This window comes from Lynx canadensis, chromosome D2 (assembly GCF_007474595.2).
Source record: "Lynx canadensis isolate LIC74 chromosome D2, mLynCan4.pri.v2, whole genome shotgun sequence".
Lineage (NCBI taxonomy): Eukaryota > Metazoa > Chordata > Mammalia > Carnivora > Felidae > Lynx > Lynx canadensis.
This window is the reverse complement of record NC_044313.2, coordinates 11,923,767-12,166,532: the sequence shown is the minus strand read 5'-3', so window position 1 is coordinate 12,166,532 and position 242,766 is coordinate 11,923,767. Positions and strand designations below refer to the sequence as shown.

Sequence of the window (242,766 nt, the reverse complement as noted above, 5' to 3'; positions counted from 1 at the left end):
TTTTTGTCCATTAATAAGCCAAGCTGGTCAGACACATCAAGTTTTTGGTATTTGAAGACCTTTACAATGGTGTATGGACTTCATTTTGGCCTCTCTTCCGCAAATTAGAATTGGAACAAATTTAAAATTTGTCTTCTGTCGATTAGTAAAGCCAAGTGCTCAGTGGTGAACCTGGTACTTTGAAGTAAGCTCATCAAATGCAGATAAAAATCACACGGAGGCCTTCTGGTAAATAAATGCACACTCTAAGTGGGTACTTTCCAAACAGGAGTCATTCCACTACCAACTTCGTTTCTGGAAGCTGCATATCATCTGCATATTGTTTACTATTTTAAGTTGACTCACTTTTGAAAAAATTAAGTGAATTTATTATTATTATTATTATTATTATTATTATTATTTTAAGTAGGCTTCACGCCAAGCACAGAGCCCAAAACGGGGCTTGACAGTGTGATCAGGACCTGAGCTGAGGTCAAGAGTCAGACGCTTAACCAGCTGAGCCACCCAGCCACCCCTTAAATGAATTTATTTGAAAGAAAATGCTAAATAACTAAAATGAGAAACCTTTTATCACTTGCGATAAGTAGAAAGTAATTAAAACAAATACATTAAAACAAAATATTATTAAGTATCAAGTAGATACAGTTGCCTGCTGAGAGTCCGAGACTTTTTATAAAAACAGACAGAGAGGTAGCTAGCAACATGGCATCACATGGGATTCTCTTTATGTAATCAGAAGGACTGAAAGAGCATAAAACGGGCAATAATTTTCTCACTTTGGAGCCTGATGTTATTTGTTTTGCTCCTCACATAGATCCTTTTATGCAACACTAGTACAGCGGTGGGTACTAGCCCCATGCTTTGGAAAGGATTATCTTAGAAGCAAGAGATGAGAATCAAAAATGGTCTGACCATTTTGGAAAATTCTGTGTCCGTATGAGTAAAGCTGAATATATGACTCAAATAATTTCAGTCCTAGGCATATGCCCAAAAGATGTGTGAGCATCAGTTTATGAAAACAGGCTAGAATGTTCACAGCAACACTATTATATGGCACAGAGCTAAAACTACTCACGTGCCCATCACCCACAGAACGGATAAGTAGATTGCGATATTATTAATACCGTACAACAACAAGAATGAATGTACCGCGATGACATGCAACAGAGTGCAAGAGTCTCACAAACGTGATACTGAGTGAAAGAAGCCAGATGTAAAAACATTGATAATCTGTGGTGCCCTTTACATGAAGTTCAAAAACAGGAAAACCTAATGTATAGCGTTTGAAGTCAGAATGGTGGTACCTTGAGAAAGAGAATTGGGGGCGGGTAATGAGAAGACAAGAATGGGGTGTGAATAATATATTGTGTGTTGACCCGGCTTAAAGTTAATAGTTGTATTTACTTTGTGAGCATTCATGAAGCTGTACACTTGGGCACTTTTAAATGTTATACTCCAATTAAATATATATATATTATATATATTAAAAAACATATATATAAATATAATATAAGCAAATATATATATCCTTATATATATTTGTAGCCCCTTGCTGTGATATAGAGATAAATTGACAGAGATAAAAGAGATAGAAGGTATAGAGAAACAGAGAGAAAGAGAGAGAAACAGATGAGAAAGAAAGAGAGAGAAAGAGAGAGGGAGAGAGAGGGAGAGGAGAGAAGAGAGACAGAAAGAGGAGAAGAGAGAGGAGAGAGATGAGAGAGAAGACAGAGAGAGAGAGAGGGAGAGAAGAAGGAGAGAGAGAAGGAGGAGAGAGGAGAGAAGAAGGAGGAGGAGAGGAAGTAAGAGAGAAGAAAGAGAGAAGGAAAAATAAAGAGAAAGAAGAGAGAAAGAGAAAGAGAAAGAAGAGGAGAGGAAAAGAGAGAAGAAGGAGAGAGAAGTGAAAGAGATAAGAAATAGGGAATAAATATAATAAAAATAGAATAAAAGGGTAGATAAATAGAGTAAGTAGATATATATACATTATATAATATAAATATACAATATATATAAATATACATAAATAAATATATATAAACATATATATATAAATAAATATATAATTTATATATAAACATATATAAATTATATATATATAAATATAAAGCAAGGGGCTACACATTTCTCAACAATTTCCCCTTATTTTTAAAAAACATTTATTTATTTATTTTGAGAGAGAGATAGAGTGCGCAGGGGAGGGGCAGAGAGAGAGGGAGAGAGAATCCCAAGCAAGCTCTGCATTGTCAGCACAGAGCCCAATGTGGGGCTTGAACGCACGAACCATGAGATCATGACCTGAGCCGAAACCAAGTCGGACACTTAACTGACTGAGCCACCCGGGCACCCCAAGTATTTCCCCTTAGTACCTGCCTTCTTTTTAATTGCTGCTCTTAATGTGTTTATGAACAGATGTTTGAAAAGGAAAGGGGGTCAAACTATTGGAACTCAAAATCGTACTGTAGTCTTTAGGAGTATTATTAATCCATACAAAGGAATGAAGGATTGATACCTACTGTAAGAGGGATGAGCTCAAAAAAAGCATTATGCTGAGTAAAAGAAATCGGACCCAAAAGGCCAGATGTATGATTCCTTTCATATGAAATATGTAAAACAAGTAAATCCATAGAAACTGAAAGCAAATTGGCAATTGCCAAGTACTGGGAGGAGGAGGAGGCAAGGGGACTGACTGCTTAATGGGTACGGGGTTTTCTTTTGGGGTGACGGAAATGTTTTGGAACTACATAGAAGTGGTGATTGCACAATGTAGTGAATGTTCTCAATATCACTGGACTGTACACTTTAAAGTGGTTAATTCTATGTCATGTGAATTTTACGTCAATTTATCTGAGTTTTTTTTAGATATGTATTTATTTATTTAGAGTGTGACCTTGCGAGTTGGGGAGGGGGGCAGAGAGAGAGAGAGAGAATCCCAAGCAGGCTCTGCAAAGTCAGCACAGAGCCTGACATGGGGCTCGAACCCGCAAACTGTGAGACCATGACCTGAGCCGAAGTCGGACAGAAGCTTAACAGACTGAGCCACCCAGGCACCCCTACCCCAATTTTAAAAAAAGAAGAAGAAATAGAAACTAACAACAAATACAAAAATGATGCTGTGGTCTAGCCCTGTGATTTTGTAGACACTGTAAAAACAGGCTCCATAGCTCAAGGGTTAGAGCACTGGTCTTGTAGACACAAAAACAGACTTTTAGAGATGGAGAGACCTTCCCAAAGTCACGCAGCTGCTTGGAAGCAGAGGACTAGAACCCAGAACATCTTCACACCTGGCCAGCCAGTATGTGAGCTGGCAAAGGTGAGGGGGAGGAGGCAAAGAAAAGGCAAGGGGTCGCATTCTCTTTCCATGTTCCTTAGACCCATAGTCCTTTACTGTCCACCTCTCCTTTTCTCCAGCATTTGCAAGGGCACCTCTCTCTCCTATTTTATGCACATCTAAGTTTCCACACATAGGCAGTTTGGTTCATAACTAAACGTCACTGTGATGAACCACAAAGCAGAGTGGAGTTCCCTCATGATTAGGCTTATTCATCTTGGTTTCAGTTTAAAAATTTTGAAGTTTCGGGGCGCCTGGGTGGCGCAGTCGGTTAAGCGTCCGACTTCAACCAGGTTGCGATCTCGTGGTCCGGGAGTTCGAGCCCCGCGTCAGGCTCTGGACTGATGGCTCAGAGCCTGGAGCCTGTTTCCCTCTGTGTCTCCCTCTCTCTCTGCCCCTCCCCCGTTCATGCTCTGTCTCTCTCTGTCCCAAAAATAAATAAACGTTGAAAAAAAAAATTTTTAAAAAATAAAAAATTTGAAGTTTTAGTTAGTACTGTCTCTTTGGGTGGGGCCTGTTTACGCTTAAAGATATCATTACCTTCTGTCCATTTCACCCATCCTCCTCCCGCTGCCATTCATCTGAGTGTGGTTCCTGCATTCTCCCTGCCCCAAGGCCGTTTTAGTGTTTGGAATAATGCATTTCCTTTCCTACTTAGGTCCCAGGTAGAGCCTTCTGTGTTGGATGACTTTGCATCAATTAGCCATGTGATTTTAGGGCGCCTGCATGGCTCAGTTGGTTAAGTGTCCGACGGGTCAGGTCATGATCTCACGGTTCGTCGGTTCGAGCCCCTCGTTGGGCTCTGTGCTGACAGCTGGGAGCCTGCAGCCTACTTCGGATTGTGTTTTCCTTTCTCTCTGCCCCTTCCCAGTTCACACACACACTCTCTCTCAAAATTAAACATTAAAAAAAAAAAAAAAAAAACAACCCACCAAATCCAAGATCCATCATACTAAGGGGCATGACAGGGGCATGTTCAGAATGTACAGCTGGGGTTCAGACACCAGTTCTGGCATTTAGTGCTTAACTCTCTTGTAGAAGTTACTTAACTCCCTGAATGTTCTTCCATCTGTAAAATGGGAGTGAGATTAATATCTCCCCAAGGATTGTTGTGAGGAATAAGTGAGTTAAATTTTAAAGCACTTAGCACAGTCATCAGGTACAGAGTGAGCACTAGAAGTGTTTGTTACATTAAATAAAAGGAATCCAGGCAAAGTGCTATGGGAGTTTAGAGAAAGAGAGCTCAAGAAGGGTCTCACAGAGGAAACAAGTGTTATTAGAATAGATAGATTCTGTCCTTGAGGGAGGAATGGGAGAAGATGAAGGGAAAGATGGCACATAGGGGCACCTGGGTGGCTCAGTCACTAAACATCTGACTTTGGCTCATGTCATGATCTCATGGTTGGTGAGTTCAAGTCCTACGTCGGGTGAGCTCAAGCCCGCCTTCAGGTGAGCCCTGCTGCTCGCTCTCTCTCTCTCTCTCTCTCTCTCTCTATCTCTCTGCCCCTCCTGGTATTCTCTCTCTCTGACCCCTCACTTATTTGTGCTCTCTCTCTCTCAAAAAAAAAAAGAAGAAGAAGAAGAAGAAGAAGAAGAAGAAGAAGAAAAAGATGGCCTAGAGAATTGGTGACCTTTGTCTCCTTGTTTTTCTATCAGTGTCAGCCAACATTTATTGAGAACTTATAGGGCCAAGATCTGGCTGAAAACAGTAGCTTCTATGGTCTCCACACAACCTGTGAGATTGGTACTGTTTTTAATTCACCATCCCCATTTCATTAGGTGAGGATACTGAAGCTTAGGGAGGTTTAGTAATTTGCCCAAATTCTCACAAGTGGAAAGGGAAGGAGCCAGGATTTTTGGAGCCAGTCCCCAAAAGCGGACTGCAGAAACCCTTCTTAACCTGATGTTGTTTTCCCTTCTGCCGTATTTGTTGAAGCATAAGGTGCTTAATAGGGCTTAATAGGAAATATTTGTAAAAAGGTGGTCTGAATCCGAACCTGGGGGAGTATTGGCCATCTGTCCTTTGGTGAAATGTCCAAATACTCTGTTCCTGAGCCTGACAGGGATGCTTTCCTTTATGTGTTCTGTACTCTCTGTTCTTTCGTCTGAGCAATTCTTGTTGATTCTACCCCTGCAATTGATGTTCAACAGTGTGGGGAACTGCCTGGTATTACCCACTCTATTCTCAGCCTTTTCTTTTCTGTTTTTTTTTCTTAGCCTTTTTTTTTTTCTTTTCTAGGTTCTTCTGCTCCTGTCTTCCTGCAGAGCTTGTGAGAGAAAGGCACCCACTTAGATGTGACAACCAAAAATATCTGCCAAATACCCCCTGGGGGACAAAATCATCCCCAGGGGAAAACCCACTGCGCTAATGGTTAATGGTTAATGCCACAGGCTCTAGAGCCACCAGGACTTGGGATCAAAGTCTTCTTTTGTCATTTGTGGTCTTAGAGGGCGGGGTGTATGTTTTGGGCATCAAGCATCCCTTGTGGCTTAACTTTTCTACGCCTCAGTTTCTGCATCTGTAGTATGAGAGCAATCACCAAAATCGACCTTAAATCATTAGCTGTGCAGAGAGAGAGAGACAGTGCAGGCAAAATGCTTAGGGGAGTACTTGGCACGGAGTGGGGTTAAACAGATATCAGTTACTGCTTTGCCCACCAGCAGACCTGCAGCATTTTCAAACAGCAGGCACACACTTTGAATACATTTTGTTTTTCTCAAAGTAATGAAGTTCCTCTCCCTTCTCTCATTCAGGAATGAATAACGAGGCTTTTGCACAAGCTCTGATCTCCAAATGCCTCAAATTAGGCTCTTCTGGATGTGAGAGGGACACGAAGTCAAGGAAAGGAAGAAGTGAAGTAACGTACCGGCTCACTGCAGCTCAGCGTTCTCTGCCTAACACAGTCCCTGCCCCTGGACTAGGCTCTTACTCAAGAAACCTAAAGTTTTTTTATTTTTCCTTTTAACACTAACTCTGAGGAATAAGGGTGACCATCATGGTAAGGCACTTGTCAGACCCCCGTCTACCTGAGATGAGTTTTAGCTCTGATTAGAAAGAAATAGTGACCATATCTAGGCTTGATGCAGATTTCTGTTTCTTACCTGTTGGGTATCCAATAGCTTGGTAGAAGTTTGAAAGAAATTCTCTTTGTCAGATGGAAGGCATTAATTTCTACTGTATTAACTTGTGTCTACATTGTGTGTGTGTGTGTGTGTGTGTGTGTGTGTGTATCTAAATTTGTTATGGTTTTAATACATGGTTTAACTTTCACCTTGTGAAAGTATTGCCTTATAGGTGTCTTTTTGCCTTTTTCCTCAATATAAATCAAGCCAGGACATTTTGTAATTTTTATCTCCATAAATCTCAATCATTCCAAAGTCATTCTTCACACTGGCATTTTAAGCATGCTCAACAAAGCATCACTGTTTCCCTCAACACGAAGCAGAGGCCCAACACAGCAGCCCGATTTTCAAGTCCTTTGGCCATAGGAGAGGAAGTCTCACTGCTTATCACTTCTTTCCCAAACAGGAAGCTGAGGCAGCTGTCTGTGGTTAACGAGCTTTCCTCAAGTTACACAGGGATTCATTGGCTCGGGGACCATTAGAACCAAGAACCCTTCAGTAGACATGCTGGGTCTCCTGGTCTGCTGATCTCTGACTAAAGCCTGATTTCTCTTATCCTAAAGGGAATGAAATATCCTAGAATCTCAGGCCCAGAGGCCCAGAAGGAATTTTATGCAAGAGCCTTCCAATGGTCTGTTCAGAACCACAAAGTGAATGGCCTTCAGCTCATCCCAGGCTGCAGCCAGAGACTTCCCCTAAAACAGGAAGCAGAGTCCTCCAATAGTTCATTCCATGCAAATGTAACCGTGACTGGTGTTTAATCACCATATGGGCACTGTTCTGCCAAGCCTTCCCTGCCCACCTCCCCCGTCCATCTTCCAGGTACCTAGAAAGCATTGTGCACATGCCTTTCTGGTTCTCCTTATTCCTGTCATATTATAGCGGAATTTTCTGTTGCCTTGTGTGGGTCTTAACCATACTGCGAACTTCTTGGGGATAGAGTTCCTGTCTTACTCGTCTTTAAGGTCCTAATGGCTGGGCTAGTGCCTGGCTCATAGCAACTGCTCAAAAAAAAGTTTGTCAAATGAATGAATAAGCAGTGGCCGACATGGTGGCCAAAACGTTCTTTCCACACTCGTCCTGGAAAAAACATCTTTTTTATTCAGCTTTCTCTCACTGTCACAACAAGGACACAAATTGTTCTGCTAAAGGAAAAAGACAAACTGACCTTGTGAACATTACCAAAAGAGTAGAAAATAACTAAATTCCTCCCTTCTGAGTTTGGGAGAATTTTTGGACCTTTTTGAGAGAAAGGCAAATGAAAAGATATATGCTATTTTTTATGATGATTAGGAAAATACCTCCCTGGAACCACAAGTCACGTTCTGCGAGTTGGGGCCACAATTAGACACAGTCAACATTACTCTGGGTTTTGCTTAGTTCTTCCTCTTTCTTTTTTTTTTTTTATTAAATTTTTTTTTAACGTTTATTTATTTTTGAGACAGAGACAGAGCATGAACGGGGGAGGGTCAGAGAGAGAGGGAGACACAGAATCTGAAACAGGCTCCAGGTTCTGAGCGGTCAGCACAGAGCCCAACGTGGGGCTCGAACTCACGGACCACGAGATCGTGACCTGAGCCGAAGTCGGCCGCTTAACCGACTGAGCCACCCAGGTGCCCCAGTTCTTCCTCTTTCTATGGCAAAAATCATTCTTTTTTTTTTTTTTTCCTCTCTCCTTTTTTCATTGACGAGGAGCCCCAAATTCAACTCTCTCCTGGGTTCAGGGGAGGTGAAGCCTCAAAGCAGAGACATACCTCCTAGCAAAGGCTTCTCCTTTGAGTCTTATCCCCTGGCAATCCCTTCATTGCCTTACTACTCCAGGTTGTCCTCTGTATGGCAGGCAGCAGAGTGATGGAAGGAGTCACTTGTCCTCAGTTTAAACCTGTGGGTTATTTCACCTTTCAGAATCTGAGGGTCCCCATCTAAGAACACCCATCTCCCAGGAAGCTGCAGTAAGGGGGTGCCTACACCCAGCAGGCCTGGGGTTAGTTCCTGTTTGCTCGTCCTGTGCAGGTTCCTCCTCTGCCCGGCCTCTGGCACATTGTTGCTCTCTTCTGAACCTCTCCCCTGCTTATCTTTGTTGCCTATCCTTAACCTATCCCCCACCCCCAACTTTTTAAAAACAGATTTTATTTTCTAGAGAAGTTTTAGGTTCACCGCAAAATTGAATGAACTTTCAGAGAGTACTCATCGATTCCCTGACCCCACACCCACACAGCCTACCGCCACCGACAGCCCACACCCACAGTGGTACATTTGTTACAGGACATGAACCTGCACGGATAGGTCATCACCAAAGGCATCACCTGCACGGATAGGTCATGAGATAGGTCTCATTACACTGAGACTCATTCTTGGTGTTGTACATCCTATGGGTCTGGATGAGTATGTAAGGATACATTTCCATTAATGTGGAATAATTTTACTTCCCTAAACATCCTCTGTGCTCCCTCAATTCTTCCCTTCTTCCACCCTAACCCCTGGCCACCCATCCCCTTTTTATTTTTTACTTATTAATTTGAATTTTTATTTATTTATTTTGAGAGAGAGAGAGAGAGAGAGAGAGCACACGAGCAAGGGAGGGGCAGAGAGAGCAAGAATCCCAAGCAGGCTCCACACTGTCAGTATGTGGAGCCCTACCTGGGGCTCGAGCTCGTGAACCATGAGATCATGACCTGGGCTGAAACCAAGAGTGAGACGCTTAACCAACTGAGCCACCCAGGCACCCTGATTTATTTATTTATTTATTTATTTATTTATTTATTCATTCATTTATTCATTTATTAAGTTTATTTATTTTGAGAGAGAGCACACACGCGAGTGAGCAGGGAAGGGGCAGAGAGAGAGGGAGAGAGAATCCCAAGCAGGCTCTGTGCTGTCAGCCAGAGCTCACTATGGGGCTCGAACTCACAAACCATGAGATCATGACCTGAGCTGAAACGAAGAGTCAGATGCTTAACCAACTGAGCCACCCAGTTGCCCCTGACCCATCCACTTCGTGGAGCTGTGCCTCCAGTCCCGCCTCGTCTCCCCTTGGATGTTCCTTACACCCCGAAAACTTAACAGACACAAAACCAAACTCTTGTTTTCTCTCCTCAAATCTATTTCTTGCTGCCTTCCTCGCCCCCAACCAGCACTCAAATTATACACTGATTTCTCTCTACCTCCATGGCCACCTCCTCAGTCCAAGCCATCATCCTTTCTCCCTGGAATCCTTTCCTAGCTTCTCAGGGTCTCCTGGTGGTTAAAGAGTTTCAGTCACCATCATCTGAGCTCTATTTCTTTTTTTTTTTTTTTTTTTTTTTTCAACGTTTATTTATTTTTGGGACAGAGAGAGACAGAGCATGAATGGGCGAGGGGCAGAGAGAGAGGGAGACACAGAATCGGAAACAGGCTCCAGGCTCCGAGCCATCAGCCCAGAGCCCGACGCGGGGCTCGAACTCACGGACCGCGAGATCGTGACCTGGCTGAAGTCGGACGCTTAACCGACTGCGCCAGCCAGGCGCCCCTGAGCTCTATTTCAAAAGTGAAAGAAAACACAACGCAGAGTCCAGGCCACTCTGTTGTATGTCTCCAGAATCCCTCAGACCCTGCCACTTCTTTGGGCTCCAGAGGTTCCCAACCACCGACACCTGCATCTCTGTGCTGAGGGCTTTCTTCATAACTGGGGAGGGGGGATGGGCCCTTCCCTCCAGGAAGGCAGAAATGAGAGAGAATTAACCCCCTTCCTGGCAGCCAGCCTGCAATGGCCGGGTGAACGGATTTGGTGTAGAAATACCACAGCTCCCCCGCCACTTGGGTAGATGAGCTGAGCTGTGTTTCCCGGAGTGTCCGCACCAGTTAAGTTCTAGTCACCCACAGAAGTGACTTAACCACACCCTCGCCGGCCATTTCCCCGTACGATTTGTCTCAGGGTCTAGGAGAACCCAAACTAGGACACAGCACTATAAAAATTGTAACACAAAATGCTATCCCCAGGCTGGTCATAGGATTTAGGTAGAAATATTCATTTGTAATGTGCTCTGGGCCAGGAGTGCAGGTCATGGGAACCAGGCTGAAAAGCAGAGGATGAATGTCACCCTTCTTAGCCCCATCAGCTTCTCTCTGTAATGCTACCACCAGAGCCTTTATTTACCTAGATTAGCAAGTGGCCCAGCCTTTTACCACTTTCCATTCCTGGGCCTCTCCAGAGCCCTAAAGAATCTTTCTTGTTGCCCATATTGATCCTAGGCGTGTTCCTCACCTCAGGCATCTGCCCCATGGCAGACAGCCGCTCTGGGCTTCTCAGCTCCCTTTTTGCCCTTGCTCCAGAAGCTTCTTTGGGCTGCTGCCAGTCTTCTTGCACACAGCTCTGGGTCTCAGTGTGGTCACATGCCTTTCTCTCAATTCCCTAGTGCCAGCTAAGACAAGTGATTGTTTTAAAATGAAGGCGTGGGGATAACACATGGGAATTACAATGCAGACAAAGGCAACAATAAAGCAGGACCATAAACCATCCTGTTCGCATATCCCATCATCTGCCTAGCTCCATGGGAACACATTAGGGACCATTTTTGTCCTTTGTAATATCCCTCCTTCCCTCAGGTCGCAGGGATCTGCTCCTACATGGAACACCATAGATCTTGTGTCTTTTCCCTCATGCCAGCCCTCCTGCACCCCTCCCCCCACTCTGGGCTTCTCCCAGAAAGAGAATGATCCCCAGCGATGAGCTGTCCCTCTATGAGGACATCCCTTTAGAGTATTATGCAGCACAATTAAATCCTCACTCTTCCCGACTTCTCCATTCCAGAGGAGGAAGTTGGCTTCATTTTCAAACAACTAAAGCCTCTCCAAGTGTTTTCCCCAAACACTTGAGCCTTCTTCCCCCTCAGATGAATTTTTTCCTCCATCCTTTCCATAACAACAACACAACAAAATATTTACTATTTGCTCAAATAGTTTGTGACTCCTTTTAGTCATCAACATCTCAGAAAAGCTGGAGCCAGGTCACAGAGCACATAGCCTATACAGCACACTCACTACGTTCAAAGCCTTACTATGGGCTCTATCTCTCTGCTCTGTTAAGGCTACTTGGGTAAGGGGCCCCCAGTCATGTGCAAGGAGAAGCTGCTTTTCATTTTCCCAAGGGTTTGAGATGTTGGAGCAGGAGGTTGACAGGGTGAGCAGAAGTGGGACAGGAGACCATGAGGAAAGTAAAGACACAGTTCAGTTTTGCCCTGTCTTTGGTTCCCCCTCAAGTGGGAAAACTGACATATCTCAGAGAGAAGGGGGAGGAGCGTGAGGGCCGCAGGAAGGGAGCTTGTGGAGCGCTGACCCCGACGTCAGTGGGGCAGCACAGCTCCTGGTTTGGAGTTTCCTAATGGGGAGACTTAATGTGGCTCAAACCTTCTTCCTTCGGAGGAGTCCCACCCCACGCCATGCAAAGCAATCTGTTTGCCTGTTGTCCTCCCGTTGCTCCCCGAGTGGGTCAGCTTGCTGACCTAGGTGTTCTGTTTGTTATTTCTTCCTCCTCTCCTCTGCCTCTCCCTCTGTTCATCTCTTCTCACCACCCCCCACCCCGCGACTCCTGCAAGATTGCTGCCGATCAGTAAAAATGCTAGTTTTGAATCATTTGAGAAAACCATGCAGTAGAATGGAGCAGTGCTGCATCTAGACTCAGGCACTGGTCTGGGAGTCCCAACCCTGCAGCTTTCTGGTTAGGGGTCTTGTATTTCTCTGGCCTGTAATTTTCTTATACTTCAAATGGGACTAATAGTATCTACCTACTTTTCAGGTAGTTTGTACCTTGTTGTTCAGCACATGAATATCATTCATCACTTGCTCTGATCCAAGTATTCACCTATCACTGGTTTTTTTTTTAATGTTTACGTATTAAACATTAAAAAGTTTTTTTTTAATGTTTACGTATATTTGAGAGAGAGACAGAGACAGAGAGAGAGTGGGGAATGGGCAGAGGGAGAGGGAGACACAGAATCTGAAGTAGGCTCTAGGCTCTGAGCTGTCAGGACAGAGACCAATGTGGGGCTCAAACTCATAAGCTGTGAGATCATGACCTGATATGAAGTCAATGCTTAACTGACTGAGCCACCCAGGTGTCCCTAAACATTTTTTTTTAAATTCAGGTGAAATTCACGTTAATGAAATAAAAGTAATCATTTTATTTATTTTTAAAGATTTTTTTTAAGTTTTTAAATGAATCTCTACACCCAATGTGGGGCTTGAATTTACAACCCCGAAGCCAAGAGTTACATGTTCCACTGACCAAGTGAGCCAGGTGCCCCCAAATTAATCTTTTTAAAAAATTTCTTATTTTTGAGCAATCTCTACACCCATTGCAGGGCTCAAACTCATAACCGTGAGATCAAGAGTCATATGTGCCACTGACTGAGCTAGCCAGGTGCCCCCCAAAATTAATCATTCTATTTTTTAATTTTTAAAAAATGTTTGAGAGAGAGCAAGAGAGTGCACATGTGCAAGTGGGGCAGAGAGAGAAGGAGAGAGAGAATCCCAAACAGGCTCTGCACTGTCAGCGCAGAGCCTGATGTGGGGCTGGAACCCACCAACGGTGAGATCATGACCTGAGCTGAAATCAAGAGCCTGTTGCTCAACTGGCTGAGCCATCCAGGTGCCCCCAAAAGTGAACAGTTTGGTGGCATTTAGTACATTCACAGTGTTGGGGGACCACCATCTTTATTTAGTTCCAAAACATTTTTATCACCCCAAGACGAAGCCTAGTCCCCCAGTAGGCAGTTTTCCTATTTCCTCTAGCCTAGCCCCTGACAACCACCAATCTATAATCCTGTCTCTATGAATTTTCTGGAAATGTCATATAAATGCAGTTAGACACTGCCTTTTCACGTCTGGCTCCTATCACTTAGCAAAATGTTTTTGAGGTTTATCCACCTGTACCCTTGTACTTCATTCCTTTTTATTATTAAATAACATTCCACTCTATGGACACACCACAATTTGCTTATTCAGGCTTCTGCTGGTGGACATTTGGGTAGTTTCCATCTTTTGTCTATTGTGATTATGCTGCTGTGAACATTTGTGTGCAAACGTGTCTTCTTCCTCTCCAGTATATATGTGGGAGTGGGAACTGCTGGACCATGTGTTAATTCTGTTTAATGTTTCAGAAACACAGATGTTTTTTTAGGGAAGAAAAAAATTAATGTTAACAAAATCAGGGGTGACGGAATGTTGCTACATCTTGGTTATACAAGTCTATACATTTGTCTAAACTCATAGAACTGGACACCAAAAAAAGGCAAATTTCATTTCAAGTTTAAAAGGTGGATGACAGGGGCGCCTGGGTGGCGCAGTCGGTTGAGCGTCCGACTTCAGCCAGGTCACGATCTCGCAGTCCGTGAGTTCGAGCCCCGCGTCAGGCTCTGGGCTGATGGCTCGGAGCCTGGAGCCTGTTTCCGATTCTGTGTCTCCCTCTCTCTCTGCCCCTCCCCCGTTCATGCTCTGTCTCTCTCTGTCCCCCAAAAAATAAATAAACGTTGAAAAAAAAAATTAAAAAAAAATAAATAAAAGGTGGATGACAAAAAAAATGTTCATTAATTCTTAAAAAAAATTATTGTTTCATTGTTATGGGAGAAGATTGGTAATAATAAATATGTTCATCCATGGACAGCTAGTTAAATGAGTCATGGTCCAGCCGTTCAAGGGAATGAACATCCTGCATCCTAAATAAGAACAGGCTAACCTTTCCCCCACCTCTTCACAAAGAGTGTCCAGATTCAGCCCAGAGAGGTGGGGATTCCTTGGAATCCTCGTTGGATCCTGAAGCACATGAGGGTTGTAGAGCTTTGAGATGTAAGTAATGGAAACATTCCATGACCCAGTAATCACTTTATGAGCAAAATTCCCTTCGTAGTATGTAGGAAGAGTTTGCATCATATACCAGCTGGCTTAGCCCACCCATGGACAGATTTTAGGCCACAAAAACGTGGACCCTGAGGCTTACTTTTGCCATTTGGGGGCTGGCTGCAGCTCTTCAGAGTTCGTGCTAGATGGCATCCTCTCCCTATGGATGGAGGAGACCAGCTACCAGGAATGAGTGCTCCACCTGCCAGCTCCTGCACGAGCTCATTTTTACGTCACAATACCCGTGCCTTTGCTTTTACAGGAGGGGCTCAGCCTGCCCCAAATCAATTGGTCCAAATTAGATATGATATTCCATTTCACGTAACTGTCAAAAAAGCCATCTGTGCAAAGCATTACATTTTTAAACTCCGAGTATTTGACAGATTCCATTTAGCATATAACTGGCTAGCTGGGACTTCAAGGAGGGAGCAAGTATGCCCTCCTTTTATTGGGTCAAATATTCACGTACCTGCCATGGCTTATTTTAGGACAGTAAAACCTTCATATTCATGTCTTGGAGATAATTGGGCCCAGAGTCTCGGGAGTAAGAGAAAGTTTGTGTTATTGCAGCATTAAGGTCAAAACTGCTGGAGAGCCCCTTTCACCTATGAGTCATCTGGTTTTAAGGGCGCCAAATTTTGCATTCAATTCATCTCACCTCCTCTTTAAGAAGAAATTCTACCTTTATTGTCATGATGGTATCCATAGTTCTACTGTAGGCCTCCAGGCTCCAACAAATGAACCTGGATTTGGTCACGTCTGGCCTCATAGATGCTACTCATAAGAAGATCAGAAGTGGGTTTTTTGTTGTTGTTGTTCTTTTTTGATGATGGTTTGGATTCTTTTCTTATCTGTATTAACAGAAAATCATTGGCTTCTAAGTAGATTACTAGAAAAGAGGCTATTTTTCCTCCTTCCGCTCTGGATTAATTTTTATACTTTGGCTGTGCAATTTCCTTACCGAGTTAAGCATTTTCCTCCACCTAAATCTGGGTGCTCAGTGCTGAACGAAACAAAAAATGTCCAGCTTTCTGTGCACCATTTTTGGAGTGACTATCTTGTGTTTCACTCTGTCTGAAAAATGAATTAAAATTCATCTGCTTAGTTTAAAAAAAAAAAAAATTGTGCTATCAGTTTAACTACTGGGCTGATTGCAGGAGACAGCTGGATTTGAGGGTGGAAGTGTAGCCAGAGAAGCGGGAGTTCTGGGGACTGAGATTGTCCACGACTTTCTGTGATACTGACCTCTGATACCAGGAGGTAAGTCTCCTACTTTTCCTTTTTAATATCTGATCTGGCAGGGACATGGGGATTTTGATAGTTAACTAGAATGGATTAACCGGATCCCAGAGGCCTAGGTGGGGCTACGTCATGCCATGTTTGCTCCAAGTCAGAAAATATTGCTATATACTCACAACGTGCAAGGCATTTACTAGATCCTATAGACAAGGGAATTGGAAGATGATATAGACACATTTCAGGCCGTCAAGTATAGAAGGCAGATACCTAAATGACTAGCCTCACTGCTCACTTACCCGTTGACCTTGGGCAACAGACCTAATTCTCTGAGGCTCAGTTTCCTCTCTATACAATGGAGGCAACAACTTTGTAACTATTCAGGACACAAGCTGATCTACTGTGGAGACATTCCTAACTGAATATGGCACCAAGAAGGAGGCCTTTCCTTCCCACTAAAGAAGGCCACGTTAAAGTGCTGTAGTTCCAAGAGCATAGAGACCACGTGTGGCTGGGACCATCAGTAGACGTGTGCATATTGGCAGGAACCTCTTTTCTGAACTTGCATGCAAGAACCCGATAGATGGGTGTTTAGATGTCTAAAGGTCATAATCATCTGACAACAACAGGATGAAGCCTCCCAACACATTTATGAAGATCAGCTGGTTCATCGTGAAACCAAAGGCTGCTAAAGCCCCACATGTTGCTTGGAGGTCACTTGTTTCCAAACTGTGATGTTTCTCCTACTATCCCCATTTCATAAATATTATTAATTAGGATGAATAAATGTTTTTAAAAGTGACTTGACTGTTGGGGCGCCTGGGTGGCCTCAGTCGGTTAAGCGTCCGACTTCGGCTCAGGTCACGATCTCGCGGTCCGTTGAGTTCGAGCCCCGCCTCGGGCTCTGCACTGACAGCTCAGAGCCTGGAGCCTGTTTCAGATTCTGTGTCTCCCTCTCTCTCTGACCCTCCCCCATTCATGCTCTGTCTCTCTCTGTCTCAAAAATAAATAAATGTTAAAAAAATTTTTAAAAGTGACTTGACTGTAAAGATAAATATTAAGTAAATAGAAGAATGATCAGCGGTCTACAGCATGGCAAAAATTTTAATGTCAAATTTGGTAACCCCTGGGACCATCCACGAAGGGACTTCTCAGAGGAGGGAATGTTACTGGAAACCTCACACTTCCAATCCCACTTTCAGCTCTCATTTCTCCTCTCTTGGAATCTTCCTCTCTGTTTCCAAAGTCCTTGTGTTTGTGTCCAAAACGATCCTTATTCTATTCTATCTTGGTAGTCTGCCTTCCAGTTTGCTTTCCTTCCCACTGGCCAGCTCCCATGGGAAATCACCGTTGCTTTCCCCACAGCGCTTGGCACATGGCGGTAAACTCCGAAGAAGGAAAGAATAAACGGGAGAATGAAAGCATTATCTCCAGCTGTTTCCTGATGATTAGGAAGCTGTGATGCCAGGAAAGGCTTGAAAACTCCAGATCCAGTACTATTCAGAAAGCCAGTTGGATTACTCTGGCAAAAGCAATCTATATTTTAGGACCAAGATAAGTTTGTGGCTTTCCTGAATAGTTGATTTCTATTTACAAGAACTCTGACCCAGCAAGCAACGTTAGCCGTGTCATACAGGTGCCAAATGAAGAGTGACACACTGTGGCTTTTTTGCATTTCTGGGTCAGCTGATCCCAAGAGGATTTGGAAGTCAGTATTTGACATATTCCCATCCCTCTCAAACTCACCCACTTTTCCATTTGGATTTCCATTCTTGCGCTCAGCTAGCAAGATTCTCTACTGATCTATTGATATTTAATAGACGACTCTTTCTCGAATCAAACCCAGTTCTCTAGAAGGCTGCAGCTGTTAATGCAGTTAATTGAAAGGAATAAGGCTATAATGGTGGAATTATAGGAAGCTATAATGGTGGAGTGGAAAACCCCCTTAAGTCTTAATCACTTAGCCAACTGCCTGCTTTGCTTTCTTACAATACAATTTAAGTTCACTCTGGCAGCCAAATAGGTCAATTGCAGCCAAGTTTTGCTGGCTAGCCTGAGGTAGCCAGAAATTAAGTGCATAGACTCTGAGTCAGACTGCTAGGTTCAAATCCCACATCTTCTGCTTCTTAGTTGTGTGACCTCAGGCAATTTATAAAACTTCTCCTAACTTGGTGACTTTATAAAAGTGGGCTATGTTCTCTACCTCATCCGGATGTTGTGTTCAATGCAATAATCCATGTAAAGCGCTTAGCACAGGACCTGGCCCACAGTTGGATCCAGTAAATTTAGCCATTATCATTCCATTCTCCCTTTGGAATGTCCTAATTTCCTCACAGAGGCACAGATACTTGAAGTGTAACCATTTATTTTGTAGGCAGGATGTCTTACCATGCAGCAGAGAGAGTAGCTAGGCTTTCACTTGCTGAATGACCGTGCAGAACCCACTTATTCTCTCTGGGTCTGTTTCACATCTGTCAAATCAGTCGGGACAGGCAGGATTTTCCAGAGTTACAAACTCAAATGTCTACAAAGGCCAACTAGGTAAAATTAGGCAATCACTGGGGACCTGGGCTGGGTATAAGATAATAAGAGTGTTGGCTAACAACATAATATGATAACCATAGATAGGATAACCAGATAATATGGCTAACCATAAAACTTTGCTACTCAAAGTGTGGTCCACTGACCAGCAGGATTGACAGAACCTTGGTGTTTGTTAGAAGTAGCAGAATCTCAGGACAGACCTAGTGAAACAGATCTGCATTTTAACAAGGTCCCTAGGTGATCTCTATGCACATAAAAGTTTGAGAAGGCTGCTTCGGAGCACAAACCATCTAAAGGCAATCAACTTTGCTTAGTTTTATTTTGTTTTGCTTTAATGTTCAGTCACACAAACTTTGGGTTCCAACAGGCCTCGGGCTGTAGTTGGTGAGCTCTAAGATGCGGCCAGTTCTAGGATTCAGAGAAATACCCTATCATTATAAATCACGCCTCTGGGCATGTGGATATATAGCCAAGACCAAGCCTGGCTGGGTTGCTTAGAACAGTAATTCCTGCAGTGGAAGATGCCTAAAAAGTCATCTGCTCAGCTCCCAGTCTTCTGACAGGCATACTGTTATCGCCCCCACTCTGCAGACAAGATCAAGTGAGGCCCAGGAAGACCCCCAGACCCAAACCCAGACACCAGGAAGCGGTGGTGGTGGGTATATGGCATCAGGAACAAGACAATGCTGTGCTGTTAAAATCTGCGACCATTCCGGTTTCCAAGGCTTCGAAAGTCTATTAATTCCTGTACATTCTCCAATGTGTAGTAATTGTTCTCTGTTTCTCCCGGCACCTCCCTGCCACTTCCTGGCAGCCCTAGGGACAGAAGGTTTCCTCCTTTTTGGCAGAGAAGGCCCAGAGCCGGGTTTCTGAACGGATATCCGGCCCACAGGATGCAGAGGAGGCAAAGCCCTCATTGTTCCTTGGGGCCAGCCGCCCCTCCCCCAGCCCGGAGGACACTCGTCGCCGACCACGGGTGACTGAGGGCCCATTTCCCAGGAGTGGGACGTTCAAAGGAAGCAAGGGAGAGAGGCTGAGAGTAGATCTGAAGGCTTGATGTTCTGAGCAGACAGCTGAAAGGCGCTCAGAGCCCCAAGATAAATACGCTTGGAATCTGAAAACGTTATCTCCAACACAGGCTCCCCGCCGTTACTCATTACTGTTGTCCACGGCCGACTCGGGCGATTCCGTGTGCGTTTTCATAAATCGGAATGTTTGACTTGTAACGAGGATCGTGGAATCGCGGGTCCCGCTTGCTGCAAGGCACTTTATTAGCAGAAAGGAGCCCCTTCCCACGCCCGGATCCCCCGAGTGCCCGCCAGCGCGCGGAAGCGGTGCCGAGCCCTGGGGGGCGCGGTCCGCGTGGACCTGCCGCCGCGCCGCCACCCCGTGGCCACCAGGGAGCGCTCAGGCCGCACGGCTACCCACGCCGCCACCAGCGCCGGCTCGCCGCCGGCTCGCAGACCCCTTCGCGCCCTCGGCGGAAACAAAGTACACCTTTGTCGGCGTCCCGGCTCGTGTGCGTGTGAGACCGCGCACACTGGCCGGCCGCAGCGTGCGGAGCCCGCCGGGCTGACCTTCCTCCCACCCGAGCACGCCCGGAGGGGCGGCCAGGACCGGCGCCGGCTCCTGCCGGAACGCGGCGCTACGCCCGCCGCCGCCGCCGCCGCCGCCGCCGCCGCCGTGGCCCGTGGACTTCGCTTTCCCGGCTCTCGGCAAGGCGGGAAGCGGGCCAGAGGGAGCCCGGCCCCGGGACTGGGGGGGCTCCGACTCGGCCGAACCGCCTTCGATTCGCCCGCTGCCCCCTCGCAACCCCGCGCCCCTAGCCTCCCCGGGCCGCGCCCGCCTTGACTCTGGGTGAGAGTCCCGGGGCGGGTCTCGGACTCCGGCAGCCGCGCGCCAGTCTGGCCCCAGCGCCGCGGGTCCTGAGGACTCCAAGTCCCAGCAGGCCCGGCCCTGTGAGCGCCGAGACAGGAGGCGCGGCCCGCCTGGCGCCTGCGCAGTGCGGCCGCCCAAGGCTGCTAGTACCACACCCCCGGGAGGGACGGAGGGGAGGCAGAAGCATCCGAGGCATTAAAGCATCCGAGGGAGCCGGAGGGGTGGAGAATGGAGTGACAGAGAAACGCGGAGGGTGGGGGGTGGGGGGGAAAGTGTTGAGGGAGGGGGGAGGGGGGACACAGAGGGAGGAAGAAGCGGCGGCGGCAGCTCCTCTTCGCAGAGGGGGAAAACTCCGAGGGATAAGAGCAGGAATAATGCGGTAGGCAAGGCGGGCTGCTCGCTCCCGGCTCCCGGCTCCGGCAGCAGCAGCGGCAGCCCGAGCAGCGGCAGCAGCAGCGGCAGCACCCCCAGCAGCTGACAGCCCCGCCGGCAGGCTCCCTCGCTGACCGCCGACTGTCAATGGAGCTGGAAAACATCGTGGCCAACACGGTCTTGCTGAAAGCCAGGGAAGGTAAGAGGCAGGGCTGGTGCGTGCCTGGCGTATTCGCCACGGGCCAGGGTGCGGGTGTCGGGCAGCGAGTAGGCTGGGGTTGTGCGTGTGCAGGATGCCTGCAGTGAGTTGGTCGCGAGCAGGACACCTCGGAGAGCTGCTCTGCAGGCGCTTCAGGGTTCCTGCCCTTGGGATCACGGAATCTGGACTTGAGTAGAGAACGAGAAACGTAGAGGTTGCAGGGATTAGGATGTTAAAATATCCCTTAGTTTCCGGCTCTAACCTTACAGACCGTGCCTTCTCGGCAGCTGTTGAAAGGTCAGTTGGAAAAGCGTTCATTCAGGAAGAGATGGGCAAACATGCAAACAAAATAGCTTTTCCAGTCGGCCCGGGATGGTTCTGTGAGTGTGAATTGGTGTGTGTGTGAATTGGGGTGTGTGTGTGTGTGTGTGTGTGTGTGTGTGTGTTGGGCGGGGAGGGGGGGGGGGGGGGAATTAGCAGAAGCCAAGTCTTTGCTTGCGCAGGCTGAGTTGATATAGGCTATTGCTGGAAACCATCCGCTGGGAATGTTTCTTAGGGAAATCCCGTCGTGTGGAAGGAAGCTTTTTAAAGGCAAAGTAAGATGTTAAGGAATTAGCCTGTTCATAGAATAACGGAAGAATGGCTGTACAAATCACCTAGAAAATAATTCGGTATTTCAGAGCTGGGTTTTTTCCCCTTTGGTGATGGGAGGGAGAGGTAACTGAACTGCCTGATCTGGGTTCAGTTAAAAAAAAAAAAAAAGGAAAGGTAAGTGTGCTGGGTGCTTAGATGCATTTTGGGTGCAAATTATTAGATTTCCTGCATTTAGCTGGCAGGAAATATCGTCAAAACGAAGTGGGTAAAAGCCTCGGTCAAAGCTATAAACACACATTTGGCCTCTTCCTTGAGATGAAAAGAAAAGAGAAGAAAAGAAAAAGTGGCCCAGAAACTTAGATGCTTCCTAAAATGATTGCATGTAAACATACATATTTAGGAACACCTGGAATTTATGTAACATCTCTTTTGCCAAGATTTGGGCTCTGGCGTGCAGTCGTTTTACAAAAAGGGGAAGTGGTTTTTCTCTTTCATGGGAGGAGGCTTTATTTGACGCCCCAGGTAGAAGGGAGCCTAAGTAAGGTCTTGACTTCAGAAGGAGACTCAGGGGGCAGCGCACAAAAATGCCTTACCTACTTCATATTTTCATTCACCCACTTTGATGAATGAAGGAAGAATTTCTGGCTCGCAATAAAACGATTCATGTTTACCCAGCCAGTTCCATCACCTTGTGGCTCTGTACACGCTGTGCGGGTGGGTGATGCACAGCCCAGTAACTCAACCCAGGCTTCACGTCGTAATTTCGTCGTCACATGTGCTCTAAACCAGCCTCCTGGAAGGTTTGCTTTGTAAACCCCAGCAGAGTTTAAAATATGCACGTCCGTCCCCGCTCCATTGGTCAGCTTTGGTGAGAACAGATTTGTAGGCGAGGCTGTTACTTGGTGATTTCAGGTTGTAAGCCCTGAGCTTTTTTCTTTTTACCTAACCTGGCATTTTAGCGAACAGGATCGAGGTGGGATCTAGTGGGCTCTCCCCCGGACTGGGCTGTGCGTCCTGGAGGGAAAGAAGTGGCGAAAACAGCCCCCCTCTCGCCGTCTTTGCGACCGCCACCTAGTGGCGAGACGTGGTGGCATATCTTAGGGCTTGGGGGCTGGGAAAGTTTTCCACCCTCCCTCCATTCTGAAATTATTTCTTGGGAAATCGCTGGATATGGTGGTGCTGGAGGCTTTGCAAATTTCCCTGGTTTCTCCCCTAAGGAGAAATTCTGTTCTTTAGATTTGCCGCTCTACACATCCGTTTGCCTGGGGCATGCTGTTTTCTTCTTTCAGCATTTGGTGGCTTCTTTTAAAATGTTTTGCTTGGAGTTGGCAAAGTGTTATCAATTTTCTCTCCTAAACTGGTCTCTCTCGTTTTTTTTTTTTTTTTTTTTCCCCCAGCCTGATATTTTTGTTTGGCAGGTTAACAAATTGGGTTTTTCAGAACAGTAGGGAAGAGAACTGAAGGCCGGAAGCCTATATGGAATGACCGAATTACAGTGATTAAAAGTGCTGGAGAATGTGCCTTTCACTTCCTTTGCGTTTGGAAGTCTTTTCAATTTCTCGGGGAGTTTGGTAGTCATCTCACAGTGAGAAAATAGCTTTGGAGGATGTCTTTGAAATGGAGAGGGCCTTGTCTGTAAGGAAACAGAGAGACTGACACATGAATGAGAAAAATTAATCACTGACATGGAAGTTGCATTTTTTAATGTCTTTCTTTCTTTCTTTCTTTCCTTCTTTCTTATGTTTAAAGAGAATCCACGATTTTAAGTGCTTCCACTTTCTTCTCACTGGGTCTTTATTAAATATCTGAGCACATGGCTTCTAGTTAGTGTGGAAGGTTTTAGAAATAAAAGCAATTTTGGGGGAAAACTCCTTAGTTTGAAAGAGTGACTTCAAGTATATAACTGAGAAGAGAAAAATACATTTTCTAAATATTCAGAAATGAAAATTTCAGTTTAATGAAACATCTAACGTAAAATTTCTAGTATCTTTAATAATCCAAGTTGTTTAGAATGTTCTAAAGCACTTCTTACTTGGAGATTCTTGTGAAAGGTTACAGATGAGAAATATAATGGGCGTATGTGAAATTTAATTTAGTTCACTTAACAAAATACATTGTAAACAATTTAAAATGTGGCTTTCAAGTAAAAGTCACATTTGTCCCAAACAATAGAGAAACAGGCCTTGAAGAAAGACAGACACACTTTGGAAATGTTATAAAGGAAATTGTAGTTGTCCATGTTGGTGGGTAATTTTGGGGCCTATCTTTTGTTATTATTATGCATTCTTAAAGGCAGATGGCTTCTTAATTCACTGTATATTCAAATTCTTACCATAATAAAATATGTATGAGGGGAAAACATGAATATAGCAATAAAATAGAAAATCTATAAGTGGATTAGAGTCAAATGATTCATTGTTAGTCATTACAAAACAAAGCAAACTCACGGCACCTTTGTGAAAATTGTTTTGGAATAAGAAAAGATAGATCTCAGAAGATCTAGGTTCAAAATTGTAAACCATCCAAATGTATGTTGTGGGCTGTTTATTTGTCCTGGTCTCATGAGAAAACATTGCCTTGATCACTCTTAGGAACTTCAGATTACTCTCCTAAAAAGTGGTTAAGGAAAAAGAGAAGTTGAGGCTGAATTCATGCCAGTTTATGGAAATGAGCTAAGTGATTAAGCATTTAATGAAAAGAGATCCAGACTAACTCTCTCTCTATCTATCTGTTTACATTTTAGAATCTCAGAAAATTGGCACGCAAGCTGGCGTTGAAATAATAGTGAGAAAGAGTGTTTGCAGAATTCCTTTTGTGTGTTTCTTTTCAGTTTTATTGTTGCAGTAAAGGTTTTTATGTTGTTCTCATATTCTAGATCTCTCGCCTCACTCATTGAGTGAACAGTGATGAGAAGCCATTCTGCCAGGGCTCACCTTCCTTCACAGGGCCAGCAATGGCCATATCTGATTGATAAGGACGACAGAGGGAGTACCGATCATATTTTCCCGCTCATGGTCTTAGCCGACACTGAGCACAGGAACCCAGAAGTCAGAAATGTAATGACTTGGCCATTGGTCACAATTGCCAAAAAGCAGAGTGCGTAGGAACTTTTCTCTCCGACAACTCTGTGACTTGTTGGCCTGGCTCTTCCTGATGAGATAGGGGCCTGGGGAAAAGGTGAAGCTGTGTGCTAGCAGAGGCTAGGGATAGTAGGAGGAGGGAGGGAATCTGTGAGGGGCAGGCGCGAGGGGCAGGCTCTTCCCCCACAGCCTCAGCATTCCACAACAGGACCGAAAGTCCGTGTCTCGCCACCCCCACCCCCGCTCCCCATCCTCTTTGCCTTGCACCCCTAGTTCACGATGATAAAACCGACATGTCCGTATATTTCGTTATTAGAACGCTGGAATGTCTCTGAAGCTTAAGCCTCCTTACTGCCGTCGGCAGGCATACTGATTCCACCCCGCGGCCTCTCGCTTCGATCTTAACCGTACGGGAGAGCAAGAGGAACCGCCTTCACCCTGGCGAAAAGCTGCCTGGCCCATTAAGTACAATGCCGATAAATGAAACTGCCGTTGATTTTCTCTAAGTTTCTTTTCAGTACTGACAACTGTAAGGTACAGACACCAACAGCGATGTTTTCAGAAGGCCTAGCTCTCTTACAGAAAGACTTCAAGTGACGGTTTTAATTAATCCAGCTGCCTGTTTTAAAAATCATCGGATAAATGCTCACAAGGCTCTTATCTTCCAGTAGCTTAGCTGCTTCTTGTCAGATTCCAAACTCCAAAAAGCTTGATTCATGCTGTGGCTCTTGCAGTGGCTTGCTAAATGATACACTTTGGGTCCGGGCTGAAGTCTTTAGTAATGTCTGTGCGGATTCAGGAAAGAGCTCAACATATGGCCAAATCCACCTTTACCAAGGGCTATTCACCTCACACCTGGGAGCTCCCAGTGTTCTTGGGAAACCATCCAGGACTGTGGGCAATAGTTAAAGTTCAGATTTGTTGCCAATATATCTGTGGCTCAAGGTAAAGCGTTATGATAGCTAGACATTTGTTTTGAAGTAAAAAAAAAAAAAGTCTTATGGTTACCAAAAGATATCACTGCGGTGGACCATGCAACCGAAAGGAAACTTGAGAACATGAGAGAAGGTGACTACAAACAGGTGACATGTAGAGAAGGAATTTCAGGAATTTCTCCAGTCCTAGTCCCTCCAGCCCCCACACCTCATATCAAAATAGAATAGTGAAGATAAAGGGTTTTAAGGTGTGATTTTAAATGATTAAAATGGCTCATGCGGGCTTAGATAATGGGAGTGATTTCTACTTTAAAACACTTTCTGTTCTATTTCAGGGAAGATTTTATTTTAAAATATCCTAAAGATTGAAAAAGATTTTAATCAATCAAACATCTTAAAATTTATCTTTTTGGGGTAAAGACCATGTTGTTCCATTTACTACCATTCAAACACTGGAGGACACACACCATTTTGTATAAATCATGCTACCTTTTTTTTTTTTTTAAGTTTATTTATTTATTTTGAGAGAGATGGAGAGAGTGGGAGCACGCACACTCAAGCAGGGGAGGGACAGAAAGAGAGGGAGAGAAAGAGAATGCCTACTTGGGGATTGAACTCACGAACTTGTAAGATCATGATCTGAGCCCAAATCAAGAGTCAGATGCTTGGGGCGCCTGGGTGGCGCAGTCGGTTAAGCGTCCGACTTCAGCCAGGTCGCGATCTCGCGGTCCGTGAGTTCGAGCCCCGCGTCGGGCTCTGGGCTGATGGCTCAGAGCCTGGAGCCTGTTTCCGATTCTGTGTCTACCTCTCTCTCTGCCCCTCCCCCGTTCATGCTCTGTCTCTCTCTGTCCCCAAAAAAATAAATAAACGTTGAAAAAAAAATTAAAAAAAAAAAAGTCAGATGCTTAACCAACTGAGGCACCCAGGCACCCCCCAAATCATGCTACCTTTAATTTTTAAATTATTTTTTAACTAAGAAGGTGCTATTTTATTATTTTTTATTTTTTAAATGTTTATTTTTGAGGAGGGGGGAGGGGCGGAGAGAGAAGGGGGAACAGAGAATCTGAAGCAGGCTCTGCACTGTCAGCAGAGAGCCTGATGCGGGGCTCCACTTCATGAACTGTGAGATCATGGCCCGAGCCGAAGTTGGGTGCTCAACCAACTGGACCACCCAGGCGCCCCAATCATGCTACCTTTTAAAAAGAAAGCAGTTATTTCCTCACTAGACCATCACCCATGCCCCCTCCAACCATTGGTTAACCAAAGGTTAAGAAAACCATTCTTAATTTGTCTTCGGAGATTCTTAAGAGTAGAATTACTCATTCATTCATTTATTCATTCATTCAGCATCTGTTGTTGAAGGACCCTGTGGGAGGATATCAGCCTTATAGACATGCTGCTAGAGGTCAGGGGCCTGTCATCGTTTTCATGTTAGACTTTTAAAAATTTTGTTTACTTATTTATTTCGAGAGTGAGAGAGAGAGAGTGCACTAACAGGAGAGGGGCAGAGAGAGAGAGGGAGAGGGAATCCCAAGCAGGCCCCATGCTGTCAGCACAGAGCCTGATGCAGGGGCTCAAACTCACAAACTGTGAGATCATGACCTGAGCAGAAATCAAAGAGCCCAACGCTCAACTAACTGAGCCACCCAGGTGTCCCAAGTCTTAGGCTTGTTTTTTAAGTTTATTTATTTATTTTGAGAAAGAGGGAGCATGCGTGAGTGGGGAAGGGGCAGAAAGAGAGGGGGAGAGAGAGAATCCCAAGCAGGCTTTGCACCGTCAGCACAGAGCCCAATGTGGGGCTTGAACTCATGAGCCATGAGATCATGACCTGAGCTGAAGTCGGATGCTCAACTGACTGAGCCACCCAGCCGCCCCTTGTCTTGGGCTTTTAAACTGGTAAATCAGATATGAGTAGAACTAGACTTTTTTTCCTCCCAAAAGCTGAAGTTGATGGTGCTGTGACCTGCATAGCTAGGTTACTGTATTGCCTTCGGCGTTCTTAGAACTTGGAACTTGGTCCTCAGTAGCCTGAGGGACCAAAGTATACTTTAAGGATAATCAAAGGTCATACTTGAGGGACAGGCTGACGTGTGCAGGACAACTGCTAATTTTCCAAGACATTGTGATTTCCTGAAGGTCAGTTCCTGCGTTCCTGCAAATGGAAAACACTCGAAGCAGTGGCAGGAGGACCATTTGGTTGAGACATGACAAGATCCAAGAGGAAGAGTGGTGTGCCGGGGTGCCTTCCAGGTGGAACCTTGGAGCTAGGGCAGTGGCCTGGGTGGGGCTGATGGGCCGCCCTTCTGGAGTGACGACGGAGGAGGCCGCCTTCCTTTCTGGCTTTTTGTTGGGACTGGTTTGAGCACGTCCTCTGTCACCTGGAATGACCTGGAAGGGTTGAAGGCATCTAGTTCTCTAGCTTGGTGTGCTGTCCAAACATGGTAACTACTAGCTGCTTGTGCTATTTACATTTTAATGATTAAAATTAAAAAATTCAGTTCCTTAAGTATGCTAACCACATTTCAAATGCAACTGTGCAGATATAGAACATTCCCAGCACTGCAAAAAGTTCATTTGGACATAGCAGCTCTAGGGTTCTGCATATTCAGTTGAAGAGGACAATAGCCCCCTAGCTTCTGACATGAAAACTGGGGAGAAGGTAAAGGAGTGAGAGTGAGGGAAATGGGAGGGTGTGGAGAAGAGAGAGGGAAAAAGGCAGAGGCAGGGAGGGGAGCTGGGGGATTAGGGATTAGGAATGAGTCACTTCGGAGAAAAATTTAGTTCAAGGACACTCATAGATATTAGTGGTGGTGATGAGCCAGTCATATTTTTATTTTTTTCATATCTTGTTGAGAAATTTGCCTAGATTGAGCAACTATCTGACTTTCCTGATTCAAATTAAGTGCATATTATAGATGCAGACAGAGCCCTATGTTCCTTCTTGAAACTCCTGATGTGAGGATATTTACTTTGAGAGAGAAAGAGAGAGAGTGGGGGGCATGCCCGTGTGTGAGTGCAGGAGGGGTGGAGAGAGGGAGAGAGAGAATCCCCAGTGGGCTCTGTGCTGTCATCAAGGACCCTGACACGGGACTTGATCTCACGAACCGTGAGATCATGACCTGAGCCAAAACCAAGAGTTGGATGGTCAACTGACTGAGCCACCCAGGCGCCCTGAGGATATTTTAAAACAATCATTTTATTAAGAAAAAAAAAGTTATATATACAGTAAATCCACAGAAGGAAGGGGGAAAAAAAAACCCAACGACCCAACTCTTTCTGTGGACTTCAAGAAGGTGTTTTAAAATAAGGGTGAAAATAGGTAAAACAATTTTAAGGCTTTCCATTTCTTCTGAACAGGACAGATTGGAATAAGACGGTGGAGAAAGATGTCAAAAACACACCATCTTTGGATCTGCTTTCAAATGATTTCTTCTTAAAAACTGTTGCCTGTGAGCGTTGAAAGATTTTAAAGATAACCCAGTTAGAGCTCGCTTAGAGCAGCATAAGCATTGGAAACAATAAAACAGTTAGTTGCTGTTCTTTGGTGTCTGAAGCAAGGAACTCTATTTGAAGTTGTGCCAGAGTCTACTGGTAACATCCTCCTGACAGAAGTCAGTAATAAATTAGGCTAATTTCCATAGGGCCTGCCTTGTCTCTAGGAATTTGCAATCTGTGGAGTATCAATCTTTCTTTAAAAGGCAACAATGAAATGAACCTGGAAGGACAACTTCCGGGCATTTGGGGAAAGCAAAAGAAACTGAGATAAACAGATAAGATGATTGCCCTGTTGTGCAGTGGCAGAGGCCCACTGTGGCCAGTGCCTTGGCTGCCCCAAGCCTTCTCAGTTGGTCTATTAGTCTGTTCCCTACTTTCCAGACTAGAGATTACCCTGGTTTAATAGATGGGGAAACTGAGTTGAGAGAAAGGAACTCACTTGAACTGTGGGCTTTCCTCGAGCGACGTTCCGCAGTCCTTTAATGTTCCAAAATAAATCTTTCCCCTCCATGTCATGTAAGCCAAAAAGCAAACTCATTTCTCAGGGCAGTATGGTTTCTAAATGTAAATGCCCAGGGCGCCTGGGTGGCTCAGTCGGTTAAACTTCCAACTTCGGCTCAGCTCATGATCTCATAGTTTGTTGAGTTCAAGCCCTGCATCGGCCTCTGTGCTGACAGCTCGGAGCCTGGAGCCTGCTTCAGATTCTGTGTCTCCCTCTCTCTCTGCCCCTCCCCTGCTTGTTCTCTCTCTCTCTCTCTCTCTCTCTCTCTCTCTCAAAAATAAATAAACGTTAAAAAAATAAATGCCCATGAGGTTGCAATTATGGAAGAGAAAGAGGGTCTCTGTCAGATTTCCTGACAAAGGCAAAATGGGAGTATAATTGCCCTCACACACCCTGATTTCAGGTCAATGCCAATTTGAGAGACATTGGATGAAGTAATTCCTACTAGGTTGTGAATGACTACTGATAGGTGAATCCTCACATTAGGTGTTTCCATTTTATTTATTTGTTTATTATTTATTTATTTATTTATTCAGACAGAGAGAGTGAGCAAGCACGAGTGGGGGAGAGGGGCCGAGGGAGAGAGAGACACCCAGGTGTCCCATAAACAGTTTTACTCTAAAATGGAAACACCTAAACAGTTTTACTTTATTTTTATTTATTTTTAATTTTTTAAATATTTATTTATTTTTGAGAGAGAGAGAGAAACGGAGTGTGAGCAGGGGAGGGAGAGAGAGAGAAGACACAGAATCCAAAACAGGCTCCAGGCTCTGAGCTGTCAGCACAGAGCCCAACATGGGGCTCAAACTTATGAACTGTGAGATCATGACCTGAGCCGAAGTCGGATGTTTAACCGACTGAGCCGCCCAGGTGCCACCAAACAGTTTTACTTTAAAATGGAAGCACCTAGGGTGTCTGGGTGGCTCAGTTGGTTAAGCACCCAACTCTTGATTTCAGCTCACGTCATGATCTCACAGTTGCGGGATCGAGCCCTGTGTCGGGCTCCATGCTGAGAGTGGAGCCTACTTCTCTCTGTCTCTCTGTCTAAATAAATAAATAAGTAAGTAAGTAGGTAAGTAAGTAGAACTGTTTATCAACTCAAATGAATCTGTGACTGAGGAGGGGGCTATATGTGCGCACCCATGGCTCTGGTCCTTTCTGGAGCCTCATTGCTGGTGTTCTCCTTCTAGCTGCATCTTCCTCCCTCCCCCATCCCTCACACATACGGACACATCGAAAGAGCAAGGTCAGCCTCTTGGCCTGTCGTCCTGGCAGAGCTTGGTGAGAATCTTGCCACAGAGGCCACAGAATCGCCCCTCAGGGACAGGGTGTTAAACCAGATGGGTGGTGGTGAGGGTATGTCATTGCCGGCGTGCTGCTCCCTTTCCTCGGCAGAGCTGACGCATGGCACTGGGCAGGCCCGTTCCTGCTGGCATTGGCTTACCCCTTGCCGGTCACGTCTGCCCCATGCCCCCCTTCCTGGGGTGCTTGCTACCCCTTGGGAGATCCCTGACCTCAGGCACCTCTGCCTGATGGCACCTTAGGTGTGTGCTTGGGTCTCTGCAGTTTTCTTTACTTGATTAAAAAGTAGGGGGCTGGGGTGGGGGAGGTGGGGGGAGCCCGCCAGAATGAGTCCTCTGCCAGATCTCAGGACATCCCCGTCTCCGTCCCGGGGCGAGGCAGCCTTTTCCTCCAGAAAAGCTTTTCAGGGTTAACCTCTTTCCATTTTTCAGTGGTAAACTTTAAATGTTTGCATTTAGAAGACAGTAACGTGTGTGTGTGTGTGTGTGTGTGTGTGTGTGTGTGTGTGTGTGTTGCATTAATTTAGCAGCTTTACTTTCCAAGGATCTTTGCAGCTGAGAGGGTCTCTTCCTAGGGGGTCCGCGTCAAACTTGAGATGCTGGAGAGGCAGCATGATGTCACTGCCTGGTAAGGAGGGGACAGGAAGTCAGGCCTTTGCTCTGCCCCTGCAAGGGAAGGTGAACCTTCTAGCTTAACCAGGTCAGGAAGGGAGGGAGGGGTGAAGGATAGAACTACTCAGCCGCAGGACAGAGGGTGCCCAGCCAATGTAATTGGTGGGCATAGCTGATAAAAGGTCCGGAGAAACGTCATTTGAAAACGGAGTTCTACCTTGGCAAGGGTTTTACACCACTTGTGAAATGAAAGCAAGCTGGAGGGTCAGCAAATGGCCCAAGAAAAACAGCTTGGTAATGGCTGATGCAGAAATGTGTTCTGCTTCATCTCGATGTTGTCTGTTAGTACACTCGGGAGGAGCTTGTTGGGATGTTCGGATAACATCTGTGAGGAGGAACTCCAAGCCCTAGGAAAAATAGGGGAGGGGTGGGGGACAAGGAATTGGGCCCCAAACTTGAACGGCAAAGAATGTCTTAGGACCCAGCTTTTCTCAAGTCTAGTGCTGTTGTGGGTCCATGTGTCTAAGCCTACAGTCACTGATTAGGGAGGGTGTCTGTCAAATGAGCACGTGCCCAGTCTGTTCAAGAAACACTTGATGGATGCTCCAAGTTGCGTGGGGGAGAGGGGGAGAGCAGAGAAAGTAAGATCTTCAAAAAATGGCCTTGATGTCACAGTAGATGGTAAATTAGGAAACGATTCGGCGTGGTTAAGAAAGATTAACGGAGGGTATAGGGCAAATTAGAAAATGTTTTCCAAATGTTTGTCTTAACTGTGAAAAATGTCTGGCAAACTCCCCCACCCCCACCCCCAATTTGGAAGGGGTTTGTTTTATTTGTTTTGGAAGAAATAAATATTTGCATTAGATCAAAACATTTGGGGCAAACAGTTCTCCCCAGTTCTGAGGCTCTGTGTGGGTTGGAGGAGATGTTTCCTGCTCGTGACGCTCATACCTTTTTTGGCTAAATCGAAGGCACCTTAGGACACAATCTTCACATGTTTTTCACATCACCACTTGAACGAGGCTGAGCAAATGGAAAGAAAATAGGAAGCCAATGATCCTTCCAGACCTAGGAAAGGCTGATGGCCTGCCCTGTGAAGGATGCAATCATTATAGAAACGTTGCCTTTCTGCTTATGGGCAAAGAGGCTGGATCCAATTAAGACTAGGAAAACGTATGTTAACTTGGAGAAAAAAAATTCTAAACAGGCAATTCTGTAATCCTCTCTGGAGAGGAAGAGGCCAGCATGGCGGGGCTTTATGGATGATGCCAAACCCTGTGATATATAATAATTAGCAACCACTGGTTATTTTGCCACACACTCATTCTACAAACCACTAACCATTGCTTGGGATGGAACGCACCGAGCCTAGATATTTGCCCCAGATGTCTTCCCATCAGTACTATCCAATTAGAGGGATTTTGAAAATTAAAGCTTAATTCTCTATAACGTAGAACAGAATATAAATTAAAGAAGGACAAACCTGATTTCCTCAGTGGTTCCGTGGGTTACCAAGGTGAAGGTTAGTTTCCGGGGATGCTTCAAGTACACTTCTCAGTTTACATTTTGGTAACTGTTGGGTGGCTGATGGTTTTATATCATGGTGCCTGGTATTCTCACCAGTCTTTCTGGCAGCTTAAACACATCTTAGGACTGAACGTGAGGGGGTCAAGGATTTGAGAGGTCTGTTCAGAGTCAGCTTGTTCCTGGGCAAGTGCTTAGAAGTGAACCTATGTCTGTGTATCATTTCATTCACCCAGGGTGGGCCTTTGTGCTCTGAATGTCTGCTTTAAATATGGGAGCTTGGGGGTTCCACGGAAGCGAAAATCTGATGGGAATGGCCCTGGATTGGCTCCTGTGTCTTGCCCGGTGTCATAAATCCAGTATCTGGTGGTGTCTGTTTCCTGTGTACTTGGCACCGTGGCAGGCTCCGGAAAGCGGACAGGTCGAACAATGGAGTCTCCCATCTTTCTAGAAGAATCATTGAGAAATTATAAAGCCCGTTGTGTCCATTGTTTTTTATTTGATCTTTATAATCCTGTGAGTACGCTTTATTCTTCCTGATTCTTGTAGACGAAGAATTGGAGGCTCAGAGGGGTGAACGATTTAGCACAGAGTACTCTCCTAGCTCCAGAGTCTGGACACAACACCAGGCCCCGTCTCCACGCCTGACCCTCTTTCTGCTCTGTCACAGCTGTCACAGCCCTCATCAACCTTACCAGTTATGGGAACGTCAATACTGGCATATATGAGACATTTGAAAAAGAATCCAGTGTGTGGCTGTGACTCACAATGAACTAGAAGTCATTCTGTCTAATTTTTAAGAGTAAAAAAAATTTATTTTCACAGACAATATGCCCGTTTGCTAAAGAACATTCAAACAGCAATGTGGAACGTCAAGAGGAAAGTAAAAATCTCTGTCTTCCCATGCGTCCCGGCTACGAGTTCCACCCCTCAGAGATAGTTACCGTCCGCATTTAGGTGGACATTTTTCCCGATCTCTGTGTCCACGCATACGTGAACATACACATACATTGTACACAAATGACGCACTGCGCACACACCATTCTGCAGCTGTGTTCAGTCAGCAATATGTTGTAGAGCCTCTGCGTATCTGTGTTTATAGTTTCCCATGAAACGGAGGGGTGTTGGGAAAAATTGTGAAACGCTTTGGAAACCGAGTGTGAGTGTCATTTCAGTGAAATGCTGAGTGTTTTCTACCAAAGCTTGAGGGGTAATCCGGTTCTAAAGGGGTCTGTGTCTTTCATCGTCTTGGGCGAGTTTAATAGTGTATTGAACCAAGCACCTATCATGGGCCATTTAGGTTTTATGATTTTTAAGTATATTATAAACAGCATAGGAATATCCTATATGTTGTATAACATCTTGATACACTTATTTAAAGAGTCTTAGTTAGTTCTAGGAGTCTCACCTTGAGAATCAAAAGCACAAATGAAAACAGTAGAATATAACAAAAACAAGTCACTGGCCCTCCCTTCCCTCTCTGTCTCCTTCCAAGAGAAGCTTGGCATGAGGGCAGAGTCTGAAGCCTAGGGTCTTCAATATTTATTTCAATACTTTCAATATTTCAATATTTATTTCAATATTATTTAATATTTCGGTTTTTAACTGTTGGAGGAGAGAGTGGCGTTTTCTTCCTGGAGGCATTTGTAGATGTGTTGGCTCATGTGTTGGCTCGTACTCCAGTGCTCGCTGCTGCCTGGAAGCAGCTGGGTGACCAAACTGAGAAGGGTTGCCCGTTGACTGGATAATTAGTCTGTATGTGGCCGCGGGCTCTCGGTCATCTCTGAGCTCCTTTCTGCCTCAGGAAAGGGGTCTGAGGACCAGAGGAAGCCCACACGGAATGTGGTACCAGAGCAGAAGCAGCCTCTAACATAGGACTGGTCCCCAGGCCAGGATTGTCCTCTGGGGCCATTCAGCAGCTCTGGGCCTGAATCCCAGGCTGCCATTTGTTTCCCAGGGCTACACAGTACCACCACATGGGCAGCTTAGAGCCACAGAAACTCGCTGTCTCACTGTTCTAGAGGCCAGAACTCCCTCTGGAGGTGCTAGGGAAGGGTCTGTTCCAGGCCTCTCTCCTTGCTTCCGGTGGCTTCAGGCATTCCTTGACTTGTAGATGTCCATTTTCTTCGCTGTCTTCACACGGTCTTCCTTTTGTGTCCGGAGTTCCCCTTTTTATAAGGACACCAAACTGGATTAGGGCCCAGCCTGATGACCTCGTTTTAACTTAATCACCTCTGCAGAGACCCTGTTTCCAAATAAGGTCACATTCCGAGATTAGGATTTCAACATATCTTTTTTTTTTTTTCTTTTTGTGGGGTGGGGGAGACACAATTCAACCCATAACAAAAAGCCCTACCCATGATCTGAGTCAGAAGCTCCTGGGTAGTACCTAGGAATTTGTATTTTAAAACTCTCCAGGGGCGCCTGGGTGGCTCAGTCGGTTAAGCGGCCGACTTCGGCTCAGGTCATGATCTCACGGTCCGTGAGTTCGAGCCCCGCGTCGGGCTCTGTGCTGACAGCTCAGAGCCTAGAGCCTGTTTCAGATTCTGTGTCTCCCTCTCTCTGACCCTCCCCCGTTCATGCTCTGTCTCTCTCTGTCTCAAAAATAAATAAACGTTAAAAAAAATTAAAAACAAACAAACAAACAAACAAACAAAAAAACTCTCCAGGATCGGCCAGGCATGGAAACCACTGCTCTAAAGATTTTCTGACTCTCTCCTGAGATGATGTTGAGCCTCTGCTCCAACCCAGCTCTCCAAATAGGGCTCCCTGCAGCTTCCCTGGCAGTGGGTATCTGTCCTCTGCTCAAATCTTTCTAGTGTTGGGGAACTCAACTCCCTCCCTCAAGCAGCCCATCCTATTTCGAACTGTTGAAGTAGGAAGAATATTTATTAGATAGGCTTCTTGCTTTACCCATTAAGTTGCAAACTCCCTGAGGGCTGGGACCAGGGTCTTTTTCTTTCCTAGTATCTCCCCGGGCCTCACCAGATGCTACTGGTAAACCAAACTCTGCAGTCAAGCCCAGGTATGCCTGGTACATTAAGTCCTCGTTCCGCTCTTTGGAGGCATCCAGAAGAAATGCACCACCCTCTGCTGAGAGGGGCCCCTCTAATATTAGAAGATAACTGTGCTCCCTACTGTAAAATTGAAACCAGAACCTCCCACCTCTAGGTTCCCAGGTCGGTGCTTTCCTTGCACATCACATTCAAGTAACAGACACATTCGGCCGAGGATCAGACTCTGTTAGCGGATGGGGGATATTGTGTTGCTAACATCTGGCAGAGCTCAAGGACACAGCCATTTAATAACTTCCCAGAGGTGGGGTCAGGACACCCACTTTCTTTCTTTTCAAGGTAATATTGGTATTTTCTGTTGCTGTTAAGTGTCCTAAGCGAAGATGTTTCGATTCCCGAAAGGTCTATTGAGCCTCTCGCGAAAAGGTTGAAGGGGAAGGCAGAGGTGCCATCGACATGCTGTGTGGGCTTTGGCACATCACTTGACCTCCCTGAGCTGTATAAGTGTACGCTTTGCCCGTGTGGTTTCCAGAGTTCTATTTACCCTTCAGATCTGAGAATTTGCTGGGTGTATTTTCCACTGATAGTAATTCAACTGCAGGTACTTCACAATAAGATTCAAGGTTTATTTGAAGAGCAGCCAGGACATGTTAAAATGGAAATTACTCCAAGGAAAGAATTAGTGCTGGGAAGGGTTACATTGTAATAGAAACAAACAGGAAAAAACCCACCGCTGCTAATTTAACTGATGCCTGCAATCTAAGAAAGGCAAATGCATGATTCTAGTGCATTTTCTTTAGTGGATTATAGAAAGGAAAATTAAATCAAAGTCAAAAATAAACATTTTGATTGCTCTCCACTGTATTATCTTAGTAAACAGTCTTCCTGGAAAGTTTAAAAATACAGAGTGTTCTGTCTGGCCAAAGAAAACAATAAGTAAATATTGTTGAGAAAATGTGAGAATTTTCCATCTAGACGTGAGTGATGGCAACATGGTCATGTAGACCTGGAGATATCCTACAAGGAGTTCGAGGTTGATAAGCATTGCCTGCTTTTCAAGGCTTGTGGTTGGGGACCTGTTGTCACCCACGGGGTTCGAATGGGAATGGGCACCACCAAGCGTTCTCATAGGCTCCTGGCAACTCCTGACCCACTTGTGCATTCGCCTGCAACGTTTGGTCTAGGCATCTGCCTTATCTTAACTGGCCACACAGATGTCACAGTCTAGGGGGATACTGACAGGATTGGCGGTTCTCTTTTGCTTCAGTTTTCTGTGGCTGTAGGTGGCAAAAGGTGGGTTGGCAATTTGGTAAATTGTCTGAGGTCACAGAGCTAGTAACGTAGCCCCTCAGTATCTTTCTCATCACGTAGGAATAATGCCCTCATGATTATAGAGACCACGTGCCGAATAGAAATAAGAGAGAAGGTCCAGATACAGATCCAAGTGTCGCTAAAACTTGGTATATAATAATGGAAGCATTTCAAATAAAAGGGGAAAGAATGGTTTACTCAGGAAACGGTGTTGAGGTAATTGGCTCATGAATCACTGGGGAAGACATAACATTGGATTCCTACCTTACGCTAACTAAACAAATTATAGATGGATTGAAGATTTAGATTTGTAAAGAATGAAACCATAAGCAGTCTAGAGGAAAGTGTAGGTGAATATTTCTTACAGTTCTGAGGCACAATCATAAGAAAAAAGGCTGGCATAGTTGACAAGGCAAAAAACAAAACAAAACAAAACAAACCTCGGACAAAAGAGGTCATAGCACAAGTTGAAAGTTGAGTGACAAACTGGGAACATAGCCTTAACATATAAGATACTTTCAGAGAAATCCGAAAGAGGAAGTGCCCAGTAGAGAAATGACCAAATAAAATGAAGAGGTATTTCACAAAAGAAAGAACATGTAGGAAAGAAGCTATATTAATTGTATAGGAGTCTTGGATGCAAGTGACAACAATCCAGTTTGAGCTAGTATAGGCAAGTGGGAACTCTTCTGGTGTGAAATTGGGGTATCTTGTATGTCAAGGAAGGGTGGGAAGTACAGGGACCCAAACGGCCTCAGAACCCCTGTGACCTGGAACTTGAACACTACTAGTTCTCTCCGTCTCTCTCATCTGCTTCTCGACCTACCAGCCTCCTATTTTCCTCACCACTTTCTCCATATGTTGGGAAACATGTTTCACATCTTATAGCTTCCACCAGTAGAGAGAGACTGGTGTTTTCCTCCCTGATCCTGATTTGAAAAACTAAGGAATGACTCTGATTGGCCTGTCTTGTGTTGGCTGAGCACTCTGGAACAATTAATGTAGATTGCAGGCATTAATTCTTGGAATCTTAGGTTAAAGCCCATAGGGGTGAAATTGTAGGAACAGGGTGCCTCTGGTTGCAGCTAGAGAGGATGGGGGTATTAAGTGGGGAGGTGGTTTCCAGGGGGAGAAGAAAGGGTGTTGGTCAGACAAGCACTATATAGGGATTCACTACACCTGAAAATATGCTCAACTCACCAGTAAACAGAATCTCGTGTATATGCAGAATTTTAGAATGGCAAAAATGTAACATGTTGATAAGGAAGTGTGGGTAGATGGTTTTTTTTTTCCAAACACTACACTCCCTTTGCTGATATGAGTGCAAATTGGTGTCTTTCTCAAGGAGTCTGATAATATATACATCAAAAGACTTAAAATTATGTAACCTTTGATCTTGAAATTCCAATTCTAGGATTTTATCTTAAGAAAACTGTGTACAAGGATATACAGAGGGTTATAAATGGTAGAGAGTATTTATAACAGAAATTGGAAACAATTTCAGTGACCATTGGTAGGGATTAATAAAATGGATTTTGGAATGTTCAAATAACAGACTCATATGTAGCAATTAAGAATTATGGGGATCTGGGGCACCTGGGTGGCTCAGTTGGTTAAGCGTCCAACTCTTGATTTTGGTCATGATCTCACAGTTTGTGAGATCGAGCCCCACATCAGGCTCTGCACTGGCAGTGTAGAACCTGCTTGGGATTCTCTCTCTGCCCCTCCACTGCTCACACACACACGTGCACACTCTCAAAATAAGTAAATAAACTTAAACTTAAAAAAAAAGTATTATGGTGATCTATTCTTATTGATGTGGAGAAATGATCATGACCTAGGGGAGATTAGGAGAACCTAGATTTTGTATAGTGAGCGTACAATATATTTATAATTGGAAAACAAGATATTTTCATTTGGAGAAGGGAGGATGGCAATTAGTGCCTTGTAAATGTAAGTCTGCTTGGTGGGATCATAAAGAAATAAAATACTTTTTTTTTTCTTTTTTTTTTTTTTCAACGTTTATTTATTTTTGGGACAGAGAGACAGAGCATGAACGGGGGAGGGGCAGAGAGAGAGGGAGACACAGAATCGGAAACAGGCTCCAGGCTCTGAGCCATCAGCCCAGAGCCCGACGCGGGGCTCAAACTCACGGACCGCAAGATCGTGACCTGGCTGAAGTCGGACGCTTAACCGACTGCGCCACCCAGGCGCCCCAAGAAATAAAATACTTTTAAAAAACAATGCACGTTAGGCCCTCCAGATCTCACCAAAGGTTTTCCTCTTTAGCATTTCATCATGGGAAGTCATAAGATTACTCTAGCCATCTTGCTTAAATGAGTCTTGAAATTTCTCCTGGACCCATTTGTTTACTGACTGGCTTGACTGAGCCTGTGTAATAAATGCCTTAGTGCATCTGGCACCTTTTTTTTTTTTTTTTTTTTTTTTTTGACTCGGCTAAAATGGTGAATTTGCTTTCAAGGATGAATTTGAGTTTTGGGAAAAGCCTATGTTCCTTTATTGTCAGGCTTGGTGCATAAAGAAGGTAGCCCCCCTGGGTGACAGTTTTGGAGGTGGGGAGACTGGGGCAAGAAGGAAGAATGGGAACCTTCCTAGTGCCCTGGCCAGTGTTGTGGTTTATCGAAACCCCCTAGGGCATTCGCTTTGTCAGGTTGGATTTTTCTAGTTGCACAGGCACAGTATGTTTGCTTTAATGGTAACCACTGTCATTTGCTTATTTTATCCTCATGTAATAGTTTGTGGGAGGTGAGCATTTTGATTCTTATGTGATAGGCTGGGCAGTTGGTGAAGAGAGAGACACCGTGACTGTCAGGAGTCCTGTAACCAGGGATGTGCCCAGTTGGTACTGGATTTCTGTCACCCCTATCTGGTGAACTAGTGACTAATAAGCAGGAATACTTTGGGATGCACATAGTCGGAGTTAATTTCACTAATGTGATTCAGGCACCTCCTGGGTATATAACACTAGTAGAGATCTTCAAGAATGCAAAGATGAAAGAGACTGCCCCTCCCTTTCCAGAAGTTCTGATCTCCTTGGGGAGGACAGGTACATGGCCAACTACATTACAAGGTGGAATCTAAGTACAAAGACAGTCATGATGGGGGGGGGGGGAGATTCGTAAAAGCATCACAGGGAGACGGCATTTGCGTCGCGCCATGAAGTCTCGCGGCTGATCGTGTGGAGCTGCCATTAAAGAGCCCCTCTTGGGTGCCAGGTCTGTGAAAGGGACTTTGTAGAGACGGATTTCGCATTACAATCTGATGAGTTAGGGATCACTGTCATTTGCACATGACAAACCCACAGAGGCTAAAATACTTGTCCAAGGTCAAAGGGCAGGTAAATGTTAGAGCCTGGATCTGACTGACCCTTAGGCCAGTGCTGTGGGAATCCTACTGCATGAGGTTACCGTGTGGAGTATGGTGAAGACAGGCTCCTGGCAGTGGGGACGGCAGAGCCAAATGGTGGTGATGGGGGAATAGCCTGAAGTAGTCGTTCACCTGGAGCATGACGAAGTTGTAGGGGGGCACAGAACAGGAAGGCTGGACCATCATATGGGGAGGTCTCTGAGCGCCAGGGTGAGAAGTTGGAGTTAAGTTTTTAGGCAAAACGGAGCCACTGAGAGTTTTTGAGCAGAGGAGGCTAATACTGGCTGAGCTGGAAGGCAGTGAATCTGGCAGCAGAGGCTGTGAGGACAAACAGGCAGTAGTTCTGAGAAGTACGTGGTCCTGCGAAAAAGAGGGGTGGGTGGGTGGGAGCAGCTTTGGGGAGGCTGATTCTACAGAACTTGGGACATGAAGATGTGTGGGAGGACAAGACTATTAAGTTTGAACCCAGGTGACCCTGCAGGGCAGCCGGGAGATAGTGCGGGCTCTGGGGAAAGTTACAGGCGTGGCCTGGGCCTCACTGAGTGGAGGGATGGCCAGCTCGGAGCCTTGGAGGTCCTCAGGAGGTGAAGGCAAGGCAGCAGCTTTGAAGAACTTGGGAGCAGATGGCATTGTTGTCTTTCCCTGCCCGGCACCAGCTCTTTCTTTTTCTAACAGCACTTCCCTTTTGCTTTGGGACACCACCCCTCTTCTATATTCAGTCCTCAAGGTTACGTGGGGGTGACTTCTCATTGGCTTGGCCAATCAGAGCCCCTCTGTCGTTGACCCTCCCCCTCCCTCCACGGATTTAGGGATGAGGATGTGATTCACAGTCTGAAAAGTGCTGCTCTTCTGCTTCTGGGGTTGCCAAGCTGATGGAAGTGAAGCCTGGAGCTGCTGGTGGCCGTTGCCTGAGAATAAAGACGGTATGAATGAGGGAGAGAGAGAGAGAGAGAGAGAGAGAGAGAGAGAGAGAGAGAGACCTCAACACGTTATCTGATGTTTGGTCTCTAGCTGTCTCAGGAGCGAGATGTACTAACCTGGGCTTCCTGTGTGGGCAAACCAATAATTTGATGCTTACCAGTTAAGGGGTCCTGGCTCACTCAGGGTCAGAAGCCATGTCTTTAGGGGATACCTGCCTTAAACGGCCCAAGAAGGCAGGCCTGGAGGGGTGGGACGTGAATCAAGAGAATGTGCCCTGAGTCAAGGAAGGCTGGAGAGCATTTATCCCAGGCTTCGCCTGAGCATAGGGGCAGGTGCATTTGATGTTTGCCACAGACAGTACAATCTGCAGCCTGGTTGCCCTTGTGGGACTCTAGTTGTAGAAAAAAAAAAATCAGGAAACAAGTAAACAAACATGCTGGTCACCATGGAAATGTAAACTCAAGGTATTAGGAACAATAGCCGTGTGTGGAGTCCGGAAGTGGAGGCAGACACTGGTTTCATCCCAGACCTGTTTCCTTGTGGGAGCCTGGACATATCCATAAACTCATTATATAGACAGCTTCCCCCAGAGAGGGTAACACCTCTTGTAAGCCTTGGTTTCATCGTCATTAAAATAGCTATAAACTTTATATGGTGCTTATGCAAACCAGGGCTCTCCTCCCAACTGCTTTCTGATACTACTTTTATCCCCAGTTCACAGACGAGAAAAATGGAGAGAGTTTCCTTAACTTGCCCAAAGCCACAGATATTAATGAAAAAGGTGAGATTTGCACCCAGGCCTCAGAGTCTGTGCCCTTTCAACAGCCATGTTACTACCTCACGTTGGTGTTAAAAAATTTTAGTCAGAGGGGGCACCCGGGTGGCTCAGTCGGTTAAGCGTCCGACTTCGGCTCAGGTCATGATCTCACAGTTTGTGAGTTCGAGCTCCTCATCGGGCTCTGTGCTGACAGCTCGGAGCCTGGAGCCTGCTTCGGATTCTCTGTCTCCTTCTATCTCTGCCCCTCCCCCACTTGTGCTCTGTCTCTCTCTGTCTCAAAAAAATAAATAGATGTAAATTAAAAAAATTAAAAAAAATTTTAGTAAGGGTAGCTAATACTTTTGCTAAATAATACATAGCATTTGTCTTATTTTCCTGAGTCCTTACCACAAACCAATGAAGTAGGCACAGCTGGCTAATCCCACTTTATAATGAGAAAGGGAGGCACAGAGGATTTAAGAATCCTGCCCAACTTCCACAGCCAGTAGGAGGCAGAAATATATTTTGAGGTTATTTTTTTCAGATGGAGTTGAGATGCTGATGTCCCTTATTCTGGAAGCCCAGGATGGGTGTTAACTCTAATTTCTAAATCTGGCTCTCATCAGTTGTGATGTTCTTCATGTGTAGGTTTATGTTAAAGAAACAAATCAGGGGAGTGGACAGAGAATAACAGTAGCTTGATCTGTCTATGAGCATGGGAGAACCCTATCCCGGAATTCACTGACATATAAATAATTGGACAGCGTTAAAGCAAGGGAATAAGCTTCGAAAACGAAATCATACCTTTCAAGTCTATGCAGATCAGTTCCTTGGTGAAGGAGAAACCAAATGTACTACTGTTCGTGGGCTGGCTGGACGTGTTACCACTGCTGTGGAGTGGGAGTGTATGACAATTTTTTCTTCCATTGAAAGCCCATTATAAGACATACTCGGGCTGCTTTAACTCCCCCAAACTCGTGAATTGGTTCAATAACAAAAAAGCATGAATCATTTTAATATGAAGATGCAAGAACATCTGCCTGAGTAATTTCTGATGCTTTTTCTTTCTTTTTGAAAATGTGTTATATTTGGGATTTATTGTTGGAAATAACAGTGGATTTGGGGACTGGTAGCCTATAAGCTTTGTGAGGACAGGGCCTGTCTTATTATTTATTGCCCTTTGCCATATGTCTGTATACAGTAGGTCTCAATGAATACTTAAAAAATTTTTTTAATGTTTAATTACTTTTGAGAGAGAGAGAGAGAGAGAGAGAGAAGAGAGAAATAGCATGAGCTGGAAAGGAGCAGAGAGAGAGGGAGACACAGAATCCGAAGCAGGCTCCAGGCTCCGAGCTGTCAGCGCAGATCCCGGTGCGGGGCACAAACCCACGAACTGCGAGATCATGACTGAGCTGAAGTGACACTCAACCGACTGAGCCACCCAGGTGCCCCTCAATGAATACTTTTTGAATGAATGATGAATTTAGGAACACCTGGCCAAGTCCAGGCCCCTCCAGGAGGTTCCTTAGACTGGCAGATGGCCAAGAGCTAATAGAAGCTTATGGTAAAGTTCCAGCTGGTTTGGGGCCCCAAGGTGGGGCTCTGGACAACTAGTTGAAGTGGCCCAGTTTGGGAGCCCAAGAGCCACTTTCCTCCTCGGGCTCAGCCCCAGTCTCAGTCAGCTCTCACCATCCTGCCAGGAAGGGTGAAAGTCCCTCCCCGTCAGCACAGGAGGGGATAAAGCCAGGGGAAAGCCGAGGCAAAAGACTCCAGAGGCCTCCAGGCCTGGCTTGGAGCAGACCTGAGCCTCAGCCAGATAGGGACTCTGGGTCTGGCTGTTCCCAGAGGTGTGGGGTTGGGCATTGTGGTGACCTGCCCCGGAGACCCTGTTTCTACCCTCTGGGACCTCCAGGTCACCTCCAGTCTCAGCCCTGGGGAGCTGCCTTCATTAAGAGCTAACTGTGTTACACATGTTACATGTGTGCCATGTGCTGTGCTGGGCACTGACCGCATTCTTACTGCTTTTCCTGTCGGTTTGCCAAAATACATTGTTTTTCTAGAATAGCACTTGTATTTCACTTTCCCTTTCTGTTATAAAACGTGTTACTATCTCCACGCACAGTCCGCAGCTTAGAACGCTTTATCTCCTCGTACTTACTGAGGTCCTATTGGGATTGTGCTGTCATTGTCCCATTTCACAGAGGGGAAGATTGAGGCCTCAAGAGGATAAGTAATTTGCCCGGCATCATGTGTCTTCTGAGTTGCTCAAACCAAGCAAGGGAATACGACACTTAAACCTGCTTTTCTTCTCTGCTGGGGCAGGGGCCTGTTCCCCGGCTTTGTGTTCGGGAAGGAAGGTACAGGTGTTTGTTTTATAGAGTTATTTATGCAAGTTACTGGTTTTTGCTCAATCACAGGGGCTGGTGAACTGGTTTAGAGCTTTAGGCTCAGTGTACAGTGTGTATTTTTATTGAGAATAGGCCACCGCCCATCATATCTCTGCTAGATCTGTTTCAGCAAAGCTGGCTGTAAAGTGTATTTCTGTAAAGTGAGCTCATGTAAAGTGAATTACAGTAAAGTGAATCCTATTTCCTGATTGGTTTCCTTCCTAAAAAATAAGATCACTCCCAGAAAATGTCCCAGGAGGAGTGGGGGTCTGGGATCCATCCGCCTTTGGCCACATGTTTGTCCTCATGCCTGCTCTCCTTCACCCACTAGGCCATGGGTACTGCCCCTGGCGCTGTGTTCCTTTGTGCAGATGGTACCAGTGCCCAATGGCACCCGGGCCCTGGTTGTGGTAGTGGTTATTTACCATCTGGTCAAGGAATTGCCGGTTATTCAGACCACACAATATTTTAAAAATTAGAAAAATTTCACATAATGTTCCTGATTTAAGATTTATTTTTAGAAAATTGGAAGTTCTAGGGGCACCCCTGGGTGGCTCAGCTGGCTGAGCATCTGACCAGCTCAGGTCATGATCTCGTAGTTGGTGGGTTCGACCCCCTTGTCGGGCTCTGTGGTGACAGCTCGGAGCCTGGAGCCTGCTTCGGATTCTATGTCTCCCTCCCTCTCTGCCCCTCCTCCTCTCACACTCTGTCTCTCCCTCAAAAATAAATAAACATTAAAAAAAATTTTTAATAAAAAAGGAAATTGGAAGTTCTAGCAATATTGGGTAAGAATTTTTGCGTAACAACATTTGTCTACAATTGAGTATCGGTTGTCTATTTTGGGGCAAAGTTCCAGGCTCTCCATTTCACCACAGACCACACTTTTCCCTCTTGCCTCACATTCAGTCCTTTCTACTCAGTTATGTCACCTGGCCAACCCCTGGGCTGGGGCCCTGGTCTTTTTCCATAGCATATTTGCCTTGTAAACTTTAAGTTGTATAATAAGAACAAGTTTCCCTTTAAAAAAAAAAAAACAAAACAGCAGTTTTGCAGGCACAGAGTTTACTTAAAACGCAATTTCTGGGGGCGCCTGGGTGGCGCAGTCGGTTAAGCGTCCGACTTCAGCCAGGTCACGGTCTCGCGGTCCGGGAGTTCGAGCCCCGCGTCAGGCTCTGGGCTGATGGCTTGGAGCCTGGAGCCTGTTTCCAATTCTGTGTCTCCCTCTCTCTGCCCCTCCCCCGTTCATGCTCTGTCTCTCTCTGTCCCAAAAATAAATAAACGTTGAAAAAAAAAATTAAAAAAAAAAAACGCAATTTCTGCAGGCACTGATTTTGCTCATTTAATGCTGAGACCTGGCAAGAACCTTGTATGAATACCTAGCAGTAGGAGTAAGTTGGAATGAAGGACAGGGCGGGCACTATCTGAGTCTCCAGCACACTTAATGGAACGGCTTCCTGTAAAGAAATGAAAAGTAACATACAATGCTCAGTGATAGAAACTGTATTCAAAGGGCAGACCCTTAAACTTCAGGGGGACAGGAGAGGGAGTTGGGGAGGGTGGGTGGGGTGAGGTTTGTGTCCCATGGGGACACTCCACAACAAAGGAAATGCAAGCAAGGGAGCTGGGAAATACCCCAAGTATAAGCCTGAATGATGCTGTTTACAAGTCCTTACAGGAAAGACTATTACGGGCAAGCTCTTAATGGGTTGTCTTTCTGTCAAGGGGAGAGAGGCTGGGGCGGGGGAGGGGCTGGACTTTTGATGGAGTGACTCTAAGCTTTGCTTCTTGTATTTCCTGTCTTTCCATTTACAATCTGCTTGGGGATTAAAAGGCTCCAGGAGGGAGGGTGCTGAGCGAGGGAGGAAGGAGGTGTGTGTGTGTGTGCGCGCATGCACACACACGCACACGCACACGCACACGCACACGTGTGTTTCTGTTTCACGTTCTGAATATTTTCTAAGCCCAGAGAGGGTTTTCTGGTCTGCCAAGAAGCAGATACCCCTTGTAGGCTATGGAGGCTGAGGAGATGATGGGTGGGAGAGTTAGATGTTATCGGTTTCCTGGGTGGAGTGTGGGCTGGAAGGAGGGGTGCCTGGCCCTGAAGATCTCAATTAAACTTTGGACTGGCTCACCCAGGGAGGTGGCATGATTTCCTCTGGAGGTTTAAAATAAAGAGCAGAGATTCAATTCCATCTGGAATGATGGGTGTGGCCCTGCCTGGAGGCTGGGATGGACCCAATGATCTCCCCAGCCTTCTTTGTTCTGAGACTAGACACCCCACCCCTCACCCGCCTGAGACATTTCTGGGACTAGAAAGGTTCAGTCTCAGCACATTAGAATTACTGCTAGAAAATAAAGATCCTTAAAGCTGGGTCCTCTGGCTTCTTGGGCAACAAGCAAGAAAACACCCACCTTCTGTTAGACCTGTGGAGTCTGCAGGGACTTGAGCTCCAGTGTTAGCAAGTAGAGCAAAGAGAATCTTACCCTTACTTGAAAGAGGCCTGCTCGGTTGTTGATTCTCTCAAGGCCTGACATTAATATACCCTAATTCAATTTGCTGCCTGGAAGTGGTTTGCCACATTCTTCTGGGCTTGGATGAGAAACGGTGACCCCCCGCCCCTGACACACACACACAAAGAAGGGTGATCCTGTGGTTGGTGTCAGGATTAATAGCGTCTCCTTTCATCCTTCAAAGGGTCCCTGTTTGGACAATAAATTACATAGCCAGCCTACCCGGAAAGACCAGAAGAATCTCAGTAGAAAACTGTTTTGGGAGGGGGCATTGAAACCAAGGCTTTTGAAAGGCGTGATTTCCCATTTAAATATATATATGTTATTCTTTTTTGTAACCTAAGTGATATTACAGCATTCAGGGCCTGACTTCTTGCAGGAGAGAGAGGAAGGAAGTTTTATAATTGAGAAAGCTCATTAAAAGAACCAGGAGCTTCCCAGTCGGGGGCCGTAATCAGGCTGCCGTTGTGGGGGCCCAAAGGAGGCTTGGAGCTGCCTTCTGTGAGCACGGGGCAGGCCCCCACGGAGCATGGGTTTGAAAGGAAAGAGGATGCCAAGACGTCCAGGACTTGATGTGGCACAGCTAGAACATCCGGGAATGCAGACGTCCGAGCCCAGGGGCCCTGAGGTCGGCGGGATGGTGCCAGGCCTCTCGGTCCTTTGCTGGGGCCCCTGAGCCCATCCTTGGCCATGGTTGAGTGCAAGAGTGGGGATTAGGACTTGCAAAAACAAACAAACAAAGAAACCCCACAACTCTAAGACCTACTCACTTCTGTTAAAAGAGAAACTGAGGCATATGACAAAATTTAAGTTTATTCGAAAATGGATTCAAGTCAGGCAGTGCCAGGTGGGAAGTGGGTAGGAGGACTCCTCTGAAAGAACCAGGGGCAGGACTCACACAGAGAACGTTCGCAAGCACAGGAAGACAGTTATTTGACCGGCTACGGCTTAAAGCCTCGTTGGCGGTTTATGATTGGTTGACCTTAGCATTTTGTTTTGATAACCTTGAGGCATTTACAGACTTAGACTGTAATGCCTCCTAGACTGCCACTCAATCTGATGGCCTCCTCGGCTAATTAACTTAGTACTTCCTAGGGGGAGTGACCTATGGCAAATAGCCTCGGTTTCCTCATCTGTAAAGTGGGCATGGTACCACCGCCTGTCTCCAGGGCTTCTGTGAAAACCAGATGGACGAGAGCAAAAGGCATCAGTAAGCCGGGCTAAGCCACGCCAACATGAGAGGAGAGCTCCGTGGCCCTTGGGTGGTCACAAGGACTGGTGTTTCCTATGGGCAAGAGGGAGCAGTAACACTGAGCGCCTTCGTGTCAGGGACATGTGACAGATGGCCTTTAGTGCACTCTCTTCCCAGCCCTGTCAGCGACTGACAGATTCAATGAGGCTTTGCCAGGATGTTCAAGTAGCTTTTCCTAACATATATCTTTCTTCAAAGTCTGTCCCACACTGCCGACCACAAACTTCACCGGGAACATCTTTTACCAAGACGATGCTGGCATAGCTGTAGCAGGGGGCAGTGTTAGGTATGATTGTGAAAAATGACACAGCGGCTGGCACATAGGATATGTTCATCTGTTCACCCGCCCTCCCAGCAAACGGCTACCGAACCCAGCTCTGGTCCCAGGCACGGGGTGACTGGGGTGGCTTCGGCAGACACATTATCTACCTTCATCTGGAACTGGCTTCCTTGAGGGAACAACCTGCAAATAACACAAGTGACTTACGATCTGTCAAAGAAACAACAAAGACTAAGAGACCAGCGACTGAGCACTAAGTGGAAAAGTTTTATTGCCAAATCGGGAGCCTGACAGCACAGTCTCGGCTGTGAGGGATGAGGTCTAGGTGAGGAGGGACGGGGCTTTGGTCTTTCATAGCTAAACATCCTGGAGCTGTTTCTCATCGGGAAGTTACTCTGGGTGAGCATTTTGGGCTTGGCTGGTGATGCCTGGGCTTGTCGGTTAGGTGGGTACGTGGTTAACTGGGGGTGGTCTCCTGTGTAACAAGGGCTGCCCATGGCATCGTGGCGCTCCTTTGTGTCTGCCACATGAAGGGTGTACTGAGTCAGTATCGAGGCACCCAGTGAGCTCTTTGCTGGTGCCAGTAGGCTGGGTGGCCAGGTAAGAGTTTGGCCCATCTCATGGGTTATGTACCCATTAAAGATGAAAATGATTAAGATCGTGTAGAAACATGAAAAATAATACATAAACTCTTCAATGCAAGGAGTACCACAGGAAAAGATCACAATTGTAGTAGTCAGAAATCCTGCGGCAGTGAGTGACAGAAATGCAAATGTGTCTGGGAATCCAGGGGTATTCCTGGATTTCTGGATCCAGAGATTCAAACGCCATCCCTGGGGGCTTTCTGTCCCTGTCTCTCAGCTCTGTTGGTCTCCCGTCTGGTGATCTTCACTTAACAACTTCAGTGCAAAGAGAGCCCCTTTTTGGAAAAGAAACAGGAGTGCCTGGAAAAGACTCTTTTTGGTAACATCATATCACTTGCCTGTGTGGTGGCTGGAGTTGGAAGGAGGGAAGGATGATGGGGATCACGTGGAATAGTTGATAAAGGAGTGCTAAGTAAGTGAAAGCCACAGTTGTCCACCTGAACCTTGTAAGAATAAGGCACCTGCCGGGAGGACCAAAGACTCAACAGTAACTCATATGCCTGGGTGCTAGGAGCTTGGATTTTAAAATTGTTTTCAGTGACAAAAATCACAGTGTTTAAATGAGAATGATCTGACTCAGAATTGTCCTTCCTGTCACATTATGATTGGGGCCAAAATAGACATATGCTTTTAAGCCTTGGTCCAGTAATCCAGGGTTTAGCAAACTTTCTCTATAAAGAGTGGGGAGTAGTTTTATGGGCCATGTGGTCTCTGTTGCAATTACTAACCTCTATTGTTTCAGGTTTAAAGGAGCCATAGCCTATACCTAGACAAAGGGTGAGGCCGTATGTCAGTAAAACTTTATTTTTAACGGACATTAGACCAGATTTGGCCCGCGGGCATTATCTTGTTGACCCCTGATATAAATGTCCAAAAAATTTGTATTCCAGTAGGCCATAAGACACTGCAGTAATCTGTTTATTTTCAAACCACGTATCTGATAAGGGATTAATATCCAAAATATAGAAAGAACTCCTAAAACACAACAGCAAAAAACCAAGTAACCTGATGAAAACACAAAGGACTCGAATAGACATTTCTCCAAAGAAAGACATACAAATGACAACAGGTACACGGAAAGATGTTCAGCATCACTCATCATCAGGGAAATGCAAATCAAAACCACAGTGATGTATCACCTCACACCTGTTGAGATGGCCATTATCAGAAACCAAAAATAACCAGTGTTGGCAAGAACGTGGAGAAAGCTGGAACCCTCATGTGTTGTTGGTAGGAATGTAAAATGGTGCAGCCATTATGGAAAACCGTGTGACTGTTCTTCAAAAATTAAAAACAGAATCATCGTGTGATCCAGCAATCCCACTTCTAGGTATTTCTCTGAAAAAACTGAAATCAGGGCATTGAAGAGATATTTGTACTCCCGGGTTCTTTGCAATGTTACTCACAATAGCCAACAGATGGAGCAGACTAAATGTTCTTCAAAGGATGAACAGATTAAGAAAATGTCGTATGTACACACAGTGGAATATTATTCAGCCTTAAAAAAGAAAAAATCCCGCCGCATGCAACAGTGTGGATAGATTTTGAGGGCATTATGCTAAGTGAAATAAGTCGGTCACAGAAGGATAAACACTGTATGATTCCACTTATATGAGGAATCTAAAGTAGTCACATTCATAGAAACAGAAAGGAGACTGGTAAGGGCTGGGAGGAAAGGAGAAATGAAAAGTTGCTGTTCAACTGGTATAAAGTTTCAGTTATGCAAGATGAAAAAGTTCTAGAAAGAGCTTTACAACACTGTGCCTATTTAATAGTCTGTGTTGTATATTTAAAAAAAATTATTGGAGTGCCTAGGTGGTTTAGTCAATTAAGCATCCGACTTCAGCTCTAGTCATGATCTTGAGGTTCGTGAGTTCGAGCCCCGCGTCAGGCTCTGTGCTCAGGCCTCGAGCCTGCTTTGGGTTGTGTGTCTCCCCCTCTCTCTGCCCCTCCACCGCTCATGCTCTGTTTCTCTCTCTCTCTCTCTCTCTCTCTCTCTCTCTCTCTCTCAAAAATAAGCATTTAAAAAAATCGTTAAGAGGGTAGATCTCATGTTATTATTTTTTTTCAATCACAAAAAATATATATAAACTGAATTGTGTTAGTAGTTTATTTTTTGGTTCCTCATATGGCTGGGAGCATTTGGAAAACATAACAGTGATCCTATCACAAAAGCAAAGCAAAGAATTAGAATTGCCCTGACTAAGGGGGTAAGTCATGTTCCATCACAACTGAGGATGTCAGTCGTGGTCACATCGAAGATATGGCATCTAGAGGCCCCAAAAAGATGGCTCGGTTTGAACACTGGCTAGGTTAGCTTTGTCCTGCCAGTTTGGGCAGTGCATACAGTTATGTCATAAATTTGGGGTTAGCGAGGCATGCATAGTTGAAGTTTAAAGCTCCTTCCTGTACGCTCCAGACAAGGTGTTGCTTAGGATTGAAAACATTCATTGTTTGGTCAACAGAAAGCCCTCACTGTACTGATGGGAATGTCACCTAAGAAGGCCCTTCTCCTCAGATTTGTCTTTTAGCATCTTCAGACTCTGCTCCAGCCAGCTGCTATTTTAATGGGCACAGAAGGACCCACTGGGGTCTGTCTGCTCTAGAGCTGAGAACGAGTCTGGGGTCCTGGGTCAGAGATGGGATTCCGGACTCTCTTATTTTCTGCAGATGTGATTATCTGGTGCTTGGAGGCAGCCTGGAATGCGGGGTCTCTGTAACCATCCTGAGGCGTCATCCACTCCAGGACTCTCTTACCCAGGCCAATGAAAGGCGGAAACTCTGAGAACATTCCATTTGAATAAGATGCGTTTTTAATAAAAAGCAATGGAAAATGGTAAACCTGGCTTGAGGAAAGGGAATGTACTCTTTCATGTAAAACAAACAAACAAAAAATGTGACTGTGGGAAGCATCCAAAAAAATAAGAGGACCTGGAGGCTGGATTTAAAAATTGGCACTGAGGGAAATCTCATTTCCCCAGTCCATGACTCCCCCTTCAGCTGCGCTCATGCCAGTGGAGCAAACCAAAATAACTTCATAAAGTAAAGTTTATGCAGGCAAGAAAGCTATGCCTGGAATATCACACACCAGATGAAAACCTTGAAGCCTTTGTTTACAACTGACATCCTTGGTTTGAAGGTTAATGGTATCTAGAGAAGATTAGGTTAGGCACACATGCAATTAAAAAGAAGATCACCGTTGACAGTCAAAGAGAGACATAACTGTGTTTATTTACTGTACTTTAGGCCACCTTTGTTTGCTTATTTGTTTTTCCCTCTAGAGATCATGTCTTTGTCCTGCTGTAATTAATTTAACCAGCTTTGGATTAGACCTGGTACACAGAAACTGCTCAGAGAGCTCAAAGTATGTTGGCAAGTGAGGCCTTGTAACTAGCACCTCAGTTTTTTTCTTTTATTGTATTAGTAAGAGAAGGATGCATTGGGGATGTAAAAGTTTCAGATTGCGTATAGAGCAGCTTATAGAAAGCTTGGGATTCCATCTCGCCATCTCCACCCCACGGTCCTCTCCTGCTGCTTGTACTTCCTGTCCTTTTTTTTTTTTAATTTTTTAAATTTATTTTTGAGAGAGAGAGAGAGAGAGCAGGAGAGGGGCAGAGAGAGAGGGAGACACAGAATCTGAAGCAGGCTCCAGGCTCTGTGCTGACAGCGGGGCTCGAACTCATGAACCGTGAGATCGTGACCTGAGCCGAAGCTGGACACTTAACCGACTGAGCCACCCAGGCGCCCCTAGATCTTTTTCTTATGTTCACTGTTTATGGGTCTATGAACATGTGTGTATATATGTATACATACACATGTACATACTTAGTTTTATTTTGAATACATACACTGGGTCATAAAACATGTATTAATGCACAACTTGCTTTTTTCGCTTAGCATGCCCAGAGCTCCTTCAGGTCAGTATGTATATATATATATATATGACTTTTAATGTTGCAGAGTATCCCATAATATGAATGCATGATTTATCAAACCATTTGCCTACTCTTTCTTCTTGCTCTTAAATGAAGTAATGATAGCGTGAGATCGTGCACATGCCTTCTGGAGCCTGACTTTGACCGGAACTTCACAGACTGGGGGAATGACCCAGGGCAGAGGATGGCAAATGACTGCCCTCAAGCCAAATGCATCCTCCTCAGTTTTTGTATGGCCTGCAGGCCAAGAATGATTTTATGTTTATGTGGTTAAAAAAAAAATCAATAAATAGTGTTTCCTGATACATGAAAATCACAAGAGATTCAAAATCCAGTGTCCATAAATAAAGTTTTGTTGGAACACAGCCATGTTCATTTGTTTACCTATTGTCTGGGGCTGTTTTCGTGCTACCACAGCAGAGCTGAGTAGTTGTGACAGAGACCATCTGGCTCACCTAAAATATTTACCATCTGGCCCTTTACAGAAAACATTTGCCGACCCTTGACCTAGGGCAAGTTACTAATCTCTTCATGTCTCAACTTCCTTTTCTGTAAGATGGAGATAATAGTAATAATACCTACCTTGGAGAGCTAAGTAAGTTACTTAATGCATGTATCAAAGAAATATCACATGTGGCATATGCCAGATGTATCATGTAGGAAATGTACATACATAAATTACATGTAAAATGCATAGAATTTTTTAAACGCTCAGTAGAGGTTGGTTACTATGTTTGCATCATTGTTATTAGTGTGAGTCTTTGTGCACATACGGAACAATATCACAGATGCCCGGAAGTGGGCTGGATGGTGAAGGGTATGTTGATAAGTGCTACCTAATTGCCTTCCAGAACGCTTCACCAGAGTTTGCTCCCATGGATGGAGTCTCTGCTGTCCCACATTCCTGACAATACCAGATATAGAGGCTCAGGCAGTCCATGAGAAAGCTGAGTCTGGGAGGAGCCTGGTGGGCTCTCTTCGGAGGCCAATCTGCCCCTCAGAGCCCTGTGCCCAGACCTGTGGGCTGTGGCTGTTGCTGGAAAGCTGTCTCCTCGAATCAGCACATACTCACCGTTTATTGTGCTTGGCCTGCACCTGCAAATTCTCATTTTTAGTTTTCACAGCCACCTCTGTGTCACAGATGATGAAACTGGGGGTGGGGAGGGCTCAGGGAAATGAAATAACTTGCTCTGAGTCCCAAAGCTACCAATGCTAAGTGGGGTTGGAACCCAGCTGTCGGTGACTCCCCGAAACTTTCTGCTGGAGTCCCTTACTTCCAGAAAGGGGTGAGGAGATGCCAGATGCACTGTATCTTCTCTCCTTGCTTTTCCACATTGGCATCCCAGAAACTGGGTACAAGCTACGGGAAAAATTTGCAGTGAGCCTTGAAGGGAGTGCCTTAGCTGCAGCTGACTTCATCTCCTTTCCTTCTAAGTGAAGAGAGTTGGTAATAGCGCGTCTATGTTTTTCACGCTCCGACGTCAGAGTGTGTGCTGCTCAGTCATGCTAAGAAAGATGTAGTTCTAACAGATAACCCTCCTTTGGGCGAAATGTCTATTTTTAGGCATCTCCCTGCGCTCCTGTCAAGGGCCTTTGCCCCAGCATTCCTCATGACCCATTAGCACGTCTGCAAAACACGAGGCAGATTTACCCACGTGTTCTCGACCTTGTGCACTAGGGAGATGTTTCTGGTTTTGTGTGTGTTTTCAATGACGAACATTTGCATTCTTTCCTCCCCACGCATTTTTTTTTCTCACGTTGCCATTAAGAAACAACAACAAGACGTGGCTTACCCCGAAATTTAGAACTTGGGATCTTAACTCGCATAGACAGTAGTTCTCTCTGAGGAATGTGAACCATTTGACAGAATTTCCTGAAGGAACAAAGAGCCACGATTCCCTGATTAAAACCACATTAAAACAAAAAGCAGCCTATATCCAAAAGACCCTGTAAGAGTACTTTCTTATTTAATCAAAAAGGCAGCCCACGCTGGTTGTTTATGGCCTCACGGAGGCCTTTCTTTGATGCTTAAACTTTTTAAGAACACTCAGAACTTCCTCTTTAGCCTGTCTTTGCTCCGAGTTATTTTCCCAGAAGGCAGCCTTCTTTTCTGCAGCCCGATTACTAATGGTCATTGTAACAGATGAAAAGCCAAAGCTTCCATTCTGATAGGCTGTGAACATTTATCTGAAGTTGTAATTGTCAGACTCCCCTGTTATTTTCTTGCTATCTTATAGAGCAATGATGAAAGGGTCTGGGGGAAAGGAAGTAAAAGGAAAAACCTTCTTCCGGAAGGCATGTGCCTGAACCAGGATCTGTCAGCCTCGACACCGCTGACATATGTGGCTGGAGAGTCCTCGGTCATGGTGGCTGTCCAGCACCTTGTAGGTGTTTAACAACACCCCTTGATGCCAGTAGGTGCCAGTAGCCTGCCATCGTGATAACCAAAAACGTCTCCAGACACTGCCAAATGTGCCAGCGCTGACAGCTACTGGCCTAGATCTTGGTGGTCTTGAACTTGCACCCTGCTTCTTTGTCCTGGGCACCTCCCACCCTCAGCTCTCCCGCCGGGAAGCTTTGTTTTCTTTTTCTCATCCACCCTCACTGCCTGGGGGTATTGCTACATCTGGTGCGCCAAGCTCATCCCAGGCCCAGGTAACGGAAACAAGGCATGTGACTTGGAGCACGGCAAGCACGGTCCCTCGTGGGTTCCTGTTGCCGCTGGTCTGCATGGTGTGCTGGCACTGCCAGGAGCAGGTGTGTGAGGACGCTCTGGAGACAGGTGTGCAGAAGGGACACATCAGGTTGCCATGGAGTGGAGCCGGGCAGCTCCAACCTCTGGCCCTGGTGACGTGGGCCGCTGATGGAGCCCCGTGCTCTGACCCCCAGCGGCCCAGGCCTGCCATAGGCAGAGCGCTGCCCTGCTTTTCCCCCTTTGGGAGCCTGAAGAGTGCATATGGTGAAGTTCCCAGGAGGGGCTTGGCTGGGCCTCACTGAGCAGGAGTGCAGGCCCTTCCCAGGTCCAGGAAGTAGGGAGGCTCTGGGAATGTTTCTTCCTGGGACGTGTGGCCCCTCCAGCCTCCAGGGCACTGAGAGCTGGTGCACTGGACTGTACTGGCGAGGCAGGGGACGGTCGCTGGACCAGGAACTTGAGGCCTGAGTATGGTTTCGATTCTACCCAAAGTAGCAGCATGACCTTGGGCAAAGAGTGCCTTCCTTCTGGTCTTCATCTTTCCCATAAAGCCCCCTTGCCCTGTTCCTGTAGAATATTCTTAAAAAAAATTTGTTTTAGTTTATTATTTTGAGAGAGACAGAGCACGAGTGGGGGAGGGGCAGAGAGCGAGGGAGACACAGAATCTGAAGCAGGCTCCAGGCTCTGAGCTGTCAGCACAGAGCCTGACGTGGGGCTCGAAGTCACAGACCGCGAGATCATGATCTGAGCCGAAGTCGGACGCTTTAACCGACTGAGCCACCCAGGCGCCCCTAGAACATTCTATATTTCTGTTTTTCTCCTGTCTTACAGGTAAAGGTGATACTATTAAGAGATGGAATTGTGACCTTCCTGACTGGCTTTTATTTGTGAATTCCTAAGTGTGTGTGTGTGTGTGTGTGTGTGTGTGTCAGGGGGCGGGGGGGGGGGCGGAGAATGTCGGTGAGGGGCTTAAGGGTCATTTGGTGGTTTTGGCTTTATGTTTATGGGTCTTGGAGGAGACCCCAATAAATAGCATTTCTCTTCCCTGAGCAAATTGAGAGATGAGGTCATGATTGAAAGTTTGAACTTTGGAGCTTGCCCAATTTATTTATCAGGCAAGTCCTCCTCCTCCCCTGGGACCAGTGACTCAGGCATCCCCAAGGAGTTCTTAGGGAAAGGGACTGACGATGGAGGGTGAGGGTCAAGGTCAGTGTAGACTGCAAAGGCCCTGTCCCATACTGGTTAGGGGATGTTAGCCTGTCTTTCCTTGACATGCTCCCTCCTTGCTGCAGACTGACTCTAAACCCTGGCTGTCCTAGCCTGTCAGTGACGGAGTGCTGCTAGCAAGTCCCTCTGGCTCAGCGGTGGCAGCCCAGGGATGACACAGCGGTGTCCATAGCACCCTGTGCCCTCCGAGCTCAGTAGTAGAGCTCAGCTCTAGAGAGGTTACACGGGTCCTTGATGGAATCCTTAGATTCCGAGGAAGAGCATGGGGGACTGGAGCAGCCAAGAACTAGCTCAAGTTTAGCACTGCATCAGAAAATAAGTCACCTCAGGTCACCAACGTCTACTTCTCCAGGCTCGGTGGTCTCCTCAGCCTCCTGGACCCTGCAGCTGTGAGAGACCTTGGAGAAGAGGGCCAAGCCTGCTGTCCCTTTTTCGTCAGAAGCTTGGAGTCCTCGATGCGGCTGCTCAATCGCATGCGCCCAGTGGACTGACTCCAAGCCCTGCACGGGCCTGTTCCCTGATGTGCACGGAGGGCAGAGGCGTGGCCTCTCCCAGGCTGGACCAGCAGCCTCGGCACCCATCCCCTGCGCACACCCAGCTCATTTGGAGGTCATAGCTCACCATGAAAATGGTGTGAGCGGCCAGCTCTTTCTTCACTGTGGCTCTGGGCAGCCCAGCCCAGCTCCAGGCCGAATTCGAGACCTGAGAGTGAACTTCTCTGTGAATAATGACACAATTCTGGAAAAATGCAGCATCTCCCGGATGCAGCTTCTGGAGCTTTGCCTCGGGGAAGAGGGCCTGGAGGGTGTTTTTCGTTCAAGCCCTTGGTGGTTCTTTGCCCCAGGGGTGTGTGCTGTGTGGGGTGTGTGCTTTTGCACAGGGCACACGTTTTCAGGTGTTCCTGGGGGCCGTTTCTGGGAGTCCCCTAGGGAAAAGAAGAAAGCACGGAATGCTGTGACACTTAATGGACATTATCATGCCTTTGTCGCAGGGACTGGTGTGCCTCCTCTCACTGTTTCTTGCCTTTAGACCAAACCCAACCCCAGCCGGGGAGGATGAGCCACATGTGAGCCTGCTGGGTCTGGTGGCCGTCCCCTTGCAATGGCACTCTCTTAGTTCTAAGTGCCTCGTCAGTGCTTGCGTTTGCGGTCGGAGGAAGGGGCCCTGGAAGGTCATCTTGGCCAAATGGCCTGTTTTGTAGGAAGACGAAACTGAACTGTCAGTAACTCCAGTCACAGCCCCCTGCTGTCTTCTTGGGTTCTCCGGTGAGTGTTTGGAAGTCGTTTCTAATTTTTCTAATGGAAACTTTGGTCAACATTCTCCACCTGGCAGACTGGCTATATTGGACACATTTCCCAAGTGGGCCTAGGGAGAAACAAAAGCAGTGATTCTAAAATGGGGAGGAGAATGTCCTCTCTCCCAGCTCCCCAGGTCTGACACGATGCCTCTGGAGGCACTGGCAAACCTGGGAGTATGTCATATCTCAGGAGCTTTGGGGCAAAGTCGCTGAACCCACCACTGGGAAGGATGCTGTGGATGGGCTGGGCTGACTGACCAACTTGCAGTCTTGCAGTCTTTGTTTACATGGCACGTGGGCCGCCTGGAAGAGGGGTTGTGGTGCAGCCAGTCCCAGAGTATGTTTGGGGCTCTTGCTGAGAGTATTGCCATCATTGTCTATTTCCCCACTTATCCATTAGTAAAATTCACCCTTTTAACGTGCACGGTTCTGCACATTTTAACAAATATAAGCAGCCATGTAACTGCTACCGCAATCAAAAGCATTTTTTATTATGCACTGAAACTCCCCCAGACTCCCTTCTAGTCACCTCCTTCCCCACCCCCAGCCCCTGGCAACCACTGATTTGTTTTCTGCCCCTTCGTCTTGTCTTTATAAGACTGTCACGTACATGGAATTACACAGAATGGAGCCTTCTGAGTCTGTCTTCTATCTCTTGGCATAATGCATTTGGAGTCACCCATGTTGCTACGTGTATCAGTTTCCTTTTATTTCTGAGTATTATTCCATTGTTTGTTTATCTGTTCCCCAGTTGAAGGACATTTGGGCTGTTTCCAATTTTTGGCAATTATGAATAAAGCCACTATAAACATCCATGAACAGCTTTTTGTGTGAACATAAGTTTTTATTTCCCTTGGGTAAGTATCTAGGAGTGGGATTGCTGGGTCATATGGTAAGTTTATGTTTAACTTTATAAGAAACATCCAAGCTGTTTCCCAAGGAGTGGTAGCATTTTGCATTCCCACCAGTGATATATGAACATTCATTACCTTTTATTATGTTCTAGGCTCCCAAACTGATCAGAGCCAATATGCACAAGGAACATATTGTACATGTTGCAAGGAACAAAGACTCACTCTGTTTACCTTACTCCTTTTAGTTTGGGTTCCCCCAGAGGTAGACTCTGAGGCAGTGATTTGAATGTAAGTGGTTTATTTGGGGGGTGGTCCCAGTGGAGAAGTGAGGAAAAGGAAGGAAGCAAGCCAATAAAGGGCATGCTTTCAAGCAACGTACCATTTTGGGCAGCTCACTCCATTCCACTGGGAACTCTTGAGAAACAGAATAGAACATGCCTGAGTTCTCTCCCAGCTGAGGGGCCAGGCATGCTCCCCATGCTCTCTCTTTCAACATGACTCTGTCCACTCGTGACTTCCTTCTCTGCTTCATAATTTCTGCTCTTGTGTGTCCCCGGTTCCCACTAACAACTAACTCTGTTGAGCTCACACTCCCCAAAGAGAGACACTGGTTGGTGAGTTAGTCACTGCCTTTCCGTGGGCAAAGCCTTCAATTTAGGTAATGCTGTGGAGACTCTGGCTGTCCATTGGCTGCCCTTGGGTCACGTGGTCTGGTCTGGCCAATCAGCTCTGACCGGGAAAGTGAGTCAGAGCATTTGGAGTACCCCTGTCCAATAGAACCTTTCCCAATGATGGTAATGTCCTCTATTATCTGTCCAATACTATATATGCTGCTGGCCATATGTGCCTGTTGAACACTTGAAATGTAGCTAGTCCTATGGAGGAACTGAATTTTTCATTTAGTTAAATTTTAATTAAGATTTGAATTCATATAGTGGCTAGTGGCTATGATACTGGGTAGCATAGTTCTAGAACGTGGACCCAGAAGGGTCATTGGCTTCTTCTCTTGGACATACAATGTGATAGTAACATTCTCTTGAGATCAGGTTTGTTTGTTTGTTTGTTTGTTTTTACATTTATTTATTTATTTATTTATTTATTTTATTTTTTTTTTTATGAAATTTATTGACAAATTGGTTTCCATTACATTTATTTATTTTTGAGAGACAGAGCACAAGTGGGGAGGGGCAGAGAGAGAAAGAGACAGAATTCAAAGCAGGCTGCAGGCTTTGAGCTGTCAGCACAGAGCCCGACAAGGGCTGGAACTCACAAACTGTGAGATTATGACCTGAGCCGAAGTGGACGCTTAACTGACTGAGCCACCCAGGTGCCCCGAGCTCAGTTTTTTAAAAGCTAATTAGTACCTGATTCAGAATCCTTATCATTCTGATTATGAATCTTTTAAAATCTTTTTTTTTTTTTGCCATCTGCTTCAAAAATTAGAAATACCATCATTTTAGGCAATGATGTTAAAACTGACCCAATAATATGCTGGTATGAATTCTGTTATGAATCTGCCTTTGACATATTTCCTTTTTATTCTCAGAAGTTCACTTTAATTCTGTAACCCACTGTGACATTTGTTCCAAACCAAGTTTGTGTTGTCAAACATGCGTGTGACTGATACTACCCCTCACACATGGAGACACTTGGCAGCTGGTCAGGCCCACCAGGAAGTAGGGCTGAAGTTGTCTGTTGGAATTCGGAAGCACGAGTGGTATTCCTGATGGCAACTGAAGTGTGAATTACTGAAGTCAGAGCCAAATTAGTTTCTGTGCCGTCCGAAGATTATATGCAAGTGTCTTAACCTTGCCTTTTAATATTACTTTGCCTTGCCTTCAGGAAATGACCAAAAGACGCCTGACTTAAATTCCTTTGGAGTCATTATAACAAGATGGAGCTTCAAGGAACATTGGACAGGGAGTCAAGGAACCAGAGTTCTTATTCAAGCTATACAACTGATTTGCTGGCTTCATAGGACATTTAGCAAGTAACTGCATTTTTCTGAGCATTGCTTTCTTCACCTGTAAATACAGAATTTTGATTAGATCTGCATTTTATCAATGTTCCATGGAACACCACCTGCATATCTGAGAATAAGGATTCTGTGGTGAAGTATTTGGGGTAGTATATTGCTTACTATATGTTTTTGGATATTCCAAATGCACGTTCTTATATCAAAGGCACTGAGAAGTCCTGCAGACAAATAGCATGTTCTTGTTCACTGTACAAATAAGGTATTCTAAAATTATTTCAGCATGGAAGCCCACCTTTTTGCTGTTCTTTTATTTTTGTGGACCATCTCTTGGTATTTTCTAGAGCAGTGTTCTATAGATATATCAGTTTGGGTAACAGGAGTGGGTGATCCTTTTGGTTTAAAAAAATTTTTTTTTAATGTTTATTTATTGAGAGAGAGCATGAGCATGAACATGAGTGGGGGAGGGGCAGAGAGAGGTGGAGTCACAGAATCCGAAGCAGGCTCCAGGCTCTGAGCTGTCCGGCACAGAGCCTGATTTAGGGCTCAAACTTGCTAACCGTGAGATCATGACGTGACCTGAAGTTGGACGCTTAACTGACCGAGCCACCCAGGTGCCCCAGGAATGGGTGATTCTTAAAGTTTTCTGGCCTGGAAGTCTGAGCCCTTGGCTAAAGAGGAAGTTGTCTTCTCCATCATGCTCTTGGCTTTTCTTTTCTAATCTTCACTTCTTGTTCCTTTCTCTACTCCTTCTTCCCCCAGTTTTGAAAGCCTCGCAGATGACTAATTATGGGTCTTTTCTTTTTTCATAATACACATTCTGAGAGATATGGTGGGCAGCTCGTTGGAGAGAGACTCAGAGCATCACTTTTCTCAAATGTGATATGCTCCAGGAAGCTCTATGTTTTCTTTTTTTAAAAAATCAAACCAAGCTGCTTGCGTGCCACCTCGAGTGCTCTATGTTGGTGCTTTCAACTTGTTTCTGTGTCATCGTGCTGCTTGGATCTTCTGAGTTTCAGCAAGATAACTGAGGTTAGGTACGTCTCTCCATTATGAGTGACAGAAGCTCAACTCCAACTAGCTTAAGTGAAACCAACCGACCAACAACCAACCCACCCACCCCAGGGAACTTGTTGGCACATGTGTCTGGGAAGTTTAGTCCCGAATGGGGCTCAAGTTCTATCATCGGGTGATTGTTCCTCTCTGTTTCCTGTCTCTCCATTTCCAAAGCTCTGTATCGGCTCTGCTTCTCCCTGAGAGTTGGCCTCTCTCTTTGCTGTGATAGCTCATCTCTTTCCCCATCATGGGAAAGATAGCCAGCTGCTGTCTGTTCCTTAAGAGCTGCAACTACACCCCTACCCAAAGAAAGACCCCCCCTGTCCCAACACCCATATCTCAAACTTCATTAAAGCATGCTGATCAGCTTTGCTTGGGTTTTGTGTCCATACCCACAACTGATCACTGTGAATGTGGTGTGGGGTTCTAGGAGTCATGTGCATGTAGCAAGGTGGTGCTCAGCAATGTAGCATAGTAAGTGGGGGCAGGACAACTTTTCAGCCGAGAGAGGGGCCCGGGGTGGACTAAAACAACAGTCACATACTAATGGTGCCCACTGTCTTCTCCTCGCAGCCAGGGATACCCTGAGAAGCCATGTGGGGCATGTCTCTTTAATCTTTGGTTTTCCCGGTTGGGCTTTGGAATTCAAAACCTGATCAGACAGGGCGACTTTAGGTTTGAGTCTGGCCTCTTGAGTGAGAGGCCAGAGCTTGATCACATGTGTAGTAGCTGTGAGGCCACCGGCGTGTCAAACATTTAACAGTAGCTTTCTGGAAATAAAAGTGTCCCGATTGATAGCATTCACCCAGGTCCATATTCCCTCCGTGGCCTAGTTCAAGCTACCAACCTGACTTCCCTCAGCAGGCAGATGGGAGAAGATACTCCCAATTGGCCAGGTCCAGCACAGCGCAGCGTGAGGCCCTCCAGGAAGATTGTCTGCAAGTTGAGGAGAGGTTATCATATTCCTAGCTTGGGAATTCAGCATTCCTTGGGAATTCAGCATTCAACATTCCTATGCATTCAGCAGACGGTTGAGGGGGGAGGCCAAGAGTGGGAAGCAGAAGTCCTCTTGGAAGTCAGATGACCTGGCTTCAGATTCCCAGCCACCACGCAATAGGTGTCTGGATCTTCTTCCCCTTGTGAACCAGGCATACATGTTTGGTCTCAGAGTGCTCCCCTCCAGCCCGTAATGTTTGGAGCCCTCCTCACGTGCCAGGCTCTGTCCTCCCTGATTTCTGTTCCTTAGTTTTCCTCATCCTGTGAATTCCTCTGTGTGCCAAACATCACCAGCCTTGTTTACAGATGAGGAAATTGAGGCTCGGGATAGAGCAAGCCTTTGCTGAGGCTCCCAGGCAGGTGAGCGGCGGAGCAGGGATTTTGATCCAAAGTCGGTGTTACGGACTGAATGTTTGCATCCTCCAAGATCCATAGGTTGAAGCCCTCACCTCCAGTGGGATGGTATTAGGAAGTGAGCCTTTAGGAGGTGATTAGGTTTAAATGAGGTTGTGAAAGTAGGACCCCATGATGACATTAATGTCCTTTACAAGAAGAAGAAGTGAGACCAGAATTTTCTCTTTCCCCCATGTGAGGACATAGTGAGGAGGCAGTCATTTGCAAGCTGGGGAGAGACCCTCACCAGGGAACCACATTGGCTGGTCCCTGGATGTGGGACTTGCCAGCCTCCGGAACTATGAGAAATAAATTCCTGCCGTTTAAGCCCCCCCAGTCTACGGGACTTTTTATGGCAACTTGAGCTGACTAAGGCAGTTGGGTTCAACCCCCATTGGAGGGCCTGGGTTCCACTGTGACAGAAGTAAGAATCACTCCTCTAGAAAGGCGTGTATGTATTTCCAGACATTCTGGATCCTCTGGAAATCCCTGGGCTTTGCTGGTCCTAATCTAGAATTGCTGGCTCATCCCTCTTAGCTGCACTTAATTCAAAGAGGCCTCTGAGACTGCTCTGGCCAGGTCCCAGCCCCTTGGACTGAGATACCTCGGGTCCCTCTCTAGGCCTCACCCCTCCAGCTGATCCTGGGACCACCTGGAGACAGAGGATACCCCTGGCTTCTTCTAGGAGGATGTCCTGAGGTGAAACAGTTGTGTCCATTGTCTTGGGGAAGTTCATTTGAGGCTGCTGTGGGCCTGAGCATTCTGAGTGCTTAACCTGCTCTTAGAAACAATGCTGGTTGTTTTTACCAGGAAGAGCCCTTCTCGAATGGTCAGCCGCCATCCAATGAGATTTCCCTCCCTTCTGTAATTTGTATGTTTTAATTTTTAATTTTTATTTTTCATGTTTATTTATTTTTGAGAGAGAGAGAGAGAGAGAGAGAGAGAGAGAGAGAGAGAGAGAGAGAGAGAAAACACAAGTGGGGGAGGGGCAGAGAGAGAGGAAGACACAGAATCCCAAGGAGGCTCCAGGCTCTGAGCTGTCAGCACAAAGCCTGACGCAGGGCTCGAACCCATGAACCATGAGATCATGACCTGAGCCGAAGTTGGACGCTTAACCGACCGAGCCACCTGGGCAGTTTTGGTATGTTTTTAAAGGTAAGGAAGCTTAAATAGTAAAGCTGCAGGGTCAGCCAAGGGAACACACTGTCTAATCCTGTGGCTGGGGTAGGAAGCAAGGAGGGTGGGTCTAGGAGGGAAGCAAGGAGGGTGGGAGCCAAAGAGGCCTAGCTGCTGTTTCTTGCTGGGCAGCTGGTTGAGAAACCAGCGGGCTTTTTCTGCCGCTTTCCCATGAGGCCTGGATTTGGCCAGTTTGGGAGGGTTGGGATAGGGGTGGGAAGATGTTTTATTATCTAGTTCTGGTTTAGATGGTCCCTCCTGCCAGTTTACAAGTCTGGGAGTGGGGTTCATAATTGCTGGATAAGCTGGCCACAGACCTTCTTCTCCTGGCCAGACAAGGGGTTCTAAGTTGGGGCTGGACAACCCTCCCCACAGGCTGGCCAGGGGCTGGAGGCTGAGCCATACTCTCTCTGATTTAGGGACTGAGAATGGTGGCAAGTTGAGAGACAGAGTCTTAGACCAGGTCCCCTAAGGGTGGCATTTGTGCCCTTTCTTTGTAGCTGTGGTGTGAAAGAGCAAAGCTGCTCAGGGAAATGTAGGCTGCTGGGGGAGTGGTGTCAGGTGGGAAAGAAGGAGCTGAGCTGGTTGGAGACTCCAGCCAGAGTCTGGATACCTCAGTGAAGAAGTAGGGCTTTAGCACTAGGGAGCTGTAAAGGTTTTAGTGTTAGAGCAGCTAGTGGTTTAGAAAGCTGACCCTGTGGCCCTAGGTAGCCCCATAGGCTCAAAGGTTGGACCCATACCCTGGAAACCATGAGAAGGCCCTCGGTCCAGTGGAGTGCTCCAGACCCTCCTGTTGGTGATTCCTCCAGAAGGGCTGTGCCTTTGGGTACGACTCTGACCTACAGGGATCACGTGGGCTCTTTTCAACTGCCTTTGAAGGCTCTGCTTGCCATGTTGAACCTACCCAGGGGCTTTTATGCACCAAGATGGAATGGTCTGATCTCAGGGAGGGAATCCCCATCAGAGCCCAAACCAGTAAAGCAGGATTTATTGTACCTGTACAACAGGTATCTCAAGACAAGCTCCATGAGGAGTCGAAATGGGCCAGAAAATAAGGAGTAAAGTCTGGTTTTTTTTCCTGTATTTCAGGGGCTGCCTCCTGACTTAGCACGTGACCCAACATGGCAGCCTTGTTCCTCAGGTGTGTGGTCCTGTGCCTCTCATGTCTTCATAACTGAGCACCATGAGCTCTTGGAGTCTCTGGGACTGACAGATCATCTGTCCTGTCCATGCTACAGAAACCTCTTGGGTCAGGTGTCTATCCTTGTCTAAGTGGGCACATGATTGGCACTTTAAAAAAAATTTTTTTTTTTAGCATATATTATTTTGAGAGACAGAGCACAAGCAGGGGAGGGGCAGAGAGAGAGACACACACACAGAATCTGAAGCAAGCTCCAGGCTCTGAATTGTCAGCATAGAGCCTGATGCAGGGCTCAAACTCCCGGACTGCAGACTGTGAGGTCATGACCTGAGCCGAAGCCAGTTGCTTAACCGACTGAGCCATCCAGGCGCTTGTGCCTGATTGGCACTTCTAAGTGACAAATCAAGATGGGCAGAAGTGGAGGTGAGGGTAAGGGGGGATGGCTTAGGCCCTCCCCTTCCCGGGAGAACTGCTCATGGTCTTTTAGCTACGGTTTGACAGAACACTTCAAATTCATCCCGCTGCTCTTAGAAGGTGCCTTTATGGTGTAGGGGAAAAAAATGCATTTGACTTGGGTTCTACAGCAAGTAGGTCCAGCAACTACTTGTAGGAGCCTGAGTTTTAGCCTGCATGAAGTGAAGAGGTCAGATGACATGGCCTCTGGGAATGTTCTCGTTCCCACTTAGGTTTTGATTGGGGGCTTTGCCCTGGCTCAGCCACACGGACAGCGGCATGGGACTAGGGAGGCTGCTGGAGCATTGGAAAATAGGCGCCCCCTGCCAGATCCAAAATGGTGGCTGCGGCCTTGCATGACACGGGGTCCCGTGGGGAGATGAATAAAAGCCGACCAAATTTTTGCAGACGTGAGGAAGAGGGGGGTAGGGTGTCCTTGTTTGTGCTGACCCCCAAATGAGTGTCCTCTCTAGAGCCTGCCGGATTCCGGGACCTATGGATGTGTCACTAGGGGGCAGAGAACAAGGCAGAGATGTGCCAACTCCTCCCCCGTTCTGCTCACTGGCCTCGCCTACACCCCCCCCACCCCCCCACCCCCCGCCGTGTGCGGTCCCAGATGGAGAAATTCTCCATATTTGTTGTTTTTCTCCCACCTACTCGTGAAGCAGCAGATGGAAAAATGGCATTAGCAAAGTCAACTTTCAAACAACCTTTGTGTTAATTAGGTGGAAATAATGAGATTATTTAAAAACAAAATCCAACGCAGTGCTTTTCTAGTTTTTGGATGCAGTAGTTTTCTGTGCAAAGAAGTGAATTCACTATTGGGGAAGCCCAACTTGGTTTCCCTCTACCTCTAGGCAGACCCGTTGTATTGGGGGTCCCAATGACCAGCCCCGTCAATGAGCTAGGCCCCGGCCCCATTGCTGCCTTCATTGTATGAGACGGGGTGTGATTTCATGGTCAGGCCAGGCAACCTGGGCTTGAATTCTACGTCTTCTGCCAATTAGGACGAGACCTCAGGTGATTTATTTAATTACTCTGAGCCTCTGTCTTTTCATCTGCAAGATGGGCATAATAATAGGGTTGTTGAGATTTAAGTCATTAACACGTGGCACATAATAGATGCTGACTAAGTGGGAGCTACTGTCATGAAAGTCGTGTGGCGGTAGCCGTCATTGTCATCATGTCAGCATCTCAGGACAGGGAGGAGAGGTGAGGAATGGCTGGGTCACACTGTCTCTGTGATCCCTGCGGCATGCTGTCCTGGATCTGTCTCCAGGCCTGGACACCAAGGTGGGGTTCATCAGTTACCTGCACAGGCCTGGGCCCCAGCTGGCCTCACTCCTGGGTGACTTGGAGTGGGTAACAAAGGGGGTGCCCTCCTCTGGTGGTTGAGCCCCTGTGGACCCAGGAGGCCATCCTCCAGAGGAGTAGGCTGTTCTGGCCCCTCCTCAGGTCAGGGTAGAAGTGGGGCCTTGGTCATAACCTCATTCTACACTCTTCCGGGCAAGTTGCTGTTTGTTCTCTAATGGAAACACAGAAACAAGCTGGCATCATTTCTGAACAAAGAGGGACTTTTCGCAGGAAGTTTGTAGACCTGACACCTTCTCCTTGCTTGCTGTGGCGCGTGGCCCCTTCTCTGACAATGCGCTAGACTTGCTTGGGAACAATAGACGATTGTCGAGGCTTGCTTCCTGTGAGCAGGAAGAATGGGCACAGGTGGGTGTCAGGAGGCCCCGGTCCCCAAGGAAAGGATTTCCTGAGAGCATCTCACAGCCCCTACAGTGTGGCCGGGGATTCCTCACGGTCACGGCAGCTATGTGTTGGCCCCGTAGCAAGAGCCCGAGGGCCCACGGTATCCACGGATACCGTAGAGGCGATCCGGACTGGTGCAAGCTGCCGGATTCTGCTCTCCTAGCCTCTTCCTGGGAACCATCTTGGAAGAGGCTTCCCAGCCCCAGGCCTAGGATGTTGACCTCCGGTGGGGAGGCTTGCCCCAGCTCGCCTGTGCTTCCAGCTCCGTCTCACACCTGTTTCCTTTCCTTTCTGTTCCTTGATGTGCCTTCCTGGGTGCTGGTCCCACTGCCTGGAACCCCTTCCGTCCTCTCCCTGCCCTTCCCGCCTTGGGTTCCTCACTGACCTTCAGAATTTGGCAGAAACCTCACCTTCTCAGGAGGCCTCGTGTGCTGTCCGAGGTAGCTAGGCTCCCTTGGGGACCACTGCCAGCCCCATGATTCTTAACCACAGCCCCTGTTCATTTCTTTCTGTCCCCATTACTCCCCGACATCTGTCATTGTGCATTAGTTGGTTTACTTTGCGTCTTGTCCCCCTTCCTGATGCAACAGGTAAGCTGCCCACTGCTGCCTCTGTGGTGCCGGCCTGGCTCGCAGAAGCCCTGCAGACATTGGGTGAAGGCCCGAATTGGTCAAAACGGGGGTCTCTAGGAGACTTGGAGACGTTTCTTCTGAGAGGTATGGCGTTGAGAGTTAAGTATGGTTTTGTAAGTCAGACCATCGGCATTTTCCTTCCAGCAGCTCAGACTGTCGTGTGCCTGGCATACTAAGTTCAAAGAGGAAAAAAAAATCACTGAGTTCTTAAGAAGGTTCTGGAAATTTCTTCTGCATTTGGGCGAAGTGGCATGCTAGCCCTCTGGAGCAATACAGATGTGGAGTCTGAACTCTACCCTACCTCAGAGGGCAAGGCTAAAGTGATAGGACAAAATGCATTTAAATGTCATCAGTGTTATTATTAGTTGTAATCTTATCTTTGTTAATAATAATAACAGGACCCGCCTAGAAGTTGCTGAATAGCAGATAGGCCCTTTCCTAAGCTCGGGCTGTCTGATAGGACTGTGGAGCCTGGGAGGCGCTGACTGACTCAGTTAACACCACTGTGAGGGACGGAGTGTGGGCCGGAAGCCCCACCCTGGCCACATTCTCCGTGCCCTGGCCATTCAGAGAGGCGCCCGTGGAGGCCCATGGCCTCTCAGACGCTGGCCTCACCTCTTAGAGGCTCTTCAACCCCCTGCCCCCAGCTGCCAGCACCAGCAGACGGTCTGTGGGTTTGGGAACTGCAGGGCAGTTTCTCTTTAGAGATCTCTGCCTGGTCTTTCCCTTCTATTACCTTCTATTGTTTGCCACCCCAGTGACTTGCTGAAACAATGTGTTTCCTACAGATTTTGTTTGCTGGCATTGATTTCTTTGTGTTGCTCTGGTAAACAGACATTTAGCATATACAGATCTGTGTGCTCGACAAAGAGAAATCTGGAGTCCTGGACCAGCGGCTGCGCTGAGTCACTGCTCCTTGAGCCTGAGGACCTCGGATAGTCCAGAACTCATAAATGACTCATACCGTCCACGCTGGCCCGCATGTGTGGAGGTTCGGTGGCCAGCTAAGGCGATGGGGGGCGGGGATGTTGGGTCTCTTACTGGTCAGGGGGAGCCTGTGTTTGAGAACTGGATTCGTCAAGTTGGACGAACGTGTATCAGCTGTGAGACTCAGGGGAGGTTGCTTCCCTGACGCACATGTGTTGCCTCATCTGTCAAAACCGTGCCTACCCCAGGGTAGTCGGAGGGGGGAGGGCTTATGGAAGTGAATGTTCAGAAACCATCTGGTACAGAGCCTGGTGCTACTATGTGCTAGCTACTCTTGTTTGTTGGTCAGTTGGGCCCTGTTCTGTGGTCTCTCCTCAGAGGTCCCACTGGGAAAGGCTTCGCACGGACCAGTTGATCTGGAAGCAGAATCGAGGGGTCCGCTACTGTAGGCTGATGTTTTCCTTCTGGACATTGTGGTGGTGGTCTGTTCGTCAAAGATTGTTCAGAACTTTCTGCACGTCTGCCTTGTACGGCATGTACAGCTGAATAGGACAGTAGCTAAAGGAATTGGTACTGAATGGGACGGACCTGGGTTTGCACCCCGCTCCTGCTCTGACCAGCTGAGTCATCTTGGACATGCCGCTTCTCTTCTTTGAGCATTTCTTATCGGTGAAATTGAGCGTGCAAAATCCCTGTTTCATAGGGGAGCCATAAGTGTTAGCTGTGCCCATGTTCGTAAGGTGCTTAGGTGGGCCTGACACAGAGCCAGCCCACGGTGGGGCAGGGGGGTGCCCTGACCCATGAGCTGTCCCTGAAAAGACCAGCATTCCGCATCCTTAGAAAGAGCATTGGAAATACAACACAATCTTGAAGAAACGGTGGGAGCGGTGGGAGCAGGGAGCAGAGGAGATGATCTACCTTTAAACTTCTCAAGGCCTGACCCTATCGGGTGATCTGTGTCATTTGTGGTCCAGCTCATAGCACAGAGTGGCAGGAGGCAAGACCCTTCCGCAGGGACTTGAGCTGCCTTGGTAAGAGTGGATTGTTGTTCTAAGAGAGCTTCAAGCAGGAACTAGATGGCCCCAGAGTGGGATTAGGGATACGGCAGTCAGTCTTGGTAGCCTTCAAAGTCCTTTCCAGTCTGGTCACTCTGGGCTTCTTGTACAGAACCAGAGAGAATACTCCTCTTCCATACCACACGCATGCCAATCTGTGCACTTTGGAATATGAGTGCAACTAAACTGAGGGTCATTTTCACCAGTTTTAAAGGCCTGAGTTGGAGAGGAAATTACATGGGGTCTTGGGTAGACTTAATGTGGATTTCTGGAAGGAGGCCTTCCTGCTCCACCCTAAGCTCAAAGAAAGTGATTTGGAGATGCACCTACTGGCACCTGTTCTGAGGCCAGTAGTATCACGTGCCATGGCAAACACTGTGGCATGAAGAAGACTTTGATGTGGTCCCTTCCAGATGGAGCTTCATTGTGGGATTCTATTGCCTGCCTTGGTTTGACAGGTTGTAAATAGCAGGAGTAGGTGACCTCAAGAGCATGCAGACTCCACATGACCATGTAGAAAAGATTTTAAGTAAATTCAGCCACAAGCAATTCATGTGGCCCTTAGTGGATGTGGGAAGCGGGGTACCAGCCTCCACGCTCCAGCTTCAGGCTTCCTCAAGCCCATCCAACGTGCCCAAGGTGCTGGCACCTTAGACCACAGGTGCAGGTGGGCCACTGCTCTCTGATCCACAGGTGGGACAGGACTTAGTTCCCTAGGTTTTGTCCCTGTTGGCCACTTACTTTTTGACTCTAGTTTTGGGGTTTATTTGATGGTGGGAAAGTGGCTGGGCCATGTGCTCAGTTTTGTTTTGTTTTGTTTGTTTTTAAGACTTCATTTTTTTTAAGAATAGTTTTAGGTTTGCAATCAAATTGAGAGGAAGCAATGTAGAGTTCCCGTCTGTCCCCTGCCCCAAGTGTGTGTGGCCGCCTCCATTAACAACACCCCCCACCAGAGTAGTGCATTTGTTAGCAGTTGATGAACCTACATGGACACGTCATAATTGTACAAAATCCGTAGTTTACATTAGGGTTCAGTCTGGGTGTTGTGTATCGCATGGGTCTGAACAAATGCATAATGACACATCTCTGTCACTATAGCATCATACACGGTATTTTCACTGCCCTAAAGATCCTCTGTGTTCTGCCAATTCATCCCTCCCTCCCCCCAACCCTTGGCAACCACTGATCTTTTCACTGTCTCCATCGTTTTGATTTTTCTGGAATGTCATATAATTGGAATCACAAAATGCATAGCCTTTTTCACACTGGCATCTTTCACTTAGCAAATATGCTTTTAGGTTTCCTCCGTGTCTTTTCATGGCTTGATAGCTCATTTCTTTTTGGTGCTAACATTTCATTTTCTGGATGTGCCACAGTTTCTTTATCCGTGCATCTACTGAAGGACATCTTGGTTGCCTCCAAGTTTGGCAATTATGAATAAAGTTTCTATAAACACCTGCATGCAGGTTTTTGTACGGACATTAAGTTTTCAACTTCTTTGAGCAAACACCAAAGAGTATGATTGCTGGAATGTAGGTAAGGAAGAGTAGGCTTCATCTTTTTTAATGTTTATTTATTTATTTTTGAGAGAGATAGAGAACGAGCAGGGAAGGGGCAGAGGGAGAGAAAGAGAGGGAGACAGAGTCCCAAGCAGGCTCCACGCTGTCAACACAGAGCCCTTTGTGGGGCTCGAACTCACAGACCATGAGATCATGACCTGCCTTGAAAGAGTCAGATGCTTAACCGACTGAGCCCCCCAGGTGCCCTTGAGAGTATGTTTAGTTTTATAAGAAATTACTGGTCTTCCCAAGTGGCTGCCATTTTGCATCCCCACCAGCAATGAGTGAGAGCTGCTTTTGCTTTATGGCCTTACCAGCATTTGGTGTTGTCATTGTTCCGGATTTTGGCCATTCCTTTATGTGCGTAGCCGTACCTCACTGCTGTTTCAATTTGCATCTCCCTGAGGATTTATGATATGAGGCATCTTTTCATACGTTTATCACCTGCATATCGTCTTTGATGATGTGTCTGTAAAGTTTTGGCCCATTTTCTAATCAAATTGTTTGTTTTCTTATTGTTGAGTTCTAAGAGTTTTTGTGTATTTTGGATAACAGTCCTTTATTAGTTGTATCTTTTGAAAATATTTTCTCCTAGTCTGTGGCTTGTCTTCCCATTCTCTTGACATTTCTTTTACAGAGCAGAAGTGTTCTTTCTTTCTTTCTTTCTTTCCTTCTTTCTTTTTTGAGAGAGAGAGAGGGCACAAGTAAAGGAGGGACAGAGAGAGAGAGAGCAAGAATCCCATGAGGGGCAGACAGTGAGAGAGGGAGGAAGGGGGAGAGAGAGAGAGAGAGAGAGAGAGAAAGAGAGGCAGGGCTCACCCAAAGCAGGGCTCCTGGTTTTTTGTTTTGTTTTACCTGAAGTGGGGCTCAAGCTCAGTAGGAGCAGGGCTCGAGCTCACCCAGTGTGGGACTTGAACTCACAAACTGTGAGATTGTGACCTGAGCTGAAGTCAGATGCTTAACAGCTGAGCCACCCAGAAGTTTTTAATATTAATGAAGTCTAGCGTACCAATTCTTTCTTTCATGGATCAGGCCTTTGGTGCTGTATTTCAAAAGCCATTGCCATATGCAAGGTCATCTAGATTTTCTCCTGTGTTATCTTCTAAAACATTTTTTTAAATGTTTGTTTATTTTTGAGAGAGAGACAGACAGAGTATGAGCAGGGGCAGGGCAGAGAGAGGGGGAGACGGAATCTGAAGCAGGCTCCAGGCTCTGAGCTGTCAGCACAGAACCTGATGTGGGGCTCGGGCCCACAATCTGGGAGATCCTGACCTGACTGATGTTGGCTGCTTAACCAGCTGAGCCACCCAGGCGCCCCCGTGTTATCTTCTCATACCTACGGGTTTTCAGTGGTGTTGCCCTCATCTCTGGTTGAGATTTCTGGGTAGCCTTCCCTCAATCTTTTTCTTTAGCTAGTTTGAGCTGGGTGTATATCGTTTGCGAGAGAGCCCTGAGGTGCTTGGTTTGAGGTGGAGCTCGGTTTGCCATTGACATCTGATCGGGAACTGGTTCCAGCCCAGCCATGCTTCTGAGGAACGGGTCCCAGGCACTGGCCGGCATCCAAATTGTAGCACTGACCCAGGAGGCCAGCGGTTTCCCTTGGGCCACAGGAACACAAACCACATTTATCTTGGAGATATCTGACCCTGACAAGGCTGGGAGATATGAGCCAGCAAGTGATACACATTCCGGGGTGGGCCGCACATCAAGGGAAAAGCACACACATGGAGAGATAGTCCAGGCGGAACGTTGGTTTCCTGGCTTCATTAGGCTCTTACTTCCCTCAGAAGGTGATCAGCGCATTGACTCTGCCTGTCACCCTGGCACTGACAGTGGTGCCTGGGTCATCAGAAACCTGAGAGACTCGGGACAGGTCTCTTTACATGGCTGTTCTCTGGTGGCTCTGTTTCCTTCAGTGATGCCATCTTACCTCTTAAAAGCACAGGCTGGGCGTGTCTTTTCTAAAGTGTTGCCTGTTAAAGGAACTTGCAGTTTTAGGTTTCTCTGTCCCCTTAGCTGGCAGGCTCCTGCGTCCTTTAAAAGAGCTGGCCCCCTCTGGGTGGGCTGTGAGGCCTGGTCTGCAGCGCCCAGAATACTGACAGAGGAGTCAGCATCGAAGGGTTCTCACCTCGGACCCCAGCTCTCGCTAGGTGCCCTTGGGCAAATCTCCTGGCTTCCGTGAGCCACACCACGAAGTTGCTGCAGAAACGCAAAGACCCTTTTCGTGTGAAATTTCTTGGAGAGAGTGATGTTGCAAAGCAGATTTGAATTATAGTTTGACCACACGCTAGCTTCCTAAGGCTGTTAGTTGCCTCCCCTGTAAAATGGGCTAACGCTAGTCCCTACCTCACTGGGTTTGGGGCAGATGAAACGAGATGGACACTGGAGCACAGTTACTGGCACTTTGGTAAGACTCAGCAGACAGTGGCCTGTTGTGGGTGTGACCGTCACCCTGTGGAGAGCGAGGTTCCTGATTGTCACTGAGGGTACAGCCCAGATAAGCACCCAGAGCCACGTTTTAAGGGCACACAGCTGATCAGCATCTTTGGTCTCTCTTTTCCAAGCAGTGGTCTGGACTGGTTGTGGTCATATGACCTGCAGCTGACCTGGGACAAACGGATCACGGCAACCTGGGAGAGGTTCCTTTGCACTGGGCTGGATTGTATCTGTGACCACTGATCGTGTTACTACTTCCTGGAGACAGCGAGTCCTTTCAATTTCGTGTTTCATTTATTTAAACTCTCCTGTGAAGGAGATTTGATACAGAGGAAGAGCCCATGTGGCAAACCCTTCATTTCCTGTGATAAATGATGACCTTTGGAACTGGGGTCAAGTCTGAATTTTCCAAGGCAGGATTCTTTTTTTCTGCCGTGGTTTTAAAGGCACAACATGCTGTGTTTTTGGCTGTTGTTCCTTCTGGCTGCTAATCCCAGTGAGATGCCAAGAAATTAAATGGGTGCCGTTGGAAGGCATTCAGAAATTACTCATTGGACTAAAAATGCAGCATCTGTTGGGGGACAGGGCTGAGCATGTGTAAAAATGGGTCTGATGCACTTAGCATCAACATCAAAGAGGAAAGAAGGGCCGCTGGCCTATTGCTGGGCAATATTTAAGAAGCAGACGGGGATCAGGTTGTATACACAGCTGTCCCGGCACCGAAGTTGGTGGAGAATGCCCCTGGCTGGGGTTGGAAGGAAGTCTTGCTGTCCTTCCTCATTCTTCTGCTAGATTAACATTTCAAACACATTTAGTTCCAGAGATGGGATATGCTGGGCTTTTGCTGGAAAGGTATACAGTTGAGATACTAGTGTATAGGATGAGTTTTTAGAGTGGAATCGGAGTGTGGTTTTGGTTTTCTGGAAGTTGCTTTGACATTTTAGAAACACAGCTAGTGGAGCATGGTAGGAGACTCCAGTGGGGTATGAGATGAGCTCCAGACTGTGAAAGTGAAAGCAAGGAGGGATTGGGGTGGGGGGGGGGGAGAAGTTCTCCTTTTACATATGAGAAAACCAAGGCCCAGAGAGGGTAAGTGAAAGGTCTAACAGCATACAGCTAATTAGAGCCAGTTTGAGACCTGAACCCAAGACTTAACGTGTAATCTTGGGACTTTCCCATGAAGGCCTATAACTTGTTGCAGTTCACAAGATTTTTTACAATGATCGATTATTATGCTATTTGTCACTTCTGTACCAATTTTTATTGGCAAGTAAAGTTTATACCATATGATGTGGTCTTTTTTTAAAGGGACATAATCATATTACAGAAAAAATGTTTTTTTAAGATTTATTTATTTTGAGAGAGAGAGAGAGAGAGAGAGCGCGCATAATCGTGTGAGCAGGGCAGAGGCAGAGAGAGAGAATCTCAACCAGGCTTTGCGCTGTCAGCACAGAGCCCAATGTGGGGCTGTGAGATCATGACCCGAGCCGAGATCAAGAATCAGATGCCTTAAGAGACTCTTAAAAACTGAGAACAAACTGAGGGTTGATGGGGGGAGGGAAGGAGGGGGGGTGGGTGATAGGTATTGAGGAGGGCACCTTTTGGGATGAGCACTGGGTGTTGTATGGAAACCAATTTGACAATAAATTTCATATATTGAAAAAAAAAAAGAATCAGATGCTTGACCAACTGAGCCACCCAGGTGCCCCTACCTAAAATTTTCTATAAAGAGTGAAGTCCACCCACCATTAGTGTTTTGGCACATTTCTTTTCTGCCTTCATTTGTGCCTGAGCAAGTGAATGAGAAGAGAAAGGGAAAAAAAGGCCCACAAAGTAAATACACAAGCAGATATAACTATAATATTGTTAGACCTATCATTTAGCATGACCTTGAAGTTTATTAGAAATTGAGTTGGAGTCTCCTGATGGCCATATTTCCTGCCTTCTCCTGTGACTTGGGAAAATTTCTGTTCCTTGGCCAAACCTGGATTATATGATCCAGTTTTAGCCTCATCTGGTGAACAAAATTCTAACCTAAATGTCCTCAAGTGAAGAATTAGGTGGTGATGGGTCCAGAAGGTGGCTTGGTTGGAATCCTCCTGCTGGACACTGTCCATGGGTTACTGACATCTGGATCAGCTTAACCAGACCCATGAGTGAGCCTACCAGACCACCATGCCACAGTGTAGAGAAGTGACAGTGGAAGGTGGCAGCCTGGGTTCCTTGCGGCTCGTTCTCATTGCTGTGCTCCAGGGTGTTGGGGAAAGCCTCAGTGCACCCCTTTGCTCTCCTTTGTAACACCCCCACCATGACTGACTTCCACTCTCCAGAATGGCATTCAGGAATCTGTATTCTTTTAAAACCACTTTACTGGGGAATAATTGACAGATGTTAAACAATAACTACTCATAATACAAAATTTGAGAAGTGTGGGCTCCCTCTCTGCCCCTCTCCTGCTCTCACTCTGTCTCTCTCTTTCAGTCTCAAAAATAAATGAACATTAAAAAAAAAAAAAAAAAAAGGTGGGACCTGGGTGGCCAACTTCAGCTCAGGTCATGATCTCTCAGTTCCTGAGTTTGAGCCCCACATTGGGCTCTGTGCTGACAGCTCAGAGCCAGGAGCCTGCTTCGGATTCTGTGTCTCCCTCTCTCTCTCTGCCCCTCCCCCACTTGCACTGTCTATCTCTCTCTCAAAAAAAATAAACATGAAAAAAATTAAAAAAAAAACAATTTGAGAAGTATGGGGCAAATCCTTACACCTGTGAAGACACCACTACAGACAAGCGAGTGAACATATCCATCACCCCTAAAGGTTTCCAGATGCCCCCATAATCCCTCCCTTGTACCCCTTATTGCCCTGCTTTCTGACACTATGGAAGAGTTGACGTGTTCTAGCTATTTCTATCAATGGAATCATTGATTCCATTCAGCCTTTGTTTTTGGCTGGCTTCTTTCACTCAGTATTTGAGATTCATCCAACTTGTTGCGTGTATCAATAGTTCACTCCTTTTCATCACTGAGTAGTATTCCACCATTTGGATAGACCAGAGTTGGCTTATCCACTCACCTGTTAGGACATTTGGGTTGTTTCTAGTTTTTTTTGTTATTATAAATCAACCTTCTGGGAACATTGTATATGTCTTTCTGTGGACATATATATTTCCTTTTCTCTTGGGTCAATACCCGAGATGGCATGGCTGGATCATATGGTAGGTATAGGTTTAGCTTTTCTAGAAATTGGCAAACAGTTTTCTGAAGCAATTATACCACTGTACAAGGAATCTTCTTTTTGTTTATTTTTTATTTATTTTATTTTACTTTAGAGAGAGAGTGAGGGAGAGGGTCAGAAGGAGAGAGAGAGAGAGTGAGAGAGAATCCTAAGCAGGCCCCATGCTCAGTGCAGAACCAACATGGGGCTCGATCCCACGACCCTGGGATCATGATCTATGCCGAAATCAAGAGTTGGGCGATCAACTGACTGAGCCACCCAGTTGCCCTAGAATCTGCTTTTAAAATAAGCTTTCCCAGTGATTCCCCTAGAGCCTTTTCCTTTCTGAGATCATCCATCTAATGGCCCTGTGGTTGGCCCTGAGTGACAGGTCTTGTGAGCATGTCTCTTCCACCTGTTCTCTCAGACACAGCTTGGCTTTGGCACCTCCCCGCAGGCTGCCCCCTCTGCATGGGGGAGCTGGAGAAGCAGAAAGGGCCTCTCAGACTCTCTCTGTCCATACATGCCTTCAACACACCCAGACGACAGCAGGTGCATTGACTTTCTGTAGGGTTGACAAGCTGTGTGGCAAGGAACTGCCTTATCCTTGGCCACAGTGTCTCACACAGAGGCCTTAAGCGAGAGGACAACTTCTGTGGTCTCCTTGTGAAGGCTTGGATTCCTCGGGGGTCATTTCTCGGCTGGCTTCTGGATTGATGAGTGCCCCTGAAGGGACAGTCTATAATCTGATCTGCCCTGAGAGGTGAGTCCTCTTCAGAGAGCTCCTCTTTTCTTTCCCCTCCCCGCCTCCTCCCAGTGCTTCTAGCCATCACCCAGCCATACCCTGAGCTAGGTGCTCATCACAGAAGGAGGAACAGGTAGCTTTGTCCCTCGTGGGGCTCAGCATCCTGGGAGGAAGGACAGGACCGCTAGATTTTCTGATGAAAGGAGGCTCAGAAGGGGGCAGGCCTGGTGCTCCCAGTGGGGGTGTCCGTGGAACGGTTAAGCCAGACTTGACTGCAGTGGCGAGGGCCAAAGCTGCTCATCCCCGTCCGCGCACACCCTTCACGGCACGCCACGACTCCCGAGACGTGACCAGCGGCAGCCCCCTGGCATTCTGTGGCGAAGGCCGGCCCGGGCCCCGCAGGGTGAGGGTCGTGTGCCAGGCCGTGGCCAGCGGTGACACGCATGCCAGTTGCTGCTTGGTGTTTCGCGGCACCATTTTCTGGGGGCTGACGAAATGGAAGGAAGATGTGCCATCACTTCATTCCTTTTGTGGCGGAATAATAGTCCGTGCTGTGGATGTAACACGCTTTGTTTTCCCCTCCCTGCATTGACAGGCCCTTGGCTCATCGCCGCCTTTTCGCTCTTATGAAGGATGCCCCTGCTATGAACTTGGGTGCACTAGTACCCGAGTCCCTGTCTTCAATTCTTTGGGGGTGTACGCTTACGAGTGGAATTGCTGGGTGATAGGGAGCTTCTGTGTTTCATTTTTTGAGGATCTGCTAAGCCGTTTTCCTCTCGGAATGCTGCCGGAGGCACCGATTTCCCATCACCTGCAGGATGAAGCCTCAGTGCCTGCCTCTTGCATTCAGGACTCTTCTGATTCTGGCTCCACACCAGGATCTACTCCCACCGGATGGATTTGCCACCGCGTGGCCTGGGTCCTTCCTCTCACCTGAGACACCCCTTCTCCTCCCTCCTGGACCTAGTGCGCACGCTAACTTCACTGCCTCCTTTGGGAAAAATTGTCCCTCCCTGCTGCTCCCAAGACGGTCTGGGATCCGTGATCCCGACTGACTGGCTAACGTGGGTTAGTAATCTCCGCCCTGAGGTTACTCTCTGCCCCTCACCTCTTGCTGTCTCGCTCCCGTTAGGGTTCCAGCGCATGGAAAGCAAGCTCGGACTGTTCCCTGCGGCCATGCCCGTGCCTGGCGTCCCCAGTCAGTGACTGCGGCCCGTGTGCAAGCCGCTGCTCTGCTGTCAGCCTCCCTCACGTGGCGTCCTTGTCACACGGAGGAATCTGTCTGGCCCCGGCATGAGCGCGCTGAGCTGAGCCTTCATGCTGGCAGGCCGCCCCGGGTTCCCAGGGTGGTGACTGGCTGCCTCCCCCTCCTGGGCCCCTGCCCATCTGGAAGCATGCCCTCGAGCGCTGCCATCCCCGAGCCAGGCCATCAGGTCACCCGATCCCCTGCTGCGGTGGCTGGGAAGCCGGCTGAATGCTCCCACTAGGAACAAGTCACAGAGAAGCAGCCTTTCGGGGGGCCGCTTCTCCTTAGGGGCTGACTTGTGGCACTGAGAGCAGCCTGAGTGGCCTCTCGCCCCAGCCAGGAGCCCAGCGTCTTCTTGCAAAAGCCAGTCCAGCTTCTCACCCTGCAGACTCTTCCTCGGAAGGACGCGTCCATGCCTCCAGCTTAGACGAGCGCGGGGGCTTCCTGCACGTCCGCTCAGCTCGCACTCCCGGCTGTCTGTCCACGCCAGTCTTCCCAGGGTTCAGATCCCAGCTGCACCCTCCAAGCCCCAGGCCGCTGATTCACTCACTGGCAGCCCCTCCCCCACCAGTCGGGTCCTGGGGGCCCTGGGCCGTCTGAACGCGCCCCCCTCTCCCTCTCGCTGTCCTGTGTCCCGTGCGCGGTGTGCCAGGCCTGGAGCCTGCTCCCAGCTCTTCACCAGGCCTTCCTCCCCGGGAGGCGTATTCTGACCCCGGCTCTGTTGTCCCCGCAGCCTCCCCCACTTCCCTTCACAGCCCTGCTCACCAGACTGTCTTTAATGGTCTGTTCTCCTTCTCTGTCTCCCTCGCCGACCTCACCACAAATTGTCCCGCTGTGTCCCCAAGTCCTAGGCCAGGGCCTGGGCATGATGGGGCTGGAGAAACCTGTGCCAAGTGTGGGTGAACTAAGAGGTGGATGGACCGACAGGTGAATGAACGGAGGAGCAGACAGATTTATGGGTGGATGAGTTGTCGGGCAGTTGAACTCATGGGCGGATGTACTGACAGGCGACAGGCAGACAGCGGATGGGCTGAGGCCCTTTGTGGGTGCAGGTTTCCCCCGGGAGTGTGAAGGGTGTGGCCAACCTGTGACAGTTTCCTGCTCTCACATTCAGCAGCTGGGCATTGAGCTGTCAGTAGGGCCCAGGGTTGGTGAAGGCCCCGAGGCTTTTAGGAGGCTTTTAGAAGCATTAGAGCTGCTATCTCTTGAGCAAACAAGATGGTCTAATCTTAAAGGCAAGTTCTTGCAGGCAGGTCTTCAGCGGGGCTAGGAGGAGCCAGCATTCATTCCAGTGGAGCTGGTCTGCTGAGCCAGGCTGTTCCTCTTCTTGGCCTGGAGGGTCACACATGTCCACTGGCGATGGTCCCTCTACTGGAGGGGGCACATCTGGGGGCCTCTTGAGGTTGCCGAGAGGCCTGGCCTGCATCTGATTTTTTGTTTTGTTCTGAGGCTCCCACTTTAGTAAAAAAATTAATTCCATAGGAAGGTTATAAACATTATGGGATTTAAAACTATTTACCTTTATTAAGATGGTGCTTTTTAATTTTTTTTTTTTTCAACGTTTATTTATTTTTGGGACAGAGAGAGACAGAGCATGAACGGGGGAGGGGCAGAGAGAGAGGGAGACACAGAATCGGAAACAGGCTCCAGGCTCTGAGCCATCAGCCCAGAGCCTGACGCGGGGCTCGAACTCACGGACCGCGAGATCGTGACCTGGCTGAAGTCGGACGCTTAACCGACTGCGCCACCCAGGCGCCCCAAGATGGTGCTTTTTAAACAAAGACTGCATAGGAGTTGTAGTCACAGGGTAATGACAAAATTTATAAGAACTACTGATTTATCGCATGCTCCGGGCAGGCCAGAGCTGTGACAACAGAGTCCCCTATCCCTGTGGCTGAGCATAGTCACATTTGGAGAGGATATAAAATACTTGACCTTGAGGCTTCCACGAAAGTGAGGCCAAGGCCCCCCTCCAACCCTCATCTCCTGTTTTCCTCTCCTACTCCCACCCCCTCAAGTCCTCCCAGGCTAAGAAATGAGGATATAGGAGTGGCACCTGGGAGAAGGGGCAGGTCACACCCATTCCCAGGGCTGGGGGTTGCCAGGTTTCAGGAATCCCGTCCCTGGTTTCCCTGGCCAATCAGCATGGGGCTGGGGTTGCAAATGCAATCACCCAGAACCGCTGTTCTGAGCTCTGATGCCAGCCTTCTGGGAATAGTGCCTGTTCTGTCGGGCCCTGATTGTGCTGATGGTCTCAGAGTCCTCACGCATCAGTCCCAGCCGGACATCCCACCTCTCCCTCTGCAGATGGGACCATGAGCCCCCCTCCCCGCAACATGGCTCGCTCAAGGTCACACGGTAACAAAGCTCAGGCAGGAACCTGCTTCTTCAAGGCCTGGGTTGGGGGTGCCCCTGGCAGGAGGATGTTTTGGGTTCATCTTTTCCGTCTCCAGGGCTTAGCACAGACTCTGACCTGTCAGTGGAGGATCAGGAAATCTTTGCTGAATGAGTAATAGCAGCCGGCATTTACTGAGTGCCAGAACCGCGGTAGCTGCGAATCTATGTGATTTCATTGAATCCTCCCCCGGCTCGGGGCAGCACCTTCATCCCCTGGATGATGTGCAGCTGGAGTGCGCGCAGGACCAGAAACCTGCCCAACCTCAAACTGTTAGTAAATGGAGCTGAGGTTTGGACCCAGATAGTGGATCGGAGCCACTGCCGAGACCAGCGCTGTCCGTCGTGTGAGCCTCCTGTGAAATTTGAAAATTTCTAGTTGTCGCTTAAAAAAAAAAAAAGACCAAAAAAGTAAAAGAGAAACAGCTGGAACTACTTTAATGATGTATTTTGTTGAATCCAATACATGTAAAATATTATCATTTTAACATGTAGTCGATATAAAACCATGAATAAGATAGTTTAGATTCTTTTTTTTTTCCCCCAAGCAAAGTGTTCCATATCCAGTGTGATTTTAACTTACGGCACATCCCGATTTGGACCGGCCACATTCTGGGTGCTCAGTGCCTACCTGTGTCCGGTGGCTTCTGTGTTGGGCAGTGCAGCTCTGGGCCACTCTGCTACTGGGAGTTGCCATTTGGAGCTGAGGGTAGCGTGAGCGTGTGGTAAAGGCGGGGGTAACAGATCAGATGGCGGACCCGAGCGTGTGTGTGGGGTTCCTGAAAGCACTCGCTGGGTCTCTCTCCCCAAGTGTGAGTGCTGGGTGAAAGCTCCCTCCTTAGCAAAGGAGTGTCTCCTGGGGGGCTGCCCCTGAAAAAAATCAAGCATCCTGCTCACTTTCTGGGAGAGCCTGGGCAGGGCTTTGGAGAACGCAGACATCCCGAGCTTCCGGCCTCTGAGTCTGCTAGTCTGCGTGGGGATCTGGCTCTGAGTGGTTGTTGCTTTTGGCCAAAGGTGGTTGCAAAACTCCTGGAGCACAGAACAGGTACGGTGTGTTCTTCAAAAAAGGTTATGAGGTTTCAGACACAACAGAGGTTCAGAGTGTAAAAATAGAGGATGTCTCAGGGCCGATGTCAGAAGTGAAGTCATCAGACCCATACATACATCATGGGGTCAACTTCGGCTGACGCATTTAGGGCACCTTGGGCTCAGAAGCGGCCTGTGGCGGGGGGGACTAGAAATTACAGACCCAGGAGGGGAGGTGGAGGGGTGGGCAGTAAGGAACCAGTGTCTTCTCAAATGGGTCTCAAATGAAAGGGGTCAGGGCTGTCACTTAGAACAGTTTCTAGATTGGTCCTAAGGTGCAGTGGGAAGAGGGTGGATGGTGACAGAAATCCTCCCACCCCAGACTTCCCCTAGGTTGATTCCTGCCTTGGGGGCAGAGATGGGAGGAATCTGTGGCCAGTCTCTGCCCCCACAAGGTTTCTGAAAAGGTGAGTTGGGGTTGGAATAGCTAAGGCCGGCCAGGGGCAGCGCTCGTTAGAAGGACTTGATTTATGTTGCTGGAAATGTTTTATACTGAAGACCATCCACTGGCCAAACAAGCGTTTGGTTGAAAGATCCAGCAGGGAAGATGGATGCTGGGCCAAGAAGCCCTGGTGGGCCGCCGAACAGTCGAGCCACCGTGGCTTGTGGGGGCCGTGGCACAGTTCTTAAAGTCCGCCACGTGTAGTGATAGGGTGGTGGCTAGGAAACCGAGTGGGGACCAGCAAAATGTTTTAGCATTAAAAAAGGCCTGACAAGGTCGGTTGATAACAGCCACATTCTTCGAGGCAGGAGTGGAGGAGCAGGGAGCTGCTACGGGGGCTGGGGCTGGGCCACATGAAGTCCACGTATCGTCCCCGTGGCTGGGTTCATGTCCCCACTGCTTGGCTTCCTGGTAGAAAACCCTAGGGCAAATCTGAGTCTCAGCTTCCCCGTTTGCAAAATGGGGCTAATAACCCCTGCCTTCCTTGAAAGTTCAAATTAGAGGGGTGCCTGGTTGTCTCAGTCGGTTCAGCATCCGACTCTTGGTTGCGGCTCAGGTCATGATCTCTCGGCTCATGAGTTCGAGCCCTGAGTAATTAGATACCGTACATGTGGAAGGACTCTGTGGAGCAAAACGCCCCACAAATCTGGGGGTTATTATTTTTAGTAACACCAGTGTGGATGTTTTATTTTTATTCACTCCACTGCTTGAAGTTATTGTGTTGTTGGTTTATCAGGACTTTTAAAACATTTCATTATGATGAATTTCAGACATACTCAGAAATGGAGAGGACGGAATACTGGACCCGCTTCAGCGATTTTTAATATTTCATTAGAGAGCTTTTGAGCTCATTTAATAATAATCCCTTTCGTTAATTGAGTTCCCAAAGTGCTTCAAGTCCTTTGAACTAAAATCTCACTGGACTGAATTGCCAAAAAAGAAAGCTGCCCCCTCTTTTGGGGAAAACAGTGCTTTTGTATATTAGGTTGTGATTGGCTTTTCAGCAACGTCTAATTGTTTGGTGGACAGTGTGGCATCACACGCAGGGCCTGGACAACCCTGTGACCCCCTTGCCTTTCCTTAAACCACAAGGGCAAGGTCAGCTCTCTCAGGAGTCTGGGGGATTCTGTTGACTCTGCTTTTCAACTTGCTATAATTTGAAGGCAAAAGGTTGTTCTGGAGTCTAAATGATTATTTACAAGAGAAACTTGGGAGTGGCTGGCAGGAGTAATGAGGGAGTCTGTCGTCTCCATCAGCCCGCCACGCAGGCGCCCCCCCGGAAGTGGTCACTTTGGGGGATGGTCACTCACTCCCTTGCCCGGGTGCGAAGGTTCTGGTGGGAAAGGTTGGGAGGTGGGGAGGCGGGGGTGAAGGCTGACTGGGCCTGCCTCTGTGTGTTCTGGCTCAGAGCTCCTGTGTGTCATTTAGGCTTCTTAACTTGTGGTTCCTTTTCTCATCTATAAAATGGGGTTGATGATGGTACCTGGCCAATCTTACTGTGGGTGACTATGAGGGTCAAATGTAAGCTCCAGGAGAGCACCATCCGTTTAGTGCACCGATCTGTCCTCTGTGCCTAGAACAGCACCTGGCACATATTAAGTGCTCAATAAATTTATGTCGAAGAATAGGAGGGTGGGGGGGAAGGAGGAAGGAGGGAGGGAGGACAGAAGGGAGGGAGAAAAGAAAAGAGGGAGGGAGAGAGAGAGGAAAACTACATTTATCTGTCTATTCATCACACATCTTTCAGGAATAAAGAAATGTCATTAGAAGGCCCCTGAGGGGGGGAAAAAATGGCTGATCCTTCTGGGCTTGGAATGCCTCTCTACTTTTTCTTTCTGTAGAAATTATGTTCTTATTCCAGGTTTAGCTCCAGTGACGTTTCATCTTTTTTTGATTTTTTTTAAATGTGTATTTATTTTTGAGAGAGAGAGAGAGAGACAGAGACAGAGACAGAGCATGAGAGGGAGAGGGGCAGAGAGAGAGAGATACAGAATCCGAAGCAGGCTCCAGGCTCTGAGCTGTCAGCACAGAGCCCGACGTGGGGCTCAAACTCACGAACTGTGAGATCATGACCTGAGCCAAAGTCGGACCCTTAACCAACTGACCCACCCAGGCGCCCCAGACGTTTCATCTTTTAATTAGAATGTTTTGGATTTTCTCTGGCAAAATCCACGGCCCCCTGCCCTGTGGTCCCACCCCGTTGTTCCCGCTTCTGGAAAGCCCAGATAAGAGGATGGTCATTGTTCCGCTTTGTCAGACGGCAGCAGCAAGCTGGTCATCAGATGTACATCTACGAGGTTGGCATGGTCATCTCCACGTTACCATAGGGGACACTGAGATTCAGAAAGGTGAAGTGACTCTCCCGGGTGGACGCAGCTAGTAACACGGTTGGATTTAGATCCAAATTGAGCCTTGTCTAATTCCAAAGCCACGCTCAGAGCCCTATTCCCGCTGCTTCTGAGTGCATCCTAATCCTTTGCTTCTGGTTCTCCCTCTCTAGGTTTGGCACTTCTCCTAGGTAGGAATGGAGCCAGTGCCCGTGTCCGCTGCTCCCAGGGTTAGTGCAGAGCTAGGGACACCGGAGGTGTGCAGTAATCAAGTGTGGGAGCATCTCTATGGACGGTCAGTGTAACTCCACGTTATTATGGACAGCGGGGTGGGATCTTCCCCCCTCCTCACCCCGGCTGCCTGCAGGATCCCCCAGGAGTTCAAGAGCCCCCTGGGGCAGGGGCCTGGCTTACTCCAGCCCCTGTGCAACGGGGCTCAGCACATATCAGTTCCCCGTGGGACTGGCAGGTCCACCAGGGTTGTGGGCAGGGGGTTGGAGGAAAGAGTGGAGGGGCTCTGGACACCCAGTGTAAACTCTGTGCAGACAAGGGCCTTGTCTAGCTGTCTAGTTACAGGTGCAGTGCCTGTGGCAGGATCCAGCATGCAGTAGGCCTTAATAGATACGGACTGCAGGCATTGTACAGCCGGTGGGCCAGGCTGAGCGACTACCCAGTGTGACCCTGTCTCCTGCGTGGACAGCAGTTCTGCTGCCCCTCACTGGTGTCGCTGGTCCGGCTTTTGCCTGGAGTGTGGCCTCATAACCTGGTGTGGTTGGGTAAACATCCCCTAGGCCAGAGCCGGCCCCAGGGCCCTTGCTGCACCCGCTATTCCTTCCCGGTCATCCTCCATGCTCTTCTCACACACCCGCCTCTGCTTCTCAGTTCCTGAACACTCCTATCCCAAGTGGCCAGCAGGATGGTCCTCTGGAGAGAGGGACACAGTGTCCGAGCCACTAGTCCCCGGCCTTGGGCGTGCCCTGGAGCTTTCCTTTAAATGGTGTTCCGACCCCCAGCTGCATTTCAGGTCATATTCCCAGAGAGCCTGCAGATGAGGGCTCAGTCTGTTTATTTTCCGAGATTTCAGAAAACATGCCTCTTTTTTTTTTTTTTCCCCCTCTGACCTTAAACAAAACTTTTCCCCCTCCGACACTTATTTGTATTTTTAACTCCATGAGAAAGTATGGTAAGGGAGCATATTTTCGTTTCAAAACTGTCATTTTAAAAGATTTTTTTTTTCCACTAAAAAATAAGCTTTGGGGGATGGAGAGCGTAAGGTGGGGTTTTTTGGTGATGGTGGTCCTGTGGGAGCTACATGGAGCTGTTTTGTGCCTAGAGCTCCTTGTACGTGGCTTCTGCTTGAGAGAGGGCTGTGCAAGGTGAGCCTGTGGCTGTTTTGGTCACTGTTGTGATCAAGGATTTTGGGGCCTCTCTCTCCTCTCCCCCCGGAAGATCTGGGGCTGCACCAGCTGAGAGCTGTAAACAAGAATTTCCCTCCCGTGAAAGGAAGTGCTTAATGTCTCTGCTTTTGAGGGCTGGTGTCCTGGGCAGGGTACGGGCTTGTGACTCTCCTCCCACTATGGGGGTCAAGGATGGCAACAACCCATGGGCGTGTTTGCAGTCCCTGAATTCTCTTCTGGCAGATGTGGGCTCAGAATTCCAGAGAGGGTCGAGGACTTAGCCATCGTCTCACAGCCATTCGGAAGATGATGAGTGGAGTTCTGAACGAGAGTGGCTTCCCTCTTCCTTGGTGTTTGTACCGTGGGCGCCCTACTCTCGAGTCTCCCTGTGGCCCAGCAGTGGTTTGTTGATTGGCTTCCTGGAGGTATTTTGCTTCAAGCACAGACTGAGCTCTTTGGTCTGACTGGGATAGCCTAGGTGTGGTCCCCCTGTGTTCAGTTTGTACAATTGTGTTCTTTGTTCAACCACTATCGGGGTCAGGGAGGTCAAGCACATCTTTTCAGAGATGTTTCTAGAGTTTAAAACTTAGTTCAGTAATTACTTATTCATTGGGAGGCTGCTCTGCACTCAAGTAAAATAGAAAACGGGTCACTTCTCACAAGGAGTACTTGCTTAGCAGAGGAGGTTAAATTATGAGAGACTCCCAAATTCTGAACAGCTTCTGGAAGAATGTCTCCAGCCCCTTCTCTCCCCTCTGCTGCCACTCTGGTGGGTCAGTCTCATTCCTTCTCTCTCCTGGACCTTTGCAATGGCCCCTGACATGCTTCCTGGCCTTGCCGGCATCATGGTGGCTCTAACCTTGCATCGGACACGTTTCCCTTCCACAGCCTGCCTCCCACTTCTGCCCAGACTCGTCTGCCTTCCCAGGCACCCCGAGATCCAGCCATTCCCAAGGATCCCTCTCTGCTTGGACTGCTCTCTCGCCCTCTGCTTGGCGGACACCTTCTTGTTCTTCTGGGTCCTCCATTGTCCCCTTCTGTTCTTCTACAGCCTTCTGTTCACACAGGTCCTGTAGATCTCCTTGTTGGGCATAATCCTCTGTTCCCATGTCTGTCTTGTCGTCCACACTGGGCTCCTGTAAGGAGGGAGGGGGATTTTATCCCTGTGTTCCTGGCAGCAAGCCCAGTGCAGTGCAAGTCTAAGATGGGCGTGTGTTTATTTAGTAAATGCACCCGGGATAGATGGGGAGGGTTGTAGCAAAGCGAGAGGGACAGGAACGGGGGGTCCCTGGCTGAAGTAGAGGGAGAAGCTTTGCCGAGGTGAAACTTGAGCTGGCCCTTGAGGGGTGAGTAGATATTCACTTGGGTGGTTTGGGGTACAGGGTCTCAGGTAGTGGAAACAGTGTGACAGAGGCTGCTGGAGCCAGCTGTGGGCAGATAGAGGCCAGGAGGCCCAGCTGCAGCGGTGAGCAACGCCGGAGGGTGATCTGATGGGGAGTTTTTCTCTGTAACCTTTAAGTTTCCTGCGGGTTGATGTCTTCCGCTTTCTGTAAGCTGACATGAGAGGCAAAGGAAGGTTCTTTTGGACTTCCCAGGTGTCACCAAATTCGGCAGGAAACTCAGGGAAGCCTGTGGCACCCTTTCAGCTACATGCCGGGCATCCTCAGAAAGACAGGTGTCTGACCACAGGCTCCTTTTGTGATCCCCCATTCACAAGGAGGTAGTGGCTGGGTGAGTGGGCATGACCTGAATGTGTTGGCCACCGAGGGTGTGACCACAGCTAACCGTGGGCGCTGGGGGATGCAGAGCTGTTCTGTGGAGCCAGGAAGGAACTGTCTTCGAGGACCTCCTCCTTGGCTTTCACAGTCGCCTGGTGCCTTCGCTTAGCCTTATCCGCTCATTGTTTCTGGGTTGTGCCCTGGGCCGGTAGCTATTCTGGGGGTCTTTCAGAGAATTCTGAAAAAATAAATAAACCCCAAACTTAGTTCTTACCCTCAGGGAATAAGTACTTTTGAAGTCAGGCACAAACTTAAGGATGCCATTTGCCAGGACGGGGTGGGACTCTCCAAACACTTTTGACTTCACGGTGCTGAGAGAACACTGCACAGACCCAAGTTCAAATCCCAGCTACCGCTTATAGAGCGCTTACTGTGTACCCGTGACCTCTTATTTAATCTTCGCAAGCGCAGTCCCCTGAGGTCTGTGTTCTTTGCTCAGTTGTTCGCTCGCTTGCTCGCCAAGATTATTGAGCTCCTATTGTGTACCAGGCATGACTGCAGGTGCTGAGTAAGGCAGACCGACTTTTCCTCCAGGAGTTTCCACCCCAGTGGGAGTTAGCAGGGTGGCAGAAAGCAGCATAGGGCTACAGTGTCTTCCCCAGGAGCGGAGCAGTTTCAACAGAGGCCGAGATGCTCATTATCTTTTGTGCCACATTAGACGGAATCCTGGTTTTAGCTTCATCTAATTCCATAGTTTCCAAACTTGTTTTTAAATGTCTTAGGAACCTGTTGTTCAAGTGAAATCCCCCACTTTAATGGTTTCTAAGAGGTGCCAGGGACACCTTGTGGGGCCCTTGTGAAACAATTTGAAAGACCACAGTCTAGCCAAGCTCTCATTTTATCAGTGAGGGCTGCAGGAGAGACAGTGCCTCCAATTTCCTGATGCCATTGTGACAGAGCGCCTTCCAGGGTGCCACCATATCCCCTATTCAAGCAGCCCTTTCTCCTCCCAGTGCGCTTGTCTCCAGGGACCGTGCCCATTGCACATGCTCACTGGCCAGCACTTGGGATTTTTCTTCAAACTTAAAGTGTCATTCTCCCTAAAGAAAATGCTGAAATGCTGCTGAGGAGTAAATAAATATGCATGCCCTCTGAGCCTGGGCGCCTGAGCCACAAATGCCAATGAACAGCTGTGTTTTTAAAATTGAGAGGTGCGGGGCACCTGGGTGGCTCGGTCGGTTAAGTGTCTGACTTCGGCTCAGGTCATGATCTCATGGTTTGTGAGTTCGAGCCCTGCGTCGGGTTCTGTGCTGACAGCTCGGAGCCTGGAGCCTGCTTCGGATTCTGTGTCTCCCTCTCTCTCTGCCCCTCCTCTCTCTCTCTCTCAAAAATAAATAAACATAAAGAAAAAATTTTTCTTTAATTGAGAGGTACACAGGATGTGGGCCTGGGAGGGAGGAGAAAACAAATATTCCTTTTTGTAGCCACACAACTGACATTTAAATATATATATATATTTTTAATGTTTTATTTACTTATTTTTGAGAGGCAGGGAAGGGGCAGAGAGAGAGGGGACAGAGGATCTGAAGCAGGCTCTGTGCTGACAGCAGAAAGCCCGATGTGGGGCTCAAACTCACGAGTTGTGAGATGGTGACCCGAGCTAAAGTCAGACGCTTAACCGACTCAGTGACCCTGGTGCCCCGAACCACTGACATTTAACTGAAGACTTAGTGTATTACCTTCCAGAGGACTAGCCACAGGGTTTGACCCCCAATCTGGGGTTAGCACTGCTAGCAACGCTCCAACAAGAGGCAGGAGCCCGGGCCCAAGAAGAGTGAGCGGTATGTGTTTTGTGGGGATGGGGAGGGGAAGGGGCAGCCCAGTCTGGACAAAGATGTCAGTGTGCAGTTAGCGAAAGACAGAGGTTGCCCCCACTGTCATCTATACGGTGGCTCAGCTTAGAAACTCATAGTCCCAGAAAGAGGACATGTTTCCCTTGGCTTCCTCCCAATCACAGGATGGAATAGGAAGGACATCAGGACATTGTCTCACCTGCTGTCTGCTTCTAGGAGATCAGTAGCACCTGTGTTATAGAGCATTCTCCTTTATATTAATATATTGACCTAGGGGTTTACAAAAGATCATTTTTCTGGGTAAGCTTTTCATTGAGGTATACTGTCCATGTTGAAAAGTACAGAAGCCAGGGCGCCTGGGTGGCTCAGTCGGTTAAACGTCTGACTTCGGCTCAGGTCATGAGCTCACAGTCTATGAGTCTGAGCCCCGCACCAGGCTCTGTGCTGACAGCTCAGAGCCTGGAGCCTCCTTTGGATTCTGTTTCCCCCATCTCTACCACTCCCCTGCTCCCACTCTGTCTCTCTCTCTTTCTCTCTCTTTTAACAAGCGTTAAAAAAAATTATTAAAAAAAAAAAAAAAAAGAAAGCACAGAAGCCATGATGAACTGCTGGGTGGGTTTTCACAGGGCACACACGTCCTGGAACCAGAGCCCCCACCCTGGAGCCTTCTCCAGGCACCATCTGCCCCAAGGTGGTTCTAACACCATGGGTTGGTTTTGCTCACCTTTGAACACTGGATGAGTAGAATCTTACCATGTTTGCCTTTTACATCTGGCTTCCTTTACTCACCCCTATGTTTGGGATCCAGCCACATGGTTACATGTAGCTGCAGCGGGTTCGTTCTCCTGCGTAGAATCCCACTGTCTTCCACACACCTTTGATGTTCACGGCAGCCCGCAAGCGGCACAGGGTGGGGATTGTTGTTCCTGTCTTATGGAGAAGGAAGCCCACAGCTGGGAGAGGGAGGCAGCCTGCTGAGGTCACGCAGCTCATCAGAGGTGAGCTGGGGCTCCCCCAGAAATGTGTCCCCTTAGTCTCCATTCCCCAGACGCTGAGACAGTGCAGTGAGAACCTTTTCCTCCCATACCATGTAATATGTTCTGGAACTTTCCCCTCCAGTCCCCTCCGTGCTGCAATAGGAGTTAACTTTTACATATTCTTTTGTTTTGGAGAAATGGAGACTCTGTCCTTCACTCCTCTGGGAAATAATTCACATTCCCTGGAAGTCACCCTTGGCTGGCTGGCTGAGGGATGCCAGCCTCCTGAACTCACCCTTCCAACCCTATAATTATCCATGTTGCTCACCCCCAAGCCCTTCCTTAGTTAGCTGTGATTCCCAAACTGTGAACCCAGCTAGAAAACCTCCAGAGGGTTGGCTTTTCCTGGGAAGGCTGCCTCAGGTGGTCATGTTGGGAACCTTTTCCTCAGGCCTAGTGTTGAGGTGGGCACATAGGCAGAGGTGCCTACTTTGTCCTAAAAAATCACTAGAAGGCCCTGTCATTTTCTCCTGCTGTAAACCCCACTCCTGCACAGCCCTGGCACAGGCACAGAAGCCTGCTACTGGAACATTCTGTGCCCCAGCTGCTCCTTATTCTTTGTCTTTAAATGGGACGCCTGTTGTCCCACCCCACCACCGCCTCCCCAGTGCAGCAGCAAAGTGTGTTCATAACTCTATAGATATTTATTTCTGGCCCCTAAAGGTCAAACGCCCTTTCGTCTCCTGGAGAAGTCTGGAATTGTGTCACCCTGAGGAGCTGGGAGCGGATTGTTGGTTGAGCGATAGTCCAGATGGTAGTGGCTCGGGATGTGTCCCATCTGACAGCCTGCCAAGGAAGTGACTTGATCTTTCTGGGAGTGATTTGTCACCTTTGCCCTAGAAATCACCAGTGGCGCTTTGGTCCTCCAAAAGCCCCTGGCTCTCCGTTTTGACCATGTTTCCTTACAATTGAATCCTGGGTTTTCTGAATTCCCATGCTGGTTTTGCTTTGCAGCTAAGCCTAAACAGCAAACATGTAGCATGCATAGCATTTTTCTCCCTGCCTGTGCCAGTGGCAGACATTGCTAATCGATTGTGGCACTCCTGTCCACTGAGCCTGACCCCTGTCTTAGGTCCTGGCACTCCAGGCAGCCACGGCCATCTGTTTGGAGCTCGCGGGCTTAGCGAAACCTTTTTGCCATTGTAGCTGCAAGTGGTACAAACAGAAATCCTGCTTTCTGCCCAGGAAGCTTGACTTCCAATGAAAGTGCCCAGAAATGAATGAAAGATACCTTTTTGAAGCAGTTGTTAGTTGCCTGGACTTTTTCTGGGTGGGAAGGCAGGGAGTGGGTGATGAGGCAGGTCTTGGCTACTGTGTATTTTGAATTCAGGAGTACACCTTCCTTTAGGATGTCATTTACTGCCTCCAGAATTACACTTTGAAGGAGACTGGAAGATAGTAAAATAAATACCTGGGCTTAGTCCCAGCCTCCTGGGGTCTCATAACTGTGGATGGTTAGTGAAGTCCTCTGGTTACAAATGTGACTTGATACAAGCCCCCACTTTGGAACAGACTCACTTTCTGCTTCCTGAGTGAGAGACCCCACCTGGCGGAAGGGAGGCTCTTACTGGGGGTGGGGGCAGCCCAAGGGTAGCGGTCACTTTCCCGAGGCCAGGTTTGGTCTGGGCACTCCTTGCTCTGCATGTTTATTTCCAAGGCAGCACTCCAGGGCTCACTGGAGTGCTGACCACCTCTGTTCACAAGAGCTGCTTGTTCGTTTTCTCCAGCAGGCGGCTTAGGCTGAGGATGGGGTCGGGGGCCACGTGGAACCCCGGCGATTCCTCCTGTGGTCCCACCTTTGTTACTCCCCGCCTCCCCCCCACTCAGTGCACTGTGTTATTACAGCTGGACTGGCTTGGTGTATCGGCCTCTGGCCAGCCTACCTATTGGTTTAAAACCAGACTTAATCAAAACGTAAATACTTCTTGGGGCCAGAAAGCAGGTCTTTCCAGGCGTTTGAGCAGAGGCAGCAGAGCTCAGGAGCCTGAGGAGAGGGTGGGGCCTGTCAGGCTCCTTGTACGCAGAGATCTGGGGTTCCCTGGGGCCTCTATCGGGGCCTCTAGAGGAGCGCCTGTTGCCAGGGTGACCGACGCCCCACCTGCCCCACTGCTGCTTGTGGACGCTATCACTGGGGCAAAGGTTGTTCTGGTGCTGACAGTATCTGCTCCCTTCCTCCTTCCCTGACCCCCCTCGCCTTCCCCACCCCCTCAGGGTCAGTGACAGGAGGTAGCATTTCACAAGGGGGAACTCAAGGCTCAGAGGGGCTCAGATGTGACCCTCTCAAGATTGCTCAGTGAGTAGAGGATGGTCACGTGCATTTATGGAGGGCTAACTTTTCACATGGTCTGGACTCTGAGGCTCAGCAGTGACCAAGGCAGATGCTCTCCCTGCCCTAGGGTGGGGGTGGTAGACTGGCAGTGAACCAGGAAGCAAACAAGACCGTGTCACATGGAAAGAAACAATTTATAAGTACATAAACAGGAATAATTCCTGATAGTGATAGATACTGTAGAGTCGATGAGATAAAGCAGAATTCGATGAGGGGAGGGGACAGTCTCTGCAAGGGGAAGTGTCACTGTAGAGGGGCCCAGGGAGCCTCCACGGGGGCATAGGATCACAGGGGTCAGAAAGGAGCCATCAGCGGATGGTGGGGCAGGAGGCACAGCTGGTGCAAAGGCCCGGAGGTGGGCATGAGAAAGAGGTCAGGTGCCCAGTGGAGTGTGCGTCTGGGGCGTGGCAGGGCCGAGCCGAGAGGCAGGTGGGCGCGGGTTGTGCGCAGGGCGGGTTGCACGTTGGAGATCATTGGAGGACTTAAGTGAGAGAATTCCATGGTGTGCTTTGAGTTCAGCCAACCCTGGCAGCTGGGTGGGGATGGTTTGAAGGGGGCGAGAACAGACAGGTGGGAGAGCAGGAAGGAGGCTGGGCCAGTTGAGTGGCAAGAGAGGATGCTGACCTGGTCCAGGTGGCAGCAGTGGAGACGGAGGGAGGGAACAGGCAGGTGTTTTCGGGTAGCCCCACAGACTCGGAGATGGACTCAGTGTGGAATGTAAGGCGGGGAGGGCAGGTGAAGATCCGGGGTGTCTCCAGGGTTTGAGGCTGGAGAGGGCTTCTCTGATCCGCTCACCACCCAGGGTTGCACTGTGCCCCGCGTCTCCTCCCCAGGCAGACCCAGGATCCTGGCTTACCCTGAAGTGCCAGTGTGATGCCCGGCTCCTGCGAGTGTCCATCATCCCGCCTGGAGGCAGGCTGGCCAGTGTGATGTTACCCGGAGCTTGGGGATGGGTCTGGACTGCGTTTAGTGCCTGAGAACAGCTTGAGAGGCCGCCTTGGGCACCCCTGGCTGATGGGTGCAGGGAGCGAGATGTGGCCGGCGGAGGAGTGAACCGGGGAGAGGAAAGGCATGGGGAGAAGTGGTTGGTCCTTGGTGACAAGGATGGGACAATAGTGAGAGCGGCGGGGGACGGAGCTCTCACCGTGCACTGAGTTGGGAGCCGTACGTGTTTTCTCAGTTATTCCTCCCAACCCTGAGTGGCAAAGCAAATCTCATTCTCATTCACAGATGCAGCGAGCAGGGCCCAAAGAGTGTTTGGCCCAGGGTCACCCAGCTAGTGAGTGGCCGGGCTCCCTGACCTGCCCCGACTCCTTAGCCCGTGCCCAGCACCGTCCTCAGTGTCCCATGTTGTCCCATTGCCAGTCGTCTGCTGAGGGCCTGTGTAGGGGTGGGAGCCCGACAACCCACTTCCCCAGGGAGGTGCTCACTCTGTGCATGCGGCTGAGACTGCAGGGACAGTGCCGACAGGGCATGTATCTTTTCTTATTTTGTATGTATGTATGTATGTATGTATGTATTTATTTATTTATTTATTTATTTTTAATTTTTCTTTTTTACATTTCATTTTTGAGACAGAGAAAGACAGAGCATGAATGGGGGAAGGTCAGAGAGAGAGAGAGAGGGAGACACAGAATCTGAAACAGGCTCCAGGCTCTGAGCTGTCAGCACAGAGCCCGACGTGGGGCTCGAACTCACGGACCGCGAGATCATGACCTGAGCCGAAGTTGGATGCCCAACCGACTGAGCCACCCAGGCGCCCCAGGGCATGTATCTTAATGGGAGTCATCTGAGGGCTCCCTTCCCCTTCTCCTCCCTCCCTTTCTTTCCTTCCTTTCCTGGAGGACTTGCTTCTGGGGTCAGGCCTGGTGGCAGCTATAGGGAGAGGGGACCTTTGGGCCTGGGCAGGAGCTCTGCTGGGCCTGCCCTTGAGGGCGTCTGAGCCCCCACAGCTGCCTGGGGCCTGCCACCTGCAGCTTCCTGCCAATGGGTGGGAGGTGGAGTCCCTTCATCAGGTGTGGAGGAACTCAAAGGATTCCCTTAGGGTCTGAGGGTGAAAATAATGCCAGGAGGTTGTTACATCAAGTTTTCTTTAGCAGGGGAGGAGGGGTGGTCATTATTCTGACGTCCAGGAGAGGGGGGTGTGATATGCCTACCTTTTCCAAACCGCAGTTCAGGGGCTCTGGCCTGAAAGATGACCATCTCTGTCTTTATGGGGACAGAGTGTGAAACTCTGGGGCTGAACGGTGAGGTGTGGTGCCCTTCATTGCTGCCTTCTCTGTGTCTACCCGCCTCCCTACGGAAACCCCTGGGTGCAGGGTTGCTTCTGCTGCTGACCCACGGCAGACACACAGGAAGTCCTGGTTGGTGGGGCGGGTGAGACCGAACGAATTGCCCATGGTCTTACATGCTTCTGTCTTGCTGTAGACAGGCACTAGCCAGGCCGGTAGCCGCTCGCCACACGTGGCCGTGGAGCCCTTGAAATGTGGCCAGTCTGAACTGGGGTGTGCTCTAAGGGTACAATACACACCAGGTGTCAAAGACTTTGTGTGAAAAGAAGTAAAAATGCCTCATTAACAATTTTTTATGCTGATTACATGTTGAGTGGTAATATTTTGGATTTACGGAGTTAAATATGTTCTTAAAATTAATTTTACTTTCCTTTCTATACCTTTTAAAAAATGTTTATTTATTTTGAGAGAGAGAGAGAATGCGAGTAGGGAGGGGGCAGAGAGAGAGGGAGAGAGGGGTAGAGAGAGAATCCCAAGCAGGCTCCACGCTGCCAGCACAGAGCCTGATGCAGGGCTTGAACTCACAAACCATGAGATCATGCCCTGCACCGAGATCAAGCGTTGATGCTTAACCGACAGAGCCACCCAGGAGCTCCTCTCTTTCCTTTCTAATTGGCTAGCAGCCAATTTAAAATTGCCTATGTGACTTGTATTATATATCTTTTGGAGCTTCTGACCGTCCAGCTTCCGGGTCTCCCTACTTCAGAGGCATTGATTGAGTGTTCATGTTTGAAAGATCTGGGTTAGAATACTAATTCTACCGTTCCTGGCTATTACCAAAGACAGGACCCTAAGCCTCAGTTTCCTCACCTCTGAAATGAGGATGGTCAGTCAAACCTTACAAGCCAGTGTCAGAATTAAATGGAGGAGGCAGGAAGTGCCTCGTGTGTAGGCCAAGATGTTTCTCAAGGAGGCAGGCTGTGATTCTGGGGGTGTTGGTCAGGTCATGATGGAGTCCTGCTCCTGGGACTTAGGTACAGGTGAGTGAAATAAAAAGGAAAATGAAATCACCACTTTTCACCGTTCCTCAGTTTCCTCATCTGTCAGAGCCAGAACTGACTTGTCGAGTTGTGGGATTGGGGCGGGTCAGCCTGTAAAGAGTGTCCTTTGGCAACAGCACCTAATGGCTGTTATTATTTTTATTTCCTTGGCCACCCCCCACCCAGTTTTCTGTATCCAGCACTTTCTCTTGAAGCTTTAGAAACAGAGACTTTAAGTGATTGGTAGCAAGAGAAGGCATACAGCTCAGACCTACTCCTTGGCCTGACCTCAAGGTCAGGTGTGGCCAGCAGGTGGGGGCTGGTCCATTCCAGCTGTGTGGGGGTGCAAGGGAGGAGGTACAGACTCTGGCTCTCGGGCTTCCCAGAGCATCAGCATGGCCGTGGCAAGTGCCGCCCAGACCTGCCGTGGTGGCACAGGAGCTGGTGCCTGGCCGTGAGGAGCCGTGGGAGGGCCCGGGTGAAGGTCTCCTTAACCTCACCTTGTGAATGAGGGTACACTGAGGGTCTGGCCCAGAGCCTCTGGCCTTCCAGTTCCCAGAGCTCCCTTCATCAGGGCACAGGGCTCTCAGACGCGGCAGGAACCCGGGGGCAGAGCAGGGGGCAGGTGGAAAGACGTGTCAGGTTCATCTCTGAGTCCTGAGTGGAAAGGAACACGGCATAGCCTGCTTCTGGGGTGATGCCTTTGCTCAGTCATTCATTCGAATACTTTCTTCTTTACAGACACTTCACTGGGCGCCAGGCAGTGTCCTGGGCACCAATCACTGGTGGCAAAAGGGATGTGGTCCCTGTTCTCTTGCAGGGAAACCTAATAAAGACACAGATTATGACATGTGCTTTAAAGGAAAGACTGGGGAGCAGTGGGAGAGAGGAAAGTGGAGACATAACTCTTGGGTTGACAGGAAGGGGGTTCAGGGAATTATGTGACGCTGAGACCTGAACACGTGGCCAGTGAAGCGGGGGCGATGTGTCTCAGAGTGCTCAGAGAAGCCTTATCTGTGATGGTAAATATTTGGAAATAATAGCCTACGTGTCTCTCAATACAGAGTGAATGAATTATTTTGACAAAACCTATGTGAATGCGTGTTGAAAAAATTTTATTCTCTTTAACCTTGAAATATGTCGTTAAAAACAATGAAACGGGAAGTATATATCTGGCAGAGGGAATGACGTGTGCAAAGGCCCTGAGGCAAGAAGATATAACTTTCTCAGTGAGGAAATAAGTGAAGGCCTGGCTTTTGCCCTGGAGGCCACCCCATTTGGGCCTCTTTCTGTTCAAAAGCTGCCCCTGAGACCGGGAAAGACCCTGTACAGAACCTTATGAAGACCTTTCTAGGAGGAGCCCTTGGAGTCAGTTTGAGGACAGTGTGACGGTGGGGGAAATTGAACCATTGGGGCAGTGCCTGTCTGGGCCAGATTTATGGGAGGGGAAAGTCTTTGGGGTGAGTCAGCCCTCTGGTTGGAAGAAACAGAGCCTAACTGAGCTTCCGCCAAGGACCCATGGTGATCCCTGTCTCCTTCTAGGGAGGCATTTTGCCTGTGAAACAGGCGATCTGAGTGAAGTGAGTCACTGTGTTCCCCCCTCTGTTAATCACAGATACCTCTGAGCAGGTCTGTTCAGCCTGAACTGCACTCACTGATGAACTGTGATGCCTAGACAGGCAAGCTGGACACGTGCCTCAGCTTCGTGTCCATGCACGGCTGGCTCTTCTAGGACTCTCTGAAAGTTAGTCAGGGCCTCCCGGACCCCGGAAACCTGGATTGCACAGAGAAGACCACAGATCTGTCCAGCACCTTGCTTTTCTGATGTGGAAATGGAGGCCCAAAGGTGTCCAATCTGAGGTCACATAGAGAGACAGGGGCCCTGGCTGCCATTTGCGCTCCAGAGCACTTTCTCTTGGCCCTGAACGTGGGTCTCTATGTCCCTAGCCAAGGTTAGTCCTGTTTACCTCTTTTGGGGAAAGATGCGTTGTGTCTGACTCTGACCCCTGAGGCTGGTGGGTGGGGTGGGAACCATACATGTGAGGTTCTGGCCGGGGCCTCTGCACCTGCAGATGTTTCCTGCAGCTGTTCTGCTGGGGAGCACTTCCCTCCCCCACTGTGTGACTCTGGCTGCTGTGTCCTTTAGTAGGTACTGGGCGTAGGGCAGGGTGTCAGGGGACCATGATCACCCTGCCAGACCCTCCTTCAGGCTAGTCCGTATCGGGTGGTGGTTAAAGGGTAACGGGGAGTTGCCTGAGAAAATACTGTATGACCTGGTGATTCACTTCTCCTCTCTGGGCCTCTTTGTCCCCAGCTGTTCAGTGAGGGGCAGGGCTGGGTGATCACCAAGGTCCCTCCCAGCTCTGACATCCATTAGTTCTGACTCTGATGGAGAGGAGGGGATAATTACAGCCCTCTCTCACTGAGCTATCTTCACTGTGCCAAATGCTTTACACACATCATGTCCTGACTCCTATGTCTGTGAGGCACACAGGAGTCAGTTGAAGCAAAGAGAGGTTGAGTGATATGCCCAGAGTGGCACAGCTAGTAGAGGACACAGCTGGGATTTAAACCCAGGCAGCCTGGCTCTGGAACATATGGTCTTAATCATCACTGTGCCAGGCTGAATAAGGGCCCTTCAAAGATGTCGACATCCACACGCAACCTGAGTGTGTTACTGACATGGTGAAAGGGACTTTTCAGATGTGATAAAGTGAAGGATCTTGAGACGGGAGGTCATCCTGATTATCCAGGTGGGCCCAATGTAATCACAAGGGTCCTTACAATAGAGAGACTGAGGAAGATTGGACTACAGAGCAAGAGGCCAGAGTGGTGATGCTTGCAGGTGACTGCTGGTTTTGAAGATGAAGGAAAGGACCATGAGCCACGTAACGCAGGATGGGTGGCCTCTGGGAGGTGGAAAAGGTGAGAGCACAGAGTCTCCTCCAGAGCCTCCGGAAGGAACCGGCCCTACTTGCACCTTGATTTTAGCCCAGTTTGACTTCCAAAACTTCAGCATAATAAATTCATGTTATTTTAAGCCACTGAGTTTGCAGTGATTTGTTACAGCATCGATAGGAAGCTAAGTCACCCACGTTCCACTTGCTGTCGCCCTGTGGCAATCTCTGCTTTTTGTATTTGGATTTGATTCTGAATTTCTAAGGGTAGAAATCTCATCTGCCAAATAGAGCTCTCCTTGGCCATTTTACAGTGAAGGAAGCATATTTTAGGGGAAGACTTTGTAAGGCCAACTGCCTTGTCCCTGTTTACTCTGCTGTGTAATGGAATTAGGAGGAGAAGGTACAGAGGGAACATGGTCATGGGGGGCCAGGGACTCCAGTATAGAGCCTGCCTCTGCAAGTCCCCAGGTAGACGCTCCACTTCCCCAACCACTGTCTTTAGTCTCCTCTGAGCGGTCCCGAACACTGTATGCCTGCCACATCTTTGTGGGCCAAGCAAGCAGAGCCAGGGCCAAAGTCTATGACAGCAGTAGGTGGTGGGCTAGTCCTCAGGTCCTTGCAGGGAACACAGGTGGTTCCTGGGCTCATGGTTCAGGCTCATGGTTCATTCTCAGGTACAGTGTGCTCCTGGTGGAAGTAGCCCATGAACTTTACTGGGTCAAGAATTTACATATCCTCTAAAGGAAACAGTTCTTTCCACAGAGATGCTGCCTTGAGCTGATCTTTAAGGACAAAGTGCCAGCTCTGTAGACCCCAAGGTGAGGCCCTCTGGTTGCTTCCGGGAGCACACAGACATCCCCAGAATGTGGCTTTACTGCTTTCAGTTCCATCACAAGGACCCATAGGACCTGAGAACTCCTCCACCCAGCTCCTTGTCTGGAGAAACTGAGGCCCAGAGAGGGGAAGGCACACCTAGGTTCTCATGGCTAGTTAGTTAATGGTTTCCTTGATGGAGATTCCAAGGTCTCAAATGACAGGGGATTTTTCTGGGATCACATTAAGACAGGAAATGCATTTATTCATTCATTTAACAACATTTTATTGGATACTTGCTTGGTGCCAGGCACTGGGTACATTCATGGTGCCAGCTTCCAAAAAAATAGCCTAAGGGATAGAGAGGAGTGGATGGTAATAAGCAGGATTAATAGATAAATGAATAAACTAATTTCAGGTCATTATAGTTTGTAAAGGGAATCCACAAGATGTAGCGATGGAGAGTACTGATGGGGAATCATGCTCAGTAGACAGGGTGATCAGTGAAGACCCCTCTGAGGAGGTAATTTCTCAGCTGGAAAGTGAAGGTAGGGCGATGGGAAGAGTGTTTCAGGCTGAATAAACAGCCAGGACATAGGCTCCGAGTGGGGAGAGCTGATGTATATGAGAAACAAAAGACAGCCCAGTGCAGCTGGAGCAGAGTGGACCAGGAGATGAGGCCAGGGAAGGGAGGCAGGTGGGCTTTGGCCTGAAGGGCCTTATGGCTCATGGCAAAGAGTTCAGGTTTCATCCTGTGGGCCACGGGGAGCCACTGGAGGGACTGGAAGTAGTTTGCATTTGTAGAATGCTACAGGCTGCAATGGGTCAGGCAGAAACCAGATGGAGGCAGAGAGGCCAGTCTGCAGTCATCCTATGAGATGTGATGGTGGCTTGGCCGTGGCAGTGGCCGTGGAGGAGAAGGGAGATGGCAGAGTCAATACGTCATTTAGAAGTAGAATCCATAGGACTTGATGGATGGTTGCAGGCAGAAGGCAGTGTTAGTTAACTGTACTTGTGTAACAAATTGCTCTAAACTTAGCAGTTTAGAACAACAAACATTTGTTGTCTCGTGGTTTTTGAGGGTCAGAAATTTGGGAGTGACTTAGCTGGGTGGTTCTCACTCAGGGTCTTTTATGCGATTGCAGACAAAATGTCGGCTGGGGCTGCCATCATCCGAAGGCTTGAATGGGGCTGGAAGCTCCACTTCCAAGGGGGCTCATTCACATGGTTGGCAAATTAATGCTGGCTGTCTGTAGGAGGTCTCAGCTCCTTCCCATATGAGCCTCTTCATAGGTCTGCACAAGTGCCCTTCACGAGAGTGATCCAAGAGAGCAGGGAGGAAGGCACACTGACCCTCATGACCTAGCCTCGGAGTCATACTCCATCACTTCTGCCACATCCTGTTGATTACACAGGTTCAGTATGGGAGGGGACCATGCAGGCTATGAATACCAGGAGGCAAGAATCACTGGGCCATCTTGGAGGCTGCTTACCATAGAGGCCAGGAGGAGGATGGAATGAGGAACAACACATAGGTTTTTGGCCTCAGTGCCTGTATGAATGGTGGTGCCATCTGCCAAGAGGGAGAAGCTGGGGGAGGAAGCACGGATGAAGGTAGATGGGAATCAAGAACTCTCTCCTGGACCCCAGTTTGGGAGACTTCATCTCTGCATTGGAAACTCTTTTCTCTGTAGCTGTCTCTGTGCTGCACCAATTTTGGGCTTCTGTGGCCTCAGGCTTTGGGGGAACGTTCTGAGGGGTCAGTTCTCATGTGTCTCTTGAGATAACTCCACATCAGGTTCGTGGGCTGGGAGTTAAGAACCAGGCGTTCTCGGGTTCGAGTCCCAGCTTAGCCACTAAGCGGCTGTGTGAACCTGGGCCAGATACTTGGCTTTTCTGGGCTTGTTTCCTCATGTGCACAGTAAATCAACTTTGCTGTGGTGTCCTGAGGCTCAGAGAAAATGGACCACTCAGACCAGGGCCTGGCCCTCCCTTTCCTCTTTGTACCTCAGACCTCCCAGCCCTATATGGGCAGTTGTATCTACACCACAGCATACCCAGGTCGCTGGATGGATAATGATTGGGAGGGCTCTCTAAAGAATCTGTTCAGCTTCTTTTAGGTAGGTGATGCAAAAATTCTGGGGGCAGCAGAAGTAATTATTACTCACAGGGAAATGCAAATATTTTTATGAATATCGTATGAAAAACTGGGGCATTTTTTTCATGAGCAAATAGTCCTGTTTATTTCTCCAACAAAATAGCCACAGCTGGGCCGCTGGAGCCAACTTACAGCTGCCAGTGGCTTTTCTCCGGGGTCAGCTCACACCCCCCTCTCCCCCCCCACCCAGCCTTTCTCTTCCTTAACCGAAAGAAAACATAGTGAAGACAAAAGTAACCAAATTTAGGCTTTGCTGAGAGAAGAGGATTACTTTTGCAGTGAAAAGTTAGTTTTTGTGGCCAAACTTTCTCAACTGTGAAAACCGGTGTGGACAAAGTGTAGTAAGCCCCAAAATACATTTGAAATATGGTTTTCCTTGGAAAGGACATTTTTAAGAAGGTCATCAGTGTTTGCAAGAGGATGAGGTGTCTGCTTTCACTTGAAGGAAATTTCTCTCAAGCCCTGAAGAGACACAGAGGAATGGAGCAAACAGTGGAAAGCCCCAGGGAGGGGAGGGGAGGTCTGGGGGGCCAGGATGGGGAGCGGCAGGGTTTAAATCATGTTAGTGCCTACCTGGTACCTGGTGCAGCGCTAGGGTTTTAAGCATGTGCTCTGTCTGACCCTTACAAAGGGCTTCTGGATGTTTTCCAAATCAGAAAACTGGCCCAGAGAGGTTGGCGAGGTGGCCTGGGGCCACTCAGGCCACGGACAGAGGCATCAGAAGTCCCACGCTGCCCATTTGATGAGAGCCCCCACCTGCCTTTCTGCGCTGCCCATGGAGAAGGGGCTCTAAGTTCAGGGTTGGGAGAGCTGACATAACTGAGGGGAAGGGCAGGAGAGGCTGTCTGCACCCTGCCCCCTCCCAGGGAAAGCAGCTGGATTCCCATTTTGAGGGAGGAAAACACAAGCTCAGAAAAGGCTATGGTGTGTGGTATGGTTTTTTGTTTGTTTGTTTGTTTTGAAGTCCATTTGGAAACCATCTCTTCTCTTCTGGCCCTGCCTCTCTGTCTATCCATCTACTTACTCATAAATGATTTATTGAGCCTTTACTATGTGTCGAGCACTGTTCTGGGTGCTTGGGAAATAGCAGGGAATAAAACAAGATTCCTGCCCTCATGAAGCCTACATTCCAGTGGAAGGCGGGGCAGAGATAGGTGACAAACAATGGACAGAATAAAGGAGCCACACAGAATGCTACAAGGTTATGGGTGTAACAGAAATGAAAAAGTAAAAGGGTTCCAGGCAAAGGGAACAGCAAGAACAGAGAAACTCAGGCAAACTAAGACCCTGGGGCCAAATCCAGTCTGCTGTCTGCTTTTGTAATAAAGTTGTATTGGAACACAGCCCATTTGTTCACAGATTGTCTGTGACCCAGAGACTCCATGTGGCCCTTACAGAAGATGTTTGCTGACTCCTGAGCTAGAGCAGAGGTCCTCAGGTGGGAAGGTACCCAGGGCATCTGAGGATTTTGAGGAGAGTGTGGTGTGAGGGAGGGAGTCGGGGCAGGTGAGGTCAGAGAGGAAATGGGTCCATATCATGGAGGCATGATTTCCCTGTTGTACCCTCTGACAGACATGGGATAGATGCTGACATCCTGCTGATGGGGAAGTTGTGTGTGTGTGTGTGTGTGTGTGTGTGTGTGTGTGTGTGTGTGTGTTGGGGGGAGGAGTGGTAGGATGGACAGATGGCTGTACTTGGAGTCAGAAGAAAGACCTGGGCTTGAGACCTGCTGTCTGTCCCTGGCCCACTCCGTGTTCTCAGTTCTCTTATCGACACAAGTCATGTAGATAGCGTGTTGATGGTGGCAGTGGTGGGCAACTGGGTGGTTGTGACGATGCTGGTGGTGGCAGTGGGGGGAGGAGGGCGTTCTCGTTAGTGATGGTGATGGTGGTGATGGCTTCGTGGGGATGGTGGTGGTAGGGATGGTGACAGTGATAATGGTGGTGGTGATGATGGTGATGTTGATGTTGGAGGTTGGTGATCATGGCTGCATTTAGTGAGCCCCTACTCTATGCTGAGAACTTTGCACGCTTAGCTCTAATTCTTAACCCAGCCAAACAATGGCATAGCAGCCTCATCCTCTGCCGGAGAAAACACCGAGTGACTTAGCGAGACCACACAGCCGCTGTGTGGCATGGCTCAGGTGACAGTGCAGGTGACAGATAAGTACCCACGTATCACATCGCAGTGAGGAAGCCTCGAGGCAGTGCGCATGCGAGTCCCTGGTCCACAGCCCAGCTGTCACTCAGGGGCGGCAGCCTTTGGTCGAGGTGGCCCAGTCTCCGCCCCGCCCTCAGCAGCAAGTTTTCCTAGGAGGGCCTGTGCCCTTGCCTCCCCGCCCTGCCAAAGCCACACCAGTGGCCTCCTTTCTCGCAGGCTCAGTGAGCTGGAGAGGGGCCATGTCTCCCTGTCCCCATGGCTACCGTTTACCAGGCCTGGTGTTGGTTTGGGTTTTCCTAATTTGAGGTTGTGGGATCCTTCTGGTGGTGGCTGAGGTTTTTCTTCTCTGGAAACCCCACTGTGGTGAGGCCGTGAGGGGGGCCCGGAGGTGCTGGGACCTGCCCACAGGCCACAGGCCCCACGTGGCTTGTGCCACCCTCCGTGTTTCATGCCACTTCCACACTGCACTTCCGTTCAAGGGCATGCTGGACGTTTCAGGTTCTCGCAGCTGCAGCTGCGGCTCGGGGAGACGTTCTGGGGTCGGATAACTGTGGGTGTTTGCCTCCCCACGTCCTCTGGGCCTGGGGTGTGTGAATGCCCACCGTGGTTTTTGCCCGCCTTCCTGGTGGGGGCGGGGAGTCCCCTGAACAAAGGGAGCCCCCAGCTAAGCAGCTGAGCTCAGCTCCCAGGCGGGTTAACAGGGCCTGGAAAGGCCTTCAGTCTCTCTGCCTTCTCTCTTCGCTGACTCTGGGCAGGTGGCTCCTTGGGCTGGCTGCACCTGCACCAGACTGGCAACCTTTTGAACGGAGCCTGGGCTCAAGCCTGCCTTCTGGGCCTATCCCTTAGGTCTCTGGAGTGATAAGAAGGGTCAGTGTCTGCTGGGTGGTGACGCTGCTGGTTGTGTCGGGCCGTGGAAAGCAAGCGGCCTTGGGCGGGGAGAGGCTCAGTGCCGCCCCCCCCCCCCCCCACTGCTTCCCCCTCTGGCCCACCCCTGGGGGTCCTATGCCAGCTAGGAAGGTGCAGAACATGCTCGAAGACCCTAGGCTCCGTGATGCTTCCTGAGGGGCCGTGGACTGGGTCCAGCATGAACGGCACAGTCTCATCTCAGGAGATTCTGGGCCAGAGACGCCTTTGGCGGCCCCAGGTTACATTTTCCTCCAAACATTCCAATCAGCGGGTAGTTATCAGGGCATCTCCACCCACACTGTCCCCGGCACCACCAGATCCTGACCTCCCAGCTCCAGCCCTTTGGGACAGTGTGGTAGTGGAGGAACTGAGGGCAGGAGGCATCTAGAAACTTCACAGAGGAGGGCGCCCTGAGGCAGAGACCACGCAAGTGCTGCGGGGCCCAGCTGGGTCCTATAATTGGAAGTTGCCTTGTTCGGGGCTGGATGAAAAGAGACTTTGAACCAGTGAGATGCTGCACACCTGCCTCATCAGCTTCAGCCGGGGGGCCGCTCTGGTGGTGGCAAAGGCGGCCGAGCCCGGCTGGATGGGACAGAAATATCAGTGCTGGGAGGGCAAGGGTAGGAGGCAGCAGACGCAGGGGTAACCTACCTTATCAGAAAAACCGGCCTCCTCCGCTTTGCCCGTGGCCTCTGAGAACACTCCCAGCCTCCCCGTGGCGGCATTTTCTGGAAAGCCATTCCTGCTGGCAGTGCTTTGGAAACCGAGTCTTGAAAGCTCACCTGGGTAGAAAGGACTTGAACAGATTCTTTAGCCCCACAGACGTCACAGGCGAAATTGTAACACTACCTTCCACTTGACTGGCCAAGAGTGGGTGAGTCATCGGCCTCTTGTGCTGGGAACACAGAGAGAGATCCTTCCCACGTACAGTCACCAGGATACTCGAGAGCTTCCCAGACCTTGATCAAAGTGCGTCGAGAGAGGCTCCTCCACTTTTCATGCTCCCCGCACCCCCTAAGTGTTGTAAAGACCTGCTTTACCACATAATTTGGATTTCTAATAGGTTTAGTCCCTTGCGTTAGCATAATGCTGACTTTTTCCGAGCCTTGTGGCCCCCAGCAGCCCACAGGCCATCCGCTGGAGGGAAGACCTTGTGGCAGCAGGAGGAAGAAGGGGCCCCAGTGGGAATCCGGGGGCTCCTGAAGCCTGCGCCCCTTCCCATCACGGCCCGTGCCTTCAACCGGCAGCACCCAAATGTTCTAGAAGTGAGGGTGGTTGCTTCTGTGGTCTTGTCCAGCCCGCCTTTGGTGATGTCTGGCACTGCTGCCGTGGGGGCTTCTGTTCCGAACATTCGAGCCCGAGCCCCAGGGAGGTCTGCTGCTTGGCAAGCCTGCCTTCTTGCCCCGGGGCCTTCCTCCCGCAAGGGCCAGAACTGAGTGGATTGTGCAGAGTCTAGGCTGGCCCATGACCTGTGGCCGGGACTTTAGAATCAGGGTTCTGGGGGCACCTGAGTGGCTCGGTCAGTTAAGCGTCTGACTTCGGCTCAGGTCATGATCTCACGGCCTGATCTCACGGCTGGCGAGTTCGAGCCCTGCATCAGGCTCTGTGCTTACGGCTCAAAGCCTGGAGCCTGCTTCAGATTCTGCGTCTTCCTCTCTCTCTGCCCCTATCCCACTCATGCTCTGTTTCTCTCTCTCTCAAAAATAAATAAACATTAAAAGAATCAGGGTTCTGGGAGGCAGGTGGTGAGCCAGGCCAGGGGGACCTAAGGACTCGGGGTCCTTGACAGCTACAATACATTTCTTTCTTTTTTTTTTGAATTTTAATTTTATTTTTTATTTTTTAAAATTTACATCCAAATTAGTTAGCATCTAGTACAACAATGATTTCAGGAGTAGATTCCTTAGTGCCCCTTCCCCATTTAGCCCATCCCCCCTCCCACAACCCCTCCAGCAACCCTCTGTTTGTTCTCCATATTTATGAGTCTCTTCTGTTTTGTCCCCCTCCCTGTTTTTATATTATTTTTGTTTTCCTTCCCTTATGTTCATCTGTTTTGTCTCTTAAAGTCCTCATAGGAGTGAAGTCATATGATTTTGTCTTTCTCTGACTAATTTCACTTAGCAGAATACCCTCCAGTTCCAACCACGTAGTTGCAAATGGCAAGATTTCGTTCTTTTTGATTGCCGAGTAATACTCCATTGTATATATATACCACATCTTCTTTATCCATTCATCCATCGATGGACATTTGGGCTCTTTCCATACTTTGGCTATTGTCGATAGTGCTGCTATAAACATGGGGGTGCATGTGTCCCTTCGAAACAGCACACCCATATCCCATGGATAAATGCCTAGTAGTGCAATTGCTGGGTCGTAGGGTAGTTCTATTTTTAGTTTTTTTGAGGAACCTCCATGCCGTTTTCCAGAGTGGCTGCACCAGCTTGCATTCCCAGACAGCTACAATACATTTCTGATACTAACTACCCCAGAGTTTTAGCACAGACTGCACAGATGAAGGGCACAGTCCCAGAGACTGACCTCCCTTCAGACCCCAGCAGCAAGTTTGGGGGTCCCGGGCTGCACGCACTTCTGACCGGCAGGCTACAAATTCAGGGATTCTCTCACCCCCTCAGGCTGATAATTCACTAGAATGACTCACAGACCTCAGATCACTTTACTTACAATGTTGTTAGAGCAAAAGGACACATCCAAACCAGCAAACGTGAGAGATGCATAGGGCAAGGTCTGCAGCAGACACATCACTTTCCCGGCAGCAGCCGGCAGATTCACCTGAGCCTGGCGCCTAGAGCTTTTACCGGGGGTTTCATTACTTAGGCGGGAGTGATGGAATCGTTGGCCATGGGGTTGAGCCCAATCTCCAGTTGCTCATCTCTCCCTGGATAGTATCACCAGGCTCAGAACCTACCCGATCATATGGTTGGTCATTCTGGCAAGGTCAGCCCCACCTTGAGCCATCTTGTTAGCATAGACTCTGGTATGGTTTTGGGGGCCCCGCATGAATAAAAATGCCATTCTGTCACTTGGAAAATTCCAAGGACTTAGAGGTCACCATCCAGGAACCAGAGACAAAGGCCAAATTCTTCATTGTACACCAGTGGCCAGCTGGGCCTGTGCAAGGGGGTGAGTGAGCCTGGTATGGTCTGCAGAGGGGCAGCTGGTGGAGTGAGGGGCAGACACCCCAGCCCCAGCTTCTCCATGTCTCCATGGCCTTCTTATTCTCAAAACCCAGCTGCTCTTGGCTGCCTTTCCTTGGATTCTTAGAGGCCCCCATGATCCTGGTAACAATCCCCTTTGCAGGTCAACTCAAATGAGTCTCTCTTCCTGCTAACCTTGGCTGGAACTGTATTCACCAATACTGTTTTTCGATTTGAGTTGACAAGTCTTTCCTAGAGGAACATACTCTGTGGGAAAATATTCTCCCTCCTCAGAGCCCTCGAAACACGTCAGGTCCTCTGTGGACCCCGGCAAGCCCGTCTCCAGAGGTGGTTCACTCCTCTCTGGGATCCGTAGAACAATCAAGGTCCAGAGGCTGTCAGAATGCAGAGGCATGTGGTAGGGGAAGTGTGTACTTACTGTTGGTACAGGAGGGGTTTGTGGGGGGTCCTGTCCAGCTTGTTAGGAGCCAGGCCAGGGCCTGGGGGCATGGAATAAGGTTCCTTGAGACTGGCTCCCCCACCTGGACCCTTATGGGCCAGCACCGAGCACGTTGGAAACAGGAGGGCCCTTGTACAGTTTGCCTCTCGCCCTGGCTGGTGGCCTGGTAAGTGGCTTAAGCTGATTCAAGTCAGGCAGGTTGCAGGGACCTCGGTGCTTGTCAGGCAGATCCCAGGATCACTGAATATGGGGGCTGGGAGGAACACTTTTGGTGGTTTGTCCCAACTTTGCTGTGTCTCTTCAAATCCTTTTTTAGAGAGAGAAATTCCCAGAGAGAGTGGTTCCATCTCCCATTTCCCATGTGATGTTCAGGGACTTTCTCTGAATTTAGGGCAGTGGTTCTCAAGCTTGACTGAGCATCAGAATCACCTGGAGGGCTCATTAACACACAGGCTGCTGGGTGCACTCCCAGAGTTTCTGAGTCAATAGGTCTAGGGTGGGGCCCGAGAATCTGCATTTCTAACAAATTCTCCAGTGATGCTGATGCTGCCAGTCCAAGAGCCACACTCAACCTCAGATTCAAGGGCATGAAGGAAGGTTTTTCCACCAAATGCATGGAAGCTTCCCCTGATGAACTGCTCGTTGGTCAGCAGGGAAGAGAGAACTTTAGACCGAGAGTCCGGCACCTGGCTCCTGGCTCAGGTTGTGACACGGCCGCTTGAGTGATTTAAGGCAAGGTTTTTGCCTCTCTGAGACTATTTTCTCACCTGCAAAAGGGGTTCCATAGCAGGACCTGCCTCATGGACTCGATGTGAGAATTAAGTGCGATGATGTCATAGCTGATTGTCCCCTGACCCCAAGAGCACAGGAAGTGTCACGTTGCTTCATTTTCTGGATCAAATATATCATACCATAAGGTTAATGAGAATTCCAGGGCCAGTTGTTTTGCAGAGGTCTGTCCCACTTCCTTCCAAGGATGGGAAGAGATGCTCCAGGGCCCGAAGGAGTCCAGCCAACGAGATCACAGACCATCGGGGTCACTGCCGCCGCTGGTTTTGTCAGTGTCCTTCGGAGGAGGAGCCTCTGCTGGCAGTTCCACTCGGCTGTGCCTGTCTGGCCACAGGGCTGGAGGCTCCTCTTTGCTCAGAAGCTGTCATCGCTGGGATCCAGCTGCCACAGAGCCAGAGCCCTCCCCCCCCCCCCCCCCCCCCCCCCCCGGAGTAGACATGGGTCCACCTTGCTCTGCCCCCTCTCGTTCTCAGTGCTGTCTTCTCTCAGTCCTCTCCTCTGCACAAATACCTCCCTCTGGCACAGTACAAGCAACAAGAATAACAGTAAGCTAGTTTCTTCCCCCATAGTGACAGCTCTCTTGTGGCAGTTTATTTGGGGTGATCCTTTTATTGTTCCCTGGGGGTATCCATGGGAGCACAAGAAATGAGTGCGTGGCCCATGCTTAAGACATGGGAGCCACTATTACTTTGCCTTTTGTTCCCAAGTCCCACACTCCACTCCCTGCTAAGACTTGCCCTCCTGCCAGAGGAGCCCCCCAGCCCTCTCTGTTGGCTGCCTCTCTCCTGCCCTGCCACCCCCTTATCACACTTCCCTTAGCTGCACCCCCCCCCCCCCCCCGGGTACACCTGTGTGAGGCCATTGCTGGCAATGGAGGGGGACGCTAGGGACTAGAGAAAGCAGCAATGATTTGCTAAGCAATTTCCTTCCTGCAAGCTGCCCCCTCCCTCCTATGGGGCCAGTTGGGGGTGAGGTCCAGAGTCAGAGAAGACTCCCATCTTCCCATTGCCCACCTTTCTCCAGGCTTTGCCTTGAGAAAAGGCAAAACTCTTTCCCGTTCCAGGATCAAGACCTGCCATCTTGATCCTTTGGTGCTTTTCCTCAGAACCGTGGGCTGGCAGACTTCAGCCCATGTCCCCCAGCATCTTGGCCTCTTCCCCTTCCTGTCTGGCCCCCTGGTCCCTGTTGCTGCCATCCCCTTCCCGGCTGGAGCTGCTCCCCACCGCTCCCCCCCCCCCCCCCGCCTGCCAGGCCACCCCCATGGTCTCTGCTCTTTGAAGCCTGGAATGAACTGGATGTCCCTGAGGGCAGGGACCATGTCCAGTTCACTGATTGTTTCCGGCACATGAAAGATAAACTATGAGCAGCAGTGGGTCAGATGGTAAAGCAAATAAAACCCAAAGCTGCTCAAGACAGGAAATGGCTGGGAGTTCATTCACTGATCCCATTAATTCCTCTCCCTGAGCCTCTGGCTTCTCATCTGTGAAATGGGGCTAATGCCACCTTAGTGAACACCAAACATACAGAACCCAGTTCAGTGCTAACCTCAGACTGCTGGGGGTAGGGTGGGGTGGACATTGTCATTTATTCCGGCAAACATTCATTTACCCAGTCAGTCATCCTAACTTAATGAAAGCTGGTGATTAACCAGGCATTGTGTTAGGTGCCCCACCCCCCGGAGGGACACTGAATAGGTCTGGGCCAAACTGGGAGTAGGCTGTAGGCCTGGCAAGTTGGGGGGCGGGGAGTCTTCCTCTCAAGGGCAGCCCTGGAAGGGACAACTGGCTGGGGCTTGAAGAAAGAGCGGGCTTCAGTAGGTGGAGGGGTCAGGAACTTCTCCTGTGGGGTCATGGGGGAGAGGATGATGCATGCAGAGATCACAGGGGCAACGCTTGCATCTGCTTGGCAAATACTGTTTGCATATCCACAGTGGGCCAAGGAGGGAGCAACAGAGAGCAGAGAAACCAAGGTCTCTGCCACCATGGTCTTCCTTCAAACAGGGAGACTAAGGATTGGCAAGTAAATCACTAAATAGGAAGATGTCAGGTACTGGTAAGAGCTGGGGCTGGTCCTGGAAATCTGGTAGTAACTTCACACATACAGGTTGGACCCGTCAGTGAAAATGTGCTTAATGTGTTGGGAGAACAAGTGAATCTGTTGGGACAGATAAGTGAATCTGTCAGCTGATGAGTGTGTGCAAGAGAGACAGGCTGCCCAACTGACCAGGGCCTCCCAAACACAGTTTAATGGCAGTGGTGAAGGCAGAGAACGGGCCCCACTTCAGCTACTGAGGTCAGAGAAGGCCCTCCTGGATGGCCATACGGTGCACAGGAAGTCTTGAAGCCGAATGCCTGCGTTAAGACTTGAAGCATGGATGAAAGTCATTTACACAGGTAGGCAGGAGATGTTACTGCCAGAAGGAACAGTGAGTGCAAAGGTCCTGAGAGCAATGGCAGGGAGAGAAATAAAGCTTGGAAAGACTGTGACCACATGGTGAAGGGCTTTGAAACTGGTCAAGGAGAACGGATGAGCAGTGGTTGATGGGCAGGCCTGGGAACTGGCCATCCCAGCTGCTGGGGCCTGGCTGGGCCCTGAGTAGTGGAGAGGTGGTGGCCTTAGCTCCCTGTAGGCCTGACATCCTCCCAAGCAGGGAGGTGGGCCTGGGGCAGCTGGGGTCACAGGGCCAGGACACGCAAGGAACTTCTGCAGCAGGGTGTTGGGCCTCACCACCTCAGGGTCCTGAGAGACAGTCAGGTCTGACTGAAACAATAGAGTATTGACACTTCAGTCATCAAATATGTCATCTAATAACCCAGCAGCACACGTAAGAGCTAACTATTTGTCTGGAAGTGGCGACCTCTTTGGGTTATGGAGGGGCAGGGTTTGTGTCCAAGGAACTGGAGGCCAGGTGAGTTCAGGATCCCAGTGGCCATTTAGGGGGACACCCCTAATGACCAGAGCGTCCCTGGATTAGTTTCCTTTCGCCGCTGTAACAAATACCACAAACCCAATGGATTAAAAGAACACAAATTAATGAGTTACATTTCAGGAGGTCAGAAGTCTGACATGGGTCTTACTGGGTTAAAACTAGGGTGTGGGCAGGGCTCCGTTCTTTCTGGAGGCTCCCAGGGAGAATCTGTTTTCTTGCCTTTTGTGGTTTCTAGAGGCCACCCGCCTTCTCGTGGCCCCTTCCGTCTTCAAAGCCGGCAGTGGCTTTTCTGGTCTTCCTCACACAGCATGGCTCTAAACTGACTCTTCTTCCCCATCTTCCACATGTAAGGACTCTAACCATTACACTGGGTCCACCGAGACCACCTGAGATAATGTTCCCGCTGTTATCCTTAATTCCATCTGTAATATTCGTTCCCCTTTGTGGTATAAGCTAACATGTTCAGGTGACACTTTGGGGAGCATTATTCTGCCTACCACAGTCCCTGCCCTGTTCTGGGGGCTCCTACTCCTTAGGAGGAAAGGAGCCCCACATGGGCCGGAAAGTCTGCCCCCTTGGCCCGGGACAGCTCCCTGGGTGGTACCCCCTCCCTTCCTAACTCCAGCTTCAGCGACATGTTGCCCCAAACATGTCTCCCCCAAACCCTGCCCTTCTGAGTGCTGGTCCAAATGCTTGTTAAATAAAGCAGTGTGTCTTCACCTCAGCACTATTGACATTTTGGGGCAGATCGCTCCGTTGTGGGGGGCTGCCTCACGCATTATACAGTGCTCAACCACGTTCTTGGCCTCTGCCTACCTGATGCCAGTAGCACCCCCACCCCAGCTGTGACGACCAAAAATATCTCTAGACATTGCCGGTTGTCCCCCAGAGGACAAAGTTGTCCCCCCGTGTCGAGCCACTGAAATAAAGACTTTGATGTCTGTCTTCCTTGCTAGGTTGGAAGCCCCAAGATGGTGACACCCTGTGTCTCTTGTCCCAGCTCCTTCTAGTAGATGCTCAACATATATTGGTTGAGTGAATGAATGAGTCTGGGTTAATGTTCCTAATGGTTCAGTTAATCCGTAAGAACTATGCACACACACACACACACACACACACACACACACGTATATGCATGTAAAATAGGCTCCTGGTTTCCATACACTGGCCACCTGAGAATCACCTGGCGGGGGGTAGGGGGATGGGCCTTTCCAGAAGTCACATCCCTGGGTTCTGATCACAGAGAGTTGGGAGACAGCCTGATGCAGTATAGCCTGGTGATCTGTACTGTCCAGAAGACTTCATCAGTTCTGCAGAAAAGTGGAACTACAATATGACCCAGTGATTCCACTCCTGAACATATACCCAAAAGAGTTAAAAGCAGGGACTCAGATATCCATAGCAGCACTGATCACAAAAGCCAAGTGGTGGGAACAACCCAAGTGTCCATCAGTAGATGAATGGTTGGTGGCGCCTGGGTGGCTCAGTTGGTTAAGCGTCTGACTTCAGCTCAGGTTGTGATCTCACAGTTTGTGGGTTTGAGCCCCATGTCAGGCTCTGTCCTGACAGCTCGGAGCCTGGAGTGTGCTTCGGATTCCGTGTCTCCTCTCTCTGCTCCTCCCCCACTCACGCTCTGTCTCTCTCTGTCTCTCAAAAATGTATGAATGTTAAAAAAATGGATGGAATGGATAAACCAAATGTGGTACCTACACACAATGGAATGTTATTTGGTCTTAAAAACTGAATGAAATCTGACACACGCCGCAACATGAACGAATCTCGTGTACATTACACTAAGTGCAATGAGCCAGTCACAAGTGGACATACTGTGTGATTTCACTGGAGGAGTGAAATTCACAGAGACAGAAAGTAGAATGGTGTCTGCCAGGGGCTGGGGGGAGGAGGGAGCTAGTGTTTAATAGGTCCCGAGTTCCAGTCTGGGGTGATGAAAGAGTTCTGGAGGTGGATGGTGGTGATGGCTGCATAACAGTGTGAATGTATCCGTGCCATTGGACCGTATACCTGATCATGGGTAAGATGGCACATTTCATGTTGTGTATACTTTATCGTACACACACAAATGTGCTTTCTTCCAGCCAGATCTGGGAGCGAGTAGTGCAAGAATAGGAAAGGACAAGGACTTAGTTCTTGTTCTAATGGCCCCTTTTGACCTCCCAGCCTGGTGGGGGCTGAGACGGGAGCATCTGACTTTGCTGATGTCTCCAGAGGGCGGCCCTTTTCTAGGGGATGCACATTTTAATCCCTACAGAGGCCAAGCAGGCCACACGGCCTGTCCACGGGAGCAGCTGTTCCCTAGCTCTAACCCATTCTTGCCATGTGGGATGCTTCGTTATGGAGAGAAATCTGAAATCTGGATTTGCATGTGAAGTCTCCTCGTGGTTTGAAATCTTGACAACTGGTTCAGTGAACAGCAAACAAACAAGCCACGTGTGGGTCAAGCAGAACAAGTCTGCAGGTGTCTGGGGTGACGTCTTTTCTCAGAGCTTGCAAGCTTGGGCCCCGGCTAGAGAGATCCCCTTTCCTGCTCCTCTTACTCGATGCTGCATCACTTCTGTGGTCTGACCCCAGCAATTTTTTTTTATCCCTGAGAATTTCCCTGGCTTTCAATGTACCCCAAAGGGAGGTTTACAGACAGAAGGGTGAGGGTGAGTGCCTGGGGTCCAGAGTCTACTCAAGTTGGGGCCTTGGCTCTGCTATTAATAAGCCAGTAAAGAAAGCCACTTGCTTCTTTCTTCCCCATGCCTCAGTTTCCTTATTTGTCAGGGGGGAACAGTAATAGTCCTGCCTTGTAGATTTAGAGTAAGGACTGCAGAGAGTCCAGGGAAGGGCCCCGGGGAAGGACTCTGCAGTGTGCGCACATGTGTGTTGACCCTGGTTAGAGGAAAGAGCAAGTGTGGAGTCAGATGGGCCATCAGCCGGCGAGTTGCTCAACCTTGGATATTTGTTTCTTCATCTGTGACGTGGCTCACAGTGATCTCTTCCTCAACGAGACATTCTGAGGATTACACAAGATAATGTTCAAATGGTGCCTGGCCACAGCAAATGCCCAATGTACACTTGTTCTGTCCTGTAGAGTCTGAGGCCTTTGCCCTCTGCAGAGGCTTGAGAGGAAAAGAAGACAGGACAAGCAGAGAGCAGAGAAAGGACACCCCCACCCCCATCAGCTCCCTCTCCTATTTCCCAGCCCCCAGGGTGGGGGTCCTGGTCCCAGCCTCAGAAGCCAACCCACTTGCTAATGGGGAACCCGGCCTTAGCTTTCCAGGGCAGCAGGGTTGACAGTTGGGGATCCCCACTCCTTGAGACCAGCTCCCTGCCAGCCCTGGGGCACATACTGGGCCTGGGTGGGCACAAGCTAAGCCCTTCTGTATCCCTTGGTTTGCTGGTTGGAGAGGGGGGCCCAGGCACGCTCTGGAAGGGTTAAAGGTTGGAGGTGCTGCACACCCAACCCAGAGCAAGGAGCAGGCCCAGGGTGCCGAGGCCCTACCCCAGATCCTGTGTCTCTAACTGGGCTCTAAAGTCCACAGGTGTTGGGGTATTGACTACATGGAGGAGGGTGAGAGGCCCTCAATATCCTAAAATACTGAGGGACCTAAAGAGCTATGTGATCTTTAGTGATGTGGTATCTAAGGCCACTCTGGAGGTGGATGGTGGGTAATGGCATCTCAGTCCCTGAAAGGTCCTGGCCACTAGACACAGAGGGGCCTCCAGGTCTGAGGCTCAAATGCCGGTGGGCTCAGGAACACAGGCCAGAGTTGGTGCCTCCCCTTGCTGTTTGTACACCTGAGCGTTCGGACATCTGTCCACTGTCCCTTGGATAAGACTAGTGTGGTTGGTGGGAATGCCCTGAGTGTGTACCTTACTCAGCTCCACGTGTTTATTGCATGTTCATTACGTGTGCATGTTCATTGTGTGTGCAGATTCATTGCACGTGTGCTCATCATGCGTACACGTCCATCACACGTATCCCTAGCATGTGCATGTTCGTCGCACATGCACACAGAGGAGGATGCGAGGCAGGATGGGGCCCTTCAGGAGTCCTTCCAGCCTTGAGTATACATCCTCTGAGACCCTGGGGTTTGTGGGGGAGGGAGAAGAAGGGAGTACACAAGACAAGTGGAAATTGAAGTCCTTGTTCCCAACATCTGGCCTCCAGTTGGGGAATGGGACTCTCCACAGGAAACAAGAGGACAAAAGGAGGCAGTGAGGCGGCTGCAGTCCACTCACTTGTGGATCCATTCCGCAAGGACTTCCCAAGCCCGAAGGCAATATTAAGTCCAGCCGGCCTGGCCCCTGCTGTGGGAAGGTTGGGGTCTAGTCTGACGCCAGAGACTGGGCACCCAGGGGGCCTGAAGAGCAGGGGAAGATGTGGAGAAAGAACAGGGCAACTGGTGTGGGTTCAGGCACGGATGACTGGAGGGGCTCGTCTGCTCCTGCTGCTTGAGGAGCCCGGCCCAACTGTGTGGGGAGAACACACAGGCTTGATGCTGGCCAGGAGGGAGTGTGTGTGCCTGGGGGGTTTGGGGTGTGCCACTGACTTGACCTTGAGCCCCCTGGCTGTCTCCCGGCCCCTGGAGCTGGTGGACAGGCTCGCTGGGATGGGAAACAGACTCTGGAGCCTTCCACAAGACCAACATGAGCTCGACATCTTTTCCCCCCATTTCTGCAGGGGGTGGAGGAAAGCGCAAGGGGAAAAGCAAGAAGTGGAAGGAAATCCTGAAGTTTCCTCACATCAGCCAGTGTGAAGACCTCCGAAGGACCATAGGTAAGCTGCCCTGCCTGGAGGGGGCATGGGAAGGGGCTGGGAGGGGAGCAAGGAGCCCACTTACAACCAAACCATTTGGACAGTGAGTCAAATACGAAACAATTAGTGTAGCAAAGTGATCCCAGATAGGAGCTCCAGGCTGACATCCTTGCTAATTGACGTAAAGATGGAACTAACACTCATTGACTCTTTGGTGTGTGCTGGGCAGGATTATCTCCCAATTACCCTTGGAGGCAAGTACTGTTTTGTTTTGTTTTTTACGTTTATGTATTTATTTTGAGAGGGGGGATAGTGGGGAGAGAGAGAGAGAGAAAGGGAGAGAGAATTCCAAGCAGGCTCCGTACTGTCAGCTTGGAGCCCAACACTGGGCTCAATCCCATGAACCATGAAATCGTGACATGAGCAAAATCAAGTCGGACACCCAACCAACTAAGGTACCCAGGCGCCCTGCAAGTACTGTTTTTTTTTTTTTACTCCATCTCTTGGGTGGGAAAACTGAGGTTCTGCAACCAGCCCAAAGTTGCACAGCTTGTAGGAGGGTGGTGGAGGTGGGCCAGGCCTGGCACTGAGCGCCCACATATAGCTTTCCACCCTTCTTTCCTGGAGACTGTGGGCTCTGCCCTCAGCAAGCAAAGCTTTGGGAATTGAGGGTGAGGCGAATGTCTAGGCTCCCTGTCCTCTTGCTGAGGATGTTGATGTGCTCACTGAGGGGCCACCCTGTTCAGTGGTAACAGCCCAGAACTCTTTATCCGGCACCCACACAGCAAAGCACCTCGAACAGCAGAGGGACCTTGTTTCTTAAGGGGCTGGCACAGCCAAGCTCACCAAATGAGGACACAGGGCTCCCACGGAGGAGGTGGGCATGGTGGGGCTCCTCCTTACTGGTGGGGGCCCTGGCCCTTCTCCCCTGTGTGCCCCATGTACACCAGCCCCTACTGCGTGAAGGCTTCTTATCTGCTCCTGTCTGTCGGAGCGCTTGTGGACGTGCTAACCACTGTTTATTAGACCGAGATCCATTGAATGCTGGATAGAGGATGGCCCTGTCACCCAGAACTCTGTGGGCCTTGCTGCTCTTGGGACTTCTGTCCAGGGCTGTGGGTGAACTGCCCAGTGCCTGCTATGAAATGTGAGGCCACTCAAAACCACTTAGCTTTTCCGAATGGCTTTTCCATGTGGCCTGGCCTCCACCAGTTCCCCAGGCTAGGCGGGACTTACATGGCCCCCCAGGGCTGCTCAGTCCTGGCCGCTTAGCCCACCCTCCAGATTCTTCTGCCTTGCTGTCACAGCAGATGACAACTGCTTGTTCTGTGTGCCCTGCATGCCCACCATGGAGGGAGGAGCTCGCTTAATTAGTGTTTATGAAATGAAAGGAAGCCACCTGTACCCGATGAAGACAGATGTGAGCAGGTGAAGAAGGTGGGGTGCTAATGCATGGGAAGTGTCCTCAAGATCTACCTCAGATCAGACCCCCACGGTGTTCTTAGGGTGAGTGGAGCTGGCCTCTAAGGGATCAGGGTCTCTGGGTCCAGACAGACTTGGGTTCAAATCTCACCCTCTCTACTGGCCCCCTGACGAGTCACTTAATCTGACTGAGCCTCTGTTTCCTCGGGTGAAAGAAATGATCATGAACCCACTCAGGTGAGACCATGTGTAAAGGGCTTCACTGGAGCTATCCTCAGGGGCCCAGGACATCTCCCTTAGCACTTCATCTTTCTTTCTGGGAGGCCCAGCAGCCATCACTCTGCTAGGTCCTTCCTGTGCTGGGGGTGCCACATTCACCCTTGATGTTCACCCTTTGGGGCACATGGGGCAGGGTGGGAGAGAAGATGGGCACATCTCCTGGGGCTGGGAGAGTTTTGCCAGTTAAACTCCAAGTGGCTTTCAGAGAGAAGACAGGAAGAGCTTATCTGGAGTTGGCTCATTATTTCCTGGGGCCATTTTGTTCTTCATGCTAATTTATGCTTGGAGAGAATAGGGCTGGGGTGGAGACCTCAGTTGCCATGGTTGTCATACCCCCTTGGGGAGACAAGCCCTCTCCTGTCCAGGGTGAGCAAGTTCACCGGAGACCAGAATGTCTTTCCTGGGTGCTGAGCCCAGTTTTCCTCAGTGGGCCCAAGGAGGGGCTCCCACTCATGCTTACAGCCAAAGGACTGATGCAAGAGACCTTTCTGGGGTGTTGATTTAGAGGAGAGAGCTTGAATAGGAGGTAAGAACCCCTGCCCTCAAAGTGGAGAGCTGTGCAGAGAGGCGGGGTCATTGTGTGAGAGCCAGGCTTATTTGGGAGGGGCCTTACCTGCAAAGCTTGTTCTTGGGAAGCCATTTGCTTCTCTGCTTTTGGGTAGACTGCCCACAGGTGGTGGTACCAGGAATGCCCTGTGGGGCACAGTCAGGCCCCAAGACCACTTCCTCAGAGAATTTATTTGTTTATTTATTTATTTATTTATTCATTTATTTATTTAAAAATAATTTATTGTCAAGTTAGCTAACATACAGTGTATACAGGGTAGTCTTGGCTTCAGGAGTAGATTCCCATGATTCATCACTTACATACACCACCCAGTGCTCATCCTAACAAGTGCCCTCCTCAATGCCCATCTCCCATTTTCCCCACCCCCCCCAACCCCCTGCCCCCATCAACCCTCAGTTTGTTCTCTGTATTTAAGAGTCTCTCATGGTTTGCCTCCCTCTCTGTTTGCCACTTATTTTTCCTTCCCTTCCCCTATGGTCTTCTGTTAAGTTTCTCAAATTCCACCTATGAGTGAAAACATATGATATCTGTCTTTTTCTGACTTATTTCACTCAGCATAATACCCTCCAGTTCCATCTATGTTGTTGCAAATGGCAAGAGTTCATTCTTTTTCATCACTGAGTAGTATTCCATTGTATATATATACCGTATCTTCTTTATCCATTCATCAGTTGATGGACATTTGGGCTCTTTCCATACTTTGGCTATCGTTGAAAGTGCTGGTATAAACACTTGGAAGCATGTGCCCCTTCGAATCAGCACTCCTGTATCCCTTGGATAAATTCCTAGTAGTGCTATTGCTGGGTCATAGGGTAGTTTTATTTTTAATTTTTTGAGGAACCTCCACACTGTTTTCCAGAGCAGCTGTACCAGTTTGCATTCCCACCAACAGTACAAGAGGGTTCCCGTTTCTCCACATCCTCACCAATATCTGTTGTTTCCTGAGTCGTTCATTTTAGCCACTCTAAAGTGTGAGGTGGTATCTCATTGTGGTTTTGATTTGTATTTCCCTGATGAGGAGTGATGTTGAACGTCTTTTCATGTGTCGGTTGACCATCTGGATGTCTTCTTCGGAAAAGTGTCTGTTCATGTCTTCCTCAGAGAATTTAAATTACCCCCCTGGCCAGGGTCTTTCAGAGCGCACTGTTCTCTTCTGTGAGGGTACCCTGCCTCAGCTGTGGTTTGCTGTCTGCTCACCCCAAGTGGGAAAGGCTCTTTGGGAAGGATCTTTTAAATTCTCTACTGTGTACCTGGTGCCTGGAGGCTCACAGCAGACAGCTGGGTGGCTGAATGAGCAAAGGAAAGGATGAAGGGGCATAACAACCAACTTATACAGTGTTTCCAATAAATGGAAGAGCATTGAAAGCCATGTAAAGGGCATTCCTGCCATGCAGGTTAAAGAAACCTGAGTATTCTCTATATTTGAGTCATGTGTTGCTTAAAAATATAAAACATATAAGTATGAAATACAGGACTTCTGGTTCCAGACACGATAGAAGAGATGTATTGTCCCTGGCCCTCCCACCAAGGACAGGCCAAAGCTCTGGACATTACGTACGAAACAAATATAGGAAAATTCTGAAAAGTGGAGACAAGAAGGCAGACTGGCTGGGGGCCCGGGAATGTAAAGAATGACCTGACAGTGAGCTCCTGGGTTCTCTTTTCTGCCTTCCTTATTCCCAGGCACCGGGTGCTGGAGACACTCACAGCCCAGAAATGCCAATGGGTGTAGACAAAAAAAATCAACCTCCTCCCCCTCCAAAGAAACCCCAGCGTGTTCTTTTCTAGTCAGAAGCCTGGGAAAGGGGCTCTGAGCTGAACGGGCAGCGGTTGGTGTAGCTGGCTGCTAGAGCTGTCTCTCTTCTGCTGGTCCTCATCAGCAACATGGGTGCCTCAGTTTCCTTTTCTGCTCACTAAATCTGGTTCCAAAGACCCGGTGCACGCCTCCTCTCCACTCCTCTCGGATGCTGTTCTGATCCTTCGAGGTGAGCCAGTCCTGCCCTTGCCAGCCCCCTCCCCCATACCCCACACTGCATCCCTGCCCCCCATGAGCTTCCTAGCACCGCCCCAGAAACATCACAAATGTCCCTCACCTTCCAGTTGGCCAGACCTCAGTCTCACCTCTGGTCTGGGGGATCTGGGAGCATGGGATTCAGTTCTCAGATTTTCTGAGGACCCCACCCGCGGGCCCCCTCCCCATCTGTCCCTGTATGTCCATAAACAGGCCTCCTGGCAGGGTCCACCCCCTGGGGAGGGTGAGAGAAACGTGCGTGCTGGCGTGTGCAAATGGATTCTTCTGTTCTCCTGGAGGGCATTGAAAAGACTCAGTGTGTGAGAGAGCAGTGTGAAGGGAGGCCCGGGGAAAACAGGAAGGCCGCCATAAAGCTGCCGCTCGGGGCAGTGGGTCCCTGTGCTCCGGCCTTCCCGAGCGTTCACCGTCCATCAGCCTGGTGTTGGCCCAGCCTCTGCTGGGGTCCTGCTGGAAGGCTTTCTAAAGTACAAATCTCGTTTCTGTTCTGGACCAATATTCAAACCAAACAGTGGCAAAGGCCGCATTTATTTTTCTTGTGGACACGCGTGCTCACTTCCTGAAGCTCTTTGGGAGGATGCCCTGGGGTGGGCTTTGGGCCAAGTGACAGGGCTCCTCTGTGTCAAGAGGGCAGCATGAGGTGGTGTGGTGGGTGGGTGGGAGAGGCTTGGGAAGAGCCCTCGAGGCCCCAGGGGCACTGCCCCCTCCAGATTGCCCAGGACAGAGGTCGGAGTAGGCCATGCCCTCACTTGCCTTTGGCACCACCTTGTACGAGCACAGTCTTCTCCCACAGCCAGGGTGACTTTGCAACCCGGAGGCTGCAGCCCATGAAACCTGTGGAAAGCACGTCAGCAGTTCTCCGTCCCTCCTGGAGTAGAAATCGAACTCCTTGTGAGCACTTTGGTCGTCGGGTGAAGCCTAGGGACCCCTTCTCAGAATAATGCTTTTCCTTATATAAAACAAAATATGTAGGGTTACAAAGGAAACCAGTTCTTTTCAGATTCAGTTGTGAGATACTTTAAAAATTTATGATGTTCAAATATATGTGCTCCTTTGTTAACACTTTAGATAGTAGTGTCCAACTGGCTGGTCTAACAGCTGTAACTCTGCATTTGTGATGAGCAGAAGTGATGTTTCCAGATGCTGCCACAGTGGTGTTATGAACGCATCTGCAGTATCTTGTTGTTGACGAATGCTTGGCACCACTAACGTCACTGTCGGTTGTTGTTGGCATTCGTGACTAAAGGAAGTGCTCATTTTCAGGTAAATGCTGGTGAAAAGGGAGATGACATTTTTCACCCTCCAAGTCCACAAACCCTCTCAATCTTACCCACGGACCTCTTGTCAACGCCCTTCCCAGCCTGCCCTGCATGGGCAGACCCTCACCTTCGTCTCGGGTCACCCCCTCCTGCCCCATTCACGAGCCGCACAGGTTACCTTTCTGTTCTCCAATTACGCCAGGTATGTTTCCAGCCTGGAGCCTTTGCACCTGCCGTTCCCTCCACCTGGAATGTTCTTCCTACGTTTTGCCAGGTAGTTGTTAGGTCTCAGCTCAGATAGAAGCCTTCCCAACCAGCTTCTCCCTCTACTTGCTGCCTCTCACATGGTGCAAAAAAATTTTTTATGTTTATGTTTGTTTGTTTATTGAGAGAGAGAGAGAGAGTAGGGGAGGGGCAGAGAGAGTGAGGACAAAGAATCCAAAGTGGGCTCTGTGCTGACAGCAGACAGCCCAATGAGGGGCTAGAACTCACAAACCATGAGATCATGACCTGAGCCAAAGTCAGATGCCTAACCCACTGAGCCACCCAGGCACCCCTCACAATTTCTTAATGTTCTTTGCCCATAACTGCATCTGAAATCATCTTTTGTTCAGTTGTTGATTTGTGTATTCTCTGTCTCCCCAACTGGACTGGACGTTCCACAACAGTAGTGACTGTGTCTTGTCTGGTTCACCACTAGAACAGTGCCCGGCACATAGTAGGGCCTCACCAAATATTGGGTGAATCAAGGAGTGAGTGAGGTGTGCAGTGTTGGAAGTTGGGGCTCTTTTAAAAATCATGTGACCTGTTCTTGCTGTACCCAAATTTCATCTTAGCCAGTCTCCTCCACTTAAAGTACTAGAAGCTTGGACTTGGGAAGCATCTAGTCTGTGGCACCCTTTCCCCAACCCTTGCTGTGTGCATGAAGAAGCTTCATACACTTACAAGACGGGGCCATGGTCTCACATCTGCTAGATGGGGGAGTCCAGCCAGGCCCCTATTCCTTGAGGCTGCAGTTTGACCAATTCTCCCAGGGATGTGAGGTTTTCATAGAGTGCCCGACTCAAGGAACTGAAAGTGTCTTCTCCAACCACACATTTTGGACCTAAGTATACAGGCTCCAAGAGTAGAAGTGACCTGCCAGGAGGGTCCAGGCCCCAGGCCCTGAGCTACAGCTTTCCACTCCCCAACATCAGATTGACTCATAAACATCTTGGGCATCAGGCCACTGCCGGTATTCAAAGCAGAGTTGGTCTTTTTCTATCTTTTATTTCATAAGAATGGATTGTGTGTTCATTTGCTTATTCAAAAAGTACTTATTGAGCAACTTATTATTTTTTAAGTGTTTGTTTATTTTGAGAGGGGGGAGGGGCAGAGAGAGAGGGAGAGAGGGAGAATCCCAAGCAGACTCCATGCTGTCTGCATGGAGCCAGATGCGGGGCTTGATCCCACAAACCATGAGATCATGACTTGAGCTGAAAATCAAGAGGCGGGTGCTTACCCAACTGAGGCACCCAGGCACCCTATTGAGCACTTATTGTGCACCACCCACTGGGGAGGTAGACCTGGTTCTTGCCATCTTGGAACTCATTCACAGCTTTGCCCAGGAGACTGGGAAATAAGGAGGTGATAACAAATCAAGAGAGTTGCATGATGGAGATACCAGATGCTGAGCTAGAGAACAATACTGAGGTCTCCACCCATGAGGAACATTCCTGGAGGACGTGGCCTCACTCTGAGCCTCCCAGGGCATCTCTTTGTGTGAGATCTCTGAAGGTGTGGACCATGCCATTTCTATCATGGAGGTCTCCATGGCTGGCACAGTGAATGGATAGATGGGTGGGTGGGCGGATGGATAAAGTGGCGGAATGGACATTGCCTCCCTACCCAGCCTGAAACCAGACCTGTGATTGTCAGCAATGAGTATTAAGACAGAGATTCCTTGCCACACGTATCTGTTTCCAGTGTGAGCCCAGACGTGAGTAACTGATTTCAGACAGCCCTGGTGGAGGGTGGGCAGACCGCAAGAGAGGGAAGCGGTTCTCTAATGTCTGTTCAAAGCACCATCGAATAATGACATTATTAGTTAATAAACTAATTGTTCCCATAAGACAATTAGAGAACCCAAATCAAAGACGTTCTCAGAATGCCCAAAACTGAGAAGGTTGGACGTCATCATGAAGATAAAAGATTGTTGAGGTCTGTAAATATTCCTCAGTGACGCAGAAAGTTCTGGTGGGCAAAAGTGTGGCATTTTTATTTATTTAGTTCAGGCTCATTGCGTACTTTATTCTTTCATTAAAAAAAAAAAGTATGAGGGGCTTGAGTGAAAGAGTTGATTATTCCTCTGTTTGGCAGTATTTCTGGAGGAACTGTCCAAAAGCCATATAATAAATCAAGTCCCCCTCCCCACCCCCTGGCGGGACTGACGTTCACGAGGAGGCCATTCACAGAAAGTAACTGCCATGATGCCCTGTGCACTCACAGATGGATGGGGGACATTTCGTTTGCCTTGTGGGAGAGCTTCTTGCCAAAGCCTTAAGGAGCAGAAGCTCTAGATTATCGGGGATGCCTAGAAGAAAATATAGATTCTTAACTTAAAAAACAAAACAAAACAACCCCAAACACTGTAATAGCGTGAAAATTGCCTTGGACTGCCTAGTGCTTGATTATTCACCCAACAATGCTCATGCTCTTTACACAAGAAGTCAGCCTGCAACTATTTGTGGAGCCCCTGATGTGTGCCAGGCATTGTTGAGGCCCAAGAGCTGTAGCACTGGCCACAGAAGCAGTGCAGTCCTGTGGAGGGACCTCCAGCATTGGCACTATGGTCAATGGTGCCCCCAGCCATGTGACATTAAGCAACTTGCTTAATTTCTCTGGGCTGCAGTTTCACTGCCTGTAAAATAGAAACACTGATGCCACAGCAGGAGAACTGTTATTAGGGCCAGCAGAGTGCCCGGCACATGCCTTCATTGTCATTGTCCTTGTCATCCTCATCCTCATCATCATGGTGCTAGTGGTGGGAGGGCAAAGGCGAGGACCCTTTGGGAGGGCTTTAGAGAGGCTGAATTGGCTACAAATGATGAATGGGGCTCTTTTCGTGCTGACATCACATGGGTCCAGTCCCCAGGGACACCTGCCTTGGGGTCATCGGTAAATCCTACCTTTCCTTGAGCCCCCACCTCCAGACCCCTTCTCCTGGAGGTTCACCCTGATTCCTGTAGTCCTCAGCCTTCTTTCCTTCCCTTTGCCCCACCGCACACCTTGGGAAGCCTATAGTGTCACACACTCTGCCCTGACCCCTAGCCTGGTAGATCTCTTTGAAAGGACGTGTGGATGTTCTGAAAGGTGGCACCCCATAGTCCTAACAGTGGTTGCCCCAGGGGAGGCATGGAAGTCAGAGGGGACATCAGCTTTATCTATAAGGTAACTTTTTTAAAAAAGGAGAATGCATTGGCATGTTATTTGGGTACTTAAAAGTTGAATGAGGGGCTCCTGGGTGGCTCAGTCAGTTAAGCATCCAATTCTTGATTGTGGCTCAAGTCACGATCTCATGGTTTGTGGGATCGAGCCCCACATTGGACTCTGCGCTGACAGTGCAGAGCCTGCTTGGGATTCTCTCTCTCCCTCTCTTTCTGCCCCTCTCCCGCTCATGCTCTCTCTCTCTTTCTCTGTCTCAAAAAACAAACAACCAAAGTTGAGTGAGTAAAGACTGAATCCCCCACCTGATTCCACGGCGGGACAGAATCTTATTTCCTTGTTGACTTCGTGTCCCCTAATGAGTCTGTGGGCTCCGAGAGGATGGTCAGAGCCTCATCCCCTTTGATCTGCAGGACCGTGGCTGAGGGGCGCCTGCTCCATTCCGCTTGGATGCTGGCAGGCAGGAACCATCCTGTAGCCTTCAGCAGGTGGGGTTGTAGGGCCTCTGTCTGGTGAGGGAAGCCCAGGCCCCCATCAGCCCAGTCTGACCCTGGACACTATCCCTAGAGACTGGGCTGCTCAGCTCTGCTTTCTGACCATCAGTGGCCCCTTAATCCAGCCCCCAGTGGTCTGCCCGCACACTGTTGGTGCTCACTGAGTGTTCTCTTTCTTCTTCTTCCTGTGTGGAATGGGACGCCTTGGGCCCTCCCCCAGGGATGCAACAGGGACTGGTCCTTACTGCGAACAGCCTCCCCTTCTGTGCACCCTTCCTCAGGGGCCATTGGCTCCCCCTCCCCGCCCCAGCATCGTGAGGCACACTTAAGGGTCTGGAAAGGAATCCGGGCTCCTGGGACAGGTCCCACCCCACCTGAGGGCCTGTGTGACCCAGTCCCCGTCCGTCCTCCTGGCACGTGAGCTCTTGATTTCATCGTCAGGGAGACCAAGTCTTTCTGCGGACGTCATTCCCGTCCTTGGGGCGATAAGGGCGCGTCACGTCTGTCATTCTGCCACTTACCATGCTCTGATAAGGCACAGCATCTGCTCGTCCTTGGAGGGCAAGATAAATTTAGATGTGGTGGATTTAGAACATCAGGTGACCTGTTTGCAGCTGTAGCTCTCAGGAGGGACAGGGCAGCCTGGCTTATCTGCCCGGTTTTCCGGGTATTAGCCTCACCTCTCCATCAAGACCAACAGCCTCTTGAAGGCAAAGGGGTTGGGTTCCCTGTGTCCAGAGCAAGCTTGGGTGCATGTGAGATGCTCAGTGATCCTAGCTGGTGGGTTTCGAGTTTGGAGGTTCTTAGAATAGGGTATTGACCAAGATTTTACAGATGATCTGGAATTGTTTTCAAAGGCTGCTCTGCAGGGAGGGGGTATGGTCCAGAGCAGGCTTCTAACTGATCAGGGTTTCTTTTTACCTTTTATGTTTGTACCTCTTTGTAAGATTTTATTCCCAAGGTTAAAACCATGTTTAAAACCCACTGCTGTAGGCCAGGTCTCCCATTTTCCATGTAGATAAACCGAGTCCCAGGGAAAGAAGTGACTTGCCATGTTCTCCCCGTGACTTGACTCCATGGTAGGCTTTCCTTTGCTGTCTTGGTTTACTTTCGCTGCCATAACAAAGCGTCACAGACTGGGTGGTTTAAACAACAGATTTACTGTCTCACAGTTCTGGAGGCTGGAAGTTTGGGATCAAGCCTTTCCCCTAGCTTCTGGTGGTTCCTGGCAATCTTTGGCTTTGCTCTGTTTGTAGAAGCATCACTGATCTCTGCCTTCACCCTCACCTGTCCTTTTCTGTATGTGTGTTTGTGTGTTCACGTTTCCCCTTTTTATAAGGACTCTGGTCATACTGGATTAGGGTCTACCCTAATGATCTCATTTTAACTCTATTACCTCTGTAAAGACCCTATTTCCAAATAAGGTCACATTCTGGAGTACTAGAAGTTAGGACTCTAATCTGTCTTTTGTAGGGTATTCTAACACCCACATTCTTACCTGGTCTTTGGAAGTCAAGTTCAAGGGGCCAGAAGCTCCCAGTTCCCACCAGGTCTGAGCATAGGCCCCCCACTCCCTGCTGACCCTGGCTCAGGGTTAACTCTGGCAGGCCCAGGCTGACTGCTTCCCCACAGGCCACAGGACCATCTAGAGAGGATTAACAGCCTTCTGAACCATGCTGCACGCTACGTTTTTATTCCGTCTTTATCATTGTTGTCTTTGTTCAAGTCATTGTAATTGGTAAATTACTTTGCTTAAACACATACAGAAAATTGTAAGGAAAGGTCACCCATAACTTTAGCACTCAGCTAGTCATAGTCAACACTTTTCATGTAATTCCTTCTAGCATTTTCCCCCATGCACATACTTACCTTTTCTTTCTTACTTTTTTCTTAATATAATTTCAAAAATATTTCTCATGTCATGAACATTCTCCATACATGTGATTTATGTTTTTCCATTTGATGCATATTTATTGAGTGTCAGGCACTGGGGATACATCAGTGAAGAAAACACAGAAATTTCTATTCTCATGGGCTGCCCTTCTCCAGGGGAGTGGGCATACAAATGGGCAATGGGGAACTGGCCTAATGCCTTCTACCTAGCATTGGTCCAGGTCTGCAGTCTGTCCTTACCTGTGGCTTATTTATTTTTTGTGGGCGTATTCTTCCTTTAAACTATCTTGAAAATAAGCCCTTGCCCATAAGTATAGCATAAACTTGATTTTTGAAGGCTTCATATTGATTATATATACACATATATACATATACATATCTATATATACATACATATATATACGTATATATATACATATATGTACATATATACGTATATATACATATATACATATATGTATACATATATACATGTATGTATATATACGTATGTATATATACGTATATACATATATGTATGTATACATACATATATGTATATACGTATGTATATACATACGTATATATACATACATACATATACATACACATATATATACATATACATATATATGTGTATGTACACACACACACACACACACACACACACACACACACTGAGAACTATTTGTTTCTCTTTTCCAGTGGTTTTTACCATTACAGTTAGTATTCAGATTAACACCTTTGTATCTCATTGTGGCATTTTGATCTCTGGCTCAGAGGCCAGAAAGCCCATACTGTCTTTTTGAAGGCCAGACACATTAGCTAAACTTAAGCAGTGAGTGTAGTGGCCTCTCCACCTCCTTTGCTTCCTCTGGAATGTTCCATTTCCAGCCTGTGCTTGCATCTGCAGACGCCATTAACCTGAACCGTGTCTCTCTGACAGACAAAGCAAACCAGGTTTGGTGAGCGCCCTGGGCCCTGCTTGCCAGCCCCAAGTCACGGCAGTCGTAGGCATGAGAAGGGCTTTTCTGTCTGTTTTAAGGCTCGTCGCCGAAAGTGGGAAAAACAAGCTAGTTTATGCAGCAACGGGGACCTCAACCCAGCACAAGAGGCCAGCTGACCCGCAGCAGCCTGAGCATGACAGCGTTCTGCCCCATAAAGAGACACTAGGACAACACTTTTAATGGTCTCTGCCCAGACTCTATTTACGAATTTATTTCCCGGGCTCCGTCTGCCTAGCAGCCCCTTGGCAACATTTCTCGCGGCATCTGCCTCAGCGCATTAAACACCCCTTGTTCCGAGTACCTCGGAGCTAGCACCCAAGAGAGTGAGAAGAAAAAATGTGGGTGGAAGGAGATTTGGGGCCAATATAAACGTTTAAATTAAAAAAAAAATCACCAAAGAACAACAACAAAAAGTTTATCCCCTAAAGAGCGCCTGTGGGCACGGGTTCCTGACTCCCTTCACAGCTAGTGTCAGAAAGGAAAATGCAAACTCAAGAAACATTCTGAGTGCTGGTGTTTGTTTTTTTCTGTTTCATGGTTGTGCTGTCCTTGTATCATCTTTAAAAATTATTTTTAGAATTATCTTTTAGTTCGTTGTCTCTTTACAAAAATAAAATCCATCCATTGATGACATTTCCAAAATATAATCTAAAGAGAGGAAAATTTAAATGGCCAGTGAGATACCCAACTACGAACATTTTGGTCTGTGGCCCCATCATAGTTCTGCTAATGGCAAGAGAATTGTATCCTCTGTCATTTGTTTCCCTGCCCAGAAATCAGATACTGTTTTATTTTGTTTTGTTTTGTTTATTTTTTAAATGTTCATTTTTGAGAGAGACAGAGAAAGAGAGCGCAAGTGGGGCAGAGCAGAGAGAGAGAGGACAGAGGATCTGAAGCAGGCTCCGTGCTGACAGCAGTAAGCCCGATGTGGGGCTTGAACTCATGAACTGCAAGGTCATGACCTGCGCCAAAGTCAGATGCTCAACCAACTGAGCCACCCAGGTGTCCCCAGATATCGTTTTAAATGGAAACATATGGCTGTAGAGTCCCTGCTAGACTGGGAGCGAGAAGACTGAGACTCTCATGCCTCCCCCTTGATTCCATGGCCTTGGGAAAGTCCCTTAACCTCGATTTGCTCATCTTTGAAATGGGGACCCAGCAGTCCTTACCTTAGTGGATGATCAGGTGGCCACAGGAGTTCCTGGTAGGAAACGCTTTGTAAAGTGCTCCGCAGTTTGTTGCTGGCTGTTTTCAGTGTGGGCGTGTGATCCTTGGTTAGGACAAGCGGCTGACATAATTTTCCTGTAGCCCTGATGAACTGCGCACGACCCTTTCTTCTAAAGCTGCCTCTGTGTTTGATCTTGGTGCAAATCACCACCCTAACCCATGCTGCCCAGAGACCCGGGGGTCTCCCTCTCCCTCTGCCCTGCCTACCCTCCCCTGCCCAGCACACATGGCCAATCCAAGTCCGGGCCCCTCTGCATCCCAGTATCTCTGGAGTCGGGCCTCTCTCCCCACCCCCACTGTTTCCCTCACCCTGGCCACCTCCCTCTCCTGCCTCAACTCCTTTGTCTCCCCCTACCCTGACTCCATCCAGGCTTACCTGTGTCCAGCCACGCTCCACACAGCAGCCAGGAAGCTCTTTCTAAAATGTCCATCTCATCATGCCACCACCTGCTACGATAGGCCAAGGGTCTTATCAGAGCTGACCAGGCCCTGCCTCACCTGTCCTCGCTTACCACTCCAACTCTGCACCCCCCACCCTGCCCCCCACTCAGCCGCTCCTTCACATTTCCTCTCTTCTCCATGCCTTCACCAGACACACTTCCCTAATTCTGCCTGGGAATCGACTCAACCCTGGGCCTCTCTACCTTGCAGGTCACTTCCCCCTGGAAGCCTTCACTGGTGACCCCACCAGGCCTGGGTTTTGTGCTTATCCTTGCCACAGTCTGATGACTGACCTCCGTCCTCCACTTGACCACAGGGCTCCGTGAGGGTGGAGCCCGGATCTGCCTGGTGCTGTTGCCCAGCCCTCAACACAGGTGTTTCCTCTTCACCAGGCTCTTTTGGAATCTTGATTTTCTTTCTTTCTTGTGTTATTTTTTAAAAAATGTTTATGTACTTTTGAGAGAGACAGAGACAGAGCATGAGTGGGAGCAGGGGGTGGGGCACAGAGAGAGAGGGAGGCACAGAATCCGAAGCAGGGTCCAGGCTCTGAGCGGTCAGCACAGAGCCCCACATGGGGCCCGAACTCATGAGCCGTGAGATCACTACCTGAGTCAACGTCGGATGCTCAACTGACTGAGCCACCCAGGCGCCCTTTGATTTTCTTTTTTCGCTCAGATATTTTTGTTCTCCCCTGGGGATGGAAAACAAAAAAATCTTAGTCTTCCCAAATCCTGGAATGATTGCTGATGGGTCTTTTTTTTCTCTCTGAGTCCTTTTAAAAGACCTTGCTTTTCTCTCCCCTTCTGGGCCCCGGCTGGCCTGAGGGGGGAGGCATAGGAGAGTTGAGAGAGGGGTGCATGCTTCCAGCTGTCATGCTGGCCCCTTCTGGCTGTCAGAGCCTGATTGGCCAGGCAGAGGTGGACACAATTGGAGCAGAGTAGAGCACAGAGAATGGCTTTGCCCAGAGACTCCAACATCAGGCTTCGGTGTCGGCCTGGGAGCGCCCAGCCGTTGCTGGCACCGGGCTTATGTCTCAGGGACAAAGCTCCTGAAGGGCTAACCCAGCTCAGTCAAGTCTGGGGGGAGACAACAGTGAGGGGCATAAGCTCTGGTGTCAGAGGGACCTGGGTTTGGCGAGGCTCGATTCTTTACTGACTGTGACTTTGGACAAGTGATTTGCCTTCTCTAATCCTCAGTCTCCCTACCTGCAAAATGGGAATAGGAGGGTCGCAAGGAGCAAATGAAGAAATGCACCGGGAGGGCTCTGCAGAGGGTCTGGCACGCAGCAGGCACGCAGACACTGAAGCTGCCCTGTCACTGCTATCCACCGCCATCATGTCGGCAACAGTCCTGCTCGGTTCGAAGCTTTGTTTCCTGGTTCCCCTGTGGGTGGTGGTTGCCAGGTCCTGCTGGGCTTAAGTTTATCTGTTCATTCATTCGTTCATTCATTCTGTTATGCCCTTGCTCTGTGCCAGGGATCTGGGGAGCTGCCAGGTGGTGGAGAGCTGCTTTCGGGAGTGGCTCCTGGCATCACGGGCTGGGCCACCTTTATTGCCTTTATGTAACCTGAATATCACCCCTTTCCCCTTAGCCTACTTCCATCCCTCAAAGCTCTGTTTACTAACTCTCTGCAGACCTTAGAGGTTCAGGATGGTACCCCGCCCCCTGAACGAAGGCCACCTTACCCATCCCTCCGCATCCGGGCAGGAGGGGCCTCAATCAACTCAGACACATGGGGTGATAGCCAGTTCCAGCCATGAACCCCCGTTCAGCTTTTACTCTGGGCAGGGCCCTGCCAAGGGTCCCGAGGGGGGAGGTGAGGAGGTGTCCCTAGTTGGGAAGACAGGGCAGGAAGCACACACGTGATGCTGGTTAACAGCCGTGTGGAAGTGGGCAGCTGTCAGATGTTGGTCTTCAGTACCAAGTGCATGGAGGTGGGCCGGGACGGGAAACAGACATCTCTGCAGGATGGGAAGGTGGTAGAAAAGGAAGACTTTTGGAGTCAGCAGGCGCAGCATCGTACAGCCGGCAAGCATTCCCTTTCCTAGGCACTTACTGCGGCCAAGAATTGGGCTATTTGCTTTACAGACACACACTCATTGAATCGTTATGAAACCCCATGGGCCAGGCGCCATTTCCCCCACCCTCTATTTTATGAATAAAGACGCAGAGACTCAGAGAGATTTGTAAACTGCTCAGAGTTACAGAGATTTGGAAGAAGCAGAGCCCAGATTCAAACCTGGGCCTGAGTCAAGCCTATGCTGGCCGTGGATCCCCACCATGTTGGCCACGCTTTCCCCATGACAATAGGGCACCATGGGGCACCTTTGGGGAGTGATGTATGCACTGCTTCGATGGGCTTAGTGCAGACAAGTCATGAGGGAAAAGGTCCAAGGGAGGCTGAGTCAGGCCCGAGACACCATCTGTGCCTCTGGCCTGAAAGGTTAGGTCTTTGTCCTACAGGTAGTAGGGAGCCACTAAATGTTCCTGTGAGAGCCCCTGCAGCAGTCCGCAGGGTGAGAACAGAGAACGAAGGGGAGCCATGGACAGAGCAAGCAGGGCTTTCAGAGTGATATGAGATCCATTCACTTCTCCAGATATTTATCATTAACTTACTGTGCGCCAGGGAGAAGTGAGACAGCGCTTCTCAAGTGGCCAGCCAGGACCTGAAATGTACCATAAATGGCCTCCATTCCTGGGGACGCTCTTCCATAGCTCAGGTAACACCATGGGAGGCAGGAGCCGCTGGGGCTTTGGTCCCCTGTGGTGTCAGGCTGGGAGCAGGTTTCTCTGTGACGCTGGGTCACAGGATGCCTTTCACACCACCCATGAGGTCTCTGCTTTGGCAGCTGTTTCTGCTGTCCACCTGTCTCTTCCTCCTTCTTCTCAGAGGTGGTTCCTCGCTCCCCTGCTGTCGGTTCCCCCCGCCACCCCCCCTCCACAGGGCCTTTCGGGAGGCAGCAGATGGGCATGAATGTGACACTGGCTGTCTCTGAGAGACCACCTCGGGGGCCACCAGGTGGGGCTTGCAGGGCACGTGCTAACCGGGGGTCAGGATGTGGGTGTGGGTGCAGAGGGGGCTGTCCACCCCGACAGCCTCCTGGCTGCTTCCTTGGGCCAGCCGGCCATGAGACGTATTCTGTTAGGGCTTTTGCTCCCCTCCATTCCCATCTGACTTTAACATGGAAGGAATAGTTCTCAGCCACGCTTACCTGCTGCTGGGTTAACTTCTCACCCATTCCCACCCTGCACCCTTCCTAGATTTCCATGTCCCACGGTGGCTTTACCAGCCTCACCAGGTAGAAACCTCAGAGTTCCTGTCCCCACTCAGTTAGGTCAGCCCCCTCTTCTCCATCCTACTGCCCTGACACTCCTCACCCTGCTGGGACTGATGCAGTAGCCTCTCCATTGGTCCACTATTAATGGCTCGTTTCTTTTTCCTTCTTGCCCATCCAATCTGACCTTGTTTGCTGACTTTAGCACTTAGAAGCTTCTTAACTTTTCTGAAGACATCAGAGCTGAGACTTCTAGCAGATATAAATGGCTCACCCACTGTCCATAGGATAGAGTCCAAGCCCACAGCCCCAAGGCAGGGCATCTTACCAAGCCTGGCCTCTGCCCCCTTAAAATGGCTCACTGACTTGCTGTGTGAAGCTACCCAGAGTGGTCCTCTCCCCAACCCTGGAAGCCTTCGGGCTTCTCATGCCTTTGAGTAAACCTCTACCAGCATGGTGGTTATCAGCACGTCACAGCACAAAATCCCTGCTTTTTATTTACGAGCTGTGTAGCTTCGGGCAATTTGCTTAACCCCCCCCCCCTTGCAAAAATAATAATGATAATGATAGCCATCACTGACCATGTGATAATGATAGCCATCACTGACCATCATTTATCATGTGCCAGATACTGTGCCCAGCACTTTGCATTGCCTCTTCGTACCTACCCCAAAACCCTAAGAGAGAGGTGTTTTTAGGCTTCTTTGGCAAATCAGGAAATCGGGGTTTGTGGCAGTGAAACCCCTTGCCTAAGGTCACACACCACTCAGAAGCAGAGGCAGACTCAGGTCCTGTCGTCGCCTGGTCCTCACCTGTAGATACGGGGACCACGCTGGAGGTGGTCTCAGGGTTGCTGGAGACTTTAAATGCAGGGACACGTTTGGGAACATCTGTCCAGTGCTGAGCACCCAGGCCCTTGGTAAACAGGTTTTCTGCCTGCTTCTGGCTTTGCTCAGGCCACATCCTCTGTCCTCCTCCCTACCTGGCCAGGTCCTACCTCCAAAGTCAATAGAATAACCACCCACCCCCTCCACCCGGGCCCTAGAGTGTTCCACACATGCCGCCACCAAACCCTGGCCACGGGGAACAGAACTGGGCTTCAGGTGTCTATTTTCCTAGAAGGTGCGTGACACCTTTGTAAGCCCTGGCCCTCCCCTAGTGCCTGGGCCTCCGTGGGGAGATGGGAAGGTGTCCACAGATCCAGCGAGTCAGCAGAGGAATCTACGAGGATGGGAAGGGAGGAGCGGAAGATGAGAAGCCACTGTCATGCAGGGACCCGAGGAGTGGTCCTCTGGAGCCCATGCAGCTGGATACCTCCCTCCACCCCTGCCTGGCAGTCCTGTCCTCCCACCTTCATGATCTGCCGTTTGGGGCATTTGCTTGTTATTCCCTGACTGTGACCTCCTGGGTCAGAGTTCTCATTTCCGGGGACAGGAAGGAAAAAGCCCCATGGGGCTGGGTTTATGGAGGGTGAACACTCTTCTGTTGCAGCTTCCTGCCTGTGGGGCCCTGTAGTCGGGCCTTGGCCTCATGGCGCTGGCTGCCCCGCTCTGGGAGTGGCCTCGGGTCTCTGTGGGACGTGTGGGCTGGAGCTGTGAGGCTGGGCACCTCGGCCAGCTCGCACGCCACCTGCCTGACCGTCAGACGCCATCAGAGGGGGCTAGCTGGCTGACCTGTGGGCCCTGCTCGGAAGGACTGGGGGGTCCTCGCTGTTCACCCGATCCCTGGGCCCTGGCTGGGGCCCTGGTGAAACCAGCTCACCAGGGAGCTCAGTAGAATGAGCCGGTCTTTCTTGTTGTCTTTTGCACCCCTCCGAGGACACAGCCGGCTGGGCTCTCTCTCAGGCTAGAATCTTTCACCCAGGAATGGAAGGCAATTGGGCTGATTGGCTGTCCATGAGACTCCCCCTCCCCACCTCAGCATCAAGGTGTAGTCCTGATTTCCGGGAGCCATTTCATTTTGGTTGACTGCCTCGTCCTGAGGCCTCAGGTACAACCGTGACCCAACTTATGTGAGAGGAACCTCGGCTTTTGTTATCTGTTGCTGTCCAGCCTTCTGGAAGAATCTGCAGGGATTCTTTCTTGTTGATAGGACACAGCGTGGCATTTGTGATCCATCCCTGTATTATGTGAGTGAGTGTGTGTGTGTGTGTGTGTGTGTGTGTGTGTGTGTGAATGTCTCCAGATTAAGTACCCTGAAGGCAGGCTGCTGGCTGTCTTGTAGGCCTCCCACCTCAACAGATGTCAGGGAAAATGACTCTGACCCGGAGACAAAACTGGCAAGAGACGGCCGTGGTTATGGTAGAGAGTCTCCTAGGCCAGAAGCTAGACCTTTCAAATTCTGTATGGCCCCTGATTATGAGTGACACTGCCTCCCTAAGGCTCAAAGAGAAGGGACTTGTCAGGGCCACTGGCTGGTGAGTAGGAGAGCCTAACCCAAGGGTCCAGAGAGGCAGTGTGTGTGCAGGGGAAGGGGGAGCTGCCTCTGCTTCTGCCTCCTGCTGAGAGGGTCCCAAGGGTTGTAAGGCTCGGAGAATCTCCCCAGGAGCAGCTTTGATCTCTTCCATGTTGGTTTGCAGCAGGAAGTAAGCTCAGCCCCTCCCTTTGGCCACTGAGCTCACACGTCCTTCCGTCCTGGTGGCTCTTTCCAGGTGGCGGTGCCAGTGCCTGGAGCTGAGGATCCACGTTCTGGTCCAGTTTCCCCACTAACAAGTTAGGATTTTTCTATAATGTGAGAGCTGGAAAACCTCCGTCCTGTGTGAGCCTTACTGCCTCGCTGCCAGGTGGGGAAACTGAGGCCCTGCAAAAGGGATGGACAGGGCAGGCTGGAGGCTGAGGATGTCAGGAAACAAGGAGGAAGCAGGTCTGTTGGCTTTGTGGACCCAGGAGGTGCCTGGCAGTTCCCAGAAGTGGCATCTCGCGTGTGGGGCGTAGGGCTAGAGCTGGGGAGAAGCATTTCTGGGCCTGTGGCAGGAAGGGACTCCGTGCTGGTCCCTGACCTCCTCACATCCTGCCTTAGAGGTAACTGCAGGGCATATAGGCAAGGCTGTGCACTCCGATTTAGGGAAGGCCTTTCTCCTAGGCTCCGAACCTTCCCTAGGGGACGAGGACAGCTTGGCAAGTGGAGAGGACAGCCTCACTTGTTCCTGTGGGTGTGGCCAGGGGATGCCAGGTGACACTGTCCTTTGTCCCATTCTGTTCCAGCGTCTCTACCATCCCTGCTACTTGAGGGAGGGCAGAGTGATGCCCCCCGCCCCCCGGGAGCTCTTCGCTTGCCCACCAAACTTTGCCTGCCTGCCCTCGTGGACAGGGGCTGAATCTCAGTCCCCGGTGCCCCCAACATGTAGCCAGTGCCTGCACACAGTAGGTGCTCGTGGTCTGTTTACTTAATGAGGAGCCCTGAAGCCTGGTTTTAGTTTCTCCTCCCCGCCCAGCACCACCACGAACCACCCACCCGTGTCTCTCTTTGTTCAAACTGCGAGGAAGCCCACAGCCAAGTTTCATGCTGAAAGCATAGCGCTCCTGCGTCAGATGTCCTGGGGGGAGCTCATTTTATTCTCCCCTCCCTCTTCGCTGCTTATTTCCTGCTCTTTGTCTTTCATTGAACAATTGAAACGTGCTTTCATTGGGACACGCTGTGGGTCCTTTTTGGAAAGTAAGCGAGCAATAAATAACTCCGTACATTAGACATGAAAAGGTGAAAAATCTTCTCGCTGCCCCTGGGAAGCGCGTGTGTCTGAGTCCTGCTCCTCCTCTCTGCAGAGTGGGCAAAGTGGCAGCCGTCCTTGCTGGCTTCGAGGAACACAGGAGAGGACTGTATTATGACAGGCCAGTGTGCCGGGCTGTGCCAGGCCAGGGCCTGCCCCGGGGCTCTGCGAGGTGGGGTTGCTCAGGCAGAAAGATGCAGTGGGCCTCCACGGAATTGGCCATGGGACAGCCGGCCTGGAGGGGCTCCGAGCTTGCCCAGCTGGGCACAGCTGGCCAGCTCCCCGTTTTGGAGAAACTGGCTGAGAGCTTGGCTAGACAGGCCATCGGAAGGTGCCCCGGAGGGCAATCAGACATCACCAGTTGCAGCACTGGTGGCAGGCCAACTATGTTTGATGCGTCGCTGTGCCTCCCCCTTCCTGGTAAAGAGACACAAGGACCGAGCTTCCACAGTGAGCCCAAAGGGCAACATTGTCCAAAAAAGGAGATAGCTGGATTGAGAGGTATAAATAGGAGTGTGTGTGTGCTGGGGGTGGGCCGGGGGGTGCGGGGAGCAGATGACAGGACTGCTCTGCTCACTCCCTCGGCCACCGCAGGAGGGCTGCTCTTGAAGTCCTGGCCACCACAGGAGATAGATTTTTTTTGAGATGTCAGCAAGGGAGGAGAGGCGAGCTATCCCCCACCGTCCTCCACTCCCCTCCCCCCTCCCCTTTGCTCTCCCCATGCCCTGCCATCACAAGAGAAAGAGTTTGAGAGAATGAGCTCTAGGTGGAGAGGTTAAACATAGTCTGTTTGCTGAGTTCAGAGGCGAGCTCGTGTGGGAAGGACACAGTGAGGGAGCTGACGGGCTGTTAGCCCTGGGCCGAGGCTTTAGTTACAAAGGCAAACAAAAGGAAGACGGCAGCTACAGGCAGGGGCTTTGGGAGGTGGGCTGAGGGGATGCTGTGTTAGATCATATTTCTGATGGTTCTGGAAGGAGAGCGATGTCTTTAAAACCAGACTAGGCTCCTTCTTTGTGTTTCCACTTACTCGCTGAACAGCCTTGGGCAAGTCTGTCACCTTTAGGAAGCAGTTCCTCACCTGTACTCTGGAGTAAATAAGTAACACCTCCTGGCATCTCCATGAACTTCAACTAAGACCCCTGTGCACAGGGCGGGCGCCTGCAGGGTGGAAGGCATCTCTCCGGAGCCTGAGATGGTCGTCAGCAGTGGATGTGGGGTCTATCTCTCTGCAGTTCTGCTGATAGCCTCTCCAGGGTCTCTGGCCGGCAGCCAATTATTTTCCCAGTTGGGTCTGGATGGGGAAAGCCAGCTCTCCCTTCGGGGATGGATTCAGCTACTGGTACCTCCTATGCCTCTGAATTTCAGGGTTTCCTATGATCCTCACAATCACCACCGGCCTGTGGGGCTCACTCAGTTGCTCTGAGTGTGGCTGTGTCCCTCCCCGTGGAGGCAGCGGGCTGCTGTGCAGCTTGCCAAGCTCTTCTCACACCCCCTGAGCGCACGCCGTCCCCCAGCAATCCTGCGGGAAGTGGCATTTTCCTTCTCAGATCAGGCTTCCAGAAGTTGCCTAAGTTGCCGGTTTACAGGCAAGGCCTGGATGTGACTTCGTACTGCTGCCTCTCGGGGCTTGATGGTTGTGACGACCACCCAGCATCCTACCCAGGATGGGGTGAGGACACAGTGCAGATGGGGCCGGAGGGTCGAGCTCATTCCTGCTGGATGAACTTCCCGCCAGGCGGGCATCCTCCAGCTCCGGCATGTAGTCTCTGGTCCTTTGGTCCCAAGCAACCTCCTGCCTACACCTGCCTCACTTTTTTCAGTCTGCCATTTGGCCACGGAAGGTGGAGGTGGTAGGAGAAGTGAGTTACCGTCCAGTCTGAATTGGCGTGGATTTGCCAAATGAAACATTTTCCTTATGCCCCAAAACAGTTTGCTTGGTTACTCCTTAACAGGCCAAGTGCACTATTTTCCGTGAAAACATTTCCACTGGTAAAGAAGTATCTCTGACCCAGAAGCTGGGTCCTGCTGCATCCTTGTTACAGCTCACATTTTATTTGGGATCCAGTGTTTTCATAATGTCACCACCTCTTGCTTTGCATAAGGACTACACTCCCTGATGGAAATATTTTGCAAGAATGTATTCAGCTGTTGAGGAGGTGCAAAACTCCTTCAGAAGGTCCTCTTTGTCCAGCTCAGAGAAGGACCCCTTTTCTGTGAAGTCCCTGCCACGTTTCACTGGCCAGTACGGGTCTCTCCAGGGCGTCATGAAATGGATCAAATCCCATCACAGCAAAAGCCATTTAAGGTTCATGGAAGTGTTTGTGGAAACAATTGCAAACTCCTTTGCTGACAGCCCACTTCTTACGTGTGATTTTTTTTTTTTTTTTTATGGAACATGCACCCAGCACAGCAGAAGAATTTGGATGGCCCTCAGAATGTGCTGGAATGGAATTTGGCTGGGCTGTCCGATAATGGCTGCGAGAGAATGTTTTCCTGCTCATTAGGCAGATATTCAATGGACTTCCTTTGTGTCCCGGATGCTGGGTTAGTCAGAGACAAGTGCCACCCAGGCCCCATCTTCAAGGAAGCTGGTTGATAGGGAACAGAAGATATATGTACACTTCATTCCTCAGTACATCAGAATGACATTAGGAAGGGTGGCAGTCACCTCTTGGTGTGTGTGATGATTGTAGGTAGCACACTGAATTGTGGTTATGCATTTAAAAAATTTTTTTAATCTTTATTTTTTGAGAGAGAGAGAGAGAGAGAGAGAGAGAGAGAGAGAGAGCACAAGCAGGGGAGGAGCAGAGAGAGGGAGACACAGATTCTGAAGCAGACTCCAGGTTCTGAGCTGTCAGCATAGAGCCCAATGAGGGGCTTGAACTCACGAAAGTGAGTTCATGACCTGAGCCGAAGTCGAACGTTTAACCGACTGAGCCACCCAGGTGCCCCGTGGTTATGCATTTTTTTAAATGTATGTCATAAAAAATACACAGTAACAGCAGTAATTTCCCATATATAATTGCTTAACAGGTAGGAGGGAGAGTCCATTAACACCCAAGTTAAAGAGAAATATCGAGTCAATGCTATAGTAATGGGAACTGTTGCAGTTGATAGATTATGGCAAAGGTTGTGGTAAAAAAAAAGAAAAAAACACAACACTGGCTTACAAATGGCTGATGGCTACAAAAGTTAGGGTCATGTTTATTGTGTGCTGATAGAATGCCAGGGGCTTTACCTATATTATGGTCCAAGCCTCAGGAAGCTCCCGAAGATGGTAGTGTTTCCATCCCAACTGACAGCAGATGAAACTGGGTCTGAAAGAGGTGAAATGATTTTCCCGAAGTCACATGACTAGTGAGTGGAAGAACTTGGATTTGCACTCTGGTCTGTCTGGCTCCTGATAATAAATTCTTAATTGCTATACTAGAGGACAAAGTACTGCAGTTGGTCAAATAAAGAAGTGATTTTTCCCTCCCTCGGGTATAATCCAAGAAAACTTCCTAGAGGAGGCAGCCTTGACTGAGTGGTAGGATTTAGCAAGGGAAGTTTTGGTGGTAAGGCAAGTATCCCATGGATTAGATACCCATGATTACTGGCTGGATGGTTTGAACAGCACATTTTTTCTTCACGTAAATGAAGTCTGGAAGTAGGCCATGGATTGGCAGTTCTGTGTCATCAAGGACCCAGGTTCCTTCTATCTTTCTGCTCTACCAGATACCTCATGGCCTACTACGGCTGATGCAGCTCCAGCCATCACATTCTTGTTCCAAGCAGTAGAAAAAAAGAATAGAAGGAAAAGGAAAAATGCACCTTTCTCTCAATGAGTCAATGACCTTGAAGGAGCTTTTCTGGAAGCTGAACCTAACAGCTTGTCCTCGTCTCACTGGCCAGCTCTGCTTCTGAGGGAGGCTGCCTACTATGTGTTAGACATATGCAAGTGGAGGACAAACGTCCTGTCCTCGAGGCTCTTCTAGTAGACTGAGCTGCTTCCAGTTTGAGGCGTTAGAGGAATCAGCAGTTGAGTGGAGAGGAAAAAGCTTCCTCTGGACTGGAACTTGCTTTTGGAGTGGTCCCCGGAAGCTTGGTCTGTTTTGGATTATTCAGCACGTTCATTTGGTGTCTAATTGGAGTGTAGAGTTGCAGCAATTAGGCTGCCTGAGGCGGCCCCTGCCTGCCATCCCATCAGCGCCTTTGAAAAGACAAGAACCACTCTTGAGTACAAACGAATCCAGCTCCCCAACCTTCCACCCTCCAGAGCAATTAGAGCAGGAGCCACAGAGCCCGCTTTTCACTGAATCCTGGGCTGTGATTTAGAGCCCAGCGTGGTGCTCACAAGCCCCAAGGTGGGCATGGGGTGTTCTGTGCAGCTCGCGGGCAGGTGTGAGACCTGGAAACCGCAGCCTGCCTGGTACCACCCTCCCGGCTCAACATCCCCACCCCTACCCCGGCCCTGGGGGCATGAGTTTGCTTTTCACTTCTCAGCTCTCAGGGGTGCGTGCTGGCTGGTTGCCGGGAATATCAGGTTTGGAGCGTTCTTTAAAAATCAGCGATGCTCTTGTGAGTTGCCAAAGTTGTCCTGGGACTCATTCATAGACCGTCGATCCTTATTCGTGTGAGGCCCTCTCTGCTGGGACTTGGGTTCTTTTGGGTCTGGAATGCTCTGTTTTCACTTTTGGGGAATCAGGTCGTCAGACCATGGAAAGGTTAGGGCTAAAATGGGTGCGAGTGGGGGGGATCAGCCTCCACGCCTCCATGTTCTTGACCAGAAACTTGGCTGCAGGCTGGTTGGAGGCAGAACTGGGAGAGCAGGCTTCCGCCCTCTGGGGCTCTGTCTCTGTTCTGTAATTACCTCCAAGCAGATAGTATTGTAGAGGCTGGAGAGATGCTTTCCTACGGCCTTAGAAATCAAACCGCTATTAATATGCTAATTACAACCATTTGTATTTACCATCAAAGCAGGTCCTGGAGAGCTTCTCCTCAGCAGCATTATTAGACACTCTGTTCTTGAAATAGAAAGTCCATATTATTTTTTAATGAAAGCTCTAAATCCAGAGCTTCCCTATGTTCTTCCAGCCCCTTTCCTTGAATTTAGTGGGCCCAGCCCTGGGCTCCTGAAATGAAGGCCAGGTGGGCGGAGGGTGAAGACAGATTGATCACCTCACAAAGCAGACCAGAGCTCAAGATGTCGGTTAGATGCTGGGGCCCTGCAGTTCCCAGGTCAGTTACCTGCTGATGTCATCGTACGTGTAAGCATTATTTTTAGCAGTGGCTTCTCTCCTAAAACCAGTCCTACTGGATTTATTTTTAGACCGGATGATGCAGGTGCTGTTTGGAAAATGTCTGTTTCTCCCCATATCACTTTTGTCCTGGAACTACCCAGTTTATGAGGAAAACAAAATGGCACCCGCAGCCAGGGACAATACAGCTACTTGTTTCGGAAACAGAGGGATAAGGGCCTTATTTGCTTTGAGGGTAGATTCCAGGGAATCCATAGCTCTTGACTTTCCAAGGAGCTGTGTGGGACACGAGCCCCCTCTGATCTGGGGGCTTTCATTCACCGGCAAACGAGAGAGTGACTTCTTGTTCCACTCATGGATTGAAGATATCCCATGAAGGTTGTGGGACTTTTCTAAAGAGTAGGCTGTAGATTCCAGAAGAATAATACATTAGCTATGGTATTTTATAAATCTAACAAATATTTAGACCTAATGTGCCAGACCTAAATGTGCCAGACCTAAATTAGAAATTTAGGAATGTTCCACCTACTACCAATGAGTGATGTAGTGAAATAAAACAAACATCGTGCTCATGGATTCTGTAGATCCAGAATTCAAAGAGAGCAAAGCAGGGATGGCTTATTTCTGCTTCATGTTGTTCAAGGCCTGAGTGCAAGACTTGAAGGTTGGAAGACTAACCCACTTATACATCTGGCAGTTGATGCTGGCTGTTAATGGGTCCCCAGCTCCTCCCCATGTGGCTTTACCATGTGGCCTGGACTTCCTCACAGCATGGTGGCTTATCCCACGGATAAGCATCCCAGAAATGGAGAGTGAAGCAGGAGCTACATCCCTTTTGTGACCCAGCCTCAGAAATCACAAAGCATCCCCTTCGCCACATTCTACTCATTGGAGTAGTGACAAACCCCTACCCAGATTCAAAGAGAGGGAACAGAGACACCAGCCCTTGGCAGGGGGCGGGGCCTCAGTCACATTGCATGAAGAGCATATGGGATATAGGTATATTTTAAGAAGTATAAGAGAGACTTGGAAATATGAACAAGGAAGAAGAGGCTATAAAAATGGCAAAGCATGTAAAAGGTGAGGAAGAAAACTTTAAAAAACAAAGGTGGAATAATCAGAATTAAAGCATTTGAAACTCTGTCTTCCGGAAGCAAATATTGATTAACCTCAGATTTGTTAAGAACAGACAGCAAAACTTCAAAACTGATAGAGTAGCAGTTTCTAAATGTGAATTGGGACTCTCCGGGGTCCCTGAGACTCTTTAAGCAAGATGGAAACTGTGTTCATAATGATACATAATAACCCATAACGGTACTATTCTCTTTTTTCACTCTTATTCTCTCACAAGTGCAGAAATTTCTAGAGCCCATTTGACACAAGATGATATCATCACTTGAACAGTTAACAGAATATATATGCTTGTGTATTCCTGTGTTTGCATTTTTTCTCAATTTTATTTTCTAATATGGAAAGTATTAATAGATATAACCCACATAAACAAAAGCAGTTGGGGGGGGATGTTGATAATTTCTAGAGGTGTGACAATTTCCTGAGGCCATGAAGTTTGAGAACCTCCATTGTAGGAGAGGGCACAAAAGTGGGAGAGAAACATAGACAATCCTTGTGAAGTATCATTTCCTGGGCTCTGAGAAACAAATGGTGGTGATTGTTCATTATAAGTTATTCTTCTATAACTTCATTCATAGTTATTCTTCATTCTAAGATAATTCAAGATAGAAACTTTTAAATCTAGAGGACTGATGGAGAACAGTACTAACCTGTGTGCAGGCTGGAGAACAGGGACCTGGAAGAATTTCAGGACTGGGTCGTGTTCATCCTGTGTTACAGCGACACCTACTGAACACCGGGGATATTGCAACCCAGCTGTATGGAACAAATGACCGGCAAGAGTAAATACTGTATTCATACCAAAAAGGACATAGAAAAGAGCAAATTCTGTCAGGCAGGATATGACATTATAACAGGCATAGACAGGCATTCTTAGACAAAACAGAGGGCAACTCAATAAAGACATAGTGAAATTTGCATTGCCTATGCACCCTCTTCCTCGGTTAGATGGAAAATTAGTGGTTTCAACTGGGAGCCCAGGGCAGAGCCTAATATCAGAGCCACCTTGGAGCATTTAAGAAATAAATAGTTCTAAGGCTTTATGGAATCAAGAGTCTCTGGGCCCAGAATTTTATAATTTTAAAAAGTTCGCCAGAGAATGTAGTCCTAGCTACAATATCTGGCCCAGAATGGGTCTGCTGACGATGGTTTCTGTCCCATAGGAGCCGTGTCAGGGCTGGACAGGCTGAGCTATTCTGGTGTCAACCCCAAGCTCTTCCACTGGTCCCACTGCCGTATTCCTTCTGCTGTCAATGCCCAGGTTTGGAGCTCCAAGTCCTTGGACTTTAGACTGTGTTCATGCCTCTTGATTTCTGGGGTCCTGTCTGATTTCCAAGTTTGATCTTGCTCAAGTCCTGTTTGCCCGATGCCCTATCAGAGTACCCCCTTTACTATGCCTGGGTGTCTACTCCCAGCATGGCCTAAATCCAAATTTTGAGACACTTTGGGCCCTTCCGGCTCCTTCTCTCTCCTTTGATCCTAGGCTTATTTCCATTTATGCCCCAGAACCATCAACACGGAAGGGTCTAGAATCGAGAGAACTATCAAAAATAATAAAAACAAACAAACAACAAAACTGAACCCCAGCCCTCTGTGTGCCAAGGCCTAGCCTAAGCCACCACTGACCCCTCTTGTCACAAGCTTTCAACACAGCCTATGGGGGGATTTGTCTTCTCGTATGAGAACCTTTCTCAAAACTGACAAAAGGAAAAAGGCTTTGCTTTACTGAAACTTGCACGGCCAGCCCTCCCTTTCGCAACCTACCAGTTCCAGGCTGTCTCATGATACCTCCACGGCTTTGTCAGCAGAGACCCAGCCCCAGGACAAGGAGCTTCCACGCCCACGGAAGAACAGCATGTGGGTGAAACCTGGCTAGGGAAGTGAAAAATTCTTAATAACCAGTGGGGTGTGAAAGGGGGTGGTGGCCAACCAGAGCCCAGAGCCCAGGCGGAGTGAAGTTGATGCCAAATGCTTCGCCCTATCCAAGGTAATGAAAGTGATCTGAGTGGTGGTTTTTTTTCCTTTTAAATGACAGAGCAGAGCTGGCTGGGGAATAGGGTTTGACCAACGTAACCATAAATGTAGGCAAAGCTTATTTATACTGTGAAGATAAAGCAGCGAACGGGAGACAGGGTGGGCTGTGGCCTTCCACTGCGTTTGGAAGCTGTTCCCTTTCTCTGGGCAAATTCCCTGAAGTCCGAGACCATCCCAGCACAAGGAGGAAGCGCCTTCGGAAGGACCTGTGTCATGTGTGCAGATCTGCCCCCGGGAGATGGTGGCTGAGGCACACGTGGGAGTGGCCCACTGAGGTGCCTGCGCTCGGGGAGATGTTGCAGGGGCTGTGGCCCGTAACGGGGAGGGCGTCCCTCCAGCCCTGGTGGGGAATGTTCCATTCTGGTGCACACCTGGCTGTTCTCCAGAGATCTGTGTCCTGAAATTCGTTCAGTGTTAGCGATAGCAGCTCAAACTCGGCACCCCTGTGCCGGCTCCCACCATTTACTGCTCTGCAGGTGTTTCTTTCCATGCGAGCAAGGGGCCCTTGGTTCCCTGCCGGCCACTCACCTCCCTGCCTGCCGACATGGCCATGTGGTGAGTCAGGGCTTCCCATCTTCAGCAGCCACAACATCCGCATGTGGGTGGTGGGTGGGTGGGGGGATGCTTCTTCACGCATATGCCCTGGCCCCTTGGGGACTGGATTTTAGATGGGTGTTGAGGCAGCCTTCTGAGCCAGGCTGGGCAGTGTCTGCTGAGGAGTTTCCATCCCCTTGGGGTGGCTGCATCAATGACACCCCAAGGGGAGAGGCCTCAGTGTGGAAAGTATATGAGCTTTGGACATTGCTGCAGATGGCCTGGAATGCTTTGGCCCCTTCTTCCAAGGCCCCGGCTGATTTCCCCATTGTGCAGTGGGAAGGAGCAAAGGGCCAGCTCTCCCCAGTTCCTGGAGCACCAGCCAGTGTTCTGGGGCCAACAGTGGTGAGGGCTGGGAGGCAGCATTCCGGGGTGGCTTCCCAGAGGGTATGGCTGGTCCTGACTTGGGTGCTGTGCCCACCGTAGCAGGTGGCTGTCACTCCCACGAACAGCAGGGTTCTCATTGCCATTGCTCAGCTGATTGTGCCTGGTACGTAGCAAATGCTCTGCTTATGCCAGCTTCCCTGATCATGTGATCTGTCTGGGGTCACCCAGAAGGTGAGTGGTGGGGCCAGGATTGGCCTCATGTCCATCTCACGCCCCGGCCCAGGCCCGCCTACCCTACAGTGGGGCCACCTTCTCCCTGGACCTCCATAGGCGTCTCAGGGAGGCAGGGTAGAGGGTCAGTAGCTCCATTTCACAGACCAGGAAACTGAGGCCAAGAGATTTGTCACAGATCACTGAGCTTATAAATGACAGAACTAAGCCTCAAACTTTGCTCTTTTGATCACCCGCCCGGTATTAGCCACGACTCAGGTTGCCATGAGAAAATGACACGGGCTCAGGGGCTTTAACCACAGAATTTATTTTCTCACAGTTCTGGAGGCTGGAAGTCTCAGGATGGGTTTCTGGTGAGACCTCTTTTCCTGGCTTGTAGATGGCTGCCTTCCTGCTGTGTCCTCACAGGGCCTTTCCTCTGTGCTCATAGAGAGAGAGACAGCAATCTCTCGTGTCTCTTTCCCTTCTTATGAGGACACCAGCCCTCCAACTAGGGCTTCATCCTTAGGACCAAGTTTAACCTTTATCATTTCCATAAAGGCCATATCTCCAAATACAGTTGCTTTGAGGGTTAGGGCTTCAACATGGTAATTGTGGAAGGGGCACAATTCAGCCCATAATACACCCTGAGCCCCTTTCACGGCTTTGAGCCCCCATATCACAGCAGGAAATAGGTGCTACTACATATCAAGGTACTTGTTTTGGACTGGTTGTGCTGGAGCCTAGAAATGGGTTTGGGCCAATCTGAGAAGGCTTCCTGGAGGAGGAAGGGTGTGTGTGTGTGTGTGTGTGTGTGTGTGTGTGTGCACATATGCTAGACTTGGGTAGCATGTGTAGTTAGGGGGAGTCTAGCCCACTTCAGGGAACCCCATATACAGTCCACCCCAGTAACTCAGATGAGCTGTGGAGCCATTTTCTCTCTGTGGCCATGGTAAGAGGGGACCGTCTGGTTCCTGCTTGGCCCAGCAAGGGAGCTGTAGCTCCATTCAGCCAATCAGGTGGCGTTTCAGGTCTTCAATGTGGAAGGGAGTGGGATTCCAGGTGGGCGGGGAGGGGCAAAGGCAGGCAGAAGTAGAGCCAAGAACCCGTGGAACCCCCTCCAGCAGAGAGAGACATCTGCAGGGCAGGGTGGCAGCATGTGGTGGCCAGGCCCCTGCCACTGTGGTCTGGCTGCTGGGAAGGCCGAGCCTTCCGTCAAGATGGACTGTGTTAGGACAGCATTGTGTGCACAGGCCCTCGCCATACTCTCTCTTCTTCACCTCGTGTCTGTCCTCTGCCCTGAGACTCACACGCCAGATTCAGCTGGTAAAGGGAGTCCTCACTGCCAGGTTTAGAAAATTGAAATGTCTGCAGTGTCTTTGTTTCTGGAGTGAGGACAGTGTTCTTGGGGCAGGAGTGTGGGTTCATGCACCGAGTCCTATGTGGGGTCCAGAGAAGATCCAGGTCCCAGGCAGGGTTGCAGAAGGTATCAGCAAGGAGGCTGGGGAAGCTGAGGAGGCTGGGAGGCTAGGCAGGCTGGGCTGGGAGGCTGGGGAGGCTGCTCTTTTGGTGGAACTTCCTATTTCTCACATTTCCTCCATGAAGGCCACAGGACCCAGCCCTCCCCCAAAGTAGAGTCTGTGAGCCCATCCATACTGGGGGTGCAGAGCCTGGTTTTGGCCTCTCTTGTATCTGTCCCTCAGCTTAGCTCACCTGGGCCCCTGGTGGGCTCCAAAGGTGTTCAGTAAGTTGCTTTTTTCAGAGTTTCGACCCGAGCCTGTCTATGAGGGAAAACTCCATCCTGAAGTACCGGACGTGGTTGCATCCCCCTCGTCATGAGAATATTTACTCTCCCTGCATCTCCTATCCCTTATATTCCTCCTCTGCACCTGGCCCAGGGCCCTTTGCTCGGGGTCATGCTCTGTTCCCAGGCCCTGTGTCTCCCTGGGTCTCTCTTCCTCCCTGATGGAGGCCCCGAGTGTTTCTGAGCCTGTGTGTCCTTGCTTCTCTGGTGGGAAGTGGTCACTTCCTCTTAAGGGAAGAGCAAGTTGCTGGCTTCCCTCTGTTTCCCAAGGGTGAGCCTCTCCACTGCCACTTCATGACCTTGGGCAAGTCCCTGAGGCTGGCTGTGCCTCACCCAGCCAGTACTGGGTGGTACTCTCCACCCACAGGGTAGCAGTAAGTGAGAGAGTAGAGTCTTAAAGCATTGGGCTCCTAGTAGGTGCCAAGTACCCGTGCGCCCACTACGGTTTGAGTGTTCCGGTGTCCGGCTGGTGACCGTGACCAGATGGCCACACACACGTGTCAGTGTATGGCCTCTGCTGCTGTCTGACTGTCTAGGTGGAGAGGCCTCATCTTCATCATGCTCGAAATCATTCCCTTCTTCAGTAAGCGCCAGCCACCATCCATTCATCCGTGCTCCCATTTCTGCGAGCCAGCCTTGCTGTGCTCTGGGAAGCACAGTTAGGAATCCGACCGAGTGGGGCTTATGCTCCATTTCCAGGCAGCAGGCGGGGAGGGAAGTAAATCAAGCAATCTTACCCAGGCCGATTTCGAAGATCACCAGGAGCCCGGGTGTTGAGTGCCAGGAGCCCGGACTAGGGGCCCATGCTGGTGCCCAGCGCCGGGTGAGGCTCAGAGGGGATTCAGAGTTGAAAGGCAGCTTAGCTCTTGGAAGCATGGGCTCCAGCTGCAGGCTGCCCCCACTCCGTGCTCTGTGACCATCAGAGGCAGTGATCCTGCAAGAAGGAAGTCAATATTTAAAAAAAGGAATGTCAGTTCTTAGGAAGCCCTTAGTTGCCCTGTATACAATCTTGCATTTAGCCACTTACATAAAGCCTGGGGTCAGAGACTGCCTGGATGTCTTCCCCTTGAGTACACACACCTCACCCACCTTCCCAGGCAATATCGGCCCAGGTGCTGGTGTGGCCAGCTTGGGATTGCCCCTTGCCTGTGTCCTTCGGAAACCCTAGAGACACATGAGTCTGATGTGGCCGGGAACAGGGGCAGTTTGCACAACACATGCATCTTGGGAAAACAAATGTGGTTCTCCATGTGCTCCCTGGAGTTCCTGGAACCAAGTGTTTATTTTATGTAATATACAGCAAAACCAGTTCTGTTGACTTCAGAACCTTCCAGCATCCGAACGATAATTTTTCCTCAAATACTCTTTCAGTGCGGATTACTCAGAATATCGTAGGGAAGGAAGACCGAATTGTGTTCGCTGGGGAGGAAAAATGTTCTGCATCTCAGGCTACCCTCTTTCGAAATGAACACAAGCTTTTTGAGACTCGGGTGCCTTAAATCCATCAGGGAAACCGTCCTGCATGTGCTCACGTGGAGGGCCTGCCGGAGGAGCAGAGGGCCCCTGGAGCCTTATAACGGCAACCTGGGTCATGCCGAGGGAGGTCGGGTGGGTATGTTGTGTGGGAAGCGATGCCATGGTCTCCCACTCTGCGGCAAAGGAGCATCTGAAACAATGCTTGATTTAGATGAGGCTGAAGTGGGCGAATATTGGTTCTAGTTAAGCCCTCTGTGGCCGTGCGTGTTCACACTCTTCCCTGGCTGAGCAGTGAAGGGGGTGGGTGCAGCGGATTTGGACAGGAGTACCGGCGGCGGCTGCTTATGACAATGGTGGATAGATCGTATTTACTGAGGGTCTAGCGTGTGCCAGGCACTGTGCTAAGCGCCTTGATTGAGCCGTACCTACGAGGTAGGTCATCGTCTCATTATCTCTGTTTTAGGACCAAGAAAATGAGTCTCAGGAAAGGTCATACAGCTAATAGGTGGCTGGATCAAGCAGCCTTGATATAGGTTCGGCTGCTATAGCCAAGACCAAGGCTAACACTGGTTTAAACAAGGTGGAAGCTTATTTCTGTCTCCTGGAACAGTGCTTGGGTAGGAGCCTAGGGCTGCTATGGAAGTTCTGTATGGCTATTCAGTTCCAGTCTCTTCTGACTGTAAGGTGTTTCCTTCTTCTTCATGGTCCCAGGTGGGACCCCACAGCATCTGCCTTGTAGGCGTGTGTGTCTATGGGAAGGGGGACAGTGAAGGAAAAGGCACACGCCCTTTCCCTTGAAGGGCATAACCCGGAACTAACTTGGAGCCTTTGCTTCTGCACACATTCCTTTGACAACTTGGTCATATGGCCACACCTAGCTGCAAAGGTGGCTGGGAAGTGTGTTCCTGCTTCTGCCTCTCACCTCTCCCCTGCTTCTCATCCTGGAGGAGTTCTAGGTTAGCTCCAAGGAAAAGAGCCCAGAGCTGGACCGGCTTCTTGGATGCTTGGGGTAGTAGGTGTTTCTGGTGATCACTTGATCCTCTGGCCTAGCACAGCTCAGGGCACCAAGTAGGTGCTCAGTAAATTAATCTTAAAAGAAGAGTGGGGAAGGGCGTCCTGGCCTGTCAAATCCAATCCCAGCTAATGAGTTGAACAAAGCTGGATGCAAATATGAGGGAGCTGGAAACTTTGGGGACAAACTACCAGAAGGCAGCCAGGTCCGGGGGGATTCCCTTCCACAGTGGAGCTCTGGAGCTGTTTTGGTCTGGATCAGAGGTTCAGGGTATCCTGTTGGCCCCCTGGCTTTACCCCAACCGTGAACAACATCTGTGAGCTGTGCTTCAAGTTGGAAATTTGATTCCGAGCCCCCTTTGGGAGGAACTGGATTCCTTCGTAGTGGTGGACACTTGGGCTGTGCCATGTACATTCCTGATTCGGTGCCAAGTGTGCATAGGTCCGGTTTGTCAGCTGCTGGCCCCCAGGTGGACCCTGTCTGTAAGGAAGGGTCTCAGCCTCCCTCCTGCAGGCCTCTGGTCGCCTACTTTAGCTGGCCCTGACTCAGCTAGAGCAAAATGCAGTTACAGGCTCGCCTGTCAGAACCCAGGTCCCCACTACGAAGTCCTCGGAGGCTTTCTGGTACAGCATGCTAAGAGCGGCTGAGAGTTCCCCTATCCCTTTTACCACTTACATTTTCTGAGCAAAGCTTCTTTCCGTGCAGGTGCTCAGAAGGAAAAATAAGTAAGCATCGGAGGTTCCAGAGTGGAATTTTTCAATCATCTGAACATTGTTCTTGGCAAGGAATAATTTAAAACAAACAGCCGTTACGGGTTACATTTTCAGACCAGTTAGAAATAGGAATATTCTCTGATCATCCCAGTCACTTCTTTTTTTCTGTTCCCAGTTATCTGTCTTGTGCTGAGTCGCTGAGGAGGATCCCTATTAGGCTTAACAGCAGTTAAATATTTGTCAAACTGTCTGTCACGAGCCTGGCAGCCAGAGGGAAGGGAAAAAGCATTAATGGAGAGCCGAGCTCCAGGCTGAGCCGGTGCTTACGTGGTCTAGACAGTTAAGAGATACGTGGGGCCCTGAAAAAGAAAGAGAGAAGGGACGAAAGAAAAACATGTGCTTTTGGGTCCTGCATGCTTTGAGTCTGTACTTGGATGTACAGAAAAAGAAAGCTTCCGTTGAAAATAAGTGGTTTTTGGCGAGAAGCAGTGCTGCACGTTGCAAATTGATTGTGCTCTTCTACTTAGATAAAAATGAAAATGCATGAGGTATTTTGCTTTTTTTCTTCTTGACGATTAAAAGCCTCTACTTGGCTCCATGCAGAGACGGCCCTTGAAGATTTATATGAGGCACCTGTGTGGCATCGATTACAGGTCTTCAGGCTTCCAGAAGCAGCTACACTTGCCCACGCACAAAATGCCAGATCCCAAGAGGGACTTTTAAATTTTTTTTTTTCAACGTTTATTTATTTTTGGGACAGAGAGAGACAGAGCATGAACAGGGGAGGGGCAGAGAGAGAGGGAGACACAGAATCGGAAACAGACTCCAGGCTCCGAGCCATCAGCCCAGAGCCTGACGCGGGGCTCGAACTCACGGACCGCGAGATCGTGACCTGGCTGAAGTCGGACGCTTAACCGACTGCGCCACCCAGGCGCCCCAAGAGGGACTTTTAAAAGACTCGACTGGGCGTCTCTGTGCCAGGCCTGGGTGGGACCCTTGGGTGAGGGTCTTTGAGTTTTACTAGACGACTTCCACTCCCTGATCACTATTGGAACGTCCGAGGCGGCTGAGCGAGCCCTGAGGTGATGGATAAGATGAGACCCTTTCCCTACCCGGGCCTCAGTTTCCCCACCTGGGAGGTGAGGGTGTCAGACTGGCTTTCCTCCAGGTTTTCTGCAGAGCAGATGGCCACGCTCTGCAACATGCCCTTTCTCCAGCTCTGACATTATTGCATTGTGAAGGGGGGCCATGTCAGTGCTGGAAAGGGGCTCCATTTCCAGTATGGCAGATCCATTCGTTAACTTGACCCAGCACAGGGAGGAATTTGGAAACAGGTATGTTAGGACATAGCCAATGGCTAGCAAATTGATGAGTTAGGTCGTTAATGTATTCTATTCATTCACTCGTCGAATGTTCCTGCGCCACGGCTCCAGCCAGGCTCGGTGCCAGGTGCTGGGCTTTGCAGGGAACAAGGCAGCCTGGCCCTGCCTGCTCCAAGTTGGGTCTGGCCCTGCTTGGACTTCTGTCCTGTTGGCTTAAGGACTTGCCTCCGTGTAGGTCCAAGCCCAGGAATGTGCTATGAAATGCAGTTCCAACACCCTATTAAAAGCCAAGCATTTACTTCTAGACACCAAGGACTTTAAGACTTCTATCTTCAAGGAGCAAGGGATTTGTTTTGACAAAAGAAGTATAAACAGGATCCCAGTGAATAACTTTTCTCATGGCTGCTTCTGCTTCAATCAATCCTATATTTATTGGTGACCTCATAGTGTCCAGACTGTCCCAGACTCTACAGAGGATCCAAAGGGGGTGGCAGCGGAGAGAGAATTTACAGTTTGCGGCTCAGCCGAAGAGGCAAGGCCAACTCTGGGGATAAGAGCCCGAGGAATGAGACAGCACATAAGTTACGTGATCACAGGTGTGCTGCAGGCCTCGGAGCTGAAGGAGCTCAGAGCCAGGGAGGGGACAGCATACTTGGATCAGGTGTTCTGGAGGAGGAGAGGAGAGAAGGCATTCCAAATCATTCTCCTGTGCTGGCCCAGCCCGCGGCGTGTAACTGTCCAGCTGATAGCCGGCCGCTGAGCTGTCATGGCTTTTCCAGTACTTCGTGTGTGGAGGCTGGAGCTCCCAGGCTCAGCGTGCAGAGCAGCCTTGGGCCCGTGATCGTGGGACGACCCCTGGCCATAGGGAGGTCCGGGTTACAGGGGTGCCCCATTCCCCATGGACCCCCCGGAAGTTGCCAGATGGTGCCACCGGTGAGATCTCGCCCCACTTCTCGGGGTCTCGGGTCCTTGCCTGCTGCTGCTGTGGATCCCTAGAAGCTAAAAGTTCCAGAACAGTTGTCCCACTACCAGGAAGAGCTGAGTTCAAATCCTGCCTCTGTCATTTGCTGCTCTGTGGCCTTGTACTAATCCTTCTCTGTGCCTCTGTTGGCATCTAAAAATAGGTTGATCATAGCATCCTTTTCATAGGCCTATTAGGAGGACTGCAGGAAACAAGCATGTAACATGCCTAGCAAGGTGCCTGGGATACAGCAAGCAGCCCATTCATGTCAGCTATTATTGTTCCTACTATCGTCGTTATACATCGGGTGGCAAAGTGGGAAAGCCGCTACCTGGCCCGGAGGTCATCTCTTTCTGGAAACTCGCTCTGCCAAACACTCTAAAAGTCCATGTCTAGAATCCTCACCCCCTTGAGCTATAGCTCAGCCAAGCATTCTGAATCGAGACTGCAGCTTTCTCTGTGTTAGTTTCTGCGGAAACAGCATGCCTGTCCCGTTTCTTGTCTGGAACATGGACATTGGGTGAACTCTGTGCCGTGAACATCTTCCCTGCTCTAGCCCCTCGTGCGTCTGGGGCTGACTTAGGCAAGGACGGCTTGATGGGAGCTGTTGACGTGGTTTCACGTTTAATTGCCAAAAACCTGGATCGGGTTCCAGCGGGCCAAGCCCTCCGGGGAAACAGTTTAGGTGCGTCATGTGGCTGGTATTCTGGGAAGTCATAAGGTAGCGGCTAGAGGAAACCAGTTTACCTGCAAGAGGGCCCCGGGACCAGAGAATAACTGTCACCTGACATTCATTTTCTGCATCCCAAGAATGAGGACCTAGGAGCAGGTATTACAGAAAGGCAGGTTTGACCTCACAATAAGAATGGACTCTTAACATGATGTTGACAAAGGGCACTGGACACTCCGCAGGTAAAGCGCTTCCAGTTCCTGGAAGTGTACAAACTCAGGTCGGCTGAGTCTCTGATGGGGCTCATGGCAAGAGGATTATTGTAGCTGGGGGTCTTCAGACCCTGAGACGTCACGACTTTCAGGAGGTCATCAGTTGCTTCCACCTTCCCGGGCATTCATTTCTCAAGTGACCTTGGCCAGCACAGCTGTGAGCCTCACTGGGCCCTGGCCCCCGGCCCAGGAAGAAGCAGCTGCCTCTCTGTATAGAGGCTGCTATTTGCCTTGGCCCCTGCTTGCCCAGCCATTTCCTGGCCCCGCCCTGCCGTGGCTTTTGCTTCATGAGCTCATAGCTCCAGGTGAAGCCAGTCCCTGGGGCCCTGGATGGCGCAGCCCTGGAGGCTTCAGGGCCCCCACACCTCCCGGGCCGGCGCAGCTCACAGTAAGGGTGGGCCAGGCATCGCCATCCAAGAGTAAACCAGAAAAGCCCTCGAGAGAGACTGAGGCACAGAGAGTGGGGAGTAACAACCCCCGGGCCTCATGGCAAAGTGTAGTGGGCTTTGATAGAAACCAGGGCTCCCGGCCCCCAGACAGCACCCTTCCTGGGCCTTCTGGACATTTTGCCTCTAAGCGTGTGCTTGCTCTGTTCCTGCGCTGGTCACAGCGCAGATGTGGGCGGGAAGGCAGCTTTGTGGGCTGCAGGCCCCCGAAGGTTGTGTGCTCTACTTGGAGTTCCGATGTTGGGGAAAGGCCCCATGCCCCGTGGTGTCTCCATCCCCACGAGGCTCCTCACAGGAACTGCCAAATTGGGAGTTCATTTAAGCTCCGCTCATTCATCAGGCTCACTTTGTAGAAGGGGAAACCAAGGTCCAGGGACAATAATAATGGGTCTGAGGTCATAGAGGGGTCAGAGAAGGTGCTGGAGGCAAAGTCCAGTCCCCTGGCCCCATTCCTATGGCTCTGGCTGAGCTTTCCGGAAAGCAGGATCGAGCAGGACCCCACGTTCAGGCCCACCTCACTTCTGGGGGCTCTGGACCCACCCCGGTGTCCCCTCCGAGCATAGCATGCAGCCTTGCCTCAGCTCGGGCACCCTGAGCCCTTTTGTTTCTCTTGGACTGAAGCCCTGCTAGGAACGATTCTGTCCTCTAGTTCTACAGGGGGACCTTCATTTCTGGCAGATCAACCACTGGGGGGTGTGTCGGGGGGCGGGGTGTGGGCCCGAGACGTCTACTCCCCTGTTTGGCAGCCAGTGGCCTCCACGTCACATTGATTTGTTCATTCCCTGGTTCCATCTTTTGTCTGTTGACACATACACCTGCATTTCTGCTCCAGCCAGGCACTGCTCCAGGGGCTGGGGCTGAAATGTGAGCTCAGACCTTACAGTTAACACAGAGCGGGAATCACCCCGGGAGCTTTAAAAACCCCTGATGCATCTCCAGAGATTTGATGCAGTTGGCCCGGGCGTGGCCTGGGTATTTCAGTTCCTAAAACTGCCTGTATCTGCATGGAAATTTTTTTTTTTCCAAGGAGAAAAGAGCTGGTAGAAAGAATGCGACTGTAGAGAATAGCATCCTCAGGCTGGTTGTGGGCAGAGTGGGGCAAGGGAGGGCCTTGGGTCACAAGGGAGGGACAGTGTCCACCATTGGTGTTGCTGTCCCGGTGGCCAGCGCCACAGCAGGCCTGGCACCAGTCTCCAGAAGGTTGCATCGCAGGCCACTCGGGGTGAACACGGAGTGCCCATAAGCACCTGCATGTGACCCGGGTCCTGCAACTAAAAGGGGGACATGTCTGGTGGTTACAGCTCCTTTGCTTCCAAGGGCCTTCTTGGTCTCAGTGATTTTGTAGCTGTGTTTTTAGAATAGGTGCTTTCCCCTCGTTTGCAAAAATACTGAAAATCTAGACACATAGAAAGAACCAGAGGCCACACACCGGCGTGTCTCCCGTTCTGCCGGGAGCTTTTCAGGAGCTACCACGGCTGATATACCGGGGGCCTTCCTGCTAATGCCCCTTGGTTTGCCACGCCCTAGTGCTAGCGTGGAAGGAAGGCTTCCAGTCACAGAGCAGTGGGCTCACAGCATAGAAGAGGGCTCGGAGCACAGTGGTTCGGGACTCTCATCTGGTGGTGGCAGGTAGAGGAGCCGGGCCCGGAACCCGGGTCCCAGCTCGGCCCCCGACTCTTTCCAACGTGCCACGCTCATCCCAGCCACTGCCTGCACAGTGTCTCTGTCCACCTGGCCGCTCCCTGGGTGCACCTGCACCACCCACTCCTCCGCTCCCCCACCCAATTCTTAGTTTCATCACCACTGCAAGCGAATATCTAAATTGTTTGCTTTTCTTGGCCTTGAGGATAAGGGAAAGGTCATTGCCTGACTCTGGGGCCCCATTATTGCCCAGAGGGCCCTGCGGCGACGGCATATGCTCTGTGTCCTGTCCAGCTCAGCCCCGGCTCTTTCCCAGACTCGCAGTAAAACTCGAGACCAGAATGAGGGGGACAAGAGGCCCAGGAAGATGGGGCTTGGCTTGGGTGTGTTTGTGTAATGTGCCATATGTCATTTTCTTTTCACATAAAAACATCTCTGTTGAAGCAATAGGAACCCGCTCAGCTGACCAAATACCAAATGTTTCCCTTCTCCTGTCTTGCTCCTTCCAAGAGGTGGGCTGTGAGGAATTGCCATTATCCGTGATGCTATCTTGCCTTTCAAACGTCAGAGAGCTTTTTCCTTAGAGCAAGCACTTGATTGTTTTTTCCAGCTTTGGCAGGAATTTTTAAGAGAAAGCTCTCTTCAAATCACTTTTCTGTTTATTGTTGTAGACCTGGGGTATGGCAAAGTGAAGGGCTCGTGGCCCCTGCCTAATCCACTCTCCTCACATCTGTTTTCCTAAATTACCTTAGGACACATCAGCGCCTCCCCACCCCCCGAAAAAAACCAAAAACCTAAAAACAAAACCAACCCCCAAAACCTGGTATTTTGGAAAAAACAATGTTAAATAAAACAAAATGAAACAAAATGAATATAAACCTCCAGTTGGTAGAAAAATGGCTCCAGAAATCGCCTTTGGGGCTCCCCCACCCTCCAACCCCTCATGTACAATAAACATGTGGTTTCATTTCCAAGGGCTCCGGTGTTAGCGTTTCCATTTCCTCAGGAAGCCGCCTTTCTTGCTCTTACTTCTGAAATGGAACGTGCATTTTCATTGGCCCAAGTTCAAGGAGCGCCTGGGGCAACAATGAAAACAGTCCCAAGCAGGTTTCAGTCAGCGACAACCCCCCCCCCCCCCAAGCTGTGACTTCTCCTTGCTCCCCATCCGTGAGGGACAGAGGCCAACTCTCCCAGCCGGGGGCAGAGGGTGGCGGCCTCGCTCACTTGGGTCTGTGGCCTTCTGAGGGGAGCCACGCTGTCCTCGCTGCCTGTGTTCTGGCCTTCAGTTGGGAAAATCTGGTTGCCCTCCAAGCATCCGCATACCACAGCTCTTAATTAAGAAAGTATGTTCCCATTTCATGTCACTCGAAAAGAATGAAAACAGTGACAGCATTTATTTATCTGCACTATCAATATCATTCCTGGTTCTGAGTCCACCGGGGGTTATGAGTCTTGAAGGAATTGACTGGGTTGTGAGAGCCTAACCTCGGCCATGTGCTGTGGGGACGTGTGGCTTCTCTCTGAGAGGGAGGCTCCGAGTGAGGCAGAGGAGGGCCGGCAGTGCCCTGGCCCCTGCCCTCTCCCAGCCGGGAGTCCACTGCTCAGCGACAGGAGGGGCGGCCTTTGCCTTCTTTGGTGTGATGTGGAGTCCAGTCCCCTTTCACTGGCTACCTCCCATTTTCTTTCTGAACCTTCCGAGAAGTAAAAGCCACCATTTCTTGAGTCTTCTAGAAGAGCTGCGATCTGTCTGAGGGGCGACTTTTCATGTGGGACCTGCTAGGTGCTGACACCGGGCAGGGGCTCTCCCGTCTTGCTAATCCCCCCGGGCGGCCTCGGCCTAACCCAGCGTGTCCGGGTGAGACGTGAGGCGGCTGGGCCCCTGTTAAGAGACTTGCCCGAGACAATAGAGCGAATAAGTCCATGCCGGCTGCTGGAACAGAACACCACAGACTGGGTATTTGAAACAACAGACATTTCTTTCTCACACCTCTGGAGGCTGAGAGTCCAAAATCAAGGTGCCGGCAGGTTCGGTGTCTGCTGAGAGCTTGCTTTCTGGTTCACAAACGCACATCTGCTTGCTGTGTCCTCACATGGCAGAAGGGGTGAGGGAGCTCTCAGGAGTCTCTTTTGTAAGGGCACTAATACCGCTCTTGAGCGGGCTCCCTGCTCGCCACCCCATTGCCCAGCATCCTGTGCACTGTACTTGAATAATATGTGCTCTAATATGATCCGTGGTGGGACACTGAATCCATTCCAGTCTCCTTGGCCTTGGAGCCCAGCCCTTTCCTGGGCCCAGCCTGCCTTTGCAACATATTATCTCCCGCCACACTCCTGTGTGCACCTAGGGGCTGGTGAACCCAGCCTCTCCCTGGGGCACTCAGCCCTTTGATCAAGGACACAGCTCGCTGTCCTAGAGCTTATAAGGGGCCTAGAGCCTTCCCCATTTCCAGTCACCTTCCTCTAGATATGCTCCAGCCTGCCATATCCACTAGACCTCTGTTAACCACAGCGAAGGTCAGATGTCATGTCACACAGGCCACACCCCCATTCTTGGTCTCAACTGACCACCAGCTGTTAACGCTAAGCCCATTACTGGATCATTAACCGGCCAGTAAGTTTAAGATATGTTTCCTCCCACTCTTCCACACACCGCCCCCCCCCCCCAGTTGTTGAATTCAAGAAGAGAGGCTTAAAGTTGAAGGAACCTTCTTGTATCAAAAATCAGGAGAGCTTGGATGACAGTTTGTTAAATGAAGGACCCACAAGAGTAAAGCTAGAATAATTAGATGATCGGTGGGTACTTTGGGATAGAGGAGCCCGATGCTCCCTCATAACTTGAATAACGATAGCTTCTTTCTGGCTTGGAGGGAAGGGCCAATGAGACACATAGCCCAAAGCAGGATTTTCACTTTCTAGAAGAGTGTGTGTGTGTGTGTGTGTGTGTGTGTGCAGCACGTGCATGCCTATGTGCATAACATCCCAGGGTTCTCTCAGCCTGAGAGATACAGAGATTCAGAGACAGAGAGAAAAAGCTCTGCCCTTCTTTCCTGGAAGATCCTCCCCACCAAGCCCAACAGATCACACTTCGGAGGAGGGGTGTGGGCAGGGCCCTTGCAAGCTGGGTTTCAATGACAGGGAGGCTTCTGTGGAAACCGAGAAGAAAGGTCCCCTCTGCAGACGTATTACAGACCTCCCTGTGCTTCCAACTTGTATGGTCTGACTTTGCAGAAGCGACAGCACCTTGGGTTTGCACTTGCCAATTTGCATCTCCTCCTGTCATTCTGATCAGTTTCCAAATTCATAGCCTCCCTTCTATGGCCTCCGTCTTTATTTCTAAAGGAACCACAAATGTTGCATTTTGATTTTGGTGGTGGTGGTGGCGATGCTTCCTCAGAAGATAAGCCCATTTATCTTTATAGAAGCCTGAGAGAAGAATCCAAATAGATGATTACCGATTCTTTTCTTTCTTTCCGGGCTTCCAGTGAGTGGCTTTCTTGCCTGGGATCCTCTGTACAGCTGGGAGAGGCATGGAACTGAGGTGCTGACAGCTTGTGTTGGAATCACATGGTGTTTACTGTGCTGCGAGTTTATAACAGTCTTGTTTCCATACTGACAGCAAACGCCATATGGAGAGAAAAAATCCTGTCAGATGAACCCTTAAGGAATCACAATATGGTACATGAAATCTCTTAATTGCTTTTGGAAATGGGGAGGGGCCCATCGTTCAAATCACATCAGCCATGCGGTTCTCTCTGCCATAACTGAATAAAACTGGAGTTTGACACAAGGTACTTTACTTCCATTCTGTCTGTGCTGGGGAGGTTCGGCTGATTGGGAAAGGATGAGGTAGCTTGCTTTCCTCACCTCGGTGGGGGGATCAGGTTCAGTGGGAGGCAGTGAGAACACAGGCTGTATCTACAGGGCATCATGCTAACAGGTGCAGGCCACAGACCTGTCACCCTCTTAGCTCCCTCCCTCCCAGATTCCCTGCTGTGGCTGATGATAACACTCATCTAACTTGACATTTTATTACTGTCACTTGGGATCTTGTCTGCTCACGCACACATTCCACCCTGTTCAACAGAATCCAAGCCCCCTGAGGGCTGGGATTGCATCCCGTTCCCTCCCCCCCCCCCGCCCCACACCAATTCTGGCACACATCGAGGTGGGTTAAATGTTTGTTGGAGTGGCCATTTGTGAACCATCTGTGCATGGAAAGGTAAGGGAGTTAAGGCAGCAGTCCAAGGCGAGTTTCATCCCCGAAACCACTTGACGAGGGATCAAGAGGGGGAACTTGGAAGGTGGCTATCTGTGTTGATCAAAGCATCCACTCAGGAGAGAATGAGAACTTTTTGAGTGCCTTACACAGTGTACTTAGAACTGGTGACTGCCCACAAAAACAGTTCCTGCCTTCAGCCAGTTTACCCATGAGAGGAGAAGTGGGCTGTAAAACTCTCCAGCCTGTATGCCTAGGCACTTGCTCTTTTGGTTGCCAGAGACACAAACCCAACACCAAATTACTTCAACATTCTGTCGGGTAAATAAATGTGCAGGCACCAGGCTGGCCTCGGTGAGGCTGGCTTCATGGGCTCCTGAGACGTTCACACCACGGGGTTTCTTCCTTCGGCACTCAGTCCTGCTTTCTCCCCTGCTTCATCCTCTGTGGGTTCTCACTGCCCAGTGGGAGAGACAACTGTGGCAGCTCTTGGTGGACTGGTCCTGAGACCTCGGCATCCAAAGGAGAAGCAAGTGCCCTTCTTGTAACTTCTATAGGACTCTCACCAACTCAACTCGTGTGCCTTGAGCCACCATTGCGGCCTGGAGATAGAGGGCTCTGATTGGCTAGCACTGAGTCACATGTCTGTTTCTGAACCTATCACTGTGGCAGAAACAGGGACCTCTTATTGTTTAGGGCTGAGTCAGGTGCCCGTCCTTCATCCGGTCTTGTGGCTGGGAGATGAGGGCTCTGATTGGTTAGCACGGGGTCATGTGCCCGTCGTGCGGCTCCCTTAGAACCCAGGGCTGGATTTTTGCAGACTCAGCGGAGATTCCTTGAAGGAATGGAGATGGAACAGACCAAAAACCCGACAAACACAATGATGACATGGTGTTTAGTAAACACTTTCTATGTGTTATGCTCTGTTCTGAGTCTTTCCTATGCATTGTCTTAGTCCTCATGACAGTCCTAGAAGATAGGTATGACTACTGTCCCCAGTTTACAGATGGAGAAACTGGGGTATAAAAGTGTTAAGTCAGTTGCCTCAGGGCACAGGCAGTGACTGGTGAGGCTGGGGTTTGAACGCAGGCAGTTTAGCTCCCAAGCCGGTGCTCACAGCCACCACTCTCCTTTCAAGTCAGAGCTTTACTTTCTGTAAAGCTCTTTGGGTGTGAAAGTGAGTTGATGTGATGGTTGCATGCATATCCTTATTGTGTTCCTGATGTCCAGAGGAACTCCCCCCCCCCACCCCACCCTTGCTCCTCCTCTGCATTTGAGGAGGATACAGTCGTTCCTTCTGGTTTGCTCCTGAGGTCACCTGACTGTTTCTAGTGCAGCTGCACAATCAAAGATCCGGTGTTCAGTGCTTGAGAGGGCAGGAGGCACCGTGTCTCAGTCGGTCCTTTGAGCATCTTTCTGGTCAAAGAAATCACCTGTGGAGGCTTTGGCATCATTAAGGAAGAACCAGAAGATCCCCTCTCCCCCATCTTACTTCCAACGTGTGCCTTTATTTTTCAGAGGAAGACTGAGGCCTAGAGAGCAAGTGAGTTGCTTAAAGTCACATAGCAGGTCATTGGCTCACACCCGGTCTCCAGGCGTCCAGGCTTGGAGTGTTACACTACATTTCCTCTTTAGAACTCTCTTGGCTGCTGAGTGGCTGAGGGCTGGTCACTTCTCGTTTCCATGCCTCTAGCTCCTCAGCTGGAAGATGCAGGGTTTTCATAATTTGAAATGCTTTGGATTATAAGTAATTTTGAAATCAGCTCATAAATCAACTTTTCGGATGTGGTTTGAGCTGCAGGCATGGTTTGATCCAGAGATTCATGACACCGTGAGGACACAGTGGTGGGTGTTATTTTCCCAGCTCTGACCTCTTCTGTGCGTGAGCCTCATTATCACAACAACTTTCCTTGCAGGGTCAATAACACGGCAAGTAGACCCTGGCCTCACCCCCATACACCCCAACACCCAGAGGGAGAGAGAGCACTTCTGCTCGGTGTGCCCAGGCACAGTCTGTGGTCCACTCTGATCGGAACTGGCTTGGGTTACATGCCTGCCACCCTTATCCAGTCACTAACTGGGGAGTGTGACAGGGTGATCGGCCACCCAGGGTGTGGAGGCATCCTCCCCAGAACTGCTGGCATCTGGCATCAGGAAGGAGGAGTGAGCTAGGAACTAGAGTTTGGGTCATAACCGGTACCTTCCTCTACACCGCCCTTGTCCCCTTTGAGTCTGCACAGCCTGGAGATAAATAAGGGGTCCTGAGAATTTGCCAGTCATCTTGCTCCATCCGTCTGGGGCTCCGGATCCAGGTGTGGGTTGATTGGACGGCCCAGCCTGGCTCTCTCCTGCATCTCACCACATTCTTTTTTTTTTCCCCTCTGTTTCCAGACAGAGATTACTGCAGTTTATGTGACAAGCAGCCAATTGGGAGGCTGCTTTTCCGGCAGTTCTGCGAAACCAGGCCCGGGCTGGAGTGTTACATTCAGTTCCTGGACTCAGTGGTAAGTCCCTGCTCCCGGGGAGGCCCTGTGGTCCTCTGTGACCAGTGATTGTGTTTGCCCAAAGGAGAAGATAGGCCACATCGTTTATAAGGGTGAGAATGAAATTGTTGCTCAAGAGATGTCCAGCGCAGACTTTGAGAGTACCGACTTGTCTGCAAGTCTGCACCTGCTGGGTGACCATGGGTGACCCACCTTCCTCTGTGGGCCTCGGTGACTGCTGCTTTAAAGTGAAGCCCTGTCAGTTCTCTGATTCTGGGATCCTGGGTTAGTATACCAGGTAGTGCCTGAGGAACTTGGATGACACCCCAAGATGACGCTTGGATTCCATGACCCCTTCTCTTGGCTGAAAACCCATTTTCTAAAAGTCCAAAGCTTGTGTTTGTGTACCTGTTTACTGTCTACTTCTCTGCTAGAATGCAAGCTCCCTGAGGCCAGGACCTGAGATTCCTAGGGCACAGGGCCTGGCACCTACAGGCATTAAGTGAACTTTTGTGGGATGAACATGTGTTGGTCATTTCAAGCCAATCTGACAGTTGCTGGCTCCAGCGGCTGCTGGCATGTGTAGCTATGTTTGATACCATATGGAGACTTTCTTCAGATTTCCTAGTCATTGGTTTAACAAATGGTGCTTGATCTGCATGGGCTTTTAGGACAGGGTGTAGGAATGAGCAGGAATTTCTCAGCACTTGTGCAGGAAGGCCTCTCACCTCAGCCTGGAAGACCGCCCTTTGGGTGTCTATCCAAGGAAGGTGGACAGTGGGTGGGAGGGCAAGGAATGGAGACCAGTCATGAAAGGAGTGGGGTATTTCCAGGCTCCCGAGAGACCGCTGTTTTCTCGCGGCCCTAATGCCACCCTTGGCTGCGGCCATCCTGACCTCTGTCTCGGTTTGGGGGACAGCGCTGTGGGGCTCAAGTTTCTGTGTCTGCTTCAGGGTCTCAATGTGGATCTGTAGATTTGCAAGCCAAATTGCCCACTGAGCGTCTCCGCCAAAAGTCGCCTTCCCCCAGATCCCCAAAGCTACCAGGCCTGACATGTTCCCTACTCCAGTGACCAGCACCCATAGTCACCCAAGCCTGAAATCTTTGCAATGTCCTTGACCTCTCCATCTTCCTCATCTCCTCCCCCATCTAATCAAAGACCATGTGCTTGGTTCCTTGGCCTCCCACGGACCAGTTCCCTCCATCACCTCTGTCTTGGTCTCAGTGGAGGCTCCCAGCATGTCTCACATAAGCGACTACGATGGTTTTCAACCTTGGTTGAGCAGTAGAAACACCTGGGGAGCCTTCAAAAAATACCAGTGCCTAAGCTGAAGCCCAGACTCATTAATTTGAATCTCTGTGGGGTGGAGGGTGAGAGCTAATATTTTCATAACTTCTCATAGTTTCAAACTGTTAAAAGTAAAGTCAAAGAATAGTCTATGCGCCCTTCACCCTGCTTTAACAATTACAAACTCTTGGCCGGTCTTGTTTGACCATGTCCTCCCCGTCTGTAGCATTTTGTAGTAAATATCATATATATTTTGCCCGTGAACATTTCAGTAGGTATCCCTACATGATAAGGGCGCTCTCTCTCTCTCTCTCTCTCTCTCTCTCTCTCTCTCTCACACACACACACACACACACATCACCACAATACCCTTAGTGGAGCTCTAAAAAAGTAATTATTATCATCAAATATTTGTGTTTAAATTTCCAACTTTCTCATACTTTTCATAAATGCATGTTTTGACAGGTTATAACCATCTCTCCTTGTTCATCCAGAAGAGTGACCCATAGTCTGAATTCTGCTCTGTCACCCCATGTGTCATGTAATAGGTTTCTCTGTGTTGCTTGTAAATTGCTCATTGAATCTAGAAACCTGATCATATTCAGGTTCCTTTTTTTTTTTTCCCCCAGCAAGGGCTGGGGGACTGACTTCATAAGTGGTTTTGTGTTCTTCTTTCAGGGGACATTACTATCTGCTTGTCTTTCTTTTAGAGATGGCAGCAGGTTTAGGTATTCAGTGCCTAAATCTGTTGATAAATTAGGGGTTGCAGCATGCTGACATTCTAATTTTGTCATCCCTTCTTCATTTGCTAACTGGGTGACAGTTCCTTTCAATTACTGTTTGGTTACCCACTGATAAAGTTCGTTCATTCTATCCCTGTATTTATGCTTTTAAAGTACCAAATCAGTTCACCAGCACCCTTCTGTAGTAGTAACCAATTTGTTTTGAAGGTGTGGATTTAAACACGGGATGCATTTCGATGCATGGTGGTTGATTCTCCATGGTCTCATTGTTGGCCCCCAGGTTGGCTTCTGAGCCCTTGAGAAGACCCAGGAGTCATGGACAGTCTCTTTGCTAAGTGGTAGGATGTGATGTGACAGCTCATCTTGTATGTTTCCTGCCCTAGACGTAGAGTCCATTGTATCTCCAAGGATCCCTGGTTCCTTCTACTGGGAAATGGTACTTGGAGACCACAGTTTGATACTAGGGGTGCTCATTACCAGTGGATGGGCCCTTATTTCTAACAGACATTGGTATTTTCCAAGTCACCCATGACTGTACTGTGTATCCAGGGCTGGGCGACATGGACAACCAGGATAAAGTCCACGTTCTGAGGCCGAATACCAGACCTCCCTCTGACAGGCCCCCGAACCTGCACTTTTATCCTCAACCTTCGCCTGGGTCTTTCTTGAGCTGTGCGTTCCGGCCCTGCCACCTGACTTGCTGCCACAGAGGCTGAAGTCTCTCGGCACCGGCTCCCTCACTCTCGATGCCTGAAATGCCCCCCACCTCCCCTCTGCCTGTCAAATGCCTGCTTGTTGTCTCGTACCCTACTCTCAGAAGCATTCCCCACCACCCCCTCCCTGCTGCACCCTCTGCTCTGGGTCCTCCCTCCAGCATGCACCCGAGCCTCAGTACTGGGCTGTGCTGGCAGAATGGTATGTTAGTAGGGAGTGCGGGCTCCAGAGAAAGACTGAAGGAACTGGCTGGTGGGGAGACCTTGGGCCGGGAGACCTTGCGGAACCCTCTGTAAGATTTAGCCAGGTGAGTGTGTGGTGGAACAGCATGGCAGGCAGGGGAACAGCTAGTGTGGCGGCCTGCAGGCATGGAATCTGTGGCTGGAGTGGAGGGAGCAAGGGCAGAGGGGGGTCTAGGAGAGGTGTGGTCATGAAAGACTTTGTGCCATTAAAGAACTTTGACTTTGAGTGAAATGGGGAGCCACTGGAGGATTTTGAACAGAGCAGTGGCATGGTCCAACAGGTTTCTAAAAGATCCCTGAGGCTCCTGTGTTGGAACAGGTAGGAGCTCTGATAGGAGCTACTAAAGATGAGAGCTGATGGTTGCTCGAGCCAGCGTGGGAGCATTCGGCAGTGGTGACAGTGACTGCATTTGGGGCGTGTTTTTGAGGCAGAGTTGACAGTACTTTCAGATGCAGTGTGGGCGAGACAGAAGAGTTATGGATGGCTTCAAAGTGTTGACCTGATCGGATGGAAGGGTGGTGGGAGAGAAAGGCTGTGGGAGGTGCATTTGGGGGAAGACCAGGAACTCCGTTTTAGGCACACGCGGCTGGATGGTCTCTCAGACACCCAAGTGGAGATGATTGAGGGGAGATTGATGTTCAATTCTGGGGTCTGCGAGAAAGTTCTGGGCTGGAGATGGAAGACTGGGACTTGTCAACACACAGCTGGTATTTAGGGCCATGGGCTGGGCAAACTGACCAAGGAGACAAATGTGGAAGGAAAGATGAGGACCAGAGCCTGAGCCCTGGACCAAGACTGCTCCCCATTTGGAAACGATGAGGCATCACCAGCTTTGAGACTCATCTAGAGAGTTGATGAGGCAGAGCAGGGCAAGGCTGAACCCAGGAGCCAGTGGAATTTTCCAGCCACGTGTCTTGTTAGACACTTATAGTCAGTTTGAGAAGAAGAAGAAAAAAAAATCCAATGGATGCCCATTTTCATTCTGGTCGTGCAGACGCTCCCTTTTGCTGGGCCTGTACCAAGAGCTTTTTTTTCTGGAAAGGAAATGTGAGTCTGGCTCCTCTGTTGATGCGACAAATGCTCTTTACATACGTCTTAACGCGGCCGCCACTCCTAGAGCCGACCCGCCCCTTGCGTTTTGTCTGCATCTCTGGGAATGAGCGGGGCCTTTTCATCACCCATCTTGACGTCAAATGACCAGCCTTTGGAACACCTCTTTTACGCAGGAAGACTTTATTGAGTTTTCCAGGGCTGGCGCAATTCTTGTCTGAAATATGTTTTTTCCTTCCATCCTGCCTGGAACTCCAAGGAGGCAGCATACAGCCCCGGTGCTCCCTGGCTCAGCCAGCACCGTCCACACCGTTCCCACCTCTGTGTTGAATTCCTACCAAGGGGAGTTTATTAAAAATAACCCGTCCTCGTCAGGCTCTGACGTAGTCCCCGGGAAAGGCTGCTCTCCTGCACAGTCCTAATGTCTGAGTTTCTCAAGTCAAGCAGGGGACTCATGGCTGTCTTAAAATGGGGCCTGGGTGATTCGGGGGTGGGGCGCAGGATGGTGTGTGTATCGTTCATCAGAGGTAATTCTGCAGGGGTCATTCAGCCTTCGTCTCAGTTTTCAAGGGCTTTCTGGGAGCCTCAGAAGGACTCTCTCATTGCCTCCCACAGAGAAACAGAGTCAGTGGCCAGAGTCAAAGCCATGACTAGATTTGGTTTCGAAGAGGATTTGACCATCTGGTCAGGGTTCCAGTGTAACCTCCTCAGGACAACAGAGTCTTTGCACGGACTCCTTGAAGATTGATGTACTGCCTCTCTCACCTGTTTTCTGGGAGCCTTGATGGCATCCCAGCTCACCTGAAACCCTCCTATCCCCCCACTTGGGTGTGACTGAAACTTTGCAGGTTTCTTCTTTTTGGGGTTAGGGGAGGTTTGGCAGATACTCAACCAGTTTTTCAGCACTTCTTTACTGAATATATCCAGTATATCATACTCCGTTCTAGCAGTTGGCAGCTACACGCTGAGCAGAAATAAGTGCCTGCCCTCATGGCACTGGCTTTTTGATTAAATGAAAGATTGAAAAATAAATACATAAAGGAAAATTTCAATGAAGTGAGTGATACTAGCCACGAGTTTAGAAAACTAAGTATTCATTATCTATTGCTGTGTAAGAAATTACCTCAACACTTAGAGGCTTGAAACAACAAGAAACACTTACTATCTCATGGCTTTTGTGGGTCAAAAATTTTGGAATGCTTTCCCGAGATGCTACTGGCTCACAGTTTCTTAAAAGGTTCTATTAAGATGTTGGCTGGGGCTGCAGTCATTCAAGGCTTGATCTGTTTCCAAGTTTATGCACTTGGCTGGTGGCTGTTTCCAAGTTTATGCACTTGGTGGTGGCTGTTGGTTGGAGGCCTCTGTGTTTTCCATGTGAACCTCCCCACGGGACTGCTTGAGTGTCCTTCTAACATGGCTGGCTTTCCCCAGAGTCAGTGGTCCAAGACAGCCTGCTAGAAGCTGCAATGTCTTTTATGACCTAGCCTCAGAGATTCCATACTATCATGGCCCCATTATCATGTTTACACAGGTTAGCCCTTTTCAGTATGGAAAGAGACTTCTCAAGAGCATGAGTAGCAGAAGGCAAGGATTATTAAAGTCTCCATCTTGGAGACTGGCAGCTACAACTGTGAGGTTACAACGAATGAAATCTTGTATCAGGAAATGCTGAAAGGCACTTCAAGCCATTCATTAGACTATAGGGAATCACTTGAAATCAGTGTGCGATCACCTGGCTTTAAATATGCCTGGTTATTCTGAAATTATTTGTAAAACAATTTGCTGTGTCTCATCAGAGTAGTCAAGCATCCTGCTTCTCTTATAATTCAGACCCAGTATTTGTCTTGTCTTTCTATCACTTTTGTGCTCTCCCCCAAAGAGGAAGCTGGGAGGGGAGTAACCATTCTTCAGATGGACGTAGAGACCCTCAGAACAGTTGGTGAAGCCAGACTCAGGGATCAGGGTCATTTGAAGAAGTCTAACACTTATAAAATGGGTTCATATAGCAGAAGCCTATGGAATTTTCCAGTGTCCTGGATACCCACCCATTCTCCTGTCCTAGAAGCTGCCATATTGTTAATGGTATGACCCACAGTCCACAGTTTTCTGGAGCAGGGATGAGCATGTGAGCCAATGTAGGCCAATGAGCTCTTTCTCTAGAATTTGTAAGCTGGAGAAGAAGTCCTTCTCTGGTAAAGAAGGCTTAAAATAAAAATATTGAGAGCTGTTGACTGCCATGTGCCACCGGAGCAAGCCAGTCAGCACTGAGAGAGAACGAGGCACGTGTGGGCATGTGTGCGCGCGCACACACACACACACACACACACACACACGTGCGCACACAGATGAGAGTGGGTTCCAGAAGCCCTCACGTTGCTGGTTCCTGGTGGCCCAGGCCTGGCTGCATTTTCATTCTCCTCACAATTTGGTTATTCAATCCATCCTTGATTTCTAGGAGCTAAGAGATAACGGTTCTGCCCGAACTAGGTTAGGTTGACGTTCTTCTTCCTTAGAACTGAAAGAGTAATAGGGAGAGTGAAAGGCCTTTGCACAGTGGCCTTATGAGCCTTGTTGGAGAATGAGGATGGAGAAATAATTCTGGGGCTAGGGGAGAGAGGAGCAGCAGCTAGGCAGCCCAGGGGTGGTGGACGGGGTGGGGAGAGAGCCACTCTGGGCTGAGGCTGTCAGGAGGACGATGGGATAAGCAGAAGGTGAGGGTGTGGCCCCTTTGCTATGGGAGCCTGACAGCTGCTGGTGAATATGTCACCTCACCCCAGAGGTCCTTCCTTCTTTTTAACCTTTGCCCCAGCCAGGGTATGTTGCACAAGCACACAAGGACTGTGGTGCTGTCGAGGATAGTCTGGGGTCCCCTTGGGGTCACTGCTACCACTCTCGGGTTGTGTTCCTACATGGCCAGGAGGCAGCTCCTCCCTCCCTTCTTTGTCTGGTCACATCCCATCTGTTGCCTTTGGGGGGGCAGGGCCAGTGACTCCCTTCCTGACCTAGGCCCAAGAGGGCTCTTCAGATGGCAGCTGGAGACCAGAGAACATTCTGCCCAGGTAGATACAGGCTTTGGGGCTGACCAGGCCCACCCCACCGTCAGACCCCTGGGGGATGCCCCTTTGTAAGTACTTCTTCATTCCAGCTGGGGAGCAGAGAAGCAGCAAGGTCAGGGCCCAGCTATCTGAAGGACTGTTCAGTCAGGATCCCGGCAGGAGATGAAAGGCCCACCCACGAGTGAGTGTGGGGCTGCTGATGAGGTGCCAGGCAGGATGGGGACATCAGTGGTGCTGATGCGGTAAGTCAGGGCCTTTGCCACCTCTAGGTCTGCAGGGACCAGGGAAGGGACCGATGCAGGCCAGCATACACCAGCTGGGTCTTTAGAAGTGGGGTCCGGGAACCATGGTGCCCAGGTGGGCAGGTGACTGCCCACCCTGTCGCCTGCCCCACACCAGGGTGGAGAGTGATTCCACAGAGGCACATGGAGACCTCCAGACCACACGGGCAGCACAGGCAAGGCGCCGAGGCCGGTGTGGGTGGAGCTGGGTGTTTCTCCAGAAAGGGCCGTGGTGAGCAACACTGCCAGCCGAGCACGTCACTTGTCCCTGCCGCGAGGACTGTGGAAAAGCTGACCACGTTGGTAATTACAGCAGCCGGAGGTGGCAAGACCTCATAGCATCTCTGACTTCATCTTCTTGTCGGGGCAGGAGAAGGTCTCCCAGGAGGAGGAGGTGACATCTGAAGTTGGTCAGAGGCCGAGAGGGATCCGGCTCAGCCTCCGCTCTTTAAACCAGTGCCGGCTTCTTTGAAAACGTGGCAGGTCCCCTTTTACTGGCTTGCGGGCCTCGCATTTTTAGAAGTCATCAGAGGAAAGTGTGTTTTAATAGGCCATATTTTCACCGGCATTTTCTGAGATTGATGATGTAATTAGAGCAGACCAAGAGGATGAAACATTAGGTTTATAAACTAGGATGCGCACAGATGTTTATACTCTTCGGCAGGCACAGATCTGCAAATGATTTTTTTGCCTTAAACCTAACATAGTGTTTTGCTCTTTGTGTTATAGCAGCATCTCCTCCACAAAGGCCATTTCTGCGTTTGGCATAAATCACAGTGCGAACAGAGGCTCATGAAATGGTGCCTCCCTCCGTTGGATGTACGTCGGGAAGAGAAATGCCCTCCAAGTGGATCGGCATAGGTGCCCTTTGGCACTCTGGCCGTTAGGGTTGAGCTCACAGGTTTCAAATGGGCCTTACAGCAGGGACGACGGCTCGTGTCCCCTCTGGTGAGGGAAGGGGAGAAGACCTATCACCCTCTCTGGGTGGAGGGAACCCCCTTACAGATGGAGGTCACGGGGGCACTCCTCGCATGTAGTTTTCTCTCTTCTCATTGAAGTCTTTGTGTGCCCTTGCCCGAGCCAACGCTAATTGTAAATTTCTAGGCTGTTGGCCCAACCTCTTATTTGCTGCTCATGTTTTCTGGTTTTAGCTGATTTCAGCAGCTTCTGCCCACTACCTGGGCAAGAGTGTTCCCATAGCAGTGGATTCCCGGGTGGTCCCCTGCCTCTGGTGCTGTGATCTGCCTGAGCTCTGCCGGCCAAGCTGAGCCGCCATGGTGCCTTCTCTCTGTCGGAGGCCTCTCGGGGGTCACTGTAGAGACACGGCCTGTCACTCCAGGTGACTTAATCAGTGTGGAAAGCCCAGCTGGAAGCCTTCTGTTGGTTTTCTGCCTCCCAACACAAATGCTCTTCAGGTGGTGGTGACCTGACATGGACTCTCAAAGAAAGGCCTTTTGATCCTGGGCTGGGGATGCCTGTCCCCGCGTGCTCCCGGCTGCCTCCCTGTGGAACTGTGGCGCCCAGCCGCCCAGCCGGGCCTCTGCTGGGAGGCAGCTGACCTGAAAGTGATGTTATTTTTTTAACGTGGGTTTTAGTACCCAGAGCAATAATATTTTCAGCTGGTTATTGAGGCTGATTAATGAGCTTCAAGCCTCCATTTGGTTAAATAGAGCTGCCTTCACAGATGTATTTTGGGACAGTGCAAATCCAGGGTTCTGCATGGGATTGAGTTACCCCGAAAGGTGGTCGGCCATTTGCCCGGGGCCTGGGCCCTGCAAAGCAGTCTGGGTAATTCCCATGGTGCCAGACCACTAGGCGGGTTTTCAGAGCAACAGGACACTGGGTGCTTCTCTCTTCATCCTTGAAAAATGGTGGTCAGTCGTGCTCTAGAACGATGAGCCCCTTTGGAGACATAGTTCCCAGCCCTCTCACACGCTCACTCTATTGTATTTGAACTGGTTATTGGTGCTCTCAGAGCCTCAGTTTCTTCATCTGTAAATTGGGTGAGCCTATAACCTACTCCACACTATGTGTGTCCGGGGGGCGGGGGGAGGGCAGATGTGCACACATGTGTTAGTTTGGGGGGATTGTTGGGGAGCATAGGGGGGACAATAGCAGGAAAAACTCCAGGGGAAAGAGCCACCGTCTCTCCTTAAATAGTCTCACGAAATCATCAGTCAAATCAATTCAAGAAATGATCAATCCCACGAGACTAGTCTTAATAAAGGTGTGGAGGCACTGGCCTTGGCAGGGACATGCACTGAGACGGGTGGCCCAATGGAAGTCAGGAGGCTTGTGCTCCTGTCCTGGCTCTGCTGTGACCAGCTGTATGATTTTAGGTCAGTCCTTTCCTTCCCTGAGCCTTGGTGTCCAGCTCTGAAAAGTGAGGGAGTCGGATTCCTTCCAGAACCACGATCCCATCGCTCTGTGATCCAAATGATTGAAGTGTTCATATTTCTTCCTTGGTGAAAATCACTGAGTCTTGATTCTCTGTGAGAAGAGAAACGGTAGCACAAGGAAACTCAGCCACGTTGTGGGGAAGTGTGCCAGGCTGCATCCGTGGGCTTTCCAAATGTGCCTGTGCTTTCCCTTGTCCAGGAGGCTCTTCTGGACTGGCCTGGGGGAGAAACTGGACCCTAGGCACTGGGCTGAGGGGTTGCCCTGAACCACGCCAGGAGGGCTGGGGCGCCTGGCTCCACGGTGTTTCAGTCTGTCTGTGTTGACGTCATTTCCTCTGTCTCTTTTGAAATAGCTGTGCTTTTGGACCGAGGTTGACAAATCCTTGGGTGGTGGATTTTGAAATGGTTGTAAACAATGTGCAATTAGTTCTCTTGTCTAAATGAGAAAGGCAGGCTTACCCAGGCTTCTTGTTAACCGGAGGCCTTGCCTCCTCTTGGCAAAGGCATCAGATGTGAGTGAAGGAGCCCCTTTTGAGGTCAAGGAAAATAAGGTTTGTCTTTTGGAGGTCCACTGACTTGGCCAGAGATCTGGAGTCCTAAATTCCTTGGTGTTGTTGACAAAGAGCTCTGGTGTGGAGGTCGGCTGCTACCTCCCTGAATGACCCTGGGCATGTCTGCTGAACCTCTCCTGCCCTTCACATGCAGATGAAGGGGTATGGCAGTGGCCCCCCCCGGCCTCCCATGTCACTATCTGGGCTTTTTTAAGGTTCAGATAAGAACATATGAAAAATCTCTGTGTGTTCATTTTATAAGCTGAAAGCTGCAAAATGTAAGGCATCGATATTAATGTTTTCTCTTGGAAGGCATAATAATGACGGGGTGATAATTATGCAACTGTTCATTGAGCAGTATTTATTTGTTTTTAATTTTTTTTTTGATGTTTATTTATTTTTTAAGAGAGAGAGTGTGAACAAGGGAGGGGCAGAGAGAGAGGGAGACACAGAATCCGAAGCAGGCTCCAGGCTCTCTCTGAGCTGTCAGCACAGAGCCTGACGTGGGGCTCAAACCCACAAGCTGTGAGATCATGACCTGAGCCGAAGTCAGACGCTTAACTGACTGAGCCACCCAGGCGCCCCCATTTGAGCAGTATTATTATGTGCCTGGCTCTGGGCTAAGAACTTTATCACTTTCTGTCTGCACAAGTGCCTTGTAGTAGGTGCTTTTTCTATCTGCATTTTAGAGTTTAAGGAATTTGTCTAAGGTCACGCAGCTGTAAGGTCTGAGTGACCTGAGGGCAGGACAACCTCTACGGACCTTCCCGTTTGGTGGCTGGTTATTTTCCAGGGGCTTCCTGTGATTTATCGAAGTTGGTGGCTCTCAACCCCTAGCTGCCAGGGGCCCTGCCCTCGCAGCTAGAGGGTCTGTCGGTTGGTGTGGGGTGGTCTGTTTGCTCCTGATGATTCTAACGTGCAGCCCGAGAGGAGAGGGCCTGCCCTGAGCACGTGTTCGTGGATGGTGCCAAGTAGGCTGGGCTGGACGTCAAGGCTCCTTGGCCAGGTCGGCTCCCCAGTCCAGGCCTCAGCTTCCTGCCCTGTGGAGGAGGGATTAGTCCCTTGACCTCCATGGTGTCTTCTCTGGGGGCCGCTGAGGTTGTGTAACCATGAGAAGCTCATGAGCAGTTCTGATACTGTTCTTGTGCTTTTTCTCTTTCAGGCAGAATATGAAGTTACTCCAGATGAAAAACTGGGGGAGAAAGGGAAGGAAATTATGACCAAGTACTTCACCCCAAAGGTAAGAGGCTGCCCCAACCCCACAGCAAGAGGAAAAGGGAGGTCTTTTAGAGGAATTTGGGCCCTGGATCCGTGCCAGGCCATGTGGGGGGCTGTGAAGCACATGTAAAGCACGCACAGCCACGGGGCTGCAGAGACCCCGTATCTCATCCTCCCCCAGCAAGTGCCCAAGACTAGTGAGGCCCAAGGCGGGTGGGCCTGGGTGGGGAGGCCTGCTCGCTGGGGCCCAGTCCCCTCCAGGGACCCCATGCTGGCCATACCCAAGGATTTGTAGCTGGACAGGTGGAGACCTGGCCCAGCTGGGGTCAGGAGTGCCCAGAAGAAAGGGCACAGCGGGCGTGGTTTGGAGAGGTTGGTGTGGAGGGAAAGGGCCCAGGGGTGGGCAGGAAGGAAATGGGGTGGCAGAGGCGACATTGGGTGAATACATACAGAACGTGGAGGATCCTAAAGTATGCTCTGGGTATACTGATGGGAGAGGGGCCCCCACGGCCCTACCTCAGGAGCACCCACACCCCAATGCTGAAGGAATAGTACCAGCCCCTGGGGTCCTGGTGGTCTTGGTTCCCTGGAACCTGTTCCTTCTCACCCCCAACTTGACAGATAAAGGTGGTCTCCATCTGGTTCAGAACTTGGCCTGGGAGCCTGGGGTTCTAGTGCCATTTTTTCTCCCCACACAATCCAGTCATGTTCCCTCACTGGGCCTCAGTTTCCGTTTCTTAAATGTGGCCCTCCCTGCCAGACCCACCTTCTAGGGGTCTTAAGAGTCTGAGTTGAGACCTGTACCCACACAGTTTTGGGTGTGTCCTGTACCCTTGTGGGCCAGCAGTGGCTTCCTCCTCCTCTGGGACTGGGCACGCCCTCTGTCCCAGGCTGCTGGTGGACTGGGGCTACCACAGCCTATGTGACGGGGTCCTGGCTGTTCACCCGTCCACACAGAGTGTGCCAGGGAGTAGCAACACAGGCATGCAGATCAGGAAACGGCTTCACCCCTAGTTTACCATGTGACGTCGGCCTTCCTCTCCCGGGGTCTCAGTGTTCTTTGCTGTAAAATGGGTGAGACTTGACCAGATAATGGCAGAGGGTCCCTGCAAATGGGCTCATCGTGGACTCCGTTCTCTCAGCCTACACTGAATGACACGTGATTCACAAGATAAGAACCAAACAAGGAGAAAAATGGGAGATGCTTCAGTCAGAGAGAGAGGGGTGTTGGCAACGAGGCATAGAGACTCCCCGGATGTGACATTTAGCCCCTGATAAAAGACCAGCCCTGCCCCTACCTGCCTGCCACCTTGGGGGCACTGCCCCGTCGCTGGTGTCCCTTCGCAGCCGCACCAAAGCAGGATGCAGTTACACTGGTTTCCGGCCGCTGCTCAGGGTGACTCCACTCAGACAGGGAGGGTTGTGGGCAGAACGATCCGGGTCACGTACGGCTCCTTCAGCACCAGGTGGCCTTCTGACAGCCAGCGACACCCTTGCAGAGGCATCCAGGGTGACCTCAGGGCTTTCTACCCACAGCAGCTCCTTCAGACTTTAAAATCAGGCCTCCTCTCCCCTGCTCGTACAGACTGTCTCTGCATATTTGTGTAGGTTTTAACTCCGTGACATGAAAGTCCCTTGAAGTGGTACACCCCATCTTGATGTTCTCAGCAAGGGTCCCAGGGGGTCCTTGGCAGCTCTGGTCCCACCTCACACCCTTGCTGCCCTCTCGGGAGTTACGGAGGTCCGGGGGGCCCTGAGCGTGTGGGGTTCCCCCGCCGCCAGGGTCTCTCGTACCACACCGAGTCCTGCTCTGGGTGCTCATCTCCAGCATCTGCAGGTGGCCAGGGGGCATCCCTGTGCAGTCTCACACCCAGAGGTGTCTCCTGCGTCACTTCCTGCCACTCATGCCGAGCCCTCACCCCTACTTGTCATTCTCTCGCTGCCTCCCCTTGGGGTCTCTGTGTTTCTGCTTCCTTCTGTCTGCGTGACGGGCAAGCGCTCGCGGTACGTCGGCACATTTCAGAAATGAGAGGATTCAGTTCGTAAAATGCCCCCAGACGCTGAGCGGGGCCGGCTCCCTCTGCACACGGCGTGGCCCTGGGCACATGTGGCTGCCCGCTCCGTCTGCGGGGCCCCTGGGCAGCTCTGCCCTGCTTTGTTTCAGACACAGGCCTCTTTGGCGTCTATGGAAGCACTCAGGTTGAAAGTGGTCAAGAAGGAGACGTGTCTGAGCGGGGTCCCTGTGCACCCACACTTACAGCTGCTGACGTGCGGCTTTTCACCTGGTCACCTCTTGAAACAGCAGGAACGCCTTGGGCATAAGCAGGGCCCAGAGGCCTGGGGAGGTGGGCGAGAGCAACAGCTCACCAGCTGAGCACCCCCCAGGCGTTGTGTGTGCTGGCTTCCATCTCTGGGACACGAGAGGTGGCCAGGTGGCGGCCAGGGCCCAGGGAGGCGAGTAACATGCTGTGGCCCCTCAAACGCTAGAGTCTTCAGCTGCCCTCAGCAAAGGCGGTTTCCGCAGTGCCTGAGCTTTGCCAGTCCGGCTCTGCATCTGCGCCCAGTTTGGGGCTGCCCGCCCGCTTGTATTCCCCCAGACATGTGTTGAGGACCCACTGTGTGCAGACACGCTCACCTGATCCCTGCAGCTACCACGTGATGTGATTCTGTTGGCTCCGTCTATGGTTGAGCCCGGGGAGGTTCAGGAGGGGCTGTCACCATCCCAGGTCATGCAGCTGGGACTTGAGCCCTTGGTCTTCACCCCGTGGTGCACTGTTTCCCACTCCTGGCCCCTCACTGCCCTCCTGCCACCCTGCCCGGGAGCATCTGCGGGCCTGGCTGTGATCCACAGGGAGGATGAAGTGTTCCTCTGCTCGGCCCTGCCAGCTCCTCAGGCCCATCCAAGGGCTGCTGCAGGGGACTGTTTCACTCTCTGCCGACCAGAAGCCTCTGCTGGTGGACCCCATCCCGCCCTCCAGACCTCCCTGCCCCTGCTCAGCGCTGCCTCCATTTCCTGGAGGGATGGGGCCCAGACTCCTCATCAGCTCAGATGGTTTTACAAGTGCCTCAGAGCCTGCCAACATTTTTTCCTTAAGTACTCCTCAATTTAAAGAATTTAAACCACACCATGTGTTATGGCCCAGGGGCCTGGGGGAGGTGGTCGAAGCAGTCCCATGGGGCGACTGTTTTCCTACAATAAATTTCACACTGCCTCCCAGTCCTTCCTGTAGACAATCTCTCAGGAGCCGTTTTCACTTCTCAGTTCTGCAGATGGCCCAGGTGCTGGAGAGCCAGGGGTGAGGCTCCGGCATTGGCCCTCAGGTCTCTGAACAACCCCCAGAGTCATTGTCCCCAAACCCAGACTGTCCTTACCTTGAGCGTGTCTCAGCTCTAAGCAGCAATTCCAAAGGGTAGGCTGAAGGACACTGATCATCTGAGAAGCTCTGTGGGCAACTACATGTGGGCAACACTATCTGCTGCATGTGCCCCTTGTGAAAATTCACCTGGCACGTGAGCATCTCAAAGGCCCTAAGAAGTCCTGCAATAAAGAAACCTGTTTAACCGCAGACAAAGCATTTCCCAAACTTATTTGACCATAAAACCTTCCACCACCACCCCCCCCCCCCCACCGCCCAAATTTTACACCCTGCTGAATACATCTGTGGCTACAGAACACATCCAAGGGGCTTCATGACCTGGTTTCCTTCTGCTTCAAAATGCTTTCTCCTGATACCCCTCCCACAGGCCCCACACTGGGCTTTGGCCCAGTCTCTTCTTGACGACCACATCTCGTTGTCCCCTATTCAGGCCGTTCCCCACAAGGCCCTTCACCTAGACCTTTACTCTGTTTTTCTCCCTTCCCTGTTTCTCAGCCTGATACCTTGGCTGCACACAGCCCCTTGCCACTGGTCAGATGCCATCACACCTACTTGGGCGGTCACCAAGCACGCCGCGCTGTGTACTCATGCAAGTACATGAGGTCGGTGCTTCCGTGCCCCGGTGCAGGGGTTCTGAGGAGCCCGCCCTGCAGAGGGTGACACACATCAACGGGTCCGTCAGCAGCAATGTGACGGGAACAGTGGCGGAACTGTGCAAAGGGAAAAGGGAAGAGGGGAGGAGGATCCTGAGAAGCTGCCCCTAGACCACCCTGGACAAGCCAGGGAGGCTTCTGGGAGGTGAGGCAGCTGAATCAAATTTTAAGGTGATGAGGAGGAAGAGACCAGGTATGAATGAAAGGAAAGAAGGGTGTTTCATGGGCAAAGGTATAGAGCATCACCTGGGAATGTTTTGCCCCCCAGGGGACAGTTGGCAGAGACTGGAGATATTTTTGATTGGCACAACTGGGGGGAGGTGCTACCGGCATCTAACGGGTAGGGGCCAGGGGTCCTGTTGAGCGTCCTACAATGCACGGGACAGCCCCATAACAAAGTATTTTTCTGACCCCAAATGTCAGTGGCGTTGAGGTTGAGAAACCCTGGTATAGACGTGGGCAAGGGTGTAGCGGGAGTAGAAGGTAGGGGGATGGGGATGCCCCGGGCAGCAGGGCCTGGCAAACCATGCTGAGGAGATTGACACCATCCTGGAGGCAGTGGGAGCTGTTTGCGGTTGAGGCTGGTTCCTCTGACCACACGGAGAGCAGGGGATTGGTGGGGGGACTGGAGGCAGAAGACTAGGGAGCTGGTGCAGGTGCCACGGGAGTGACTGCGACCCATGCTGGGACATGACAGCACGAGGGTCTTGGGAAATGTTAGCAGGAAGCAGTTCTTGGGGGCGGCCAGGTGTGGGGTGTGAAGGGGAAGGGCAGGAGACCCAGGTGACTCCTGGTTTTCATCTTGAGTCACTGAGTGGGTGCAGCGCCCCCAGGAAAGACAGAGGACATGGGACATGGGCAGAGATGGTGGCACCTGTTCTTTGTGGGTGTCCCCTGCACCTGCCAGTGCTGGACTCACGGCTTGCAATCATTGTGAGCTGCTTTGAATGAGACAGCGAGAGGGCCCTGGGAAGCTTCCTTCCGCGAGCCCCTCACCTCGTGTCCCTTGTGTCTTTTCTTGGGGAGCTGCCACTTGGCTGGTTTTTGTTCCTCGGCGTCTGACATGGTGTGTTTGCTAGGAGTCTGGCTGGAAAATCCCTCTCGTCCCAAGTCAGAATTTATGCCTGGAGCTGAATTCTCACTCCCTGTGCGATGACGCCCTTCAAACCCTGGCTTGAAGGCTTCCTTCCTGAGAGGCAAGCCCACTCCTTGGATACTGCCCAGATCTTGCATCGGTTGGCCAGGCATGGCCAGCTTTGCCCTGGGGGCTGTTGGAGACACCAGCCCTGGGTGGGCTTTGGAGTGCACCGAAACCGGGGCTCTAACACAAAGGCGGCAGAGAGCTGCAAGAAGACCTTCTGGAACCAGGTCGACCTGGGTCGGAGGGCAGACTTGGCCTCTTTCAGCTGCGTGGCCTTGGGACAGTTACTAGCCTTCCAGCTGTCAAGTGGGTGGGGTGGTGGCGAGGGTCCCAAATGCCAGCAACTACACAGCCCAGGGGCTGGTCCGTGTTAGACACTCGCTCAGTGGGGGCTAGCGTCTGACTTTCCCTCTCCTCTCTGTGCTTTCAGTACGAGACTGTTGAATGAGAAAATCACTCAGACGTGAACTCCAGCTGTGGGGTTGAGCGAGGCCAAGGAGGGGTCTGGAGGGCCCCCGCCACAGAGGCTGGCCAGAGAGGCCAGGCTCGTTAGAAGGCGATACGTTCGTCAGGATGATTAATACTAGCTGCTACAAGAAACAACCCCCAAATCTCAGGGCCTTCGCACAACAGAGACCCTTTCTTTCTTAGGCACAATCCGATTGGGTCTTCAGCTCTCCTGGGTGAAGACCAGGGGTCCTGGCTGCTTTTGTGGCCCCACCATCTTGAAGGCGTGGTCTCATGGTCACTGCCAAAGGGGAGGAGATGAGTGAAGGAAGCGCTCAAGCATGAACTGCCTTGTTAAAGCTCCCCTGGCCAGCAAGGGAGGTTGAAAGATTTGGGGGAGCATACGGAATATGTCTTTCTGCCTACCTTCTCACCCCCCAAACCCCTAAACTGAAAACATTGTCTCTGTGGCAGGCTAGTCTCTGATGCTGGTGAGACAGCCATGAACATGGCATGTCCTAGAAATAGTCAAAGGTATGTCAGCTTGGAGAAGCTGGCCCCCAGGGCAGGTCAGATGTGTGTGCTGAGCTCTGTAGAGATCCAGGCAGCTCCTCTTCCAGGTACCTGCAGACCAGAGGTGATATAGGTGTTCGGAGTGGTGGGGGGAGGGGCAGGCTTGCTCTGAGCTGGGGTGGACCAGGAAGTAGTTTTAATTATAGTAATAAACGAAAATATGTGATCACGAAAGCATCCATCACTACAGACTTTAAAATATTGGCTTTATGGAGATATAATTCACATACCATAAAAGTTATCCTTTTAAAGTGTGCAGTTCAGTGGTTTAAAATATTCACAGAGTTGTACCACTATCACCACTATTTGCATCCAGGACATTTTATCACCCCCAATAGAAACTCTACTCATTAGCAGTCACCCCCTGTCTCCCTTTCCTCCCAGCCCCTGGCAAAAACTAATCTACTTCCTGTCTCTGTGGACTTGCCTATTCTGGACATTTCATATAAATGGAGTCGTAGAGCACGTGGCCTTTTGTATCTTCTTCTACTTAGTATAATGCTTCAGGGTGTACCCATGTTGTAACGTATTTAAGTACTTCATCCTTTTTCATGGCTGGATAGTATCCCACTGTATGGATAGACCCCATTGTTTTTATCTTGTCACCAATGGATGGACACTTGGTTTGTTTACACTTTGGGGCTATAACGAAAAACATTGCTGTGAACATTTGTGTACAGGTTTCTTCCTGGACATGTGTTTTCATCCCCCTTGGAGAGTTACTTAGGAGTGGAGTAGCGGGTCACAGGGTAACTCGGTGCTTAGTCATGTGAGGACTGTCGAGAATACTCTGGAAGGGGCTGCGCCATTTTGCATTTCCCCCCGGCTGTGCATGAGGGTTCCCGTTTCTCTGCATCCTCACCAGCACTTGCCATTTTCCCTCTTTTTAATTTTATTCATCTTAGAGGGTGTGAAATGGTATCTCGTGGTGGTTTTGATTTGCATTTTCCTGATGACTGACGATGCTGAACGCTGTTTCATGTGCTTATCGGCCATTTGTGGATCTTCTTGGGAGAACTGTCTATTCAGACCCTTTGTTCATCTTTAAATTAGGTTGATAATCTTCTTAAAGTTGAATCCTAAGGCTTCTTTGTATGCTCTGCATACGAGTCGTTGATCAGATATGTGATTTGCAAATATTTTCTCCCATCCTGTGAGTGGTCCTTTTACTTTTGTGATAGCGTCCTCTGAAGCACAACGGGTTTTAATTTTGATAAAATTCAGATTCAGTTTTGTTACTTGTTTTTAAATGACTTGCTTTCACTTTGTCTTGTCTATCCTTGTCAGAAGGCCTCGGGGTTTGGGGGAGCAGGGTGCATATGGGGACAAATAAATCATAGTGCACGTTAGGCCCATGAATCTGGCTTCCCCTGGAGAAACAAAGCCCCACTGCCAGTTGGGAAAAGCAGGGCCAGGCACGGTCCTTCACGAATATTCAAAAAGTCCCTCTATATTTCTTAGGCTGTCTGTCTCCAACACTGCAGTGCCATCTTACACGCCTGCTCTTGGCTCCTTCTATAGCAACTCTCCAAGCTGGGTATCAGTGTACCCATTTTACAGGTCAGGCAGCCAAGGTCGGGGAAAGGAAGAGGCTGGTTTAGAATTGTGGGGGCAGGGCTTCAGGCGAGCCCCCGAGTATCCTGCGTCGGCCACGTTGTTTGTAGGACGTCTCGCCATGATTCATTTTAACTGGGCTCGTAAGCAGTTGTGCTGGGCCTCCGTCTTTGAGCTGTGCCAGCCCAGTCACTGAGGCCTGGCAGATGGCGCCCGGTTTTGATGTGGGTTTGCTAGGTAGCAAAAGGGGTAGCTCAGACCTGGTAGTGGGTTCTGCTGAAAGGGCCTGGACACCGAGGTGCACTGGTAGGTTGGGTCAGCCTTTGACATGAGCCGGCTTGGCAGCCTCTGTGGGATGCTGGGAACGCCCAGGGCGGCAGCTTCTAGAGGGCACTTCTTGCTGGAGGTCTGCCGGCAGGATATTGTTCTCCGGGCCCCACGTAGGCACATGCCTCTTTGCTTCTATAAACAATGATAGGGTAAAGCAGGGAAGTTTGTTCTCGTTAAGGGGAAGTTACCCATCAGCCTGAGTTTTTGCACAAAAGAAATCTATTCCTAGTGCTGGTGTGGCTCTCCGGAAAACATCCACCTTTTAAAAAGTAAAGAGCTTGAATGAAAGGAAATAATAATTATTCCGAGTTCCTCTTTCTCTGGCCCCTTGTCCCCTGCTCACTTCACTGGCGCCTCCCCCTTCCCGACCCGGGAAGCAGATTAGCAGTCAGCCAGCCCAGGCTGGCTAGCTTCTTGGTGGGGACAGTTCCTCGGCCTTGAGGAGGGCAGTCGGTGGCTTCAGTCCTTGCCCTGAAGAGCACACAGAGCCCCAGTTCTGCCCCTTCCAGCTCTACATCCTTGGAGCCTCAGTCTCCCCGTCTGAGCATCATGGCCATCCTTCATTCCTTTCTAAAAAAAAAATTTGTTAATGTTTATTATTCATGTATTTATTTATTTATTTTTAAAATTTTTAATGTTTATTTTTGAGAGAGAGAGACAGAGACAGAACATGAGCGGGGGAGGGGCAGAGAGAGAAGGAGACACAGAATCTGAAGCAGGCTCCAAGGCTCTGAGCTGTCGCACAGAGCCTGATGTGGGACTCAAACCCACAAACTGTGAGGTCATGACCTGAGCCGAAGTCCGGCGCTTAGCTCACTGAACCACCCAGGCACCCTTATTATTTATTTTTTGAGAGAGAGAGAGAGAGAGAGCAAGGGAGGGTCAGAGAGAGAGAGGGAGACATAGAATCTGAAACAGACTCCAGGCTCTGAGCTGTCAGCACAGAGCCTGATGTGGAGCTTGAACTCATGAACCGTGAGATCATGACCTGAGCTAAAGTTGGACACTTAACTGACTGAGCCACCCAGGTGCCCCCCATCCTTCATTGTTGCTGTACCCTCACAGATTTTGCTGAATCTGCATACCAACCTTACAATTGTTTATAGTTTGTTTTTTTTTTTTTTCTTTTAAGTTAACTCATGTCTTTCTGTTTAATTTAAAATAAATGAGTTTCGGGGCACCTGACTGGGTCAATCGGTGGAGCATGCAACTCTTGATCTTGAGGTTGTAAGTTCGGGCCCCACGTTGGGTGTAGAGATTACTTAAAAATAAAATCTTTTAAAAAATAAAGTTTCAGAAGAAACTTGTATTCAGGAACATGCCTGGAAAACCAGTATTTGTTTGTCATACAGAAAGACAACTGGGAAAGTGGCATTAAATCCTAGCTGGTTCCTCTTGTGCCTGCCTAAGGCTCTGAGCCTAAGGCCACCTTTCTCTTTGTTTGGAAGGGAGATTAGTGAGTATGGGAGAGGTGTTAGCAAGATGGTGGCATCACACCGAGACTTTCTTCTTGATGACAGGAGGCTCAAAGGAGAAGTGAAAAGAGAATACCTTGTTCACTGAGAGCGATTCGTAGTATTGTGTCCCTGCACCTCCTAAGACCATCTCATCATCTTCGGAAAATGCTGGGCTGGCTAACTGTCTGTTTCCCAGCTGTGATGCATTTTATAAATGCTGGCCTATTGTTAGGGACAGCATGATCTAGAGCAAGGAGCACTGGACTAGGAGACAGGCTCATTCCCCATCTCCCTTCCTGCAGTCTGTGGTCTGGCGGGGAGCTGGCTTGGAGTCTGCCTAACCATCTAACCAAGCCTTGGTCACCAGGATAACCCAAGGCATGGGATATGGGGGGGCTTGGGCAAATCCCTCCCTTCCATGTGCCTGCCCCATCCTTCATGGGGTTTGGGCTTCCAGACACTAGCCCCGGACCCAGCATTTCATCTCTCTTAGATTGCTTGGCCCCCATCTGTCTCCCAGCACCTGGAACAGCATCTCTATCCTGTTGCCAATGAATCCAGGGAGCTCGGAGTCCGCCTTCGCTTGAGCGCCTCCTGAGCAGGATGCGGCTGGGCAGCTGGCTGGGCTGGAGGGGCAGCTGGGCCATGCACCCTGGCTTTTCCCGCTTTTTGCCACAGCACTGCAAAAAGACTCCCAGAAGAGGACTGAAAAGGAAACTCAAGAGAGCAACTTCTGGAGTTTTCTCAAGCAGCAGTGGGGAAGTGGAGGCTGGGTCTCTTCCTCTTCCAGTTTTGGGAACAGCAGAGAGCGGAATTCAAAACGAATAAAGGCACATTTGTGCTTACTAGCTATCAGGGGCAAGACAGAAGGGAGCTAGCATGTATTGAGCAACTACTGCATGCCTGGAACTCCGTGTCCCTGTTGTACTCAGTCCTCATAACAGCCAGCTGAAAGGAGGAGAAATGAGAGCTCAGAGGGGTTGAGTAATTGCCCAAGAACACCAAGCTTGAGCAGGGTAGGGAATTGAACCCGGGCCTGTGCTCCAAATTCTGCCCTCTTCTCACTCCCCTCACAGCCAGATGCCTCCTCTCCCTGGGCCTCAGTTTCCATCAGTAGAGTGAGGAGGTTGGCCATCCTACTCCACATCCCTGCAGATCTAGGGACGGCTCTCACTCTGTGCCAGACAGGAGTCCAAGGGCTTTAAAGAACTCACTTAATCCTCACATCTACCCCCATGGATTACTGTCTCCATTTCAAAGGTGAAGAGATGAAGACACAGAGAGGTTGAGTAACTCTCTGAAGGTCTCGGGGATGGGGGAAGCTGAGACTTCAGAGTCTGTGCTCTTGACCCTACCCATCCTGCTCTCTTACGATGACCTAATCTGGCTCTTGGGCTCTGCTTAAGTGTCTTCTTGATTGAAGGTTTGTTAATGACCCAGAAGCAGTCACCAGGGAGGTAGGGTGCTGTTTGGAGAACAGCAGGGCCTATGAGGGCTCCTTTGAAGTTCACCCCAGTGCCCAGCACAGCACCACTCCCGATGAAGGGCCCCTGCTGCTTAAGCCGCCTTCTTGAATGGAGGCCTGCGCCTCAGAAATGCTGGTACGTTGGGAGAGGAGCTGAGAGCCCATCCTGCAGGATCATTCCTCTAGTTTACACTGAGGGGACAGAGGATACTTCCCGGGGTGGGCCATGGCACCCAGGGGAATCTCAGAGGCCACCTAATCCATGGCCTTGCAAATAGCTTTAGCTAAAGATTCCTAGTATGTAAAGACACAGACCAGCTGCAGTTGAGCGGCCTGGGGGCTGGACTCCCTTTTGTCTCCATCCCCATCCCCTATCTTTTAAAGAACGCTTCAGGGTCGGGGGGCACCTGGGTGGCTCAGTGGTTGAGTGTCCGACTCTTGACTTCAGCTCAGGTCACGGTCTCGTGGTTCATGGGATCGAGCCCTGCGTTGGGCTCTGCATTAACAGCATGGAACCTGCTTGGGATTCTCTCTCTCCCTCTGTCTCTGCTCCTCCCCCACTCATGCTCGCTTGCTCGCTCTCTCTCTCTCTCTCTCTCTCAAAATGCGTTAACTTAAAAGAAAATAAAGAACACTACTGGCTTAGTGGAACCCAGCTTTAAGACCAGAACTAAGCCCAACTTCTCATTCCCTACGTGAGGGGACTGAGGCCCAAAGAGGGGCTGCACCCTTCCCCTATAAGTGTCACATGGCTTGGAGGAGGAGACTGGAATGTTCCTTGCCAGGCTTTCCCCAACCCTACGCTGGAAGCCTGGTGAGAAGACACCAGAAGGAACTGACTTCATTTTCCAGTTCCTACTGTCGTTGGCCTGCAGCTGGGCCTGAATTCCCCCGAGGCTCTTATTCTTCTGTGTCTAAATACTGAGACCTTTGCTGCATCCAAGCCAAGCAGAGAAGCTGCTGGTGCCGGAAGTTCCACCATGTAATCATCCGTGTTTTTAAATGGAGACACTGGAAGGGGGAATCGTTAACTCTTTTCTAAGAGTGGATTCTAAGACAGGGGTGGGGGGGCTATGTGAACAAGTAAGGTTAATTTAGTACCGACTGTATGCTATATGCTCTGTACCTCTCTCTTGTCCCATCTTCATGGCAGTCCCGCAGCCTGGATGCACTTGACCCTTCTGTGTTGGGCAGAGGTCTCTCGCTATTGAGAGGGCAGGCTGGGAGAGTTGAACACAGGGACTCCAACAGGTACCTGTATGCAGATATATATATATATATATATAGCAGTGCTATTCAGTCTCCAGAAGGTGGAAAGGACCCAGTGCCCGTCAACAGATGAATGGATAAACAGAACGTGGTCTGTCCACCCAGTGGAGTATTATTCAGCCATAAATAGGAACAAAGTCCTGACATAGGCTACCACATGGGTGAACCTTGAAGACATAATGCAAAGTGAAGGAAGCCAGACATAAAAGGCCAGCCACACATTGTATAATCGCACTTATGTGAAATGTCAATATAGGCAGATCTGTCGAGACAGAAATAGATTAGAATTTACCGGGGGCCCATGCGAGGGAGAGATAGGGTGTTACTGCATAACGGGGTGATGAGAAAATTTTGGAAAAAGATGGCGGGTGATAGTTGTCATTATAAATATAATTATCACCACTGAGCTGTACTCTTTAAAAATGGTGGAAATGGCCATTTTTATGTTACATATATTTTATAATAAAAGAAAAAGATCAACAACAAAAAAAGCGAAGCTGAGATATAAGCCCAGTCTATCTGATTCAGAGCCTGTGATCTTTCTCCTCCACGGTGCTATCTTCTCAAAAGTTAACCAGAGATAGGGGCGCCTGGGTGGCTTGGTCGGTTCAGGGTCCGACTTCGGCTCAGGTCACAATCTCGCGGTCCGTGAGTTCGAGCCCTGCGTCGGGCTCTGTGCTGACAGCTCAGAGCCTGGAGCCTGTTTCAGATTCTGTGTCTCCCTCTCTCTCTGCCCCTCCCCTGTTCATGCTCTGTCTCTCTCTGTCTCAAAAATAAATAAACGTTTAAAAAAAAAAAAGTTAACCAGAGACAGACTTCGCCCCAAATCAGTGTCCCGGGTGCTACAGGAATGAGCAGGTCTGGGAATACCAGGGTGCTGCCATCTGTAGGCTGTACGTGCTGGCTGTTCTTTCCTGGCCCTTATCCAGCCGCTGGCCCTGAACCTGAGGCTTGGCTTTCACTCTGCCCCGGGTCATTAGCACTGTCTCTTGTCCCGGTCTCCCCGCACAGCACTTTTAACGACTGTGCATTTGTCCTTCAAAGAGACATACTTATCTTTCTCCCCTAACCTTTCCTGGAAAACAAATTCTCTTTGCCCGCAGCCTGACTTCTTTTCAGCTCCTTCTGACATCCTGGAGGCAAACGTGCCAGCCCGGGCTCCTCACAGCATGCCCGTCTGGGTCCCTTTCCTTTCTCGTGACCCTCCAGGTCAGAAAATTGGATGCTCCTTTGATGCCGATGGAGCCAGCTCCGCCTCCGATCCCCATTCCTGCGTGTGTGTATAGTATTTCCTGCCCGGCATTCCTGTCTTTAGAGGGGCTGGAGACAGAGCAGTCGGCCTTAGGGTTCCTGAGGACACCCCCCCCTCCCCCACCTCCCCAGATCTGCCCTGGGTGGGCAGCGATGCTGGGCTCTGTGCTGCCTGTTCTCCGCTGACTGTGTAGCCTGACGGTCCCCTCCCCGTCCCTGGGCCTTGGGCAGAGAAATGACATCATGGGGGGTAGGGGGTGGGGGGTTTCGGTTAAATTCCCTGGATCTTTGGAAATTCCTGCCCCTCCTTCACTCCCAAGCCCCATGGAATGAAATCTTCACTGGAGAAATACCTTCCAAGGCCAAGATATTTCCAACACAATTTCAGACTGAAGCCGGTTTGGAAGCCGGGGAACGGGAGGGTGTTTTGGAAGATGGAAAGTTGGCTTGCTGTGCCCGTGCCTCTCACGCACAAGGAATGAGGGACACTCCCTGCCCTGAGCGTCCTGCACTCCAGCCCCTTCGGACCAGAGCACCACTCGTGAGTTACCTGCATGCGGCTGCACTGACCCAGAGGACAGGGGGCTGCATTCAAACAACTCGCCAGGAAAAGTCACGCTTCTCTGGGTCCCCACAGCCAGTGTGTGCGGCCTGCGGGTAAACAGCACATCCTCCCCCATCCAATGCTTTGCGCCCACAGGTCATGGCCGGGGATTATCAAATTGACAGAGCCCGGCTGGCCCCTCACTCCACGTCCAGACACGTTTCATTCTGTTAATTATCGCCTCTTGCTTTTGACGTAAAGAGTCAAGGCCTGGGTCAGGGTCACTCATGTATTTTCCTCTTTCTCATTAAAATTGCCCAGCTCTCGGGGCCCCTGGCTAAATTCTGCCAATGTTTAAAAATGTCCTGTCTCTCTCTCTCTCCGTGACCCCTAAAAATCCTTCCTCCCGATTTCTGCAAAGCCACTTGAACAGCAAAGGAAATACAGGTCAAGCCCCTTTAAGCCCCAATCTGCTTTTCCATTTTTGAAGGGTTGTGGCCGTTTCTCAAGGGCTATGTTTCTCCACTTTGCTGACCCAGGAGACGTGACACCTTGTGACTTGGGGCGTCCAGGTCAGCAGGGCCACTGTCCGAAAGGGTGGGAAGCCCGTTCAGAGGCAGCAGGCTTGCTCAGAGCACTTTCGGGCCTCACAGCCCTTCACTCAGTTGGTGACCTCTGTGAGTCTGCTGTTTGGGGTCCTCAAAGACAATGCGGCCATCTTAAATTTGTCCAGAAATTTTTGCCACAGGACAAGAATTGATTTTGTTTTTAAGCTTTTTTTATTTTTGAGAGAGAGAGAGAGAGAGAGAGAGAGAGAGCGCGCGCACATGCGAGCCCGAGATGGGGTGGGGCAGAGAGAGAGAGAGAGAGGGAAAGAGAATTCTAAGCAGGCTTCATGCTCTCAGTGCAGAGCCTGATGCAGAGCTCGATCGCACAAACCATGAGATCATGACCTGAGCCGAAATCAAGAGTCAGATGCTTAACTGACTGAGCCACCCAGGCGCCCAAGAATGGATTCTTCTAGAGCGCTGGGCTTCTCACAATACTTCAGTGTGCAAATGCCAGGACCTAAAAGCAGGAAAGGTCCTCCTCCTCATTGCTTAACCAAGCCCCCTGCATCCTCGGGGCCTTAGTCAGACCTCACCGGTGATCAGCCTTGAAGCCACTTACATCCTGATGATACTGCCTCTCTGAGCTCTTCTCCTGGGGGCTGAGAGGCTGCACCACACTCTTAGTCTCTTAGCCATCCTTAGTCCCCAGCAGTCTTGAACCGCTTCCTGCCGTTGGCCGAGTAAGTTGGTCTATGAGGTCCTTGGGGTGCAACTCATGACCTGAGCTCAGAACAGACACTCAGGGAACCTATGTGGCTGACGGACTAATTCAGCTCGGACTCCAGCAGGAGAGGTGGGGAGCTCCTTGCTTCTGACTGTTCACAAGCACCTCCTCAGCTCTGCTTCCAAAGACAGCTCCCATCCCTTGCAGTGTCCTCCTGGCCTGGTGGGGTAACCAGCTCTCTCCAGACTCACCCCCAAAGTGGTACAAGAGACTGTTCCTCGGGGGTGCCTGGGTGGCTCAGTCAGTTGAGTGTCTGACTTCAGCTCAGGTCACACTCACACTCCGTGAGTTCGAGCCCCGCGTCGGGCTCTGTGCCGACAGCTTGGAGCCTGGAGCCTGCTTCGTATTCTATGTCTCCCCCTCTCTCTGCCCCTCCCCTGCTCATGCTCTGCCTCTCTCTGTCTCAAAAATAAATAAAAACATTAAAAAAATTTTTTTAAATAAATAAAGAGACTGTTACTCAAAGAATGAAGGAGATGGCCAGGGTGGTCCCGTGTATCTGCATCATAATGGGATCGTGGGCCTTACAGAGGATGCCAGGCTACTTCTCAACAATGTCAAGGTATTGCCTTCTGAACCTTCTCCCCTTTCCACGAGAAGCTCCAGGGAGCCCCGTGAGCTCCTCAGACTCTGGGTCTTTGGCTGTTCACCGTGGAAAGACAAAGGTGAAGATCGGTCTCCTGAAGACTTGGTACCAGACAGAAGGTGGACTCCTGGGTGTGTCTCCAGAGAAGGCCCCTGGGAGACAAAGTGCTGTCCATTGGAGACGGGGGAAGATCCAGGTGTTGTGGGGACTGAAGCTGAAATAACTTGGAGACGGTCCTCATTCCAAAAAGGAAGAGAAGATGAGGTGCAAAAGCATTTCCTGAGAATGAGAAAAGAAATCACAACAAATGACTGGAGCCTCGGAGACTCGGGCCCTTTTTATCCGAGATCTCAGTTTACCCGAAGTGAGTGAAGTGAGTATCTCAGTGCCTGTGCAGAAACGCTTCCCTCCCACCTAGAGCTCTCGGTGGCTCCCAGGACAGCAAGCAAAGGGCTCCACAGCTTAAGCTCTCTCTGCTTCAGGGAATCGCTTCTGACTGGAGACTGTGCCCACCCTGAGGGGAAGCGGTGAGCTCCCTTAGAACTCAAAAGGGGCACAATGGGACTTGCCGTTTTTTGGCTTCTACCCCCGGGACCTCTGGCCACCGGCTGCCTGTCCAGCCTGTGTCTCTGCCCAGTGGGGCTACATCTGGCACGGTGCTCGGGCCTTAAAGCCCACCAATCAGGCTGACCACGTGGACCCTCGGGGAGGCGTTGGGGACGGTTCAGCTGAGAGCTGGAGGGTCCAGACATCAAGCCTTGAGTGGAGGGAGCCACAGCCCCACGGCGCTTTGCTCACGAGCATTTGTCTGGGCTGATTTATTTCTTCCCCCCGGTGGCCAAGAAAACAAAACCCTGACTTTGTCCTTCGGTTCTATTCTCATTTGGGGCTCGCGGATTGTGTCTGCTTCCCGGCCGTGGTCAGAGGGAGGAACTGCTCGACAGTGGCTTTTGCACGTGGCACTGAAGGTTTTGATTAAAAAGGTGGAATAGCGGTGCTTTTTCTTCCTGCCAGCCAGACCTCGCATCCACCCTCGAGTGAGGAAACTCTCTGTCCAAGGCTGCGGTTCAGGAAACTCCCTCCTTTGTCTTCTTGGTCGAGATTGTACAAGCAGGTTTCATTTCAAGCCAGGATTTGGGGTTAAAAGGAGCCCTGCCCCACCCGCCTCCTGCCAGTCCTGGTCCCCATCCCTAGAGTCAGTGGGGCTGGGCTGAGTTCGCAGAGCTTAGAAGCAGCCGACTTGAGAGGTGGCGGGGAAGGAAACGCAAGGAGAGAGGAAAGGTCTGGTGGCTCGGGTCTTGTTTGGGGGGTCCTCCCTGCCCTACCGCCTCATTTTACGCGTCGTGAACTCGTCCGGGTTATTGGCAGCAAGCGGCAGATGCCTAACTCCCAGTTGCTCAAACAAAGGAGGAATTTATGGGGAGGGTGGGGATATGATGAAATGAAACCGGAGGGAGACACAGCTGTGCTTGGGCCGAGGGACCCGGGCACCGGGATCTGCCCCCGAGGGCAGCTCCAGGTTCTCCCCCAAGCCTCCAGCCCACAGTTTCCGCCCGAGGCGGGCGCTCCCAACCAGTTGTAACTAAGAACATCTCGAAGAACTCCGGCCTGGTTGTCACAAAGGCAGGGTAGACCAGATGACCTCATAAGGGTATTACTACTTCTTCTTTTCTTTTTTTTAATTAAAAAAGAAATTTTTTTAATGTTTATTTACCTTTGAGAGAGAGAAAGAGACAGAGCACGAGCAGGGGAGGAGTAGAGAGAGAGGGAGGCACAGAATCCGAAGCAGGCTCCAGGCTCTGAGCTATCAGCACAGGGGCTTGAAGTCACGAGCCGTGAGATCATGACCTGAGTCCGAAGTCTGATGCTTAACCGACTGAGCCACCCAGGCGCCCCTCATGAGGGTACTTCTGATGGACAAGACAGCGTTGCTCTCTGCTTCCCTCTTCCCTGCTATAAATGTGAATGTACACACACACGTTTATTCAGCAGATACATTGAGTACTATTGTGTGCCATCATCAGTTCATTTCAGCAGAGCAAAGGAGAGATAAACAGGTTTTGGAGGCAGCCAGGCCTGGATTTGAGTCTCAGGCCCACCTTTTGCCAACTGTTCCGTCTAGGAGCATGTAGGGGGTACTAGATGCCCATCTAGTATTCTGATTCTGGTAAGACAGGAATGACCAACTTCCCTGCCCTTCAAAGAGCTGTCTGTGGCTCGGTTCCCATGTCTACAACCCCAGAACAACAAGCCCCACCAAATGGCATTGTTCTGGGGAGCAACAGAAGTATAAATCTGTGGGAAAACTCACACCGAGGGGCCGTACCTATCAGGCCGGCTGCCCTTGCAGGCGCCCACACCGCCTCTGGCCCTGGCCCTGCTGGAGGCCTGGCTCCTACCCCTGCCCCCGCCCACAGCCAGGCCCTGGCAGCTCCGTGCGCAGGGCTTCCCGAGGCTGACGCAGATCCCCTCGGGAAGGTCAAGGGGTGGCCAGGGTACGGCTGTGGGCGCACCCTTCCCCTGTTCCCGTCCTGGAGGAGAAATGGGAAATGGGGGTCGCCCCCCAAGAAACAGCTGTCTGCACCCTGGAATGGGCCAGACAGGCAAACCTCTAAGCAGCCCTTTCTGGAAGGCAGGGGGCCCTCCAGATGCCCTTTCCCACTCAGCTCTTCCTGAAAGCGGAGCCTGTCCACACTGGGAAATTGCAAATAGTTTACATGGGGAATGTCAGCTGCCCACATATGAAAATATACACATCATTAAGCCCTAAGTGCTTGCGTCTGGAGATAGAGCGGACAGTCTCCTGGGCTGACCTTTTGTTCACTGATGCAACCACTACTAATGAGCACGGAGCTCCTCAGTGGGATGTTTTCATATGTTGAAGCGAAGCGTATGTTGGCTATTAGCCTGTGTGTGTGTGTGTGTGTGTGTGTGTGTGTGTATGTGCATGCGCGCGTGTGCGCACACACACACACACACGAGCACGTGTTTGTGTGGTACGTACAACACTGTACAAATAGTGTTTACCCAAACATGCAGAGTCCATTTTATCTCATTATCTAGCCCCCATGGACCTCTAAGACCAAAGTCACATCCTTCTCACAATGGCATTCTTGGAGGACATGGTGGTGTTTAGGAATAAGGCTCTTTGACCAGATTACCTGGCTTTGAATCCTGTCTTTGCTCCCATGCTAGCTGGGTGACTTTGGATGAGTTATTTAACTTCTCTGAGCCTATTTATGCATCTGTAAAATGGAGAATATAATAATTAAAACCTACCTTGAGGGAATTTAGAACGATAACCCCATGTAAAGCTCTAGGACTTAACATATAGTAGGTGCTCGGGAAATAGCAGTGGTGATGATGGTGACACTTCTTACTGGGAGCTGGGATTGGGTGGAAGATCTCTTCTGCTCAGAAAACCTGCTCAGGCAAACCTGGATGAGGTTGGATGAGGTTGTATTGGAAGTGGGTCCTGAAGACTGGGTGGAATTTGGACATGTCCTGATGGGGCAGGAAGGGCTTCTTCCAAGGGAATGAGCAAAGGTCCAGCAGTTAGAAAGCTAGAGCTTGCCCAGGAAGCGATGCATATGGGGTGAGCATCCATGAGCCAAAGGCAGGAAGGGGAAGCAGATCAAGAAGGGCGTTTGGGTTCAGGACCAAGAAGGCAGTGGGCTCTGTCCTGTGGAGTGGAGACCATCTCTCCTGTGTGGTATGGAAAAACTCCCTTGGGGGCCATTGTGTCAATGCTGGAGCAAGCGGTAGCAGGTGCGAGAAGAGAATTCTTGAATGCAGGGCAGTGAGGTGGGGGATGGAGAGGAGGGGTGGGTGAGAGAGATACCAGGGCTGGCATTGCTGTATGTGCGTGTCCCCTCTGTGAGGTGAGGGACAAGCTGGATCTCAGTGGGTCCAACGGGACCAAAGCTATGCCCTTCCCCTAGAGCTGGCTCAGGACACCTGGTTTAGAGCCAGTGCAGCTCAGATCCACTCAGTCCGCTCAGATCTGCCATAGAGGACCTCCGGGTGTTACTGCTGGCTGTACCATGGGCCACAGTATGACCTTGGAGGGGTCTCCTTCCTTCTTGGTCCCTTGTCTTGTTAACACATCTATGCTATGAGAGGCTTGAACAAGCTGGACTCTGACAGGTCTTTCCAGGAAAGCCCTCTGTGATCACTTCCTCCTGTTCCACCTTGGGTCCTGAATCTGTGACCAGTGCAGGGCATGTGTTTCCAGAAGGCTCTGAGGGTGACCCCAGGGGCACTTCAGGATTATTGACAACTGCTAAGGAGGTAGGGGAGGTAGTTCTGAAGGGCTTTCACAGCCCAACCATGCCTCCATCCCTGGGCTGCCTCCAGAGACACCAGCCACATACAATTGATCCCCTTTCTCACGTCTTTACACAAGAGACTTTGAAGCTGGGGGATGCTTCAGGAACAAGGTTTTCAGACACGCGGAGTTCCTCACTCATGCGGGAAATGACATCCCTTCGTGTTGCCAGTTGTCACGATGCAGAGGGAGACAGCAGTGCCAAGGGGGAGCAGGTGCAGCCGCTGGGGCAGCCGACGGCAGGGCCCTCAGGATGCCACCCTCGGGCTAACGATTCAGCAGTCCGCGAGAAACAGCCTCGCGGAGACGGCAGTGTGCCATCCGCGTCAGCTCTTCCTGCTTTTTTAACATCTTCTAGATGAGTTCTCCTCACCCGGCGCGCCCCCTGCCTGCTTTCTGCGGCCTCCTGGCCCTTGTCCGTGCCGTGCCAGCCTCCTCCACCTGCGTAAATCCGGCCTCTCCCTCAAGGTCCAGCTCTCGCCTTCCCTCCCCGGGGCTCCCTCCCGGGCCGATTTCTCATTTTCCCCCTCAACCGTTCCGGCAAGGGCTGCACGCCTCAGGTCTGAGATGAATCACTGGGTAATTATTTCAGGTGTGCCATCTGGCCTCCCTCTTCGGAGGCCGGGGAGGCTGGGAAGCGCGCAGCGAGGGGCTCCGTGGCGCCACCGTGTGGGAAGACTCCTGGGCGGGCCGAGGCTGAAGGACCTGGGCTGTGGAAGCAGAGCTGGGGTTGGGCTGCCCTGAGACTTCAGCAGCTCTCTGTGAAGTCACTGAGATGGGTGTTGGCGCCCCCCAAGAGGCAGAGCCTTGGGTGCGGTGGGTGATCAGCGGCTGCTTCCTGCACCTTGTACTGAGTAAAGCACCCTGGGGTGGCTTCCTGCCGAGGCCAGGCCCCTGCGTTCCCCGCCACCATCTGTCCCTCTCTAGCCCTGCCTCAGTCCCCGAAACGCCCGGATTGTCCTGCCTCAGGTGTCGCACAGAAGGCCCTTAGGAAGCTGCAGTTATGACCTGGGAGGGTGGACCCCTGAGCAATCGCAGCGCCCGGTGGCCCTGGGGTAGTTCTAGACTTCCCGCGGGTATTTTGTTAGCCGGAAGTCACCCAAACCAAGTGTGGAGCGGAGGTGGGGAGTGGGGTCTACAAATGCAGCTTCAGGCCAAGTCCTCAGCTCTCCCACCCCCACCCCCACCACCTCCATCCTTCCCCTTACAACCTTCTCTTTAGAAATCCTGAGGCCTCCGGGGCATTGATTCGTTACTGGTCGTCAATACTGTGCCTCAGTGTTGCAGAGGCTACTCTGGAAGGAGCAGAGGGTAAGAGGAGTCTAGCTTGGGCCACCTGTCAGAATTTAGGGTCACGGGCAGCAGTAGAGGCAGCGTGACGGCACAGAGCACTCAGCCAGGGTGGGAACAAAGGGGAGGAGAGGGACCCACGGGACAGTGATGGTGAGAAGCCCACTGGCCCCATTCACCCCCTTCAAGGGTCTTCCCTCCCCGTGTTCAAAGCGGCAGGAGGGGCTCTGCTCGCTCTGCTGCGGTGCCCAGAAAAACACCCACGCGGCCTCCACCCCTTGCTGCTTGAGAAGGTGGGTTCTGATTAGCGCGGACAGCAGGAGCTGCCCGTATCCCCAGAACCCGTGGCATAAGCATCGGGAACGGCAGAGAGTGAGTCTGGGCCACCAGGGCAGGAGGTAAGAGGGAGCAGATATTCTGAGGGATTCGGAGGGGCAGTTACCGCCCAGCACACACGTGCCGAGTCTGTCCCGCCAGCTGCGGTGCTGGCAGCCGGTCCCCAGCCAAGAGGGGCCCAAGTTCCTCTGGCACCGGAGATAGATTCAAGGTCAATTTCTCACTCCAAAGGAGGCGGAGCAGGTTCTTTCCCCTGGGGGCGAGGGGGGCTCTTATCCAGAGGCACAGAGTCACGGAGGGTGGATAAAGCGCACCCAAGGTTTAATGCCCCCTCTCTTCGCCAGCAGCTTTGGGGGAAAACAGTGGGGAGAAGCCTTAGCCAAAGAGGGGAGCACAGTACAGATTCTCTTGCTCCGGTTGTGATTTCATGGGCAGGACAGATGCCCCGTGCAGCTTACAGTTCGTCAAGGAAGCTGAGTTCTTTCTTGTCAGTTGGGGGGCGGGGCATGGAGAGCAGCTCCTGGCAAGCAAGCCATGTCCCCAAGGCATGTCTTGCTGTTTTAAGCTGTCCTAGGAGTTGGCCATGGAGCACTCCTTAAGAGCAGCTGGGGGTCATCCTGACTGTCATCAGAGTGGGCTTTCTGGCAGGGCTGGGCATACGATCACATGGCGGTTGGCCAGCTGGTTAGCTTCAGTGCCCAAGACCATCAGGAGGCCAGGCATTCATGACAGGGCCTCCAGCAGAGAAACCCTGTCCCTAATTCCTTCTTCCTGTCCTCGGAAGGTGTACCACCAAGAGCTAATTCCACACCTTTCGCAGGAAACTTGATGCCTAGATTCACACTGCTGTGTTAAAAATCAAGGCTTGCTGGCTGGAGCTACTTGAGGAGACCATCTGGTGACCAAAGAAATAAAGCGTCACTTCAAAGTACTACTGGCCCCAGGGGACCTTTTAGCAGAGACCTCCATTAGACCTGCTCTCCTGGCCGCTTTCAGCCCTGCAAATATCTAAGGACCGTAGGGCCTTTTCTGTTTGATTAGAAATTAGGGGGACACCTTTGATATGGAGGAGGATGGCTCCCACCCTTCTCCCCGCCCTGACCTCTGCTCCATCCCAGAGGGTCAGTTCCTGCTAGAAAGGGCCACACTGCTAGCCGTAGTTCCCCTGCATCCCTGAGCCTTCTCGCGGTGAGGGTGACATTCCTGTCCAGACCCCACCTGGCCTGAAGGATTCACCCCTCCCTTCCCTGGCCCCCCTCAAAGCCTCCTGGGACCAGAAGGGATTAGCTTCCTGGAATGAGATCTGAAACTGTGGAATTCTGTCTTCAAGCCACAGGGGGCGGATTGGGCTGTGGTTGCTCTGGGTGCCTGGGGGCGCTTTGTCTTATGGGGTGTGTTAGACCTTGCCTGTGGACTGGGGAGAGCCTTCCTAATGTGTCTCCCTTGGAAACTGACTTCTCTGACCTGGAGGGGAAGGACCGATACCCTCCGATTCTACTGATGCAGGTTGCAAATGTCCCACTGAAATGTCCCCTAGGTGTCACTCTCCTGGTGGGTTTGGGTTTTGGCTGCCAGCTTAAACTGGCCAACGGCTTCTGATTCCCTTACTGGCAGAGGCGTTAGTCCCTGGAGTCACTTGAAAGGAGGGTTGGTGGGAATCACTTAATCTCTTCATGTTGAGCCAGAGACTGAGTTTAAACCCATGGTCGTTAAACCTACTCATTAACTCCTATTGGGGCTTTGGCCGTGGGCAGCGTCCCCAGAGAGAGAGAGAGTAGTGTGACTTCACACACACAGCTGGGTCACCCCTAGACCCTGCACGGCCCCTCCCATCTGCTTAGGAAGGAAGCAGGGTGTGGTCATCCAGGCATGTGGAAAGATCCATGAGGAGTGGGAGGTCTGAGCCCAAACTCTGCTTGGTCTCTGACCCTGTCTTCCATGAAGCCTTTCCTAGATGACCTCGCCCCTTAATGATCTCCTTCTCTGAGCCCAGGAGCTCGTTGCCCTGAGCCATATCATCCTCCATTTCAGTTCTTCCTGCCTCTGCTGGAGGGCTGCACAGTGCCCTGCTCATCCTGAGGGCTAAGGGACTCCTGGGAGACGGGGGAGTGAGTGGGAGGAGCACAGGGGGCCCAGACATCCCCCCACCTTCAACCACACTCGCTCTAGACCCACCCACCCAACCTGTGTTCAGATCGCCTGTCTGCCACTTATTGGCTGGGTGACCTTGGGCAAGTGACTTAACCTTTCTGAACCTCAGCTTGCTCATCTGTGAGATGAGCATTATAATAGTATTTACCTCACAGAGTCTTAACAGAGATTAGATGAAATAATGCATATAAGGTATTTCTCACAGTGCCCGACCAGAGTTGGCTTTCAGTGGAGGCAAACCAGGGCTACCCATTAAGTTATTTCCACTGATTTTAAATACTGGATCTGTAGATAAATTTCATGTGGAAGAGGAAAAAAGACGTTTGCTAGTAAAAAAGAAAAAAAAAAGTTTGAGAGCCATTGAGTTCAATCAGCCCCTTTTATACATCACCACAGATGCCCAGAGAGAACTTCCCCGTTAGGGTATTGCCTGATTTCTGTGTTTTCTGTCTTTACTGGAGAAAAAGTGATTTATAGTTGAGGGCTACCCTGGCTTCACCTTTTAACACCCTCATAATGTGCCCGACACCAGCTTCAGCCACTGCTGGTGAGGGTGGATCCTCCCTGGGTGGAGTCGGGTGACAAGACAGGGGCAGAGCGGACTGCATGCAGGTGGGCAACTCAGGTGCCTCTTCTGAGGTCCAGGAAATGGTGGTTTCCCCCCATGACCGTCCCGCCCAGCATCTCTGAGTCCTCCCAGATTCGAGTCGCATCCTGGCACAACACCTTGTTTCACGTGATGTAGTGGGGACACCAGCCCTGCGCCGGGCCCTTCAAACCAAGGCTGCCCAGCCATCAGCTCTCTTGAAGCAAATTTGTCTGTGGCCTCTGGGTTTTGTTTTAGGATCCGATTGCTCTGAAGTAGCCCAGAGTTACTGATCCCCAAGAGATTCAGCTGCCAGAATTCCCAAGAAAGTTCCCCGAGTCTTAGATGCAGCCCTCCCCGCCCCCCGCCAACTATCAATTCCTGAATCTTGAAAGACCCACAGAGCATCTCTGCAGCAGCCCTTTCCTGTAACAGAGGAGGAGACAGAGGCACAAAATGGCCAATGGCAGAGGGTGGACCGGTGTGTGGGGCTCCCATTTCTCTGTCTTGGGCTCCTTCTGCAACATCGAGCATCATTTCTGCAAAACGAGCATCAGAAGCCAATACGCTACAGGCTGCTTTTCTGCAGTTCCACTTATCAACATTTTTAGCTGGGGAGGGAGGTACGGCCAGGGACAGAAGGGGAGGCAAGGTGGGAGAGAACCACAACCACCCAGGACTGGTGATGGCAAACAAGCCTGCTGTGTGGTGTAATTGGGTGCGCCCACGGCATTTGCCGTCACTGCGGCCACCCCCCCCCAACATCTAAGGCTCCCCCACATAGGGGCCCTCCTCCAGAGGGGGCAGGACCTAGGAGAGAAGAAAGAAGGAAGGAACTCAGGAATGTGGGCTTTCAGAGGCTTGATGAATAGAAAATGAGCCACTGATTTCATTCATCAGGACCCCTTACTGCCAGCGCCCCTCACATGGACCCCCCCACACACACACACAGACACTGCCTAGTGGGCTTAGCAGGGAAATCAGCTCCATAGTCGCATTTCAGTAGCTGAAAGGAGAAAGCAGGCCTTTCCAATTTCAGCATCTTTGGGGAAGAAAGATGTATTTACCTCCCCTCTGTCTGAGCCCACTCCTGGCAATTTTCTCAAATATCCCTGCCATTTGTTAAAAACCAGCTTGTGGCCCAGCTGGTGCATGAACAGCTGATGGAGGGTGAATGGTCGCGGGAAGAGGGAAGGTGAGGCCGCCTTCTGGTGGTCCCAGCACCTTCCCAGAGCTGACCGCTGCTCTTGGGTGCAGAAACTCTCAGAACTGTCCTTTCAAGCTGAAACGCTGAGGCCACACACAGCTTCACCTGGAAGGAGAAGGAAATGACGGCAGTGATGTTTATTGCACATTCTCCACCAGGTGTCACATCTGGGCCACATGCCGGACCCAGAGGTTTCACTGATTCTCTTGGGGAGACACTCTTATTCCTGATAATCTTCCCCATAACAGGGGGCTGAGTCCAGACCAAGGTCCCACAGCTACAAGTGGCAGATCTGGGATCCGAACCCCCGTCTGTTAGTTGAAGCTGTGCCCGCCGAGCACCCTTCCCCTGGCGCTGTCCTTTTGCTGGCCCTTCTGCCATTCCAGACCCTGTCACGCAGGCCCTGAGGGCTGGGCAGGTGTTCCCCTTGCCTGCTGAGCAGACAGGCCCAGCACGGGCAGGGGTCATCAGCAAGGTCACAGGGGGCTCCCCGACCAGCCAGGCCTCGTTGCACAGCCCCGTAACCACGAGCTCTCACACATCTCGTTTGAGTCTGACCACAAGCCCGGGACACAGGGACATCATTATCCGTGTTCTGCAGAGGAGCCAAGTGACCACGCTGCGCGTGGCCCAGAGCCAGGTGGCGCTCCGCTCCTGCCCCTCACTGACGCCCCCCCTCTTCTCTTCCTCCAGTCCCCAGTCTTCATAGCCCAAGTTGGCCAGGACCTGGTCTCCCAGACAGAGGAGAGGCTCCTACAGAGGCCCTGCAAGGAAGTCTTTTCTGCCTGTGCACAGTAAGTGCTCGCTCCCTCCCCAGACCGAGCATCGGGGCCCTTCAGCCTCCTCTGGGCAGCCACACAGCCTCCCCCCCCCCGCCACTGACAGAGGCTGCCTCTCCCCCACACCTGGCGTGCTGGGCACCAGGGCAGGGCTTCAGTGCCCGGGGGCCCTGGCCAAGCCACCCAGCTGTTTGTATACTTCTTATGAAGGGAAAAGATACCAAAGTTCCAAGTCCAAAGAAAACATCTGCCCCAAAGGGTGTTGAAAGCAAGTGGTCTCCAGGCTGTTGAGACAGAGGAATGTGTAAAAACTTGACCCCGTCTGGGTGGTTTGGAAGTCCTTCCCGGCCCCCAACCCCTACTGCTGCCACCAACCAGAGCTGGGTGGTGCTGCTGCAGGAAGGGGGGCTACAGGCCGCCTTCTCAGTCACCCCATCACCTTGTCTGCAGGCCATACAGCGATCCTGACGCAATAGCAGACAAATCGGTGCATGTGCTGTTGGCCAGGCACCAATGAAGTCCCCACTGGTCCCTCACACACGTACTATGAAGGCCTGAGCCACTAGGCACACACACGTTCGTGTGTCCACATGCGTACCCTTCCGCATAAGCCAGTATGTGCACCAAAATCTTCTGGAGCCTCATCACCTCTGGATGAGTCTGGGGACTTGCTGTGCGCCCTTGGTCAGCCTTTGTACCACAGACAACCAGGCACCTGCTGTGTGTCTGACACCTAGCACAGGGGATACCATGGTGAGCAAGAACCCAGTCCCAGCTTTCAGGAAGCTTACAGCCAGGCAGGAAAACCAGTGCCCCTGTGCACTGTGGGAAGAGCCGGGAGCACCATCATGAGAATGGACATTTGGGGAGGGCCACCTGGGGACCCAGCCCTGGTAGGTGCCAGGGAGAGACCCCCCATAAGCAGAAACAAACGTGATTGCTGCCCTCTTGGAGCTGGCTGAGGGTTAGATCTGACAGTGGGTGAGGTCCCTGGGCTGTCACTGTGACCCCGAGGGAGTGGACAACCTGGTCCCCTACACTGGCCCCTGCTTTCATGTCTGGTGGGACACAGTGTCCCACATGCCTCTACTGTATATGCCCCACACTGCACCCCCCCCCCCCGCCACAGCCATCTGCAGGTCCCAAGTGCTTGGGCTACACTTGGTCAGCATTGCCACTTTTTTTTTTTTTTTAATTTGAGGGAGAGCGGGAGAGAGAAAGAGAGAGCCCAGGCTGCACACACCAGTAGAGGAGAGGGGGAAAGAGAATCTCTGAGCGCAATGCAAGTCTCCATCCCATGACCCTGGGATCATGACCTGAGCTGAAATCCAGAGTCAGACGCTCAACTGGCTGAGCCACCCAGGCATCCCAGCGTTGCCACTTTTTAAAGGGAAGAAGCACATCCATCCCTGCCTGCAGCCAGTTTCAGAACCCTCCCTCCAGGCCTGGCCCAGAGCAGGCGACCAGGAAATTCAGCTGTGGAGATGGAAACTTCCCAGGGGCTTCACTGGTCCTGGACCAGATCCAGAGCCTGGGATCTCAGGGGCTGCATCCCTGCTCTGCCCCTACCCCCCACACACCCCTGCACCCCGTTAAGTACTCCTCTGTCCTCATTGCAGCTCAAGAGTCCCTTCTTGGGGTGCCTGGGTGGCTCAGTCAGTCGGTTGAGCATCCGACTCTTGATTTCAGCTCAGGTCATGATTACATGGCCGGGGGTGGAGGGTGGACCTCACTTAACCCTCTCTCATGAGCACATGCCTCTGCAGCGGTTTATTAGATGTTTGTTACTTGCTGGTTGTGTCCCACATCGCGATGCCAACTTCGTGCTCACGGCTGTACCCCAGGCCTAGAGCAGTGCTGTGGCAGGTACCCAGTAAGTGCTTGTAGGATCAGCCCATCACTTTGGCAGGATGCTGGGCCTCTGAGGCTGGTGGTTAACCTGCTGGACATATGGCTCCGCCTGTCTGCTTAAGGTCAGGATTATAAAATGTTTGTTGGTTCCCTCCGAGCTAGGTCTGTCCACGACTACCTGAAGGGCGAACCATTCCATGAGTATCTGGACAGCATGTATTTTGATCGCTTTCTCCAGTGGAAGTGGTTGGAAAGGTGAGTGCTCCCCTTGTACACCCACCTACAAGTGTGTGCCAGGGTGTGGGGGGCAGGGGGTGAGAGTACACGCCTGTCACCTGAAAACCCACATACAAATCCGTTACCTCCATGGGTCCATGGTTCAAATAAAATTAGCCATCCTCCTCCCGTTGCTCAAGTTCTTGGCTATTCTTCTAGAAACGCTCTGTTCTTATTAAAGGTACACGCGATTCACACCCTCATACATGCGTACATACTTATCCTTATTTTTTTGGTTCACTGTCTTTGGGAATTCTTCCTCTGCCAGTGAATAAAGAGCTGCCATATTTTTGAGCAAATTACACATCCCTTATTTAGCCCAATCCCCTGTTGATGGACATGGAGGTTGCTCTCAATTTTGTGTACCATCTTCCCTAAATAATGAATAGCTTTATACATATGTCTTCCTGCCCTTTCGCAAGTACGTCCATAGAAATCTCTAGCAGAGGAATGTCTGGGTCACAAAGCACTGCTTTTAAACCACGAGGGACTGCTAGATTGCCCTCCCAACAGCTGCCCTGGTCTCCAGTCCCGCCAGTGCCCCAGTGCCCTCTTCCCTCTCAGCTTCATTAACACCAGTCTCATGCCTTCCCATGTGAGCATCGGGCTTTCCTTCTTGTTTATGTTCTCATCTCTGATAACGGGTGAGACCAAGCATCTTTTCCTGTTTTACTTGCTGCCTTTCTGCTGCAAAGTGCTCTCGCAGACATGGCGGTGGCTTGGCCTGACAGCTGCGACCTCCATGTGACCAATGAGGAGGGAGACCCACAGAGAGGGCGTGGCTGGCCTCGTCACACAGCAGGCGAGCAGTGCAGCCGAGGGGGACTCCCAGCACCAGGCTCTGCCTACCATGCTGTTGCAGGATTTGCAGAACGGGGCGATGCCTACGTTGTATCCGTGCTGGGCTCAGCTGCGGGACGAGGGTGGGAGCATCCCCTCCCACAGCCCAGGGTTCCCTGTGCCAGAGTTCCGACGCTCATGGGTATCTGGGCACGTTTTGGTTAGAAGGCAAGGAGCCATCTTGCTTCTGTGTGTCACCACCTTTGCTGGCCAAGTGCCCTGCAGACTCTGAGGAAGCCGCAGGACAGGAACGCCCTAGAAACCCCATTCATGACCCTTCCCTTCCCACTTCAGGAAGCCCAGAGGAAAACACCCTGTTCTGTACCACTGGGGGGGCATTTCTTTCCACCCCCACTGGTGGGAATTGACAGTGGAACAGGGGACAGTCTTCTCTGTTGGCCACTCACTGCCACCGGCCCCCTCGCACATGCACATCATGGCTCCAGGAGAGCCAGAGAAGTGAGGGGTCAGTGCAGACATCCTGCGGAGGGCCCCAGAGCCACAGTCTGGGTCTGAGTCCTGGCTCGACCGTCTCCAGAGGGACCTCAGGAAGGGTTGCTCACCTCTCCCCTCCTCAGTCTCCTTATCCGAAAAATGGGGATAATAATAGTGCCTGCCTTTGTAGGCTTGGGTGGGGATGAGATGAACTAAGCATAGTCCACGCCTAGAATAAGCAAGTGCTCCAGAAAGGTCAGCCGTCTGGCCCCAGGAAGTCAAACTGCTGGATACGGTTGTTGTGGTTGCCATTGAGGTCATCAGTGTCACTGTGGCTGTCATCCTCAAGCTTCTGATATGGGAAGGAACAGCTGGCCCTTGTGTTTCTGATGATCACAGGAAAGTCTGGTGGGGACGTAGTCATCGTGCCCCCTCGCCCCGCCCCAGAGCCCTAGGCTGTGTGCCACACGACCCGATCTGTACCCACCTTCCCAGGGTGGCAGTGTGGGTGTGAGACGCGGGATGTGGGCTCTGCAACATCCTTCTTGGGATCCCGGCTTCGACACCACCACCACCCCCCTCATGACCTGGGGCAACTCACTTCCCTTCTCAGAGCCTCGGCATTCTCGCCTGCAGAAGGGGGACAGTCCCACCTCCTGAGGCAGGCGTGAGGATCACATTAGTGTGCATGCAAGGTGCTTCAAGCAGTGGGGACTGTTGCCATAAAGACCCCCAGAGGAGACATGTCCTTTATTCCTGGAGTTTTAGTAGGGATGTCTGACTACATCAGCCTACAAAGCTGCCTTTTCAGTATCTCCATTTTACTGAAGACACAAGCCTCAGAGAGGTTGATCGATTGACCCTGGCTCACACTCAAGGGCCTGGCACGGCTGGAACCTGAACCCAAGGTTCTTGATCCAGTCCTTCACCCAGTCCTCATTCCACCCAGCACTCTGTTCCAATAGAATCCTTTAGCTGTGGCCACTGGCTTGCATTTTACTTGTCTGTACTGAACACTCGAAATGGGGAAACAGACTTTTTGAATCCGTGCGCTGGCTGCAAAGAAGTCAGGCCCTTTTGTGGGCGTTAAGTTGTTGAAGCCGGTAGGGCAGGACTGGCCTAGAAATGCCCCAAGCGACTGACAGCAGCTTGCTTCCTCCCTTTCCTTTTTTTTTTTTTTTTTTTTTTTTGCTAACAAGATCATGGCCTGTTGGTGCTGCCCTGTTGAAATATTAAAGGGATTTTTTTTTTCCCTCCCAAGGTTAACCAAGAAATTCCTCGGAAATTGTATTACACTCATTTCCCCTAGCAGAGGAGCTCTGTGGTAATGTCGACCGACTGTTTGTTCTCCATGTATCGTAAACTGTTAGGCCCGGGCGCCTTCATGTGGTTTCGAGGGCGGCTGTGGAAAGGCTTCCCAGGGCCACATGGCGGGTGCAGCCGTATGGCAGGCCTCGCTGCAGCCCGTTTGCTCGCGTGCAGAAGGATATGGGGCCGGGGAGAGCCCTGCAGAGGGGCGGCCCTGTGCTCCCAGCAGGGTCGGGCCCCGCTTCCTAAAGAAACAGAAGAGAGAGTGGGTCAGGGCGTGTGAACTCCAGGCAGAGCCCTGGCGTCTCAGGACTATCCTGAGAGAAGTGTGGTGCCCAGGACCTGAAATCCAAATCCTCCTCAGGACCCAGCAGCCGGAAAGGTTTCCACAGAAGCTTCATTCAGGAGCTGCTGGGTGAGCAGAGGCTCTCTGGTCTTTCCCAAGCTGACCCAATTATTTGGGCCAATTCAGTCACACCCCGGCCTCTGCCCTGGTCCGGCCTCTGGGGTGGGGTCGGATGCTCAGAAATAGTCCTGGAGCTCCAAGAGCTAAGTTCAGCATCCTAAAAGTGGGTTGTTCTTTAGCCGCTCATGGTCCAAGGACACTCAGGTTTTTCCGTATCTTCGCCGTTGTGAATAATGCTGCCAGGAGCACGGGAGGGAAAGTGTGGCAAATACGTACAACGGAATATTATTCAGCCTTCAAAGAGAAGGAAATCCTGCCATTTATGGTAACGGGGGGGGGGGGGATGCCCGGAGGACATTACACCAAGTGAAATAAGGCAGACACAGACAAATACTGCCTGATCTCACTTATATGTGGAATCTAAAATTATGTCAGAGTCCTAGAGGCAGAGTAGACTGGTGGTTGCCAGGGGCTGGGGGTGGGGGAAATGGGGAGACATGTAGGTCAAGGGGTGCAAAGTTTCAGTTCATCGTGCGAGATGAATACGCTCCGGAGATCTGATGTACAGTGAGTAACACTAGTTAACGGTACTGTATTGTGTGCTTGAAATTTGCTGAGATGGTAAATCTTAAGTGTTCTCACCAGGGAGAGAGAGCGAGAGAGGAAGAGAAAAAAACGGTAACTACGTGAGGTGACAGAATGTTGGTTAGCTTGATCGTGGTGATCGTTTCACATGTACGTGCATCGTTTGTGTACGTGCATCAAAACACCAAGTTGGATGCCGTTTGTCAGTTATACCTCAGAAAAGCTGGGGTGGCGGGACGAAAGGAAGCTGGTTATTTTTAACCAAACAGGCCAGTGATGAAAAAGCCCAAGCTGTCTGCACCATGGGGTTCTTCGAGGCAATTTTAGATGACTGATTATTTACTCTGTGAAGTCCCACCCTGGCCTCATAGAGGGCCTGCCTGATTAGACATCATAAATGGCCTCAGCTAATTAAAATGGGGGGTCAGGAGACACAAAGCGATGATTACTTCATAAATCCCGCTTTGGGCAGACAGGACCGTCTAGTGTTCTGGAGCTCAGGGGGAAATGTGATAAAGGGACTCTCGGGGGTGGAAAGGCTGGGGACCGGTGGTAAAGGATGACCAGCAACCTTTCTCCCTGGGGACCAGAGGTGGGCAGGTGGGCGAGATGTGCAGGTGTGGGGAGGACTGCTGTGCCCTCCCTGGGACACTGAACCTCTGTGGCTCCTGGGCCCCTCCCTTCTCCCTGCAGAGAACACAGCTTCTCTCTGAGCTTAGCCACCTGATCTTCACTGGGGAGAGAGAGGGGAACCACACGGAAAGTGTGGTGAAGCAGCTTTAGCGCACATCTCCAGGCCTCCACTCTTCCCTCCAAGCCGGCGAGGATTGGCAGGTGTCCCAAGCCGCAGGGGGCCGAGGGCGGGTGGCCGGGGATGTGAACAGCCAGCCGAGGAGCTGGTCCTTGGGGGTCCCACCCACAGGGAGGATTCCTGGCTCGGTCGGGAAGGTGTGCGATGCTGCTGCTGTTGATTTCTTGGGGATTCTGCATCTCCGCACCGTGAGACCCATGTTGGATTCTTGCTTCTTTCCAGGCAACCGGTGACCAAGAACACTTTCCGGCAGTACCGAGTGCTGGGAAAAGGGGGCTTTGGGGAGGTGAGTGAACGTCCACGTCTTTGGAAGTTCCCAGACTCTGTCACGGTTTTTGGCCCTTCCGGAGGCACCTACAGTGCCCTGCGCCCCCTGGTGGAGAGGGTGGTGGGGCGTAGGGCCTGGAGGTGCCACCAAGGTGAGACACGAGGCTGTCCCTCAGGGCCCGTGGGACAGAGGTCCTCTTGGAACCAGCCTCAGTCAGGGTTTGAGTCTGAAGAGGAGAAACGGGTGTTCTTAGCTATCTTTGGAGGGAGGAGTGGCCAGATGCTGCTGTGAATAGGTGCTGTTGTATTTTGTCTGATGTTCCCAGACTGGGAGGCAAGCCTTGTTATTCCCATTTTAGGGATGAGGAAAGCTGAGGGTCAGAATGGTTGATGACCCGGGCCAAGGTCACACAACCAAAGAGGCGTGGAGTCAAGAAGACAAGACCCCAAATGCCCCGGCTCCCGTTCTGCTGAGTTACAAAGTCGGGGTTGTTAGGGGTCCGACACCAAAACAAGCTTCCCTTACCAGCAGCTGGTGCCTGGAAGTCCCCAGTTAGCAACGGCCGCATCCGGTTGGAAGCGTGGGACGGAGAAAATCTAGTTGCCTCTGAGAGAGGGACAGTACTTTAGGCCTTGGCCGGTCCTCTAAACATCTGCGTAAATGGCTGATGGTGCACCTTCAAGGGCCAGGATTCATGTGAAGGACGAAGGAGGGAGGGTAAGGGGGCACTAAAGCCAGATCTTGAGGGCAGGGCCTGGGGCAGGGGTGGGTCCAAGGCCAGGCATCCTTGGGCCCTGAGACTGGGAACACCCTTAGGCATATCAGTTCCCAGCCCTGCAGACCCAGCCACGGAAGAGCCTGGGGCAGACCTCCACCTGTTCCATACCTTTGTCGTCTTTCTTGCACCTCAGGTCTGTGCCTGCCAGGTCCGGGCCACGGGTAAAATGTATGCTTGCAAGCGCTTGGAGAAGAAGAGGATCAAAAAGAGGAAAGGGGAGTCCATGGCACTCAACGAGAAGCAGATCCTAGAGAAGGTCAACAGCCAGTTTGTGGTGAGTGTCCAGGCCCCAGCGACAGGCCACCCTTCTGCTGACCAGGGCTTCCGTGCCTAGGGAAGGGAGTGGCCATCCAGTGTGGCAGCAATGAGCTGCGGAAAGGCAGCCAGGCATTCCCTCCATCACGAGGCTACTCGTGGTCAATTGTGGCTGCCTTGGTCCTGTCACTAGAACTGGCCTGGCTCCCCTCTGTGTGGGACCATGGCCTCTGTTCTCCGGGACCACCTGGGAAACTCCTCAGGGGACAAAAGCAGCCCACCTTGGGCCTGGCCAAGGAGCTTTGTTTCCACAGATCCCTGTAGGCTGGTTTCATCACAGGGGAGACCTAAGCGTCAGTATCCTGGAGAGCCGCCATCTTGTTTATGTGCCTTGTGTCACCATGACCAGGCCAGGCTCTGCTGTAGGAACTAACCCCCAGCTCGAAGTAGCTGGAAACAACACGGGCCAGCGTCACACACGTAGGGTCCAGCCAGATCCGGCCACCCTCCCCCACCTTACAGCTGCCCCACCTGGAGTCTTGAAAGCGTGTGCCGGGGGGCTTGCCCAGGGACCCTCACTGCCTCAGCTGCAGGAACATCCCTCACTCCGCCCACAGGCTGTTGGCCAGAACCAGTCCCTGCAAGGGACAAACCAGCTGCAGGGAGGTGTGGAAGAGTACGTGGGTGTTTGGTCAGCTCGAAATGCCTCTGCCACACGTCACTGTAAAAAAACAATATACATGCACAGGGTCGACACTCAAACAGCACAGACAGGCTCAAACTGAAAACAAAAGCCTCTGTCTTTGGGTAGCCATTCCAACACGTCTGATTCATGTATGGGCTTTATTATTTTTAGCCAGGGGAGTCCTACCAGACATCTTTCGCTGCAGTGATTTCCCCTTAAATTGTAGGTCTTTTCCTGTGGCCAGATCTACGGCGGCATCTCTTTTTTTCACGCCGCACACCATCCCCTGCGACACAGCAAAGAGATAAACCATAAGCTGTGCAGCCCGTCCCCACAGATACAGATGGGTTCTGGTCTCCGAGCCACTGCGAACAAGGCTGCCGTGTCACCCCTTGAACATGCCTTTGGCACATCTCCGTGTGTCCGTAGGATGTACTCCCTGTGGAGGAAGGCAGTGTCAGAGGGTGTGTGCGTTTTCCATTTGGAAGCAGTTCCCAGATGGCTCTCCGTGAAGGTTGTGCCAGCTAAACGCCCACCAGCTGTGTGGGAGCGAGAGAGGCCATCAACCCAGTGCTTCAGTCATTCCCCGGAGGGCGTGGTTCTGTAAGGTGACGCTCAGAGGGGACGGGAGCGTGCATTCTCCCGTCATCTCAGGCTGCCCTCGGCTGCCGGCCCCATCCTGGGCAGTGTGATGGTGCTGTGCTCCCACCAGCTGGCATTTTGGCCCTAGGCCTCTTTGAGGCCAGAACCTTCCTCTCTGCTGCCGGTCCCCTTCAATTGGGACCATAGGTCACTGCGTCAGTGCTGCCTGTGGAACCCCCATCGTTAAAGGAAGGGACAGCACTGGCTCTCATAGGGGTTGGTGATGGTGGGTCCTCCTCCGGGGAGAAGGGCCGTGTGCCTGATAAATGGGGTGGCACATCATCAAGGACCCAGACCACCTTCCACCGTGCCCTGCCCCCTGCCCCTGGCAGGGAGTCCCCGTAGTGCCCTCCAGGAGCCCCTCCTTGGTGATCGTAGGCTGGTGTGGGAGGGAGGGCCAGCTCAGAGGCTGGCACCCAGCACAGTCCCCAGAGCCCTCCCGCTCGGCTCCCGTTCTGTTTCCTTCCCTCAGAAATAATTCCCATCGTTCCTGACTTTTGCATCCGAGTTTTATGGCCCAGCCTGTCCCCAGCCTGGTCCGTGGTGGCCAGATTTCATTTGTATTGGCTCCCTAAGTGGAGAGGGACGAGAACCACCCAGCGTACTTTGCCTCAGACCCAGCCCTGCCGCCTCTCCCGCAGTCTCATGGCCTGCATCCATCCTTGGGCAGCTGGTCCGCACCGGCAAGGAACTAGGTCCTGCCTGTTGATGGTCCCTTTGACCGGAAGTGTCCTGCGTGCAAGAGGAGGCAGTCTTTGCCAAACTGCGCTCCACTTCACAGGGTCCCGCTGGCCACCTCCACAGCCTGCTCCCAGCGTCCCCGTGACAATGAGACCCCAGCCCAAAAGGCATCTGGGCCCCGCTTTTCTTAACTGGCCAGCTAAGGCAGCCCACAGTTTTAACTAAATGAAGCAGGCACGTGCTTTTGTCTGTGTAAACGTACAGGCACCATCTGTCAGGCTTCCCGAAAGGGCCGAGTACCAGCCTGCCCACCCCCACTTTGCCTCCTCGCCTGGAACCGCCATATTGGAAGGTCTGAGTCCTTCGTCAGCCAAGAGGGGCAATGGGCAGCGGTGCCGTGAGGCTGCCCGGGTGCAGGGCGGTGGCACGAAGCTGCTGAGAGCCCCCCCCCCCCACTCCGGCCCTCCCCCTCCAGCCTCGAGGACCCTGAGGAGGAAGAGTGGAAGCGGATAGCGGTGGCTGGAACCTCACCGCAGGGCTGTCTTGTGCTCCCAGGTCAACCTGGCCTATGCCTACGAGACCAAGGACGCGCTGTGCTTGGTTCTGACCATCATGAACGGGGGTGACCTGAAGTTCCACATCTACAACATGGGCAACCCTGGCTTCGAGGAGGAGCGAGCCTTGTTTTATGCGGCAGAAATCCTCTGTGGCTTGGAAGACCTCCACCGGGAGGACACCGTGTACAGGTGAGCGGGCTCGCCGCCTGGTCCCGCCACCAGCGGCTGAGTGGGGGCTGACCTTCCACACCCGGGGTCAGGCAGGGACCCCCGCCCTGGGACTCGGGGCCCGGCCGTCACCAAAGAAACTCACGCCCTGGACCACGTAAGTGAGGCGGGCTGCTTGGGGGGCCAAGTGTATGAGGTGCTAGTCCTTCAGAGTTGATGAGGATGGGCCAAGGCCACCGGTGCCTTCCAGCCCGGCCCGCCAGAAGCTCGGTGAGCCGGTCCCAGAAAGACAGTAGGATCGTCACCACAGCAGCACGGACCTCGGTCCATCCCATATTGTTTGACTTTATGGGTTCCACAAGCAGTGGTTTTCAAACTTTTCTCACTGCCCCTCTCAAGGAAATTTGAAAATCTGTGTGCCCTCATACATCAAGGAGACATCCTAAATAGTATATCATTTGTTAAAACAGTGGCTGATATTTTGAAGCTCAGCAATTAACATCGCATTTTTGAAGGTATCCAGTGGAATCTAATTGCTACAGCAAATGGATTTCCACCAAAATTGCATGACGGGGTGCCTGGGTGGCTCAGTCAGTTCAGCGTCCCACCGAGCTGCTTTCGGCTCAGGTCACGATCTCACAATTCGTGAGTTCAAGCCCTGCATTGGGCTCCGCACTGACGGCAAGGAGCCCGCTTGGGATTCTCTCTCACCCTCTCTCTCCTCCCCTGCATATGCGCTCTCTCTCAAAATAAATAAATAGACTTAAGAAAATAGTTTTTTTAAAGTCAAAACGCCTGACAGGGGTGCCTGGGTGGCTCAGCCGGTTAAGCATCTGACTTTGGCTCAGGTCATGATCTCACAGTTCGTGAGTTCAAGCCCCATGTCAAGCTCTGTGCTGACAGCTCAGAGCCTGTAGCCTGCTTCCGATTTGGTGTCTCCCTCTCTCTGTCCATCCCCCCCAAAATTAAATAAACATTAATAATTAATTAATTATAAAAAATCCATGAAAACTCTTTATTTTTTTTTTCAATGTTTATTTATTTTTGGGACAGAGAGAGACAGAGCATGAACGGGGGAGGGGCAGAGAGAGAGGGAGACACAGAATCGGAAACAGGCTCCAGGCTCTGAGCCATCAGCCCAGAGCCTGACGCGGGGCTCAAACCCACGGACCGCGAGATCGCGACCTGGCTGAAGTCGGACGCTTAACCGACTGCGCCACCCAGGCGCCCCCATGAAAACTCTTTAAAGGTGAGGGATCTATCACTCTCTTCCCCACTCCCTTCCTCCCCCACAGAATGTTATTATAACATCATCTCTTTTTTGGCCTAAAAGTCTATCATTGAGCAGCATGTGGACCTGAAATGGATGGATATATATAAGATTTTTATTTTAATTTCCTTTCACCATAGGCTCTCAGTGTTAAAATAACTTGTGTTAAGTTGCCATTGTAACGATTTTAGTAGAACCCATTTCTGTTTTTTTTTTTAATTCTTTTAAATGTGTGTTTATTTTTGAGTGGGGGGAGGGGCACAGAGAGAGAGGGAGACAGACAGAGCACCAGCAGGGCAAGGGCAGAGAGAGAGAGAGACACAGAATCTGAAGTGGGCTCCAGGCTCTGAGCTGGCAGCACAGAGCCTGACTTGGGGCTCGAACTCACGGACCACGAGATCATGACCTGAGCCGAAGTCGGACACATAACCAACTGAGCCACCCGGGTGCCCCTGGTAGAACCCATTTCTGATTGGGGTCCTGGAGCAGGACACCATAGCAATCAGAGCGAGAAGGAGCCTGCTTTTCTTCTGTCAGTTGGAATCTGCCCATTGAGAAAGGGCACGTGGTGGGGAGATCCCAGAGAATGCCAGGACAGGGCCTTCTCAGGTTAGAGATCTAGAAATACACGTTCTTGAAAACCTCAGCCCACAGAGAAGCCCCTGGACTGTTCCCGCAGACCCAGTGGACACACACACCCCAGTTGGAGACCTTTGCCACAGAGCTCTTGGCAGGGATGATCTTGGGAGTCCAAGAACGTTTTAAAACAAGAAGGAATGGTCTTGACCCCCCCCCCCCAACATTCTCACGCCCCCACATTCTCACACCCCCAACATTCTCACCCCCTCAACATTCTCACCCCCTAAACATTCTCAACCCCCAACATTCTCACACCCCCAACATTCTCACCCCCTCAACATTCTCACCCCCCACAACATTCCCACCACCCATCATTCTCACCCCCTCAACATTCTCACCCCCCACAACATTCTCACCCCCCCAACATTCTCACCCCCTGAACATTCTCACCCCCCCAACATTCTCACCCCCTCAACATTCTCACACCCCAACATTCTCGCACCCCCAACATTCTCACCCCCCCCAACATTCTCACCCCCCCCAACATTCTCACACCCCCAGCATTCTCACACCCCAACATTCTCACCCCCATCATTCTCACCCCCTAAACATTCTCAACCCCCAACATTCTCATACCCCCAACATTCTCACCCCCTCAACATTCTCACCCCCCACAACATTCCCACCACCCAACATTCTCACCCCCTCAACATTCTCACCCCCCCACAACATTCTCACCCCCCCAACATTCCCACCCCCCAACATTCTCACCCCCCAACATTATCACCCCCTCAACATTCTCACCCCCCACAACATTCGCACCCCCCACAACATTCTCACACACCCCAACATTCTCCCCATTTAGGCTTTTGTTTTGTTTTCATTCAAGTGAAAAGAGAAAAAAATTCCCTTTGGGTTGAAAAAAGAAATCCCCACTTGATGGCTTTTCTCTTAAAACAAAAAGAAAGGCGGTCCTCCAAGCTCTGGCCCTTATTCTCGGAGGAAGAGAACCACAGCGCTTCCCTGGCTTCCACCACTTGGACCACTTGCCGTGGCCTCTCCATGGGTTTGGGCTCTGGCCCTAGTCCGCCAGCTATCTTTCCAACCCTGTGGCTGCTGGCTTACTGAGAGGGTGGCTCTTGCCCTTATTTGGAACGGTTTATACATCAAAGAACGCGAATTAAACAAGAGCAACAAAGTATTTGTGTTTATTTGTGATAAATAACCCCATACAAACGCATTATCACCTTGTGAGGCTTCCCCACTGGATTTGAACACATTTAACCATTCCCCATGAGGACAGCTGCCAGCAGTTAAATAAACAAAGCCAGTTGGTGGAGAGTCGGATCCTCAATCCAGATGCTAATGGCTTAACTGAGTCGCACATGCTATCCTACTGGCTGTTCTTTTACCCGTGGAAAGGACCTTCTAGTAAAACCAGACACTGCTGCTGCCTCCCTACCCCAGTTGGGTGGGGAGGGGCTTGTTATTATGAAGAGTGATTGTGTCATCAGAGAGAAGAGAGGAGGGACAGATGGAGACGGGCACACCTACAGCTGTGCTTTCTTGGGCTTATGACTCTGCTGGAGTTGGGGGACAAGGGGTTTCCTTCCCCAAGGGGGCCTGCCCTCTACAATTCTCTGCCCCAGTTCTACAGCTGGTGCTGTGTTCTCAGTAACTTCTCCTCCCTAATTCCCAGGCCCCGCTCTGCCTTCAGGGCATCCCAGAGCATCCTGAGACCTCCGGGTGTTCCCAGCCCTAGAGGGGTCTGTCACCACACCAGCCAGAAGTATTCTCCGCCCCTGGTGTGGTCAGTGTGTGGATAGGAGCCAGGGCTGGCCCTTGCCTGACCCCTTCCCAGTCATCTCCAGGTCGGGAAGATGCCTATGGCAACAGCGGCATTTGTTTTACATACTGGGAGGAAGGAAATTAGTCCAAGACTGTCTGGATCCAGAAAGAGACCAGACAGCCTGAGCCAAGAGATGGGAAGGAAACACGGCAAGAAGTCAACCCAGACGCCATGCCCTGGTGCTGAGAGTGCCCACACTCACATGCTTGTCCTCTTCCTCTTTCAGAGATTTGAAACCCGAAAATATCCTGCTAGATGATTATGGTAAGTTGGGGAGCCACTTGGGAAACCCCTTTCCTGCTCTGTAGCCAAGGAGAGCATCATAATCCAAAAGGAGCAGGGGGCCTTCCTGCAGAGACTCTCAGAGGCCCGACCCTGGGACTGTGGGAGAGCAGTGGGCAAAGAGGGAGAGCACCCACTCCCTCTCCCCAATCCTGGGTACCCAGGGCAGGCAGTGGGCATGGTGAAGCAGCAGTGTGGCTTGGCCAAAAGAGAGACAGAGAGACGGAGAGCACTGACTGAGGAGTCCAGAATTTCAGAGATCCTGGGCAAGTACTTCACTCTCACACAACTTCCTGGTACCCCCATCTCCCTTGCTGGTGAAATGGAAACATGGGCCCTGCTCTGCCTACTTCAGAGGGTGGGGTGGAGGTGAGGCTCCAATAAAATAGCTTAAAGGGCAATTGTTTCACCAGCTATAGCCAGCTCTAAATGTGTTAGGCATTATCTGTGCATTACCATTGTTGTTTTCCTGAGTGTGTGTGTGTGTGTGTGTGTGTGTGTGCACGCGCGCGTGCACACATGCATATGCGCACATGTACACACACACAGGTAACATGTTTAGCCTCTCACACCTGGGGAATGATGTTCACATCTGTTATCAGACTAGATGTTCCCATTTCTGCAGAGGGGGCAGGGCCAGCATCCCTGTGCCCATATTATAGATGACAAAATTGAGGCTTAGAGGAGCCAACAAGCCCAGGTCACCCAGCAATCAGTGGCGAGCTGAGACCAGCATGCCTCAGATGCCAGGCAGCCCCCGGCAGGGGGAGGGAGAAAGGGAGGCAGGTCATTGGTGACTTGGAGAGAGGTTTGAGTGGGGAAGTGGGCAGAGGGCCCAGGGCCTGCGCCCTTCTTGGATGAGCCCAGGGCCCACTGGGGTTCTTCTGCTGCTCTCAGAACCAGGCCCACCACTGATCTGCAGCCTGATAGCTGGAACCTGTGTGCTCTCTTCTCCCCTCCCCACCTTCATCAGGGCTGCTGAGCCAGGGAGTTTGCACCCCTCTGGCCTGGTGGGGAGTCCCTGACATTGGACCTCACTGGGGTCCGGGCTGTGGGGCCCTGGTGTGGCCATGACCCTGCCTCAGTGGGCCGCCAAGCAAGACAGAGCTGTAAGCGCTGTGTCATCTTGGCCTTTGGAGGGGAGTCCTGGATTCCATTTCATCTCGGTCTCCCCATGGCCTGGATGACTTCACTCTTGTCTCTCCAAAGGCAGAGTGCAAAGAAACTCCAAAGAGCAACAGGGAAGGACAGGGAGTTGCCTCCCGAATTGCTTTATAATTTTTCCCCTTAAGCAAACTGTAAAAGTTCAGGAAAATCTCACATTTTTCCCATGAGGCAATCATAGAATCAGGCCAAGGTCTTTTAAACTTGGTGATCTCAGCCTTCCAAGAAGCCCATTAGGGCATTTTATGGGTAGGCTGGCCATCGTCCAGCCAAATCCAGACATCCTTTCCCGTCTTTATGTTTTCCTCCTGTAAAGTAATGATTTACCCACATCCTCTGACACCTGGATGCCCCCAAGGGTCTGCAGTCACCCTGAGGTGGCTGATTGGGATGCCCCTCTTGGGGCCGAGAGTCTGTGTACCTTGACCAGGGGCAAGCAAGTCTCTGGACCACCCAGGGTGGGCCATGTGTCCACTGACTGTCCCAGCGACCCGCTAACTCTGCTCTCCCCGCCTCAGGCCACATTCGGATTTCAGACCTGGGTCTGGCTGTGAAGATTCCCGACGGAGACCTGATCCGCGGCCGGGTGGGCACCGTGGGCTACATGGGTGAGTGTGGGCCCGGACCCTCCCTGAGCCCACCTCTTGGGCCTCCCTCCTCTATGCAGCTCTGATCAGAAGTGGAGCCACAGCAGGCAGTGGGAGGTCTTAGCTGGGGCAGGTGGAGCGTTGAGGCCCAGGGTTCATCTTGCCTAAACTGAGCATTCTGAGCCCCCCACCACAGCCCCACCTGCACCTCAAAGCCAAGCCACTCTCAGGATCAACAGTCAGTGCGGGCACATGGTGCTGTTTGGGAGAGGCTAAACCCAAGTAGGGGTCTGGTGATTGGCAGGCAGCCTTTCAGGGGGCCCCTGAGAGGAGTGAGGTCACTAGGAAAGGCCCAGAAAGGAGAGGACTGCACCACCTGCTGTGTCACTAGGCATGATGCTTGCCCTGCCCCCCAACCCCCCACCACAAGCCTACTCTAGGACCACCATCCTGGGGGCTGCAGGGAAAAGACTGGAGCTACATCTGGTCCTCCTGAATCCCTCTCCGGTGATGGGCATCCCCTGGGCTTCCTCCTGCATGTACCTCACACACATGTCCACTTGTCCCAGGGGGTAGGGGGCTCCAGAAAGCTCTGGGTACTGAGGATGCTGCTGTCCTCCACTAGGCTCATGCCAGCAGCACTTGTACAGGATTCTGTGTGTTGTCTCTACTGCTAGAAGGTCCTTTTCAGGTTGCATGTTATTGGGGAACCTGTGTGTATCTATGTATATGTGGCTGTGTATGTACCAATGCAAATGCGGATGGATGGATGGATGGATGGAAGGAAAGAAGGATAGAAGGAAGGAAGGAAGGAAGGAAGGAAGGAAGGAAGGAAGGAAGGAAGGATAAATGGATAGAAGGAAGGATGGATGGATGGATGGATGGATGGATGGATGGAAGAATGGATGGATGGAAGAATGGAAGGATAGATGGATGGATGAGTGGATGGATGGAGGGATGGATGGATGGAAGGATAGATGGATGGATAGAAGGCTGGAAGGATGGATGGAAGGAAGGAAGGATGGATGGATGGATGGATGGATGGATGGATAGATGGATAGGTGGATGGATGGAACGATGAATGGATGGATGGATGGATGGATGGAAGAATGGAAGGATGGATGGATGGGTGGGTGGATGGATGGAAGGATGGATGGATGGAAGGAAGGAAAGATGGATGGAAGGAAGGATGGATGGATGGATGGATGGATGGATGGATGGATGGAAGGAAGTATGGGTGAATGGAAGGATGGATGGATGGATGGATGGATGGAAGAATGGAAGGATGGATGGATGGATGGATGGAAGAATGGAAGGATGTATGGATGGATGGGTGGATGGATGGAAGGAAGGATGGATGGAAGGATGGATGGATGGATGGATGGATGGAAGGAAGGATGGATGGAAGGATGGATGGATGGATGGATGGATGGAAGGAAGGATGGATGGAAGGATGGATGGATGGAAGGAAGGAAAGATGGATGGAAGGAAGGATGGATGGATGGATGGATGGATGTGTGGATGGATGGAAGGAAGGAAGGAAGGAAGGATGGATGAAAGGAAGGACAGATAGAAGGATGGATGGATATAAGGAAGGAAGGATGGATGGATGGATATATGGAAGGAAGGAAGGAAGGAAGGAAGGAAGGAAGGAAGGAAGGAAGGATGGGTGGAAGGAAGGAAGGAAGGAAGGAAGGAAGAAAGGAAGGGTGGGTGGATGGAAGGAAGGAAGGAAGGAAGGAAGGAAGGAAGGAAGGAAGGATGGGTGGATGGAAGGAAGGAAGGAAGGAAGGAAGGAAGGAAGGAAGGAAGGATCTGCACACCTTTGTATACCTGTATGTCTGTCTCGCACAGAGTGCTGCCTGCCTCCATCTGCAGGGCCTCTGTTATACGTGTTATCCAGCACATGTGTGGATGCATTTGCCTCTGGATGCTTGTCACCTGCCTGAAGACGTGAAACTTAACCTTTTTTGCACTTCTATGGTTAATCTAAAATTCATTTTATCAAAGTAGTGGGGAAGCCATAGTGAGAGGCTGTTTGAATTCCAGGTAAACTTAAAATCCTCTTTTCTTTGGGTGGACACACTTTCCTTCCTGACAATAAATATGTGTGCAGCACCTACCCTGTGCCAGATGTCATACCTGTTACTGGGACACAGCAGTGAATAAGGCAGCTCAGATTCTAGTCAGGGAGACATCAAGGGAACAGACCATTTCCATCCACTGTGATCAAGCTTCTGAAGCCAGAAGCACAGAGGAGAGCAGTCAGGGTGGGCTCCCTGGAAGAGACGGTATTTATGGCATTTGGTTGGTAGGAGTCAGCAGGGGAAGCATGTCCTTGCCATGAAGCTTCAGGCGTTCTGTGAGCAACACCATCACTCGTGGATGCAGTTGGTGTGAGTCACAACCCTGGCCCCGTGTGCCCTGACTCTGCCCTGCCACCAGCTCTCTCTTACCTCCCCTCGCTCCCCCCCTCTACCCCCAGCCCCAGAGGTCCTGAACAATCAGAGATACGGCCTGAGCCCTGACTACTGGGGTCTGGGCTGCCTCATCTATGAGATGATCGAGGGCCAGTCGCCATTCCGGGGCCGCAAAGAGAAGGTGAAGCGGGAGGAAGTGGACCGCCGCGTCCTGGAGACGGAGGAGGTGTACTCTTCAAAGTTCTCTGAGGAGGCCAAGTCCATCTGCAAAATGGTGAGCTCCTGGTGGGCCAGACGCTGCCCGCGGGCTGGCTGTCCAGTGGTGTCTCCCCTCCTGCGCAAACAGGCTGACAGGGACAGGGTCAGGCACACTGGGGTAGGAGTAGTGGCAGCACCGAGCCAGAGGAACGAGCAGTCCTGGTCGTGGACCGGGGTGGTCGGCCACGGCTGCCAAGAGAAGGCCTGGGGTGCAGGCAGGGAGGCCCCATGACAGGGAAGGGGCTGGGGCGAACCGCGGGAGACACTCAGATCCGGCGTTGTTAGGGCAAATCAACGTCTTGGAGAAAGGAGATGATCCCAACTGGTTCCCCAAGGCACAAAGGGATCTTGGGGCATCCCCTACCCTTGACCTTGGCGCCCTGCAGCCTCAAACTCTGGATCCCCAGGCACTGACTGAGGCCAGCAGGTGCAATGCAGGTGCTGGGGTGGTGATATTTTCAGTATTTGAACATCTTACAATAGAGTTTTCCTTCCACTCCATGGAATGCTGGCCACACTAGCTTAGGTCCTGCATGACAGCAATCTAAGGACCGTGGGACTTCATCGTCCATGGGGACGGTGCAGGAGGGGAGCACCGTTTAGACAAGCTGGGTGGGCAGGACCAGACTGGGGCTAGGAAGCCTGATAGAGGAAGTAGTGACCGGAGCCATCAAAAATGGAGCTGGGCAGGGGGTGGGGCACCTGGGTGGCTCAGTCGGTTAAGTGACCAAGTTCGGGTCAGGTTATGATCTCACAGTTCGTGGGTTCAAGCCCCGTGTCAGGCTCTGTGCTGATGGCTCAGAGCCTAGACCCTGCTTCTGATTCTGTCGTCCTCTCTCTGCCCCTCCCCCACCCTCTCTCTCAAAGACAAACATTAAAAAAAAATTTTTTTTGAAGTGGGGCTGGGAGAGAGTCCACCCCTGGCTGCTGCCCCTCCCCCCCAGCCCAAGTGGCTCGCCAGAGGCTTTGTGGGGGGAATGGCCCCACCTGGCTCTCATGCTCCCGAGTTCTGCCTGTGTCCCCCTGGGGCCTCTCCCTCTGATGCAGGCCCAACTGTGCTGCACCCCCACCCCAGGCAGCTGCCCTCCAGTGCCAGCCACGCATGGACAGGAGGGCCTGGATGCCCCACTCCGGGTACCCATGAACCCTCAGACTTCCTCTCCCTGGAGCGCTGCTGCACCTGGAACAGCAGACAGCAGGGGTGAGGCTGCCCTCCCTGCCACCTCTCTGACTCGAGTGTATAAACCACGAGGCTGGAGTGTATAGAACAGCAGGCCCGACATGCTGATTAAAGTAGTGAAGCTTCTGCTTCCAGAAAAGCCAAGGCCGCACTGTTAGTGGCCCAGGGACCGTGTGGCATAGCTCCCCACCCTGAGGAGGACCCTCTCTGGAGCTATCCACTCACTGCTTGACCACTTCCTCTTACCGGCTTCAGTCTGATGTCACAGAGCCATGGGAAGAAGGATTTGGGACAAGATCTGCCATTTGAGCACTTCCAAAAAAGAGGACCCATAGATCTGCCATCGACATGTGTGGGAGTCACTGAAGGAGGCTTGCAGACACACACCCAAACCACGTGGCCTGTGGGCTGGCCCGTAGCCGGGCACTTGCCTGCACCCCTGGGCCTCCCAGAAACCCAAGGAGTCACGGCAGCCAGAGTTGGGGTGGGGGACAGAAGTCAGGTAGGTGGAAATGTGGGACCCTAAGGACATTTGAAAACTGGGGTAGGAGACCCGCCAATATTTGGCTTAGACGCAAGGTGTCTGTCCGGTGGGGCCAAACTGGGCGAAGGATAGAAGAGGGAAGTCATCAGCCATGGTCAGAGCATCACCAAATATCCCAGGTCAGGGTCGGGGACTCAGAGAACCAGAGCAACCCCAGCAGGACACAGGACATGCTGGGAGGACAGAGAGGCAGAGAGGCTCCGGCCCGCTGTCTGGGTGCCTGTCCGGGCACCAGGACTAGGGGCGCTGCTGGCCCTCTGCTGCCCCCTGGTGGCTACTGCGGGAAAGGCGGTGGCTGAGCCTGGGACTCTGAGTGGACCTTGGCCAATGGCTTTCAAAGGTCGAGCCAGTGTCCCCTCATCTTTCTCTGCTGGAAGAACTGACAAAGCCCTCTGGCCTTGCTTCATCTTCTTAAAAATGACCATAGGGTCATGGGATTCTGGCCTTGGGCTTCCTGGCCACCCCTCCCCGCAGCCTGTCCGGTCTGGCAGCCAGGCTGGCCCTGTCGCCTCCAAGAGGTGCCAGCTCAGGACACAGCAGGGCCTGTCTGTGAGGAAACCATGAAGGCTTGGGGCACATTGGACTGTTTCTAGACGCTGGCAGCTCCAGCCCTGCCTGCCCAAGAAGGCCACTCCACAGACTGCAGGGAGGCTGGTCCCTGGCCGCCTGTTCCTTCCCTGATCCCACCCTGGGGCCACAAGACCCTCTCCACTGCCCCCTGGGGTCCAGAAAATTCATACGTGTCAGTGCCCTGTCCCCTGGTCCGGTGCCTAGGCCCAGACCTCAGCCCCACCTCTGTAGGTCCCTGCTGAGTTCCAGAAGTGGCCCTGACCTCCTCACAGGACCCTCCCTCTGGCCCTTCAGCCACGTCAGCCTTAATCAGCCTTCCAGCCCATCTCTTCTCCTCCTTCAGGAAGCCCACTCTGCCTGCCCCACTTGCCCACCTCACACCACCTCTCCCTCTCACTTCTGGTGTATACCTGATGCCAGGGCTGCAATCAGGTAGCACATAGACGGGTGTTCAGCCTGCACGGTGTTTTAGAAAGAGGTGGATGGCAGGTTAATTGCCAAGATTTCAAGCAGGAGAGATTTCACGTGAGAACCTGGACTTTCGGCCCCGGGCACGAGCCAACACTCCTGGCAGAACTGATGGGCGGCCTGGCACAGCCCTCCCAGCCCACCTCGCCTTTATTGTCCTTGTTCGTGTTTCTGGCTGGCTGGCCCTGCAGGCTCTGGGGTCTACAGCTGGGAGGACCAGCCTCTACGCAGGGAGCCTTGCCTCTGTGGGACTTCTCAGAACAGGGAGGAGCCCTGGCCCAGCAGAGCCTGATTCCTGGAGCCTTTGTGGAACTGCAAAGCCTCTGGAGAAGACAAGCTAAAGTCCCGAGGCACCGGCTCACTGGGCAAAACATGCCTGGGTGATCGGTGGACCAGAGGTTGACATAGTGATTCTCACAGCTTAAGTCTTTTCTAGGCTGTGACCTGGTGTTTGCCCAGGTGCCACCTTTGAGTCCTCTGTTTGAAGGGGAATGGGAAGGGAATGGCTCCTGCAAGCCTCCGCCTCTAGACCATGAACCTCAGCAGGCCCGCCTGCCCGCTGGCCCACCACCGCAACCCCAGCCCCCACGGCCAGCTGCAAATGTGCATGGTAGGAGAGCACACACAGGGTGCCAGCATATTGGAGAGAGAATGGCCTGAGGTCAGGCCATCCACTCTGATTCTGGTCTCAGAGCAAACAGATGCCCGGGGGTCAGCTGGTGGTCCTCCAGCATCACAGCCTGCCCTTCCCAGCCCCCTCCCAGCACCGCCCCCCACTCTCCTGCCGGCCCCCCCCACCTCGTTCATACCTTTACCCGTCTGGCCTGGCTGACTGCTTCTGCAGCCTCTTCCTGCCCTATGAACCTCCCCGCCTGTGGCTTCTGAGAAGGACACTCCTCTACCCTGACCAGCATTCTTTCCAGCCAGTTCACCCTGGCCCATCCCCCGCCCCTTCATCCTTCGCCCAGACTCAAAGACAGGTGTTCCCCAAGGCTGCCCTCAGGTCTCCACCACCGGCTTTTGCCAGCCGATGCCTTCCCCGCCTCCCCACTCCTGGAAAGCCTGTAGCAAATGCCCTTTCCCTGCAAAGCTTCCCCGTCCCCCCAGCTGGCAGCCAGGTCGTGTTCCTCTGCCATCATGGTGTCGTACCTGTATTGCCCTGATGGGTCCTCTGAACGTGGCCTTGCTGAGGCCAGGTACTCCGTGCCCGTCCCCGGTCTCTGCACAGAGGTTTGTGCCAACTAGATACCTATCTACAGGGTACTCGGGTGTTGAGTAGACGAATGAGTGAGACCTGCAGAGACCATCCGTGCCCTTTGTAGCTTGCCTATAGCAGAAGAAGTAACACAGTGCCACAGACATGGGTGGTGCCCAGTGTGCTGCAGGGTCGGTGTACTGCTGTGGGGAGGGCAGGCAGGACCCCCCGCCCTCCTGCAGCCTCCAGGCATCTAAGCACGCTGCAAGGCCCGAGCAGGCCAAGGCAGTGTCCCCTGGGTATCTGGGGGCGGCTCGGGCCCCGCAGAGGCTGGAGGAGGACGTGTGGGAGGCTCTGGGGTGCACCTGTGAAAGGAGATGATCACAGGGGCCTGAAGCCCCAAACCCCCTGTGGCCTTCAGCGGGAGGAAAGGCCCACCCAGCCATGACCTCTCACGGCTCTCTTGTCACAGCTGCTCACCAAAGATGCAAAACAGAGACTGGGCTGCCAGGAGGAGGGGGCTGCTGAGGTCAAGAGACACCCCTTCTTCAGGAACATGAACTTCAAGCGCTTAGAAGCCGGGATGTTGGACCCTCCCTTCATTCCAGATGTGAGTTGCCTCCCCGGCCCAGGCTGCACCTGTGCACAGACTCACGACTTCAACTTAGTGAATGTCCACACTGGGCCCTGGGAGGCCACCCCGACTGACCTTGAACTCCTAGAGGGCAGGGCCAGTGGGCAAGTGAGAACAGTGGATTTTAGTGCTCTAACAGCCACAGCTCATGGTTCCGGTGCCCAGCTGCATGGTGGGCGCTTACATCAGCCCCACGGCATAGGTTTTTCTAGTGTCCCCACTTTGCAGGTGTGAAGACTGAGGCCAACAGGGGATATGTGACTTTCCCAGAGTTCCTAAGCATCACAGCTGGGAGCCCAGCCCAGGCCTGTCCGGCTGCAGAGCCTGGGTGCCTGGTAGTGAGAGAAGTGCCTGGAGGTTGTCTCTGGGCCACATGTCTCTCTGGCCCTGGGTCCCCAGCATCAGTTCTCTCTGTGGGGGACAGGCTGGAGGCCCCAGCTGGGGCAGCCCTCGTTTGGACGGAGATGCCCGGAAACACTTCCATCATCCTGATCCTTGGGCTTTGGGGAACAAGAAAATCTGCTGGGGGCATGGGGATCCCCAGAGGTGCTGAGGAACATGAGGTCAGAGAGGGCATGTTCAGTCTCCCCACTGTGGCCCCAGCCTGGAGAGTGGGGAGGCCTGCAGCCAGCCTAAGGCCGATGGCGGGAAGGAGCCCCTTGGCAGATCTGAGAGAGAGCAGCACCGGTCCACTGCAAGGTGCCCCTTGCCCCCGATCAGAACCCGAGGCTGGGGGCACCGGGCCTGGGGCGGGACCCTGGGTGACCGAGCCCTCTGCCCGCAGCCCCGTGCCGTGTACTGCAAGGACGTGCTAGACATCGAGCAGTTCTCCACCGTGAAGGGTGTCAACCTGGACCACACGGACGACGATTTCTACTCCAAGTTCTCCACGGGCTCCGTGCCCATCCCGTGGCAGAGTGAGGTGAGCAGGGCGGTGGCCACATGCACCCCGAAGGGGGCCGCTGGGTCGAGGGCGCCAGGCCTGGCCCAGGGCACCGTTGGCGTGGGGTCAGAAGAGGAATAGGAGGTGAGATGGACACGGCCGTCTCGCCGGCTGTCTCGGGAAGTCTGGCTGGGAGAGAGGAGGAAAACAGGACTGTGGCTGGACACACAGGTGGGAATGAGCTGGGGGAGTCGGTGCTGCTTCCAATGGGTTGGAAATGATGGGGCAGGGGAGGGGGCGCTGGCAGGGGGAAGGGCCCGGAGCATGTGGGTGACCTGGGCTTGGGGGGGTGTAGGGGGGGATGGGGTGTGGGCTTGGTAGCTGGATGATGAGCACACCCTTGCGGCCAGCCGGCAGGGGAGAGGCAGTGGCAGGCAACGAGCGGCCTGGGCCCAGGGCCCCTGAAGGACGCAGGGCAGGGGGAGGACCTATTGGAAGCCGGCTCCGGGCAGGGTGGTGGCCCGGCCTCCGGGCCTCCTGTCCACCTAAGATGACGAACACAGCTGCTCACGCCACCTGTGGTTTGCACCCCTTCCCCAGATGATAGAAACCGAGTGCTTTAAGGAGCTGAACGTGTTTGGACCTAACGGTACCCTCTCGCCGGACCTGAATAGGAGTCACCCTCCAGAACCGCCAAAGAAAGGGCTGCTCCAGAGGATCTTCAAGCGTCAGGTGAGGGATGCCCCCACCATGGCCGGCTGTCCTGGCATTGGCCCCGGGGACGCCCTGGGGCCCAGGTACTTCCCTGAGACCAGAGCTGTGGCCTTCTCCCAGTAGCCCGTCCCAGCCCCGAAGCCCACCGGCCGGGTAGAAGGGGCAGGGCCGGCCCAGAGCTCACCCTTCACGAGGGTTTGTCAGCCTCGGCACCGTCGGCATTCTGGGTGAATTCTCTGTCGTGGGGGCCGTCGTGTGCAGTGAGGGATACCCAGCAGCCTCCCGGCGTCTCCCCGCCAGGAGCGCCCCACTCCCGCTGTGCAAGTCAGAAAGGTCTCCGGACCTTACCCAGTGTCTCTGGGGCACAGCCTCCCTGACGGAGAGCTAACTGCCCCATGTGGCCATTGTAAGGACTCCAGTTCTGTAGGTAACTGCTGAAGGTGACAAAGAACGGGGAGAGCAGGTATGGGAGAGGTGGTCCCCACAGAGCCTCGTGGCTCCTGGGCTGGGGCCCCATACATGGCGGCTGTGCCCCCCAGCTGGCAGCCAGAGGACACTCTGCCCCTTGGGAAGACGCATTTTTCCTCAGAGTCTGCCCCTGGATTAAGGGCTGGTGTGGGCCAGACAGAAGACGTGTCCCCACAGGCCTGTGAGTGAGAGGCCACTGAGGCCCCCACCTCATCCCCTCGTCCACCCTCCTGGCCTGGCCCCTGAAGGAGGCGTGGCCCCCCATTGCGCCCATGCCACAGCCTGGGAGGCTCCTGTGACTTATACTCCTCCCCGCCCCCCACCCCAAGGGAGCTGTGCCTCTCCCAGGAGGACGAAGAAGGAGAGGCTGTGAAGCTCTGGTCCCCAGGCCCCAGGAATCCCGGCTCCCCCACCCCCACCCCGCTAACAGGATGGGGTGGCTGTTTATGGCATTCTGGTGTGGACCAGCTCTGCACTGGCTGCTTTTTGAGAGCTTCTCCTAATTAAGCTCCACAAAAGCCTGGGCCTCCGTCCAACCATTCATTCATTCAGCCAATATGTATTGAGTGCCTACTGTGTGCTAGGCTGTTTTCTCAGGGCTGGGGATGCATCAGCAAGCCAAACTGGGATCCTTCCTTTGGGCCATGCTGGTGCCATGTGAGCCCAGCGTGTGTACGATTAACCCACTCCACAGGTAGGGAAACTGAGGCTGAGGGGGTCAAGGAACTTGCCCACAGTCACAAGGCCAGTGAGCCCCTGCAAAGGATCTGGGGTTAATGGCAGGGAGCACGGATCAGACATATGGAGAGAAAATGCAGACTGATGCCAAGTTTGGGGTTTTATCTAAAAGCTTCATGTGAGTTTCACATCCTGTTCCAAAATATACTCATGTTCATATACTATAAAAATATAATTTTTAAATGCTTCCACCAAGGAAAATGGAAGTTCCTGAAAGAAAGGAACCTGTCTCCTCCCACATGGCTGAGTCCCCAGGTCCTGGGACAGGCATTTGCTGTGGAGGCTCCCCGACTAGGGGTTCAAATCTGGCCCTGACTCTTCCTGCTACTTGGGTGGCACTGTACCGCCCCTGTCCCAGCGTTTGTGTGCCCGTCTCAAAGGTCAGTGCCCAGAGCAGGGAAGAGGGAAGTGGAAGTCAGCGGCCCTCTGCACAGCGCCCAGCACTACCACCAGGGAAGCAGATGGCCCGGGTCTCTCTCCTCCTCCCTGCAGGTGTGGGGGACCCGCACCCACGGGTATGCCAAGAGGGTGCCAGGGGCACCAAAACAAGCAGCCTGTGGTTCTCGGGCCAGGCACTCGCTCAGGCCCTCTCTGCACACAGCCTGGCCCTGTGGAGAAGCAACTCTTCCCCTACACTACAGGCAGGACAGCCAAGACATTTAATAACTCACCCAAGGTCACTCAGCTAAGTGGCAGGTGTCAGGCTCAAACCCATGGCAGTTTAACCTTGGACCTGCGGTACTTAGCCGCGTCGATGTTCTGGGAGGGGCCACCTTCTCCCTCCCTGCCTGGGATTTTCTTAATTCCATACCTCCCCCTGCCTTGAGGGGTGGCCTCTGACCCTGGGTCTGCGGCAGGTGGGGGCGGGGGAGGGGGGTGATGTACAAGGCAGCGGAAAAAAAGAGATGGTCAGCAAGCCCTGATCGTGGCCCTGTTTTCAGATTCAGAGGCCTCTCCTGTCCACTAGGACTAACACTCTCTCTCTCTCTCTCTCTCTCTCTCTCTCTCTCTCTCTATCTCTCCTCCAGCATCAAAACAATTCCAAGAGTTCACCCAACCCCAAGACCAGTTTTAACCACCACATGAATTCAAACCATGTCAGTTCAAACTCCACGGGAAGCAGCTAGTTAGCGCTCTGGCCTTGAAGTCCACGGTGGGACCAGCCCTAGACCCTTGTCCTTAGAAACAGAACTTACGGACAGGGGAGCCCTCCAGGAGCCGGGGACGGAGGCCGCTCACCCCCTCGACGCAGAGCCTCCAGGTTTCTCAAAGAGATTTCCACTCAGGTCTGTCTCCAGAGGTGGCCCTCAAGCCGAGGTGGAACATTGCAATAGAAATCCAATTGGATACGACGACTTGCACGTATTTTAATAGCGTCATACCTAGAACTGAATTTTGTCTTTATTATTTTTAAAGAAAAGTTTTGTAAATTTCTCTATTGTCTCAGTTTACATTTTGTATATTTGTATTTAAATGAAAGTCAGACTTTGAGGGTGTATATTTTCTGTGCAGCCACTGTTAAGCCATGTGTTTTAAGACATTTTAGAGTGGGGGGGTGGGGGTGGGGATTTACAAAACAAAAAATGTGACTCAAGACTTCCAGAGCCTCAAATGAGAAAATGTTTTTATTAAATGTAGAAAAGGACTCACATTTCACCTTTAAAGGATTGGTTGTATCCATCTCTGTAACCTTTCCCTCACATTGATGTCACCGTGCTTTTGGCTTGTAACAATCCGAATTAAGTGCTCAAGACACAATTGGGACTTCGCCCCCCAGTCAGAATGTCCTCTGTGGGGTCTCCGGGGTCACCTGGGGCCGATGTGCACTTTTCCTTTAGAGGCACACGATGCCAGTGTTGCTTCAGCCTTGGCCTTCTCTTCCTTCTGGAACGTGGCCGGTACGCAGAACTGGGTCTCTTTCTTTCTAAGCAGGTTCTGACTGCTAAAACCGGTATGCTTTAAGAGGCTTGCCTTTGGGGATTTTTGTTTTATTCTATTTTTAAGAGAAGCATAGCGGTGATAAGGTGTAGTCATGGAACCCCAACTATCCCAAATCCTCACGGCCCAAGGAAGCATCAGGGAGTGAGGGTCAATGGAATCATCCTGAATGAGTCCCTGGAGGGGGAGGGAGGCTTGCCCAGGGACTCCTGGCACATTCCTTAAGCGTTTACGGGACCACAGGGTCTGGAGAGCTTCCCAAGGCCCCACAGATTCACCGGCCCAGGCGGCATGGATGGGGTTCGCTCTCTAAGCAAGTGGGATGCTCTAGGGGAGGGCCGGGACCCAAAGAAGCTCAAGGCCACTGTCCCTTCCTGGGAGGAGTGGGACAAAGGCAAGATGTAACAGGCATCTCAAAACTCCAGGCACAAATAGCCCTCAGGAGGACTTGGTGGCTTTGCCAGACCAGGGTCTTCTGAAGGCAGTGTCCAGGCCCTCTGAGCACGGCCGTCCAGCAGCAAGGAGCCACCGGCCCCCTCCTGTTGCCTCCACAAGGTACAAGAAGCAAATCCACCCTCGCCTCCCCCCCCACTCCAGAATAGGGCGAGTGGTTGACAGCCCTGCTCCCCTGCCTGGCTGCATCCCCGGCGGCTGAGCCAGCCTCCTCCTTCTGACGGCAGCCGCCTGGCAGTCGCCAGGATTTCGCCCAGTGTGGAGCCTGCACTTCTGTCATCGGCCTCTCCCGTCAACATACAGATTCCTGGGCTCCACCCCAAGTCTGTGGGATGGGATGCTTCAGAAGCAGGGCCCCAGAATCTGCATCTAAAGAAGTTCTCCAGAACATTCTGATGCACCCTCAAGGACGGGCACGTGAGCCTTGGCTGCAGTGGGGCTTTGGATGTGACCCAAAACGATTTCTTTAGGTGACGCGGGCAGTGCGAAGCATGAGCTTTTAGGGAGGAGACAGCGGCGGGACACAGCAGCCTCATGCCCCACGCCCGTGCTCTTGCCCCCAAACTGGAGCACGCCGCTGGAGAGGGGCTGCCTTCGGGACGGGTCATTCTAGGGCGTGTGACCGATAAATGGGAGAGAAGCAACCGGTGGGCTTCCCTCGGGTCCTCTAATGCGCAGTATTATTTTCTTCAAGACCGGCTCTCGCCTCACGAGGCTGCTTCTGTTACTTTCCTGGGCTGCATACAAGATAAGTACAAACAGCCATACTCCGTTTCTGCCAAGGAAGTGGAAAGCCCCCTGGCCAGTATTTTAAGAGCCTCAAGATCTTGCTGACCCTCCTTTCTTAAAGGAAAGGACAGTCATCTTCCTGGGGCCATCACCAGCCCGAGCCCCCACTCTCCTTCCTTCCTTCCTTGTGCCCCGTTCACAGCAACTCAGTGCTTCCCGGTGACCCGTGTAGAGAAGCCATCTCTTAATTCCTCAAAGCTCCACACTGGCCATTTGTAGGACCAGAATCGTCAAGAGACAAGAGGGAAAAACATCCATCGCTGTGTGTTTCTGCATCGTGGGAGCTCAGACGATACGCACAGGCCTTTGTGGGACTCTTAAAACGACTGGAGTCTTCCTTCTCATTTGCTGCCTGTCCCCACCCAGTGCCCATAGGACGTGGGGCCAGAGTCACCCGCCTTCCTGATCATCCTGTTCCTACTGCCCATTGTTTCCTATGAGAGAAGGGAAGTCCGTTTCAAACAATGCCTGAAAATCAGCCCTCCTTTCCACCAAGTCCAACAAGTAGGTCCTGCCCCCCACCCTCTCCCTAGCTTCTACTCCGACTTGTTTTCTGTAGCTGCATTTTTAAAAGGCATTTTTAAATTAAGGAGGGGGAACCCACTTTCGCACCCATCCACTTATCTGGGATGAGGCGTATTTGGGCAGTGAACGAATTTAATTTTTTTTTTTTTAACTGCATTTGAGCTCTTCATAGAAGGGCCTCTCTTTCTCCAAGCATGACATTTTTCTCACTGGACGCTCGCCAACCTCGTGCCTTTGAGGTGAGACGCAGGGCCTCGCAGAAGCATCTCTGCTTCTACTTTTCCGGAGACAAGCTGCTGCCCCCAGTGGGACGGGGTGGTCTCCGCCATGAGCACCACCACCGACAAGTGTCTATCGAGCCCCCAGGGGGGCTCCCATAATATCGCCCATAACCACACACACACCTGACCCCTGCCTTCACAGAGGACGGCACCCTCCCCCGCCCCCCAAACGCACCACTCACTTTCTACTCTTTCTAGGCCGGGAACATCACTTTTTAAGCCATGAGGTCTCGAGGTCACTTGCACCGTTGCTAAGTGTTGCCATGTCTGGAGCAGCCCCAGGCTTATTTCCTGAAATGCACTGTTCTTAGCAGAGACTGGGGCTCCGAGGGGCAGGCAGCAGGGAGGCCGGCTGGGTGGAAGAGAGCAGGGTACCTCGGCTTGATGCACCCTTGACATGCACCACTGCAAAGAATGGTGGTGAGTTCTGGGGACTCGTGCGGACGCCACCTTGGCCTCGAAGGCACAGCAGCATGCGGCCGCTTGCCCTTGAGCCTGGCAAGCCCCGACAATGCTGAGGGCATGCCCTCTGAGAAGCCAGGCTCTCCACGCCCGCTGTCGAAGCTCCTCGTTCTTCCACACCCCTGTCCTTTCCCGAAAGGTTCAGGGCGTCGGTTTCCCACGGACTCGACTGAGCTACTGACCCAGACCTCAATTCGGAGGGAACACGGCCGCCTCCTTGCACCTGGCGTCCAGGCCTTGCCAGAGGAAACAGGAGCCTCGCGGACGAGCAGAAGCCCACCGAGATGAAGTGCCACCCGGGTGACATCAGCTCTCCTCTTGGGCTGCTGTGGACTCCCCCGTCCGTGTGAGCACCTGCGTCCTTCCAAGGGCAACCTCGCCCGGTGTCCCCTGGCCTCATAACCCCACCCTCTGACACAGGACCTCCTAAACTTTACAGCCTTTGTTCCGAAGAAGGAGTGTGAAACCTCCGTGCATTTTGAAGGCACAGGGCTGAGACGTGACCAGCAGGGAATTCACTTCTTTCTGTCACAACGGACCAGTGAAGCCTCGTCCCCGAGGCCCCTTCCCCTTTCCCCCGGACCCCACCCCACGGGCTTTCACAACCAACCCGTCCAGCTGTCAAAGCCCAGAGGGGGCGGGTCAGAGCCTGCTCGGGTGCAGGGCAGGGTTCTCGGCTGGTCTTATGCTGGGGACGGTGGTTAAAACATTTGGAAACTTAGCTCTCCCCAGGACGGAAAGACACTTCCTCAAAGAATCTAGATTATCGTTCCCCAGTCCATCAAGACGTCATTTTTGTAATAGATCAAAAGCAAATGTTCTCGATTAGAAGAGCTTAGTGGCTGTTGGTAGCGTTAAAATAAATAATCCTTCTAGTATCCAAAGGTTTCTATTTTTTTTTTTCAGGGAAATTTAAACTTTGATGGTGAATGAAAATAGTTCCCTTTTGGAGGTCATTCCTGAAGATAACGGCTTTTGTTCTGTTCTGAATCTTTGTCCGTTCCGTCTCCTATGTCACTGTGCTGCTGTATCTAGATCGAACCACTGTTGTTTTTTTAAGAGAAATAAATTCCTTAATGAAAAGAGTATTTCTTTCTGCACACGGCTGTCACCGCTGAGATGCCAGCATCTGCTGCCACCGCGTCTTGATTAACCCTCTCCTTAGGCGGACAGCTCAGGCCCCGCTGAAGCTCTGGCCCACATACACCACCCCCCACCCCCCCGACCGCGGGAGAGAGTCCACTGGGGGAAAGGGCATGCTCTGAGCCTCTGAACTGGGGGCCCCGTCACAGGGGGGCTGTTCCCTCGGGGTCCCCAGGGCTTTCTCTGGGACGTTCTCCAGAAGCCTCCACTGAGCCAGCCTCCCAGGCAGACAGAAGCCACCATCCTCCTGGGATACACGGTCTGAGGGAGAAACTCCCGGCCCACAGCACCCGCCCACCCCACCACTTACACCCCTCTGCCTGGCAACTTTGGTCCCTTCCCAAGCAGACGGGCAGGCTGGGGGCAGGTGGCTCCTTCCCTCACCTCCTGCACCCACTCAGGTCCCTTCCCTTCCTCCAGCTCCAGACAGCCATGGATTCAGTAATCAGGGGCACCGGAATGGTCTCCACCTCCTTTGTTTCCAGGATAGGTTCAAAGTGGGCATCCCCAGGGCACCAAGGAACTTAAGGCCACTATCTCTCTGGGAGGGGCATCCACAGGGTTTCAGGATCTAACTGCCCCCCTACCCCAGAGACTGTGAAGAGGAGGAAAGTCGGGGCCTCAGGAACAGGTTCTCAAGGTGCAGAAGGCCAGGACTCCTGGCACCACTTTGCTGCAGGCATAGGTCAGTTGCTGGGGGCCTCGCTCCACTGTTTTGGGGGGGAGCAGCAGGAAAGAGGCCCGTGCAGTTGGCTAGAGGGTGAGTTCTCCTTCCTGCTCAGCCATTCAGCAGGTGAACTCCTACTATATCCTCAACACTGTCTCGGAACCAAATCAGATAAGGCCCCTGCCCTCCTGTACCTTGCACCCCAGGAGGACGTTGCCACCGCTGGTGGATAAACCAGAGGGCATGGGAGACAGGGCAGTGCCTCTCACACTTTGAGGAGCATAGACTCACCTGGGCGTTTTGAGAAAATACAGACTCTGATTCAGTAGGTCTGAGTCTGGGTCTGCATTTCTAACAAGCTCCCAGGAGAACCTGCTGGTCCAGGGACTGCCTTTGCGAAGAGGGGCCTAAACCCCAACATCAGGCCAAGGTCTGTAGTCAAATCATGACCTACACTGCCATTGCTGTCCCTTTCTGGAACTGCATTCAGAAGTGTAGATGTCAGGGAGGCACCTGGGTGGCTCAGTCGGTTAAGCGACGGCCTCTTGACTTCTGCTCAGCTCATGATCTCACAGTCATGAGATCGAGTCCTACATCCTGCTCCACACTGGGCGTGGAACCTGCTTAAGATTCTCTCTCTCCCTCCTTTTCTGCCCTCCCCCACTCACACATGATCTCTCCCTCTTTCTCAAAAAAAAAAAAAAAGAAGAAGAAGTATAGATTTCTTATCAATACGCACATATGCACTACCCTTGAGGGGAGTTCATACTGTCTTCTCAAAGTCTGGCCCCTGGCCCGGTAGTGGCCACCGCCCTGGGAACTTGGGAAAGAGGGCATTCTCCACCTCCACCCCGGGTCTAACCAGAAGCTCGGAGGGCAGGAGCTGGTAGCAGGCCTGCCAGGTGATTCGGAGGCACACTCAAGTTTGAGGATGGCTGATTTACAGAGCGCTTTCCCCTCCTTGAAATCTCATTGAAACGCCCGACAGATTCCTGTGAGGAAACGGCAGAGGCTCCGGTGGTTGAGACGCTCACCTGTAAACGGGAAATGGTGTGGAGACGTGTTTGCCTTTGTTCTTTAAAACTAGGAGCGAGGAGGGACGCCTGGGTGCCTCGGTCGGTGAGGCGTCCGACTTGAGCTCAGATCATGATCCTGTGGGTCGTGACCTCAAGCTCCGTGTCGGGCTCTCTGCTGTCGGCACAGAGCCTGCTTCATTACAGTTTTATTTATTTATTTATTTATTTTTGAGGGAGAGAGAATTCAAAGCAGGCTCCGGGCTGACAGCACAGAGCCCAATGTGAGGCTTGAGCTTGAACTCACGAACCAGGAGATGACGACTTGAGCCAAAGTCAGAGGCTCAACTGACTGGGCCACCTGCGTGCCCCACAGAGCCTGCTTCAGATCCTCTATCCCCCTCTCGTGAGCTCTCTCTCAAAAATCAACATTTTTAAAAAATGGGAGCAAGCGGGGGGCACCAGCGTGGCTAAGTCAGTGAAGTGTCCGACTTTGGTTCAGGTCATGATCTCCCAGCTCGTGAGTTTGAGTCCCACGTCAGGCTCACTGCTGTCAGCCTGTCAGTACAGAGCCTGGAGCCTGCTTTGGGTTCTGCGTCTCCCTCTCTCTCTGCTCCTCCTCTGCTGGCACTCTGTCTCTGTCTCCCTCTTTCTCTCAAAAAAAAAAAATAAATAAACATTAAAAAAAATTTTAAAAACGGGGTGCCTGGGTGGCTCAGTCGGTTGAGCATCTGACTTCGGCTCAGGTCATGATCTCCTGGTTCGTAAGTTTGAGCCCCGTGTCAGACTCTGTGCTGACAGCTCAGAGCCTGGAGCCTGCTTCGGGTTCTGTGTCTCCCTCCCTCTCTGCCCCTCCCCCACTCGCACATGTGCTCTCTCTCTCTCTCTCTCTCTCACCACTAGACGTTAAAAAATTTTTCAATAAATAAAAATAAAAATGGGAGCAAGGATACAACAACATACATTGTTGTCATATTGCCGTATGTTTTTAAAAATGAAAGGATAAGGCAAAATTGAAAAAAAAATTTATACAGAGAGGTGGCCAACGGGGGGACAGGCGGAGGGGGTAGATATAAAAACCAGACTTTGCTGAATGTGTCTTGTCTTGTAGATTTGACTTTGGAAGCAAGTATCAAATGGAAAACAAATCTGGATTTAGTCAGGAGAGACTTTTATTCGAAAGGAACTATTGCAACAGTGGGTAGAGATAGCATAGAAGAGAAGATACTTTGACCCTACGATCTGCAAGGTCTCAAGTCTCAGGTGAATAGGGGTTTGCTTTACGGAGAGGAGCAAACAAGGTTCCTCATATCCCACTTGCCCACACCCAGATCTTTCTAGAAGAGAATGCCGGAGGCCAACCTATTGTCAGAAGGGGCTGTATGCTGACAGCCATATTGGGTGAATATGGGCCAAAGTTCAGGGTCCCGGAGCAAGGGGAGAGACTGAACCAAAGTTTGGTTACCAAGCACTTTGTTCAGATGAATCAATCAGGACTGATCAGATGGTCCAGCTAATCATTTATGAGGCAAAGGATGGGGATTTGGAGGGCCCAAGTCATAGTCAAACAAGTGGGAGGTGGGGGTGGGGAATCCCTGGGTCTTTTCTAAGTCATAAGGAGAAGGGCAGTTTGGGGCTGTTTTCCCAGAGAACAAAATGGTGAGAGGGACTCGCAGAGAGGTGAGCACAGGGCTCAGGTAAAATTCAACAATGTCACATGTAAATGGTTTAGATAATTATAAAAATTTTTTATTACATTTATTTATTTTTGAGAGACAGAGTAAGACAGAGCACAAGCAGAGGAGGGGTAGAGAGAGAAGGAGACACAGAATCCGAAGCAGGCTCCAGGCTCCGAGCTGTCCACACAGACGTGGACCTCAAACCCACAAATCGTGAGATCATGACCTGAGCCAAAGTCGGTCACTCAACCGACTGAGCCTCCCAGGTGCCCCTGGTTTAGGTAATTATAAAACAAAACTAAATGTTTTTTAATTAAGTAGGTGTCACACCCAATGCAGAGCCCAAAGTGGGGCTTCAACTCAAACCCTGAGATCAAGACCTGAGCTGAGATCAAGAGTCGGATGCTTAATTTGACTGAGCCACCCAGATGACCCCAAAACTAAACGTTTTTAAAACAATCCCTGGGGCGCCTGGGTGGCGCAGTCGGTTAAGCGTCCGACTTCAGCCAGGTCACGATCTCGCGGTCCGGGAGTTCGAGCCCCGCGTCAGGCTCTGGGCTGATGGCTCGGAGCCTGGAGCCTGTTTCTGATTCTGTGTCTCCCTCTCTCTCTGCCCCTCCCCCGTTCAAGCTCTGTCTCTCTCTGTCTCAAAAATAAATAAACGTTGAAAAAAAGAAATTAAAAAAAAAAAAAAAAAAAAACAATCCCTAAAAATCAAAAGATGAGTAGAACAAATCTGTCTGGGTATGCAGTTGGTGTCATAACCACACAGAGAACATTTCCAAGTGGCTTTAAAACACAGAAATGAGACGTGCATTCTTCTACTGGGCCATATCCTAAGGACAAAAGGAACTGCCAAAAAATATTAAACTATCTTCCCTAAGCATATTGTTAGTAATAATATGGGTATTATTATTCTGCAAATCTTATATGTTATAGGGAAAAACAAGTAATTCTGTCAATGACATTAAGAACAAAAATTTTCAATGTAAGGAAAAATAATAACATAAAGTCAAAGAAGTCATGTAAAAGCAATTTGATACCAAAAAATTAACTTTCTGTTTAAAAAAAAAAAATGTGTACCCTTTAGAAGAAATGACCAATCTGGTGGCAGGGAGGACCGTGGGTCCCAGATGGTGACCTCAAGTACCATTTCCAACTTAAAAGCCACCAGGGCTCCCAGAGAAATGGCTGATTCCAAGTCTGGAGTAGAAAATGCCCGAGAGGAGCCTGGAGCATTTTGCTCATCCCAGCAAACAAGGACGTTATCAAAGATTGTTAGGATTGTGTCCAAAATACTCAGGAGCAACTTGAAGGCATTCCCACTGGCCCAACAGGGGACAATTGGAGCATTAGTTAGAATAATAAGTGACAGAAATTAAAACACATTAAGCCTGTTTAAATCCAAGATCTCAAAATAAAATTTTCTTAAAAACAACAACAACAACAAGAAAAACAAAAAAAAAAACACCAGAGATGCCTGGGTGACCCGGTGTCGACTCTTGATTTTGGCTCAGGTCATGATCCCAGAGTCATGAGATCGACTGGGCATGGAGCCTGTTTGAGAGTCTCTCTCTCTCTCTCTCTCTCTCTCTCTCTCTCTGCCCCTCTCCCCCACTCACACTCTCTCTCTCTCTAAAAAGAGTAAATATATAAAATAAATAAATAAATAAATAAAAGCCCCGTTAGTCACCTTTAGAAAAGTCTAGGTGGGGAGCCTGGGTGGTTCAGTTGGTTAAGCATCTGCCTCTTGGTTCAGATCAGGTCGTGATCTTACAGTTGGTGAGTTCAAGCCCTGAGTGACCTCCTCACTGGCAGTGCAGACCCTGCTTAGGATTCTCTCTCTCTCTCTGTCCCTTCTCTGCTCACACATGCACGTGCGTGTGCTCCCTCTCGCTCGCTCTCTCTCAAAATAAATAAACTTAAAAAAAAAAGTCTAGAGAACTAACACATTATCTTGAAAACTAGTAAATAATGAGAAAGAATCAAGTCCCATTTGCCACCCAAATAGTAGATGGAGTTGATGCTGGCCAGGAATACAAGTTTAGTTTAACATTCAAAAGTCTATCAGTGTAATTCAACACATTAACAGAACAAAAAAACAGTCATATGATCATCTCAAAACATACAGAAAAAGCATTTGAGGAAAAAAAAACAACTGAGCACTCATATATGATAAAAAAAAAAAATCTCAGAAAATTTAAGATAGAAAGGAATTTCCTGAACCCAGCAAAGCATCTAACACCATATTTGGTAGTGAAATTTTGAACACATTCTCTCTAAAAGCAGGAAAAAAGGAAAGACTTCTAATTAACACCAAATTAGAGGTTCTAACCAATGTATTATGGGAAAAAGGGTTTGAAAGACATAAGATTGGGAGAAACTAAGTAGAGCTGTCTATTTATAAATAACATAATTGTATACAAAAGAAATCCAAAAGCAAAAAACCAAACGCAACACATGCACACATGAAATCTGATAAACTCAGCAAGGTCTCAGGACACAAAGTCAATACATAGAAATCAATGGTGCACCTTTATATTTATATCAGCAACAAACAGCAAACAAAATTTAAAAATTTATAACATCTGAAAACATAAAACACCTAGGGATAAACTTAACAAAAAATGTAAAATATTTCTACGCCAAACGAAAAAAATGTTGCTAAAAGAAATTAAAGAAGATGCAAATACTCCCTGCTCATGAATTGGGAGACTCCATACTATAAAGATATCCATTTTTCCCAGTTTTACTGTAAATTCCAGGTGATTCTCATCAAAACCCCAGCAGGATTTTTTTTGTACAAATTGTTGGGTTTGTAGGATTCTTATTCCTTGTTCCTAAAAAGCTAGGGTTGCTAGTCTTTCTAAGCAACCACATCTCTGAGCCTCCCTCATTTCCTCAATACAAATGGATCTCTAGCCTCCTTGTGCTAATTCTGTCCTCTTGTGCAGATTGGGCAGCCGTATTTGGAGCATTGTGCCTACACTGGGAGTGTGGACTCCCGATG

General features: G+C 50.6%; 1 protein-coding gene across 1 annotated transcript; it reads left to right on the top strand.

Moving 5' to 3' along the window:
* The first annotated feature begins 20,267 nt into the window (after positions 1-20,267).
* GRK5 (G protein-coupled receptor kinase 5) lies at positions 20,268-236,337 on the top strand. Its single transcript, XM_030333985.1, has 16 exons — positions 20,268-20,552; positions 118,628-118,723; positions 166,165-166,277; positions 177,744-177,821; positions 204,372-204,472; positions 206,471-206,563; positions 211,192-211,255; positions 212,149-212,289; positions 214,834-215,024; positions 218,928-218,965; positions 220,666-220,755; positions 223,220-223,428; positions 227,842-227,979; positions 228,788-228,925; positions 229,487-229,618; positions 231,835-236,337. Exons 1-16 carry the CDS (start codon positions 20,501-20,503, stop codon positions 231,931-231,933), a joined length of 1,773 nt encoding a protein of 590 aa, XP_030189845.1. The 5' UTR covers positions 20,268-20,500; the 3' UTR covers positions 231,934-236,337.
* Positions 236,338-242,766: the final 6,429 nt, after the last annotated feature.

Coding starts and splice junctions, on each gene's coding strand:
- GRK5 (XM_030333985.1), top strand. CDS start 20,501: ATGGAGCTGGAAAACATCGTGGCCAACACGGTCTTGCTGAAAGCCAGG. Junction 118,724..166,164: donor AGACCTCCGAAGGACCATAG/GTAAGCTGCCCT, acceptor CTCTGTTTCCAG/ACAGAGATTACTGCAGTTTA. Junction 229,619..231,834: donor AGAGGATCTTCAAGCGTCAG/GTGAGGGATGCC, acceptor TCTCTCCTCCAG/CATCAAAACAATTCCAAGAG.